The sequence below is a fragment of the Globicephala melas genome, chromosome 10, assembly GCF_963455315.2.
Source record: "Globicephala melas chromosome 10, mGloMel1.2, whole genome shotgun sequence".
Taxonomy (NCBI): domain Eukaryota; kingdom Metazoa; phylum Chordata; class Mammalia; order Artiodactyla; family Delphinidae; genus Globicephala; species Globicephala melas.
The window spans coordinates 62,975,740-63,259,770 of record NC_083323.1 but is presented as its reverse complement, the minus strand read 5'-3'; the positions used below and the strand labels follow the sequence as shown (position 1 = coordinate 63,259,770).

General features: G+C 44.9%; 10 protein-coding genes, 2 non-coding genes and 1 pseudogene across 24 annotated transcripts; 8 read left to right on the top strand and 5 right to left on the bottom strand.

The window, feature by feature from the left end:
* Positions 1-35,353: 35,353 nt before the first annotated feature.
* LOC115841446 (U6 spliceosomal RNA) lies at positions 35,354-35,460 on the top strand. The gene has a single exon (XR_004034818.1). It is a non-coding gene; the product is annotated as a U6 spliceosomal RNA (small nuclear RNA).
* Positions 35,461-36,080: 620 nt separating this feature from the next.
* Positions 36,081-42,614, top strand: LOC115841359 (tubulin alpha-1C chain-like). The gene is made up of 4 exons (XM_030835185.3): positions 36,081-36,216; positions 39,034-39,256; positions 39,399-39,547; positions 41,621-42,614. The coding sequence occupies exons 1-4, from the start codon at positions 36,214-36,216 to the stop codon at positions 42,593-42,595; spliced, it is 1,350 nt and encodes a 449-aa protein (XP_030691045.1). The 5' UTR covers positions 36,081-36,213; the 3' UTR covers positions 42,596-42,614.
* A 10,256-nt stretch (positions 42,615-52,870) lies between these two features.
* Positions 52,871-52,943, bottom strand: TRNAQ-CUG (transfer RNA glutamine (anticodon CUG)). Its single transcript has one exon. It is a non-coding gene; the product is annotated as a tRNA-Gln (tRNA).
* Positions 52,944-57,973: 5,030 nt separating this feature from the next.
* Positions 57,974-61,614, top strand: PRPH (peripherin). 3 transcript variants are annotated; one of them, XM_030835178.2, is made up of 9 exons: positions 57,974-58,698; positions 59,072-59,132; positions 59,300-59,395; positions 59,767-59,934; positions 60,036-60,161; positions 60,252-60,472; positions 60,567-60,616; positions 60,865-60,944; positions 61,202-61,614. In XM_030835178.2, the coding sequence occupies exons 1-9, from the start codon at positions 58,157-58,159 to the stop codon at positions 61,265-61,267; spliced, it is 1,410 nt and encodes a 469-aa protein (XP_030691038.1). In that variant the 5' UTR covers positions 57,974-58,156; the 3' UTR covers positions 61,268-61,614. The 3 variants fall into 3 exon arrangements, 2 of the variants coding, with proteins under 2 accessions (XP_030691038.1, XP_030691037.1); XM_030835177.2 differs by having other exon boundaries at positions 61,199-61,614; XR_004034788.2 differs by lacking the exon at positions 60,567-60,616 and having other exon boundaries at positions 61,199-61,226.
* A 6,980-nt stretch (positions 61,615-68,594) lies between these two features.
* TROAP (trophinin associated protein) lies at positions 68,595-75,565 on the top strand. Its single transcript, XM_030835172.2, has 14 exons — positions 68,595-68,881; positions 69,162-69,316; positions 69,422-69,608; positions 70,140-70,297; positions 70,387-70,524; positions 70,716-70,798; positions 71,451-71,503; positions 71,992-72,113; positions 73,062-73,178; positions 73,262-73,345; positions 73,446-73,505; positions 73,785-73,919; positions 74,075-75,167; positions 75,366-75,565. The coding sequence occupies exons 2-14, from the start codon at positions 69,173-69,175 to the stop codon at positions 75,563-75,565; spliced, it is 2,574 nt and encodes an 857-aa protein (XP_030691032.2). The 5' UTR covers positions 68,595-68,881; positions 69,162-69,172.
* Positions 75,566-75,860: 295 nt separating this feature from the next.
* On the bottom strand, positions 75,861-80,412 carry C1QL4 (complement C1q like 4). The gene is made up of 2 exons (XM_030835175.2): positions 79,048-80,412; positions 75,861-77,006 (listed from the first exon to the last, which is right to left on the bottom strand). Exons 1-2 carry the CDS (start codon positions 79,582-79,584, stop codon positions 76,827-76,829), a joined length of 717 nt encoding a protein of 238 aa, XP_030691035.1. The 5' UTR covers positions 79,585-80,412; the 3' UTR covers positions 75,861-76,826.
* Positions 80,413-90,433: 10,021 nt separating this feature from the next.
* On the top strand, positions 90,434-95,740 carry DNAJC22 (DnaJ heat shock protein family (Hsp40) member C22). The gene is given in 5 exon segments (XM_030834998.3): positions 90,434-90,798; positions 91,541-91,790; positions 91,793-92,509; positions 93,765-93,825; positions 93,828-95,740. Coding segments are annotated over 4 exon segments (1,020 nt in total). The 5' UTR covers positions 90,434-90,798; positions 91,541-91,658; the 3' UTR covers positions 93,938-95,740.
* Positions 95,741-107,897: 12,157 nt separating this feature from the next.
* Positions 107,898-246,832, top strand: SPATS2 (spermatogenesis associated serine rich 2). Of its 2 annotated transcripts, XR_009565512.2 has the most exons (15): positions 107,898-108,199; positions 167,125-167,395; positions 200,910-200,989; positions 204,600-204,708; positions 205,841-205,890; positions 217,829-218,090; positions 219,299-219,478; positions 221,937-222,072; positions 231,576-231,634; positions 236,444-236,553; positions 239,260-239,362; positions 240,548-240,762; positions 241,946-242,305; positions 243,990-244,045; positions 246,650-246,832. XR_009565512.2 is itself a non-coding variant. In XM_030835165.2 (13 exons), exons 2-13 carry the CDS (start codon positions 167,371-167,373, stop codon positions 242,255-242,257), a joined length of 1,641 nt encoding a protein of 546 aa, XP_030691025.1. In that variant the 5' UTR covers positions 107,898-108,199; positions 167,125-167,370; the 3' UTR covers positions 242,258-243,175. The 2 variants fall into 2 exon arrangements, 1 of the variants encoding a protein (XP_030691025.1); XM_030835165.2 differs by lacking the exons at positions 243,990-244,045; positions 246,650-246,832 and having other exon boundaries at positions 241,946-243,175.
* On the top strand, positions 126,270-126,599 carry LOC115841351 (cytochrome c-like). The gene has a single exon (XM_060306374.1). The coding sequence runs from the start codon at positions 126,285-126,287 to the stop codon at positions 126,597-126,599; it is 315 nt and encodes a 104-aa protein (XP_060162357.1). The 5' UTR covers positions 126,270-126,284.
* Positions 129,997-134,321, bottom strand: LOC115841272 (large ribosomal subunit protein eL34-like). Its single transcript, XM_060306966.1, has 3 exons — positions 134,297-134,321; positions 132,199-132,211; positions 129,997-130,453 (listed from the first exon to the last, which is right to left on the bottom strand). Exons 1-3 carry the CDS (start codon positions 134,319-134,321, stop codon positions 129,997-129,999), a joined length of 495 nt encoding a protein of 164 aa, XP_060162949.1.
* On the bottom strand, positions 157,966-165,425 carry LOC132598017 (protein ripply3 pseudogene; annotated as a pseudogene).
* A 4,992-nt stretch (positions 246,833-251,824) lies between the features above and the next one.
* KCNH3 (potassium voltage-gated channel subfamily H member 3) lies at positions 251,825-271,057 on the top strand. Of its 4 annotated transcripts, XM_060305608.1 has the most exons (16): positions 251,825-252,449; positions 253,162-253,466; positions 253,910-254,143; positions 254,601-254,735; positions 255,608-255,741; positions 256,186-256,429; positions 256,806-256,963; positions 257,047-257,254; positions 261,105-261,386; positions 261,687-261,886; positions 262,373-262,622; positions 267,557-267,774; positions 268,462-268,793; positions 269,171-269,277; positions 269,914-269,990; positions 270,072-271,057. In XM_060305608.1, exons 3-16 carry the CDS (start codon positions 254,014-254,016, stop codon positions 270,666-270,668), a joined length of 3,072 nt encoding a protein of 1,023 aa, XP_060161591.1. In that variant the 5' UTR covers positions 251,825-252,449; positions 253,162-253,466; positions 253,910-254,013; the 3' UTR covers positions 270,669-271,057. The 4 variants fall into 4 exon arrangements, 3 of the variants coding, with proteins under 3 accessions (XP_060161591.1, XP_030691019.2, XP_030691020.2); XR_009565324.1 differs by lacking the exon at positions 253,162-253,466 and having other exon boundaries at positions 269,171-269,774; positions 270,072-270,131; XM_030835159.2 differs by lacking the exon at positions 253,162-253,466.
* MCRS1 (microspherule protein 1) lies at positions 271,051-281,101 on the bottom strand. Of its 7 annotated transcripts, none has more exons than XM_060305614.1 (16): positions 280,909-281,089; positions 280,488-280,686; positions 279,397-279,837; positions 279,071-279,209; positions 278,567-278,705; positions 277,795-277,953; positions 277,535-277,644; positions 276,514-276,622; positions 276,101-276,239; positions 273,147-273,222; positions 272,762-272,790; positions 272,551-272,643; positions 272,266-272,348; positions 271,983-272,070; positions 271,608-271,735; positions 271,051-271,486 (listed from the first exon to the last, which is right to left on the bottom strand). In XM_060305614.1, the coding sequence occupies exons 4-16, from the start codon at positions 279,178-279,180 to the stop codon at positions 271,400-271,402; spliced, it is 1,350 nt and encodes a 449-aa protein (XP_060161597.1). In that variant the 5' UTR covers positions 279,181-279,209; positions 279,397-279,837; positions 280,488-280,686; positions 280,909-281,089; the 3' UTR covers positions 271,051-271,399. The 7 variants fall into 7 exon arrangements, 6 of the variants coding, with proteins under 6 accessions (XP_060161597.1, XP_060161592.1, XP_060161594.1 ...); XM_060305609.1 differs by having other exon boundaries at positions 279,718-279,837; XM_060305611.1 differs by having other exon boundaries at positions 279,718-279,837; positions 280,621-280,686.
* Positions 281,102-284,031: the final 2,930 nt, after the last annotated feature.

The following is a 284,031-nucleotide window of genomic DNA, read 5'->3' as shown; positions in this document are numbered from 1 at the left end:
TTTTTAGTGTAGTAAAACATATAACATAAAGTTTACCATTTTAACTATCTTTAAGTATACAGTTCAGTGACATTAATTATATTCACATTGTTGTGCAAATATCACCATCACCCATCTCCAGAAGGATGATCTTCTTTAAGGCTATAATTGCCAAATTGCCCTGTAGAAGTAAATAACTGCTGTTCCTCACAACAACTTATTTATCTATTAACTACATTTGTTGAATAGTCTCATGTGTCGAGCAATGTACTAGATACCCATAAATATTATATTAGTTAAGATGGTTTTGTTGCAAATGACAGAAAATCCAACACAAACTGACAAGCAATAATTTTCTTTCCAAGTATGGCTGAATTCAGTTCTTTTTCCATCACCAGGACTCTGTTTCTCTCTCTCTCTCTCCTGGTTGTGTTCTCTCCAACTATTGCCTTCATTTTCAAATATATTTGTCTCTTGTGGTATGAAAATTGCCCTGCGCCTAATGACCATGTGCGGAAGAAAGAGAGAGAGAGAGAAGAATCCCTCTTCCAGTAACTGAAGACAGTCCTGAGATTTACTATGATTGGAAAGGCTTAGAGCACGTGGCTCACCTAAACCAGTGAGGCCACAGGAAATGGAACAATAACTGGCTGATTTAGGCCTGTGTCTTGTCCTCCACCCTGGGGCAAGGTGTTGGGGGAAGCCGCATCCAGATCACAAAGACCAAGAGCAGAGAATTCACAGAGAAAATCAGGCATGTTGCCAGAAGAACAGGAAGGGACACTGGTGACAAAAACAATGTCCACTTCCATTCAGGAGTAGAGTGAGGGTATCATATAAGAAACCATATCACACATCTATAAAAATGCAGTTAACGAAGAGAGGAAGTGAAGTTTTGTTCAATATATCTTTTTTTTTTTTAGGCATATATAGTGCCATGTACTGTACTAGGTACTGATGCTATAAATATGTTAAAAAAATTCAGCCATGGCCTTCAGGAAATTTATACTCTAATGAGGAAACAGACATATAAACAGATCTAATAGGCTGAGTGTCAGGAGAGATGGGGGTGCCGCAGAAGCCCAGACAAGGGCACCCACAGTCCAGCCTGAGAACACAGGAAAGGCTTCCTGGAACAGATGACACCTGAGCTGAATCTTACCGTGTGACATGAAGAAAGGTAGAAAGAGACTTCAAGGTAAAGAGAACTTCATGAAATGGTTGGAGGGGAATTAAAAATAGTTCAGTATCCAAAAACTAACATCTGTTGAATGCTACTATATGCTAGACACTACTATATGCCCTTTTCCTATAATATTGATGTTTCACATAATTAATATGTTCAGAGAAGAGTGAATACCTGGCATCCTGGAAGGAAGGTTCATGAAAAGGAAAACAAAATAAAACAAAACATAACAAAAACAAACAAATAAACCCAGAAAGATCAGGCTGATAAAAGCAGGTTGGAATCAGATTATGGAAGGGCTTTCAATATCTACATTATACCTAACTCAGTAGGTAGTAGGAGCTAATGAAAGTTTTAGGGCAAGGGTTTGACATGATCAAGGCTGTACTTTATAAATATTTTCCAAATTTGATACCTGCAAGATGGGAGAGAATGGAGAAAATTGTATTTGGAAGACTATTGAAGAGGTTGCTAAAATATTCCAGCCAGAGGACAAGAGTCCCTTTCTACCCTCCTGACTCTCAGACACTGCTGACCTTCTTGTAAACTCTCTCCACAATGCCCTCTGGAATCTTTGCTTCATTAGACCAACCTTATATTCTTAATCTCTATAGAGTATACCCTTCTCCTCCTTGCCCTAACTGAAACTTTTTTTTTTTTCTCTCAGGAATTCACTTCTACTGAGCCCCCTTGAGCAGAGGTAATTGATCATCCCATTGGACCAAAGCTTGCCCATTTGCAAACCATTTCTAGCCACCTCGCTCCTTCTGTGAGGACCATCCAGCCCTCCCTCATCTTCCAGGCTTCACTTACTCTCCCCTCTTAGGTTATACTCTACTGAAAGTTCTTTGGCAATTGTCATTTAGATGCTAAATCCAATGGGTTTCATATTTTAACTTGGGGTATTTGATTCTATTGACTATTGTTTCTTGACAGATTCTCTAGAAATTATTTTTTCCTGTTTCTCCTCATACCCGACTGGCCATTCTTCTTAATCTCTTTTGCAAGTTCTTCCTATCCCCACTTCTTAAATTTTATTTATTTATTTATGGCTGTGTTGGGTCTTCGTTTCTGTGCGAGGGCTTTCTCTAGTTATGGCAAGTGGGGGCCACTCTTCATCGCGGTGCGCAGGCCTCTCACTATCGTGGCCTCTCTTGTTGCGGAGCACAGGATCCAGAGGCGCAGGCTCAGTAATTGTGGCTCACGGGCCTAGTTGCTCCGCGGCATGTGGGATCTTCCCAGACCAGGGCTCGAACCCGTGTACCCTGCATTGGCAGGCAGATTCTCAACCACTGCACCACCAGGGAAGCCCCCTCTATCCCCACTTCTTAAGTGTAAGTGCGCCTTGGGCTTCTTCCTCAGCCATCTTCCCTTCTCACCTGCCATGCTCCTCTAACGGTTTGAATCTCCACCCAAGTGTTGGTGAGCTGACAGCTCACAAATCCACACCACCAGCCCCAGGCTCTCTCCTGAGCTTTAAAAATTTACGTGTCCAACTGCCTACTAAGCAGCACTAAGTCAATGTTTCACTGAAAGTCCAATTCCACATGCCTGAAAGAGTAAACTCTTTCCCGTCTCCCCAGGCACCCAAGCAAAACCTAGAAGTCACTTCAACTCTCCAATTTCACTAATCACTTATAATCAGTCACTGAGTATTGTTAATTCTGCCTTTTTACTGTCTCTCATAGCTCTCTTCTCTCCGTTTTCAGTATAACTTCTTATTTGTTTGTTTATTGGCTGCATCAGGGCTTAGTTGCGGCACGCGGGATCTTCGTTAAGGCATGCGGGTTCTCCATTGTGGCATACGGGCCTCACTCTATTGCAGCACACGGGCTTCTCTAGTTGAGGCGTGCAAGCTCAGCAGTTGTGTTCTGCAGGCATAGTTACCCCACCTGCATGTGGGATCTTAGTTCCCTGAACAGGGATTGAACCCGAGTCCCCTGCATTGGAAGGAGGATTCTTTACCACTGGACCACCAGGAAGTCCCCGTTTTCAGCATAACTTCTTTAATTTAGGATCTCATTATCCTTTGCCTAAAATGTTAGCTTTTTATTTTGAAGATTTTCAAATATACATAGAGTATAACAAACTCCTACATATCCATCATCTGGATTGAATAACTATTAACTTTTTGCCATAGCTACCTCATCTATTATTTCTACAATGTTTTAGAGCAAATCCAAACATCATGACAACTCACCCATAAACACTTCAGTATGCTGTTTTATTATGTTACCACAGTAGCATTTTCACACCTAACAATATTAGCAAGAATGCCTTAATATTATCTAATACTCTGTTTTTCTTCCAAATTTTCTCTTTACAGCTGGCCTGTTTGAATCAGGATCCAAACAAGGTCCACACATTTCATGTAGTTGAATCCTCTTAGAAAGTAAAACCATTCCCTCTCTTTGATCCTTCCCATTGAAATTTTTAAAATTTAATTAATTATTTGGCCACACTGTGCAGCTTGCAGGATCTTAGTTCCTCGACCAGGGATTGAACCCAGACCCCCTGTAGTGGAAGTGCAGTCTTAACCACTGGACCACCAGGGAATTCCCTCCACTGATTTTTTGAAGAGACTGAGTCAGCTGTCTTGTCTCACCTAAATTTTTGTATTGCCTACTTGCCTTGGGTCTTGCTTCTTCCTACCTCTTCCCCGTTCTATCTTCTACACTGCCATTGGAGCCATCTTTCAAAACTGCAGTTTGGATCACGTTACTTCCCTGCTTGAAACTCTTCAAAGGTTCCCATGAGCTGCCACAACAAAATCTAAACTTCTTCCTTTGTCATATAATGTTTCACATCATACTAACTTTCCAATTTAGTACGATGCTTCCTCATACGATGCAGACCAAAATTTTCTTTTTTTTCCCCCCAAACGCCAGGCTCACTCTCTGTCTGAATGCCATGTACTTGCCTCACTTCCACCTGGAAAATAACCTTCATTTCCCAAAGCTCAGCTCAAGTATCACCTCCTCTATGACATTTTCCTGATTCCTTAAATCCCAACCCAGGCAAATTGACCATCTCCTCCTTCCATCCTAGTCCCCACAGTGCTCTACTGCACATAAGTGTTTACACTGCTGGTTCCTTCTGAGGCTCCTTGATGCTGGGTCCTACTCCTTGTAGCAGTCTTATCAGCTCTCAGGGGCTTAGCAAAAAATGGGCTTTTATTAAGTGCTTGTGCGTAAGTGAATGAATGACAAATGAATGGGTTTACATTCCAACCTGGGAAACACTAGATCTGTTCGAAGAAGAAATTCCTAACAATCTCTACTGCTCACAGCTCTTGAGGCTGTGCGCGCACAGCCAGGCTTAAGTCAAAGACAGGCCCACTCACATTTGAGAGCAGACCCCAGACCTTCAGCCTGTTGAATTTCATCCTGTGTCCCTACAAGAAGCACGTGGCATTGGGTGACTCAGGTTCTATTACAAGACCATTGGATTCTTAGTAAAGGGAAACATTTCTGAAAACATAGTCCTTGGGTGAGGGGAATTCCTTCCTTGGAGAAAGAAAGTTGCTTTCCTGGCCAATAAGGCTTATTATCAAGCATAGGATAAACTAGGAAAAGGCACGTTAGTGACAAAGCTGATTAGCAAGCTGTTGTTCAGCATCGTGTGTTTAAAGTCTATGAACTAATTTCATAACACTGCATGTCACTTCCTTCTTTTGGCCTGTGTTTTTCAGTCTTCCAAACAAAGATACTGGACTAGGTGATCTCTAAGATCTTTTCCAGCTCTATAATTTTATTATCTAATTCTTACATAATACCAGTATAACATGTTTTTGATATGATAAAGGTTCAAGAATTATTGATGGAATTTCACAGACGGAAACTGAGGGCAGCGGGGCGAGGGATCTGCTTCAGAAACGTGCAGGCAGTGCCAGGGCCTGAATCCTTCCTGAGCTCTGTTTTATGAAGCAATCGATATTTCCTGCTGCTGGGTGGAACTGCAGTATCTTTCCCTTTAGAAAAGGTGATCTGTTTTTCCCCCCGGGGCCTGCAGAGAAAAAAAAAAAGGTCAGAATATTACTATGAAAAATTTTACCATACGCTTATTCCACTCCCATAGCCTACTAGGGTTTGAATCTCACGGTATTGAAAGTAAGAAAAGTCAGTGGTGCTGAGACTGCCAGGGGTTAAGTAAGAAGGAGGCTGGAGGAGAAGGGGAACAGATTTGAGCTGCTGGGGATACCTTTCTGTGTTTGTGGACTAGGATGGGGGATGGGGCACTAATCCCAAAGGCATAAAGACAAGATCAGCCTCATCTCTTCTCTCTGTTCTTGGCAAGGGCCCGTCTAGCTAGAAAGAGCAATCTGTCAGGTCTAATTAGCATAGAAGAAAGTGAACAATGGGCCCCCAGCTCTAAAATGACAGCCCAGTTTAATGGTGTGGAGGAGCCTGGGAGGGATGTGTGCTTTGTGTGCTTGGAATTGGTTCCTTTAAATGAATCCTTTCTGAACTCAAACTGCAAAACAACTTAAACTGGATTCTTATTTAGTTGACCAGAAATCTTCAGGTCCCTGCGCCTTTTAACACAGGCACATCCAGCAAAAGCAGATGAGAACCCAGCTCTGTTTCAAAGGTGAGGCTGTAATTGGAAATAGTTACGTCATGCAGTGTGGACACGGTGCTGTGTGTAGGCAACTGATATATTTTTTTAATTTGTTCATATTTCTCTTTTGTGTTTAATTATATTGGTGATAGTATTTCTCTTATTATTTTTGCAACCCTTTTTATTCTAAGGTTTATAATTAGATTCTCAAATTTCAGAACAGCCTGAAATTTTAGTAGGACCACAAATAAACACATTTTAAGGTGCAAAAGTATTTAATGCATTTTTGGCTTATACTTTAAATGGCCCCTCTGATTTGTATATTTCAGTTCTTGCATCAAAAGTAGGTTTTACAAGAAAAGAGTATATTTTATAAATAGAATCAAATAGATATATTCCTTAAAATAAATACATGAATACAGGTTATTGAAGCCTAAAAACTATGCATGTGCATAATCTAAAGCTTCAAATAATGGAGGCCCATCTATTATCAGCAAATATTGTACTGAAGACTAACGGCTTGTTAATTTAACTCTGCCTCATTGTGGGACATTCAGACATCTTAAAGGTGTATAAATAAATAATTCTCTGAAGTGGAGGAGAGAGAATGGGAAGAGAGGAAACACAAACACAATTCATAAGTCTCAGTCTGCATGATTTTGCTGTTCTTTCCTGAGCATTATTTCGTTTAATGCTCAAAGCACCCTCTGAAGTATGTAACTATTATCTTGATAGTTAAGGAACCCTGAGAGATTAGCCCAAGGTTACAGAGAAATGCAGAGTCATGCCCTGAACCCAGGTTATCTGGCTCGAAGCCTAATGTACTTCACAGCTCTGTATTTCTGGTAGAGTCAGACATTACATGTTAAAAATCATCCAATTGATAATAATAATGCCAACATGAGGACTCTCTTCTAATCTCTCGGTCTCTTATGAACATGAATGTGGCAGTGGATTTTAGTTTGTGTATTTGTACCACTTGTTTTACTGCATATTGCTAACCTTTTATGTTCTAACACCATCACTTGTTTCTTTCCTGTCCTTTCTTTTTTTTTTTTCTTACATACACGTTATTTGAATAAATTATCTCGTAGAAAGATAAAGTCTGCCAATGCTATGTACCTCACCCCGGACCCAATCCTCTCCCCAGAGAAATCGGTTATCAATTTGGGGTGTAACCAACTGTTTATATGTATGTTTGCATAGATGTGTGTGTTTGTATTATACTGGTTTGTATCTTTCCAAAACATAAATGGTACCATTGTTGTACTTTTTACTCTGCAACTTGCTTTTCTTTCTTTCTTTTTTTAACTTACTATGCCTTGTGGAGATCTTTTCATGGCAGTACATTGAAATCTAATTCATTCTTTTTAATTGTTACATCACTTAGCATTCCATGCACTCTCACTTTTACTGTTTCCTCTCTACCTTGCCTCTGCTTTTGGTTTTTTTTTTTTGCGGTACGCGGGCCTCTCACTGTTGTGGCCTCTCCCGTTGCGGAGCACAGGCTCCGGACGCGCAGGCCCAGCAGCCATGGCTCACGGGCCCAGCCGCTCCGTGGCACGCGGGATCCTCCCGGACCGGGGCACGAACCCGCGTCCCCTGCATCAGCAGGTGGACTCCCAACCACTGCACCACAGGGAAGCCCACCTCTGCTTTTGAAATGGCTTAGTGGCATGGCAAGTCAACATTTAATCATATTTGTATGTAGAGACAAGCATAAGCTTTATGACTCACTGGAGTGTTAATAAGTAAGAAAGGAAGGAAACATAGGAAGTGCGTACCAACATTGAGCTAAGAGGCCTAGGGTAGGCACAGTGTTAGAAGATTTGTTGCCTCTCAGCTTCTGAATTTTAGCATTTACTTTTTTAAAAGACCCACCCATTCTCCAGAAATCTATTCCTTATATATAAGAGATAACAGTAACATACTTGACAGCATGCTGTGAGGATTAAATGAGATAACATATAGGAAAAAACATCAAAACCATGCAAACTGAAATGTGTACGTTATGAACTGTGTTTTCTTAGCATCTTCCCTCTTTCCCTCCCACTTCACAACATTATGTTGTGAGGCGATCCCTCAAAGAAGGGCAGTTAGTAAATGGAACCATGAATGTCATTATTAGCTATTCTGGAGCAGGGATGTACCTAAAAGCATGCACCTTGGAGACTAATCTCTGGATTCAAGTCCTGATGTGGTTATTTATTAGTTGTGTGACTTGGGTAATATCTTGTCATATGTCAAATAAGAGTAGTAATCATGGTAAACTTAGCCTGTGAGATTGTGGTGAGGTCTAAATGAGTTAATGTGTATAAAGTATACAGTTTCTGGCATACAGGGAAGTCAGCTGCTGTCATCATTATCAGAGAAGTTGCAATATCCCCACTTCCATTTTCTGTCTACAGAGTATCACTCTCCATTTTCTTCAGATGTGACAATAAAGACAGGCCTGATCTCAGGATTAAAGCACAGCCATTGTTCCTTATATATATATATATGTGTGTATATATATATATATGTATATATATGTATATGTATAAGGTATATATATTTTTTAAGCAAGTATTCCCTGAGCACCTACTGCATGTCTAATACCCTGCTGGGTATGGTGTGAAGCATAAGGGAAGTTCAAGACAGGGCTCTTGCCCTCAAAGTTCTTGTTAGTTATTAAACCGAAGTACCTTAATGTATGAGGTTAACACTGGAAAGAACTTTGAACCTGTCAGATGAAAGGCATTCTGTAATATGCTCTCCGGGTAACAGATAATAACATAAACACAGGGTAGTATTATGACTATACACGCCCAGTGCTATTTTGTCAAAATTTTCTGTTAATGACAAAGGTATATATAGCCTTTACCACCTGCTTATTCGTTTCTTGTCTAGCCTCAGAATCATTTTAGAAGCTTACCTGTAGGACGTGAGCCATCAGATCATACACTTGTGCTGGGTGGTTTCCTGGCTGGGGGTTGCTCTCACTTCCTCTTGAAAGTGCTGGAAAGAATGAGGTCCCCAGGAGCTGGTAGAGGAGAGCTGCTCTCCACAGGACCCAAGGCTAGGCTGAGTACAAATGTGCAGATACTGTGTTACTCTGGACAACATAGCTGATATTAGTGGGCAGAGAAAATCCCCAAAGAGTCAGAATTGTCTTAAAGAGCCTGAGGATGCCACTTGAAGGGACTGAAGGGACTTTATTTTGGGGGGTGAATTCCCAGGAAATGAACCTACAGTATTTCCAAAATGTCAGCCTAGTCTTTAGCCCAGGAAGCTTTCTCTGACCAACAGAGCCCATTTTCTGTCGTGTGTGCAAACCCATTCCAGCCGGCCCAAATTGAAATTCCAACTGGATATAAAAGGTCACCCCAGCTGTCAAGCACAGAAGCCACGTGTGGCTTTTGGTTTAAGAATCAGTCCGGGGAGCAGATGCTCTGAGTGCTTGGGGAGCGGCAGGCCTATTCCTGACACAAGAACAAACACCCTTTGTCTTGATTCCACATGTAAGTCAGGGATAGAAATTTTGAATGTGTTTACCTTTAAAGGAGCTAGAGTAAATCATTCTTATGAGGAAAAAATCACTTGTAGTGTAAAAAAGTGTGGTTTCTCAGAGAGCCGTTTTACTGCTGAAGGGATTTCCTAGCAGACAAAAGAGTATGCTCATTAAATCATACACCTCTGCGAGGAAGAGATTCTTAAGAGTAAAGGTGCAGGACATCTATTATTAGGTTAAGAAGGATTCAAAACACTGTCTCTACCACCCCTTTCTGAAGGTGATCTTTTTATTTTTATTTGATAAAGAGAGGCACCTTTCTGAAATTTTTGCCTAGAAACCCAGAATAAAACTTACAGCATGTTAGAATTCTAAAAACAGTTTGACTGTGCATTTCACAGAGTTCAGGGCTCCAAAATATGCTGTCCACATCTTTATTGGGAATTAACTTCTTTTACCCTCCTCTGAGAGATGTAAGCAGCTGTTGTATTAGACTTGAGAGAGAGCCCATTTTCCAAGGAAGAACAAAGAGAAAGCGGGCACCCCTCCCCCTCGGAAAAGCCACTTTGCTTTGTCTGAGCCGACTCCCTCTGAGGACTGCAGCAGGGGACGTTCAGAGCTGCGTCCCTGCCGATTAGTTTAATAACACTTGGTTCAGCAGTCCTGGGGATGTGGGGAGATGTGTGCTTGCCTGCACAGCATTAATGTTATCAGCTGCCCTGTTCATGTGTCCTCTCCCGGGAGGACACTTTTATAACACAGTAACACTTAGGGAGACATTCCCCTCCTTTACTTCTGTTTCTCTGCAGATAAACAAATGTCAGGTATGTCTTGGATCCTGTCCCTAACTCAGTCAAGTTACTATGTATCCATTACTCTTTGTCCTCCAAACACTGAGCTCTCAGTGTTCATCTGATTGGGTCCAGATTGTGAAGGCTAGAGTAGTCGTGAACAGGACTTGGGGGCCCAACTTTCCTTCTCCAGGACCCTCAAGAAGCTTCTCTTCCAGTTGGGTTCCTAATTTCTGGTGCTGCTGCTCAAAAGAGACGGCATGCTTTGAACTAGAGCCTATAATTAATGCCTACAGCTATGCCTTGGGAGACTGGAATTTTCATGTCAGAGAACAGGGACCTGATAAACAGCATGACTAGTCCAAATGAAACCGTCCATCCTTGGGCCTTCACTACCTTACAAGAAGAAAAATGGAAATGTACAATTCTTCTGCTTAAGGCACTGAATCTCTGCAAGTGGAAGGAACAAGAAGGTTATTAGCGCATCATTCTGGGGAACGTGAAGGACAGGGCTCTGTAGGAGAAAGCATCAGCTTAATGAAGGGCAACATAAAGCTCTACACCGCATAAAAAGGGGGAAGCTGCGCTTTGGCATCATCTTGCAGGTTTCAGTTCCCAGCAATCACGCTGGCTCAAGAGCAGAAGCACAACCGTCATCTTCTTTCTGTGGGATTCAGCCATAGGTGGAGAAAGGTGGTACCACAATTCTCTCCCAGTGGATGATGATGACGTTTTCTAGGCAGATGATTGCGGAGGCTCCTGTCAAATGAGTGAAGAGAAAAAGGAAGTGGGGAGAGGAGGAGGGACTCTAGAAATGGAACTGCAACAACCCTGGAATAAAAATGAGGGGCCATAATAAGAAATGATAAGCACAATCACCTTGAAATTCAACCCTCTGCCCTTTTTTTCCCAACTTGCTTCTGATAACCTCTTTTACTATTTTGTAAATAACTTAAAGCAGGATGGGAAAAACGAAAGAGAGCCCCTATCAGGTTCTATTTTTCACTCTCCTTTATGATTGCTTTAAATAACAATTATACCATGAAAATCAAATCCACCCTTTTTAGCTTTAGGAAGGTATTAACAACAGCTAAGCCCTTTGAAACACTGTATCCCCAAACCACGACGGGCCTCTAAGGTGTCTCTTCTCGACAGAAAGACTACTCTGGTTGTGCGCATTACTTTCGGTTTTGTTGGGTAAAGGGCATAACGTGCAGCAACTTGAGTGCAAACGTGTTTGAAATGTCTGTCGGGACCAAGTGTCAGGGGAGCCATGCCGCAGCCTCCGACGAGATCCGCGCTTTCTCCCTTTTGACCAGCAGGCGACGCTGTTTTCCGGGCGCCCAAGGCCGCCGCCCCGCCCGCTTCTAAGGTCACTTCCGCTGCGGCCCCGCGAGGCTCTACCGTGCTACGCCTTGTTGGTCTTTTTCGAGCCAGTCTTTCTTCACCCAGCGCTGCATACTGATGTTTCTGAACCACTGTACTCTTGTGACAGTTTATGCTACTTGAAAACTTGCTTCTTGAGTCCTTTGAGACAGTGGAAATTCTTTAAAAAAACATGTATTTGGGATTGCGTAATCACTGATTTTTTTTTAAACGTCTCAAATACATTTCAACTTGGCTAAGTAAAAAGAGCTTCTGCCCCGACAAAGAAAGCAATATATGTTGGAAATTGGAGTGGTTAAAAAAACAAATTCCTCTTCCTGTTTATTCCAGACTCTTCTGCAGGTTTAGAGAGAGGGTCGCGAAAATTCAGCTGCGGCGCCATCTGCTGGAAGCGCCGCGACCCTGCAAGACCGTGCCGGGGAAGGAGAAAACGGGTTGCAGGTGAAGGTGTGGACTTTTGCCCAGGAAAGCCTCTGCCACCAAGGTAGCATTTACATGCAGTCCCCTTATCTAAAAAGAGACTAAAATGACCCTACAAGAAAATGGCCTCGGTTTTGAGGAGCCTTCCGGCCTAAATGAACTGACATATGTTATATGGGTGTTCTCAGGAAAACCTGGGGCTTTAGGAGAAAAGGAGGCTTAACTCATTTCATTACTCCCGCACGATTCTCAGGTGCAAAGCTGAAAACTAAAACTCTATTTTCCACCAGTGCACACAGAGAAGTATCAGGCATAGAAGTCACAATGTATTTGTTCTCTTGAATGGAACCGATTTTGCTGAATGGAAGGAAATTTAAAAGCTGAAGAGGGTGACAGAAATAAAATTAATCTGGGAGTGGGGAGGTGTTAAAATGTGGCCTTGGCCGTGGTTTGATATAAGGTCACTAAACCCTGCTACCATTTTCCAGACTCTTAAGTCAGTTCTGATTTACTTGATGATTTTTCTGTTTAGGAAGCTTCAGGCTCTTTCCACACAAGGGTCTAAACCCATTTTCAAACACATTTATATTCATACTTCAAAACAAATCTCAATTCACCATTGCTGGAAACTTTGTTAAAGACCATAATTAGAAAACTCACGGGGAACTGGAAGAAAGCAAGATTTAGAGCAGAATTACAGTTGGCCCACCCATCTGGAAAAATATGGTATCACAATAGGAAACATTTGTAATGGAAAAATGTTATCAAACTGACCCTCCAGAGCTTGATAATAACATTCTAACAAAAATGAGTTTTTGTTTTCTGGGATGAGCTTATAATGGTTTTCCTGAAAAAGATGAAGTAGCTTTACCAACAATATAACCTTTTGGAACCTAACTGGTTATATAGTTCTTCGGGTCCATGTCATGTGACTTCCATATACAGTCACTGTTTTATAAAGACATCCTTTGGTGCTTCGATAACTAAGCCCTCATGGATGAGACCTACCTGATTCTACTGCCACAGTGAATACTTTTATAGAGAAAATGTTAACCCTCCATATGGATGCTTGAAGAAAATAAACTAGGAAAACAGGATGAGAAATAAGAATCCATTGTGATGATGCATGGATGGACTGTATCAGAGAACTAGAAGATTGAGTATATTTTCTATTTTGAATGAGCAAAGAGTTATTGGGTACCAAATTGTTACCAGTAGAGAAAATATTTTTTAATTAATTAATTTATTTTTGGCTGCATTGGGTCTTCGTTGCTGTACAGGCTTTCTCTTCGTTGCAGTGTGTGGGCTTCTCATTGCAGTGGCTTCTTTTGTTGCAGAGCACAGGCTCTAGGCGTGCAGGCTTCGGTAGTTGTGACACACAGGCTCAGTAGTTGTGGCATGCAGGCACAGTAGTTGTGGTGCATGGACTTAGTTGTTCCGCGGCATGTGGGATCTTCCCGGACCAGGGATGGAACCCTGCGTTGGCAGGCAGATTCTTAACCACTGCGCCACCAGGGTAGCCCAAGTAGAGGAAATATTTGATGGCTGATGCCACATCTGTCGTACCTCTCTTCTACCAATGTATTTGTGAGGAGTGTCTCTCATAGAAATAAATAGCTTGATAACAAATCAGCAGTGTGAGTGGTGGCATGCAGTGGAATTGAGCATCCCTTGGTGAAGGGACTTTCAGGGTCTCTGGTTTAGGACAGTGCAGGAGGGGATCAGAGGTGGAGCAGTGAGAGCCAGACAACTTAAGCCCTTGTGATCTCTTCAAAATTCAGAAACTGAATTTTTCTCTTCTATGGTTCTTATTGTTTCATTAGCTTATTTGTTTAGAGGGTGCCTGCACCCTCAGAACAGAGCCCCACGTACAAACTTCCTGTGACTTTCTTCACAGATGTCTCAAGAGTATTCACTGAGCACTATTTCTGGTGAACCCAATATAAAAAGTCTACACATTCCCCCAGCAATTGAGCTTGGGGTTCAAATATTTTGTGTTTGGCAAAACGCAAGGGAAATTTTTTCTAGAGATGACCTCTCCCTTGACTTTCAGCCTGTTCTAAATTGGGCTTTAGAGAGAAATGTGACCATTCTTTCAAAAACATGAAACAGATTGAACTTGGTAGACGTTTCTATCTGGACCCTAGAATTAGGTAAGTGTGTCTCTCATGGTCAAAATCCTGACTTCACAGAGGACTCGCCTTAACAATGTCAATTCAACTCACTTTTGTTCTCTCAGCACCAGTCAGTCCTCTTCTCCTCACTCCCTGCAAAATGTCAAGCTAACTCTTGCTCCTCAGTGGGTCTTGGCTTTCTGGACACTTCCTCCAAGACTTCCTTGACCTTTCCAGGTGAAGGGAGGGTGTCTCTGCTGAGTTCCCAACACGTTGTGGTTCCCCATCATAGCTCTGTCATACCATATTCCATTGCTTATCTGTCTCCCATACTAGACTCTTAAATCCTGCGAGGACATGCTAAGGCTATTATTATGTTCATTTAGCATCCTCAGTGCCTAATTAGTGCTTCAGTCCAAGCAGATATTAAGTTTTCAACATACAGAGATGGGAAGAAAGGGTATTTCTGATGGAGGAACTGACATGAGCACACACACAGGTATAGACTTGGAAGAATGCCCAGGAGCATGAGTATGGTTTGGCTGAAGCCTGAAAGGGCCTGACAGGAGATAAGATGGGAAAGAGTCTGGGGTGGTTATGAATATTGTGAATGTTAGTTTAAGGCAGTGGTCATCAGAAGTTGAAATAGTTGCAAATGGTGACATTTTTGGTGTGTTGTATATCGGACGAGTACTTTGCATATATTTTCATTAACAAGGCGGAGGCACAGATCTAGCCCATTTCACTTAAGGAAAATATCACTGAATTGGCAAAACTGGTGTACATGGTCAAACTGGGCAGTTAAATAGAATTATTTTCTATCAGAAAAAGGTTAGCTCCATTTTTAAATTAAAAACACCATATAACGGGACTTCCCTGGTGGTCCAGTGGTTAAGAATCCGCCTACCAATGCAGGGGACATGGGTTCAATCCCTGGTTGGGGAACTAAGATCCCACATGCCGCGGGGCAACTAAGCCTGCAAGCCACAACTACTGAGCCCGTGTGCCGCAACTACTGAGGCTGCATGCTCTAGAGCCCGAGCGCCACAACTAGAGAGAAGCCTGTGCGCTGCAACAAAAGATTCCGCATGCCTCAACGAAGATCCCACGTGCCGCAGCTAAGACCCGACACAGCCAAATAAATAAATAAATATTTTAAAAATTAAAAAACAAAAAGAACCCAGTGTATTACTTCAAAGTCTTCCACCGCCTCACTTGTGACTTCTAATTCTAAGATAGTCACTGTGCAAGGCACAGAGGCTTGCCAGGAATTTGTTCAGGGGATGAAGAAGCTGCTGCTCTGTCAGTGTTTCTTACTTGGCTCTCAAGAGATTCTCCCTCAGGCATAATGCATTCTCAAATCATCCCTTGCTTTGGGGAAAAAACACAGTTCAGGATGGCTGAGGAGTTTCTGTTGTGAAGGGTCAGAGCAATTGGAAAGGGGAGGCTGGAAAAGAGAAATCAGCTCAACGTCAGCCATTTCTTGGCAGATCTCTTTCAGGAAAGGAAACATTTGGTACTTCAGAATCTGGAAATTGAACCTCTTAATACTATCTGTGCTATGAACCCTTAAGTTACCTAGATCCCAGTTTGAAGACTGTGGTTTTAAAAAACCTGGATCTTGGACTTCCCTGGTGGCGCAGTGGTTAAGAATCCGCCTGCCAATACAGGAGACACGGGTTCGATTCCTGGTGTGGGAAGATCCCACATGCTGCAGAGCAACTAAGCCCGTGTGTCACAACGACTGAGCCCACACTCCAGAGCCCGCGCGCCACAACTACCGAAGCCCACGCTCTTTAGGGCCCATGTGCCACAACTACTGAGCTCGCATGCTGCAACTACTGAAGCCCGCGTGCCTAGAGCCTATGCTCCGCAGCAAGAGAAGCCACCGCAATGAGAAGCCCGCGCACCGCAACGAAGAGTAGCCCCCGCTCGCCGTAACGAGAAAGCCTGCGTGCAGCAACGAAGACCCGACGAAGCCAAAAAAAAAAAAAAACAAAAAACTGAAACCTGCATTTTATCCTACAGAACAGTGGTCTCCAGAGTGGAATATACACGAGGTACAGAAAGGAAATATTACAAATTCTGTTTATACTTTTTAAATGTCATCCTCCTAAACTTTCTATGTTGGTAGATGTTTACAATTTATATAAAATGAGCATAATTGTTGGCTGCAGGTGAGAGCAAGGAATAGTGCCAGGCATCGGGGAAGATACAAAGAGGTATTCCCTGCCTTCAGAGAGCTGGCAGCCTAGCTGACACATGAAAAAGCAAGTAACAATAGTGAATGCTTGGCTAACTAAAGGGAGGATAAAAGGGAAAAAATTTAAAAGAATGTGGAAAGAGCAATTGTTTTTTATTCTGTTTTTAAACATGCATTTCCTGCAGAAAGAGCTGAATTTTCAGTAAGGCCCTAAAATGGTGATAGTCTTGCCACACTATTTTCGTTTCAAATTCCAAGCATTCTATTTGGTCATGTTTCTTTTTCTCCATCTTTAACCACCAAATTGATGTTTTATTTCTGAGTCAGGGGACCATGCCTTTCAGTTCTTAGAAGAAGAAATACCTAAAAATGTGAGATTAAAAAGGATTTATCCATAGTCCTGGTCTTTTAGAAGATATCAACATAATGGTTAAAATGTCCAGGGAAAAAGGAAGTTAGGGGAGTAATTTCAGTAGCTTCCCTATTTTTAGAAATTCTGCTATGATCAAAATTTCCCAGGGAGAGGGATTTTTAAGTTCCCAAAGAACATCATAAGGCATAATGATACATTATAGTTGTGTATAGTAGATCCACTCTCAAAGGAGTTTCATGATCTTATCCTTGCATTCCCACCATTTATGTCTCTATTGAGTGTAAGGGTGATAAAAGAGGTCAAGAGGCATCCCAGACTCAGTCTGAACAGAAGCTCAGGCCTCCTGACAAAAACTGTGTTGGAAAAGAACCCTGAGGTGTCCATCCAGGTGCTTACTCAGACCCCACCCTCCTCACAATAACTCCATAGGCATTGTTTTAGCCATTTAACAGAATAAAAGAAAAGGAAAAAAAAAAAAAAAAAGACTTGGAGAAGATAAGTATACTTGCCGAATACACAATTGCTAAGTGGCAGAGCTGGAATTCAACCAATGTCTGCTTTATTCAAAGCCTGTTTTACTTCCTGGGAGGCAACTGATAATTTTTGATGGGACAGTCTCAAAAATGTGGTAGAGGTAGAAGACAGATAACACAGGGTTTAGTCACTTATTATTCATCAAATATTTATTGACGAGGGTGGGACTTCCAGGTGTGGCAGAGTGAAGAGGTGGGCAAATCAACTCCCCCCCCAAAGCAACTTACAAACCTGGAAAAAATTGGTGAGAACCACCATTTTAGCACCTTGAAAATCGACCAAAGGCATAGAATAATCTGAGAAGTGTTTGTGCTTGAACAACTGCTGAAATTCAGTAATAACAGTGGGACTCTGTGGCATCCTTGCTTGAGGATGCTTCCATTTTCCAACCCTCTCCCCAGCCCGGTCAGCATGGAGATTTTGCCAGGATGGGGGGATGCTGTGAGGACTGGCACAGTCAAAGAGGGCTCACTTGAATTGGAGCAGGAGAGGGCCAATGGTACTACCAACCTGAGGCTGCAGTTGTGGCTGGGGAAAGAGTATTCCTGGCTGAGGTTGTGTACATTTGCAGCTGAGAACAGAGGATCTAAGACAGCCACATACTCCTGTCTGACTTTGAGGATTGAGCATGGAGGAGCTGTGAAAGGGCCCAATGAAAAGTAAAAGTAAAAGGCCAAGCAGAATTGAAAACAGCCTGAACTTTAAATTTGTTCCCCTGCCCACACACCCATTACTAGAGGACAGAAGCCAGTTTCTGTCCCAACACTGGCTAACCTTTAGGCTACTTAGACACAGGAGTGACCCCTAGGAAGCCAGACTTAAAAATAAAAACAAGAAAAAATCAACTGAGCAGAGATATCGACAGCCACACCCTTCAGAGGAGACAGATTTCATAGATTTAACCAAGGCATGTTACTAAACACACAAACACAAAAGACAGCCTTAAGGGAGAACTCAGAATCCAGAGTTGCTACAATATAGTATTTAAAAATCTAGCTTTCAAATAAAATGTGCAAAGAGATAGGAAAGTATGACTCATTCTGAGGGAAAGAAAAAATCAATAGACTCTGTCTCCAAGAAGTTGGATTTATCAGGCAAAGACATCAAAGCAGTTATTATAAATATGTTCAAAGAACTAAAAGAAATCAATGTTTAAAGAATCAAAAGAAATTAGGGCAATAATATATTAACAAATAAAGATGCTCAATAAGGAAACACATAACTTAAAATTTTAAAAATGTAATTTCTAGAGGTAGAAATAAGCAATACTTGAAACAAAAAATTCACTAGAGGGGCTGAAAGGAAGATTCAAGTTAGCAGAGAAAAAGAATCAGTGAACTTGAACCGAAGAGATCAACCGAAATTATCTACTGAAGAATAGAAAGAATGAAAATGGAAGAAAAGTGAAGAGAGCCTCAGAGACTTGTGGGACAACAGACCAACATATGTGTAATGGGAGAGGGAAGAAGAGGTCAGAAAAAAAAAATAATGTCTGAAAACTTCACAAATTTGATTAAAAACATTAATCTACACATCCAAGTAGCTCAACCAACCCAACTAGGATAACTACAAAGAGATCCACACCTAAACACAGCATACAAATTGTTAAAAACCAACAATGGAAAGAAAATCTTTAAAGCAACAAAAGAAAACCACCATGATGGGACTTCCCTTGTGGCACAGTGGTTAAGAATCTGCCTGCCAATGCAGGGGACACAGGTTTGATCCCTGGTCCGGGAAGATCCCACATGCCGCAGAGCAACTAAGCCCGTGCACCTCAACTACTGAGCCTGCGCTCTAGAGCCTGTGCTCTAGAGCCTGCGATCCACAACTACTGAAGCCCATGCACCTAGAGCCCGTGTTCCACATCAAGAGAAGCCGCTGCAATGAGAAGCCTGCGCAGCGCAACGAAGACCCGATGCAGCCAAAAATAAACAAATAAATAAATACATTTTAAAAAGAGCTTAAAAAAAACTCTATATTGATGGGTTATAACATGTACATGTGAGATATATAATAACACTTAATGTATTATTATGTAATACAGATATAACTATATGATAAATAATATTAAGTGTTAATACAAGGATATATTTGAGATATATATTATAGCACAAAGGAGGGTCTGGGATAGAGTTATATTGGAGCAAAGTTTCTATATTTTACTGAAATTAAGTTAGTATTAATCTGCAATAGATAGTAGTGAATTAAGATGTATATTATCCCTATAGTAACCATTAAGAAAATAATTTTGAAATATATGGTAGGGACTTCCCTGGTGGCGCAGTGGTTAAGAATCTGCCTGCCAGTGCAGGGGACATGAGTTCGAGCCTTGGTCCAGGAAGATCCCAACATGCCGCGGAGCAACTAAGCCCGTGTGCCACAACTACTGAGCCTGCACTCTGGAGCCTGCAAGCGACAACTACTGAGCCCACGAGCCACAACTACTGAAGCCTGCGCGCCCAGGGCCTGTGCTCCACAACAAAGAGTAGCCCCTGCTCGCCTCAACTAGAGAAAAGCCCACAAGCAGCAACGAAGACCCAATGCAGTCAAAAATAAAATAAAATAAAATAAATAAAATAGTTGGCTTAAAAATAAAATACCAATATTTGGAAATAAAAAGGAGACATCAATGTTTACCCTACAAGAATTAAAATATTGGGACTTCCTGGTGGTCCACTGGTTAAGAATCTGCCTGCCAATGCAGGGAACGTGGGTTTGATTCCTGGTCCAGGAAGATCCCACACGCCGCGGAGCAACTAAGCCTGCGCACCGCAACTACTACTGAGCCTCCACGCCACAACTAGGGATAAGCCCTCGCACTGCGTTGAAGCTCCCGCATACAGCAACTAAGACCCGATGCAGCCAAATTTTAAAAATTTAAAAAGAGTCTAGGAGGGACTACCCTGGTGGTTCAGCGGTTAAGATTCCATGCTTCCACTGCAAGGGGCACAGTTTCGATCCTTGGTCAGGGAACTAAAATTCCACATGCCACGTGGTGCAGCCAAAATAATAATAATGAAAATAAATTGTTATAAGAGTTTAGGAGACCAAGGAGGAAACAACAATGGCAACTGAGAAAGAGCAGCCAGGAGGAAAACCAGAAGGGTCCCGGAAACCTAGTGAAGAAAATGCTAAGTGAAGCGTTTCACAGTGTCAAATGATGTTGATAGATTAAATAAAATGAGAACTGGGAGTGACCATTGGATTTGGTAATGTGGACGTCATGGGTGACTTTTGGAAAAGTGGTGAGGGTTAAAGTCTGATTCCAGCGGGTTCAAAGAGTAGTAGGAGGAAACTGGAGGTATTGGTGGTAGATAATTCTTTGCTATAAAGATGAGGAGAGAAATGGGATAGTAGCCACAGGCAGAAGTGAAATCAAGAGAGGTTGTTTTGGAGATGGAAGAGCATATCTTAATGCTAAAAGTAAACGTAGAATAGAGGGGGGAAATTGATGCAGGAGACAGAAAAGAGAATCACTAGAGTAATATCCTAGAGTAGGCAAAAGTGGATGGGATATAATATACAAGTGGAAAGGTTGGCCTTGAATAAGGGCATGGGCAGTTTATTGTCAGTAGCTAGAAGACAGGCAGAAGTGCATGGGGACAGTCACAAATAGGTAGAGTGTTAAGAAAAATCACCCCAAATTTGGAAATAGGCTAACAGGATTACTGGGTATCTTTTTAGTGAAGAGCTGTGCTCCATCCAGCAGGCCCTCTGGGGATTATCTCATTTTCTAAGGGCCACTACCTTTGCTTGACTTTCTACTTATTATTGATTAGGATATTTAACAATTCTGTTTCTTTTCTTTAATAAACTTATTTATTTATTTAATTTTGTTTGCGTTGGGTCTTTGTTGCTGCACATGGGCTTTCTCTAGTTGCAGAGAGCGGGGGCTACTGTTGTGGTGCGTGGGCTCCTCACTGCGGTGGCTTCTCTTTTTGCGGAGCACGGGCTCTAGGCGTGTGGGCTTCAGTAGTTGTGGGGCCAGGGCTCAGTAGTTGTGGCTCGCGGGCTCTAGGCGTACGGACTTCAGTAGTTGTGGCGCACGGGCTTAAGTGTTCTGCGACATGTGGGATCTTCCTGGACCAGGGCTCGAACCCCTGTCCCCTGCCAATCAGGCGGATTCTTAACCACTGCGCCACCAGGGAGGTCCAACAATTCTGTTTCTTATAGCAAACTTATAGCAATGCAAATGGTTCTTGTCTGAGAGAAATACAAATGATTTCTATCCTATGGAAAAGATAACCTCACAGGTTAAGATTTTTTTGTTTTCTCTTGTAGGGCATTAACCAGTTTTGTTTCTACCTAGCAATCTTTTTTTTTTTTTTTTTTTTTTTTGACTGCGTCAGTTCTTCGTTGCAGTGCACGGACTTCTCTAGTTGTGGTGTGTGGGTTTTCTCTTCTCCAGTTGTGGTGCGTGGGCTCCAGGGCACGTGGGCTCTGTAGTTTGCGGCACATGGGCTCTCTCGTTGAGGCACATGAGCTCAGTAGTTGTGGTGTACAGGCTTAGTTGCCTCACGGCATGTGGGATCTTAGTTCCCCAACCAGGGACGGAACTCACATCCCCTGCATTGGAAGGCAGATTCTTTACCACTGGACCACCAGGGAAGTCCCTCTTCCTAGCAATCTTATTCTAATATTTTTAAAGCACCTTTCCTGATGAAATATATCAACTCCTATTCCTCAAATGCTCTTTTTTTTTTTTTTTTTTTTTTTTTGCAGTACGCGGGCCTCCCACTGTTGTGGCCTCTCCCGTTGCGGAGCACAGGCTCCAGACGCGCAGGCTCAGTGGCCATGGCTCACGGGCCCAGCCACTCCGCGGCATGTGGGATCTTCCCGGACCGGGGCACGAACACGTGTCCCCTGCATCGGCAGGCGGACTCTCAACCACTGCACCACCAGGGAAGCCCCCTCAAATGCTCTTTGCACCAGCTTTATCATTTTACTGGTTCCTTAGTCAATAAATCTTGGGCACATGTTTTCTTCTATATTTATATGAGTCATAATTTTAACTTTTTTTAAAAATATAAATTTATTTATTTATGGCTGCGTTGGATCTTCGTTACTGCTCGGGGGCTTGCTCTCGTTGCGGCGAGCGGGGGTTACTGTTCGTTGCGGTGCGCGGGCTTCACATTGCGGTGGCTTCTCTTGTTGCAGAGCACGTGCTCTAGGTATGCGGGCTGCAGCAGCAGCAGCACACAGGTTCAGTAGTTGTGGCACACGGGCTTAGCTGCTCCGCGGCACGTGGGATCTTTCTGGACCAGAGCTCGAAGCCGTGTCCCCTGCACTGGCAGGCAGATTGTTAACCACTGAGGCACCAGGGAAGCCCGATTTTAACTTTTTGAAAATTATATTCTAACAAGGAAGGCACAGTACTAGTTGGAGCTGTGGACAGTCTCTTCTGATTGCTTCTGTTTTCTCAGTGAATAAAGATGCAAAGTTATGAACTGAGTGAGAATGGAGGAAATTTGGAGGGTTTGAGGGTCCTGAAGAAGATATAAAAAAATTTTAGGAGAGTAGGAAAGTGAAGAGATTAAGGGAAATATAGTATTACTGCTGAGCAATGGAAGGCCCACTGGAGGTTAGTGGTCATGAATTTTAAGTGGATCTGTAAGCATGCCACAGCCATGCCTGCAGGCATGGGGTGGGTAGGGTTAGATTTAATCAGGTTTGAAGTTTTGCTAAGTGAGCACAACAAGGAAAATGGAACTAGGGAGTTGCAGGTGTAAGCAGGAGTGTAATTATAGTGATGGACTATGGAAGGAGAGATGTGAGGACATAAGGGGGTAAAGGACAGTAAAAAGGTGGTAGGATCAATGGCTTGTCAGTCTTATTAAGCAGAAGGGTTGTTGGATTGCTTTTCTCTTACTGGAAAGGTAGAGGTGGTGGTTGGATAGTGGGATGCTTAAAACTGAAAACTTGAAGTGATGGGGTCAGTGGGGTGGGGATACTTATTAGAGCTAAGAAGTAAATGGGAGTATGAAAAGAAAAGCCATAAGTGTGAATAAAAGGGGAGAGATACAGGATAGTAACTCAGGCAGGAAATGACACTATGGTGGTTTAGTAGTAATTTGTGTAGACAAAGAGAATTAAGGGTCAAGCCAAGGGGTTAATTAATAAAGCAAGTTTTCAGAGGCTGTGAGCAGGAATAAAAACTAGGGCACAAGTGGATGGGATTAGTATTAATAAAATTGGAGGGGACCCTAATGAGATAAGAGGGAGGATAATATCAGGTACAAGAAAGAAAAACATTTTGTGGAGGATAGGATGAAAGCTATTGGAGCTCAGGTTAAATCCTTTAATCCTGTCACTAAATTAGGAATCTAGGTTATCTGCTAGGAGTGAACAGGTAAATGTAGATTAGGAGCTTGAAGGATAGAGAAGCAATTGAGCATTTCATTTCTTGGGAAATGAGTAAAAGAGATGGATGAAAGAGTCATACAGTAGTGTGGGGTGAAGAAAATTATGAGAAGTTCAAGTCTTTGAGGAAGGTGATAGATTAGTTTAACTTCCTGTGTCTCTCTGTAAAAGTGGAAAACACAATGAGCTACTTATGTGGGTTAATTAATATAATTTACACAGGTTACATGTTTGTCATGTTTGTCGTGATAAGCATCACAACAATGGGTACTTTAAATCCTTCTTGAGCTCCAGATCCAGATCCCCTTACTTACTAGACCTACTTGTGTGTTCTGGTGGTGTCCAAAACTCTCTACTGGAAGGCCAAACACAATCTCACTTCAGCCTCACATCAAAAAATAAATAAATAAACAGAAGTAACCCCCGACCTCACCTCCTCTGGTATTTCCTATCATGATTACCAGCCCAGGCGCCAGAGGTAGAAAATTCAGAGTCTTGTCATGTCCCTCACTCTCCAATCCAATTAGACACCAATTTCTACAGATTTCTACATTGTACACACCTCTCAAATCTTGACCCTCCTATTAGGATTGCTCACAGACTGTTGTGAAATAAAATTCATATTTTATGACAAGACAAGAAAAATTTAAACAAAAAAGTTCTTCCCTGCCCTTTGACCTCCCCTCTCCCCACTGTGCATTGTGTATCTGCATCATGTGTTGACTAAACCTCCCCCTTCAGGCAGGAATACCTGCTCAACCATAAAGAGAAACATTCTCCTAGCATCAGCAAGACAACTCCATAAAAGATAACATTCCTGGGCTTCCCTGGTCGCGCAGTGGTTGAGAGTCCGCCTGCCGATGCAGGGGACACGGGTTCGTGCCCCGGTCCGGGAAGATCCCACATGCCACGGAGCGGCTGGGCCCGTGAGCCATGGCCGCTGAGCCTGCGCGTGCGGAGACTGTGCTCCGCGGCGGGAGAGGCCACAGCGGTGAGAGGCCCGCGTACCGCAAAAAAAAAAAAAAAAAAAAAGATAACCTTCCTTCTTGATCTTGCAAGGGGTCACATGACCCACCACAATGACACCTAGATATAGATTATGTAAACTGTCAATAATCCTTCATTTGATGCATAGCCCTCTGTCTCAAAAAACTTATATAACTGTGCCTTGACTTCTAATGGGCAGAACAGTTCTCAGAGCTTTCTGAGATGCTCTTCCTGGGTTATAATCCTCAGATTTGGCTTGAATAAAATTTTCCATTTCTTTCTTAGATCAACTGATTAATTTTTCATCGACATTGTCCAAAATCTTAGGAGGTTTACATATTCCAAATTGGGGCATAAGGGAGTGAGGCAGATTGGTTGTGTTCTAATTCCAGGCATAGTGGGAACTAGCTCTCCCAGGTCAAATTCTCACACACTCTTGGATCGCTAGGCTCTAATGGGCTTATAGTCTCCAGTTCCGATTTGCACAGGAGCACAATCTGTGGTATCATATCAATACTTGGGGCCTTGTCTTAAAATGCATCTTTAGCCTAGACTTCTTTCCTCAAGATGATTTCATTTTGGGTCTCAGTGTCCTTTTCTGCCACTGGGTTATTGTCAAGCACTCCTAGCTCTACCCAGACTGGATTCCCTCATGTAGACATTTGAGGATCTGGGTTGGAAGTTCTGGTCCCTTCCCACCCTAGGATCCTTATGCCTATTGGTTCATTTCCTACTTCACTTCTCCACTTGGATGCCTAATGGGCATCTCATCCTTAACATGTCCAAAGCAAACCCTGACGGCCCTGCTCCTTACAACCCTTAAAACTGCTCCTTCCAAAGCTTTCCTCATCTTAGTATCAACTCCATTTTTCCAGTTGTTCAGGCCCAAACCCTTGGAGTCATTCTTTTGTTTTTTAATAAATTTATTAATTTATTTATTTATTTTTGGCTGTGTTGGGTCTTCGTTGCTGCATGGGGGCTTTCTCTAGTGGCGGCGAGCCAGGACTACTCTTCTGTGGTGGCTTCTCTTTGTTGCGGAGCACAGGCTCTAGGCGTGCAGCTTCAGTTGTGGCACTCAGTAGCTGTGGCTCACGGGCTCTAGAGTGCAGGCTCAGTAGTTGTGGCTCACGGGCTTAGTTGTTCCGCGGCATGTGGGATCTTCCTGGACCAGGGCTTGAACCCGTGTCCCTGCATTGGCAGTCGGATTCTTAACCACTGCGCCACCAGGGAAGTCCCCCCTTGGAGTCATTCTTGATTGGTCTTTTTCTTACTACCCAAATCCAATCCATCAAAAACTCCTATCCAGAATCTGGCCACTTCTCATCATCTCCTCTGTAACTACCCTGGGTTCCTGCTCAGATTATTACAGTAGCTGCTTAACTGGTCGCTTGCTTCCATTCTTACCTCCCTACGGTCTATTCTAAGGATAGAGGCCAGAGTGACTCTGTTAAAACAAAAGTCTAATTTTTGTCATGACTTTACTCCAATGACTTCCAATCTCATTCTGAGAAAAAGCCAAATTCCTTATGGTGGCCTCTAAGGACCTACGCAGTCCGGACCCCACTCTCTCTAACCTTGTCTTCTACTGCTTTTTCCCTCACTCACACTCTCCAGCCATTCCCTCTGCCTGGAATGCTCTTCCCCCAGACACTCACATGGCTCAGCTCTTCCTTCAGATCAGAGACGCCTTCTTTGCCACATTAGGTAAAACAGCACTCATTACTCTCCAGCGTTCTCACTCGGTTTTATTTTTCTTCCTACATCGTTTCTCTTCCCCAAATGCAGTATGAACTCCTTGAGAAGCTTTGTCTTGTCCTTAGTTCCTTGTACAGTGCCCAGTACACACTAAGGGCCAGATAAATATTTGTTGAATAAAACAAAGAATAATGTAATTTTGCATTTCTAGACAATCTTAACGTTTTCAGGGCACTATATGAAGTAACTAAATTGTATAAGGAAGCTTAGAAGCTATATTTTATTGTACAAATGATGAAACTAAAATCCACTCAGTCAGTTGTGCTAGAACTAGAATCCAGATCTCACAAATCCCAGTCTAAGGATCTACTTCCGAGGCTGTTTTAAAGCAGGTATTATCCTGCAGATGGGGAAACTCCGATGCAATACAGCTGGAAACCTTGCCAAAGCTCATGTTATCTACTCACACTAGAAACCAGAATCCCCAGTTCCTAGTACTTATAAAGGCTCTGAGAGTTTACATTCTTGTCACTGAGGAGTCAATAAAGTCATTACTTCAATATTTTGTTATCCTAATCTTTGCTTCCCCTACCCACAATTGTCTTTCCCTTTGTGTTTTATTCCATCCTTGTCTCTAGAGATCAGAATGATTATGCTTGCTAAGTAAGTAACCACTACTTTTTTTTTTTTTTTTTTTTTGCGGTACGCGGGCCTGTCACTGTTGTGGCCTCTCCCGCTGCGGAGCACAGGCTCCGGACGCGCAGGCCCAGCGGCCATGGCTTACGGGCCTAGCCGCTCCGCGGCACGTGGGATCCTCCCGGACCGGGGCACGAACCCGCGTCCCCTGCATCGGCAGGCGGACTCTCAACCACTGCGCCACCAGGGAAACCCCCCACTACTTTTTCTGATATCCGGACTTTGTCTTCTTCAGCTTCCATAACAACATGCTTGGGGTTAGGCTGTGTCTCCATTCAGGCTGCTATAACAAAATCCCATAAACAGAGTGGCTTATTAACAACAGAAATTTATTTCTCACAGTTCTGGAGGCTGGAAATCCAAGTTCAGGGTGCCAGCATGGTCAAATTCCAGCGAGGACCTTCTTCCGGGTTGCAGACTGCCATTTTATTGTTATATCCTCAAATGGCAAGAGAGCTCTCTGGGGTCCCTTTTATAAGGGCACTAATTCCATTTATGAGAGCTCCACCTCATGACCAAGTTACTGCCCCAAAGCCCCACTTCCAAATACAATCACAGTGAAGGTTATGATTTCAACTTATGAATTTGGGAGGATACATTCAGTCCATTGCAGGCTCCCTGGGCCCTGACCAGAGGCCATGAAACACCTCAATTCAATCAAGCAAACCTGCATCAAGGAAACAGGTTTCATAACTTGTTAGGTGACCTACATTCCAGGGTTTTTTCCCTCTTTGAAACAACTTTGTTTTACTATCAGTCATTTCAGGCACAATAAAGGAGAAGAGCAGCCTGAATGTAAAATTTGTTTCTTTGTTTTAAAGACAAAGAATTCCCTCCTTCTCCTTTTCTTTTTCCCACAGTATGTGAACCTGGCTCTTTCCCTTGGGTTCAGTACAAATAAATGGAGCTGCTGAGGGAACAGTGTAAGCAAGTTGATTTTTGTAGTTACAGGCTGTTCCACATAACCCATTTACAAGGTCAGTAGGGACCACAGCTTACCAAAACAAAGAAGTATGTAATTTTAAATGAGGAACTCTTGATCGATCAGAAACAAGCAAAGACCTTCCAGGGTTTCTAAATGGTTTATATTCCTGACTATATTGTGAACAAAATATGCTGGAGAGTAAGGAAAAAAGAACACAGACTAGAGGATCAAAATATTAAAGTGCTACAAAAATAGAGTTCTATGAGTACAGCCCATGTCTGTTAGAGCTCTGTGCCAGCCTCTTTCCTTCACTGTGTCTTACAACTGAATGTGATCATTACAGGTTTGAATGATTTGGGGAAATAAACATGTACTTAAAGTTGTAGACATAAAAGTGGTTTCATATTAATGTTTTTGGAGAGAAGACAGTGGTTAAGAAATGGGAGCCTTAAAACCAGACTCCTGAGGAAAGGGGTGAGGATCCCAGAGAGGAAGGCTGGACTACAGGCAGCATGGGCTGGCATGTGCCTTTAGATAAGTTACTTAACCCCACAAACCTCAATTTCCTCTTCTGTAAAATGGAGGTAACAGTAGTTTCTACCTCATAGAGTTATTGTGGAGAGTAAACAAGTGAAAGCATGTAAACTCTTCTGTCTGGGGGTGAAATCCCAGAGTGGTGACACTGGTACTAGAGGTGGAGATTCTGGGGTGGAAGGGTGGGTAGTAAAGGAGTTGGGGGCTTTTATAATCCAAGAAATAAAAGGACTGGAAAAGAAGGCATTGATTGGGAGTGGAGGGGCTAGGAGGTAACCCTTTTATAGCCCTGAAAGCCTGAACTGGGAGGAGAAGCCCAGCTGGGCTTTTGGGCTTTGGTTGGCTGTGAGGAGAGGATTGATCCAGAAGCCAGGGAATGAATCAAGCTCTGAGATTAAAAAAAAAAAAAAAAAAAAAGTCCTTTTAATGCCAGAACTAAAGAGCTAAGAGAAATGTCCTGACTTAGATCAGTGTGGAAGTAGGGGCAATGGTAAATGTTTAACAACCAGCTGAGAGTGGAGGTGAGAGCCTAATGTGTACTATTCACCAATTTCCATGGTGGAAATACATCCATCATTGTTGATTTCAAGCTACCAACGTGATATCCAGCTGGCTCACAAAATTCCTAAAAATCTAACAGTTGGCTCTAGCAGGCTCTAACACGCCAATGAGTAGGAGGACTAGAACAAAAGAATCATAAAGGGTTCAGCTTAGGTAGCAGCCCACTGACTTGTAGCAGGAGAAACAGACAGACACTGGAAAAGACCAAATGCTTTCAGCCAAATTAAACTAACTTCCTGAGTAAAACGAGACTGTTTTCATCTCTAAATTTCCTAACTGTGTATAATTTATGCAGTGATATTCCCTCGTATTGAGGTACTATTGGACTAATTAGGTAGGAAAAAACAAATACTTAGTGTACTTGAAAATGGCTGGCTCTGTGTCCTGGGAGGAGGGGGAGGGGCAGTTAAAGACGTACCAGGAAAAATGAAATGGGAAAGATTATCCTGAGATTCACAGTCTCTAAGTAAACCCCCCACCATCTCAGCTGCTGGCAAGAAGTTATAGTCACAGGGAAAGACGACTCTCAGGCCCTTCCACTTTGGTCTGCCTGGGTGCTTTTTAGGTACATGATAAATAAAAGTATTAAATAAGCTATAAATAGAAAAGATTTCCGGACTCCAGGATATGGTCTACTTACTGGAATAATAATGTAGATGATTGAGGAATGTGAGTAGCTCTTTTTAATTTTCTTCAAGAGTATTTTACCTGTCTATCCTAAGGGATAGGGGAGGAGAATCAAGGGAATGGTTATTAATTACAGGAGAGATTAGAAAGAGCTTAGGGTAAGAAGGATTGGCTGTAGAATATAAAGAGGGAATACAGGGGAAACACAACCTACTCAGTTGCTTCATTTGGTCACTGTGAGGAAACGATCCCCAAATATTGTATTTTTAGGGACTATAAGGCAGATGAGAACAAACCAAGTGATATCTCAGTGGAAAAAAGATGTGAAATTTCAGAGATGAAAGCCAGTCCTCGCTGGTAATCTCCTAGAATGGAGCTCACATTTCACCTAAAGAGTCCTGATGGAAGAGAAGGCCAAAATACTGCTCCAGTCATGGGGGAGGAGAACTTCGAAAGAGTGTGTAAGCAAGTTATAAAGGTTGCAAATATTTGCAGAAAAAGAGCAATAAATGAAAGTTAAAGGATCTAAGGATTTTTCCCATAAGAGAAAATAACATATTACCTAGAAGATAATGTCCTGCTCTTCTGTACTTACAAGACAAAGAAGAAGAAGAGGAAGAGGAAGAGGAAGAGGAAGAGGAAGAAGAAGAGGAAGAGGAAGAAGGAGAAGGAGAAGGAGAAGGAGAAGGAGAAGAAGAAGAAGAAGAAGAAAACTGCTTCAAAATATACACATGTTTTTAAATGCTTGTCATAAAGAAGGTGGCTGACTCTAACTGCAATAAGGAGTCCTAGCTGCCCTTTGGCGGTCTTGAAAGTAGGACAAATTCCCTTTTTTCTTGTCATGTTAGCCTACCTTAAGAAAAATTCAACAAGTGGCTTTTCTAGGACATCCTTTTCTTGTGAACTAGAGCCAGTAGCAGGCTAATGTAGGGCCAAGAAGTAAAAGAGGCAACTGCCATTGTAGGCGTTTGTTCTGGGTTCCACCTCTTGTGGTTCAAGGTAAAATATTTCAAGTCTCAGGACCTTATTTCCCACAGTTCCAAATAAATACACTTGTTAAAAACTTATTTTTGAAAACTCTTTCAAGGCACTATTGGAATAGAAAATATTTTGTTCTAAATTGCTATATGAGCACAAAATATCCCCATGCCATTATTATTTGTAACATGTAATTTGTAACTGGACCAAGATAAATTCTTCAGTATTACTGGAATCCTAGCATAGCAATCAGGAGTTAGACTGAAAAAAACCTAAGGTTTGGTTATATCTGAATTCTTTTCTCTTTACTAATGTTGTGGACATCCTATATGCAGTGATTTAAAGCCCAAGCTCTGCGTGCCTAGAGCCTGTGCTCCACAACAAGAGAAGCCAACGCAATGAGAAGCCCACACACCGCAACGAAGAGTAGCCCCCGCTCGCCGCAACTGGAGAAAGCATGCACGCAGCAAGGAAGACCCAATGCAGCCAAAAATAAATAAATAAAATAAATAAATAAATTTTAAAGCCCAAGCTCCCCTGGGCCAGAGTAGATATGCAACACTTCTTTCCCTAAAGCATTGTAAGACTCCAACAAAAGCCCCATGTATAAGTATGTATCTAATGTACTGGTAATTCTTAGAAGACCCGGACTGAATGAAGCATGTTTTTGACTTTGCTCATTTTTGTACAGCTCACATGTACAGCAGTAGTCTCAAGTCACAGTATTACAGAATATTAGGGCTGGAAGAGGCCTTAGAGATGACCCCGTCCATTCCCCTCATATTGCACACACAAAGCCTGGGGTCCAAGGAGGAGAAATGTCTGTCCAAAGTTATATTGCCAAAAATGGCAGAGCACTGGCTCTGTTAATAACTCAACATGTTTGCGGTGAATTCTGAAAACTGTCAACTAGAAAGTAAGCCTCTCCTCACTTAGTAATTTTTAGACTCATAAAGACCTGTTTACGTAGAGGTTAAATTTTTAACTGTCCACCCAGGAAAAAGATTCCCCACCCCCCCAAAAAAAAAACCTAGCAGGGGGAAGAAAACTTAAATACGGATCCCAATGTTTAAAATGATTTTTAAATTCATTAATTAATTAATTTATGGCTGCGTTGGGTCTTCGTTGCTGTACGTGGGCTTTCTCTAGTTGTGGTGAGCGCGGGCTGCTCTTCGTTGGGGTGTGTGGGCTTCTCATTGCGGTGGCTTCCCTTGTTGCAGAGCACAGGCTCTATGTGCGTGGGCTTCAGTAGTTGTGGCTGGCGGGCTCTAGAGTGCAGGCTCAGTAGTTGTGGCGCATGGGCTTGGTTGCTCCGCGGCATGTGGGATCTTCCCGGACCAGGGCTCGAACCCGTGTCCTCTGCATTGGCAGGCGGATTCTTGACCACTGCACCACCAGTGAAGTCCTTAAAATGATTTTAAAATGCAAGAGGATGAATATTCATCTCTAATTTTGTCTACCACCACCACCTTAGTACCACTTAGTCCTTTACTATGTGTATGTATTCCATATTATGTATCTCATTTAGCCCTCACAACAGTGTATCCACCTATGAATTATATATTATCCCCATTTTATAAGGGAGGAGATTTAGAGACATTAAGAAATTTGCTCAAGGACCCACAGCTAGAAAACAAAACCAAAAAAAGCCAGAATCCAAACTGAAGTAATCAGGACTGCAAAGCCCTTAAACATAGTGTGTTTCCTCAGGGGCAATTTGCTTGAATATGAGGAGGTAGGGAGTTAGAGGAAGAAAAATAAAGGTACTTCGTTAATGAGTCATATGAAAACAGAATCTAAAACTAAAATGCCGGGCTTCCCTGGTGGCACAGTGGTTGAGAGTCCGCCTGCCGATGCAGGTGACGCGGGTTCATGCCCCGGTCTGGGAAGATCCCACATGCCGCGGAGTGGCTGGGCCCGTGAGCCATGGCCGCTGAGCCTGCGCGGCCGGAGCCTGTACTCCGCAACGGGAGAGGCCACAACAGTGAGAGGCCCGCATACCGCAAAAAATAAATAAATAAAATAAAATGCCTATTATTTGAAAATTACCACACTGAACTATTCCCATCCAGGTTACTAGTGACTTCTTTTTCTTTTTTTTTTCACACACACACTGTATTTTATTTTCACAAGAGATAAATAAACTGACACCAAGCATTGTAAATGGATGACCACAACAAAAGCAACAATGATTGCAATTACCAAACACGAAACACACTCATACTATGTCATAATATTGATATTCAGTCCAGTAATCCTCCACTGTAACAGCTCCTTTACTTTGCAGTGAAAATTGATTTGTGTATTTTTGCCTCTGAGTCCTTGTGGGATTTTTTTTCAAACAGAAGGTCACAAAAATTATAATCATTATCATCAGTTCACTCAATCCCATGTAATTAATTTTTTTTTCAATTTAGCACTTTTATGAATTCATCAGTTTTCCATTAGAGTTCTGAAAATGCTTATTCATTCAGTTCATTAGTATAGTCAGTTTCCAGAAACCTGTACTTATCAGGGTCTTTTCCATGAATTCCTTGAAGATGAAACCTTTTATAGGAACATTTTTGCAAAAGCATCAGAGTACACCCAGAACTGTCTGTAAATTACTAGTGACTTCTATGTGCCTGAATCCAGTGGTCATTTCTGAGTTCTCTTGCTTGGCCTATTGGTAGCATATGACACTGCTGATCACTCCTTGCTTGCTTTCCAGTACCTCACACTCTCAGGTTTCCTCCTAACTCATTGGCTGTTCCTTCTCAGTGTCCTTCATGGTGTCTGCTTCCTCTCCCAGAACTCAATCCTTGGTCCTCTTCTCTCCTATTTCTACAGTCATTCCCTTAGTGATCTCGCCCCATGTCATAACTTTAGGATGGAACTTAGAAGTATATCTCTACCCAGATCTCTCTCCCTTGAGATCCAGACTTTCATATCTAGCTATATCCTGGGCGTCTCCACCTCTACGTGGACATCAACATCTGGACTTAACATGACCAAAGACAAACCACTCATGTCATCCCCCTCCAAGCCTACCCCATTCCCAACATTTTGCATCTGTTGATGGCAAAACCATCTTACTCAACCAGGCTAAAATCCTGGAGTAATCCTTGGCTTCTCTTTCCCTCACATGTGAGCCTTCAGGAAATCTTTCTGGCCCTATCTTCAGAATGTAGCCAGCTCTAACCACTCTTCGCCACTTCCTCTGCTACCACTCTGGTCTGAGTCTCCATCATCTCTCAGAAGGATTACTGCAGTGAGTTATCATCCTGCTTCTACCTGTGCCCTCCTATAATCTATTCTCAACACAACACCAGAGGGATATTAAAAAAAAAAAAAAAAGGTAGTCAGGTCATGTCCCTACAATGTTTTGAACCCTACATAGGCTCCCCGTGTCAGGGTTAAAACCACAGGACTTTGTAGTGGTTTACATGAAGCTACAAGATCTGGCTCCCATTGCCTCTCCAACCCTCATCTCCTACTATTCATCTCTTCCAGCCAAGCTGGCATCCCTGCTCTTCCTTCCAGGAACACTCTTGCCTGGGGGCCTTTGGTGCAGCTGCTCCATGTTCTGGGACCACTCTTCTCCCAGGTAGCTACTTTGGCTAGTCCCTCAGGACCTTCAAGTCTTTGTTCAAATCTCACTTATCATTAAGGCTAACCTTGACCATCTTGTTTACATAGCAACCTCCTCCCACATTCTCCCTTCCCAACACTCTCATTCCACTTTACTTTGCGCTGTTTTTCTATAGCACTCGTCACTTTCTAACAAATTATATAGTTTACTTATTATGTTCATTGTTTATCTTTCTTCCCTATCCTCCTCTAGAACATTCACTCCATGAGGCAGAGATCTGTCAGTTTTGTTCACAAACTTTTTTCCAAGCACCTAGAAACTGTGCTAAATATATATTTGTGGAATGAATTAAAAAGTTGGAAAGCACTAATTAGACTAAAATATCTAGCAACAGACTAAGATGCTAGTTATTCCAGATTTCAGAATATCCTGCCACACGATACGTGCTCCATGAGCATTTGATGAATGAACTATGTACTGTAATTTGAAAAGGAATCTCTGCACATATTTCCACAGCCTCCGTTTTGTGTGGATGAGTTGGAGTGTATCTTGACTTCTGCCTATTCAGTATCCAAAACCTATTTTGCCTTTTTCTTCTTCAGGAAAAAGCCCTGTAACATATTCTACTATTCAGTCACTTTTGTTATCTTCCTCTCTTTTCTTTCTTTCTTTTTAATTGAAGTATAGTTGATTTACAGTGTTGTGTTTCAGGTGTACAGCAAAGTGATTCAGTTGTATATTACATATACATCTAATTTTTTTTTTCAGATTCTTTTCCCTTACCAGGGAGTTCCCTCCAACAGTCTGTAAACGCCCTTGCCTGGAAGCAATTGCGTAGTTCTGGTCTTTCGAGCACCAGCCATCTGTTGTTGCTTAGCCCTTGCAATAAATCTACCTGTGCTCCAAACTCCCATGTTCTAGTTTGTTTGGCCTCAGTGTGCCTGGGACACAGGAACTTGGGTTCCATAACAAGAGTGGTATATTTAGGATGAGGTAGTACAAGGTAGTGAGGGCCCAAGGGCAGCCCCACCACTCCAGCTGTGTGATCTTCAACTAGTTTAATTCCTCTAAGCCCTAGTTTCCTCATCTGTAAAATGGGGATAACTCACAGGGTTTGTCCAATGGATGAAATGTGATTAATATAGTCTGAAAAACAAGCAACTCTGAATAGTACGCAATCGAAGAATAAAAGCTAATATTATAATGAACTGAAAAACAAAACAACAACAAACCTGCTTTTGCACCAAGTGGAAGGAGGTTGCTGTTAGGAACCACAAGGTTCATTTAAAAGAAGGTAGGTAAATAAATAAATAAATGAATGAATAAATAAATAAAAAGGTAGGAAAATGAATAAAGAAAAGCAACAAAAAAAGGTGATTAGTGCTCGCTTCGGCAGCACATATACTAAAATTGGAACGATACAGAGAAGATTAGCATGGCCCCTGCGCAAGGATGACACGCAAATTCGTGAAGCGTTCCATATTTTTATAACAAGAAAAATTTAAAAAAAAAATGGTGAGAAAAAGGGCTTCGGGCCGGTTCATGGTAATTAGGACCTGGAATGGGGAGCCAGCCCTTCTCTTGGAAGTCCCTCAGCTGCGAGGGGAGCGGGCGCCGGAGCTCCGCGTAGGCCGGGCCCCCTGGGGAGCTGTTTTGCCGGGCCGCCCCTCCAGGGTCCGGGGTCTGGGGCCCCGGGGTCGGAGCAGGCAGCGGGAGGAGCCACGCTCCTGGGGCTCCCGCCGGGGCTCCCTTTAACTCGGTGCCTTTTTCGCTTAGGCGTTGCCCCCTGACGCCTCCCGCACCTACTGAGGACTGTGCAGACTCTTCGCCTCCCTTCTCCTTCCAGTCACCGTGTCCACCCTCCTTCCCACCCCACCGGCCCGTTCTCCGGCCCCAGGATGCCCCCTCCCCTTCCGGGTTCTTCTGGCTTGTTCCGTAGAGTTCGTTTCGAACTTTTGAACCTACCAATCAGCGCCACGCGCCCCTCCTCTCTCCGCGGGCAGGGTAAAATCGGGCATCCGGCCGGGGACCTTGGGCTCGGAGGCGGGGCCGCGGAGGCCAGGGCGGGTCCGGTGCCCGCCCTTCCGACACGTGGCCAGGATCGTGGTATATAGGATCCCTCGGGGCCGCCTTCCCTCTCACTACTTCTCCCCCGGACTCCTTGGTAGTCTGTCAGTGGGAGAGCTTCGTGGACGTTCCCTCGCCTCCTCCAGCCCCGCAGAACCCTACAAGTCTCAGTCATGGTGAGTGGGGTCCCCGGGTGGTGGCGTTGGGGGGAGAGTGCGGAGTCCGAAGGGGCGTCGGGACCCCAGTCCACGTGGGGCCACGTTCCAGACGCCTCCAGGCAAACTGGCTTCTGGTGGCCTTGCGGAAAACCGAGTTCACCCGGGAGACCCCTCTACCGGCTCGAAGACGCGGCCTGGGCACTGCCCTCGGTGGAAGTGGAAAGCCCATTTATTTGATCCTAGATAGAGGGCACCCATCCCCCCCAGGGCCCGCTACCGCCCCAGGAAGGCCAGGGAGCCTTCACACTGGCTCCCAATGACTTATGAAACCTGAAAATCCCTCCCATTTCCCCCAGTGATCTCACTTTCGCACTGGAGCATCTCGTGTGCTGGAGCATCTCGTGTGCTCCCTCATGGTAGGCGTTGCCTTTCCAGCGCCCTTTGACTCGCTGCTGAGTCATCTGTGGCCAGACTCTGGCGAGAGCTTTCAATTGCACCATCCTCACCTGTTGTCGGGCTCTGGGGAGCGCTTCCGTTCGCACCCATCCTCACCTGTGGCCGGGCCGGGGTGGGGTGCGGTGGGGGGAGCGCTTCCGTTCGCACCAATCCACCTGGAGGGATGTAGGCAGGCTCCTCCTTTGAAGGGAATTACTGTCACGTTGTTTAATCCTGCATTTCTCGTATTAATTTAGTGGGGTGTTTATAGCTGAAGCTTTCTACTTACAGGTTTAAAAAAAAAAAGTCCATAAAGAGAGATTTTCTTATAAAGTCACAGAGTAAACTAGTACTGACAAAGTATTCTCAGTTTTAAAGAAACTTCAAATTACACACAACTTGAGTATTTTCTATATAGCTTCCAGAGGTATTGGAAACAAGTATCTGAGGAAATATCTGTTGGAAGTCTACCTAAAGTAGGCCGTGTGTATCAGATGTTTCAAAATAATATCTTTTTAAAAAGCAATGCAGTGAATAAATAGTTACCTCTTTAGGGATTACCACAGTTATCAAACGTATGTATGACTGTAACAACTTGCTTGAGTGCTTTTTACCAGGCAAGACCAAAAAGATACTGGTAAAAACGTGTTTCAGAAAGTAGTGGGGTAAAACAACTATACCCCAATAAAAAAGAAGAAGAAAAAAAAAAAAGAACGTAAGAAATGGGACTGTTTAAAGGGCAGGAGAGCAGCGGTAGCAGCAGACCTATTTAGGCATATACTGGTTAGATTAATAGTTTTTTTGTTTTTTTGTTTTTAAACAAGGGACAGGGGCTGCTTATCCAGTTAAGGCTAGACTAAATGATTCCATCACCGGTGTCTCACTTCATCTCCCGAGTGGCCAGGGGAGAGTGGAGGGCAAGCAGTGGCCACAGTCTAAACCATACCGTTGCACAATGAAAGAAACTCAGAAGGCTTCAGTAGAAGTGCTTCATTAGAATGACAGGATCATCTCAGATACTTTACCTCCCTGGGGCCTGGGGCTGTCATGGACAGATCTCTGGTTCTCTCCTTTCTAGGTCTGTGGAATGTCCAAAGTCCAGTTAAAGGTAAACATGATGCAGTTTTAAATAGTCATGGGTTCATTAGAACAAACAACTCCCCTTTCTCCCACGGCCCTAGAGCTGGGCAAGTAGAGGCAGGTAACAGTGAACTTGCTGATGAGGCCAGCAGACCATGATTGTTTTATGGAGAGTGTAGGTGAGAAGGAGGGGACCATAAATCAAAGATTGTGAGTGATTGGGGGTTTTATCTTGGGTTATGAAGCTAGGCCCTTTGAGATCTTAGGTGGTATTGAATTTTCTTTAACTAGATTCCTATTAGCAGTTTTTAAAAACTTGAAACCCTCTTATTTGGAGAGGATGTAATGGGAGATATTTGGTGTTGATATGTGAAAGACCTCTGTCTCCAAAACCGCTAATCTGATTTATGATGGAAATACAATAAAAATCCTTTTTTTGTTTTTTCTCTTAAGTCTGTGGGTGTAGATTCTGTGTTCACTGCCTTATTTTACTAAGCAGAAATGAGTTTGGTAACATCCTAACATCGTTACAATTGTGAAATTTTAAGACTTTTCCCCCACGTTGCCAGAGATATATGTACATTCTACTAGAAGACAGCTAATTTCTTAAACTATTAATGAAGTCTTGGTGACACTTCTAGCTTTTATTACCATGTGTCTCCGTCCCCCTCCCACCTTCCCCACCACTCTCCCCTCAAGATGCATTGATAGTGAAGGAAAATGTTTTTCCTTAAGATTAAATTCTTCCACAGGGTTAAAAGGCTGCCTCTGACCACAGTTTTTAAAATACAGGTAACTGCTGCTTATCTGGTGTTTTCTCCACGAGTCATATGGCTGTAGTTTGCTGGTTTAAGCTGGTTTTAAAGGGAGAGGCGGAAGCTCTTCTCTTTAAAGAATAGGAGTAAAGAGGGACCAGAATGAACTCTAGTTACACAGTCATACGGAGAATGAATCAGCTGGAAGGAGGAATTTTGCATGCCTTTAAGGAATCAGAAGGCATATTTCCCAGGAGTTGGGGAAAATCTATTGCTAGAGCAGCTTGTATCATTCTGAAGGTAGAAACCTGACCTTGAACATCTAATGTGGCTACAAAGCGAAGGTCTGGTCTCTGGTCTTGCCTAGTAGTTCATTAACATATCTGTGGTTTTCCAAAGCATTTTCTCTGAGTTAGGCTGTTGCTTGTGAAATAGTCCCAGGGCAGGAGTGGCCTCCAGAAAGGTGCTGATCTCTTCTGAAGGTTAATAGTCATTTACAGTGAATCATTACTAAATGTCCCATCTGATGTGTCATGTTCTGACATTTCCTTTCTTCCTCTCACAGCGTGAGTGCATCTCCATCCACGTTGGCCAGGCTGGTGTCCAGATCGGCAATGCCTGCTGGGAGCTCTACTGCCTGGAACACGGCATCCAGCCTGATGGCCAGATGCCAAGTGACAAGACTATTGGGGGAGGAGATGACTCCTTCAACACCTTCTTCAGTGAGACAGGCGCTGGCAAACATGTGCCCAGGGCAGTGTTTGTAGACCTGGAACCCACGGTCATTGGTGAGTTGACCTCAGTAACCCCAATGAGATCCCGGGGGTCCGGAACAGGAGGTGTATCCTGGGGGCTCCACTGATGCCCTGGGGTCAAGCAGACTTGTGCAGGTTGTTACTGATGGGTGGCTGCTTCATTTTCCTTTTCCAGATGAAGTTCGCACTGGCACCTACCGCCAGCTCTTCCACCCCGAGCAGCTCATCACAGGCAAGGAAGATGCTGCCAATAACTATGCCCGAGGTCACTACACCATTGGCAAGGAGGTCATTGACCTCGTCTTGGACCGAGTTCGGAAACTGGTAAACACAGTACTTTATTTAAAGTAGATGAGAGTTTTCTCTTACAGTTTTGAGAGACCAAACTGCAAGAATCACTCTTTGCACACTAAAATGAACTTTACACTGCCCACTAAGTAACTGGACTTCTGAACCAGATGGTCCTGAGCTATGGGACAACTATGTGGGGTGGGGATAGTCTTCTTTTGCCTCTTTCTGTGTCTTACAAGGCAGATTTGGGCAATTGCTCATTCAGTGAGGGCAGTTTACCTGAAGTCAAGGTGAGTACCAGGACACCTTAACCGTTTTACTGACATTTAAGACCATTAAATATCCTTGTTCATATTAATCAGGCAGCTTCCCAGCTTCAGGCCGAGACATCCCTTTTTAGGTCATCCTAGTCACAGTGAGTAGGTGGCTGACTGACATGTAACTCGTTGATCAAATTCATAAAAATTGGACTGCTGACATGTCATTACAGAAAGTTCACAGCAAAAGAAGCCAGTGTAACACTGACTAGAAATAGCTGACACTGGAAAATTCCATCAACACTGAAAGTGGAGTCAGTGGAGCTCCCTTGTTACAGAAGCAAGTATGAGTCATTGGAACTTTGAAAGTATTAAGATAATAATCACAAAAAAGCAGTACCCTCGTTTTTCTACTAGAGATCAGGGCAGTGTGGACTGGCCCTGTGGCAGAAAAATCTAAGGCAACTATTCACATCGGTAAAGTTGCTAAGTGTTCTGTTCGCATCATTTTAATTAAGAGTCTGGCAATCAGATGACTCTGCTCCTTAGGCATGTGGGCAGCTTGTAAGTAATTAAAAATCAAGAATGAAGGCCTGGGTGGAATAGCTTGTCGGGAAAGTCACATTATGCTAAGCCCAGCAACAACTGGTCTATTTTGAAAAGAATGGCCTTACATCATTCATGGCTTCATACTTTTTCAGATGTTTATCATCGTCTTCCCAGCAGAACTGGGCTAATGGTTCCTATGTTTGCAAATCAAGCTTCAGCTACAAGTACTGACTTGGAAATCAGGACCTGCCGTTAGGGACAGGTAAACGTAGTAAAAGCCATTGAGGGTTCTGGAGTGAAGTTCATTAACTACCAAAACAATTGCATTTGTCCTTGGTGTTATTACTGTGTCCACATGAGGCTTAATGGGTGAAATTGGTAGACTAGGGCCTGCCCTGGCATTGATCTCATTCAGAGTATGGACCCACAGGAGAAGTGAACTGGGGGCTCAGTAGAGAATGTCCACAAATCTCTGGGCACCTTGAGAAGTGAAGATTGTCAACAGAATACTTTGTTTGAAATGACAAAATCATCCTTTCATACAATAGTCAGAATAGCTCAGTTAAGTGGCGGAAAGCCCCAATGACACAGGAACATGGAATTGTGACAGTAAATGGCCTTTCCCAGAATGAATAGACTTTCTGATAACGAGTGCTTGCTGTGCTGAGCACTGTTCCGGATACTCATTTAATTCCCAACAACCCGAAGTAGGTTACTATTCTCCTCATTTAATAAATGAGAAAACTGAGATTAAGAAATGAATTTGGTCAAAGTCACACGGCAAGGAACGGGTAGAGCCAGATCCAGACCCGGCCTTACTCCAGCACCAGGGCATTGGATCTTGGCTATTCTGTTGCGTTCCAGCTCAGAAGGCAGCTGCCGAAATCTGTCAGACATCCATTGTACGGGGCTGGTGGTCCCAGGCCTGCTGTTGGTAGCTCTCCAACTGATAAGAGGTTGCCTTTGTTCTGCGGTCACAGCAAGGGCACCAGAGGTTGCCCTCCCAGTCACCAAAACTTGAGCCCTGCATCCATTTCAGACCTCATGATTCCTCTGCCTGCAGAAGTGAAAACAGTTCATTTAAAATAGCCTTTTAACAGATCCCCTCCCTCCAGCTCCCAAGAGTTGATTGTGAAAAGTTTCTCTGAATCACTTAGCACTTAGAAGCTCTTTAGGACTGCTTTCTTAGCAGTATTGTTCAGAAGATTTTTTTAAAGATCTCAGTCGATGTGATTATGGAATTCAAAGAAGTCATTGCACCTTTCACCAAGGCTAAAATTAAAACTCCTTTCTTTCTTAGGCTGACCAGTGCACAGGCCTTCAGGGCTTCTTGGTTTTCCGCAGCTTTGGTGGGGGAACTGGTTCTGGGTTCACCTCCCTGCTGATGGAACGTCTCTCTGTCGATTATGGCAAGAAGTCCAAGCTGGAGTTCTCCGTTTACCCAGCCCCTCAGATTTCCACAGCTGTAGTTGAGCCCTACAACTCCATCCTCACCACCCACACCACCCTGGAGCACTCTGATTGTGCTTTCATGGTAGACAACGAGGCCATCTATGACATCTGTCGTAGAAACCTCGACATTGAGCGCCCATCATACACGAATCTTAACCGCCTTATGAGCCAGATTGTGTCCTCCATCACCGCTTCCCTGCGATTTGATGGAGCCCTGAATGTTGACCTGACAGAATTCCAGACCAACCTGGTGCCCTATCCCCGCATCCACTTCCCTCTGGCCACATATGCCCCTGTCATCTCTGCTGAGAAAGCCTACCATGAACAGCTTTCTGTAGCAGAGATCACCAATGCTTGCTTTGAGCCAGCCAACCAGATGGTGAAATGCGACCCTCGCCATGGTAAATACATGGCTTGCTGCCTGTTGTACCGTGGCGATGTGGTTCCCAAAGATGTCAATGCTGCCATTGCCACCATCAAGACCAAGCGCAGCATCCAGTTTGTGGACTGGTGCCCCACTGGCTTCAAGGTTGGCATTAATTACCAGCCTCCCACTGTGGTACCTGGTGGAGACCTGGCCAAAGTACAGCGAGCTGTGTGCATGCTGAGCAACACCACAGCCATCGCTGAGGCCTGGGCTCGCCTGGACCACAAGTTTGACCTGATGTATGCCAAGCGTGCCTTTGTTCACTGGTACGTGGGTGAGGGCATGGAGGAAGGAGAGTTTTCTGAGGCCCGTGAGGACATGGCTGCCCTTGAGAAGGATTATGAGGAGGTTGGAGCTGATAGTGTTGAGGGAGAAGAGGAGGATGAAGAATATTAACCTGTCTGCTGTAATTTTACACTCTTGTCTTGGGACTGTCTTATTTGTGTTCTGTGGAGCTGCCCATTATGGCCCTATCTTGTCAATAAAAGTGATATTTCTGTTTTCAGTGTCAAGCTGTATCATAGTAAATATTTGCTCTGCTTATTCAAGGCCAGTGTGGGATGCAGGAGGCTGGCAGTTTCCATCTTATCATTTGCTCAGTGTTTCAAGTGGCTTCTGTGTACTGTGCCAAGGGGTTTGTCTATTTCACTCAGACCTGAATTGATGACTGGTTATAAAATCATTTTGTGAGGCAGCGGGCTCACGTTGGGCCAGTGTTTTTCAAACTTCAATGTGGATGTGAATCTCCTGCAGATCTGAATCTGTAGGTCTGAGGTGAAGCTTCAGATACTGCCTTTATTCTGTTTTTTTTTTTTTTTTAAAGCTCCCAGGTGTTCTTGGTCGGCTGAGACCATATGTGGAGTATCACGGGGGTAGGTAACATAGCTAATAAATGGTGGAGCCAAAATTCAAGTCACCAGCCAGGCTGCCAGAACTATTGCCGTCATTATTCATAAAATATTGGAGTCATATGGGAAGGGCTTGGAATTGTGCTGATTTATCCCATACTTAGCCAAAACCTACAATGGCAGATAAGATTGTGCTTTAAGAAGTTACTGCTTGGGGACTTACCTGGTGGTCCAGTGGCTAAGACTCCGTGCTCCCAACACAGGGGGCATGGGTTCGATCCCTGGTCAGGGAACTAGATCCCACATGCCACAACTAAGAGTTCGAATGCCACAATTTAAGATCCCAAGTGCTGCAGTGAAGACCTGGCACAGCTAAATAAATAAGTAGAAGTTACTGCTTGGAGAAAGTGGAGCAGGCCGAGACACAAAATTACAATAGTCTCGGGTTGTTATGGTGTTGGTCCTTGACCCAGTGTGTGTTATTGGAAATATTTGAAGTAGGGGAATAATAAGGAAAACTGAAGGAATGTGTGTGTAAGGAAGGTTGGAGAGGAGAGCTCCCTAATTCGGACCCTCTTCTGAGAACCTGTTGGAAGCAGTGTGGTTCTTGAGCAGGGGCAGGAGGCAACTGTGAGAAGATGAGGGTGGGGGAAGAATGCACATGAAAGTGTGGGTGGGTGGCTGGAGAGCTTGGTGACGTGCTCAGGGACTAGTGGTGTGGCCTATAAGGTTGAACCAAGCAATGAAAAATGACAAGGATGATCAGAGGGCCAGGTCATGCCGAAGGGAGGAGCCAGCTTTGGTGCTTAGGTGCTGGCCTGAGAGGGGAGGCCAAACAAGTGGCAGGAGCTGGGGGTGGGTGCAGATCCGTTCACCTGAGCTTATTCCAATGGTGCTCTGTTACCATCTTTCTTTTCCTCCTGGTGTTTTCACCCCTTACCCATTGCTCACCTCTGCATCCTTCGTCTTTAAGGAGAGCATTTTATTTTTTTAAATATTTATTTATTCGGTTGCACTAGGTCTTAGTTGGGGCAGGTGGGCTCCTTAGCTGTGGCATGCGAACTCTTAGTTGCGGCATGCATGTGGGATCTAGTTCCCTGACCAGGGGTCAAATCCAGGCCCCCCTGCATTGGGAGCGCGGTGTCCTATCCACTGTGCCAAGGAGAGCATTTTTTTTTTTTTTTTTTTTTTTGGTGGTACGCGGGCCTCTCACTGTCGCGGCCTCTCCCGTTGCGGAGCACAGGCTCCGGGCGCGCAAGCCCAGCGGCCATGGCTCACGGGCCCAGCCGCTCCGCGGCACGCGGGACCTTCCCAGACCGGGGCACGAACCCGTGTGCCCTGCATCGGCAGGCGGACTCTCAACCACTGCGCCACCAGGGAAGCCCCAAGGAGAGCATTTTAAAAATGAACATTCTGGGGCTTCCCTGGTGGCGCAGTGGTTAAGAATCCGCCTGCCAATGGAAGGGACACGGGTTCGATCCCTGGTCCGGAAAGATCCCACATGCTGTGGAGCAACTAAGCCCGTGCGCCACAACTACTGGGCCTGCGCTCTAGAGCCCATGCTCCGCAACAAGAGAAGCCACTGGAATGAGAAACCCGCGCACTGCAATGAAGAGTAGCCCCCGCTCTCCACAACTAGGGAAAGCCTGCGCACAGCAACGAAGACCCAACGCAGCCAAAAATAAACAAATAAATAAATAAAATGCACATTCTGGGAATTCCCTGGCAGTCCAGTGGTTAGGACTTGGCGCTTTCACTGCCAAGGGCCAGGGTTCAATCCCTGGTTGGGGAACAAAGATCCAGGAAGCCATGTAGCACACCAAAAAAAAAAAAAAAAATTTCTGTCTTGGAGCACAGCACAGCTTCCAGCCTGCGCTGTTTCAGCTTTGGGCTTGGAAGGGTCTCGCAGCATTCATCATGAGAGCAACGGTGGTCTTATGCCCCGCAGGGCGAGGCCCAGCCCAGCCCCATCCTTGAGTACAGAGTCAGCTATTGCTACTCAAAATGATGGGCCACATTCCTTCTACAGCCTGAGCATGGGAGTTCTGGGGTGAAAATGAACCTTGGAGTGGCTGGTCACCCCAGCTGTACTCAGAGACCTTCCCAACCCGGGGTATCTGCTGATTGCCACAGTGCGAGCTCTGGAGGGAAGAGGATATTCGGGTGTGAGAAGGAGCAGATTAAGTCATCCAGCTTCAGCTGGGCATGATACCCCACAATACCTGAAAGGTCTGTTCTCTGAGCCCGCATGTACCAAGCTGGGTGCCCCGAAGTGGGATTCAGGCCTTGCCAATTATCATCCCTCAGCCTTCAGAACAGGCTGGTGGAAACTAAAGAGCCTGAAGCCCCTGGGCCAGTCACCCGTGGCCAGTAGCGAGCCCCTCCAGTGACCTCGGTAAGCCTGACAGGTGAATTATCTTCTGCCAGGATGTGAAAAGGGTTGGAAACCTTTAAGCAGCCTCTACGGTGTCGGGGGGAAAGAAGGTGAAAGAAGAGTTTAGCTGAGAAAAAATATTCCGGTAGAACAGAGCCTGGAGAATTGAAGGAGCAAAGGGCCAGAGGTTGAGGAGGGATCTGTCCTTGCAGTGAGGATTTCTCTCCCTCCTGTGCTGGCGAGAGAGTGAATAGAAGTTAGCCTGCAGCAAGAACAAACATACCCCAAGGTCTAGGTCACTGCTTTGTGGATGACAATCATCTGATCTGCCCTTGAGCACAAATGGAAAGTCTGGGCTCAGAACTGCAGCCATTGCTGAGGCCACTGAGGCTTGATGGGGATAAATGGAGAAAGCCTAAGAGGGTGCAGCTCCCAGACTGTCCAGGGCCCCAGATTCTGGCTGTGCTTATACGCTGCCCTCACCTGACCCGATCCGTGGAGCAATCTGCTTCCACCCCATGGAGGCTGCCCACCCTGGGCGAGGCCAGTGGACACCCCAGCAGAGCTGTGGTTCAAGTTGGGGTGAGGAGGAGAGAATGGCTGCGAGGACCAGTGTGCTGGCTTGTCTACCTGTCATCCCAGGTGTTTGGGAGGCAGCCGGCAGATGTCTCTGCTCCCACGGGAATCTGTCAAACAGCCCACTATCAGGCCAGAGGTGGCCAGGTGGGGTAGAGCTTAGAGAGAGCCTGTCTTCAGGCCTCTAACTTCTGGAAGGTGCGTGGCAGCCCTGCCTGGGGTTGTGGGAGGGAGGGGAGGAGGCTCTGTCAGGGTGGCAGGAAGACCCTTTCACGTCTTGGGTGTTTCATGATCTTCACAGCACCTGTGAGGTGACCTCATCACACCCCTCTCCACAGCTGAGGAAATCAAACCTTGGAGCGATGAAGCATCTAGCTTAAAGCTACAGAGCGAGTGGCCGAACTGAAATCTGGGCCCGGAGCTCTGACTCCAAAGCAGCACCCCACTCTGCTGGGCAGCCTCCGAGCACCCCGAGGGGAAGCCGTCACCGTGCCCGGCAGCCTTTCCAGTTCTCAGGGAGAAGGGACACGGAGGCCAGCCCTCGGGTGGAGCTCTAGGTGGAACCACCGTTGGAGAAAGGAGATCTCGTTCTGCTATTGTGAGATCGCCTCCCAGGAGCCCCATTCCTGGGACCAGGCGGCAGCACACTGATCCAGAGGGGCAAAGTCAGCTGGTCGCCCCTGTCCAGGCGGCAGCTTCCTAGTGAGGGGGCCTTCATTTCAGGCCTCCTGATCTCAGGGAATCAATTCTCAGATTGTAGAGATACGGAGTCTGTCCTTGGTGGGTAGCTGCTACCCCCTGGCTGGACTCGTGCAGACAGGACAGCTCTCACCTGGAGCGCTGCTCCCCTAAGCGCTGGGGCCAGGATGGTCAGCTTCTTTCCACCCAGGCCACAAGGTGAAGCTGGCAGAGATGACCCAGGCAGATGGCTCCTGCAGCCCACTGCCATGGCCCATCATTTTGAGTAGCAATAGTCACAGGGCAGCAGAAGGTGAAGGGAAAATACACCCAGTGTGTTAGGGTGGGGAAGGTTCCCATCTTCAGCCCCGTGAAGAAAGAAAGTCCCCTTTGCTGACATCTTATTAGCCTGTCGTCACTGCCCCATTCATTGCAAGAGACTGGTGTCTCTGAGTTTGTCAGCCCTGATCAGATTCTGGAAAAACTGTTCTTTCCTCCTCTGAGGGTCCCTCTGATTCTGCAGCAGGAGAAAACTATTCAGGAGCAGAGTCTTACAGAACTAGAGACATGTCTTCTTTAGTCATAATACAGGAAATGCTTTTGAACACTGGTCTCCCCACCAGAAGACTTCTTTTTCTCTCTATTATAAAAAAGAGAACAGAATATAAAGCATTGCTAATTACATGAGAATTTTGTCTACATTCACAAATTAGTTTAATTCATTGGGGAGGTGGGTATAAGTACAATCTCATTGCTGTCACACTTCATCCCCTTCCCCCGCTCCACTCTGTTCTTATTAAATATTTCATTTGGCTCACTGGAGATGTCTAGCCCAACAGTAAACTAATACTGAAGTGTCTTTGACAAAGGTAATCATGGCCAATTATACTATTATAACAATTATTGCAGTTTTTAAGTTTAATTCATTCATTATTTTTGAAGAACCTGTTTGGTGCAAGTCACTGTGCTGGGTTCTATAGGGAATATATTTAGCTTTTTTGTCCCCATCAGTTTTTAGAGACAGATCGCATAGGCACAATCCTAATTCAAGGCAGTATATGCCGCATGTCAGAAGAGGTGGGCAACTGTGGCAGCCACTATCGCATATCTACCCCCAAAGCCATTCCCGGCTGGTGGTTTTATTTGCCAACACACCCTCTGGGCCTCTCCACCACCAGGGCAAATCTTAGTCTAAGCTCATCAAGGTAATTCCAGTTCTCTTGCCTGGGACTGGTTAAGGAAGCAGCAGGTGATGCAATTATGCAAATGAGAGGGGAGGTAAAGTCTTCTGGATGGGGGTTGATGGGAAGATATTCTTGGAAGAATTTCCTTGCTCTTAAAAAGGAACACAGCGGGGCTTCCCTGATGGCACAGTGGTTAAGAATCCGCCTGCCAATGTAGGGGTCACTGGTTAGAGCCCTGGTCCGGGAAGATCTCACATGCCGCAGAGCAGCTGAGCTTGTCTGCCACAACTACTGAGCCTGGGCTCTAGAGCCCGTGAGCCACAACTACTGAGTCCACGTGCCACAACTACTGAAGCCCATGTGCCTAGAGCCCGTGCTCCGAAACAAGAGAAGCCACCGCAATGAAGCCCGCGCACCGCAATGAAGAGTAGCCCCGGCTCGGGGCTAGAGAAAGCCCGCGTGCAGCAATGAGGACCCAATGCAGCCAAAAATAAATAAATAAATTTATTTATTTTAAAAAAAAAGGAACACAGGGGGCACTTCCCTGGTAGTCCAGTGGGTAAGACTTCTCGCTCCCAATGCAGGGGGCCTGGCTTTGATCCCTGGTCAGGGAACTAGATCCTGCATGCATGCCGCAACTAAAAGATCCCGTGTGCAGCAACTAAGACCAAGTGCAGCCTAAATAAATACATAAATAAATATTTTAGAATTTAAAAAATAATAAAATAGCCTGCTTATATTTAAAAAAAAAAGGAACACAGGGAAAGGATTTTCTCTTTTGAAACTTTGACATTATTTTGTGAGCACATAATACTTGAAGTTGCCACAGTTATCTTGTGACCACAACTGCACAGATATGATGACAAAAGCTAACATTCCCAGCCTAACAGAACAGAAAGATACAAAGAACCTGGGTCCTGGATAGGATGTTGAGCCCCTCAATAACTAGTCCTGAAACTTCTCTCCCTCTGGATTTTTCATTATGTGAGATTATAATCCTTTTATTGTTGGGTCATTTTGAGTTGGGTCTTCTATTGCTTCCTGCCAAAAGTATTCTAACTAATATAAAAGCCTCATGCAATAGTTCATAGAAGAGTTTAGTGAAATAATAATAAAAATATTAAGACCCTTTTAAAATTGTGTAATCCCCTTTCCAGTGCAGACACTGGCCTGGGAGAGTAAAGATTCCATGCCTCCCTTCCTTTCTTTGGTTTTTGACCTTCCTCTGCCTGCAGTGCCTGGTCAACCAAACTGATCTGCTGCTTCCTTTCAGTCTTTCCAGGAGCCTTGGATGGACTTAAGCCACAGATTAAAAGCACCCAGAAGACATCTGCAGGCCTGAAAAACCTCCTTCCCTTTGACATGCAATGGTGAATGGAGCCATAGCCCGATCTGTGGATCAGAAGATATAGATACCTTCTGATACAGAAGACCAAGGAGGCCCGCTCTGGAAGAACCAGCTCCTCCTAGGAAGCCCAGCCAGAAGGAGCTCAACCCCAGGGCAGTCCCAAATCTTGCAGAGCCTAAGGAGCTTTGAGCTGCCCTTGTAGACAAGGGGGTGGTACTGGGGGACTCTTGGGACAGGAACCAGGCCAGGTTCTGGGGGCTCCAGGGCATGAACAGGGGTCATTTGACCAGTTATTCTCTTGTGTGGGGCCCTTGGATCCTTGAGAGGAAAAAGCCTGAGGCTTTTTCTCCTTCTCTGGCCCATTTGGTTTCTTTTACTCTCCCCCACTGCTCCCCTCTCTCCCCACCCTCAACTTCTCCCTCCACTTCCATTTCTCCCTTCCCTCTCTCACTCATCTCCTCCTTCCCCATCCTCATTTCCTCCATCACCTCCTTTCCCTCTGGCCAGGTGCCAACACAACAGTGTGTGGCGGAGAGAATTCACCTGGAGAGTGAGACAACATCTAACAGATGCTGACAATTGGCCCTCAATGGCTGTGAGATCCAACAGGCTCGCTCTGAAAGCTCAGGCCCAGCTGTCAGATGAGTACCTGTGCGGCCTGCAGGCAGAGGGCAGACAGGGCCGTTTGTAGGGCATCAGACGCTTTGAACTTGTCCGTTCAGCTGCCACCTGGCCTCTCCCCGCAGGAGGTGGGGGGAACGTAGATGGCAGAGTGTTATGACTGCAAAAAGGAGTCTCCTGGTGGCTGGCCTGAGGGGCAGGAGCCCTGTCCTGTCTCATCTCAGGCATGAGCATGCGCTCAAGAAATTCGTATCAGGCACAGTCTCTTATAAGAGACCTGCAGAATCAAGTGGAGACCAGGATGAGACGCCCGGGTTCTATTCTAATAAGCGGTGTGACTAACTTCTCCTTCTCTGTCACGCTTACCCAGTAGCCAGAACCACTGCCTCGCACCATGGAACTAACCCACTAGAAGGAAGGTTGTGGACATTATGACACTTCACCCCTAAATGCTCCTGCAGGCACCTCCTAAGAACAAGAATCTTCTCTTATACAACCGCATTCCCGTCTTCACACCTAAAAGCGGTAATAATCATTCCATAGCATATCATACACAAATTTCTCCAGTAGCCTTTTTCTTCTTCAAATCTGGGATCCAATTTAAGTTTGAACATTGAATTTAGATGTTATATCTCTTAGTCTCTTGTCTAGAACAATCTCCCACTGTAGTGGGTTGAATGGAGGCCCCCCCCAAAAGATATGTCCATATCCCAGAACAAGTGAATATAACCTTATTTGGAAAAAGGGTCTTTGCAAGATGTAGTTAAGGACCTTGAGATCGTCCTGGGTTACCTGGGTCCCCAAATCCAGTGACAAGTGTCTTTATAGGAAGGAAAGAGAAGACATAGACACAGAAGAGGAGAAGGCCATGTGAAGGCAGAGGCAGAGATTAGAACAATACAGCTGCAGCCAAGGGTCTCCGGGAGCCACCAGAAGCTGGAAGAGGCAAGGAAGGGTTCTCCCCTAAAGGCTTTGGGAATATGCCTTACCAACATCTTGGTGTTGGACTTCCAGTCTCCAGAACTGTGAAAGAATAAATTTCTGTTGTTTTAAGCCACCACGTTTGTGGTAATTTCTTACGACATCCCTAGAAAACTAATACACTCACTTTTTTAAAAAATGGCTTTGACTTCTTAGAGCCTAGGAATCATCTGACAGAATGTCCCAAATCTGAAATTGTCTTCACATTGACCTTTTAAAGTCATAAACCTGATCAAGTCATTCCTCTGCTTAAAACCCTCCAGTGGGGGCTTCCTTAGTGGCGCAGTGGTTAAGAATCCGCCTGCCAATGCAGGGGACACAGGTTCGAGCCCTGGTCCGGGAAGATCCCACATGCCACAGAGCAACCAAGCCCATGCGCCACAACTACTGAGCCTGTGCTCCAGAGCCCGTGAGCCACAACTACTGAGGCCTGCATGCCTAGAGCCTGTGCTCTGCAACAAGAGAAGCCACTGCAATGAGAAGCCTGTGCATTGCAACAAACAGTAGTCCCCACTCACCGCAACTAGAGAAAGTCCATGCACAGAAATGAACTCAACACAGCCAAAAATAAATAAAATAAATTTATTTAAAATAAATAAATAAAAATAAAACCCTTCTGTATCAATGTTAAGTTTCTTGGGGGGTTAATAGTACTGTGGTTGTATAGGAAAATGTCCTTATTCTTAGGAGATACATGCTGAAGTACTTAGGGGTGAGACATAATGTCTGGAAATTACTTTCAAAGGAACTGTGGCAAAATATTAACAACTGGTAATTATTATACCCTGGGAAAAGATATATTGGTGTTGATAGCAATATTCTCTTTTTTTTAAATAAATTTATTTATTATTTATTTTCGGCTGCGTTGGGTCTTCGTTGCTGTGCGTGGGCTTTCTCTAGTTGCGACGAGCGGCGGCCCCTCTTCGTTGCGGTGCGTGGAATTCTCATTGCAGTGGCTTCTCTTGTTGTGGAGCACGGGCTCTAGGCGCACCGGCTTCAGTAGTTGCGTCACTGAGGCTCAGGAGTTGTGGCACACGGGCTTTGTTGTTCCGTGGCATGTGGGATCTTCCCAGACCAGGGCTCGAACCCATGTCCCTTACATTGGCAGGCGGATTCTTAGCCACTGTACCACCAGGGAAGTCCCAATATTCTCTTGACTTTTCTCTGGGTTTGAAAATCAAAATAAAATGGCAGGGGGGAGGGGGAAATGGACAATTTAAAGAAAAAATCTTAATCCAGGTATGCTCGGATTTTTTTTTTAAGATTTTTTTTTTTTGATGTGGACCATTTTTAAAGTCTTTATTGAATTTGTTACAATATTGCTTCTGTTTTATGTTTTGGTTTTTTAGCAGCGAGGCATGTGGGATCTTAGCTCCCCGACCAGGGATCAAACGAGTACCCCCCTGCATCAGAAGGCAAAGTCTTAACCACCGCCAGGGTCGTCCCTGCTCAAATTTTCATGTGCATTAAAAATCACTTAGGAAGTTTGTTAAAATGCAGAATTCTAGGGATTCAGAAGATCTAGGTGGAGCACTGAAATCTGCTTTTTAATGGGCCCCCAGGTGATTCTGAGTCGGGTCTCTAGGCCACACCATGAGGAGGAAGGTTCACTTAGCATCCTGTGGCCATAAGCTGCTCTCCTGTTCTCCAGTTGACCGGTAGCTGGTTGGAAGGGTCAGGCAGGCAGATGGATGGAGATGCAATTTTACAGTGAGGGCAGGACAGGAGATTGTGGACAGAGTAGAGGATAAGGGGGGAGTTGAGGACAGACTTTGCCTCCTTCCCTGGCTTTGGGCTTCTGGGGGTGCAGAGGAGGTTCCTAGAGCCCAGGGGAAGAATGAGATCAGGGCTCAGAGGTCCTAATACCAGAGCTGCTATTCTATTTTACACACTCTTGGATAATTCTCCTCTTTATTTAATTAATTTATTTATTTTAAAGAATAGGGAAGTGCTTCTTTTTTTAAAACTATTTATTTATTTGGCTGTGTCGGGTCTTCGTTCCAGCATCCAGGATCTTTAGTTGCGGCATGCGGACTCTTAGTTGCGGCATGCGGGATCTATTTCCCTGACCAGGGGTCGAACCTGGGCCCCCTGCATCAGGAGCGTGGAGTCTTAACCACTGGACCACCAGGGAAGTCCCCTCATCTTTAAAAAGGAGGTCATAATAAATAGTTTTGGAGCATCCCCCCAATTCCAATGTTCCTGAGCCTTGAGTGTTAAAACTCAATAAACGTGGATGGATTCCGACTGCAGACATGTCATTCTAGCATCTGGCCAGAAGGTGGCAGCAACACACCTCTCTATTTTCCTGACTCGACAACCACGGGAAAAATTTTTTTCAGGTGCCTCTGGGTTCCCTTCAGTTTAACCGACAGCTGTTTGACTTAGGTCCTGTGCTAGACACCACAGACACAAAAGTGAATAAGATCTGATGGCTGCCCTCAAATATCATATTGTCAGGGAGCAGGAGAGTCAGACATATAAACAGATTACTAGTTTACTAGCTGTGTGACGTTGGGCAAGTTGCCTAACCTCTCCGTGCCTCAGTTTCTCCAACTGTAAAATGGGAATAGTAGTAGTACCTATGTCATAGGGTTATTGTGAGGATTAAAAATGATAACACGTGTTAAATGCTTAGCATAGTGCTTGGCACATAGGAAATGTTAGCTATTGCTATATTATACAGTGAGAGAACTGATGAGATGGAGAAGATACCCAGGGTGCTCCCTAACCGGGAGGAGTGGAGCCCCCAAATGGAGATAATGGGGAAAGGATTCCACGCCGGTGGAGCCAGTCTGTCAATAGGGACCCTGCAACCAGACCAGCCTGGGAGAGCCCACCTCGAATGGAGCTGGACTCCTTCTGGCTGGGGCTCATCTGGGCTCCTGCAGGCCCAGAACACAGAACACCAGCAGGCCCTGACCAACCAGGACGTGTCTTCCTGGAGAGGAAGCCGTAATTTGCTCACTGTGCAACCTCAGACAGGCAACCTTGTCCCTCTGAGCCTCAGTTCCTACCCAAGTGATGGGAAAGGGGATCACAGGACCCGAGGGACGGTGCCAAGTTCCACATCTGAGACACTGTGGAGAGTTAGCTGTAAAGTCAGCCAGTTCAGGGGCAGCAGGGACCTGGAGCTAGGGATGCAAAAAGGAAGCAACAGGAAGGCAAAGAGATCTTGGGGAGGACATTGGAATTTCCCCAGGATGTGGAGTGGAGGTTGAGCCAATCCTAGACCTCAAGGGGCAGGGAGATGCCAGCTAACCCTTAGGTACAAGTAATTAGGGTTATGTCATTGATTCTGTGTGTCTGTTTCCTCTCTGTCACATGGGAGGGGAAGAAGGCAATCAACAGTGTTGAGCACCTACTGTGAGCCTCACAACATGCTAATCGCTTTATGCATAATACCTCATTTAGATCTCATGACACCTCTGGAAGGAAGGTATCATCATTCCTATTTTACAGATGAAGAAACTGAAGCTCAGAGAGGATATGTAACTTGCCCAGGGTCACACAGCTAGTAAGTGCCCAGTCTGATGGCCTGATCTCTTCTCCCATGACCTTTCCCAGCATTCCACCTTAGCCGCTCACTCCTTAGAAACACCTGGGAATCTTTTTTTTTTAATTTATTATTTTTGGCTGTGTTGGGTCTTCGTTGCTGCACATGGGCTTTCTCTAGTGGCGGCGAGCGGGGGCTACTCTTCGTTGCCGTGCGCAGGCTTCTCATTGCAGTGGCTTCTCTTGTTGCGGAGCACGGGCTCTAGAGCGCAGGCTCAGTAGTTGTGAAGCATGGGCTTAGTTGCTCCACGGCATGTGGGACCTTCCTGGACCAGGGCTCGAACCCGCGTCCCCTGCATTGGCAGGCGGATTCTTAACCACTGCGGCACCAGGGAAGCCCCACCCTGGGAATCTTATCCATAAATACCCCAGCTCCAGAATCACGAATTCATGTACCCTGCTCTCCGAAAACAACTTCCTACCCTCTCAGTGCCTCTTTCAGTTCCTTGTACTGTGACTGGTCTTTGGCCTTGCCTGGAAGTCCAGCTATGGACCTCTTTACTCTGCCAATACCCCATCCTCTCTTGTCTACACACCCCTCCTCATCCAGCTTTGAGTCCATGGCCTGTCATTTAGCAGCTCTCTTGCCAGTAACCTAAACTTCATTGCTTACCTGCCTTGCAAACCTCTGAATACAGTGGTTATTTCTCTTTGAGCTTTCGCCAGGGCAGCCAAGGACAGCAGAAGGAGGAGGGGTAATAATAACGCTGGCTAATACTTACATGGCATGTGTTATGTGCCAAGCACTAAGTGCTTCACATACTGGAACTCAATTCCTCCTCCAGCACTATGGGCTAGGTACTATTATTATCATCCCCACTGATGGGCAAAGAACATGGAGAGAATTGAGGTTAAATCACTCAACCAGACTCAAAGCATACAGCTAATTAAGTTGAGGAGCCATGATCAAACCCATGCAGTCTGTCCAGAGTCCGTGTTTTGATCAGTATACTATTTGCCCAGTGCACTGAGGCCACCCTTCCCTCCTTCCATCAGCCAGGAAGTACTGGGTTCCTGCCACCCCGGTCCAGCACTGCTCTTAGTGGGGACAGTCCAAAGGAAGTCCAGATCCTTCTTCACTGTACTTGGGGGCTGACAATTTGTAATAGTAGTAATAGTAGTAGTAATAAATTAAGTTTTCAGCTTTTATTACGTGTGTCCTAAGTATTTTACATGTATTTATTTAACCCTCTCAACAACACTATGAGGTGGAAACTACAATTTTCCCCCTTTTGCTGGAGCACATGAGAGGACACAGTAATGAGACTACATTTGTACAACAGAGTGTTGGAATCAGATGGGAAGCTTGGTAGCTGGATGCCAGAGCCCTGGCTCTTAACCGGGACCCTTTCCTACTTTTCTTCCGGCCACAAGACCTCCCAGGCCCAGCTCTTTCTGAGGACGGGGGAGGAGTCTTCTCTGCATTGCCAGCAGGCCTGGTTCCCAAACCCAGGCCAGACCCTGGCCTTACAACTCCCAGAGCCCTACCGAGGTGGTCCTGGTTCCCTCTACTCTGAGGCTTCTGGGTGGTGAGCTGGGAGCTTAAGCAGGGGAGAGGATGGGAACCCCACTGGTAATTCCCCAGGGCCAGCCCTAGAGGCCTCTACTCTGAAAGGCCCAGGTCTGCCAGCAGTTCCCTGTAAAAATAAAGCCTGAGCTCGTCCTCCCCAGGCCTTACCTGTCCCTTTGCGTGAAGTACCAGCTCAGACTCCCAGTTTGTACCTGGAGGACAGCAGGCAGGGCAGGGCAGGGCCTAGGCTGGAGTGGATGGGGCCTCAGTGGCAGCTGGGGCTCAGAGCCCAGGGCTGCAGCAGAAAGCACTTAGCTTCCCCACTCCCCTCCTCACACCTATCAAGCCCCCTCCCCCTAACCCAGGCAGGACCCTACCCCTCCCCACTTCCAAGAGTTAGTGGCAACCCGGCCTGATTTATCCATCCCACCCCTCTCTCCCATCCTCCCTCTTCCCATTCCCCTGGCAACCAAACCAGATTCATCAAGGAGAAGGACCTGGCAGCTGTTCAGGGAGAGACTAATAGCCCAGAAGGAAGGAGGGGCCTGGAGAGGAGACGAAGGCTAAGGCGGTAGGGATGTGAACCTAAGGGCGTTGGCCCATCTCAGAGGACACACAAAGGCGGGGAGGCCCCTCTGCCCTGCAGTGCTGAGGGGATGGCCAGCCAGGGAGCCGCCCTCCTCATCCCCTCAGCCAGAGGTGCAGCCCGGAGTCCCAGACCTGTTTCCCCAGACGCCCAGCTCTTGTCCTCAGGGCCGATCCTACGCGGACCTGTCCTTACTGGAGAGCCCCGGAGTCCCCAGCAGCAGCAGCCCCTTAGCTCCTGGCAAGCCCAACAGGCCTCAGCACCTCGACTCCTGCAGACCATCCAAGCTGCCTCTGTCCACTCCTGGGCAGCCCGTGCCTGCGTTCTGGAAGCCGTTTGACATGCAAAGACCAGACATCAGCCTCCCTGCTAACTCTGGGGTGGGGGAGGGTATGAAGGGCCCTGTGGTTGGGTGTGTCTAATGTGTGTGCACATAGGTGCACGGTGCTATTACGCATATGCATCTGTGGCTCTGTTCTGGGCCTTTTTCTCCTCTTTCAGTCCCTGAGCCTACGGGGATGGGCACTTTCTCTTTCCCCTTCTCTCCCAATCCAGCGCTCCTCTCGCTGGGTACCTGCAGCTCCTCAGCACTGGAAACCGGCTCCTGCCCGTGTGTCTATCTCTCAGCCTTGGCAGCAGCTGCTACCCTTCAGCCCCCTCCCCTTCCTACTTCAGGAATCGCCCCGGTTCCTGTAAGGCCCTGACTGAGCAGCGGTGGGTTGGGGGAAGGGAGTATCCAGTAAAGCCAGACAGCACACGCTAGCTCACTCAGTTCAGCCTCCAGCATGGCACAGACCCTCCCAAGTGGGACCCAGAGCTGGGCCTAGTCACCCTGAGCCCCCTCTGATGTGCCCACCTTGCTGGGGCCTGGGGTAGATTTGGGATCTGTGTCTTTAAGGCTGAGACATCAGCAGGCAACCTCCTGGCCAAGTGTCCAGGGGAGGGGGAGGGGAAGAAGCAAGTCCATTAGCAGCAGAGCTGGCGCCAGGCAGCAACCCTTCACAGAGCCCTGGGGATTTCAGGGAGAGCAGCCCTTCCTCACCCACCTCAGCTGCCTCTGCACTCCCGTCCCCCAGATCTCCCTGGGTGTGGTGACAGAGGGGGCAGCTGACAGCATTTGCAAGCAGAGCCTAGCCTTCAGGGGCCATGTGGAGGTACAGCCTCTGGGGCCTAAGCCAGGCCAATTCTCCCTGCACCTGGGCTGCGTCCTCCCTGCACCTGGGCTGCGTCCTCCCTGCCCACGTACCAGAAGCCTGCCCTTTAACATACAGTCCACCTAGCCCCCAGTTTTTACCAGCTCTTTCAGGCAGGGACCCCAGTTCCAGTGAGGCCCTCCCACCCTAGGCTCCAGCTCCGGATATTTGCTGGAAGGCACTGACACCCCCAACACCCGAACCCCCCCCCCCCCGCCTCCCTGTGGCCTGTGGTGGCCATCCCTGTCTCCTTCCCCACCACGAACTGGGGGAATCAAGTAGGCAGGGCGCCGGCAACCAGGGAGGGAGGGTGCGGCGCTCCTGCAGCTCCGCAGGGGTGGGGCGTCCCCCTCCCCACATAGCCCCACCGTCAGGCCAGTGGGAGGAGCAGCCCATGCCCCCCCTGAGCCCGCAGGGCTATAAAGCCGCCTCGCAGCGGTTTGCGACTCCTTCCCAGCGCCCGGACAAGCTCTGTCAGCGGTGACTCCCCATCCTCGGCCGCCATGAGCCACCCGTCGGGCCTCCGGTCCGGCGTCAGTTCCACCTACTACCGCCGCACCTTCGGGCCACCGCCCTCGCTGTCCCCGGGGGCCCTCTCCTACTCTTCCAGCTCCCGCTTCTCGAGCAGCCGCCTGCTGGGCTCGGCGTCCCCCGGCTCCTCCGTGCGCCTAGGCAGTTTCCGCAGTCCCCGGGCGGCCGCGGGCGCCCTCCTGCGCCTGCCCTCGGAGCGCCTCGACTTCTCCATGGCCGAGGCCCTCAACCAGGAGTTCCTGGCCACGCGCAGCAACGAGAAGCAGGAGCTGCAGGAGCTCAACGACCGCTTCGCCAACTTCATCGAGAAGGTGCGCTTCCTGGAGCAGCAGAACGCGGCCTTGCGCGGGGAGCTGAGCCAGGCCCGGGGCCAGGAGCCGGCGCGCGCCGACCAGCTGTGCCAGCAGGAGCTGCGCGAGCTGCGGAGGGAGCTAGAGCTGCTGGGCCGCGAGCGAGACCGGGTGCAGGTGGAGCGCGACGGGCTGGCGGAGGACCTGGCGGCGCTCAAGCAGAGGTCAGGGGACAGGGCCGGGGCTGGGCGGCGGCCGTCGAGGCGGCCGCCAGAGGGAGTGGCCCGCCTTATCCACCTGGGCGTGTGCAGGCAGCATCCTCGCCGGCGGGCAACACCCCCAACCCCCGTCTACCACTTTGCTGAGTCTCTGGGGAGGGGAGGAAGGGGGAGTTACTATGTCTCCCCTGTGTATAAAGGGGCCACATCTCAGCTCCCAGCAGGTTAAAGGGAAATATGGGGCAAGTCCATCAGGCAGCCTGAAGGCCCCTCCTCAGAGTCCTGGGCAGTAGCAGCCTCTGACCCAGATCCTGGGGGTCGCGGTCTTACGGCTGGGCAGTGACCCCGGAGCTCAGCTTCTGCACACCCCTCCCACCAGGCTGGAGGAGGAGACTCGCAAGCGCGAGGATGCGGAGCACAGCCTCGTGCTTTTCCGTAAGGTGAGCTCGGTCTACCCATTCCTACCCCCGGCCTGCGTATCCAGGGTGGCATCTGTGGGCAAAGGGAGGCGACCAGAAGCCTCCAGAGGCAGACAGGGAGGGCCAGGCTCTTCGTCGACCTAAGCAACCCCTCCCTGCTCTCGAACCCCTACTGCCACCCCGTGAAGGACGTGGACGACGCCACCCTGTCCCGCCTGGAGCTAGAGCGCAAGATTGAGTCTCTGATGGATGAGATTGAGTTCCTCAAGAAGCTGCACGAGGAGGTGGGTGGACCCGGGTGTCAGGAGGTTGGGGGTGGTCTCATTGGAGCTGGAGTATAAGCTCAGGAAGAGACTGGCGAGTGGACCTGAGGAAGAGAAGTGAGATTCGTAGGGTAGACGCAGGCTCTCAACCCCCTCTACAGGTGGTTTGACTCACACCCCTGCGCCGCCTGGTGGCGAGCAGCGGAGCTGCACCCCCGTAACCTGGCCAGAGGCTTAGTACGGGCGTGGCGCGGGCCGTGCAGTACCAAGCGCGCTGCACTCCCTAGCGCCCCCTTCTGTTCATTCAAGTGTTTCTTCTCTTTTCTGTGCGCCAACCGCGCGGCCCGCGTGGGATCTGCGCGATGAACTCGGCCTCTCGCCCTGGGCGGCAGGAGCTGAGAGACCTGCAGATGAGCGTGGAGAGCCAGCAGGTGCAGCAGGTCGAGGTGGAGGCGACCGTGAAGCCCGAGCTGACGGCGGCGCTGAGGGACATCCGTGCCCAGTACGAGAGCATCGCAGCGAAGAACCTGCAGGAAGCAGAAGAGTGGTACAAGTCCAAGGTGCCAGGGCACGGGAGGGTTTGGGAGGACCTGGAAGCGTGGAGAGCTGGGGGGAGGGCGCATCTGGTCCACTCACGTCCGGGTTGCCCCCCTGGCCGCAGTACGCGGACCTGTCTGACGCCGCCAACCGGAACCACGAGGCCCTGCGCCAGGCCAAGCAGGAGATGAACGAGTCGCGACGCCAGATCCAGAGCCTGACGTGCGAGGTGGATGGGCTTCGCGGCACGGTGAGTACCAGGCTGCGCGCCCCCGCCCAGGGGGTGGAGGATGAAGGCTGCTCCCCCCATTGACGCCCCCTCTTCACCCCCAACCCCCAGAACGAGGCGCTGCTCAGACAGCTGCGGGAGCTGGAGGAGCAGTTTGCCCTGGAAGCCGGCGGGTACCAGGCGGGCACCGCACGGCTCGAGGAGGAGCTGCGGCAGCTAAAGGAGGAGATGGCGCGACACCTGCGAGAGTACCAGGAGCTCCTCAACGTCAAGATGGCCCTGGACATCGAGATCGCCACCTACCGGAAGCTACTTGAGGGCGAGGAGAGCCGGTGAGAGGCAGCGGGTCGGATAGGGTTTGGTCAGGGCTTGTGGGGGAGAGGCCAGCGGCTCACAGGAGTAGCTGACCGAGTGCTTCGCCCCCAGGATCTCCGTGCCAGTCCATTCCTTTGCATCCTTAAGTATAAAGACGACTGGTGAGTCTTTCACGTCTGACTTCCAACTGTCTGTCCCCTTGTCTATTTCTGCCCTGACTGGACTCTTACTCTGGCTCTGCTCAGGGATTGGTTCTCTCCGTGAACTTCTGAGTCCTGGTCTACACTCGCCTTCGCTCCTCAGGCTCTGCCCCTCCCCGCCCCTCCCTCACCTCCCAGACGGAGTGAGGGCTTAAAACAAGAGAAATCCCAAGCCTCCTCCCTTCCACCTCTCATCTTGCTTTTTCCAGTGCCTGAGGTGGAGCCTCCCCAGGAGAGCCACAGCCGGAAGATGGTTCTGATCAAGACCATTGAGACCAGGGATGGGGAGGTAAGATGGGTCACTTGAGCGTAGGACCCCATCATTTCTCGTAGTATTTCTGAGCCCCAGCCTGGCTGCAAGTAATCTTAGGGTGTTTGTGGGTTAGTGATTCTTGGGGTGGGAGTGAGACAGGGAGATGGAAGTGGATGGTCAGACTGGAGCCTCAACTGGTTATGCCAGGGAGGGGGGACACCGTGCCACAAAGGAGCTGGAAGGAGGGTGGTGCTGAACGGTTTGTGCGCCTCACATGCCTCGGCCCCCAGCAGGTGGTGACAGAGTCTCACAAGGAGCAGCGCAGTGAGCTGGACAAGTCTTCTACTCACAGCTACTGAACTTGTTGGTCCAGAGCTCCCTGACCCTGCCCTAGACCTCTAAGCCCCAATCCTAACACCGGTCCCGAATTAGTCTCCTCCCCCTCTGCATGTGCCCACCAGTTGGCTCCAGTCACCCCTTCCATGGCCGTGGCCAAACCCTACCCAGCACCACAGCTGGGCCTCTCCATGCCCACAGAGACATGATCCATATGTTTCTCATTTCTTATCTTGGTAAGAGTCTATATGTTCCCCCATTTCTTGTCCTGGTAAGAATCTATATGTTCCCCCATTTCTTGTCCTGGTAAGAGGCCAACCATCCCCAGGATGAGTCTACTCCTGCCACGACCCCAAGATTAGTGGGTGGGTCAGGGTCTGAGTTTCACTTTTAAATCAAATAAAACTGCTATCAAGGGAACCCTCTCCAGTGGTGATCATTTTGTAATGTATAAAAATATGGAATGACTATGTTATACACCTGAAACTAATATAATATTGTAAGTGAATTATACTTCGATTTTTAAAACATCATAAAATAGTAATGGGGGCGGGGCAGGGGGGACCCTCCCTAGTGCACTTGTGTCTGTGTCATGGGAGCGTCAATGCAAAGGAGGCTCAGCGGTATTTTCCCCCTGCCTCAGGTCATTTCTCTTCTGACTCCCACTATCTCGGCATCTATGACTCCTGTCTGCCCCTCTGGTTTTCCTCCTACCTCTCTGTCCATTCCTTCTCAACTTCTGTGCCCCATCTGCAGCCCCAGATGTCCGAAGCAGAGCCCCTTACCTCGCTTTACACCTTCTGCAGTCACGTTCTTCCTTCTGGATTCCCCGCCCTAAGATGAAGTCACCACTAGGACTTCCGTGGCCCCAATTAGAACTCACCTCATCTTATACTCCTTTCTTTTCTTCACCTACCCCCAATTCTGTTAATTCTACTTTATAACTCTTTCAAGGCTGTCTGGTTCTCCCCGTCTCCACTGCCACCACCCTAGTCCAGGCCACCATCATCTCTTTTTTTAAAAAAAAATTTATTTATTTTTGGCTGCGTTGGGTCTTCGTTGTTGCGTGCAGGCTTTCTCTAGTTGCGGCGAGCGGGGGCTACTCTTCGTTGCAGTGCGTGGGCTTCTCATTGCGGTGGCTTCTCTTGTTGTGGCACACGGGCTCAGTAGTTGTGGCTTGTGGGCTCTAGACTGCAGGCTCAGTAGTTGTGGTGCACAGGCTTAGTTGCTCCCCGGCATGTGGGATCTTCCCGGACCAGGGCTCGAACCCGTGTCCCCTGCATTGGCAGGTGGATTGTTAACCACTGCGCCACCAGGGAAGTCCCGCCACCGTCATCTCTTGCCTGGGTTACATTGTCTGCCTCAGTGGTCTTTTCCCCTGGCCTGGCCCTGCCACCCACCTAAACCTATTCAGCACACTTAGCCAGCAGATCAATTCTGCTGCCACCACCCCACCCCTTGCTTGAAAATGTCTATTTCCATGCTGTCCTCCAACTCCATTCCATCCTACCCTTGCCTTGAAGTCAAAATTTACTTCTGAATTTAGAATGATCTTTTTCACTCAATTATAGTGCTAGGTGTAGGGAGTAAGCCAGAGTCCCTGCTCTCAAGGAGCTCACAGTCTGGGTGGGGGACATAGATAAATAAGCATACAATTCCAACCTCGCGACGAGTGATGTGATTGGGATAAGGAGATGGTGTTCTGGAAACATGAAGAAGAACACCTAACCCAGCCTTAGGGTAGAGATGGCTTCCCAAAGGAGGCACCATCACAGTGAGCGCTGGAGAATGAACAGCAGTTACTCAGGTGAAGCAGGGAGAGGAAGAGGACTTTCTAGGTAGATACATCAGCCAGAAGACAAGAGGGAGCATGTCTGGAAAGTGAAAGTAGTTCTACGTTGCTGGAATGAAGGCTAGAAAGGAAGGAATTGCATTGAGGTTGGAAAGATGCAATGAGGGCCAGGTCACCGAGGGCCTTATAGGACATATGAAGGCACTTAGAATTTATTCTAAGGAAAAGGGAAAGAAAAGGGTTTAATGGGGGAAGTATTCAGAGCTGCATCTTAGAAAGGTCACTCTGGCTGTGGTGTTCAGACACAGTTGGAAGGAGAAGGAGGACCAGTTCAGAGACTGTGCAGTGAAACATGCAAGAGATGGTGGTGGGCAAAGAAGTGGATGGATTTGAGCACTATTCAGGGGGTAGAATCTGCAGTTCCTAAGTGGGGATTGTCAGTGTGAGGAAAAGGGAAATAGCAAAGATTACCCAAGGTTTTGAGTTGAACACCCAGGCAGATGGTGGGACTTTTCACAGAAACAGGGAAGATTGGTATAGGGAGACAAGGGGGCCCAAGACAACAACGTCAGTTTTAGACTTACTGAGTGTGAGATGCCACGGAACAGCCCAGGGGAAGGGCTGGCAGGCATTCATGTCCACAGGTCTGGAGTTCAGGTGTGATGGAATATTTTGAGATGCTGAATCTATCAGGATGCTTTCTGCTACAAGTAACATACAACCTCATTTTTTAAAAAAAAAAAAAAAGAAAGTAAACTACTTCATGTAACAAGGAGCCAGAGGTAGGTGGGCTATGAAGTTGGTTGATTCAGCAGCTCAATAATATCACGGACCCAGGCTCTGTCCATGGTTCTGTTCAGCCTTCCTCCTCGGAGGGAAGTTTCATCCTCGGGATGGTTCTCCTCATTGTCTGAAGGTGGGTGCCAGTAGCTACTGCGTGATGCTTCTGTCTTCATATTCAGTGGAAGAAAGAGAAACCCCTCCTCCCAAGGATGAGATATAAGTCCTTTCCTTCAGACCGTCTGGCAAGGATCATTGGTGTGTCCGCTCCTGGAGCAGTAACAGTCATCACTGACTTGGGCTAATTGTCTGGTATGGAAGGGACATTGGGGATCAACCACAATGTCCATTGCAAATATTACTCAAGCTTCCCACCATTTTCACCCTCCACCCCTTGCCTTCTCTCCTTTTCATTCAATAGCATTTCTTATCTCAGAGGAGAAATGTCACTGAAGAAAAGCAGACAAAAGCTTTGGAGTTTCAACGATTTAGATTTTCAAGTGAGCAAAATTTCCAGTTTGGAAACTTTCACATCAGAGTCTGTGGCCTATGACTTGTACTGGATAGAAGGAAGAGTTTGAGCTGGGTTTCTCAGGTGTCCCACATGAGAAAAAAATGAAACCACTCAAGAACGGTGTATTAAGTGAGAAAAGAGAAATGCCTTGGGGAGACTCGTAGAGGAGCAGAGGAAGTGAATCCTGAGAATTAACTGGCAGAGAGGTAGGAGGCCTCAGGAAGCCAGGGCAAGAGAGAGCTTTCCAGAGGGAGTGGCTAGCTGCGTCAGAGGATGCTGGGAACCCAGGTTAAGTAACAGGTGGGAAATGTGGGATTTATCAGCAAGGAAGATGATAGACCTCAGTGAGGGCAGCTTCAGGGCAGGATAGGGTCAGAGACAAAACACGGTCAACTGAAGAGCGAATGAGAGATGGGGAAGTGGAGAGCAGACTACTCTCATGAGATGTTTGATTGTTGAAAGAAAAGAAAGAACCAGAGCAAGAAAGATCTGTGTTGGAGAAGTGAAATTTTGAAGAAAGGAGAGACTGCACCAATCGTTTTCAAGCTGCGGGTCATGAAACATTGTAATAAAAATTATTGGGTCAAGACAAACATTTTAAAATAAAAAGAATAGAAAATTTAGGGTATGGTGAAACTGTTATTTTCAGTGTATGTATGTGTGTTCTGGGTTTTCATGTAAAATACATTTTTTTATCTTGGATCGCAGGGGGGAAAAATTGAAAAAGACCAGACTTGAACGAGTTTAAGTGCTGGGGAGAATTGAAAGAATCAATTTGTCACGCGTGGATCCAGCCACCTATTGAAATTATACAACCTCAGACTTGGCTGTGATTGAAGAGTTTTAGGAAAACTCAAAATCCAATTCTAAAAAAGCGATCTGATGTTAACCTCAAGAAGACAGGGCTGGGATTTGATTGTGATTAAGAAAGCCTATACCGTATTGACTTTATTGTATTCTGCTTGTTGGAAGAGGGGAAGTCGTTTTCATGTCATCTGTAAGAAGGTCACCTCAAAAGTGAGGACGTGACCACATTTACTTAGCAGTTCCTAGAGCGAACCAGTTGTGGTGGGTATCCTGGACCCCAAGGAGGTGCCCACTGTTGTAGTGGAATAATTCCTTAGGGGCCACCTGCCGTGCGTGGAAAAGGGGGTTCAGTTATCTGAGTTGCGAAGAAGAGAGACTAAATGAATATCCCAAGCAAACGGGAGTTCATTGTGAAGTTACACGTAGAAATAAGGCGGACAAGAATTGCAGCTGCCTGGGGTGGAGTGGGAGTCATTTCACAGGAACCCAGAAACACCTGTGTGACACGGGCTCTGCAGCCCCGTCAGGCTTCACGGAGCATGACAGGTGACAGAAAGCCCCATCCACGGCAGGAGCACAAGGCTCCCTGACCAGTGCTCCTACTGCTTCGACTGCTCCTGTCACAATAAGCAAACGACCTCACCCTCTGCCCTGGCTCTTGCTGACTCACAGTTTCTTCTTACTCGTGGCTTCAATTGTCCTACGGTTTCCATGACCAGATAGCAATTGCGCAAGCCGAGAAGATGGTGGGTTTGTGCCCCCAAAGAACCATCTCGCCTGAGTTAGAATTCAGGCTCCTTTTATACTAAAAGGGGAGGGAATAAAGTCAAATGCTTCCTGGTTCCCATCTGCCTCATGAGGGGATGTGTTCATTTCTTCCTCCCTGCAGTCATTCACAGGTGGACCTGGTCAAGATGTTTTCCTGTGAGCTAAACAAAGGTATTTTAGCTTAATGCTCATTACCTGGGGAGCAGGGTTCCCAGAGATGGGCCATTATGTATAATTTAAGCTTATAGGCAACATCCCTTTAGTGATTAACTTGTCATAGAATACAAAAGGTTCTTCCCTCTTCCAGTTAGAGTGATGGAAGAAGGGATCACAAGCTAAGGAATGCTGGCAGCCTCTCGGAGCTGAAAAAGGCAAGCAAACAGATTCTCCTCTGAAGCCTCAGAAGGAATGGAACCAGACCAAATTTTAGAATTCAGACCCCCAGACCTGTAAGAGAATAAATCTGTATTGTTTTAAGCCACTAAATTCGTGGCGATTTGTTACAGCAGCAATAGGAAACAAGTATACAACCCGACATATTTTATAAGCACATATGCATAGGTAAGAACTTATATCAATCACATTAGAGTGGTGTCTATGGGGGAGAGCAGACAGGGAGTAAAGGGGGATTGATAGAATAAAACAAGAGAGGTGGCTTGCACCTCCCCATATTCGAGGTCCAGCAAAGACAAACAGAAGCAGGTCGCTCTGACTGCTGTATAGAAAACAGGTTGGACGCTATGACAGGCATAGCAGATATTCTGAGCATTGGCCGTTTGAAAGACTTTTATGATATAAAATCAGTCTCCTTGGACCTCGATTCTGTGAAGGTGGTGCCCTGAGGAGCAGGCATACATATTTTGTTCACCAGAAGGCATATCGCTCATGGTAAATCACTCAGTTTCTCTTACAAATTCGATGAGTGTGACTCCAAGATCTACTCTGGGTAGCCTGACAAACTCAAGTTTCCAGGTTTGTGAACTTGGCCCTGGACTGTGCTGACTACCTTAAAAGCATGTAAAGCCACTGTGCAGCCAACCTCCGTCCTTCAAACTTCAGCCTTATTCCTCCACGTATCCCAAATGTGTGATAAAGGGCCTTACGCACAGTAGGTGCACAATGTTTGTCAGTAGCCATCCCTGCGAATCTAGGAGTCAGGATCCAGCACATTCACAGTACCTGTGAGTGGAATGAGGGGACTGTCCCCTTCCTTCCAGTCAGACCATCTTTCTAGTTTTATTTCCTACTATCCTACGTTCCATCTATCCCTAAGGACTTACCCTCATCTGAACACTCCAAGTTTCCTTGCCTTTGCAAGTGCTGTTCCGAGTGACTAGAAGAGCCTTCTCTCTTTTACAGGAAGTTCAAATATTACTTCTTTTTGGAGGTCTTCCCTATCTCTCCAGGTATTCATTTGATCAATTATTCATTCATTCATTGACTCATTCAACAAATAGTGAACACCCTTACAGGCAGGCACAATGCAAGACATTGAAAATATAATGTAAGCCAAAAATAAAAGGTCACCACCTTCAGGGAGGTCTAGCAGGAGAGATCAGGTTTAATAAACACGATACATTAGGTTCACATTGGTGAATATACAATTACCAACTGAGATACATGCTCTGAGGAAACACTGTTCTTTGAGAGCACACAACTAAGGAAACTTTTTTAGATTAGGGTGGGTTGTGAGTGGAGGGGTTCAAGGAAGCCCTCTACAAGAAAGTAACAGCGAACATCCATTTGGAGGCATGAATAGGCAAAGTGGAAGGTACTGCAGACAGAGAGACTAGAAGGAACATGACAACTTTCAGGGATTGGAAATGGCAATGGAGTTGAAAAGCAGAGAACAAGGCGGAAAGTGGTACAAGATGGGGAGTATGAGTGGGGAGAGGTCAAGGCACAGTGGTAACATGACCAGATTTGCATTTTGGAAAGATTACTCTAGCTGCTGTATGGTGAATGGATTATTGTGGAGAGCAAGAGAGAATGGAGGGTGGGAGGCTTTTGCAATCCTCTAGGTGAGATTAGGGTGGAGATAATGAAGAGGAAGAAGCTAAATGAAATCCAAAGGTAATGAAAAGGTGTGAAGGAGAAATTGGAAGGGGAGGGCTTGTATAATAGGAAGCACAAGTCAGGGAGAGAATCTACCAGAGTCCTGTACGCTTGAAACCATCGCCCATTTCCCATTAGAGGTTAACCCCTTCCATTCTAACCAGTGTTCTAGGTTCCCTCATTTTCACACCCCTGCCTGCCAACATTCCTCCAGGCCTGTTGTGTTGAGTTCCAATGACACTGTTTTGAGCCTTGTTTTCTTATCTGTGAAATGGAGACCACACCTCACCATTCGTAAAGGTGGAGTGAAAAAAATGATTGTTTCTTTTTATTTTTGTTATTGTTAGCCTCAGTTCAATTTTTTCCAGCCCTCTCCGCCCGTCTGGAGGCAGTTCCTCGGCCTAGGCACAACGTACAGACGTTTCCTACAATGTGTCTGGAGCGGAGTCCCCACAGCTTGACGCCGAACTCTGATCAGAGTCGGGTGAGCGGTTCGGGCCAGCCTCCAACACCGTCAGTTAACCTCATTCAGGACACCAGCCCTTCCCACAATGCCGCGAGACTGCACGGTCCCGCACCAGTCCCGAGACCTCGCGAGAGTACCCAGCGCCCGTTGTCTCTCAGACTCCGAGCCCACGCCTTCGCCGGCCTCAGAAAGGTCTCCTTCTTCTTCTTCCACCCCGCGCTCCGCTCTCGGATTGGCTGGTTGAGTCGGGTCAGTTTTTTTCCTGGCCAGAAAGCGGCTCGACGACTAGTCCTTCTTTTGGCCTCGCCTCCGAAGCCTGCGGATTGGACAGCTGAATCCTGTGACACACGCCTCCGCAGGAGCGCAGACAAGCCAATCAGGAGCTTGGCGTATTTTACAAACTGGGGAAGTATCTGCAGCAGAAACCGAGAGAGTCCGGGGAAAAAGCGAAGCAAGTGAGGGCGACGCTGAGGGGTTCCGGGGGAGGTGCGGCACCGGGATCTTGGAGGGAATGAGGGCTTCGGGGGCTCGTAGGGAGGAGAAGCAGTTTGGGGTCCTGGGGCTAAAGAATAGGCTCAGAGGGTTAGGAGGAGACCCCCAGAAAAGAGGCCTTGCAGGCGCCGGGTCCTCTGGGCGCATGGATTTGGGTGGAGGTGGGAGTATCAGGGATGTCAGGACCGAAGCCCCGAGCTGGCTGACCTTTGATCCCTGATCCTGCCTTCTTCTCCGTCTCAGTTGTAGTCGTCATGACTACCCTCCAAGCCACGAAGGATCCTCTCCTCCGGGGTGTATCTCCTACCCCCAGCAAGATTCCCGTTCGCTCTCAGAGACGCCCGCCTCTCCCCACAGTCAAACCCAGCGCCCTGGACCAGGAGAACCAAGATCCAAGGGTAAGAGGGGTTGTGGGGGGTGAAGACAGTAGCTACAAGGACGCAGCACACACCAGCAACGCACCCCAACGCTGAGGCCCAGCTTTTTGTTCTCCCTTCCCTCAGAGATTGGTGCAGAAGCTCAGTAGTCAGCGCCCTCTCGTTGACTCAGCAGGCCCCAGGCCGAAAGCCACACATCAAACAGAGCAATCGGAGAGATTGGTGGGGAGTACTCAGCTTCGGAACCCCTTGGAGGAGCTCAGGCCTAGCCCTGGGAGACAAAATGTGGGACCTAGGCCCCCTCTCCAGACAGGTACCTGTTGGAGGCTTGAAGACAGTTTCTTTGGCTGGGTAGGAGAATTGGCTGGTGGCAGTGGGGTTTGGGGGCTTTGCATTCCCGGGTCTCCTGCTTACTATAATTCCTAGTCCCTGCTGCTAGAAAGCTCTTTGCTCTTAGAAGCCCTTTGCTTTCTTCAGCAAAGCGTCATCTCTTCTAAAGCCTTTTCCGCCTCTCCCAGTTGTAATCAATTGCTCTGTGTTCGCATGCTTTGCTGTACTTCTTTTATAACATGTCCATACTTGGACTTGAGTCTGTTACCTCTCTATAGTTTGATGATAGCTTTCCTGAGTATGGGGGCTTTGTCTTATTTGTCTCAGGGTGTCAGTGCCTAGAATAGTGTCTTACACAGAGCAAAGTCCTATGAATGTTTGGTGAGCTGAGTTCAGTTATATGAGTCTCTTCGGCTCACTCTTACACCTCAAGGTGACTCTGCTGGGCTCCCTGACCCCTCAGACTCCCTGCTTCCTGTTCCTTCTCACCTTTCCTTCTCCTCTTCCCTTGCAGAGGCTCCAGGGACCATAGAGTTTGTGGCTGACCCTGCAGCCCTGGCCACCATCCTGTCAGGTGAGGGGGTGAAGAGCTGTCGCCTGGGGCGCCAGCCCAGTCTGGCTCAGAGAGTACTGGTTCGAGGGAACCAGGGAGGCACCATCCGGAGGCGCCAGGTAATGAGCCAGGATAGGAGGAGATCAGGCTGGAGTAGGCTGATGAGGGAATCCTGAGCCTGTACTGATAGCCTCTCTTGGGGTCCTAGGATGCCCGGGCCTCTGCATACTTGGCTCCCAGAACCCCCACCCACCGACTGGACCCTGCCAGGGCTTCCTGCTTCTCCAGGCTGGAGGGACCAGGACCTCGAGGCCGGACCTTGTGTCCCCAGAGACTAGAGGCTCTGGTGAGTGCCCTTGAGGGGCTGATACTCAGTGCTTCTGGGAACTCCTTCCAAGGACAGAGCTGGGCCTTAGGAGGGAAGGTACCTCATGATGAGCCAGAGGGTTGGTATGGAGGCCGATGGGGTTGTTGGTGAAGCCTGAAGGTTTGAGGCCTACCTCTGACTCTGTTTTTTCTCTTGCTCCTATGGCTCAGATTCCACCTTCAGGACCTTCCTCTCACCCCTCTGCTCCTCCCGGTTTCCAGGAGCTAAGAAGAGAGACAGGTGGCAACAGCAAGTGAGGAGAGGGTCATCTGGAAAAGAATGATTCAGTGTCTGATACAGGGTTCCCTCAGAGCTGGGGCCTTCCGGTAGCTTTAGGACTTCCCAGCAGCCCAGGGCGGAAGGGGGAAATCTGTGAGTGCTCAGGGTGAGCCCTTGCAATAGGGGTCAGGCCTTCACAGCCAGGCCTCAATATGACATCAGTTTCATCAGGCTGTGGGACAAGGAGGGGACAGAACTGAGAGGTACCATCTCTTTTGTTTCGTGGCCAGAGCACAGACCGTGGCAGTAAATGGGATTTGGGTTTGATTTCTGACTCTTAGTACTTATGATTTGTGCAAGCTTGCCTTACCCTCCGAGCTCCAGTTTCTTTTCTTTTCTTTTCTTTTTTTTTCTGGCTGCGCCACTGCGTGGATTGTGGGATCTTAGTTCCCCAACCAGGGATTGAACCCGGGCGCTTGGCAGTGAAAGCGCAGAGTCCTAACCACTGGACTGCCAGGGAATTCCCACTTCAGTTTCTCTAATCTGTCAAATGAGGATAATGTTTGTATTACCATTTGAGGTTATCGTGAGAATTAAATGAGATGATGTTTGAAAAGCACTTAGCACAGGGCCCAGCTCGTACTTGGTACTCAGTGACTGCTAGCTGCTGTCCTTATCGCCATCAGGACTTCAGTGAGCCAGGCCTCAGGATTGCTTCTGGAGACCCTTGTCAAGCCTGGTGAGTGTGTCTGGCCATGGGGAGACAACAGGGACAGGGGAGCTGCTTGTAGGGAGCAAAACAAGAGAAAGCTCAGCAGGCTGTGGCGGGAAGCCCAGATCAGAAGGAGACAGAGAGGAAGAGATCTTCTTGATAGGCCAGAGGTTGGCCCAGTTGCACTTGTGTCGGAGGAGGTGGTCCCCGTCTCTACCCTCTCTCTGCCGCTTCCTGTAGGGTTTACCTTCCACTCACTGTTCGGTCCTCAGCCCCTAAGAGCCATCACCGCACCCCTAGCCCACTCAGGGTATTCAGATTAATGATTTACTACTGAAATAGTGCTGGCCTGCAAAGGGATGCTGGATGGGTCCCCACCCCTGATGGTGCAGTGGGGGCTGTCAAACTGGCATACCCTAGTCGGAGGTTGCAACCTCCGACTAGGGTTGCAGGGCCCTGTGCCAGACTTTGATGTGTGTTCCAGACACTGCAGCAAATTTCCTGTCTCCTCCTAGCTTCCTCTCTCCCTGAAGGAGAATATGAAGTTGTCACTCACTCAGATGAAAGAGGAGGGGGCCCCCTCGGTCTGGCTCAGCGAGTACCATTAAAAGAAACCCGAGAGACAACACACACCAGGGTGAGCTGGGACCTTCCTCCTCTGTGCTGGGGGAAGGGCACAGAGGAGATGCAGGGGGGGATTCCCCAGGAGCAGCGGCACTGAGGATTGTGGGTAGAGCCAGGCAGTCCCAGCCTGGATCTCAGCATGTTAACTGGGTCCTGGTTTGCCCTAGATGGACCCAAGGCCCTCTCCAGAGTGGTACTGGCCTCTGTTTACCAGGTGTCCGGGGCCTGCGAGTGAGAGGTCACAGTCTGGTATACATTTGTATCACCATCAGATCAGTGCTGAGAGTAAGACAGATCTGAGAGTTCATTCTTTCACTCCACAAGGGTTTATTGAACAGCTACTGTGTGCCAAGCAATGTTCTAGGTTCTGGATATACAGTAGGAAATAAGTTCACATTCTAGAAGGGGGAGACAAAAAATAAACACACGCGTAAAATATATAGTAGGTCAGATGGTGCTAAGTTATCTGTTTAAAAAAAAGAAAGTAAGGCACTGAAAGGGAAGGAGAAGTGGAAGGGGGTGATTGGTACTGTAGTTTCAGGTAGATCGGTCAGGGGAATCTCACTGAGGTGCGGCTAAGTGAAGAGCAGAAAGAGTTGAGGGAGTGAGCCATGCAGATAATCTGGGGAAGAACGTTCCAGGCCACAAGAACTGCAGATGCAAAGATGGCATGTACCTGGTGTGTTTAAGGATCAGCAAAAAAGCGAGGCTGAAGCAGAGTAAGAAGGAAAGGAAGTGAGAGGTTAGAGCAATGACAGAATCAGGTTGGGTAAGGATTTATAAAACAGCGTAAGATCTTGACTATTACTTGGAATGAGTGCAAAGCCATGGGGAGGGGGGATGAACAAGGGAGGGACATGACTTGATTAGATCTCAAAAGAATCACACTGGCTGCTCAAGTGAGGACAAGAAAGAGCAATGCCAAGCGGGAGGGATCACTCTTCCACCTTGTTCTCCACAGGACGGCAGTGACTCCTGCCTGATGCCCTCCCCTGGCCAAGTGATACCACCTGCCATCACCCGGCCATCACCCTTTGGACGGGCTCAGCGTGTGCCTTCCCCTGGCCCCTCAGCTCCAGTTTGTATCCACAACTCCTGGGGGCTGGGATCACTGTGAGGTCTCGGTTTTGTCCCTGCCCAACCACACCCATCTCTCCCCAGACCTCATATTCAGTGTTGCGGCGTCTCGCCATCCGCCCCAAAACCCAGTTCACACCCCTTCCATCGGCCCCCAGAGCTCGGCAGGTGAGAGAGGGCAGGGGAGGTAGCTGGCTTAGGCCAGGGCTGGAGGAGGAAGGGGATGGATGGGTACAGGGAAAGTCATGGCATCTCACTTCTGTCCCAGGCCCAGTGGTTGAGTGGCCTCTCCCCTCAGCCTTGCCCCGAAGAGCCTGCCCTGCCCTGGGTAAGTATCTGCCCTGCCCTGGGTAAGTACCTTCCCATGCTGAGCTTCCTCGCTCTGTCCCGTTGGCCTGAGGCCCAGCAGTTTTGAAGCAAGTGGGCTCTCTGGAAAAGCTGCCTAACTCTCCAACTCTCCCTGCTTCTCTGCTGCCCCTCCTAATCCAGGTCTAGGGCCACTCAGTTAAGGCCCTGATCCCTTCCTCACTAGTTTGAAGACTCAAACTAGTCTTCTTCCTACTCCAGCCTGGCTTCCTCACGTGGCCCCTCTCCTCCCATGTGGCAGGAGCAGATTGCAGTCCGGTTATTTGACCAGGAGAGTGGCATAAGGTTGCAGGAGGGTCCTGGGAAGCCACCCGTGTCAACTCCTTATGGACCCCACCCCAGTAGAACCCCCAACCTCCAGGAGCTGAAGCTGCAGGTGGGCTGGTGTGGGCAGCAGCTTTGATGCCCGATGGGCAGTGACGGGGCTGGGAAAGCGAGAAATGGCGGGGGTGGGGGTGGGCATGGAAATAGGACAGTGTGGGTACAAGACTTGCACCCACTTCTTGACATCACACTCTGTCCCACCCACAGCGCATCAGTATCCTGCAACAGCTTTTGCGACAGGAGGTAGAGGGGCTGGTGGACGGCAAGTGTGCCCCCCTTCATGGAGGCTCCTCTCTGGATGTGGTTGAACTTCAGCCCCTGCTGGCTGAGATTTCTAGAACTCTGAATGCCCCAGAGAATAAATCTGGGGCTTTTCATCTTCCTGGAATGTTACAGCACTCTGGGTTGCCCAAACCCTACCTTCCAGAGGGGTGTGGGGAACCAGAGCCCTGCCCTGGAGCAGAGCCCGAGGTAGCTCTGCCCTGCCCTCCAGCAGAACCAGGGCCCCCAGAGTCCTACCATAGGAGGGGGCCTGAGATATCAGAGCCCTCCACCCAGGAGGCTTCAGAGCCCTGCCCTCTGGGAGAGCCTGGACCCCTTCAGGCCTGCCCCCAGGGGCAGACAGGACTCCCAGAGCCCTCCCCTAGGGTAGAGCCTGGGGTATCAGAGGCCTGCTCCCTGGAACCCAGAAGTCCAGAGTCCAGCCCATGGTCCTGCTGCAGTCAGTGGGCTCCAGCGACCACCAGCCTGACCTTCTCCTCCCAACGCCCACTTTGTGCCAGCCCCCCTATCCACTCACTCCAGTCTCTGAAGCCCCCAACAGGCCAGGCAGGTAAGGAGTTGGTTGGAAGGGGTTGTGAACAAAGGAGGTCCTCATCTCTCGCTGGGAGCAGGGCCTGCCCTGCACCAGGTGATCCTACGCTTTCTTTCCCCTACCTCCCTTGCCCCAGTCCGGCTCTCCCACAGGAAGAAGTGGGGGGCTGCACCTTCAGCCCTGTGCTCCTAATTGGCTTGGCCCTTGGTCGCGGAGTGGGAAAGGGCAGTATATGGTGGGAGTCTAGGACTCCAGAGTCTGCCCTGATCTCTCTGTGGCCTTTGGCCCTCAGGCCCCAGCAATCTGGCCCCTCGAACCCTGGCCCTGAGGCAGCGCCTCAAAGCATGTCTGACCGCCATCCACCACTTCCACGAGGCCCGCCTGGACGACGAGTGTGCCTTCTACACCAGCCGAGCCCCTCCCTCAGGCCTCACCCGGGTCTGCACCAACCCTGTGGCCACATTGCTCGAACGGCAGGATGCCCTGGTGAGCCTCCGGTCCACAGCCAGCTGTGCCTGTGGGAAGTAGGAAGTAGGGCAGGGGGCCATCCTCGGCTCCTTTACAGAGGTCAGGGCGAAGAGCTGGCTACAGTTCAAGGACGGCTGGGCTGTGACGAGGTCAGGGGGAAGAGCTGGTTACAGTTCAAGGACGGCTGGGCTGTGACGAGGTCTTCTCTCTCCCTAGTGTTTTATTCCAGTCGGTTCTGCTGCCCCACAGGACTCTCCGTCATGAGGCATACGCCTCCACCCACTCCTGTCCTGCCTTGCACCTTCCTTTTAACCCTTATTTATTTTCCACACCATGTACTGGGGGCTGACACCCTTTTGTCCTTCAATAAAGTTTCTAAAATGTCCAAATGTCTGTTTTCCTCCGGTCCTACTTAGGCCAGCTACTCCTGTTTCTCCTCAGTTGTCCACATGGTGGCAGTGTCCTCCAGCTTAGAGGCCAGCCCTGGGTTCTCAGTCTTCCCCAGGCTCCCTCGCCCAGAAGCTGTCCAGGTCATCCCACTCCTGCACACCCCACCCTCCCAGCAAGCACTATGAGTGAGTGTTTTTTTTTTGGGGGGGGGCGCGAACGTGGGCCTTTGGGGAGCTGCTTTTCTCCTTGCTCCCTGAGATCTTGGCCGCTCCCAGGAGCCGTCAGCAACTCCTGCATCGCCTAGAGTTCCCTAGAACTCTCCCCCTGCATCAGCAGAAGCACCAGACCCATACCTCTGGAATCCTCCCTTGCTAGTGTCCCTCTGGTTGGCGTCTCCCTACAGTGTAAGGCCTCAAAGCTCTCCTGAAGCTGATACCCTTCCCCGTATCAGAGTAGAAACCCTGGGCTACTCCCCTCCTCGGCTTCCCCAGAGGCAGGCCTTGCCAGGAATAATGAAACCTTTGCCTCTGGCAGAGAGTGATAGGGTAGGGGTCCTTGAGAGGAGTGAGGAAAGGGTCAGCCACTCTCCCCCACTCTGTGCACCGAGTTAAGAGGCACACACATTCTCCCACTTCACTTTATTGGAAGAGGCAACAGCAGCTGTAGCCCCAGGGCCTAACCCCCGATGGGGGTGAAATGGGGACTGCAGGATGAGTTTTAAATGCTAGGAAAGAATTTCCTGGTTCCTCCAGTTCACAGGGAGGCTGCCAAGGCTAGAGCCTGAAGCCTGAAAATGGAGATGAGGGGAGGAGGGGATGGCAGAGAAGTTGTCATGACAGAGGACCAGCGCCTACCCGCCCTGATGTCTCCTCCCGCCTAGAAGGGCTCCTTCTGTTTCTGTTCTCTCCCTCCCCCAAAGCCAGGGCTTCCCTTCTGTTTTCTGCTTTCCGTGCCTCTGTGCTGCAGTTAGTGAACCTGTTTCCTAGCTCCCGAGAGAAGAGAGGGCCACGACCTGCGCCCCCCTCCTGGCCCGGCTTTCACAGGCATGTGCGCGGATGCTGGTGGTCCCTTCCCAAGCCGCTCTGCTCCTCCGGCCAGTTTCCTCAGCTCCCCAGCCACTCAGTTATACCCCGGAGCACCAAGAGTCCGCCCATTAAAGGCCACCTCCGGGAGCGGGAGGGCCCGTCCCACCCCCAGTCTCTCAAAGGATGGGGTGGCGCCTTGGGTGGGGCAAGCTGAAGGTGGGTGAGGGGGGGAGCGGAGGGGTGGCGGGGGATGGGGCCCGACTCAGTCCGGGTAGATGATGAAGCCAGAGAAGGTGCTGTACTTGTTGGTGTTACCGCCGTGCACCTTCCCGCCGTCCAGCTTGATGAAGACTTCATCTCCCACATCCAGGTGCAGGATGACGCTGTTGCTGGCATAGTCGTAGTTCTGGTCCGCGTCCTGTGCAATGGCGCTGGCCCGGACCTAGAGAGGGGGAACAGAACAACCCACTCATGCCCTGTGCGGAGCTGGGGTGATGAGGGGTCGGCCGAGGAGATGCAAATGGGCCTGTGAAGGTGACGCGAGGGTAGCAGGCTGCAGGGTTTGGGAAGGACAAGGTGCTTCGCAGGCACTGCCATTCACTAGCTGCTGGGACTCGGGCAAGTTTCACGCTTTCTGTGGTCCTTAATTTGAGCTATAAGGTAGGAGGTAGTAATAGAACCTACCTCCTCAGGTTGTTAGGATTAAATGAGTTACTACGTGCGAAGTGTGTTACAAAACAGCGCTTTGCACAAAGAAAATGCTATATAGGTTTTGCTATTATTCTTATTTAAAAAATAAAATTAGACTGTAGGATAATTTTTAAGATTCTGAACCCACTCGGACCTTCTAAACTTGTGCTCCCTTCCCCCAGAGATAGGGCACAGGTGTGTCTGTGCGTGTGTAAGCAAGGGTGCAGGCTGTGGGAAGATGCCATGATGTAATCCTCCTCGATTGTCCCTCCTAGTGCCCGCGGGCGCCCCGACGTGGGGGTCGCCTTCCGCCCAAACAGGTAGTGCCTCTTCCGCTCTGGCCTCGCTGCTGTAGGTCGCCTCACCGACGCCTCAGCGTCGCAGCCAGCCCCCTCCCCAGCCCCCTCTTCCTGTCCCGAGGGGGCTGGTTATTAACTGATTAATTATTCATCATTATTCTAATCACTATTTACCGTGCCCAAAGCCGCAGCGCCCGCACCGCGGAATACAGTGTGGGAGCCGCGTGGCCCCCGCCCCCTCGGGAAGCGACGCACTCTAGATACATACTTTCCCCCTCCGCCCCTCACAGACACGCCGCACAGACCACACACACCTACTCAGTGCCACAGGCAAGCAGCCACCGCTCTACTCTCACACCTTCGCACCCCGCACCCACAGACACACTTGAATCACGCACACACACGCTACAGTCTTACACACATACACTCTCACTCCCTTTCCCTGGGCTCCTGGGTCGGCCCTGCTGGGGGGAGACCTCAATGTAGTGCCTTCGGTTCTTGGAGCGGAAGGGTGCTGCAGCGGTAGCAAGACCTGGGGTTCGGACAGGTGGGATAAGCAGGCCTGACGCGCCACGGTCAAATCACCCCACCGCGCACGGGGCGTTCGGAGGTCACAGCTCAGCCCTAACCTTACACCCTGCGGCTTGCGTGGCCCAGGCACATTTCCCCAGCCCCACCCCTGTGGCCTCTGGCTCCCCCTAAGCGTGTCCTGGACCTTGAGCTGAGTCTTTGGGACTTTTCTTCCAAGCTAAGGCAGCAGTGACTCCGACTCTGACCACAGGAGCAGGGACCAGGCCGGGGTCCAAGGCTTCTGCTTTATCTGTTCTTGCCTCTTCCCTTCTCCCAAATTCGTTCCTGCAAGCCGCCTGGCTGGCCCCAGTGCTGCCTCATTTTCCACCTCTGCCTATGGACTCAGTATTAGCTGAGGGTAAGGCCCACTCTAGAATTGACCTCAGGCCCTGGGACTAGTAATAGAGTTGCCTGGAAAATGAGACAGTGTTTTCTTTCTTTTTTTACCTTCTCCTTGAAAATCCAAGCTTAATGACCCCCATACGGGAACAGATACCAACTGCCCACGGCGTGATACCCGGACTCCATTCTAAGTCGAAGGAGCCAGACTCCGGTAACTTGCCCATCAAGTGGCTGGGTAACCCAAAGGCCAGGAGGGCTGCCCAAGACAGGTGAAAAGAGGCTAAGAGGCAGGGTGAGATACCAAAGAGGTTTGCTGTATAGTTGCCTATAGTCGGAGTGTGAGGCTCTGAGTTTTAATTCTGACACCATTCCTAATGTTCCATAAGACCCTGGGCAGGTCGTTTTCTTTCTCTGGCCCCCCAATTCCTTTTGGACTAAATGAAGCGATTTCTAAGTTCTTGGCAATGTGGCCTTCTTGGATTTAGTGACGGTGTTTGGGGAAGAGGTTCGGGTTGCGTAATGAATGCAGGGAGAATTAGAAAGCTACCTTGTCTGGGGCTGGGTGGGAGAGGGGCAGCTCACCTGTCCATTCTTCATCAAGTCCGCCCACATGCTGGTGCCGTCACCGCCGCGCATAAGCACATGGTAAGCGAAGAAGTAGACACCTGGCATGGGGCAGGTGAACTTGCCACTGGCTGCCTCGTAAGCGTTGCCCACGTTGGTCACCACGTCGTCGAAGCGCAGCACTTCGTAACCTTCGTGTGGCCGCCGCAGGCCAGCATAGAAGGCAATTCGAGGCACGTAGCCGGCAGGGGGCGCTACCCCGCCGGGGCCTGGGCCTGGAGGGCCCGGGGGACCTGGCCTGCCCGGCTCTCCTGGAGGTCCTCTGGGACCTGGTGGTCCCGGGGGCCCTCGCAGACCTGCCTTCCCGCGCCGGCCCACCTCTCCCTTGGCGCCCTGAGGGAAGGGGGGTACGGAGGCGGGCGCGCCGTCGGGTCCTGGGCCTCGCGGCCCGTGGGGGTCGCACACCATGCGGCAGCGACCCAGCATCTCGTAGTGCGCCGGCCCGCGGGAGCTGTGCACTAGCAGCGGAATGGCCACCAGCAGCAGCAGCACCATGGCCACCCCGACGGCCGCGCCCGCCACCCTCTTGCGGCGGCTCAGCCGCGACGCGGCCAGGGCCAGCAGATCCTCCTCACTCTTGGGTGCAATGGTGGCGGAGGCCCGGGGCTTTCCGCGGGCGCCAGAGGCGGTGACCGGGCTCGGGCCTGGGTCGGGATCCCCCCGACGGCTGCGCCCGGCCCCCCCGCCCCTGTGGGCTCCCGCCTCAGTGGTGCCGTTCCCCAAACCTTCCGTCAAGGCGGAGGTCCCCCCGTTGTTTGGACCAGGGACAGCTCCCGACAGTTCAGAGTCCGTGGTCCTCTATTACCCTCTCGTTCAGTCTAACGTTCCCAGGCGCCTGAAATCGGTGGCTTCTCGGACGGCTGGTTTCTTACAGATCTAGGATGCCTGCCCTCCGGACAGCTGCTTTCTCGAGGATGGCGGCGCCTAGGTCCCAGGCTACCCAGACGGATAGCTCCCGGCCGGAGCTGGGACTACTCTCCGCGCTCTGGACGTCCGGGGCTCTGCGCTGCGGGTGGCGCCCACCGGACGCGACCTCCTCGCAGGTTTGCGCTCTGGCTCTTGGCGAGCCTTGACCCACCTTTCTACCCTAGCCGCGGCCCCAGCCCCTGCTGAAGCCCTGGCCCCGCGTCTCTCTCCAGCTAGCGCTCTCCCTCTCTGCGTCCCTAACCTTCCTTCCCTCCCTCCCGGAGCGGCAGTGCGGGTGGTGTGAGCCGCGACGCGGCGGGAGCCGCTCTAAGAGGCCGCGGCGGGGGGGGCGGGGGCGGAGCGACCCCTGGCGCCCAGAGAGGGAAGCGTGGAGGCGGGGCAGGCCACGGCCCCCACCCGCGTCCCCCCAGCCTCTCGGTTCCTGACCGGCTCTAAACCAATTCTGCAGGGATTCACTGCCCTCACCCTATCCTTACTTTCACCCTCTACCCTGAGTTTGGTATTCTCAGAGCCCGGAGGAGGCCAGAAACGGGGATGGGATAAAAAGCGGTGGAGATGCACACACACAGAAGACAGACGTGGATTCCAGAGCTAAAAAGAGCCCTCCCCGGCTCCCCCCCTCAAAAAAAAGAAAAAAGAAAAAAAGAAAAAAGCCCACGAGCAAACAACAAGGACTAGAAAAAAATAGAAATTCGCCACTCAGTGCCCGTGACCGAATAACATATGGTAAAGGGTTCAACGGGTACGGGTTGGCCTGAACTGGAAAAGGCAAATCTCCAGGCACCTCTACCCTCGACCCCCAGTGTTGGCGGAGGGGGCCGCAGAGCAATCGAGAGAGTGAGGGAACAGAGAGAGTGAGAAAACAGACCAGCCTGGGAAAGCGAGCAGGAAACCGACAGGAAAGCAGAGGAGCTACAGAGAAATCAAAGGGATGCAAAGCCAGATAGAGACGCAGAGACAGAGACAAAGCTTGAAAAAGAGACTAAATGACAGCCCCAGAGGGGGAGAAGGAGAGACAGAGACGGAGAGAGAGAGACAGGAGCCAAGACAGGTTGACAGATCGAGAGAGAAATGTAAATGGCGCGCTGCAGAGAGACACCCAGGTCCGTGTTCGGACTCCAATGTGACATATCAACTGTGGGGACGACGCGGAGGCGGGGCGCTTCTTGGAGCAGTGTGGTAGGCTCTGGGCCTGTGCATTGTGACAGTGTGCTGGCAAGTGTGGACGTGTCCATGGGACCCTGGCCTTGTGTGTCCCTGGGTGAGTGGGATTGTGGATTGTGGATTGCCTTTGTGTATGTATGTGTGAGGGCTGTTTGAAGGGAGGTTTTATATTTGTCTTCCTCTTAGTCCCTAAATGTGGAACCCCATGAATGTCATCTTTCTTATCTCAGGACTGAAGAGTAGAGAGTTTACTGGGGAGAAAGAGTCAGAAGGCAGCTCTTGCCCTGGCAGCCCAGCCCAGTCCCACCCCTGCCCAGGTCCCAGACCTTGTCCAGCCCCAGGATCTCTGCCCCTTCACCCTTCCACAAAGGGCTGTGGTTAGATGGAAACTCAGAGAAGTTGGACCCCACATAATAAATGTTTGGGAGAGGGATTTGAAATTTGAAATTGGTTATGCAAAGTAATATAACTAAAATGCAGTTTCAGTGCTAGGCACCCACCTGTGAGGGGTGGCTGTGTCTGTCATTCGGGTGACCAAGAGGAAACACAAGCTTTGATAGGTCCCTCTCTGTGAGGGGTCTGCATCCTTCCTCAGGGTCTCGCCCCTCTGGGAGAAATTTCTTGCTCACAGGGACTCCAGGGCCAGAGGCCTGGAGAAGAGGTTCCAGGACTGGCAAAAGTGGGGTATTCGGAGGCCCTGGAGGTGGACAACTGCAAAGGATCTGTTAGAGACTAGGGTAAGCCAGTACTGTAATGTATAAGAGTACATTATGTAAAATGGAGAGCACAGGGCACATCAGGGCATAATTATTGGGTGGAAGATGATTTCCTCATCTCTTGTTTCCTGTACTCCTTCCCTGCCCCTCCCAGCCCGTAATGGTGCAGGAAGAAGGAGGTTGCTGAGGACGGGCCTGTGTGGAGGGAGGCCCCTACATGCTTGAAAGGGCTGGGAGAGAAAGGATTGGCAGTCAGTGGGGGTGGGGCCTCCTCCAACCATAAATACAAATTTTATTCAAGGTCTTTGTTGCCATTTGTCTTCCTCGGGGGGCTGAGGGCCATGTCGGCCCGTGCATGTCTAATTCCGAATCTGCTCCCCTAGGCTGGATGATGGATGGATCAGAGAGGAGAGCAGGCCAGGGCTCACACTGACCTCACCACCCGATCCTCAAGCCTCATCGGCCCCAGGTCCTGCCACCCCTCTCCCTCCTCCTCCCCCCTCTCCTGCCACCCACTCACTAAAGGCCCTCTCTGCTCAGCCCTGCTCCCCACCCCTCTCTCCTACTAACCAAGGCCCTCTTTTTGAGCCCCTCACCTCAGCCCCTGTCAGGTCCTAGCCCTCTTCTCTCGGAGCTTCCCTTCTCCTCCCATCCCCAGCCCAGGCTGTGAGCTTCGGTGACCAGCAGGGCTGCAGGCGGTAGCGGGTGTGTATGGTGGGGGAAGCAGGCTTAGCTCACAGGGAGCTGAGGGGCCAGCTCCATGAATTTATTCATGTTCTGTTGCTCTTTCCCCACGCTCTGGAATGAAGCTGCCAGCTCACCAGGTCCTTACTGCTTCCTCTGCAGCTGTCAACATTCGGCCGAGAAGGGACCTGGGTAGGGTCAAGGCCAGCTAGGGTCAGCTAGGCCAGCTCCTGGGGCCAGAAGCCAAGTGTCTGGGCTCAAGAGGAAATACTGGGGCCCAGGCTGGGGTCTGGGACAATTTACCCAGAGCTCCTTGGGCAGCCAGACTGGGAGGCCCCAGGGAGGTTGTGTGGTTGGGAATGGGATGTAGGCAGAGACGTGTGCTGCAGGGCATAGAATGGGCAGTGGAGGAGGGGAGAGGAGAGGAAGACTGAGTTCCCCAGGCTCCCCTATTTAAAAGCACAGCCCAGACTGAATCCTGCCTTACCCTCTGCCCTTGACTCTGCACTAACCCTGACCCTAATCCCAAAGTATACACTTGACTCCTCTCCAATCCTAAAATGAATCCTAACTCCCTAACCTGACTCTAAATAGAACCCATCCCGACCTGTCCTGTCCTGGAACCTAGGGGTCTCCCAAGAATTTCCCCCAGGGCTTAGGGCCAGGTGTGTGTCAGAGTTCTGAGGACCAGACTTTAGATTAGCATGTGATTAGCATATGATTTGCATGTGATATGTGCCTTCTACTCTGAGGAAGTTTTCTTGTTAAAATTTTATGAAGTCTAGCGGAAAGGTCCTGGCTCCTTGAAGTTTTTCTCTTTTTGTTCCTTCTCCCACACTCCTTGTCACTGACCCAGACCCCTTCAAGGGAAGAAAGGGGGTGAGGAAATGAGCAGTAGAAAATTCATGGGAGGAAAGATCCTGGTAGTGTGATCTACCCCTGTCACTTGCAGTATAACCTCCACAAGCCTCAGTTTCCTCATCCATAAGAGCAGAGGAACCAGCTGGCTGATGTTACATTAAGATCTAAGGAAATGCACTCCACCGCCCGCCGCACCCCGCCCTCTCTCCTTCCTCACCCTTCAGGGCCGTCCATAGTGTGGTTCTTCTCCACTTCCCTCCACCCCACCCATACACACACTCTGGCTCTCAGCTCCTACATGTAAGATCACACAGAACTGGAAGCAACCTGGGTTGCCTGGTACCAGACCCCTGGTATGAAGAGAAAGGAAAAATGCCCACCTGAGAGGAAAGGGAATAACATGGATAGGGAAATAACATTATTGCGTGCTTACAGCATTTTAGGGCTTTTACTTGAGAGTTACTGCATCCTCGATGCCTCCCTGAGAGGATGTATTGTCTCCATTTTACAGATGAGGAAACTGAGGCCTGGAAATGAGAAATGCCTTGTCCTGTATCACTTTGTAAGTGGCAGCCCTAGAACTGGAGTTCCGATCTCCTGGCTTCCTTCTCACTGCCCTGGAGAAGAGAAATGACACCCAAGGCAGTGGAAGGGTGAGAGAAGCAGGACTGGAGTGGGGAGAGAGATTTGAATTGGTCTCAGGGGAGACCTATGTGTGTGAGGCCAACGGGGCAGGGCCTTGGCTCAGGGTGTCCCCCATCCCCCACCCCCAGCGCTGACACACAACAGGTGCTCGGCTGTTAGCTAAAGGATGTCGGCCGAAGTCAGCTGCGGAGAAGAGCTGTTCAGTCCGAAGAGGAGAGGGAAGAGAAAGGGGAGGGAGAGGGAAACGAAGCGAACTGCAGAAAAACGTGCTCAAGAGGCCAAAGGTAGGAAAGCTGGCCAGAGGGCTGAGGACAGCTCTCCACTCGCCACCGGTGGGAAAACAGTAGCGGCCCAAGAGCCCGCGCACACTTTGCCCTCTGGCGCAGAGGGTCGACAGGCCCCAGCGAGCGGCGAGGGAGCAAGTATGCCGCCGGGCCCAGGGCTTCTACTCATCCGCCGCACGGATCCCCTGGCACGGCAGCTCAGTGCAGCCTGAGGTTCTAAGGGCCGCCGCCAGAGCCCACAGGGCTGAGAACAGGCTCCTGGCTCCACAAGGAGGGGCTAGAGATTGCTTCCAAGGTATCTGTCAGGCCAGCCCTTGACCCCTGGCCAGGTGCGGCTCCCCGCCATAGCCTCTCTCTCCACCCCATTTTGCTCCCCTCTCCCCGCGCCGTCCACCAACTCCAGCCTGCAGTTAATGAAATGTGGCGAGCGGCCGCACAGACAGCTGTCAGACCCCTCATTTCTCCTCCGGGATATTGGATCCCGCCCTGGGAGACCGACAGGTGAGCAGAGGAGAGGTGATGCGGGGAACGGAGGGCTGGGCTCCGGCTGGTGGGAGTCCGGAGAGCAGGGGGCAGCGCCAAGCTGAAATCTTCGAAGGCCCTGCGAAACGAGGTCGGCCGTAGCATGCTTTCTGCCCGGGGCCCCTAGCTCTTTCCTTTTCTCCATCAAGCAGGAGACTTCACACACCCCACAGCCACGGCGCCCTGACCCTCGTCGACCCGGGACTCCTGGTCCCGCACCCTAGAAGATCTGCCCCCCCTTGTGCGCTGCGCATAGCGTCTCTGAGCCGGCGGCCGCGGCCCGGTGCTTCCTCCCACCTCCTTCCATCTCTTCCTTCTTTCTCCCCCTCCTTCCCGAGCTTCCTCCCCGGCGGCCGCGGCCTTTATTAGGGATTCCGCGGCTGTCGGTCCCGCCATCCATCCTGTCCGCTGGCAATTAGGCGGCCAAACAAAGAGCAGCTTCGGATGGATGAGGGTCCCGGCGGATCGGAAATGTGAAGGGTCAGCGCTGCCGCCCGCGGCGCACCCCGCTCCCCCTCCGCATAATCACCGGCCGCCCGTCACTCAGCCGGCCTCCCGGGGAGCTCCGGGGCCCGGGCTGGGGGAGGGCGAGGGCGGGACTGCAGCCTAGGTGCCTAGGGCATGGCGAAGGCGGACCTGCAACAGGGGCGCCTCCTGCTGGAGAATGGAGGACTGCGGGAGGCCGGAGGTACCTGGAGGAGAGAGAGGGCAGGACATGGCCCCCCCAGATCCCTGAAGGCGGACTGTGGGACTGCTGCCTGGGGGCTTCCTGTACAGAAGCGGGGACTTCAGCTGCGGGAGAGAGGAAGATGGTGGCCAACGCGCCCCCTGCTAGGAGGCTGCGGGACGAAGCCTTAGGGCCTCGGATCTGAAGAAGTGGAACCGAGCCCAGGACGAGCCCCCTTAGGGTCTGTAGCCTGGTGCGCCTCCTATTGGAATAAAATGATACTGCGCTTCTATACCCGGATCTCTTAAGTGAAATCCAACCCATGCACATCAAATCCAGAAAAGCTGCAAGGCTGGGCGAGCCCGAATGGAGCCAGAGGAAGTTCAAGGAGTCCGGTTTTTACTGCGGGTTCTTTGGCGCTAGCTCCCAGCTGACAAATCAACATCTCAATCTGACAATTATTAGTCGAGGTGGGGGGAGACGGGCTTTCGCCGCCTGGGCCGCTTAGCCCTCCCTGAGGGCGGCAGAGAGGTGGGCGGTGCTGGCAGTGATGAACGACTTGGGGGGGGGGCCAGGGCCCCGAGCGCGCATTCATTACTCGACTGACAGGCGGGCGGCGGGCCGGGCGGGCCGGCCGGGCCGCGAGTGGACGTGCCGGGAAAGAGGCAGTGGCAGGAAGGAGAATAAGGGAGGCGTATAGCAGCCCCACTGCCCCGTCAGCTCCCGGTTCTTCACCTCGACCCTGGTACTTACTTGACTTCCTTAAGCTCAGCCTTTTACCTGTTGGAGCTGGCCATGGTTGAAGAATTTGGGGAGCGAGGACGGGGACCTAAGCCCTCTGCTTAGGTTAGGCGATTGAAGATCTAAGATGTCAAGACAGGGTGTAGACAGGCTTTAAGACTAGGCGCTTGTACCTGACCTAGGAGGAACCGTGCATAATTGCGCACGCAGAGGTGGCGTGTTGTGACAGGGATTGATGGGTGTGGGTCGCGAGTGGGGGTCAGTGATTGTGTGTGTCAGTGTTAGGGACGTGTCGGCCTGATTTTGTCAGTGGAGGTGTGTGCTGCGTGTGTCTGAGGATGAGCTACCACCTCTCCCCGCGTGACTGTGCCCCCCCCCCACACATTTGCTGTCAGCTCTGTCTCCAGTTCTGTAGGAAACAGTAATGTGCACGGTGACAGCTGAGGTGTGCTGCCGGGGGTGGGGCAGGGGGGATAGATGTTAACTGTGAGGGTGCTGGTTTGGACAACTGCTCCCTTCCACCACCTCCACCCCAACATCATCCCTTTCCCAAGCTTCCTGAAAGTAGTGGATGGCTTTTTCCAAAGTCTGGGGACCCAGTTGCTAAGTCCCGGGGAAGGAAGTGTTTACCACCAGAGTTTTCTACAGTCCACATACATACCCACATATACACAGTCGCCATCACATATACAGTCTCCAATATAAGATGTGAGCCACAACCCATCTGGCTTCCCCAGGCTGGTGGTGGACAGAGAGGAAGAGGTAGATCTCAGGACAGGAAAGGGCAGACCATTAGACCTCTCAAAGAGCACATCTCTTTGGGGCCTGGGCTATTGCTTCTAGGACGCTTACCTTTTGGATTTCAGGTCCAGTTCCTAGTGGACACCTTGGGAGGATAATGCTAATTATATTCGAATTCCTTCCCCTAATAACTCTCTTTCTCCACCTGGCTTTGTCTCCACTCTCCTTCCCCACTCTCAAACACACCAAAGGGGGACCTTCCCAGTCCTGAATCTCCTGGGTCTATAGGGCAGGGAGTTGAGGCGACTCTGGGTCTCTGGTCCCCTGTTTTGTTCAGGGTGTCTTTGAGCCGCCTTCCCTTTGCCTTGCTCTTCTTTAAACATAGGGTATCTCTTGGAGCCTCTATATCTTTGTGTCTGCGCCCCTCCTTGTGTCTGTATGTCTCTGCGTTTAGGAGTCTCTTCCAAATGTGTCTCCCTACTTTAGAGATCTCTCTCTGTTCCTCTGGGGCTTCTCCCTCTGGGAATAGCCCAGCACAACAGCGAGGCCCATGGGGATGGAGAAGGCCCCGTAGGGCTTCCTTCCTGCCGCCATCCAGAGGGGACTGCAACCTAAGGATGGCTAGGTAATGTCAGGGTCCGGCCACGGCCTGGGCCTGGTAGCTTCTCATTCACGGCACAGGCACCTGGTCGATGTCCTGCTATCCGCCCGCCCCCCCCACCAATCCCAAGCCGCCCTCCTCCAAGCCCCCGCCCCCTCCACCCGCCTGGAAAAGGCAAATTTGACATTTTTAAATCCCGAGCCTTAGAGGGATCGATGCGGCCCGGGGGCCCCGCCCGGGGTCGATATTCCTGATTGGGAAGCGGCCGCTGAGCGGAGCCGGAGTGTAAATCACCCGAACTGGGGGAGGGGGCGCGGGAGCCAATAGCTTCCCAGGCTTTCGGAGCTAGGCGAGGTCCCGGCCCGGCCCAACCCCAGGGCAATGGAATGAGGAGACCGATAGACCTTAGAGACCGAGAGACAAGCCCGCCCTTGGGCTCCCCACTCTCCAGCGCAGCTCTAACTCTGCGGGGCGGCTCTGGTCTCGCTTCAGCGGCCACCACCCTCCGTTGCTCCTGGAGCCGCCGGGGAGGCCGGTGTCGGAGCCAGCCATGCGGCGGCTCCTCTCCGGCCGCTCCCGCGGGGCCTGGGCTTCAGCGGCGGCTGTCACGAAGCTGACAGGCCAGGCCGACCGGGAAGGGGAGGGTGGCGGGGGAGAGGTGGGGGGAAGGCTGGCGCGGATCTGGCTCACAGTGGGCGCGCAACAGATGTTTGCGGAATTGAGGGACAGCAAGGTGGCGTGGGCACCGAGCGGCGCGGAGCCGGGGCTGCAGGCGCGGGCGGGGCGGGGGGCGGCCCAGACCTGTCGGAGCTGAGAGTCTGGCCATCCAGCGGGGATGAGCAGGCACCCGAGGGCGCTCTGGGGAGGCCAAGCTGGATAGACCCCCTCTCCATGTGACCGGGGTAGCAGAGAACAAAAGAGAATGGGGTGAGAAGGCAAGTTCGGGCCCCACCTACAGCCGCCTCCGCCGCTCCTGCCCTCCAAGCCTCTCAGTTCTCTCTTGGGGAAACCGAGGCAGCCGAGGCTGAGAAGGGCCAGGAAGGTTAAAAGCGATGTTAGCGACGAGGCTGGGGCAGCAACCAGAATTCCCGCGTGGGTCTCTGGATTCACCTGCCCGCCCCGGGTCCGCCCTGGGTAAATACACCACCACGTCCCCACCGCAGCTCAGACCCTTCCTTCCCGCTTCAGCTTGTCAGATCCTTCGCCGGTTTATAGAACAACAATTTGGGGAAAACAATCCGGGCCGAGTGACGGCCCCGTAATTGTGACAAAGTGAGTGCGGGCGGCTGGAGAGAGCGCTAGGGCGGGAGCGCAGCGGGGCGAGGCGGAGGTAGGGGCGCCGCCAGCTCGCCCTGCCGCCCCCTCGTTCTCATTCCGGTCATCTCCCATCCCTCTCCTTGACTCTTCTCCAGTTCTTTTTCTCTCGGCTCCCCTCGCCTCCCTTCGCTTGTTCCTCCATCGCTCTTCCCTTTCCTCTCGGTAACGGCTTTTCTCCCGCCCCCGCCCCGCCGCAGCCCCTCCCCCGGTGCGCTTTTTCCTCTCTCACTTCTCCCTCTCTCCTCCGCCCTTCACTTGTTTCTCCATCCTCTCCTCGTGCTCAGTAGCCCTTGGGGCCCTGGCTCCCACCGCACAATCCGCTTCTCTCCCGCCCCAGTTCCGGCTTCCTGATGTCAAGCCCTGAGCCTCCTCCCCGGTCCTCACTTTCTGGGAGGTCAGCTCAGCCGGGCACACGGGGGTTCCTCCTGCCTCACAGCCAGGGGCGCGCGGCGGCCCGGGGGCCCAGGCGGCCTGCGTTTTCTCTCCCCCTCCCGCCGCTGCCTCTCCCACCCCTCTCCCCGCGCCCGGAGTCAGTTTGTTTGTCCAGCGGCGGCTGCCGACGCTGGAGCTATTTGCCGAGCTTAGCGCGCTGCTGCGCAGTGCCTGCCCAATTAAGTCTCATTCATTATTCAGCGCCCCCGTCCGCCCCCGCCCCCCAGCTGGCGGCTCCAGTGTCGCTTTGAGGCCCCTCCCAGCCCTGGCCCCTCAGTGAGCCCTAGGGGGCAACATGGGGAGCCGCGTTCCCTCGCCGGGCGGGGATAAGGACTGAAGGGGCTGGGAACGTAGGAGGGGACAGAAGCATTCGGCCGACTGCGGGGAGGCAACATGGGTGAGGCCCACCGCAACCCCAAGTCAAAGCTGGGGGACCTTGGAGATCCACGCTTTTCCTTTACAGAGGAGGAAACAGGCCCAAAGAAGCGCCCAGACTTGACCGAGGTCACGTAGCAGGGTTGGAGCCCACGACATTAAAATGAAGGCATCTTGAATCCCAGTTCTATTCCAGCATCGAGGCGTGAGGACGCAGACTATTCTCCTCGCGGGGAGGCCCTCACTCCCATCCCTTTTTGCTCCTGGTTCTCCCTCTCGCCAAAGTTAGCGACATACAGCTGATTTGGGGTTCCTGGGGGAACGGGAGGCTCCTCGGGTCTCAGGCTCAGATCTAGACGTAGTGCCCCTGACTGGCAGGCCTGGAGGCGGGGCAGTGAGGCGAACTCAGGGGGAGAGCCCCTCTCTGCAGCCTGTCCACTGGTGTGTCTGCTTTAGGGGAATTGGAAGTGGAGCCATCCAAGACAGCCTTGAACGGCAGTGGAACAGGGAGAGAGGACTGCAGCCTGCGGCGAGGGAGGAGCCACCCTCCCATTTGCGGGGGTGGAAAGGGAAGATCAAGGGCTTGTTTTTGCTTTTATAGGGGACTGCCCTGGGCTGCTTTGCCCGGGCATCTGGACAAGGTGAGTCTGGGGACCCGCCCGGCACCTCCCGTCCGCGAGCGGCAGCGCCACCTGGCGGTCGTGGTGTCGCTGTGTAGGCGCTCTCGGCCTGGAGTGGGCCCTGCGCCAGTCGGAGTGAGCCTGGGAAGGCGGAATACGCCGGGAACACCTTAAACCGAGTTTACCCGAGCGGGCGGGCGAGAGGAGCCCCAGACTGAAAGGTGATCCCTTAGGGGCCAGGGAGGGCCTTGGGGAGGGGCCTGGCCAGGACGGCCCGACTTCCGTGACACAGCAAACACAGAAAGACAAAGTCCATTTGGATGGAAGTGGGAGCGGAAAGAGAGGGGCCATTTTGACTCTGTGGTCGAAGGAGATGACTGATCTGATGGGGTCTGGGAGCCGAGGTGCCCAGGTACTGCTGCTCACTCTGGGACTAGCGGGTGCTGGCTGGTAGTCAGGAGGCCCGCTCTGTGTAGAGGGGAGAGACTAGCAGGGGCACTTTACGTCTGGTTTGATATCCTGGGGATTCATCGGGCCGCTGTGGAGAGACTTTACAAGTTTGCCCTGGAAGGTGGTGGTTGAATTGCGGGGTGCCAGGGTCTAGGTCAAAATGTAGTTTTTCAGAGCTGGAGGGAACTCAGGACTTCTTTCAAGGTTGACTTGTGGGAGGATGTCCTGGTCTGGAGAGATGGGAGGCTGGAGAGGGGCTAAAACCTCTGCCAAGTGTGTGAGGGCAGCCACAGTCGGAGCTGGGGCCGGGTGGAGCGGCTGTGTGGCAGGGGACTTTTAAAATGTGTAGGAACTTTCGGGGACATTGTATTCACTCCGATTCATTCCACCTCGCCCCCTGCACCCCACTGACCAGGAGGTCAGTGGTCTGAGGGAAGGTCTGAAATTTAAGCTTCTGCTTTTTATTGTCCGTGTGCTGAGTTCTCAGTTACTCAACTGAAAGCATTTCAAACATTCTTCTCCCCTAAATTTGGAGTCACTGTGGTTGTAAAACACAGAGATGAGGTGCTAGACCTAAGGGTATGGGAGAACCACAATTTCAGGGACACTCAGGAAGATCTGGACTTGACTAATATTGGAAGGAGAGATGGTTACTGTGTGGGGACCTGGATATAATCTTATGACCGCTTTTTTCCATGTCTTAGGGTCTAAGGATAACTCTGGACCCGTGACTGCCATGATTCTCACAGATGATCCCAGATTTTGGCATTCTGAGCAATGGCAGGTACCACTGGACTTGTTCTGAGACCCTTCTCCTAGAGGATGGCCAAGGGGCTCCTGAGGACCTATGCCCTCTGGGCTGTAGGGGGCCTTGCTGGGCTCTATCACCTGTACCGTGGGTGGGACAGCCACGCACAGCTCTGGATGCCCCTGGGGGGCGGAGGGGGGGGAGGGATGGCCTAGGCTGGCTCTGGGAATTCTGGAAGCTCCCGAGCTTTGTTGCTCAGGCCAACAGACCCCAGCGGCAGAGGCAGAGTTCAGGAGGGGGGACACACCCTTTGAGTCCCATTCACTTTGCTGCCCAGATGATAGTGGGCATTTATTTTGGCCTTGTGGCTCTCATTAGCCTCTCCTTCATGGGCAGCTTCTATATTGTGGGCCTCCCACTGGCAGCTGGCTTAGGGGTTTTGCTGATGGCTGCTGTTGGTAACCAGACCTCAGACTTTAAGAACACTCTAGGAGCAGCGTTTCGTACTTCCCCTATTTTCTATGGCCACCCCATAGCCATCCTGCCCACCAGCTTGGCTGCTGGCATCACAGCCCAGAAGCATCGCCTCTACAAAGCTTCAGTTGGCTCAGAGATGCTCAGTGTGCGGCTCTACTGCCTGGGCCTGGCTTACCTTGCTTTCACATGCCCGCTAGCATACAGTGCCCTCTGCAACACGGCTGCCGCCCTTAGCTATGTGGCAGAGACCCTTGGCTCCTTCTTCAGTTGGTTCAGCTTCTTCCCCCTCCGTGGGCACCTGATGGAGTCTGTCCTCCTTCTGCCTTACTGGGTCTAGAAGCTGCTGGTGGGAGATCATGGCTTCAGCAGCGGCTACTTCCAAGAGTGGTAAAAGCTCTATGAGTTTGTTCACAGTTTTCAGGATTAGAAGTGTCAGTTGGCTTACCAGGTAAGTTTTCTTCCCTCTCATTCCTGTCTGGAATGGCTCCGGAAGTGAGGCTAAGCCTTTTTTGAAAATATAAATTTATTTATTTACTTTTGGCTGCCTTGGGTCTTCGTTGCTGTGCGCGGGCTTTCTTTAGTTGCGGTGAGCAGGGGCTACGCTTCGTTGCGGTGCGCGGGCTCCTCATTGCAGTGGCTTCTCTTGCTGCGGAGCATGGGCTCTAGGCTTGTAGGCTCAGTAGTTGTGGCGCCCGGGCTTAGTTGCTCCGCGGCACGTGGGATCTTCCCAGACCAGTGCTCGAACCTGTGTCCCCTGTATTGGCAGATGGATTCTTAACCACTGTACCACCAGGGAAGCTCTAGGCTAAGCCTTATTGGAGCAGGTACTGTAATGTGGAAGTACTGTTTTCATGTCTGCTGGGTCAGCCCCTGGAAGGGTGTCCTGGCTTCTTTGGGCTTCTGTGTGCAATGGGTGAAGGTTCAGAGGCTCTAACAGGGAGTGGGGAAAGATACATGTATATTATTTACTTTTTATTGAGGTATAACATATATAGAGTACGATAATTTTATATAGATACCTATGTAACCACCACTCCAATGAAGGTATGGAATATTTCTAGCACTAAGAAAGTTCGCTCATACCCCTTCCCAATCTTTCCTCCTTTCCTGGGAAAAACCCTCTATTCTGACTTCTATTACCATAGATTAGTTTTGCCTATTCTTGGGCTTCATATAAATGGAATCACTCAGTGTGTACTCTTTTGTGTCTGAGTTCTTTCATTCAACATTATGTTTGTGAGATTTATTCATACTGTTGCATGGGATTATAAACTGTTTGTTTTCATTGTTGTATAGTATCCCATTGTATGAATATACCACAGTTTATCTATCCACTTTTGTCAGTGAACATTTGGGTGGTTTCCAGTTTGGGACTATTCTGAATAAAGCTGTTATAAACATTCTTGTACATGTCTTTGGTGGACATATATGCTTATTTCTCTTGCAAGGAGGAGATCTTGTCAGGGATGCCAAGTTCCAGGTTGGAAAATGAGCATCTGTGATTAAAAGCGAATCCTGGTTCTTGCCATGAGATCCAGAGGTTGTCCATGTTTCAAAAGGCTGGAATTCTAATCTGAGGTTCTGTGCCTTTCCCACCAGCAAGTGGAAGCCAATTCCGGCCTGATTTAGGAAGGGAACAAGGAGAGGCTCAGGAGCCCTGACAACTTATGAGGTTCTAATTTGTTAGCTTGTGTCTCCCTAAGGTTTTGGGTCTCTCAGAGGGGGCAACAAATGAAGAAATACATTGCAGCTACCTGGAGCTCGTGAAGACCACAATTGGCACCAGGTGGAGGAAGCCCAGAGGCACTTTCTGGAGATCCAGGCTGTGTATGAAGTCCTGAGTCAGCCCAGGAAGCCAAGGGGATCCTGCAGGTGAGAAGAAACTTCCCTTTGAGGATGGACTCTTCCTGGCACAGCTGAGCAGCTTGTCCCAGCCCAGCTTTGCCCACATGAGGCATCCCAACAGTGTTTAAGAAGCTGTCACTTGCAGTGGAGATGAGAAAACCTTAAAGGGGTGAGAAAGCTTTTGTGGTAGAAGAATGTATTTATGTTTTGAATTTCTGAATTCTTGGCTATCGTATTCCTGATTATTTTTTCTTAAAATGAGATAATGCAATGATAGACATATTATAAAACCAATAAAATATCTTTTAGAGTCTATACCACATTATTTCACCCCTGGCACATTGATGGATGATGGAGGAAGTTTACTTAACAATTTTTTTTTTTTAATGTGCAAAGCACTGACTTAGGTGATTGAAGAAAAATATAAGGGTTCTAATATTTCACAAGGTGTCCTGTGACAAGAGGGATTTGATCTATTCTGTGGGCTACCAAGGGGTAAGACTGGGGTTAAGTTTCAAAATTTCAGAAAAATATTTTAATTCCATTTATAGAACTTTCTAGGAGCTATACTTTTCCCAAGAAGGAACAAGCTGCTATGGGGTAGGGGGGTAGGGTGTAATCCCCCTATCACAGACTCTTCTGCTTGGTGTATTGTGGAGAGCCCTCAAACTTTACACAGGTGGTTCGACTGGCTGAATTGTCAGGTCTTCCTGAAACTTGGGATTTGATTTTGAGCTACACACCTTGCTCCCTCGTTGTTTACAGTCCATTGGGGGATAATAACACAGGTACACAGATATCAAAGTCTGCCCCATTCAGTGTTCTGAACTGTGTCCTAAGAGGTGTAAATAGAATGCATTAGAAAATTGCAGAAGGAACAGATGACACTGTTTTATGGGGACTCATGGGAAAATTCATGATTTTATATCTCATATGGCTTTATGGGGACTTTGGGGAAACCCTAGGGAACCAACAACTTGAGAATCTCAAGGGGGCCTTATTTAATTCCCAAGTGTGGAAGGAACAGCTCAGGATGCCTCAGTTTGCAGAGGAAGACTGGAGACCAGGAACGCGATGTTAAAATTATGTACACTTACTCCAGCTTTCTTGCTTTTCTTTATTTGTGTGTACAACACTCAGTCCTTTTCTTTTTTCTGGAAGTTAACTCTGAGTGGTATATGTATTCTTTTTAAAATTTATTTTATTTGTTTATTTATTGGCTGCGTTGGGTCTTCGTTGCTGCACGTGGGTTTTCTCTAGTTGTGGCGAGCGGCGGCTACTCTTCGTTGTGGTGCGCAGGCTTCTCATTGCGGTGGCTTCTCTTGTTCGGGAGCACGCACTCTAGGCGCGCGGGCTTCAGTAGTTGTGGCACGCGGCTCAGTAGTTGTGGCTCACAGGTTCTAGAGCTCAGGCTCAGTAGCTGTGGCGCACGGGCTTAGTTGCTCCGCGGCATGTGGGATCTTCCCGGACCAGGGCTCGAACCCGTGTCCCCTACCTTGGCAGGCAGATTCTGAACCACTGCACCACCAGGGAAGCCCCGGTATATGTATTCTTAAAAAGTAAAATTATTTTGGCTAGTTTTCCCTACTGATTAAAAAAAAATAGATCAATTGAGAGGAATGAAATTTGTAGATGTGGTTTTTTTTGCATCCATATATAAAAAAAAATTGCCAATGAATTTATATACCATGATTTTAAGACCAAATTAGGGACTTCCCTGGAGGTCCAGTGATTAAGACTCCACGCTCCCGATGGAGGGGGCCCTGGTTTGATCCCTGGTCTGGGAGCTAGATCCTGCATGCCGCAATCCCGGTGCAGCCAAAAAAAAAAAAAAAAAAAATTAACTTTCACACTTTTTTTTTTATTATTAATTTACTCAAATGTTTCATCATATCAAGTTATTTTTGTTTTTTTGTCAGTATTTTTTTTTTTTTTTTTTTGCGGTACGCGGGCCTCTCACTGTTGTGGCCTCTCCCGTTGCGGAGCACAGGCTCCGGACACGCAGTCTCAGCGGCCATGGCTCACGGGCCTAGCCGCTCCGCGGCATGTGGGATCTTCCCGGACCGGGGCTCGAACCCGCGTCCCCTGCATCGGCAGGCGGACTCTCAACCACTGCGCCACCAGGGAAACCCTGTCAGTATTTTTAAATTGAAGTATAGTTAATTTACAATGTCACACCTTTTTAAAGTCAGAAATTGATATACATTTCCTTTGAAGAACATAATTTGTCAAATTATCATGGGCATTTTCATAGGCTATTAATTAGTAATTTATTAACATGTTATGTAGTACTACATCTGCAAAATGTAAATATATTAAAAACAGTCTATAAGGAAAAAGAAACAAAAGAGTGATTGAGGTTTTACTTGATTTGGAAAATTATTTTACTGTTCTCAAATTTTCTTATGAGTTTTTGTTATAAAAATATATTTTAATTTATTCAAACAGGAACTATTGATGAGCAGTTTCTATTTTTCCAACATGAGCAACGCTACAATAAATATCTTTAAATATGTGTATTGGTGCTTTTTGTTTTTCTAAGGCTAGATTCCAATAAGTGATAATGCAGGGTCAAACAGAATGTATGCTTTAAATTCTGATTGATACTGTATCAGGTTACTTTTGGAAAAGACTGTAAACAATCTACACTTCCACCAGCAGTACAAGTGGCCCTTTCTTTGTAACCGGTATGGACTGTTATCTTTCTTTTAATTTTTTGCCAACAAAAAATTGGCATTGTTTACAGTCCATCTCACCCCATTGATGGGTGAGAAATAGTATCTGATGACTTCAGTTTGCCTTTCCCTGACTCCAAGTAAAGTTCAGCATCTTTCCAAATGTTTATTGGGCCCTTGCATTTCCTCTTCAGTGAATTGCCTGATAATTTCATCTACCTTTTTTTTTTTTTAATTGTGTTCCTGTTTGTCTCTGTGAAATCTATTTTCTTGGTATCCTTGCTTGCTAGGAACCTTAGCCCTTCATCGTATGTGTTGGAGATATTTTCCCCCAGTTTATGGATGGTCTTTTGACTTTAAGCTTGGGTTTTAGAGTCAGGAGGATTAGGATTAGGATTTGAATCTGGTTCCATGATTTTTTAGCTCTGTGATCTTGGGTTTCTTTAGCCTCTTAGAGCCTTAGTTTCCTCTAAAATTGAGATAATAGTACGTACTTTTAAAGAGTTGCTGTAATATAGAAGCTAGCACATGTAAAGTAAGCAAATATAACTAGTAGTTCCCTTTCAAACTCTTTTCAGCCTATGTAAGGAAATAGTGCTTGAGTGTCTAGTGAGTTACTGGTATAGAATGAAGGTTCTACCTGTAAGGATGAATTTTCCTAGAGTGTATTAGTTTATTTTGTATTAAAAAAAGGTCCTCTTGGCTTCCTGTAAATCTGTGTATGAATGCTTGCAAATAATGGTTAGAAAGAAATAAATAGGAATGATGGATTGTATTGTGATGGTAGGGTTACAAGTGTTCCCCTCCCCTTCTCTAGACTCTCTTGTTTTATAATTAAGAAAATTCCAGGACTTCCATGGTGGTCCAGTGGTTAAGACTCTGCGCTTCCACTGCAGGGGGCATGGTTCGATCCTGGTCGGGGAGCTAAGATCCAAAATGCCTCACGGTGCAGCAAAAAAAAAAAAAAAGAAATTTCCAGTCTTTCTTAGCTGTTTATGGGGAACCAGGGAAGTGGTTTGGGTTTGGTCATTCTCGGACTATCATTTTAAAATGGGGCGGAGCTCCTCTGGGCCAGTGATTATAGCAGAAGGCCTCAGAATGCAGCAACTCTGAGGGTAAGATGAATTTAATGGGAAGGAGATGGGGAACTCCTTGTAAGATGGCCCTTTTTACCTGCAGATTCTCTTGCAGAATTCTTGTCATCCTTTGACAGATTCATTTCAATTAGGGAGGCTGTTCCCTGACATCTGGAGTCTCAGTCCTTCTATGCCGAAAAGCAGGGGTATTTATCGTTTATGAAACACTGCAGCATAGGTCTGCTGCCCAACTCTTACCCCCATTGGTCACTTCAGTGTGGATTGGTATGAAGCTTTCCATAGGAGAGAGTTTGTGGGTGTGGGCTGGGTTACTACGTAAGAAGTGAGAAAGAGGTTAAAGAATGTTTACCTCTTAGTAGGAAAGACTGTTTGATTAAACCATCTTTGGATTTCATCTTCCCTCTTGTCCTGGCCTGTGAGCAGGTACTGAAATTGAGTGCTTCCCAGGATTAGGCTACCTACCCACCCCCAGAGGACATCTAATAGCCAGTGGTGTAGCCCAGCCATTTTTTGAAAACAAAGAAATGGCACAAATCATATGAATTTAGAACTTTTGGAAGGAAATTCTGCTTTGCTACCAGCCCTAGAATATTATAATCACTAAGACTTTTCTGGGAATGTGCTTCCTAAAGGACCTGACATAGTGAAAATCAGCTGAAAGCAGAAATTCACTATAATATAATTATTTTTAAAAAACGAACTAAGATATTAGCAAGTGAGAGGTCTTCCTTATTCTCTACCTGGGTTGAGGTAATGAAATCCAATGATGCTGTACTCTCCCACTCCCACGAATAAAAAGTGTATAGACCCTTTAAAGAGTTGGAAGGGAACTGAGAAGGCCTCTACCCCAAGTACCTATCCATAGCAGGATCTTGAGAATAGCCTGCCTCAGAGATGACCAATTCTGGCTTTTGATTTAATTGGAAATCCTCTACCTGTCCCACCTTTTGGACATCCTTAACTGTTGTTCTTTTATTAGACTGAAATTTGCTTCCCTGAAATTTCTTTCTAGATCTGCCGTCTCTCTCTCTCTTATTATTATTATTTTGGCTACGTCACGCCGCTTACTGAATCTTAGTTCCCCGACAAGGGATCGAACCAGGGCCCATGGCAGTGAAAGTGCCGAGTCCTAACCACTGGACCGCCAGGGAATTCCCTAGATCTGCCACGTCTTGCTGCAAAGAACAAAAACCAACAAAAAACCCATTCTTGATAAGAACCTGCCCTTCACCTCATATCCTTCTAAAGCTTTCCTTTTCTAGATTAAACATTGCCTTGTTTAAGGAAGCACTGTAATTTGGTAGAAAGAGGATGGGTGGAGAAGTGACGGGGGTGGGGGGGGTTTGCTTCTGCCTCTTGCGTGAACAGCCTGCTGACTTCGAGGAGCCACTTCACCACTCTGGGCCTCAGTTTTTTCCTTGTAAGGTGAGGAAATTGGACTTAGATGACCTTTAAGATTGCTTTCCACACTGGATTCTGGGTTTCTAACTGTTCGACTGAAGCTTGTGAGAAATGGTTTGGTTTTTCATCTCTCTGCCCTCTTGTGGACACTGTCTTGGGAAGAAAATAAAATATTTAATTGCTCAAAGAACAATATAATGGCCACCCCCCTATCAAAAATTCACCTGTATCAAACTTTCAGTTTTCATTTATTCATGATGTCTTTTAGTCCTCATCCATAAATGTACATATCATATCAGGAATATAATTTTATAGTTTTTTCTCCTCCCTGAATCATAAGCATCATAAGCATTTATATATATTACTAGGAAGACTTCATATATATATACATATATATATATTTTACTGAGATATAATTCACATCACGTAAAATTTACCCTTTGAAAGTAAAAAGTTAAGTGGTTTTTAGTATATTCATGAGGTTGTACAACCATCAACCTTAACTGCAGAATATTTTTACCACCCCAGAAAGAAACCCCATACATAGGGACAATCATTCTCCATTCTCTCCTTGCCCCCATCCCCTGGCAACTATGAATCTACTTTCTGTCTCTATAGATTTGTCTATTCTAGACATTTTATATAAATGGAATCATAAATGTCTGCTTTTCTGTCTGGCTTCTTTCACTTAGCATAATATTTTCAGGATTCATCCATGTTGTAGTACGCATTATTATTAAATATTTTTAATTTTTTTCAAATAACATAATTATACTGAAATGCTGTATAATATTACCTTCTTGGGAGACATTTAAGCTATATATACACACAAATATACACACACACCCACATATATATATTTGTTGTTATAAAGAATGCTGCATCGATATTTTCATGCTTCTAATTCATCTAGTCTCTTGAATTATTTCAGAATAAATTCCCATGCGTGGGATTACTGGGTCAAAGGGTATGAACATTTTTATGACTGTTGTCAATATTGCTCTTAAATTGTGGTGCCCAGAACTAAATGCAATTCTCAGATGTGTTCAGACAGAACAGGGTACTGTGGAGCTATTAAGTTCTCAAGGTCTGGACAATATATCATCCTTTAAATCAAGCAGTCTAAGAATTTCTTAGCTTGTTTTTTGAGGGGGTGGTTTGCTCATGGAGCTTATAGCCAACTAAGGCCCTTAGGTCTTTTCCTAGGCTCTGTGTCTTCAAGCTGCGTTTGCACCTACTCTAGGACCTAGGAGGCTTTTGAGGACTCCCTGGATGGAATTTCTTTCTTTCTTTCTTTGTTTTCTTTTTTCTTTAGCAGTGGGTGGTCCTAACAAGCTAGCAGGAGGTCTAGGTTTACTGCAGTCTTAGCTGAGAACTGCAGGTGGCGCCTGAAGGCTGTCACAAGGGTAAAATATGTCCACTTTTTTTTAGAATCTGGTAGTGGTACCTCCTTAGTTGGTTCATTACCAGAGTTCAGTCCCTTCCTTTTGTTGGGAAGGTGAGAGAAACTGTGAAGTTGTCTTTGGGTGTTATTCAGGTCAAACTCCAAATGAAGTATGTTTTCTAGATGTCATTTGATCTCCCCAGAAACTCTGGTGAAATCTCATGTTAGAGCTTTGCTTAAACACAAATTTCATGCCAGTTCACACCCTGAGAAGCTGCTTTTTTGGTTTCTCTTCATGTTCCTTGCCATCTTTTTCTCTTAGTCATTCCAAGGGATTGAAACTTGTTCAACTAACTGGTTTTGTTTGTTTGTTTTGCTAAGATGGGTTTTGAACAACAAATGCAGAATATTTACATAGGGTTCCAGCTAAATGCGGTTTCATTTCTTTCCTTCTTTGGCTGTGTCGGTCTTAGGTGCAGCACGTGGGATCTTCGTTGCTGCGCACAGGCTTCTCTCTAGTTGTGGCACGCAGGCTCTAGAGCATTACAGGCTTCGTTGCCCCACGGCGTGTGGGATCTTAGTTCCCAGACCAGGGATAGAATCTGCGTCCCCTGCATTGGTAGGCAGATTCTTAACCACTGGACCACCAGGGAGGTCCCCCCCCTTTTTTTTTTAATGACTTTAGTCAAGGTCAATTTTTTTTGTTAATATTTATTTATTTATTTTCCTTACTTTTTTGGCTGCATCGGGTCTTAGTTGCAGCACGTGGGATCTTCCTTGAGGCATGCAGGATTTTTCCTTGCGGCACGTGGTCTCTTCGTTGTGGTGCTCAGGCTTTTCTCTAGTTGTGGCATGTGGATTTTCTCTCTCTAGTTGTGGCACGCAGGCTTCAGGTCGCGTGGGCTCTGTAGTTTGCGGCACGCAGGCTCTCTCGTTGAGGCACGAGAGCTTAGTTGCCCCGGGGCATGTGCGATCTTAGTTCCCTGACCAGTGATCGAACCCGCGTCCCCTGCATTGGAAGGTGGATTCTTTACCACTGGACCACCAGGGAAGTCCCGAGGTTTCATTTCAATAGTTTGTTGCTTTCTTCATTTTCCTTTTCCTTTTCTTCCCAATTCTCTTCTTTCTCTCCACCTCTCATCCATCTGCTTACTTGCAAACTATTATAACTTTCAGCAAGACCTTGGATTTTCTAGATTTAAACCTCAGTGATAAGTTTCAATAGAATAGAGAAGTGCCCTGTGTGGGAAAGTTGGAAGGGAATGATTTTAACCCATTCTGGCCAGACCTTAGGTCCATTTCTGGGCTAAGAAAGGTTGTGGGGAACATTCTCTGCTGCGCAGTGACTAAATTAGCATGAGAGCCTGGCTTCCAAGCATCACTTAAAGGGGCATTTTCCTTACCATCAGGAGGTCAGGCACCTTTCAAATGATTTAGTATCAGGAAAGGAATGGGGAGGGTACAGAGGAAATATAGATGTCTTCTATTCATATATTTCCCAATCACAGATCTGAGGGCCAGTGAGGCTCATGTTACTCCCCCACCTCTCCTTCCTACCCATAACCACCAGTTTGGACTTGGCTTCTGTTGCTACTTTCTCGTTTTCATTCCTGGGGTCCACAACAGAGAGTGTAAGTTTACTGCTTTTCTGTGTAATTTGGGTTGGAAAGCACTCGCTCATTTTATATTAAGTGACTGGGAACTCTGCCTCTTAGCAGGTGATTTTTCTTGTACAGCCAAGAGACTGATCATTTCAGACCCATCTCCCTTCAAACTCTAATTCTTTTCCAGCAGTGTGTTTTTTGTTCTCATGTTTATGTCTTTGCTGATGTCACTCTTCTTTTCTATAATCCTTTTTCCCCTCTGCTAATCCAAATCTTTACACTTCTTTTATGATCCAGCTTAAGGTTTATCCCTAAGTGATGCCTTTGCTGATTAAGTCCATCCCCAGTAATCTTTCCTCCTTGAATTCCTTCAGGAGTCTTGTCCAGTTTGTACCATTCTATCAAGCATTTTCTTACATGTTGCCATATAATCATTCTCTATCTCACGTTTTTAAGTCTTGTCTCCTTGACTATACTAAAGGCCCTTGACAGCAGGACTGTCTTCTCTCAATGCAAATAACAGGACATTTACTAAATATGGTAAATTGCTACTTAAGGGAGTCCAGGTTTTTTGAGCATGAGCCACCCGTTTCTTTGCTTGGCCTTGCAATAAACCTTTCCTCCAAAAACCAACCAAACAAAACCCCCCTGCTATTTAACAATTTAGAGCCTCGGTTTCCTCATTTGTTAAATGAGGACAATGATGCTTGCATCACAGGGTTGTTGAGACATTCAAATGAGATGTGTTGAGGGCACTTTCTAAACCATAAAACATTTTACAGAGGGTGGCATTATCACTTTAAAAAGTGGTGACAGACTGTATAAGTGAAAGAGCATGCTGAAATTCCATGCATGAACTTTCAGTAAAGCAGTATTAGTTATAAATCTCACACATAGAAACAAATTCAATTTCAAGTTTTTAATGAACCTGCAAGGCACTTTCACTGAACTGAGTGTTTCAAATCTGAGTTTTGGTTCTGCCATTGCCACTAATTTCATGATTTAACAATTCAACCTTTGACAATTTAAGGCCTTTTGCAGCTCTAAACATCTGATGCACAACTGAATTTGGGTATGTTACCCATGTCTTTGAACCTCAGTTTTGTTATCTATAAAATGGGAAATTACAACCTAATCAAACCCCCTTTTTTTTTTTTTTTTTTTTTTTTTTTTGCGGTACGCGGGCCTCTCACTGTTGGGGCCTCTCCCGCTGTGGAGCACAGGCTCTGGACGCACAGGCTCAGCGGCCATGGCTCACGGGCCCAGCCGCTCTGTGGCATGTGGGATCTTCCCAGACCGGGTCACGAACCTGTGTCCTCTGCATCGACAGGCGGACTCAACCACTGCGCCACCAGGGAAGCCCCAGGGAAGCCCCATCAAACCCCTTTAATAGAACTTTATAAAGTGGCTGTTCAAAGAAACATTAATCCTGCACAAAAAGTTTCCTTGGGGGAAAGCTGCACACTATATACTACATTCCCTTCAATATTTTTTAAAATTAATTTAAAGTTAATTAATTATTATTATTTTTTGCTGCGTTGGGTCTTCGTTGCTGCACGCGGGCTTTCTCTAGTTGCAGCGAGCAGGGGCTACTCTTTGTTGCGGTGTGTGGGCTTTTCATTGAGGTGGCTTCTCTTGTTGCAGAGCACGGGCCCTAGGCCCGCAGGCTTCAGTAGTTGCGGCACGTGGGCTCAGTAGTTGTGGCTCTGGGCTCAGTAGCTGTGGCGCACAGGCTTAGGTGCTCTGTGGCATGTGGGATCTTCCCGGACCAGGGATCGAACCTGTGTCCACTGAATTGGCAGGCGGATTCTTAACCACTGCGCCACCAGGGAAGTCCCTCCCTTCAATATTAACAATGCACATTATCATGTTAAATGCTCTGGGAAGTAAACCAATTTATTTTTATTTTACCCAGTATTTCCCAAACTTACTTGGACCTGGAATAGTTTTTTCAGATAACATCTATTCAGCATCCCATGAAACTAAATTTCTAAGACACACAGTGTGGACTGCCAACATCAATATTCTTAGGTATCAGAGGTAGTCCAAGCAAAGGGAAAAGTACACCCTTATGAGATATTCTCTGCTGGTCTTCATGCTTGTTGTGGTTTGCAGCTTCACCTTTAGTCAACAGAGACTTTAACTTAAGCCTCTTTTTTTCCCCCTAATAAAAACATGGAATCTGACAATCCATCACTTAAGATACAAAATATCAACTCAAAGAAAAACATGATAAAAGTTCTGATCTCAAGAATCTATTTGAAAATATTTTAAATTAGGTCGTGTTAATTTCTGCAGAATATATCTGCCAAGGTGACGACTGTGTCATGACTTACCTTTAGTTCTCATTTTGCCTCAGTCATTAGGTAACCTGGGATAAATCAATGCCCTTAAGCCAAACTAAGACACATGGATGTTATTTCTAAATAGTCTTCTGTTGTAATCCATAGCAGTTACTCTAATCATTTCAAAAATTTGGTTGTTTTTGTGTTTTCTTCAGAGTAGTCCACAGTATTATATGTTGAATTTATTACAGCATTTCTTTTCCTCCAATATAATTTATAGGCAGCTTTAAAACAATTTGCCACTATTTTTTTTTTTGTTTTGCAGTACGCGGGCCTCTCACTGTCGCGGCCTCTCCCGTTGCGGAGCGCAGGCTCCGGACGCGCAGGCCCAGCGGCCATGGCCCACGGACCCAACCGCTCCGCGGCATAAGGGATCCTCCTGGACCAGGGCACGAACCCGCGTCCACTGCATCGGCAGGCGGACTCCCAACCACTGCGCCACCAGGGAAGCCCCCAATTTGCCACTATTTTAAATGCTTACTTTGTTTTATTGTGAAGTATAGCATATAAAATGGAAAATGTGTATGTAGGATAAAGAACAATGATAAAAATAATCTTTATAGCTCAGGTCAAAAAGGCATTTTTGAAACATTTGCTCAATGTCCTTTTAGAGAGGTTGAGTGCTGCGTGGAGAAAGGGCGAAGGTGGACCGTGATTGCAGTACCCCTCTTGCAAATTCCATTCAACAAAACATATGCTCTGTGTGACCCACCCTTCTTGGAGGGCCACTATGTCTTGAGTAAAATCCTTGTGAAGAGTCTACCCTTGGGCTTCCCTGGTGGCGCAGTGGTTGAGCGTCCGCCTGCCAATGCAGGGGACACGGGTTCGTGCCCTGGTCTGGGAAGATCCCACATGCCGCGGAGCGGCTGGGCCCGTGAGCCATGGCCGCTGAGCCTGTGCGTCCGGAGCCTGTGCTCCACAACGGGAGAGGCCACGACAGTGAGAGGCCTGTGTACCGCAAAAAAAAAAAAAAAAAAAAAAAAAAGAGTCTACCCTTACTGTCAGCCCAGGGACTTAGCAAACTGTTCCTCTCGACAACAGAACTCTCTCTTAGAGGAGATATGATTCCATCTCATTCGATTTCCAGTGATGTTTTGACAGCTCTTATAGATCTGACCTAGGCATGTTCCTTTATCCACCTCCCTTCTGTTTGAGTGGCATATCCACATACAAAAATTCCCTCCCATTAGATCAGGGACTTTCTTAGGAAAGGCGTTATGTCTTTCCTAATAGACTGTAAGGTTTCCAAAAGTGGGGATTTAATTTTCCTCCCAAAGAAGAAACTATTGGCTTGGCAAGCAGCATCAGGCCCTCTAATGAAGGCGTTTCCCAAGTGACTTTTGGTAGGTGAAACCAGTTATGGAATAAGATCTTGGATCCTATTGGTTCAGGCCCCATTCTTTAGTATAAAGTTTTCTATTAACCAGGGTAATATTATCCCATTCCTACACTGTATGTTCCTATACTACTTTGCACTTTTCTGTTTCAGCACTTACCACATGTTATAGTTAATTATTTACTAGCTTTTATCCTCCATTACAACTGGATACTCTCCTTGAGGATAATGATCTAGTTTTGTGTTTTTTCTTAATTTTATTTATTTATTTTTGGCTGTATTGGGTCTTCGTTGCTGCACGTGGGCTTTCTCTAGTTGCGGGGGCTACTCTTCGTTGTGGTGTGCAGGCTTCTCATTGTGGTGGCTTCTCTTGTTGGGGAGCACAAGGGCTTCAGTAGTTGTGGCACACGGGCTTAGTTGCTCCGCGGCATGTGGGATCTTCCCGGACCAGGGCTCGAACCCGTGTCCCCTACCTTGGCAGGCAGATTCTGAACCACTGTACCACCAGGGAAGCCCAATGATCTACTTTTATTCTTTGTAAGTGACCCACACCTAGAACAATGCCTCCCACTCACTGGGTGGTCAATTTAGTAAATGAAGAGAGAGCAGGTATTTGGATGGTTTGCTTCTATTTGAATCTTTGAAAGAAGATTCAATAGTAAGCAACACATGGTGTAGTGCCCTAACTAGTTGGATGACCTAGTCTTCTGTTTCTTTAGATCTGTAAATGATATATGGTTGTATTAGGTTAGGCATTATTAACCAGGGGCCAGTGGGCTCCAGAGGATTTTTGACCCTTCCACTCCATGCGAGGTTAAAAACCAAAGGACCAGATGACTTCGTAGAGATGTACTAGTACTGCAACTCCAACAACAAACCTGTGGAAACCAAAACTACATTGTGACTGTGGTGTCTGTACACACTCATATATACTCTCTGGCTTGTTGTTGGTGCCTGTCCAGAGCCCCTTATGCTTTGGCTTCAAAAGACAAGAACATGGGGACAGATTCTGATTAACCTTTTCACTGCTGATTGTCTAAATGCCCAGCCTCTAGCCACTCCCAACAGATCGCTGACCAGTTGGCAGTGGGGTGAGTGCTTCATACATGGAGGACACTGGCTGGAAAGGCGCGCAAATATTAGAGATGGTTCTGGCCCCGCCCGGGGTGCTTGGGAATCTAACCACGAAGACAGAAGAGTATTTAACAGAAAGATTCGGGCAATGTGACCACAGCCGCGTAGGGGGATGCAGACAACTTAGTATGCCAGAAAACCGACGCAGAAATGGACTTGGGCAGTGTGCCTGGCGGACTAGGCTGAGAACTCTCAAGTTACTCCCGAATTTATCTTGTGCCGGGCCTGGGAGGCGCATCCTCCCGCCACCACTCCGCATCTGCCTCTATGGATTCCCAGGAGGCTGAGCGGCCGCGAAGTCCGGACGTCCGGGCGTTTTCCGCAGCTGGTGGCTCTGAAATGGACTTTTGGAGTAAAACTTGGGTCGGGAAGGAGGCAAAGTGGAAAATGGTGTTAAGTCGTCGGGGCGGAGTCGTAGTGCCGAAATGGACAGCAGCCTGGGAGACAGAATCCCGACCGGGACCTAGTGAGAAAAGCCCCTCAGCAAGGTTCCCCTCCAGGCGTCTGCCTTCGGCAACCTCCGGGGGAGTTTCGGCTCTTTCCGGCAGTTCCAGCTGGGGCCCTCCACTCCTAGCGCGCGCTGTCTCCCCACCCCACGCCGCCCAGCTCCTTCTGGGCACTGGCCATTCTGCACGCGGGCGCGAGCTCGTGTCCCACCCGTCCCCACTTCCATCTAGTTGGTTCCCGACCCACTCTTCCAGCCCCTTCCCTTTGTCGTTCTTCCCAATCCCCGGCGACGCCTGCGCTCCCTGAACTCGGGCGCGCGATCTGGCGGGCGGTGCGAGGTGCAAGGGACCCGGTCACGATAGGAGCGGTAACCCGACGGACTGGAGGCGGCTTCCGGCCCCGCACCTCTCCGCGCGCAGATCCCCGGCTCGCGGGCCGCCTCGCGCCCAGGCCTTGCTCGCGCGCCCGTTGGCTGCAATGGCCTCGAGCTCGGCGCGCCGGGGTCGCGCCGGCGCGAGCACGCGCCCTGTGCGCTGGCTGGCTGGCGCGCACGCGCCCGAGCGGGCTGCAGGGCGGGGCGAAGAGCTCGAGCTCCGGCGAGGTCGGTGTGGATCGGCTGGCCCTCCGGGCCTGAGCCGTGGCTGCGATTCCCAGCCCGCCGCCCGGCAGAGGAGGGAAGAGAGGAAAGGGGTGGTTGGGGCGGGGCGGCGTCCGGCTCCGGGAGAGCTGGGGGAGGAGCGCGGCGGCTACGGCGGCGGCTCTAGAAGAGGAGGAGGAGGCGGCGGAGGAGCTCCTTTCCTCTTCTCAGACCCGGGAGCGTCCCGGACGCAGAGCCGGAACTGGGGGACACGGCGACTGCGGGGGCCTGGGGTAGGTGAGGCTGAGGGTGCTGGGTGGAGGAGTTGGTGGGGGATGAAGCGGGGCACAGAGGTGCAGAGAGCGGGCTTGAGGGAAGGCACAGGGGGAGGGGGCAGTTGGTGGGGGTTGGGGTACGGAGAGGAGGGGGACGTGAACCCTTTGGAACCTGGAGTGCCCAGATGGTGAAAGGTTTCTGTGGTCAGTGGGGCGGGCCGAAGCACACGGGTCCGAGTTGGGGGGTTTCCGGAGGCATAGGCCAGGGAAACAATGGAGTGAGGGGGGACTCTGATGTGAGCGTGTGTGGGGTACTGGATTTTAAGAACCAACGAGAGATCGAAAGGAATGAAAGAATGGATCATTTGGTATGAGAAGTACGATGAACTGGGAATTCAACGGGGATGCGTAAGGTCATCTGCGTGGGTGTCCGACGTATTTAGGATTTGGGGGCAAAGTGGGATTTAAAAATAAGAGATGGGGGTCATTCTTGGAATGGGGGAGCGGGAAACGGAACGGAAAATAAAGCAAAGTGGGGCAGAGACATAAAATATATGTGGTTTGGGCTTGAATTAAAGCAGAAGGATAAATCCAGTTAGAGAGTATAAGTTAGGTGGACTGGAGTGGCATTTTTCTCCTAATTCATCCAGGATGACTGGGTTCTTTTAGAAGGTGGATCTTTCTCTGGCATGTCCCTCTGCCAACGAGTACAAGCCGTTCTTTTAATAATTGGTTATCATTTATAGTTCATTTCATTGATAAAGCATGCTTGTAATATTTATTTTTCCTCTCTATGTAATTTACCTGCGGTTAATGAAGCAGGAGAGGACAGATCACTAAAAATAGGCATCTTGCTTTGAGTTTGGTCATTGATAATGCAGAGGTTAGAGTGTTTGGAGGAGAACCAAGAGTTTGTTTTCATTTAGACTAAAAGGTGATGAGCAGACTTGATAAAATCTAAGTTATCTGTACTTTGTTAGAATTACAGTTTCTCACTGAGAAATGAGCATGTACCATCTGCTACTGGTTTTATGCTTGTGGGGGAGAGTTTGGATTCTGCCTCAAGAAATTCTTGATGCTGATTTCAAATTATCAGGCTGCCTTGTACCTTCCAGTTTGAATTAAGGTGATTTGAAAATATTGTGGGAAAGTATATTTGGGGTTATGATCTTTGCATTTCCTTGATACTTGGATTTCCAGACCAAATTTTGAATGGTACTAGGTACAAGATTGCTGATTTTGAAATTGTAGTTACCATTATGTGTTCATAAATAGTACACATTAAGCTTTTTATTTTGGGGAGCATTAACGTTTTGCTGACTCATCTAAGATATCTGCGAAGTTTTCGGTTTACATTTCTCAGCTAGGTCTTGGATAGTGGCATTATACTATTTTATAAAAGTCCAAAAATAATGATCTAAATGTCACTTTTCTTCTATGTTATAAAAACTGAACAAAGCAAGAAGTGAGTGCAGCTTCCTCATTAGTGATAATGAGGCTCTTTATTGACCTCTTACGGTAGGCTAGGCAAGGTGCTAAGATTGTTTTGTGTGTATTATCTCATTTAATTTAATCCTCACTATCATTTCCTATTTTATAAATTAAGAGATTAAATAACTTACTAAGGTCACAAAACTAGTAGTAAATAAAGCTGAATTCAGACCCAGCTCTGTTTGATGGCTTCTTTAAATCTTTCCTGTTGTTCTGCCTGCTTTCTCCTCCTGATCTTGGTTGAAGTACAAGCAGCATGAATTGGTTGAAACCTGGGTTTGATACAGTGATTTAGGCAAAGATTGGGTTGATGGGCTACATCTGTAGAGTTTATGGAAGGTTTATTGCCCCTGTGATTTAACAAATCTTTGGGGGCCCAGATAATAGGCAAAAACATCTTCTTGCTAAGGGTTTGTCCTGTGAGCACACTTAATTTTCTGTTCAGTCTGGTGTACTGCTGAAGTACTGTGCATACGTGGCACTCTTCCTTGTAGAAGTCAAGACAGCCAGTTGTGGAGCCAAAACCAATTAACTCTGGAAAACAGTCGAAAACTGCTGAGTGCTCAAGTGTCCTCCAAGCACCTGTTGAGTCCACAGTTGGTACTGGCATTATGTCTAAATATAGACGGGATCCTCTTAGAAACCAGGAGTAAAACAACTAGAACCGAGAGAAACAGCTGGGGCCTGAGGGAGGAGCCAGAGCTTAATGGCCACAACATCAGCATAGCCTGTGGAGGCTGATCCAGGAGCAGCAAAAGCTACAGATACTAGTGAATTGCAGGAGGGGAGGGAATTTTGTTGTTGAGCATTTAGGTATTCTAGGGACTGAACTCACTGTGTTTTATATATATTACTTTATTAGATCTTCAAACAATCCTTATAAGGTAGTTGTAAGCATTTTTCTCATATTTCAGATGAGGCTTAGAAAGGTTAAGTAACTTCATAATGGTGGTGAAAGAAGTTTGTATTTTTATTATTATTATTATTGTATTGCTGCTTGCACTTTCCATTGTAGAGCCACCATATTAAAACCGGGAACTTAAAGTCACTCTTTAGGAGCCACTGTGCTTCTTTGTTAGAAGTAAAACTGATTATTTCAGTCTTGCTGCTTACATTGGAGCCTGGAAGGTAAAGCTTATATTTTTCTGATTTAATTGTTGGGAAGGGGAGCCCATTCATTATTTAGCAAACAACCTCCTACAGAATATAATTCACCTTCTAATATATCTTCTCATTCATATATACCAGTATATGATATTGATATATATATATCTGTAGCAACATGAAAATGGCATGTCCATCCCTCCTATTCTGAGCTCTGGACATTCAGGCAAGTCATCTAGGCTCTGGAGGATGACAGTGAAGCATGCTTGTTGCAGACTCTTACCACTTTTCTTGATATGTTTTTGCCACAAAGGTTTGACCATCATTCTTGCTTGGTTACTTAAAAAAAAGTTGTGGTAAAATACACATAACATAAAATTTGCCATTTAAACCATTTTTTAAGTCTACACTTCAGTGGCATTGAGTACATTCATATTGCTGTGTAACCATCACCACCGTCCAACTCCAGAACATTTTTATATTCCCAAACTGAAACTGCTATTAAACAATAACTCCCCATTCCTCTTTTCCCCCAGCCCCTGGCAACCACTATTCCACTTTCCATCTCTAGGAATACTATTATTCTAGGCACCTTACGTAAGTGGAATCATATAATATTTGTTCATTTGTCTCTGACTTATTTCACTTAGCATAGTGTCTTCAAGGTTCATCAGTGTTTTAGCCTGTGTCAGAATTTCATTCCTTTTTAGGACTGAGTAATATTCCATTGTAAGCATATACCACATTTTGTTTATCCATTCATCTGTAAATGGACACAGGTTGTTTCCACCTTTTGGCTATTGTGAATAATGCTGCTGTGAACATTGGTATACAAATATATGTTTGATATCTGTTCATATGGTAATCCTATGTTTAATTTTTTGTGGAAGTTTGGTGACTTTTAAACGGTGGTTGTAGTGTGTTCACCTGAAGGTAGTACTTGACCTTATGTTCGAGAGCTGCTGTTTCCTCTGCTGACTTTCTGCACAGTTTGCCGGACACTTGCACTGGAAATGATTCAAAAGGAAATGATTTATCCAGTGTTCATGGCTCTCTCTTAGCTTCTGTCTAATTATATTTATGTGTCAAGACATTTGGCAAGCACATGAAAATACATTTCAACTTAGCAATAAAAGTACTTTTGAAAATCGTGTAGACGGTTCAGTTGATGAAGAAAGTGGGAGTTTCTGTTCTAAAGTATGAAATGTATCCAATGTGGAAGGAACCATTTGTTATATACAGATCTTTCCAGTCATACCTATAAATGTGGATGATCATTTTAAGAACGTTATTTGTGTGTATATTTGAAAAATGTGTCAATAGTGTAGAGTATCTTCAGTTCACTTTGCTGCCTTTGATTGAAATTTAGGGTGCTTTTTTTCATTTTAAAATGTTTTACATGTATGAGCTGTTGGTTATTGCTTACCAACAGAAGGGATATATTGCTTATATCCCTTCTTTATTCATTGAAAAAAGTTTGAGTGCCTACTATATACTTTAAATATTTCAAGAAGGTAGCTGTAATACAGGAAGTACTGTTTGAGTCCATTTTTTTCTCCTTCCCTGTATGTATTTGAGAGAGAGAGAGAGTTGTCACATAGTACCAGATATAATAGATTGAAATATCTGCAGGCTGACAGTGAACTGTCTCTGAGGATGGGTCTAACCTCCAATTTCATTTTTTCTAATTGTCGCAGGAGGTTAATTACACCTGCATCTTGCTCCTTGAGTTACTGGGTTACAAAGGGACTTCAGGCTCACATGCCGTTTTCTGGGAGCCTCATAGGAGTCTTAGTGAGCTCACACTTACCTTGGAGGTGGTCTGTTGGTTCTGAAATATTTTTCCAGAAGATTTAAAGTTTATATACACTTTAGGTTGCTGATATTAAGGATTGGCCAGAAGCCAGCATTTACTCTCTGTGTTCAAATCCACCATAGCGGCTGGTTGTGGTGAGTTCCTGAAATATACATCCATCTTCTACACAGATTCTGCAGCAGCAGCCCCAGACCCTTAAAATATTCTGTAGGGTCTGAGAACATAACCATCAGCTTAAAGGCAGCTTCTGCAGTCATTGTCCTATGACTAATTTGTGGTTAGGGTTACACAGGGATTCTTACTAGTTCAGACCTTAAATGACAACCTTGGATTGTTGGTAAGGATTTTTATATTACTTAATTAACAAGATGACATGATTACTAGTTGTGGAGTGTGTGTGTGTGTGTGTGTGTGTGTGTGTGTGTGTCGGTGTTCATTTTTAGAGTTGGCTAAAGGGTGTTGGGACTGAGAAGTAGGTTTGTGATGAGGCCATTATATGATTATAGATGGGTCATGTTAGTAAGTGAAGATATCTTTCGTACCTGAAGATGCTGCCAGTGAGGTTACTTCCTGTTGACGTGTATAGAACTGCAAAGACCTGTTTGTAAAACCTACAGTCTTTCCTCTCTTGAGTACATGTGATCTGTCCAGTAGTAAATGATCTGCTGCTGTTTGAAGGCTACCATCAGTAGTAGAGCAATACTTTTCTTTAAATTATCTACTTAGTCTCTGATTACAACATGTCAGTGTGGTCAACCCACTGCTGGCTCTTCCTGGCTATCTTCTACTGTTACATTGATTCAGAATGTACGGTAGTGTATGGTGGAAGTGACTCTTCTGCTCACTTTGGTTATCCTCTTATATCTTTGTAGTAAATTGCCATCATAGCCTACCTTCATATGCTGCACAAGTGCTCAGGACAAGGATCTCATCATTAGAAGCTCCGTCACATTTGATGAGAACAGTGAAACTCGTTTATAACTATGATGAATGACAGGAAATAAAGGTGTTGCAGGACCTGAATAGTAGGTGGCACAGAACCACCACAGACTAAGGCAGCCATTTAACTCAGATGCAAACTTGATGTTTTGTTACATCTTAGTAGTCAGGACACACTAGGTTTCTTGAGATGGTTATCTAATTCCTTGTTAAGTTGACAGTACTTTAAACAAAGCTTAGTTGGGTAATCTTTTTCACCTCTGTCTCGATTCAAACGTTGTATTTTATGGAGGTCTTTTTTTTTTTTGGCTGTGCTGTGAGGCTTGCAGGATCTTAGTTCTCCAGTCAGGGATTGAACTCGGGCTCCAGCAGTGAAAGTGCTGAGTCCTAGCCAGTGGACCGCCAGGGAATTCCCTGGATGTCTTTTAAAAGTTATTTGAGGGCTTCCCTGGTGGCGCAATGGTTAAGAATCCGCCTGCCAATGCAGGGGACACGGGTTCGAGCCCTGGTCTGGGAAGATCCCACATGCCTCAGAGCAACTAAGCCCGTGCGCCACAACTACTGAGCCTGCGCTCTAGAGCCCGTGCTCTGCAACAAGAGAAGGCACCGCAATGAGAAGCCCCCACACCGCAACGAAGAGTAGCCTCCGCTCGCCGCAACGAAAACCCAACGCAGACAAAAATAAAATATAAATAAATAAGTTTATTAAAAGAAAAAAAAAGTTCCACCTTCTGGAGGGTGAAGTCTCAGAATTTGGACACAGGTTTAAACCTCCACAGTAAATATTTTAGGGCGATATTTTGAGTCTATGCAAATATACTGTTTCTCTTAAAAGATCACCTGTTAATTTTAGCATTCATCAGATCTTGCCTGCAGCAGTTATTACTATGGTATCCTAATTGTTATTTTCTGTTTCTCTCATTACTTCTACATTTATTAATTAGAATTTTTTTGTAAAGAGACTTGTACTTTGTCCCCCATTTATTTATTTAATAATTTATTTACACATTATGGGCTCATGGATATTTATTATTCTTTGGATTATAACACTGTTTACTTTGCTGCTCACTAAATTACTTTAAAAAAAATACCAATTTGCAGTCCTACCAGTAGTTGTAGGTAACGAACTTATACACTTAAAACATTTGCTATTATCTGGTGAATTAAAAGTGTTTTGTGGGCTTCCCTGGTGGTGCAGTGGTTGAGAGTCCGCCTGCCGATGCAGGGGACACGGGTTCGTGCCCCGATCCGGGAAGATCCCACATGCCGCGGAGTGGCTAGGCCCGTGAGCCCTGGCTGCTGAGCCTGCGCGTCCGGAGCTTGTGCTCCACAACGGGAGAGGCCACAACAGTGAGAGGCCCGCGTACCAAAAAATAAAAAAAAAAAAAGTGTTTTGTTTTTCTTGATTAAACATGAGGTTGAGTGTGTTGTGTATGTTTATTGACTATATTTCTTTGTAAAATATCTTTTTATGTACTTTGCCCATTTTTAAATTGTTTTTTTTGTTTGTTTTATAGAAGTTTTTTATAGTCTGGGTGTTAATCTTCTGTTAAATATGTTTTTTTCCCTTTAGGAAGGAAATTTTTCCATGTCTCATTTTTAAATTATAAGAGCAATATGCTTATTGTAAAACATGTATAAGGTGAAAAGTGAAAGTCTCCTCACCCTCTCTTCAGTCTCATTCCCCATACATAGCATAGTACTGTTCTTGCCCCACAGGCTAACAGTTTGGTAACTTTCCTTCCAGAACTTTTTCTGTATAGTTGCGGAAACATATATGTATGTGTTGTGTGTATGTACACATATATGTATGTGTATGTGTTGTGTGTGCAAGTGTGTATATATATATATATAAAAGCATGCAGTTTTGATAAAAATCAGATCATAGAATATTAGTTCTTCAATTCTGCTTTTATCGTAGATTTAACAAATCATAGAATCCTAATATGTTGTAAATGTATGTTTCAGTGTCTCTCTCTCACTAGATTATAAGCTCCTTTGTATAGAGACTATGATTCTTCCCCCATTAAGGTATTCTTCTTCTATGTAAATGGCACCGCCATCCAACCATTTGCTCATGCCAGGAACAGTTCATTTCTTTAACAAAGTATCAATATTACTGAGTGCCTACTATTTTTCTGATCTGCAGGAGTGAACTAAGCATAAAAATCCTTGCCTGCGCGCAGTTATACTCTAGTAGGGGAAGGCAGATGTTAAGCAAAGGAGTAAAATGTTTAGTATTTCAGTTGGTGATAACTGGTATTGAAAAGAAAAAACTCAAAACAAAAAACAGGAAAGGAGACAGAGACAATGTGTGAACATGTGACTGTGTGACTGTGTGTGTGTGTGTGTGTGTGAGAGAGAGAGAGAGAGAGAGAGAGAGAGAGAGAGCGCGAGAGAGCACGGGAAAGACAGAGACTGAAAGGCGGTAAGGGAAAGTCTTGTTGAGAAAATAATATTTGAGCAAAGACTTGAAAGTCATCTTTGATCCCTTTCTCTTCCCCATACCTCGCATCAGATCCATCTCCAATTCTTGTTGATTTCATCTTCAAAATGTATCTCAAACCCACCATCAAGTAGGTGGATTGCTTTGGCAGTAGGAGTTTGTGAAAGTTTTCTTCCGTTTTAATATTCTCAGTGAGTAAGGAATCAAAATGCTCAGCTGAGAGTGAGGGTGGGGAGGAGGTGATGGAGGTTTGGAGAGTGGAGAAGGTGTGAACTTGATTGGGAGAGTGTAAGAGTGGCTGCAGCAGGGAAATGCTGTATGATTGCCAGGTGGCATTAAGGATCCCTCCAGGTTTGTGGACATGAATTTAAAGTGAGATTAGTCAACATGTTTTTTTCCTCCAGCCACATTCAGCTGCAGGGGTGTATGTTTGGAGTGGATTTAACCAGAGAAAGGTTTTACTCAGATCGTAGAACAAAACATGAGAGGGTCAAGGCAATGGAGAATATGTGTAAGAGAGTGATTGTGATAATACACTGTGGAATTTAAACCAGGTCAGGAGGGAAGGGAGGACGTGAAGTTGCCAAGAGATGGTGAAAAGTTGGTATAATCAGTTAATTGAATGTTGTGGTGGGATCAAAAGATGTTGGAATCTGAGTAGGTGAGAGATGGAGCATGGTTATGGAGGCATCATTGTGGGCTGTGTAGGTGAAGGACAAGATCATTGGAAGCAAGGAATTCAAAGAAGTGAGATAGGAATTCAAGGAGATGAGTGTTAGATTATCTATGTGAAATTGAAATCACTGAGAGTTAGGACAGGAACAGTGTTGTGGAGAGTCACAATGTAGGGTTTTCCAGAGAGAAAGAATCCGTAGGGGGACTTCCCTGGTGACGCAGTGGTTAAGAATCCACCTACCAGGACAAGAATAAAGACGCAGATGTAGAGAATGGACTTGAGGACACGGGGAGGGGGAAGGGATAGCTGGGACGAAGTGAGAGAGTGGCATGGACATATATACACTACTAAATGTAAAATAAATAGTTAGTGGAAGCAGCTGCATAGCACAGGGAGATCAGCTTGGGGCTTTGTGACCACCTAGAGGGGTGGGATAGGGAGCATGGGAGGGAGATGCAAGAGGGAGTGGAGATATATATATATATATATATATATATATATATACACACACACACACATATAGCTGATTCACTTTGTTATACAGCAGAAAGTAACACAACATTGTAAAGTAATTATACTCTAGTAATGATGTTAAAAAAATAAAAACGAATCCGCCTGCCAATGCAGGAGACACAGGTTCGAACCCTGGTCCAGAAGATCCCACATGCCATGGGGCAGCTCAGCCCATGCGTGACAACTACTGAGCCTGTGCTCTAGAGCCCATGAGCCACAACTACTGAGCCTGTGTGCCACAACTACTGAAGCCCGTGTGCCTAGAGACTGTGCTCTGCAACAAGAGAAGCCACCTCAATGAGAAGCGCCGTGCGCAGCAACGAAGACCTGACACAGCCAAAAATAAATAGATAAATTTATTTAAAAAAAAGAGTCAATAAGGTACATCTGTATCTGTATCTATATCTATCTGGAGTAAGGTTTATTATAAGAATTGGCTCATGCAATTATGGGGGCTGAGAATCTGGGGGCTGTAAGCTGGAGACCTAGCAAAGCCAGCAGTGTAAATTCCGGTCTGAGTCTGAAGGCCTGGGACCCAGGAACACTGATGGTTTAAGTCCAAGTCCAAAAGCGGAAGACCGATAGCTCAGCTCAAGCAGTCAGACAGAGAGAGAGAGAGAGAGAGAGAATGAGAATGAATTCTCCCTTCCTCTTTCTTTTTATTTTATTTGGTACCTCAGTGGATTGGATGATCACCTGCTTTACTCAGTCTGCTGATTCAAATGTTAGTCTCATTTGAAAACACCCCCTCAGATATATCCGGATATGATGTTTAGCCAAATATCTGGGCACCCCGTGATCCAGTCAAGTTGACACATAAAATTAACCATCACAGCCTGGTAATGGGTAATAGAGTTTTCACATGATATTCAAAGTAGAGGTTTTTTAGGGAAGACAGAAGGAGACTAATTTGGAAGCATCAGTGAGGAGCAAGGAGGGCACTTCCCACCCCCAGGTCCAGTGGTATGAGGGGTATGGGAAAAATAACTTTCACTACTTGAGGGCTGCAAGGGAAGTATGGCCTCAGAGGGGAACCAGGTTTCAATTAGGATAAGAAGTTGAAGAGTCCAGAGTAGAGGTTGGAAATGTTGGGCACAAGTGGAAGGGTTTCAGAATTTGGAGAGAGGTGTGTGACACATGGGGACAGAGCAGGGAGTGTGTAGGACTAACTGTGTGGGGATTAGAACATGGGAGATGAGAGGTCTGGAAGTCTGGGGTTTCTTTTGATGGACAATATAAAGGTAAAGAACATTAAAAGGTTAGGCCTGGTAGATAGCACGCAGATAGATACTGGAGGTGAGGGTGTGAGTGTTAGGAGGGAGGGAAGGGCAAGGAGTCCTGAATCCTGGTGAAGGACGTTCTTTTAAATTTTTAATTAAAAAAAATTTAATTTAAAATAAAAATTGTGTGTATTTAAGATGTACAACATGATATTTTGATATACACGGTATATCACAGCAAAGTGATTACTATAGTCAAGCTAATTAACATATTTTCTCACATAGCTAACATTTTTTTGTGTGATGGGAGTACCTGAAATCTACTCTCTTAACAAATGTCCAGTATCCAATACAGTATTACAAACTGTAATCACTATGCTGTACGTTAGATCTCTAGACTTATTCATCCTACATAATTACAGCTTTGTACCCTTTCACCATCTCCCCGTTTCCCCCACCTCCCTGCCTCTCATAACCACCATTCTACTCTCTGCTTCTAAGTATTTGACTTTTTGAAAAGGATTCCAGATATAATGAGATCCTGCAGATTTTTTCTTTCTGTGTCTGGCTTATTTCACTTAGCATAATGTCCTCCAGGTTCATGCATGTTGTTGCAAATGGCAGGATCTCAGGAAGGTCATTTTTCTTCCAAGTACTTGGACCCTCTTAAATATCTCTCCATGGGGGAGAGGACTGTTTCACTGCAGGAGTAATGGGTACTCTTTTGATGAATGCTGTTGGCTCTCTCTTGATGACTGCATATTAATGATTTTTGCTTTAAGTCTTATTGTCTAAAATTAATATTAATTAATGAATAATACTAATATTTCTTTTGATTACTATTTGTATAGCATATCTTTTAATTTTCCTTTAAATTTTCTACCTTTCTGGCTCACTTTGCTTTAAATGTATCTTGGTAATCTGTGAATAGTTGGGTTAAAAAAAAACCAGTGTGACAACATTGTAAATCAACTCTACTCCAATAAAAAATTTTTAAAAATCATACAATAAAAAAAATCAGTCTGATAGTCTGTCTTTTGATAAGTTTAGTCTTTTCATATTTAATGTGATTCCTGATACTTCTAGACTTATTTCTGCCATTTTAGTTTATACCTTATTTTTTTTAAACCATGCTGCTTATTTGCTCTCATATATATATATACATATATATATATATATTCTTTTTTTCTTTTACTGATTTTCAAGTTGAACATTTTATGTTTATGTATTTTTCTTTTTAGGAGTTAACCCTTACATTTTTAACATGCATACCTATTGAACTCTAAAATTAGTATCTCTGCCTTCCTGAACAATACAGGAAACTTAGAATGCTTTAAATCCCATTCCTTCTCTCCACTCCAGTCTTGTTTTTTTTTAATATAAATTTATTTTATTTATTTATTTTTTGTCTGCATTGGGTCTTTGTTGCTGCAAGTGGGCTTCCTCTAGTTGCAGCGAGCAGGGGCTACACTTCGTTGCGGTGCGCGGGCTTCTCATTGTGGTGGCTTCTCTTGTTGCGGGGCACAGACTCTAGGCGCTTGGGCTTCAGTAGTTGTGGCATGCGGGCTCAATAGTTGTGGCTCATGGGGGTCTAGAGCGAGGCTCAGTAGTTGTGGTGCACGGGCCTGGTTTATCCACTGTATGTGGGCTCTTCCTGGACGAGGCCTCGAACCCGTGTCCCCTGCATTGGCAAGCGGATTCTTAACCACTGCACCACCAGGGAAGTCCTGGATCTTTACAACTTTTGCTGATGTTATGTGTGTTGTACTATTTTATGGGTTTGTTTTTTAATGGATGAGGGGACTATTTTATTTATTTATTTTGAATTTTTGTATTTTATTTTTTTATACAGCAGGTTCTTATTAGTTATCCATTTTATACATATTAGTGTATACATGTCAATCCCAATCTCCCAATTCATCACACCACCTCCCCCACCACTTTCCCTATTTTATGTTTTAATTTGCATTCTCTCCATTGTTAGTAAGTTTGAGCATATTTTAATTTGTTTATTGTCATTTACTTTTTCTCTGTTGTAAATTATTTGTTCATTTCTATGGCTTATTTTCCTATTGAGTTGTTTGTTTTTTTAAATACCTATTTATTTTACTTATTTATTTTCCTTACTTTTTGTCTGCATCAGGTCTTAGTTGTGGCACATGGGGTCTTCATTTGAGGCATGCGGGTTCTTTTGTAACGGCGTGCTGTCTCTTCATTGCGGCGCTCGGGCTTCTATCTCTAGTTGTGGCATGTGGGTTTTCTCTCTCTAGTTGTGGTGCGAGGGCTCCAGGGCGCGTGGGCTCTGTAGTGGAGGCGCTCGAGATCAGTAGTTGTGACGCACAGGCTTAGTTGCCCTCCAGCATGTGGGAGTTTAGTTCCCTGGCCAAGGATCGAACCCACGTCCCCTGCAGTGGAAGGTGGATTCTTTACCACTAGACCACCAGGGAAGTCTCGGTTTTGTTTTAAATTGAGTTATAGGTATTAGTAACACATGTGGATACTAATCCTGTGTCAGTATGCATTGCAGTTATTCTCCTAATCTGTGGCTCTTCCTGCCTTGTTTTTTTTTAATAAAACAACTTCATTGAGGTGTAATTGACGTAGAATAAACTACATGTGTTTAAAGTGGACAGTTTGATAAGTTTTGACATATACCTGTGAAACTGTCCATTACCCCCCAAAAGTTTCCTTGTTTCCTCTGTCATGCCCTTTCTCCCCTACTTCCCTCTCCCCTCCCCCAGGCAATCATTAATCTGCTTTCTGTCACTCGATTGGTTTGCATTTTCTGTTTCATATAAATGGAATCATACTGCGTATACTAATTGTTTGTGTATGGGGGTCTGGCTTCTTTCACTCAGCTTAATTATTTTGAGGTTAACCCGTGTTTATGGTTAGTGTGTATCTATTACAATTTTTTTTTATGCATTCAGTAGCCAGCTGATGGACTTTGGATTGTTAGCAGTTTTTAACCACTACAAATAAAAACTGCTGGTGAACATTTGTGTGCATGTCTTTGTATGGACATTTATTTTCTCTTGGATAAATACCTAGGAGTAGCATGGCTGGGTCGAATAGTTTAACTCCTTTAATTTTTTAAGGAATTGTCAAAGTGCTTTCCAAAATGGTTTTGTCATTTTTACACCCCTATCAGTCTGTGAGAGTTCCAGTTGCTTCACATTTTTGCCAGTACTTGATGCGGTCAGTCTTTTTAATTTTTAAAAACTTTAGTCCTTCTAATAGTTGCATAGTGGTACCTGATTGTTTTAATATGCATTTCCCTGATGACTAAGGAAGCTGAACTGCTTTTCATGTGCGTCTTTGGTGAAGTGTTTTAAAATCATAAACCCATTTAAAAAATTGAGTTGTTCATTTGCTAATTGTTGTTTTGAGAGTTCTTTATTCTGGATACAAGTCCTTCATTGGATATATGATTTGCAAACATTTTCTATCACTCTGTGCATTATCTTTTCTCATAACAATGTCTTTTCAAAGAACAAAAGTTTTGTGCTTTTGGTGTCATGTCTAAGAAATCTTTGTCCAACCCAAGGTTAAAAAGTTTTTCACTTCTGAGTTCTTCTAGGAAACTTAATAGTTTTAGGTTTTACATTTAGATCTGCAATCCATTTTGAATTAATTTTTTTATATAATACCAAACTATGGGTGAAAGTTCATTTTTTGCATATGGATATCTAATTTTTCAGTACCGTTTGTTGGAAGACTAAATTGCCTTTTATCTTTGTCAAAAATCAGTTGTCTGTGTATGTGTGGGAATGTTTCTGGACCCTCTATTCTGTTCCACTGATCTTTGTGCAAGTACCACATGGTCTTTGATTACTATAACTTTATAATACATCTTGAAATCAGGTATTGTTCACCCTCCAACTTCTTTTTCAAAGTTGTTTTGGCCATTCTAGTACCTCTGCATATTCATATGGATTTTAGAACTAGTTTGTCAGTTTCTACAAAAATGTCTGCTGGGATCTTGGTTGAAATTGCTTTAGCTCTATTAAATCAACTTGGAGAGAATTGACATTCTAACAATATCAAGCCTTCCAGCCCAATAACAAATATATGTCTGTATATGTATCCATTTATTTAGGTCTTTAATTTCTCTCCACAATGCTGTGTAGTTTTCACTGTATAGATCTTTCACATCTTTTGTCAGATTTATTCTTTTTTTTAATTGTTGAGTCTTTTAAAAAAATTTTTGTTGGAGTATAGTTGATTTACAGTGTTGTGTCAGGTGTACATCAAAGTGAATCAGTTATATATATACATATATCTACTCTTTTTTAGATTCTTTCTCATATAGGTCATTGCAGAGGACTGAGTATAGCTCCCTGTGCTATAAAGTAGGTCCTTATTAGTTATCTATTTTATAGATAGTAGTGTGTATATGTGAATCCCCATCTCCCAATTTATCCTCCCCCCCTTTCCCCCCAGGTAACCATAAGTTTTCTACATCTGTGACTCTATTTCTGTTTTGTAAATAAGTTCATTTGTACCATTTTTTTAGATTCTAAGTATAAGCGATATCTTATGATATTTATCTTTGTCTGACTTACTTCACTCAGTATGACAATCTTTAGGTTCATCCATGTTGCTGCAAATGGCATTATTTTGTTCTTTTTTATGGCTGAGTAATATTCCATTGTATATATGTACCACATCTTCTTTATCCACTCCTCTGTCGATGGACATGGTTGCTTCCATGTCTTGGCTATTGTAAATAGTGCTGCAATGACAGATTTATTCTTACGGGTATTTTTTTAATACTATTTTTTTATACTATTTGTTTTGTTTTTTTGTTTCTTTTTGTTTTTTGGCTGCACCACGAAACTTGTGGGATCTTAGTTCCCCAACCAGGGATCAAACCCAGGCCCACAGCAGTGAAAGCATGGAGTCCTAACCACCGGACCGCCAGGGAATTTCCTGTACTGTTGTGTTTTTAGTTTCAGTTTCTGATTGTTTATTGCTAGTTATAGAAATACAGTTGATTTTTGTGTACTGATTTTGTATTCTGCAACCTTCCTAAATTCACTTAATCTAGTATAGTTTTTTTGTAGGTTTCATCAGACGTTTTCATACAAATAATTATGTCGTCTATGAGTAAAGACAATTTTACTTATTTCTTTTCAGTCTGGATGCCTTTTAATTCTTTTTCTTGCCTGATTGTGTTGGTTGGAACCTCTAGTACAGTAGTAAAGAGAAGTAGTAAGAATAGATATCCTTGTCTTGTTCCTGATCTTAGGGGGAACCCTATCTTATTTTTAAACCTTCTTTTAAAATGTCTTTTTCAGGTTGTTATATTATTTCTTATTCTTGGGGTGCAGTCTCTGATGGCTGTATCAGCTGATTTCCCTGTGGGAGGTTTGTTTCTCTGTGTTTGTTTTTTCTTTTTTTTTTCTTTAAACACTGAACTTGGGAATTCCCTGGTGATCCAGTGGTTGGGGCTCCATGCTTTCGCTGCTGGGAGCCCAGGTTTGATCCCTGGTTGGGGAACTAGGATCCCACAGGCCACATGGAGCAGCCAAAAAACAAAAAAACCACAAAAAAACAAAAAAACTGAACTTAAGTCCTGTGTGTCTCAGATTGTGGAATCATCTCTACTGTACAGTTTTTCATTTGCTCTGTTGTGGTCCTATTTCATTCTTTAGTTCTGAACCTTATTTATGATGAAGTGTCAGATTGAGGTCCTTGTACCATACGTGTAGTGTGAATTTAGACTTCACATCTGTGAATGATGCAGGCCTGGGATCCATTTTCTTCCAGGTAACCTTTTCCATCTCTAGGCGCAGGTGCAGTGCTTGCTGTTCTCTCAGTGAGCCGAGTGTTTCTATTTCCTGTTTCATGGATGGAGTAGACCTTTATGTTTCTTGAATTTATAGCCAGTTCAACTTGTTGGCTTGGCACAGGGACTATGGCCTAGATTCCTTTGCAGTTCGTAGGCATTAAGGCATCTGTCTGGTTTAGATATTCCTGTGTATCATTTGGCTTCAGCTCTGGACTACTGTAATAGCCTTGTTTTTTTTGGCTGGGCCACACGACATGTGGAATCTTGTTCCCCAACCAGGGATCGAACCTGCGCCCCCTGCATTGGAAGCGCAGTGTCTTAACCACTGGGCTGCCAGCGAAGTCCCCTGTAATAGCCTTTTAAATGGGCCCCCCAGATTCCACTCTTAGACGCCTAATATCCATTCCCGACACAGTGATCGTTTATTTGATTTAAATTTTAGTGCCTGTGTTGTCACCTTCCTTGGACACCATTCCTACTCTCTGGTTACTCTGGCTTTTTATTTTCCCTAATGCCCTGGTCTCCCACTCATGTCAGGGCCTTGTACAAAGGCTGTTCCCTCTGCCTGGAATACTCTTCACCATCACAACTCTTTTCCTTGCCATTGCCTCTTCATCTTTGGTTCTTATCTCAGATATCACTCGATTTCAGAAGTCTTTCCTGACCCCTCAGATTGGTTCAGGTTTTCCTGTCCTTGTGTATCTCATAGCTTTATTTATTTTTATTTATTTGTTTTGTTTTTTTTTTGCGGTACGCGGGCCTCTCACTGTTGTGGCCTCTCCCGTTGCGGAGCACAGGCTCCGGACGCGCAGGCTCAGCGGCCATGGCTCACGGGCCCAGCCGCTCCGCGGCATGTGGGATCTTCCCGGACCGGGGCACGAACCCGTGTCCCCTGCATCGGCAGGCGGACTCGCAACCACTGCGCCGCCAGGGAAGCCCCATCATAGCTTTATTTTAATGGCATTTATCACAGTTTCTCTCAGATATAAACTGTCTGAGGGTAAGGACTTCGTCTTGCTCATCACTGTATTTCCAGCACTGACAAGAGTGCTTATACAGGTAGATATACAAAAAAGATTGTTAAGTGGATGAATATATTCACTGAGTAATTTCCTCCATTAGACTGTAAGCTTCAAGAGGGTAGGACATTTTATTTTGTTCACTAGAGTATTTCTCAGTGCCTACAGAACCTGGGATATTATAGGTGCTCAATAAACATTTGGTGACTGATGAATTGAATGAATGAGTGAGAAAAGTAGTTTTAAATAAGGATGGAGGCCAGAGTAAGGTCATTTAATAAAGAATTTTATTTGCAATGCTGAGAAGCTTAAATTTTAGACTCCTTGGGGAATTTTAAGCAGGAGAGTGACATATGCAGGCTTACATTCAATCTAGAAGGATCCCTTCAGCAATTATGTGGAGGATAGTTGGAACATTATAAAGCTATTGCTGTAATATAGGAAAGAGATCAAGCCCTGATATAAGGTAGTTGGAATAGAGAAGACAAATTCAAGGAAATTTAGAAATGCTGTATGTTAGATTAAGATAATGGCTGGATTAAGGTAGGGGAAGAAGGGGAAGAATCTAGCATCACTCCCTGAGTTTCTTATTTGGGAGACCACCTAGAGTAGGCACTCTAAGAAGAAGGGCAGGTTTGGGAGTGAATGAATTTAATTGAGACGTTAATTTTTTTTTAACATGGGAAATCTGGATAATTTTATTGATTTTTGGTAGATTTAGCTGGATTATGGATATTCTTTTTTTTCTCCCTCACACATACTTAATCCTTTATGTATAAATATACAAAACCTACCACCCCTTGTTTTTTAAGAAACTGATTTGAGTTAAGCAGTTCTTTTACTAGGGACATGTTCCATTTGAGTTTCCTGTGGGATATCCAGGTGGAGATGTACATAGGTAATATGGAGCTCAGTTGAGAAGGTCTGTTTCTGTACTATTCCTTATAATTTCAGTTAAAACAACCTGATGGGCACCAACACCCATACATAGGCGCGAACTGGCGTGTCCTTGGGCTTAGAGAGCGGGACGTTCAGCTTGCGAGAGGGAACCTCTTAGTTGGGTACGGAGAAAGAACGATTTAAAAATGGGTAATGTTGAGAAGGGCAAGAAGATTTTTGTTCAGAAGTGTGCCCAGTGCCATACTGTGGAAAAGGGAGGCAAGCACAAGACTGGGCCAAATCTCCATGGTCTGTTGGGGCGAAAGACAGGCCAGCCTGTTGGATTCTCTTATATTGATGCCAACAAGAACAAAGGCATCACCGGGGGAGAGGAGGCGCTGATGGAGTGTTTGGAGAATCCCAAGAAGTACATCCCTGGAACAAAAATGATCTTCGCTGGCGTTAAGAAGAAGGGAGATAGGGCAGACTTGATAGCTTATCTCAAAAAAGCTAATGCGTAATCGTTGGCCACTGCCTTATTTATTATGAAACAAATGTCTCATGACTTTTTATATGTACCATATTTAAATTGATCTCATACACTAGAATTCAGATCATGAATGGCTGATGTAATATTTTTGTCCTGATTTAAATAACGTTGGCTTGTGGCTAAACAAATATGGTCAGCTTTTTGAATTTTGATAGTAATTGCGGTTCAACAAGTACTCTCACTGCTTTCCCTTTCTAAAGAGATGATTAAACTTGAATAAGGAATGTTAAACTTTTCAGGGATATGGTGAAGCCTTCTCAAACCCTATAGGAGATTGGTTTTATATTTAGATTTCTATAACTGATTATATTAATATATTTAAATATTGAGAAGCTCCCTTCACTGTCTCATAGAACAGCAAGAGTCACCTGTGTTTCAAGCTGTGTTCATTTGCCTGTTAAAGCAAGGGCTGAAGGTACGATAACAATGTCCACTTTATCTTTTTGGTCTTAACTATGCCAATTTAATTATTTTTATTTATTTATTATTAAATATTAAAAAAACCAAAAAACATTATTATTATTATAAAAAAAACAACAAAACCAACCTGATGATTTTGACTTTTTTTTTTTATAGTTTTTTTTTTTTTTTTTTTTTTGGCCTCAAGGCATGTGGGATCTTAGTTCCCTGACCAGGGATCAGGGATCAAACCTGTGCCCCTTGCAGTGGGGGCACAGAGTCCTAACCACTGGACTGCCAGGAAATTCCCTACTTTTTCTGTCTTAGGCAGTTTCAGCATGCTTTGTCTCCCGTCTTTGCAGAACTGTAGTAGATTTTTCTTGCCTTTGTTTCTGTCCTTCTTGTTTGGCCCTTTGCCAGGTAAACTTAAGGGATTGCTGACTTCTGACTCCTGCATTATTCCCATGTCCACATACATTTTCCTCTCTCCTCTCTTTTTCTCAAAGATCATTTAATTTTTTTCCTTTTAGGGTTCTTTTCTTTTTTTTCTTTTAAATTTATTTATTTTTGGCTGCGTTGGGTCTTCGTTGCTGTGTGCAGGCTTTCTCTAGTTGCGGCGAGCGGGGGCTACTCTTCGTTGTGGTGCGTGGGCTTCTCATTGCAGTGGCTTCTCTTGTTGTTCTTCAGTAGTTGTGGCACATGGGCTCGGTAGTTGTGGCTTGCGGGCTCTAGAGCTCAGGCTCAGTAGTTGTGGCGCGGGCTTAGTTGCTCCGCGGCATGTGGCATCTTCCCGGACCAGGGCTCGAACCCTTGTCCCCTGCGTTGGCAGGCAGATTCTTAACCACTGCACCACCATGGAAGCCCTAGGGTTCATTTTTATCAAAGTTATATGTATACATAGTTTGTGGAATCGAATAGTTCTGTAAAGTTTGTTAAAACATAAAATACCTTTTCCCCTTTATTTCCCTTCAGAGGCACTTTTAGAGCTTTTTTTAGTTAACACTTTTTGGTATTTATCTCCATCTCTCTAAATAATATGCTTATATTGCTATTTCGGTACCATCAGTTGTAAGATACACCATAATTTTATGTACTACTGAAAAAGAGAAGTAGGCCCAAGATGGGTAATCTGTAAGAGGCCCTGCTTAAAGCTGGGAAACTACATGAGAATGTAAATGAGAAGAAGCCCACCACACGGAAAGCGACAGCAAGGCAGCTCACATGTCTCAACCCTGGCATTGTGTAGGAGGGGTAAAAACTTTCTTTGGAATTTGAACTGGTTTTCAGTTTGAATTCACACTACCTATGTTGTACCAAAAACTCAAGCAGAGATTTTTAATTAGAGATTGTTTGAGGTTGGTAGTGTCTTAGGCACTTAGAAGAAACAAATAACAGTTGTCATCAGTTGTGTCTGGATTTCAGAGATGTTAAGATATGAAGAAAAAAAAAAAAAGGCATCTTAGAATCAGTGAAATATGGTTCCATGTGCCAGACACTGTTCTTTCTTGTTCTAGGAGTTTTGCTGTCCTGGAGAGCAGAGAAATGGATACATAGCTGGAGGGGAAACTAGAGTTAAGAGTTGTCTTTTTAAAATGGGAGCAGGGCTTCCCTGGTGGCGCAGTGGTTGAGAGTCTGCCTGCCGATGCAGGGGCCACGGGTTCGTGCCCCGGTCCAGGAGGATCCCACATGCCGCGGAGCGGCTGGGCCCGTGAGCCATGGCTGCTGAGCCTGCGCGTCCGGAGCCTGTGCTCCGCAACGGGAGAGGCCGCAACAGTGAGAGGCCCCCGTACCGCAAAAAAATAAAAAATAAAAAATATAAATAAAATGGGAGCAATCATTATACACCTGAAACTAATATAATGTTATCTGTCAATTGTACCTCAAGAAAAAACTAAAAATAAAATGGGAGAAGTAAGAATGTGTTAATACAATGCCAATAGAGATGATCCAGTAGAGAGGGAAACAGTGCTGATGCAGAGTGAGAATGAGGAATGACTGGGCAGTGGGGTTTGGGATCTGGTATCCAAGTGGAGGCATTGGCTTTAGACAGGAGCAGTCAGTTCATTCACAGTAAATAACAGGAGGGAAGAAAAGGCAAATGGGAACCGGTGGTGGTAGTGGTGGAGATTGCTTCCTGTTTCACTGAGAAAATGGAATGAAGGGCAGCAGCTGGGAGTGAAGATGGAGAGGTGTTGATGGCTTGAGGAGGAAGGAAATGACATGAAATGGACCTATAGGGGGGTATGGGAGAACGAATGGATAAGGCAAAAGTTGTAGGATTGTCATGCTGAGCTATGAGACCATTTAAAGTCAGCAATTGTGAATTTTAAGTGAGACGGTTTGGTATAGGTGTGTTTGTTTTCATCTTTTTCTTTTCAAAGCCATGTTTGGTTGCTTGTTGCAGGCGTAGCATAGAGAGACTGTTGTATTTTTTACCATGTTATTAGGGAAAAATTTAAATACACAAAAGAAATAGAGCCCTCAGGTACTCATCACACAGCTTCAACACATATTAACTCATGGCCAATCTTTTTTGTTTTTATTTTTTAAAGTCTTTATTGAATTTGTTACAGTACTGCTTCGGTTTTTTTTTTTACGTTTTAGTTTTTTAGCTGCGAGGTATGTGGGATCTTAGCTCCCTGACCAGGGATCGAACCCTCACCCCCTGCATTAGAAGGGGAAGTCTTAACCACAAGACCGCCAGGGAAGTCCCCCAATCTTGTTTTATCTGTTGTCTTACCCACTTCCATCCTTTCTTATTATTTTGAAGCAGTCCCAGACATCATATTTTATGCATAAATATTTCATATTGTATCTCTAAAAAATACGGACACCTGCAAAAAAATACCATTACCACACCAAAAAAATTTATAATTCCTTAATATCAAATATCCTATCAGTTTTCCAATTTTCAATTGTCTCACTCTCTTTTGGCTTTTGATTTTTTTAATTATTAACTCAAAAAAGCTTCATTTTAAAAATTTAGTTTTCTGACTCTGTGTTTCTGCCTTTAACACTTTCAGAACGATTTTCTGCTCCTCAATAAGAAAAATACGCTTGATCCTGCCATGGACACATTTAGTACACATGGAACCACAGTAGGCCCTGCTGACATGTTTTTTCATTTTAGACAACCTCATAAGAACTTTAGGTCTCACAGCACAAACTCCTAGAAGTTGGCCTGGGTACACGCCACATGTGGATTTTGGTGCTTTCCCAACCTTTTTGGTTTGAAGGTAAACAGTTCTATTTCCAGGGGTTTGGGGCAGCCTAGTTTTGTTAGAGGCTGTATTGTAGGATAGTCTACAACGGTATGTCAAATGCCGGACCACTCTGAATGCCTCTAGATACCGTCCCTGGAAGAGGAAAAAGAAAGCTATTGTGAGTTCAAAAGTCAGATATGACGTCACTTGTCTCTTTAATGTCCTAAAGGGTTTAGTTGTTTGACAGGGAATTATATTTAGCAAGGGTAGGTGTTTTGCCAGGCAAGTATGATAAAGTGTGGGAGGGTGCAAAAGTCTGAGATGCAGGAAAGGGAGTGATTGTAATGATGGACCTTGAGCTCTAAGCTAAGGTAGGAAATGACAGGAGAGGGGGTGGGATCAATTGCTTGTTAAGTTCTGTTGAGGTCAAAGTGTTCTTGGAGTTGGGGTGCTAGAAGGAGCAGTCTGCAAAGATGGGAAGTGGTGATTGGAGAGCGGGATGCAGATGAAGTGGAGATCATGGAAGGACTGTAGTTATCATATTGACAAGTTCTAGGATATTGACTAAGGGAGTGAGTGGCTAAAGTAGGGTAGAGGACAAGATCATTGCATGTGAGGAGGTCAAGGAACTGAGAGGTCAGAGTATCACAAGAGTCATCTAGGTGAACATTTGAAATCACCTGGAATTATGACAGACCAGTGAGGTAGGAACCAAAAGCTTTGAGGCTTGAGAAGAAGTGACCCAGCTTATCCAGATAAATGTAGCAGAGGGGTGGGGAGGTGGAGGTATGGTCTGACAGGGGCTTTTTTTGGGAAGGAAGAAAGGGGAATAACCTGGAAGCAGAAGGAAGGTACAAGGTGAGTACCTCCTTCTTCTACCCCCAGGCCCAGTAGTGTAACGGGTGTGGGAGAGAAAACAACCACAGATAGGACTGTAGAGAGAGCAGTGGCCTCAGCCGTTAGATTTCAATTAGAGCAAAAAGGTGAAGGGACCATTCAGACAAGAGGTTGAAGATATAGGGGATTTTGCTGATGAGTTCCAGAGGATATGATGGAAGGATTTCAGAAATTGAGGGACGAGTGGGAGAGGGGGCTGGTTCATGAAAGATGATGTACTTAGCCATATGGGGATGAGAGTTGGAGGATTTGGAATGACTCCAGAGTCCTGGGTTTCTTGTAGTGAGTGATATAAGTAGGGTTAGAGATCATAATGAGATTAGTCTTGATGTTTCAAGGCAAATTGTAGTATAAGTAGATGCAGGATAGAGATATGGGAAGAAGCTGCAGGGTAAAAGGGTTCCTTGACTACTGGTGCTGGTGTAGAGGCTGGGGGAATGCAGAACTGGAGCTCTGTTACTTGCTTTCTACTCCTGGGGCCAAAGTGATCTGCAGTAAAAAGCTGTTAATCCATCTCTTCAAAAACTAGAATTCCCTGTTCTATTTCCTGTTGTTTACCTTCCCTGCTTCTATTTTCTCCCCTTTCTTACTGAAAAGTAGAATATTTGGATGTTTTTAGTACCCTATTCTTAAATATCCTACATATCCTGGAAACTGGTAAATGACACTGTTACTAGCTTGCTGGGGAAATGACAGCACGATTACAGTAAGGAAGTGGGGAGGTGTAGCTTTAGAGTTGGAAAGGGAAGGGAGGGAAGAGGTTTCAGGCAGAATTAGCTTTCAATTCCTTCAATCGGGCCAAGGAAACAGAGGATTTAGAAGAGGGAAAGAGTTTGACCTGTGTCCTGGGAGGGGAGAGGAAAGTACTGTTTGGAAGGAGAGAACAGATCCTGTCAGTACCCAAGGGTCTGTGTCCTGACAGGTTCCTGAAAGACCTGTTGCTGGATGGGAGACTCAACTATTGCTGGATTCACTCATTTCAGTGGACATTTCCTAGCACCTACTATGTGCCAGGCACTGAATTAGATGCTTGGGAGATCATGTGGAACAAGTAGACAGGTTCCTCCTTACCTGGATTTATAGTCTAGCGGGAAAGACAGTTAAACAGATTACAGTTTAATGTGAAGGCTCTGATAGAAGTAGTGAGGGCTTTTTGGAAGCCTGTAGAAAAAGCACTGGATCAGTCTCGGGGGTAAGGAGGGGAAGAGTGCAGGTTCTTGAGTTAGTGACATCAGATCAGAGACCTGAAAGATGAGTGGGAATTAGCCAGGCAAAGAGAATAGGGAGGAAAGTTACATGTCCAGTTACATGTTTGCCTCTGCAGCTCCCAAACCTTATCTTAGCCAGGGGAACAGGGCACAGAATAAGCTATTCTGGTCACTGTCTTTATCCCCAATATTCCTGTACAACAGAGGTTGGCAAGCTGCTGCTCATAGGCCTGGCCTGCTGCCTGTTTTTGAATGGTCGGCAAGCTAAGCATACGTAGTTAGCAGCTCCAACTGTAAGCCAAGAATGGTGGCAAAATTCAAACCCAGATGTCTTAGTCCCAAGTCTGTTTTCATTCCACTGATCACATTGTATTATAATTAGTTGTTTATGTTTTTATCTCTCAAGAAGAGACTTGAGCTTGAACAATGGCTTGCTTTTTCTTATATCTACCATTTCTAGCACAGGGCAAGTCCCAAGTAATGTTTATTAAATGACTTTCATGTGTATAATTTTATCTGCTCCCTAACAAATCCTGTGAGAATAACACATACATAAAATTTTCAAATAAATTATGTTTACTCTTTTAAATACCATTTCTTCCATTTTTATTAGCAATATTTAAAAAATATGTCATTTAAAACGTTAATAACATTAAACGTCGCTAAAGATAATTAGAAGTATTTTGTGCTATAACAAACACTTTCAGGAATTGCTGACTTAATGACATATATGTACAGCTGTTTGTTCGTACAGTAAATGTACGCGGCCTTCCGTATCTGTGGGTTCTGCATGGATGGATTCAACCAACTGTAGGTTGAAAATATTAAAAAAAAAAAATTCCAGAAAGTTCCCAAAAGCATAACTTGAATTTGCCACGGGCTGGCAACTGTTTACATAGCATTTACACTCTGTTTACAATTAATTTACATAGCATTTTCATTGTATTAGATATAAAAATAATCTAGAGATGATTTAAAATATCCAGGAGGATGTGCATAGGTTATATGCAAATACTGTGATGATTTATATAAGGGACTTGAGTATCCGAGGATTTTGGTATCTGCAGGGGTCCTGGAACCAATCCCCTGAGTGGATACTGAGGGACGACTGTAATCTTGGAATGCTGGATATTTCTAGTTTTTGTCAGCATTTTATAATTTCTATGTATTCCTTTGTCAGCTGTCAGTTTTAGCTGCTGTCTTCTACCCCCTGGCACCACCATTTTAAATTTGCTGCTTCTATCATTTATGAATTCAGAAACTAGAAATCTAATCTTATTAAAACTGTGTATAAAGTAAGTAAATAGTCTTGGGGATAATACCTGTGAGTAAAGTGAAAACGAGGTTTCACTTTTTAAAAAAATTTATTTATTTGTTTGTTTATTTATTTATGGCTGCACTGGGTCCTTGTTGCTGCACTCAGGCTTTCAGTAGTTGCGGTGAGCAGGGCTACTCTTCGTTGTGGTGCACGGGCTTCTCATTGCAGTGTCTTCTCTTGTTGCGGAGCGTGGGCTCTAGGCGCACAGGCTTCAGTATTGTGGCTTGTGGGCAGGCTCAGTAGTTGTGGCTCACGGGCTTAGTTGCTCTGCAGCACGTGGGATCTTCCTGGACCAAGGATTGAACCTGTTTCTGCTGAATTGGTAGGCAGATTCTTAACCACTGCGCCACCAGGGAAGTCCAGGGGTTTTATTCTTAAGGATTTTATAACCCAGTTGGAGAGATCAAACGTACTGGGAATAATCATAATGTAAAAGTATATTAACTCCAAATTTGTATATCTCATTGCCCACCTAACCTCTCTATGTGGTGTCTGTTATACATCTCGAACTTAATATGCTTCCCCCAAGATTTTTCCCACAGTCGTCCCCATAACAGGAAATAGAGACTCTCCTGGTTACTCGAGCCTTAAACCTAGTTGATGCTTTTCTGTCTGTAACATTTCAGATCTAATCTAGTTTTACCTTTAGGATACATGCTGAAGCTCATCACCGTTTCTACTGCTACCACCAAAATTCAAACTGCTGTTCTCTCTTTCCTGGATTATTGCATTAGCCTTCTGACTCATTTCTCTACTTCTGCCCTTATCTCTGTACAGTCTGTTCTCAGCAGACATCCAGAACAATCCCCTAAAAAGTAAGTCAAGTCGGGTTGTCACTCCTTTGCTCAAAGCCTTCCAGGGGCTTTCCATCTCAGAGTAAAAAACAAAGTTCTGACAGTGGCCTTAAAAGATTGTAAAGAACCTGGCCTCAGTTTGCCTCTTCTGGCCTAATTTCCTATGACTCTTTCCTCTGCTCACGTCCCTGTAGCCACAGTGACATCCTTGCTGTTTTTTTTAAGATGCCAGGTTGTTTCTTCTTCAGAGCCTTTATACTTGCCATTACCTCTTCCTGAAATGCTTTTTCTATGGAGGTAGCATGGCTTTTCCTCTTTCTTTAGGTGTTGGGCTCAGATGTCATCTTATCAGTGAAGTCCTGAGTGTCCTTACCGCCTTGATCCTGCTTTACTTTTCTCCATAGCACTTATTAGCATCTGACAGGCTGTGTGTGTGCAGGTGTATTTTAATTAATTAATTAATTAAAAAATTTTAACTTTACTTAAAATAATTTGTTTCACTGCTGTCTCCCCATAGGCATAGAACAGGGGCTGGCAAACTAAAAATGGCCTGCTGCCTGTTTTTGTAAGTAAGGTTTAATTAGAACATAGCCATGCACATTCATTATTGTGTTGTCTGTGGCTGCTTTCACACTACAACAGTGGAGTTGAGTGTTGCAACAGAGACTGTAAGGCCTGTAAAGCCTAAAATATTTGCTGTCTGGCCCTTTACAGAAAAAGATTGCTGACCCCTGGGCTAGAACAGTGTCTGGTACCTAGTGGGTGATTGAATGGACATAATGTAAGTGCTCATTGTCAGGGTACAGACTGTACATTGCTACTGAGGATATAGATTAATATTTCAAAAGTTGTTATTAGACTTTAATAATTGGGGAATACGTCAATCAATAATTTGTTCTAGCTGAAGTCCTTGAATTTATTATGCTCATTACTACCTGATAGCAGAGATGTGCCGACTTTTTGAAGGCTACACCTAATTTGGAGTGATAGTGTTCCAGAGGCACAGGGTCCTTTATTTTTATTTATTTATTTATTTATTTGCGGTATGCGGGCCGCTCACTGTTGTGGCCTCTCCCGTTGCGGAGCACAGGCTCCGGACACGGAGGCTCAGCGGCCATGGCTCACGGGCCCAGCCGCTCCGCGGCATGTGGGATCTTCCCGGACCGGGGCACGAACCCGCGTCCCCTGCATCGGCAGGCGGACTCTCAACCACTGCGCCACCAGGGAAGCCCAAGGTCCTTTATTTTTAAAGTTTTAATATTTTTTGCCACGCCACTCGGCTTGTGGGATCTTATTTCCTTGACCAGGGATTGGACCTGGGCCCTCGGCGTGAAAGCTGGGCGTCCTAACCGCTGGACCTCCAGGGATTTCCCCAAGGTCCTCTTAAATGTAACCTTTTATAATAGTGCTACAGAAAGGACTGTAAATAATGAGTAGGTGGTAGTGTTGGTTGCATGCTGTGAAAAACATGAACTTAAATAAATGGATATAGCTCTCAGTCATTTATGCTAAAGGATGGGCATATGGAATAGATAATAATAATAATATTTGACTTTGGAATACATTTTTGGATTGCAAATAGATTAACCTGGTTATTCCAGGTAATTCTAATAGTGTTTTAAGTAGCATAATAAAATCAAACTGGAATAAAACCAATTCAGAAGAATCTGGAAAATTGTATTGCTTCTGGCATCCTTTGTCCAAATCTTATCTTTCTAAAAGCTGCATCCAGTGGATAAATAATATCAATCACACAAAGAACCTGTGTGGAGAGGTGGAGAAGATTTTAGAAGTGTTTTGTTTTAAAAGGCCTTTACTGGAACTGATCTCAGTGTAGAGGAGGAGTCTTAAATCTCCTGCTTAGTGGACTATAATACTGTATGCTGAAAAAGCTAAGTTAAAAACGATGAAGAATTATAGGGTCAGGGCTGGAAGAACCTTTTTTTTGTTAAAAACGAAGAATTATAGGGTCAGGGCTGGAAGAACCTTTTTTTAAAATTATTTATTTATTTATTTGGCTGTGTCAGGTCTTAGTTGTGGCACGTGGGCTCTAGAGCCCGCAGGCTCAGTAGTTGCAGCGCATGGCCTTGGTTTCCCTGCGGCATGTGGGATCCTAGTTCCCTGACCAGGGATTGAACCCGCGTCCCCTGCATTGGAAGGCGGATTCTTAACCACTGGACCACCAGGGAAGTCCTAGAGCTGGAAGAAACTTTGTCCAGTAAATATTTGAATGTGCCCTAGCCACTTCGTTAGACACAGATACAGAGGTGAATAAGATAGTCACTGGCCTCACGAGACTTATTATCTAATCCTCATCCCCAGTCCGCACCTCACCTCATTTTATGTTGTGTGATGGAAACTAAAGCTTGAGAGATCCAGGACCTTGCCAAAGGTTATGTAGCTCATTACTGATAGAATGGAACTAGAATGCATATTTCTTATATGGGGAATAAAAGCAAAATATTCATTTATGCAGAGTTTCGAGTGCTTACTAATGTGCTTATCCCTGTACTAGGTGCTGAGGGATCCAGTGGTAAATATAATGGCCCCATCTCTTTGATGTAGAGCTTAAAGGAAATTTTTGGGGAAACCAGAATTTTTCCCATTATATTGCATTATACTGTTTACAGTTTTTTATCTCATGGAAAGGTTAGGGGCTCTCAAAAATTCATTCTTCAGTGTGACTTAGTTGAATGCATTTAGTGTTTTTCTGACACCTGAAGTCAGTTTTATTGAGGGACTTTTGAATGAGAAAGGAAGCATTAGGTAGTTGTGGACTCTCTGTGGAAGAATGACCTTTACTTATTCCACAATTTGTATAGAGCCTAAATTTCTGCCCTGTGAGCAAGAGAGAATCTTTCTTCTCCCTTTGTATTAGATGACTTTCTGCTATCAGGACCCAGAACCCAGACTGATATTTAAAATCAGCCATATTATGGGTTAAATAGACTTTTGCACAGTGACCTTCTCTTTCCTTTTAGTTACCCGAACTTGGGTATATGTAATGTATATGCTGGGTGTGTATATACTTGGGGGTATACGTATTACTCAGTGTTCAAAGAATCGTATCTGAAGCAGAACATATATTTTATTCTCTAAAAGTTCTTCTCAAAGTGTTTATATTTGATTTTTTCTTCTCAATGCTTGCTTGCTAAAAAAAAAAAAAATCAAACCTGTGACAGTCTAGGAAAGAGTGAAAAAAGGTGAATTAAACTGCTGCTAAATAATTTAGGATGTTTTAGTTATTTGTTTTCATAGAGGATTAAGGCTTTTTTCCTTAAAATGTCTAGTTGGAAGTATTTATACAATGGAGAAAGTGGTTACATTTTCAGAGTAAGTTATCTTGACCTCAGGCCTCTTTACTCTTCCTATTCCAGAGTCCCTTCTGCCATTCTGCTAGGTCCAATTAGTTCTTGGCTCAGCTGTTTTAATTTCACTACAGAAGTTGAGCTTAACCATGTTTATAATCTGTGAACATCATATTCCATTGTTTCTTTTAAGAGCTAGAACGTTAAATTCCCTGCCAGTGATCTAAAACATATTGAATTGTATATCTTCAAATGCAAAAGATTTATTTTCTCTGAACTTAGATCATGGCATTTAGCAATGAAGAGACCTTAGAAATTGTGGTTATTATATATTAGTGACGATTATTCTAGTTCTGCTGCAGGTATAACCACTTTTTAAAACACTACACATTAGTGTTATGTTGCAGAGGAGGTAGTATGACTACCAGTCTCAAATTACTTAATTATTAAAAAACATTTGTAAAATAAGTGAAATAATATGCTAGGAAGCAGCAAACCATTTGTGTGTGTGTGTGTGTGTGTGTGTGTGTGTGTAAGTAACGTGTAAAGTTAGACTGACATACAGTTTGAAACATAATACTTGTCACATTGTAATTGTATACATTTAAATCAGCCATGAAAATATTTTTTACCGTGGTCAAATCAAATATTTCTACTGTGGGAAGAAAGAGGAGTTGGGGGCAGCATAAAGATGCTGTTTTATGTTATTTGGTTGGTAATATAGAAAGGCAGGCTAAGTTTCACCTCCTAACATTTCAGGCTAGGGTCTCCAGGCATGTTGTTGCAGTTATCTATTGCTAAAGAACAAAACCACTCCAAATTTGGCATAAAACTTATGGTTCTGGGTGTTGACTGGGCTCAGCTAAGTGATTCTTGCATGAGTCCTCTTATGTACTGGTAGTTAGATGGGCCTGGGGTTATTTCGGAGGCTTCCTACCAGACTCACAAGCATGGCACTTGAACAGGGAAGTCCAAATAGGTAGAAGCTGGAATAGTTGGGGATCCTTGATATCTCTCCCTATTTCTGTGTAGTCTTTCCAGCATAGGGGCTTCATGGTAGCCAGACTTCTTACCTGGAGGCTTAGGGCTCTAAAAGTACTTGTTCCGAGTAAGAGAGCCAGAAGGGAACTATACTGTCTTTTATGACCTAAATTCAGAATCAGTGTCAATTTCCACTGCATTTTATTCATTAGAAGCAAGTCACTGGGGCTTCCCTGGTGGCGCAGTGGTTGAGAATCCGCCTGCCAATGCAGGGGACACGGGTTTGATCCCTGGTCTGGGAGTATCCCACATGCCACCGAGCAACTAAGCCCATGCGCCACAACTACTGAGCCTGTGCTTTAGAGCCCGTGAGCCACAACTACTGAGCCCCCGCGCTGCAGCTACTGAAGCCCGTGCGCCGCAGCTACTGAAGCCCGCGCACCTAGAGCCCGTGCTCCATAGTGAGAAGCCACTGCAATGAGAAGCCCGCGCACTGCAACGAAGAGTAGCCCCCGCTCGCTGCAACTAAAGAAAGCCCGCACTCAGCAGTGGAAGACCCAACACAGCCAAAAATAAATAAATTAAATAAATAAATTTATAAGGAAAAAAAAGAAAAAGAAGCAAGTCACTGAGGCCAATCCACATTCAAAGGGAAGGGAATGAGACTCCACCTCTTGCTGGGAGGAGTGTCAAGAATATGCAGACTTATTTCAAAGCCACCTTAGTCTTCTCTCTGGCTACAAATTACAGTATTTATCTTCCTCCACATGCAAAACACAAGCACTCCTTCTCAAAGCCTCCAAAGTTTTATCTAGTACAGCATCAGGCTCAGGCTAGAGATCCAGGATCTTGTAATCTAAATCAGATCCAGGTGCAGATAAGGCTATTTGGATATATTAGTTCCTTGGGTATAGCTCCTTGAGTACCCTTGCCTTCACTTTGAAGACCTGTGGACTAACGAATCACCTTATCTTTCTCCATACCCAACCCACCCAATATGCAGTAATGGATGGGCCTAAGATAACAACTTTAGACACTCCTGTTCAAAAATAAAGAAAAAATGGAAGGAACACAATAGTCACCGGTGCATACCAGTTCTGAAATCCAGCCAACATATTGCTAGTTGTGTGATTAGGGTTCAGCCCCTACTGCCTAGGAACCATTCCTCTACGGCTCTTGGTTTTGCCCTTTGAATTATCATTCCTTTTCCATAAAATGTATTCTCTGTTTGCAGGTAAGTAATTTTCCCAGCCTGTTTCCTGCCCACAGAGCTTTGGGCAGGGTGGGGTGGGGGTCCCAAAAGCCTTTTATCATTTTGTACTGTCTCTGTCCTTTTTAGTCCAAGATGACAATGTTTCTGCACATAAAATTCTCTGTGACTCTTACTGAAGGGTTCACTCTATTAGACAAAAGCCACATTTACACATTGATATAACCCCTTCTCTCCCTTAGGCTTTGTAGAGGAGAAAAAAGTTTTCCTTGACCCTCGTAGGGTCCCTGGCTGGATTTGAAAATTAAACTGGCAAAGACTGATTAAGAGGAGAAAATTATACTTTTTAGTATACTAAAATTTATCTGATGTAAATTTTATGTGAAATGGGAGATGTAAACGAAGACTCAAAGAAATGTTTGAACCTGAGTATTTTTATGCCAGGTTTAATGAAGAGCGGACAGTGTGGAGAAATGATAGATCAACGAGTATGAAGTAAGTGTAGTGAACTGGGGGAACTATAGCAAGGCCTGTTTGTTAGGATTCCTTTCCTTGTCCCTTTGTCTTTGGAGATACAGATGCTCCCTCCTTCCAGGTATAGGGAGGGTACCTCTTACATGAGGGTTTTATGACTTGTTTCAGGGGAGAAGGTGGGGGGGACCCCCACAGAGTGACCTTCCTCGTTCTGATCTTTTCTCAAGATTCTTCAGCTTAAAATATTCAGTATGCTAGGGTGCCATATTTTGGGGTGGCATGTCCTGAACCCTGTCAGCTTCCTTTAAGCCTTTTGTGGGACAACACCTTTAATATTCTCAGAAGGCCTTATGTTTGAAAGCATCTGTGAGACTCCACCTTAAAATCTCTTTGGAGTCCTAACTAGGGGTAGGCAGACTATGGCCAGTGATCTAAGATTTGTTTTTATTTATTTATTTATTTTTTGAGCCATGCCGCGCATCTCGCGGGATCTGATTCCCTGACCAGGGATCGAACCCATGCCCTCTGCAGTGGAAGCGTGGAGCCCTAACCACCGGACAACCAGGAAATTCTCTGTTTTTAAATTTTATTTTTTATTTTTTTTAATTTTTATTTATTTTATTTATTTATTTTTGGCTGCGTTGGGTCTTCGCTGCTGTGCGCGGGCTTTCTCCAGTTGCGGCGAGCGGGGGCCACTTTTCACTGCGGCGCACAGGCTTCTCCCTGCGGTGGCTTCTCTTGTAGCGGAGCACAGGCTCCAGGCTCAAGGGCTTCAGTAGTTGCAGCTCGTGGGCTCCAGAGCGCAGGCTCAGCAGTTGTGGCACACAGGCTTAGTTGCTCTGCGGCATGTGGGATCTTCCTGGACCAGGGCTTGAACCCGTGTCCCCTGCATTGGCAGGCAGATTCCCAATCACTGCGCCACCAGGGAAGCCCCTGTTTTTACATTTTTAAAGGGCTGTTAAAAAATAAAAGACGAATGTTCAACAGAGACTGTGTATGGCCCTCAAAGCCTAAAATATTTATCTGGCCCTTTATGGGAAAAGTTTGCCAACCCTTGGCCTAAACAAAAATTTAATCTTTAGGCCATGTTTCCCTGACACTGCCTTGGATTTGACCTTTGCCCAGAGGGCATTTCTTAATTTGAGAAACGTTTGCTATATGGGGAGCCTGGGAATAAGAAACATTTATTTTTGGACCTAGCAAGTCCTGACTCCTTTGTATGTCCTCTATATTCTGCTTGAAAATTATATAATTCCTTCTTTTCTTATCTCTCTCTACCTGTACTTTGTGGCACACAGCTTAAAAAAAAAAGCAGTTGATACTTTTGACATTCTGCCTGGAAATCTCTACCCAGATCCATCAGTTCATTAGTTATATTTTCTATTTTTCACATTACTGCAGGTGACAGCTTTGCTAAACCTTCCACCATTATCTAATAAGATTCTCCTTTTCTATAGCTTCCAATAAGGCTTCCTCACTTCCTTTTTTTAAAATTTTTTTTTAATGATTATTAAATTTATTTATTTATGTTTGGCTGCCTTGGGTCTTTGTTGCTGCGAGTGGGCTTTCTCTAGTTGTGGCTAGCATGGGCTACTCTTCGTTGCAGTGCGCAGGCTTATTGCAGTGGCTTCTCTTGTTGCAGAGCGTGGGCTCTACGCACGTGGGCTCAGTAGTTGTGGCTCGTGGGCTCTAGAGTGCAGGCTCAGTAGTTGTGGCGCACAGGCTTAGTTGCTCCGCGGCATATGGGATCTTCCTGGACCATGGCTCAAACCCGTGTCCCCTGCATTGGCAGGCGGATTTTTAACCACTGCGCCACCAGGGAAGTCCCTCCTCACTTTCTTTTAAGCCAAGGATTAGCAACCTTTTTCTGTCAAGGGCCATATCATAAATATTTTAGGCTTTTTGGACCTTATGATCTCTGGCACACCTACTCAACTCTGCTGTCATAGTGAGAAAGCAGCCATAGATGTAGACAGTATGTAAGCAAATGGGTGCTACTGTGTTCCAATAAAATTTTATTTACAAAAACAGGCAGCAGGTTGAATTTTGCCAGTAGATTGTAGTTTGGTGATCCCTGTTTTAAGTCTTTGTTGACAGCTTCCTACCAGTGTCCTTAAGACCCTTCAGGCTTTCACTAACGCTTTCAAGGCCCTTCTTGCTTTCTCCTGCCATCCAGTCCCAAAGCTTAACATTTTAACTTTTTGTTATGGAAGTAACCTACTCCCTATACCAAAGTCTGTTTTGGTTATCTTTTACTTTGTAACACACCATGCCAAAATTGAGTGATGTAAAACAACACTCCTTTTATCTTTCATGATTCTGATGTTTGGGCTCAGCTAGCAGTTCTTTCTCACGGTTTCTCATGAGGATGCAATCAGATGACAGCTGGGGCTGGAATCATCTAAAAGCCTTCCTCACCGAAATCTCTTACGCAGTTAGAGGCAGATGGGGTCATCTCCAAGGATTCCTCATTCACAAGTCTGGTGGCAGAGCTCGGAAGACTGAAACAGCTGGCACCCCTCGGACATCTCTAACCCTCTGAGGCCTTGTCCCATGGTTTCTCCAGAATCAGGGATATAGGGTGGCTGGATATCTTATATGGTAATTCAGGACTGCAAACTTGCCTGAACTGGGAAGGCACCAGGCAGAGATTTTATCACCTTTTATGACCTAATTTCCGAGGTTGCTCAGTGTCACTTCTGCTTCATTCTCTTTGTGGGGAGGAAAATTGGACCCTACCTATTTTTTTTTTTTTTTGGCTGCACCATGCGGCTTGCGGGATCTTAGTTCCCGAACCAGGGATCAAAACCAGGCCCCCAGCAGTGGAAGTGTGGAGTCCTAACCACTGGACCGCCTGGGAATTCCCAGACTCTGTTTTTTTGATGGGAGTAAAATCAAAGAATTTGCAAAGATGTTTTAAAACACAAAATGCCCCACACATACACCTATCAAAAAATTTTGGAAGCTAGCATATAGTGGGTTACACTTTGTTAGGGCAGGCTTTCTCTTTCCTGTTCATGGGGATGGTGGAAGTAGGAGATCACCTCCCATGATTTAGTGTTGAAGAATGGATTTGTCAAGAGCTGTGGAAGGAGACTTCACAGTAACAAATACATCTTTTCTTCAGTAGAGATAGGACATGGGAACTTTGGACTTGGCATTTTTTTCTCTTTCTCTTCTTTCTTCTTTGTGAGAGTAGGTATAACAGTGCCTCCATCCCAAAAAGAGAAAATAAAAGGAACAAAGAAAGAAAGAAGAAAAACTCTCAAACTATTAAAAAGTCTGCCACAGAGATTTGTTTGAATCGATGAATAACATTTTTCCAAGGGTTAAAGAGTATGTGTACCTGTTTGTCATTTATACTTTCAGTTGAATTTAGCTAGCTTTCTTAAGAGATACCTTTAAGGGAGATTTTGAAAAGGGGGTAGGTGATAGAAGTAATTTTAAATTTGGGAACTCTAGAGCAGGTGGTAAAGCAGGTTATAAGAAACTTTGAATAGCATTAGGGAATGGTCTTTAGAAGCACTCTACTGCCTGACCCCATCTGAAGAGACTTTGCTCACCTTAGCACAGTGATCTGGCTCCGGAGGTAAAATATTTGGAAAAGTTGGGGTATCTTATGATATATATTTGTAGAGGCTATTGTGTTATTTTTTCCTTTCTCTCTAGATGAAAAGAAGGTGGCAGTGAATATATTTTGTTTTATTGTTTATGGTCAACCAGGCAATGTGAATACTGCATTTTTGTGTTCTTCCCACTGTTTTCTTTTTCTTCCGGTGTTTCTTTTTTTCCCTTGCTCTCTGGATTTGTACATCATGAGAATTTTTTTTTCTTTTTTTTTTTTTCATTAGAAATTTACCCAAATTCTCTGACGATCTGAAAAAAGAAGATGGCTTAGTGAATACGAAGTTGTTAAAGAAATAGCTGCCTGCCATATTGCTCTTCCTACTCTGGGAAGAAGAAATGCCTGTATTTAATCATCTACCTTTTTTTTCCCCTTGGTATCCAGATCTATACATTGTTGAATTGGGGGTAGAGAGAAAAGCCTATTAACTTTTATCTTAAACGATTCGGTTATTTTCTTTACTTGGTATTTGAACAATACTCTTACAAAGCTTTAATAGAATCCTACAACACATGCTCGAGGTTTAAGAGCCTCGAGAAGAGTCAGAAAAGTTTTGGAAAGAGTTACATTCCCAAGGAGGAGCACAATACGTACCTTATTTTGAATTACTGAAAATGGTGAAGACTTCCCACTATAGTTCTTTAACTTCAGTTGCAACTTGGAAGTGGTGACATCTCTTTTGGGGCCTGGCATTTTGTACCTTTTCCAGTTGTTTTTTTTATCCGCATTTTCTTTACTTCTAATTGACACACATTACCATCTGAAATGTTCCTGTTGGTTTGGAGGGAGTAGAGATGGGGAGGGAGAAGGAAGAGTTAACTTTTCATGCATTTTAATCGGCCAGTATTTACTTAACTAATTTCAACTGGATGAAAACTTATCTTTTAGAATATTTAATGCATGATATGCTACATGCATTATCCATTCATATTAAGAATTATAGGGCTTCCCTGGTGGCGCAGTGGTTGGGAGTCTGCCTGCCAATGCAGGGGACACGGGTTCGTGCCCCAGTCTGGGAGGGTCCCACGTGCCGCGGAGCGGCTGGGCCCGTGGGCCATGGCCGCTGAGCCTGCGCGTCCGGAGCCTGTGCTCCACAACGGGAGAGGCCACAACAGTGAGAGGCCCGCGTACCGCAAAAAAAAAAAAATTATTATAGTAGCATGGATTTATGAATGGCATGACAGCAAAGTATTTCCAATTTAAATTGCTCTGTTCATTTTTGGGCAAAATAATTACTTGCTAGAGTAATATTTTTCTGGCATGTTGCAAGCCGTGAAAGTGGTTTGGAAGATCTCAATGAATGCTGAGTGTAAAGATTTTTGGTGCAACTTGATTTTACTCTTTCTTTCCTCAGAGTGTCTGGGGCTTAGTTTGATCCTGAGTGAGGATAAAAGCTGCTTCCATAGAGACTACTGGTTTCAGAGCTGTTTTAAATTTGGGACTTGGAAGCCAGAAGATCTGAGCTTCCCGCTGCATTAATGAATTTAAAATATGTTGTTGATTTAATGTTTGGTTTGTGTATTGATTTCTGGCTTTGGCTTCTTTAAGCTGTTTATGTATATTTGAATCAAGTTAGTTAAAAAATATTTAATTTTTCATGTGACATACGCCAATCGAAGACAACCATTATTTTGAAAACAACAAATAAATGTATTTAATATTTTTATGATTGTACAGTTGTTGACTGGCAAAAAAAATCTTTTGGAGCAGAAAAAGCACTTGTCAAATGTAGATTTTTAGCTTAATATGAAGATGTACCATCTTTTTTTTTTAAATCTAATGTAAATTTTATTTATGTATTTATTTTTTTAATTAAATTTTTATTTTATATTAGAGTATAGTTGATTTACAATGTTGTGTTAGTTTCAGGTGTACAGCAAAGTGATTCAGTTATACATATACATATATCCATTCTTTTTCATATTCTTTTCCCATATAGGTTATTACAGAATATTGAGTAACCATCTATTTTTTTAAGTGACTATAATTAACAAAAGTAGTTCAAACAAAAGATTCTAAGCATTTCTGAAACGATGAAACTGTTCTTGAGACAGTGCTTTGTTTACACTGTGCATTAGGGGAAAAAAGCAGCTGGAAATATAATTTTCAAAGAATTCTTTTGTGAATTATGGGCTCTTTCAAGAATGATCAACAATGACTGTGCTTTTTAGAGTCTTAAATTTCAGAACTGGGAAGAGACAGGGCCTAAGTTTTGTCTGGCCTTCCTTAAATACGTGTATGAGTGGAAAAGGATGATTCCTTCCCTTGAGCTTTTGCATTAAAGTTTTCATCTTCCATGGTATATACTACATGTTGTATAAAATTCATTGTTAAAAAGTTAGACAGAATAATGATTTTCATATAAATGTAAAATGAACACATGTAAAAGATGTTATTTAACTCATTAATTAATGGGAGAACCTGTAAGGTGTTAAAAGTAGTTCAAAGGAGAATTCAAAGTACTGCACGTGTATAGCATCAGGTATGCTGAAATGAATTTACAAATCTATGCAAAACTGTCTTTTTCCATAGGGACATGGGGAAAATCATTCCACTCTCACTGGACAGAATTTGTTTGTAAGTGTATGGACAAGAATCCTTTGAATTGCTATCATTTAACTATAACTTACAATTATAAAACAGCTCAAATGTCATGAAGAATGCAGACCTTGTAGAATCAGGTAACTAGGGAAGGTGCACATTACACAGTGCCTAGTTTTCCACTGAAGATGCCAAGTGATCTTCTTGGTTCATTTCAAAGCCTCTCACAGTCTTTCATAAAAGAACAAAATAAATGGGTCTACATTCTGGTTTTTGACAACAATCCTATGTCTGTTAGTCTTAGGGACTTAACTCTCATTCCTTGTAAATAAAGTCAGTTTTCAAAATGAAAGAAAATGAAGTTATTCTTAGATGGATATTTTCTGGTATTTTGATCAACATTAGAACACTTACTCAGGTTAGTGTTGAATTTTGGACCATTGGCAGATACTTAAACTGTAGCTCCAAATGGTTAGGTAGCAAGTTCAATGAGACTACCAAGTGCATAATATTTTGTAGATATTCAGTTACTAAAGAACAATAGTAATAATTTGAAGGAAAGTGGAAGTCTCCTGCCCAATTTTAATTCTTAGAAGTGTATATTATTACACCTTTAGCAACTTCCCAATGTTAAATACTTTTTACCTGGGCAGTTAAACCCGGGGGAGAGGGCACAAAGTTGGCATTATCTACTCCAAATTCATGCTGTCTGCTTCTAACTGGACCTTTGCTGCTTCATGACCTTTTTATTCCTCTCATATGTATTCTCTTGCACTTTCCTGATTTTGAAGCAGCAGTGTGGTATCGTAGAAAGAGATAGAATTTGTAGGCTTATAGACCTGGGTTTGAATCACCACCCTACCACTTACCAGCTGTTAGATCTTGGGGAATTCTCACAGTCTCAAGTTCTTGAATTAAATGAGTCATAAATACTAAACAGGATTACATGAAATTTGTATATAAATGATGTAATAGCACATGGTAGGCCGTAAGTATTAGTTTTCTTCTCTCTTCTTCTCAGGCCTTCAAGCTTCCCTGCTTTCTCTCCTCTTGTTTCTATTACTGAAATAATTGGAGTCATTTGGTATGAACTTCCTCATCTTCCCCTCTTCTGTCTCTATACAGAGATGTATTATCTTTCAGTGTTTTTTGTTTCAGAAGTATGTTTCTTTTACCTCACAAGGTTTTTGTGAGGATTAAATAAGATAATGTGTATGAAATTGCTTAGTACATTTCCTAGCACATATTAGGCATCAAAGGAAGATTAATTGGATCTGAATGTAAGGTTAATTTTATCTTTGATATTACCTCTCCTTTAGGTTATTTTCTACTTCTGTAAGTATTACTCTTCTTTGTAGTATTTTTTATTTTTTTTGATTTTATTTATTTATTTATTTATTTTGACTGCGTTGGGTCTTTTTTGTTGCGCGTGGGCTTTCTCTATTTGCGGTGAGCGACGGCTACTCTTCGTCGTGGTGCATGGGCGTCTCATTGCGGTGGCTTCTCTTGTTGTGGAGCACGGGCGCTAGGCATGTGGGCTTCAGTAGTTGTGGCACTTGGGCTCAGTAGTTGTGGCTCACGGGCTCTAGAGCACAGGCTCAGCAGTTGTGGCACATGAGCTTAGTTGCTCTACGGCATGTGGGATCTTCCCGGACCAGGGCTCGAACCATTGTCTCCTGCATTGGCAGGCAGATTCTTATCCACTGAACCACCAAGGAAGCCCTCCTTTGTAGTATTAATATGTTTGATTTTTCCTTCTCCTCTTTTTTTTTTTTTTATATATACATACATCCACTCTTTTTAAAATTATTTTCCCATAAAGGTCATTACAGAGTATTGAGAAGAGTTCCCTGTGCTATACAGTAGGTCCTTATTAGTTATCTGTATTATATATAGTAGTGGGTATATGTCATTCCCAATCTCCCCCTGCTTCCCCCCTGGTAACCATAAGTTTGTTTTCTGCATCTGTGACTCTATTTCTGTTTTGTAAATAAGTTCATTTGTACCTTTTTTTTAGATTCCACATATAGGTATAAGTGATATCATATGATATTTGTTTTTCTCTGTCTGGCTTACTTCACTCAGTATGACAGTCTCTAGGTCCATCCATGTTGCTGCAAATGACATTATTTCATTCTTTTTTATGGCTGAGTAATGTTCTGTTGTGTATATGTACCACATCTTCTTTATCCATTCCTCTGTCGATGGACATTTAGGTTGTTTCCATGTCCTGGCTACTGTAAATAGTGCTGCAGTGAACATTGGGGTGCATGTATGTTTTCAAATTATGGTTTTCTCTGGGTATATGCCCAGGAGTGGGATTGCAGGATCATATGGTAGCTCAATTTTTAGTTTTTAAAGGAGCCTCCATACTGTTCTCCATGATGGTTGTACCAATTTACATTCCCACCAACAGTGGAGGAGGGTTCCTTCCTTCTCCTCTTTCAAAAAGCATTCCTTTTTAAGGGGTAAACCCTTGAGAGGAAAACCCCTTTTGCTTGGCCTTGCTAGAACTCTGGCTAATACTCTATTTCGTTCATTCCTTTATTGTCAGACTGCTCAGTTGAATAGGTAAGGGGTTTGGCTGCCACTTTTCCACCACCTGCTCTCATTAAACCCCTGCATTCTGATATACCATAATTTTCCCCTGAATCTGAAACAGCACCCTCTCAGTCAGACTCACACAAGGCTTAGAATGTAGTAGGCATTCAGTGAATATTAGTTGAATAATGAATGAAATGAGAAGGTTTAGAGTACTATCACTGAGGGCTCTCTAATACTTTCGATCAATGCTTTTAAAGAATTCTGGTAAGAAACCATTATGCCGGAATTCAGTCTAACTGGATGCTAATGTATAACAAGAATTGTTTTTTTTTCAGAAACCCATGGTTTGTATCAGATTCCAGGAAGAAGTTTTACTTACTGTGTTTTAGAGAAAGTTTAACTCTCAAGGCAAATTTATTAGCAAAATATCTTTTCTGTTTTCTTCTATCAAGAGCACTCAGACCTTGGTTCAGTGATACTCAGACCTTGGTCCTTGAGCCCCAGGTAGTCCTTTCAGCAACTGTCTTCTTCTGAGACCGTTATTGTATTAACCAGACTATGCTGAGATAGGGTAACTATGCTGCCATTTTGTTAACAATAATAGCTAATATGGCACCAGAGGCGTATTCTTTTATTTTATTTAATTTATTTTTGGCTGTGTTGGGTCTTAGTTGTGGCATGAGGGATCTTTTGTTGCGGCGCGCGGGCTTCTCTCTAGTTGTGGTGTGTGGGTTTTCTCTCTCTAGTTGCGGTGCATGGACTCCAGAGCACGTGGGCTCTGTAGTTTGCGGCACATGGCATGTGGGATCTTAGTTCCCGGACCAGGGATCGAACCCCCGTCTCCTGCATTGGTAGGTGGATTCTTTACCACTGGACCACCAGGGAAGTCCTGGCATATTCTTTTAAATATAGCATCTCAGCTTTGGTGAATTTGATTTCTCTTTTGCCGTTTTAATAAGTAGACTTGTTTACAGTTAATTTTTTTTTTTTTTTGGCCACGCATCTGGTGGCATCTTAGCTCCCCAACTAGGGATGGAACCCATACCCCCTGCAGTGAAAGTGTGAAGTCCTAACCACTGGACCTCCAGGGAATTCCCTACAGTTAAAGTTTTAGCTTTATCTATCTAGTAGATAGTATTAGTTTGCCAAAAGTAATTAGAGCAAGGTTTCTTGGATTATAGTAGAAGTCTTCTTATTCAGTACCATCCAATCTTACACAGTTTACTATTAACTGAAAAAATTGGTAAAGCAAGGTATAAAAATGATACATACATATCATAAGCATTTTATTTTTGCTTAAAACAAATAAATGTACATTTGTTCACCAACTTTTTTTTTTTTTTTTTTTTTTGCGGTACGCGGGCCTCTCACCGCTGTGGCCTCTCCTGTTGCGGAGCACAGGCTCCGGACGCGCAGGCTCAGCGGCCATGGCTCATGGGCCCAGCCGCTCCGCGGCATGTGGGATCTTCCCGGACTGGGGCACAAACCCGTGTCCCCTGCATCGGCAGGCGAACTCTCAACCACTGCGCCACCAGGGAAGCCCTTCACCAACCTTTTGATATATTATGTTATGAGTCTGCTGATGAGAGTTCTTCATCTATTTGGCATTAATTGCGGCCCATGATGCATTGCTTACAACTTCCAATTACAGTTTTTCTACGTGGAGTGAGAACTCTTAAAGACTTGAAGCAATGAGTATAGACTCCTCCTAGATTTCTAATTTTTCCCCAAGGTTATTTATGTGTCTCACCCACACTTAAGTTGAGGATTTTTTTTTTTTAATATTTGGTTGCACAGGGTCTTAGTTGTGGCACGTGGGCTCCTTAGTTGTGGCATGCGAACTCTTAGTTGCAGCATGCATGTGAGATCTAGTTCCCTGACCAGGGATCGAACCCAGGCCCCCTGCATTGTGAGCACGGAGTCTTATGCACTGCACCACCAGGGAAGTCCCGGGGACGGTGTTTCAAATGATTTATATTCAGTCTTTCAGAGCCTTCAACTTAGTTCTCAAAGAAATAGCAACTTTTCTTACATTCGTAGTTCATTAATGTATTTAGTATTTCATTACAATCATGTAATTGTAATTATGGACACAACTGGAATTAAGTAGGTTTGAGAACAAATACATCAGACTCAGTATAGTATAGGGGGAGCAGAATGCCCCAATGTCAGTGCTACCTGTTAGCTGCCAGTGTTCAGCCAGGGATATTGGTCAGTGCCTGGCAGAGGGAATGAAGAGTATCAGTTAAACTGTGCCGTTAAGAGGCAAAAGGATGTCTTTAGTTTATTTTCTTTTTTGTTAAAGTTTTATGTAATATACATAAAGTAAAATGCAAAATGCTTAAGGGTACAACTAGATGAATTTTTTCACAGTGAACAGACCTGTATAATAAATACTCAGATCATGATAATAGAATAGTACCAGGATCCTAGAAGCCTTCCTATACCCTGACCCAGTTTCTTTCCCACTACTATTGAGACCTCTATCACTATCGATTAGTTTGGCTTATGTATGAACTTCATATAAATGGAATCATACAACATACACTCTTTTGCATCTGACATTTTTCTCTTAGCATTGGTTTTTTTTTTAACATCTTTATTGGAGTATAATTGCTTTACAATGGTGTGTTAGTTTCTGCTTTATAACAAAGTGAATCAGCTATACATATACATATATCCCCATATCTCCTCCCTCTTGCGTCTCCCTCCCACCCTCCCAATCCTATCCCTCTAGGTGGTCACAAAGCATGGAGCTGATCTCCCTATGCTATGCGGCTGCTTCCTACTAGCTATCTATTTTACATATGGTAGTGTATATATGTCTATTAGCATTGGTTTTGAAATTGATCCATGTTATGTCAGTAGCTCGTTCTTTTTCTGTATTGCGGTATATAGTATTCTGTTCTGTAAATATACCACAATTTATTTATCCATTCTGTCATTGATAGATGTCTACATTTGTTTCTAGTTTTGGACTCTTAAAAATAGTGCTGCTATAAACATTCTCGTACATGTCTCTGGTGCACATATACATGCATTTTGTTGAGCATATACTTAGGAGTAGGACATCTGGTTGTAGGATATGCTTATGTTCAGCCTTAGTAGATTTTACTAAATAGATTTTTACACTCCCACTAGCAGTGTGTGAGAATCAGTTATTCCACATCCCTCGATGGCCCTTTAAAAAAAAACTTTACCATGTATTTTTATCATTTTGTTTATGTCGTGTATTTGGTTTTTAAAAATATCATATAGAATATTCATGAACCCACCATTTAACCTGAGAAGTTTAATATTGAATATTGACAGTCTTACATGTTCTCCTCTCGCCTTTCAAGGTAAATACTCTAATTTTTTTTTTTTTTACTCTTTCCATTGCCTTTTCAAAAAATAGTTTTATCAGGTGTATGTGTGTGTCTAAATAATATATTGTCTAGTGTTAGTTGTATTTAGTTTTTTTTTTAAAGAATATGTGTATGCAATCTGGGAATTGATTTTCTTTTCTTTCTTTTTTAATGCTTTACATTAGGTTGCTAAGATTTATCTATATTGTTGTATACAGTTGTAATAGTTGACTCATTTTTCTCTGCCATATAATACTTCATTTAGTGGATTCATCACAGTTTATTCATTTCCTGTTGATGACATTTGGGTTGTTTCCATTTCTTACTGTTATGAATTCTACATGTTTTCTGGTGTGCCATGAGCAAGAATTTCTCTTGGTACTTAGGAATGTAATCTCTGGGTCATAGGATTGATAAATGTTCTAGTTTACAAAATAATGCCTATATTCCAAAGAAGTTATACGAATTTATACTCTATCATCAATAGATCAGGGATGAGAGCCTTTTCATTATGAGAGAATTTAAAATTATAACCTCAGTTACTTTTAGAGATAGTTACTATTTACATTTTCTATTTTATGCCTGTGTTTGGTAACGTGTTTTTTAAGAAATTTGTTACCTACGTTTTCAAATGTATTGACATAAGGTTGTCTCTATTTTTGTCTTGTATTTAATGTCTGTAAGATCTATACTTTTAAAAAAAAATTCCTGATATTGATAATATTGATATTTGTGCTTTCGTGCTTTTTTTTCTTTTTCCCTTCTTCTTTTAGGAGTTTCTTGCTGGGTCAAGCAGTCAATTTTTTCTTTCATATTTTTTTTTCTTATTGCATTAAAATTTTTAAAAATCATGGTAAAATACACGTAACATAAAATTGACCGTTTAAACCATTTTAAAGTGTACAGTTCAGTGATGTTAAGTACATTCACATTGTTGTATAACTGTCACTACCGTTCATCTCCAGAACTTTTTCATCTCCCCAAATTGAAACTCTGTACCATTAAACAATAATTCCTCATTCTCCTACCCCACAGCACCTGGCAACTTCGTCTCTATGAATCTGAGTACTCTAAGTACCTCATATAGGTAGAATCATATAGTATTTGTCTTTTTTGTGACGGGCTTATTTCACTAAGCATAATGTCCTCAAGGTTTATCCATATTTTAGTATGTGTCAAGTATTGGCACATAGTAATTTATCTTAAATACTTATTAATTGATCAGTTAATAATTTTTTCAAGTTAGAAGGTATATTGGAAATCACTTTTTCTATTTGCGTGAAATTTCCCTTTATGGATTAGAATCAGTGAATATAGCTCTTAATTGCCTTATTTTGTTTTTGCCTAATAGCTGCCTCCATTCCCTTGTGCTGTTGGTGCATCTGTGCTTTGGGGAGATGGGAGGAATGGAGTTTATATGTGTGTGGAGGGGGTGAGGATTAAATGATCAGTATTGTTTAAAACCATTATTGAAGAATTTATACAGCTGAGGATAATTTGGCTTGATTGGGCTTGGGTTACAGCCACCCGCATGAGGAGGAGGGTACAGACAACTCACCACGCAGCTAGCAGTGAAACAGGAAAAGACAAACTTGTATGTATTCCTGCTCTGCTCCTTTTGAGCCCCCTCTACTCCCACACTTACAGCTGCCACTGATGACTAATGTTAAGCAATTTGGAGGGTCCTGTGTCTTTTAATAGTAGTAAGAGGAGTTGTGCTATCACATGGTTTCTGATTTTCCACCTAGAATGTATTTTAAATTTCCAGAAATTCTATTTTATTCCAATTTCCAATTCTGTGTTGTTCCAATTCAAGGTTTATATTTTAAAAAAAGGAATTTATTGGTTTTTCTAAATGAAAATTCCATTTTCCAAAATAAAATTTGTGGTGATCAGACCTTATTATTATGGGAGTTTTGGGGTTAGAATGACACATGGATTGGAAACTTAGTGCCAATGAATAAAGACTTTGTTGAGAAAACAGACTTATGGAAATGTCTCACATTCACCTTTTTGACCTAAGGAAATCATCTCCTTTGTTCCTAATTATTTTTTAGAATATATCATTGCATTACTTTGGGTCTCTCTCCTTTTTCTTTTTTTTCTTCTCTTTCATATTCCTTTATAAAGCTAATGAGAATAATTATTGGCAAAAATGATATTGTGGAATAAGAACTCTTGGTTACTTTCTCATAACCCAAACCTTTAAAAGTCAGGAAAAATATTTTTATTTGGAACTCCCCATTTTCTTGTTTTTGGTTGTTATTCTGCAGGTCTAGAAATTAGTGTTTGTAGGTTCTTACTGACACATTTCTTGAACCCGTTGATTGGATTTCTAAGTTGAAACAAATGTTATTTAGGTTAAACTGAGGGTTTTCAGCTTTGGTTTAATTTACTAGGAAGGGATCTTTTTTAAAAAAAGTATTACAGTTTTTTTGAATAGATAAGATGCTTGTATGGTTCCAATGCCAAAATAGAAAAAGGCCAATTGAAAAGTCTTTCTTACCCGAGTTTCCTATTTTTTCAGTTTCCATTCCTCAACGGATCATCACTGTTGCTAGTTTCTTGTTTATCCTTCCAGATATACAATATTTATGTATATATGATAGTATAAATATATTCTCCCCATCATATTCATTTAACAATATATCATATCAATACTTAAGAGGACATTCTCTTTCCTCAAAAACATTTGCATAGTATCTCATTGTATGAATAAACCATAATTCATTAAACTAGCGTTCCATTGATGGACAATTAAGTTGTTTCCAATCTTTTGCTCTAATAAATATTGTTTCATTTGATAACCTTGAACATACCTTTCCACACATTTGCAGATATGCTTGTAGGGTAAATTCCTAGAAATTCTTTTGCTGGGTCAAATAGTATATGTATTAAAAATTCTGGGGGGGGGTGTATAAATTTATTTATTTATTTTTGACTGTGTTGGGTCTTCGTTGCTACGCCTGGGCTTTCTCTAGTTGTGGCGAGTGGGGTCTACGCTTCGTTGTGGCGCGCGGGCTTCTCATTGTGGTGGCTTCTCTTGTTGTGGAGCATGGGCTTCAGTAGTTGTGGCTACGAGGGCTCAGTAGTTGTGGCTCGTGGGCTCTAGAGTGCAGGCTCAGAAGTTGTGGCACACAGGCTTAGTTGTTCCATGGCACGTGGGATCTTCCCGGACCAGGGATCAAACCCGTGTCCCCTGCATTGGCAGGCGGATTCTCAACCACTGCGCCACCAGGGAAGTGCCTGTATTTAAAATTTTGATAACTACTGTCTAGTTGTTTTTCATAGGTATTGTACAAATTGACATTCTCACTTAGATGTGAGGTAGCCTGTTTTCTACATAGTCTTACTACCAGTGTGTGTAATCATTTTGGACATTTGTCAGGGTAAAAAACAGTGTTTTAGTAGTTTCAAAGTGCATAAAATAGGCTAAGTACTTTTTAATCTAAGTATAAACGTGTAGTCCTCCCTCAGTATCTGCTGAGGATTGGTTCCAAGACCCCCCACAGATACCAAAATCTGCAGATGCTCAAGTCCCTTTATATAAAATGGCATAGTATTTGCATATAACCTAAACATTTCCTCCTGTATATTTTAAATCATCTCTAGATTACTTATAATACCCAATACAATGTAAATGTTATGTAAATAGTTGCTGGCGTGTGGCAAAACCAAATTTTTCTTTTTGGAACTTTTTGGATTTTTTTTCCCTTGAATATTTTTGATTTCGGTTGGTTGAATCCGAGAATGCAGAAACTGCAGATATGGAGGACTGGACTGTACATGGTATAAGAAGTCAAATAGTGGGCTTCCCTCGTGGCGCAGTGGTTAAGAATCCGCCTGTCAATGCAGGGGACACAGGTTGGAGCGCTGGTCCGGGAAGATCCCACATGCCACGGAGCAACTAAGCCTGTGCGCCACAACTACTGAGCCTGCGCTCTAGAGCTTGTGAGTCACAACTACTGAGCCCAAGTGCTGCAACTACTGAAGCCCGCACGCCTAGAGCCCGTACTCCACAACAAGAGAAGCCACCAAAATGAGAAGCCCATGCACCACAACGAAGAGTAGCCCCCGCTCACTGCAACTAGAGAAAGCCTGCACGCAGCAACGAAGACCCAACACAGCCAAAAATAAAAATATATATATTTATATATAAATATATGGCTTTTAAGCCCTCCCTTATCCACTCGCTATACTGCATCTATACTAAGGCTATATATTCAACCTCAGTGGAGCATGTGCTTTGGCTTGGATTTCCATGAGTAGTGATGGATTTATGCTAATCCATCCACATTTAACGTTTTTCATCGCTTTTTCTTTTTTTTCCAAATCAGTATATTCCTGAAAATTAAGAAAATAATTAAAATATGTAATATAAAATTTACCATCTTAGCCATTTTTAAATGTACAGGTCAGTAGTGTTAAGTATATTTACATAGTTGAACAGATCTCTAGAAATTTTTTGTCTTATAAAATGGAAAATTTCTGCAGGCATCTCTTCATTTTATTGCACTTTGCTTTATTTTACTTTGCAGATATTGCATTTTTTACAAATTGAAGCTTCGTGGCAACCCTGCATTAAGCAAATCTCTCAGTGCCATTTTTCCAGCAGCATTGCTCACTTTGTTGTCTCTGTGTGACATTGTGAGAATTCTCCCAATATTTCAAACATTTTCATTTTTACTGTATTTGGTTTTTTTTTTGTCTCTCAAAATATTTCAAGTAGAAATTGGGAAGACAACCAAATGTAAAATAGTTAAGTAAAAAACCTTGACGAATACACTCATTTGGTCATCAAAATATAAAAAGCTGAAAATAGTATTACATTAGGTACCTTGATTGAAAACAGTGTTATTCTATTCAAGTAATAAGCCCAAAGCGGTCCCCAACTAAGAGTTAAAGCTTGTCTCTCTATTCATACACACAGCCCTTAGACAAGAATCATATATGTTTTTATCCAGAATGGTCCCTCCACCCAAATCCTTGTCTTTTTATTTTTGTTACTTTTATGGAAATTATTCAGTGTGTTTTTCATAAATAAATTTTGTTTTCAGAATGCCAGTAAGCCACCACATCAACCTTGGACAATATCTGAATCATTTTTACAAAAGTGGAAATAGCCAAATAAAGGGTCTCAGGTTAAGTGAGAGGCATGGGTGAGTTATTAATCGATATGGACTAATCTGTCCTTTGATCAGCACAGTGACATTGCTGAACGTGCTTTGAAAGTTGGCCCCACCTGATAACACCCCATGTGGACACAAAGCTCTTGGTCCTAGAATCCTTTCTCAAAGGTATAAATGAGGCACAGAGAATCACTAGTAGAAGGATGAGTAAAAGCTGAGTCTTGCCAGAGTGGGGTGCTGGCAAGAGAAAGTCAGGTCCTTGTATACCCGGTTGAAAGGCAAAGTGTCCTGGCGAGGCTGTCCCCAAGGGCTGTCCTGCAGGGCACGTGTGAGGTGGGTCTGGTGTAGGAGAGACAGACTTATTGGGATGAAGGGCACCCAGCATCGTCCGGAGAGTCAGGGTTGGGGAGCAGACCCTTACCACCAAGGCCACCGCGGACTCCGGGTTGCTGTCCTGGGTTTGTCAGCCGGTCTCTGCCCTTTCCTCCTGGGCTGTCTTCCTCCTCCTGGCACTGAAGGTCAGAGGGCTGGGTTTTTCTTCGTGCTCCTCATCTGAATCTGACTTGTCACTGTAGAGGTGAATGGTGGCTTGCATAGGGAAACTAGCCAGCACCTTCACCCCGGAACTCTGCAGATACTCTTGATGCTTAGAAAGAGGTAAATAAAGTCTTACAGGATGCTGAGACCCAAAGGCTCCCCCTTCAATCCAAAGGTTTGTTGGTCACCTCCAGGCTCAAGCTTAACAGTATTTGATAAGCTCCTCTTCCTCTTACTGTTGTCATGATGTCCCAAGCACTGTGAGGGAGCCCAAGATGGAAAGATGAGTCGGACACAGTCCCCCAGTTCATGCATTTTAAATCTCGCTTCCAGTTCTGCTGGGCTCAGCATCCTGGGGGTTCACGATCCAAGGTCTCTATGGTGTTTGGCTCTTGGCCCTCGAGGTGGCGGTGGTTCCCGGGGACCGTCCCCCCGGGGCAGTGACAGACGCGTCCCCGTGCCTCCCGGGCTCCGGCTGCCACCTCAGGTCTGATGGTGCCCTCCGAGCCCGCGCCCCTCCAGCGGCGCACACTACCGGCCGCGCCTTTAACCAGTCTGGCGAGGGCGCTCACCCTACTGTATTTGTTATGGTGATCTGTGATCAGTGATTTTTGATGTTAGGACTGTAATTGTTTTGGAGCGCCACAAACCACGCCCATATGAGAGGCAGATTTAATGGATAAATGTGTGTGTTCTGACTGCTCCGCCAACTGGCCATTCCCCTGTCTCTCTCCCTCTCCTCAGGCCTCCCTATTCCCTGAGACACAACAGTACTGAAATTATAGGCATACTTTGTTTTATTGTGTTCTAAGTTATTACATTTCGCAGATAATTGCTTTTTTTTTTTTTTACAAATTGAAGGTTTGTGGCAATCTTGCATTATCAGATGATGGTTAACATTCTTTTAGCAATAAAGTATTTTTAAATTAAGGTATGTACATTTTTTTAGACATAATGCTATTGCACACTTAATAGACTACAGTATAGTGTAAACATAACTTTTATAGGCACTGGGAAACCAAAAAAATTTCTGTGACTTGCTTTATTGCGATGTTCACTTTACTGCGGTGGTCTGGAACTGAACCTGGAGTATCTCCAAGGTATGCCTGTACCTGTGAAATCACAATATCCCATTTCCCTCTCCCTACAGCCCCTGGCATCCACCATTCTACTTTCTGTTTCTATGAATTTCACTACTTTAGATACCTCATATAAGTGGAATCTTACAATATTTTTCTTTTTTATGACTGAAACTTCATTTAGCATAATGTCCTCAGGGTTCATTTACATCGTGGCATGTATCAAGGTTTCCTTCTTTTTAAAGGCCAAATAATATTCCATTGTATGTATATGCCACATGTTGTTTATCCAGTCATCCATCAATGGACATTTGGGTTGTTTCCACCTCTTGTCTATTACATTGATAAATAGTGCTACGGTGAACATGGATGTGCAAATATTTCTTCGACATCCTGCTTTCATTTCTTTTGGATATATACCCAGAGGTGGGATTGCTGTATCTTATGGTAGTTCTATTTTTAAGTTTTGAGGAAGCTTCATATTATTTTCTATAGTGGCTGCACCATTTTATATTCCCACCAATAGTGCACAAGAGTTCCAATTTCTCCACATCCTCAGCAACACTTATTTTCTGTTTTTGTGTGTGTGTGTGTGTGTATGTGTGTGTGTTTTTGTGTTGTTGTTGGTTTTGGTAGCAGCCATCCTAATGGGTATGAGATGATATCTCATTGTGGTTTTGATTTGTGTTTCTCTAATGATGAGTGATGTTAAGCATCTTTTCATGTGTTTTTTGGCCATTTGCATATCTCCTTTGGAGAATGTCTGTTCAAGTTCTTTGCCCATTTTTAAGTTGGTCATTTATTTTTCTGTTGTTAAGTTGTAGGGGTTCTTTATATCTACTGGATATTAACCTCTTATCAGTTAAATGATTTACAAATATTTTCTCCCATTCCATAGATTGCTTTTTCACTCTTGATTATTTCTGTTGATGTACAGAAGTTTTTAATTTTCACATGGTCCTGTTTGTCTATTTTTGCTTTTTTAACTGTGCTTTTGGTGTCATATTCAAGAAATCATTGCCAAATTCAATGTCATGAAGCTTTTCCTCTGTGTTTTCTTCTAGGAGTTTTAGATCTTATGTTTAGGTCTTTAATCCATTTTGAGTTGGCTTTTGTATATGGTGTAAGTGATGGGTCCAGCTTCATCCTTTTGCATGTAGATATCCAGTTTTCCAAACATCATTTGTTGGAGAGACTATTCTTTCCCCACTGAGTGGTCTTGGTGCCTTTGTTAAAAATTATTTGACCATACATGTGACAGTTTATTTCTGGGCTTCTGTATTCTATTCCATTCATCTAAATTCAGTCTTTATGCCAATACCATACTGTTTTGTTTTGTTTTTTGTTTTTGGCCGTGTTGGATCTTCATTTGCTGCATGTGGGCTTTCTGTAGTTGCGGCGAGTGGGGGCTACTCTTTGTTGCGGCGCCCAGGCTTCTCATTGTGGTGGCTTCTCTTGTTGTGGAGCACGGGCTCTAGGCGCGCGGGCTTCAGTAGTTGTGGCCCGCAAGCTTAGTTGCTCTGAGGCATGTGGGATCTTCCCGGACCGGGGGTCGAATCCGTGTCCCCTGCATTGTCAGGCAGATTCTTAACCACTGCGCCACCAGGTTAAGTCCCCAAAGTCTACTTTAGATTAGTACTAGTTTAATTCTGTAAGATAGCTTGTCTTTCTCCCTCCTTTGTGCAGTTATTGTCATATATATCGGCTATATTTGTTATAAACCCAACAGTACAGTGTTGTTATTACTGCTTTATACAATCTTGTCTTTTAAATAATTTAAGAGAATAATTTTTTTATTCTTTTTGTATTGGAGTATAGTTGCTTTACAGTATTGTGTTAGTTTATACTGTACAGCGAAGTGAATCAGCTATACGTGTGTGTATATATATATATGCCCTCTCTTTTGGATTTCCTTCTCATTTATGTCACCGCAGAGCATCGAGTAGAGTTCCCTGTGCTATACAGTACGTTCTCATTACTTATCTATTTCATACATACTATCAATAGTCAGCCTCAATTTCCCAATTCATCCAACCCCCCACCCCCACTTGCCCCTTGGTATCCATATGTTTGTTCTCTACGTCTGGGTCTCTATTTCTGCTTTGTAGTTAAGATCATCTATACCAGTTTTTTTCAGTTTCCACATATATGTGTTAATATAAGATACTTGTTTTTCTCTTCTGACTTCACTCTGTATGAGAGAATAAAATTTTTAAAACACATTCTTTTATATTTACCCATATATTTACTTTTTCCAGTGCTCTTCATTTCTCTGTGTAGATTTAAGCTACCAGCTGGTGTCAGTGGATTCTCTGAGTTATTGGGGATGTCTTTATTTCACCTTCATTTCTGAAAGACAGTTTAGCTATCTGGATACAGAATTCTTGCTTGACAATATTTCCTTTCAGCATTTTGAATATGTCATCTCGCTGCCTTCTAGCCTCCCTTGTTTCTGATGAGAAGTTAGCCACTAGTTATATCTTTGCTTCCCTGTAAGTGATGGGTTGTTTTTTTCTTCCTACTCCCAAGATTTTCAGTTTGGGGCTTTCATCAGTTTTACTACATGTCTAGGTACAGACTTCTGTGTTTTTGTAGTTGTGGTTCATTGAGCTTCTTAATGTGTAGATTAATTTTAAAAATCAGTTTGTATTGTTTTTGGTCACTTCCTATCCTTTCTCTCCACTTCTTCTGGAACTCCTAATTTGTGTATGTTGGTACACTTGTTCCACAGGTCTTTAAGGCTCTGTTTGTTTTTCTTTATTCTTTTCTCTCTCTTCAGATTAGATAATTTCTATTGCTCTTTCTTCAGGTTTATTTTTTTATTCTGCTGTAGTATTCAACTCTAGAGTTCCATTTGGCTCTTTTTTATGATTTCTGTCTTTTTGTTGAGATTTTCTATCTGTTTAAGGCATTGTTCATATAATTTTCTTTAGTCTTTTAAAGCACTTTGACGTCTGTGTTTGCTAAGTCTGGCATTGAGCCTACACAGGGATGTTTGCAATCACATGGGATCGTTTTCCCCTTCTCAGTTTGGGTCACACTTTCTTGCGTCTTTACATCCCATAAATTTTTGTTGAAACTGTGGACATTTTACATAATATGTTGTAGCAATTTTGGATTCTGATTTTTTTCCCTTTTGAGGGTTGTTGTTGCTTTGTTATTATTGTTGTTTTTTAAGTAACTTGCCTGGACTCAACCTGTAGAATCTTTCTCCTTGGTTTGTGACTGCTGATATCTGCTCAGTTTTGTTTCTGTTTTTTTAATTTCTGTTTTAATTTTTAAGTTTGGCTTCCTGGAGTGACACCTATATCTGCATTGCTTAGTGGTCAGTTAATGATTGGTCAAAGATTGTGCTAAACACCTTGAGCCAGTAAGCCTTCCTCTCTCTGCTGATCATTGTGTGTGTTGGGGAAGCTCCTTCAAAGTTCAGACAGTTTAAAAGTCTGCCCTAACTTTTACTTTCTACTGGGCCCTTTTGTGTCTTTTCTGCCTGTTTATGCAGGCTCCTGGTGGACCCTTTCCAATCTCTCCAGTGCAGATGTGTAGAGCATTTATCAAGGTCCCTTAAGTTTCGTTTCCAGATTTCCTTTTTTAATTTCTGTCTAGTCTGCTGGTCCATTGCTTGCACTGACAGCAACCTCAGGCTCGCTGAGCCCTTGGTCTTGCTTTTTCATTTGCCACCAAGAATGCAAACTCTTACTGACAATGCGGATAGGCGTGGGGTTTTTCTGTGCTTTGCTTTAAATCAAGTCAGCCCTCTCTGTCAGTGAAGCTGCTGGTTTTCATGACTTTCGCCACCTTGGTAGAACTACCTTTCCCACTGACCTCTGGGGATGGGAGTAGCTTTAGGCAATAATGCCACAGACTCTCTCTTTTCTTACCCCAAGTTCAGTAGTTTCTCATGAATAACCACAGAGAAGGTAACATTTGAGAAAAGACCTGAAGGAGGTGAGGAAGTATCCATGTAGATATCTAGGGGAAGAACATTCCTGGCAGAGGCAACACCTTAAGGGCCTTAAGGTGAGAACATATCTAAGTTATAAAAGGGACAGTAAGGAGGCCAGTGTGGCTGGTGTGGAGTACCTGAGAGGAAGAGTAGTAGGACGTGAGGTCAGAGAGATAAAGCGAGGATGGGGACAGGGTGTTAGAGCAGGTAAGACCTTTTAGGCCACTCTAAGGGCTCTGGCTTTTACCTTGAATGAAATGGGGAGCTGCTAGAGGGCTTTGAACAGTGGAGTTGGGACACAATGTCTTATAATTTTAAAAGCAGCTATGTGAAATAGAAGCCAGAGAGTGGCAGAATAGAAGGCTCAGGATGCCAGTTAGGAGACTATTACAGTCTTGATCATAGCAATGCAGGTAAGAAATGATTGTGGCTTAGATAAGGGTGGTAACAAGTGGTCCAGTTCTGGTGTATGCATAAGGTAGAACAGATAGGATTTCTTCTGATGGATTGGCAGTGGGGAGTGAATGATACTGGTCCCTTATTTTAAGGGGCTTTTCCTGCATATTATCTGTGAATGTTTTTTCTGTTCCCTTTATTGAGTCCTATGTTTTTTGAGTTTATTATATTTATTCTAATTATCCATAGATTGGATCATTTTTATGTTCTAATATTATCTTCTAATTGCTTTAATATCTGTTTGTTTGTTTGTTTTTTTAAATTCTGAAAGGCTTTCTCCACTCTGTTCACTCTGTTTTCTCTGTATCTCTTCTGTTTCTTGCTGTTTCTGACATCTTATTGAACCTTTAATTGTGGTGTTTTGTTTTTCAGGTTTTCTTCAGCTTTGCAGACAACTTTCTTTTCATTCTATTTATTCTTATTCATTCTTTAATTTATTTCTTAGCTCTTATTTTATTGTATCTAAATTCTTTTTTAAAATTTGTTTTATTTATTTTTTTTGGCTGCGTTGGGTCTTCATTGCTGTGCATGGGCTTTCTCTAGTTGTGGTGAGTGGGGACTACTCTTCCTTGTGGTGTGAGGGCTTCTCATTGCGGTGGCTTCTCTTGTTGTGGAGCACGGGCTGTAGGCGTGCGGGCTTCAGCAGTTGTGGCATGAGGGCTCAGTAGTTGTGGCTCACGGGCTCTAGAGTGCAGGCTCAGTAGTTGTGACATATGAACTTAGTTGCTCCATGGCATGTGGGGTCTTCCCGGACCAGGGCTCAAACCCGTGTCCCCAGCATTGCCAGGCAGATTCTTAACCACTGTACCACCAAGGAAGCCCTGTATCTAAATTCTTTTTCTTTTCTTTTTTTTTGCGGTACACAGCTCTCTCACTGCTGTGGCCTCTCCCGTTGCGGAGCACAGGCTCAGTGGCCATGGCTCACGGGCCTAGCCGCTCCGCGGCATGTGGGATCTTCCCAGACTGGGGCACGAACCCGCATCCCCTGCATCGGCAGGCGGACTCTCAACCACTGCACCACCAGGGAAGCCCAAAGCCCTCTACATTCTTATTTGAAGTATTCAAATAAGTATTCAAGGGAGAATCTGCTTTTGGTTTTGCGGGATTAGATTGTTTTCCAGGTTAGGTTCTTCATCTGCTGCATAGTAATTTCTTCTCTCTCATTGTCTTTCTCTTTTGTTATTGGATATTTGATAGTTGCTGTGTCATTTTTATTGATCTTCTTTATATTTTATGTGGAACAGTTCTGTTTATACCTTTTATTTGAGAGAGATCGTTGAAATATCCTTGATATGTTTCCCACCTAATTTGAGACCTATCCCCACCCAATCTTGCTTATCAACTATGGTTAGTGGTTGATTGTTGCTTTCATCCTCTTTTCAAGCTAAGGGCATGAAGGTAGAGAAGAGCTTGCCATTGAAGAGTTTAATCATTTTTGGTGATTTGAATTCTGTTCTTTTTTCTAAAGTCTCATAAAATGTTTTCTATCAGGCCTACTTTATCCAGTGGTAAATTCCATGTATTAACATAAGCTTTGCCAGATTCTCCCAATGTGGCTTAATGCCCTGGAAGATGGCAAGCCAAGGAGGTTCAGCCTCCTTTTCCTGAGGTCCCATAGTGGTTTATAGAGTTTTGTTTTCTTTTTCCACACTTTGCGGCTTGTGGGATCTCAGTTCCCCGATCAATGATTGAACCCGGGCCCATGGCAGTGAAAGTGCGGAGTCCTAACCACTGGACCACCAGGGAATTCCCTAAGAGGCTCTTACTCTTGATGGATTTTTTTTTTTTTAAACTTACCCATGACTATCCCTTTCATTCTCCTCCTTCCACATTGAAAAGTATTTCATGTAAGATCACTCTCATTTCCTTCTTGGGTTGCATTTTTTAAAATGTTTATCCTATCAGGTGTCCAGGTATAAGAGTTCTATGATCCTCCTCATGCTTTCTTTACCCAGAAATCTTGGACATGTATTTTTATTTATTTATTTATTTTTGGCTGCATTGGGTCTTCGTTGCTGCACACAGGCTTTCTCTAGTTGCAGCAAGCGGGGGCTACTCTTAGTTGTGGTGCGTGGGCTTCTCACTGTGGTGGCTTCTCTTGTTGCGGAGCACGGGCTCTAGGCACATGGGCTTCAGTAGTTGGGGCACACGGGCTCAGTAGTTGTGGTTCGTGGGCTCTAGAGCGCAGCTCCGTAGTTGTGGCGCGTGGACTTAGTTGCTCCGTGGCATGTGGATCTTCCCAGACCAGGGCTCGAACCCGTGTCCCCTTCATTGGCAGGCGGATTCTTAACCACTGCGCCACCAGGGAAGTCCCTGGACATGTATTTTTTAAATGTTCAGTAATATGGAAAAGAAAGCATTTGTTTCTTTGCAACTTATAAAAGCTTTCTGTAGTATTGACTAATTCAAATTTTGATGTTTGAGTTTTCCTTATCAAATTAAATTCCCCTTAGCCTCTCCCCTTCCCACTCACCCCCTCCCCACCCCAAGTGTCTTGCAACTATATGTGAGCTGGGAAACTTGAGGAGCGGTTAGATAAAGGAAATTCTAGAAGAACAGAAAAGACCCTTGATTTGGACAGGAAGAGCAGGTGGTAAGAGAGATCTTAGGGAATGATAAGTAATTATTTTAGTCTGTGAGGCAGAGATGGGGATAAGATTTTTTTTATAACTTTATTGGAGTATAATTGCTTTACAATGTTGTGTTAGTTTCTGCTGTACAACGAAGTGAATCAGCTATAAGTATACATATATCCCCATGTCCCCTCCCTCTTGCGTCTCCCTCCCACCTTCCCTATCCGACCCCTCTAGGTGGTCACAGAGCATCGAGCTGATCTCCCTGTGCTATGCAGCAGCTTCCCACTAGCTGTCTGTTTTACATTTGGTAGTGTATATATGTCAGTGCTACTCTCGCACTTTGTCCCAGCTTCCCCTTCCCCCCTCCACGTCCTCAAGTCCATTCTCTACATCTGTGTCTTTATTCCTGCCCTGCCACTAGGTTCATCAGTACCATTTTTTTAGACTCAATATATGTGTATTAGCATACGGTATTTGTTTTTCTCTTTCTGACTTACTTCACTCTGTATGACAGACTCTAGGTCCATCCACCTGTTACGTTCCTTTTTATGGACACTTAGGTTGGGGATAAGATTTTGAGTTAGATACAAGCTAAGAAGAATAAGAAAACATGCTTTCTGAACTAAGAAGATGGTTTGATTCTAAGAATAATGTTTCTTAAAGAGCAAAATATTGCTTGTTTTTAAGGTTTACAGTGATTTCTTATTTTTTGAGGAATTTTTTTTAAAATTGAAGTATAGTTGATTTAAAATGTTGTGTTAATTAAAATATTGCTTTTTATAACTATATTCTTTCTAGAGTACTTTCTTTTAATAACTAGTTTCATTTAGAAAAAGTAGAAAATAAAGCCTGTGGATATCTCTTAGAAATTTTGTACAACTGTTACTCTAATAGTGAATATGTGTGTGTGTGTTTTCCCCCCAGAATCTCCCTGGAAAAAGAGACATGAACGTCTGCAATGACATTTCCTGACAAGAAGTTGATACGAGAGAAGAAAAGGAGATCGACAGCTAGTGAACAGAATTTTGAATAACCAGGATTTTTATATTTATCACCTCCAACTACAGCCTTCTGTTGCCTGTTTTTAAACCAGAGATCACTACAATCAGAACCAAGACAAGGCAAAAGGATACTTTTCTTCTGTATTTTTTGAGACTAAAAAAAACTGAAATGTCTAGGAAACAAAACCAGAAGGGTAAGATTCCATGTGGGCATAAATTGTTAAAAGCATAGTTGTGGAGTAATGATCACCATTTCTATCTGTACATAGTTTTGAGTGTTTTGAGTGATGTCATGCTTTTCCTCACCTAGTGCAATACTACTGATAGTTATAACTTATCTTTCTGTCATGACTGCACAATTAATTTTAGAAGAGTATGGAACATTCACAGCTTTATCTGTTGTTCCTTTAACTACCTAAGGATTTGTGGATATTAGATTATAGCTTTTTGTGTTACTAGTTTGTGAATTAATTCATATAACAATTGCTTTTCTACTCTTATAAACTTATTAATATACTTTTAGGAAAGCCAAATGCATCTTGAAAGTGCACTTTTTGGAGAGTGAACATATGTTATAAGGGGTAGGAGATAACTTACTACAGGATATTCTATATCCTGTGAGTTGATGTTTCTTCGGAGGCAGGAAATGAAGCAAGAGTAAATGCTTCTAGTCATCGATTCCTTCTTTAGCTTTCTTTCTGGGATTATGACTCTAGCTTTTTGTATAAAGTAAAATATAAGTTGCAAAGAGTCAAGAAATATCAAGAGTACTTATAAGGAGGAAGGGACAACAAAGATGATGAAGTCACTTTTTCAGCTTTCCAAGAATAGCTGTGAAAATGTAAAGGGACAAATAGCACTAGAACTGTCACACATAACTGGAATATGTTTGTTAAAAGAATGACCATAGCTATCCTGGATTTTTTTCCCCTCAATTTAAAGTTAATGTTCTTTAATTCAAAACAAAGCTGTAGACCCAGGTCTCACGTGTTAAATATGAAGGAAATGCTTAAAAAAATGTTTTAATGGAGTATAGTTTATTTACAATGTTGTGTTGGTGTCAAGTGTACAGCAAAGCGATTCAGGTATATACAGACACACACACACACATGCATACCTACTATTCTTTTCCATTAGGTCATTATAAGATATTGAGTATAGTTCCCTGTGCTATAATTAGGTCCTGTAGTTTACCTGTTTTATAGGTATAGTAGTGTGTATCTGTTAATCCCAAACTCCTAATTTATCTCTCCCCACCGCTATCCCCTTTGGGAACCATAAGTTAGTTTTCTACGTATGTGAGTCTATTTCTGTTTTGTAAATAAGTTCATTGTATCATTTTTTTTAGATTCTACATAGAAGTGATATCATACACTATTTGTCTTTCTCTGACTTACTTCACTTAGTATGATAATCTCTAGGTCCATCCATGTTGCTGCAAATGACATTATTTCATTCTTTTTTTGTGGCTGAGTAGTATTCCATTGTGTGTGTGTGTGTGTGTGTGTGTGTGTGTGTATCACATCTTTTTTATCCATTCATCTGTTGATGGACATTTAGGTTGAAGGAAATGCTTTTAAACTTAATTTTGACTGGCCAAATCAAAAATCTCATTATACGAAAACAATATACCACAGCTGCTTGTGGTTTTGAAAGCTGTAGTTTCATTGTATAGAAAACCTGTATAAAGAAAATCTGAGCTCTAAGGAATGGTTAGATTACTAAAGAAGCTGAACTCTTCTGTGGAGTGAGACTTATCAACTGAAAAGTTTTTAAAATTTCATCTAAAAAGTTTAATATTTAATTTTTCCTTAAAAAGTTGACTTCAGATTGCTTTGACCTTTTAAAAACTATAGAGTCTTTGTTTATTTCATGCCTGTGTTGTTCCAGAGCTATAAAAGAGTATCATTGCTTTCTATAACTGCTATCCAGTTGCTGTAAAATGAATATAAATTTTAGATCACATCATAGGCATTAAGTGCTAACAAATTTCGATTGAACGTAGCCTAGATTTACACTTAGTTGAAACAAAAGAAAGCTTGTATGTTGTTAGGACTTTCTCTGAAACAAATATATACATATATATAACTGATATTTGAACTCCCCAAAATACAAAATACTTATAAAATTCTATCTCATTTAATTCATTTATATATTTAAAATTTCATAGTTTTGGGTTTTATTAGTCCAAATAATTATACTCACTTTATCAGCTTAGTTAAAATACATTAAAAAGATAGATACTATGGTAGTTTCTGTTCTGTAGTGACAACTCATTTACTAAGTGTCATTTTGTAATGAGTTATGTTTTTATTCCACAGTAGACCATGTTTCCATATTTTCCTATATCAGTAATACTGGTAAATTTCTTATTTAATGCAATATTTAGTGGAGTTAAACTTGTATGGCTTAAATTAAGGTCAATTTCAGCTGCAGCCATTGATTGCTCTAAGCCTTTTAGCCAACACCTAGCAGAAGTCAGATCAGTGCTTCTCAAAGTATGATCTGTGAACTAGAGAAATATTTTTAAATGGAGACTGTTTAGAAACTTTTATTTTTTTGATGTTGACCATTTTTAAAGTCTTTATTGAATTTATTACAATATTGCTTCTGTTTTATGTTTTGTTTTTTTGGCCGCGAGGCATGTGGGATCTTAGCTCCCCGACCAGGGATTGAACCAGCACCCCCTGTATTGGAAGGTGAAGTCCCAACCACTGGACCCCCAGGGAAGTCCCTAGAAACTCTTTTATAGTGATTTGACAGTGCTGTAACATCCAGACCCTTTCAAAACAGTTTTATTGAGGTATAATTTAAAACTATAAAATTCATCAATTATAAATGGACAATGTTATTATTTTTAGTAAAAAAAACATTTTTGGCCTTGCCATGAGGCTTACAGGATCTTAGTTCCCCGACCAGGGATTGAACCCAGGCCCTCGGCAGTGAAAGCACTGAGTCGTAACCACTGGACTGCCAGGGAATATCCTGTTTTTAGTAAATTTATGCAGTTGTGCAACCATCACCACAATCCTATTTTAAAACACCTTCCTCACCCCCAAAATTTACTCTTACCTGTTTACAATCAATTCCTGCTTTTAACCCCAGGCAAACACTGATCTACTTTCTGTGTCTTTAGTTTTGCCTTTTCTAGAGATTTCATATAAACAGATTAATACAATATGGTTTTGTGTCTGGTTTCTTTCACTTAGTGCAATGTTTTTGAGGTTCCTTAATGTTTTTTAATGTATCAGTAGCTTGCCCTTTTTTACTGCTGAGTAGCGTTAAGGTATAAAAAGGAAAAACCCTGTTTCTTTTTACACTCTGCTACTCATGATGTTTGTGTGACCAGAAGTGTGGATGTTCTTCCCACATTGACCAGTTCTCTGATACCAGCTGGGCGTCCCTACAATCCAATTCAATTCTGACACTGTCTACTTGGAGTTAGCGTTAGATCCCACAGGTTAAGGGCTCAGTCCCTCAAGACTGCTCCCACTTCAGACACCAATCATGAGTAGTGGATTCCCAAGTTATCCACCCCTCTGTCCAACTTGGCTACAAACGGGTGTTTTCCACGACCCCCTCCTCAGGTTCAGTAATTTGCTATAATGCTCACAGAACTCAGGGAAACACTTACTACTTTTACTGGTTTATATACATAGAAGAGAATGTGATAAAGAATACAGATGAACAGCCAGATGAAGAGGTATATAGGGTGAGGTCTGGAAGGGTGCCCAGTGCAGGAGCTTCTGTCTCCATGAAGTTGAGCTGTATTACCCTCCTAGCACATGGATGGGTTCAGTAACCTGGAAGCTCTCTGAACCCCATACTTAAGAGATTTTTTTCAAGGTTTTATCACATAAATGTGATTGAGTATTATTAACTCATCTCTAACTCCTCTCTTTTCCCTTACCCAACGGATGGGTGTGGGACTGAAAGTTCCAAGCCTTAATTATGGCTTGATCTTTCTGGTGACCATGCCTCCATCCTGAAGCTGTCCAGGAACCCACCAAGTTGCTTTCTTAGAACTAAAGATGCTCCTATCACCCAGGAAATTTCAAGGCATTTGTGATCTCTTAGGAACTGGAGTCAGATACCAAATATTAGAACAGAAGGTGCTCCTAGCACCTTTACAGCTTAGGGAGTTACAAAGGTTTTAGGAGTACTTAGCCAGGAACTGGGGATGAAGACCAAAATATTTATTTCTTCTTATACTACAATATCACAGGTTGTATCACATTTTGTTTATCCATTTACCAGTTGATTATTCATTTGGATTATTTCCAGTCTTGACTATTATGAACAATTATAAATTATGAACATTTGCTTACAAGTCTTTGTGTGGACATATGTTTTTGTTTCTCTTGGAGAAATACCTAGGAGCAGAATTGGTTAATTTTCAAAGAAATTGCCATGCCAGACTGTTTTCCGAAGTGGCTGACCATTTTATAATGCCACCAGCAATAAATGTTGGCTTTGGATGCTTCATATCCTTGCCAACACTTGGTATGGTGTCTTTTTTATTATAGCTCTTTTACTAGGTGTGTACTGATATTTCATTGTGGTTTTGATCTGTACTTCCTTAATGACTGATAATGTTGACTATTTCTTCATGTGATTATTAGCCATTTGTGTATCTTTTTGGGTGAAATGTCTATTTAAATTCTTTATTCATTTTTACAAATTGGGTTGTAGGTCTTCTTCCCCCCCACAATTTTTTTTTAATTGAGGTATAGTTGATTTATAATATTATATAAATTTCAGGTGTACAACATAGTGATTCACAATTTTTTTTTGTGATTCGCAATTTTTAAAGGTTATACTCCATTTATAGTTGTAAGAATTTTTTATTCTGAATACAAGTCCATTATCAGGTACATGATTTGCAAATATATTTATATATTTTCCCAGTCTGTGATTTGTTTTTTCATTTTCTTAATGGTGTCTTCCCACCACTCCACCCCCCACCCCACCCCCGCACCATGTGGCTTGTGGGATCTTAGTTCCCCGAGGAGGGATCGAACCTGGTCCCTTGGCAGTGAAAGCGCAGAGTTCTAACTACTGGACCGCCAGGGAATTCCCAATGGTGTCTTTTTAAAAGTGAAAGTTTTTAATTTTGATAAAACCCAGTTTATCTTTTCTTAAAGTATAGTATAATAAGTAAGGTGTAGAGTAAATCCTCCAACCTTTCTTCCCCCAAAGCTTTATTGGCTATCCTGGTTTCTTTATGTTTCCTTAGAAATTTAGAATCAGCTTGTCAATTCATACAAAAATATCTGCTTGGAATCTGATAGAGGTTGCATTAATCAATAGATCAATTTGTGGAGAATTGTTATCTTAACAATAGTGAGTCTTTCAATTCATGAATATAGCATATCTCTACATTTATTTAGATCTTACTTTCTCTCCGTAATGTTTTATAGATTTAAGCGAACAGACCTTGCAGTTCCTTTGTTGAGTTTGTTCCTAAGTAATTTATTCTTTTTTTAATTTTGGTTGCACCAGGTCTTAGTTGCAGCAGGTAGTCTCCTTAGTTGCAGCTCGCTGGCTCCTTAGTTGTGGCACATGAACTCTTAGTTGGGGCATGCATATGGGATCTAGTTCCCTGACCAGGGCTTGAACCCGCGTCCCCTGAATTGGAAGTCGGATGCTTAACCACTGTGCCACCAGGGAAGTCCCAGTAATTTATTCTTTTTGATGCTGTTGTGAGTGAGACATTTGATTTTTGTTGTTGTTAAACTCACTTATTAGTTCAAGTAGTTTTTAGTTGATAACTTAGATTTTCAATATATAATGCTGTGTCCTCTGTGAATAAAGTTCGTTTTCCTCCTCTCTTCCATTCTAGATGACTGTAATTTCTTTTTTCTTGCCTTTTGCATGGGCTTGAACTTCCAGTATATTGTTGAAAAGAAGTGTGAGGGCAGGCATCTTTGCCTTGTTCTCACTCTTGAGGAGAAGCATTTAGTCTTTTACCATTAAGTGTGATGTTACCTGTAGGTTTTTCCTAGATGCCCTTTATCAGTTTGAAGAAGTTCCTCTCTCTTCTTATCTTGCACCTTGCTGAGTTTTTACATGAATGGGTATTGGGATTTTGTCAGATGGTTTTTATGCATCTATTTCAGTGGTTCTCAAACAGGGATGATTTTGCTGCCTAGGGGATATATGGCAATGTCTGGAGACATTTTTAGTGGTCACAGCTTGGGGCTAGGGTTCTGTTGGCATCTAGTGGATTTAGGTCCAGGATGCTGTAAACATTCTGCACTACACAGGACAGCTCCACACAACAAAGATGTGCTTGGCTTTATTTAAAGTGTCAATACTGCTGAAGTTGAGAAACTCTGATCTATTGTTATGATCATGTGTTTTTGTCCTTTATTTATATAGAGCATTATATTAATTAATTTTCATATGTTAAACCAATTCTGCATTCCTGGTATGAATCCCACTTGGTCATAGTATGTATCTTTTTTTATGTTACTGGTTTCTGTTTGTCATAGATTTCTACACCTGTATTCATGAGAGATATTGGTCTGTAGTTTTCCATTCTTGTGATGTGTTTGTCTAGTATATGATTTGTTCTGGAGAATATGCCATGTGTGCTTTAAAAGAATGTGTATTGATTTGTTTTTGGGTGGAGTGTTCTATCTATGTCAGTTAGGTTGGGTGATCATGATGTTCAAGTCATCTATATCCTTACTAATTTTCTGTTTACTTGTTCTGTCATTTACTAAGAGAACAGTATAGAAATCTTCAGCTGTAATTGTTGAATTGTGTATTGTTCCTTTCTACTCTGTCAGTTTTTTTTTTCGTTTGTTTTTGTTTTTGTTTTTTGCAGTACGCGAGCCTCTCACTGTTGTGGCCTCTCCCGTTGCGCAGTACAGGCTCCGGACGCGCAGGCTCAGCGGCCGTGGCTCACGGGCCCAGCCGCTCCGCGGCATGTGGGATGTTCCCATACCGGGGCACGAACCCGTATCCCCTGCATCAGCAGGCAGACTCTCAACCACTGCGCCACCAGGGAAACCCTATTCTGTCAGTTTTTAATTCACATATTTTAGGACTCTGTTATTAAGTGTATATAGATTAATAATTGTTATATTCTGCTGATGTATTGATTTTCTTATCATTACAAAATGTTCTTTTTATCTCTAGTAATATATTTAAAGTTTTAGTTTTTCTGCTAGTAATATAGCCGTTCCAGCTCTCTTACAGTTACTGTTTTCAGGGAATATATTTTTCATCCTTTTACTTTCAATCTGTTTGTGTCTTGGAGTCTATGGGGTGTCTCTTGTAGGCACCATATAGTTAGATCTTGCTTTTTATCTAGTCTAACAACTCTACATTTTGATTATTTAGTCCTTCACATTGAAAGTATTTATCAGTATGATTGGGTTTATGCCTGCCATCTGTTGTTTTCTATATGTCTCATTTTTATTCCTTTGTTACTCCTTTATTTCCTTCTTTTGTGTTAAACATATTTTTTAGTGTTTTGTTTGTTTGTTTGTTTGTTTTTGGCTGCGTTGGGTCTTCGTTGCTGCACGCAGGCTTTCTCTAGTTGCGGCAAGAAGGGGCTACTCTTCGTTGTGGTGCGCAGGCTTCTCATTGCAGAGGCTTCTCTTGTTGCGGAGCATGGGCTGTAGCTGCACGGGTTTCAGTAGTTGTGAACAGGCTCAGTAGTTGCGGCGCACGGGCTTAGTTGCTCTGCGGCATGTGGGTTCTTCCCGGAGCAGGGATTGAACCCGTGTCCCTTGCATTGGCAGGCAGATTCTTAACCACTGTACCACCAGGGAAGTCCCTCCTCTGATTTTTTTAAAGCTATTTTAAAAATAGTTATTTTATTAGTGATTGCTCTAGGTTGCAATATGCACCTTTAACTTACCACAAGCTACTTCAGGCTAATACTGACTTAATTCTGGTAAAATACAGTAACTTTGCTCTAGTATAGCCTCATTGCCTCTCCTGTTTTGTTTTGTTTTGTTTTATTCTTCTTTTTACAGGGTAATTTTATTTTATTTTGTTTTAAATTTTTATTGGAGTATAGTTGATTTACAATGTTACTTTCAGGTATACAGCAAAGTGAATCAGTTATACATATACATATATACTCTTTTTTTTTTTTAAGAGATGTTACTCTTAATCTGAAAATAGTACTTCAAGACCAGTAAGAAGTACACGAATCATCTATTAAAAACATGGATAATATATTTTAAAAAGCAGTTCTCAGAAGATGAAAAGCAAATCATAAATAAACATATAACAAGCTAGTCGACCTCTTTTATACTCACAATAAGAAACTGCTTAGCCCATGGGCTTTGCAAATGTTAAATGATATAACCCAGAATTTGAGATGATGTGAAGAAACAGACTGTCTTGTTTTTACTGGCTAGAGTGTGAATTGGTTACATCAGAAGAGTAGAAGCTTTCCATGATCCTGAAAAGAGGCTTTTTAAAAAATTAATCCTTCCCTACCAGATGAGGTAGGGAATCCTTCCCTATTCTGCTGAATAATATATAAGCCCTAGTTTGTTGTCCAAATTTGTTTGTTTCTTATTTTTTTTTTAATGCAGTAAAATAAATATGATAAACAAGCCTGGGGAACTGGCTTCAAACCACATGGAAAACCGTGCAAGAATCACAGCAACATTTATAATCAGTTGTTGCAGACATTAAAACAAAAGCTGAGGCAAGACTCATCCTCAGAGGGCTGGAACCCAAGCCAGGCTTGTCATTTGTGACTTCCACCTTGGCCTGAGTGAAGATGTAGACACGTTGAGAATGAACAGAGTATTTTCAGTCAGAAAGACCTGAATTGGGGACCCATTTCCCTCTCAATGGGAAATAATAATAGTTTCCTTTTTTTAAATTAATTAATTAATTAATTTGGTTGCACCGGGTCTTAGTTGCGGCAGGCAGGCTCCTTAGTTGCGGCAGGCAGGCTCCTTAGTTGTGGTAGGCATGCTCCTTAGTTGTGGTTCCAGGGCTCCTTAGTTGCAGCTCGCTGGCTCCTTTAGTTGCGGCATGTGGGCTCCTTAGTTGCGGCACGTGTAATAGTTTCTATTTCATAGCAGTGTTTGAAGTTCAAGAGATGACAGTATACAGAAATAAGATATGCATATGTCATTTGTTTAGATATCATCTCATGAATAATACTATTTAACACAAAATATTTGGAGACACAGTTCTAAGGGTTTATGTATATTACCTTAATTCCTCACAAAAATACCCTCTAACGTAGTTACTTTTCTTATCTCTCTTCTACAAATGAGGAAGCTGAGGCACAGGGATATTAAATTATTTCCCCAACGCCTCAGAGCTACTAAGGACCAAATCTGGAATTTGGTGCCAGACTGGGATTTGGTATCCTTAAACAGTCTGCTATATTGCTTCACTTGCCAGGCTTACAATAATAGCTTCATAACCAGCTTAGCAAACTGCAGTTTCTCCTTCTGTTTTGTACTATTATTTTCACATATATCTATGTATGATATAACTATATGTGATAATTATGACAATATCATGTTATTTATTGTTTTAAACAATCTTATACCTTTGGGAGAAATTTGGAGAAGAAAAGAGAAAAAATATATACATAGTCTCTTTTTTTTAAAAATTAATTAATTAATTTATTTTTGCCTGTATTGGGTCTTCGTTGCAGCGTGCGGGCTTTCTCTAGTTGTGGCGAGGGGGGACTACTCTTCGTTGCAGTGCACAGGCTTCTCATTGTGGTGGCTTCTCTTGTTGTGGAGCACGGGCTCTAGGCACGGGGGCTTAAGTACTTGAGGCACATGGGCTCGGTGGTTGTGGCTTGCGGGCTCTAGAGCGCAGGCTCAGTAGTTGTAGCGCACGGGCTTGGTTTCTCTGTGGCATGTGGAATCTTCCCGGACCAGGGCTCGGACCCATGTCCCCTGCATTGGCAGGTGGATTCTTGACCACTGCGCCACCAGGGAAGTCCTCATAGTCTCTTATATTTACCCAAATATTTACCATTTTGAGTACCCTTAATTCCTTTCTCTGGACTTGAGTTCCTGTCTGGTTTTATTTCCTTTCAGCCCGAAGAATTTCCTTTAGTTTTTCTTGTAGGGCAGATCTGACAGGAATGGATTCTTTTAGCCTTTTTGGAAGTCTGGAATGTTTGTATTTTAACCTTCATCTTTGAAGGATAGTTTTGCTGGATATAGACTTCTTCTTTGACATTTTTTTTTCTTTTAGCACTTAGAATATGCCATTCCACTGAATATGTCATATTATTCTTTGTTTGTGATGAGTCATTTTTCTACTGTTGCTGGTAAGATTTTCTCCTTGTCTTTAACAGTTTGACTGTGATACAGCTTGATATGGCCCTTTTGGGAATTTCATCAAATGTTGGCCATAATTTCATCAAAAAAAATTTTTTTTCTGCTTCTTTCATTCTCTCCTCTCCTGCTAGGAATCCTGTTATATGTATAGTGGTAAGCTTGGTGTTATCCCACAGGTGTTTGAGGCTCTGTTCATTTCTCTTGTTTTTTTCCTACTTCTCAGATTGTTTAATTTCTGTTGATTTCTTTTCTTTTTTTTTTTTTTTTTTTTTTGGCGGTACGTGGGCCTCTCACTGTTGTGGCCTCTCCCGTTGCGGAGCACAGGCTCCGGATACACAGGCCCAGGGGCCATGGCTCACGGGCCCAGCCGCTCCGCGGCATGTGGGATCCTCCCGGACCATGGCACGAACCCGCGTCCCCTGCATCGGCAGGTGGACTCCCAACCACTGCGCCACCAGGAAAGCCCATCTGTTGATTTCTTTTAAACTTCACTGATTCTTCTGCCATCTCAGATCTGCTATTAGGTCTATGTAGTAAGCTTTTCATTTGGGTATTGTATTTTCAGTTAGACTTTCTTTTTAGCTCCTTTTTATAGTTTCTGTTTCTCTATTGAGATTCTCTATTTGCTGAGTTGGTATGACCATATTTTCCTTTAATTCTTTGAATATATTTATATTAACTGTTTTGAAGTCTTTGTTAAGTGCACCAACTGAACCCTCTCAGAATAAGTTTCTATTGACAGGTGTTTGGGTTTTTTCCTGTGTATGAGTGAATCTTTCTTTTCTTAAAGCTTTTTTAAAGAGTGGATAGTTTAGATAATATATTGTGTTGACTCTGGATTGGTATTAATTTTCGGAGGGTATTTAGAGAATTAGTCTGGACTTAAAACTGAAGAATCTACCTCCTCCATGTGTACAGCCACTAATATATCTGCACATTTTTAAATTCTAATTTTTATTATTTATTTATTTTATTTTATTTTTTTGCGGTACGCGGGCCTCTCACGCTGCGGCCTCTCCCGTTGCGGAGCACAGGCTACGGATGCGCAGGCCCAGCGGCCATGGCTCACAGGCCTAGCCGCTCTGCGGCACGTGGGATCCTCCCGGACCGGGGCACGAACCTGCATCCCCTGCATTGGCAGGCGGACCCTCAACCACTGTGCCACTAGGGAAGCCCCTGTAATTTTTATTTTTTAGCTTTGTTTTTTTATGGGTTGTCCCTGTGTCTGCAGTGTTCAGTGCTCAGCCAATGATTTGGACCAAGGTTGTGCTCAAACATCTCAAACCTATAGACTCTTATCCTCTGCTGATTGATCTATGTGGGTTGGGGAGCACATTCAAAATTCAGACAGTTCTCAATTTTGCTTTGACTTTGACTTTCCACTGGTCTCCCCTGTACATGTACAGAGTTTCTCATTTAGTTAGGGATGTGTAGAAAGTTTATCTAGCTTTTCATTTTTCTGTTTTTTTTTTTGTCTGCACCATGTGGCTTGCAGGATATCAGGTCCCCAACCGGGGATGGAACCTGGGCCCTCTGCAGTGAAAGCATGGGGTCCTAACCACTGGCCCACCAGGGAATTCCCTATCTAGCTTTTCTATGGCTCTTTCATTTCCAGGATTTCCCTGTTAAATTTCCTATTTGGGGCTTCCCTGGTGGCGCAGTGGTTGAGAGTCCGCCTGCCAATGCAGGGGACACGGGTTTGTGCCCCGGTCCGGGAGGATCCCACATGCCGCGCGGCTGGGCCCGTGAGCCATGGCCGCTGAACCTGCGCGTCCAGAGCCTGTGCTCTGCAACGGGAGAGGCTACAACAGTGAGAGGCCTGCGTACCGCTAAAAAATAAATAAATAAGTAAATAAATAATTTCCTATTTGTTTACCACTCAGCCAACCAAGACTCCAGCTTCAGAGTAGCAAAGCAGCAAGTTTTTCTATTCATTTCCTACTGAGTTCTGCACTTGAGCTGATGGAGCTGTGAGGTTTTGCCCTCCTCTCCAGATCAAGGTAGCTTTCTTTGGCAGTAAAGCTGCTGATTTTCATGGTTTGCCCTGCCCTGATAAAGCTCTTGTTCCCCAGGGAGCTGGAAATAGGAGAATAGGAGCAGTCCTAGGCCAGAAGGGTACAGACTCCACTGTTTTGACATAAGGCCCTGGCAGGTTCTTAGTAATTTGTTGTGTGCCTTTGGTTGATTTCCATAGCCCTGAAATGGTTGTTTTTGGCAGTTTTGTTCAGTTTAATACTTGCGTTTTAAGGAGAGGACTTGCTGAACCCCTCATGCCATCCTAGCCCTTCAGCCCGGTTTTATTGTATTTTATAAAAGCATTGGTCCTCAAAGGATTAGAAATTAAAACAACAACTAGTTCTTTATCATAGATTGTTTGGCTAGCACTGAGTTAAGTAGTGGCAACAGAGGGTGGGTCTTTAGACCTTAAATGGTCTACTGGTTCATGTGGCTTACTAGTTAACTAGGTAAGAAATGTTTCTGCCAGAAATCTCCTGTGGGCCTTACCCTTGGTTTATGTATACTGTTTGTTGGACACCTAAATGCCGAAAATCACGAGATAAACAAAAGAACCTGTGAGTAGAACCTAAGGCAAATATTTGAGAACCTATCAGGTTTATAATGTGAATTTATAGTGGAATAGATATGCATAACTTTTTACATTTTTCTGACTGATCTCTGAATCCAGCACTGGATTATAGAAAACCAACTCTAGGGGTAACCCAAGGTTGGGAATATAGGCTTAGTTGTGATTCCCACAGGTTACTAGTGTATCTTATATTATTCCTAATTGGCCTTTAGAGACTAGAGAAGGGTGAGACCAAACGTTGTAATTTTTTAAATATTTTAAGAATACTGATTTTGTCAGATAATTTTGTCTCTCAAGCTTAACCATGTATCAGAATCATCCTGGATATGGAAAAAAAAATTCTGAATCACTATCTCTGGGGGTGGTATATTAGACTCTTTTTAACAGTCAGGTTTGCTAATATCGTTCTAGACGTAAAAACTGTTTGCCTATCAGTGTCTAACTATATCAAGTTACAATGATAAGAGCAAATTCATAAGTAGTTTTTTTGTCGACTTCATCTTGCATTTAAATTTGGTTCTCTCTCTTCCTCTTTTCTCCTTTGTAAAACTATTCAGCTATAAAATACCTCCACATTTGATATTTAAACCTCCGAAACACTAAAACAGCTCACTCAGATTTCGTAGTTGATCATGAATGACCATTTCTTTATCCTGTGGTACTTTTCGTCTTATATGGAGGTACCTATATGTTTCTCTCTTCCCCTCCTCTCCTCAACTTTTTTTACCTTGTAAAACTGAAATTCTGTACTCACTGAACTGTAACTCCCTATTCTCCCTTCCCCCAGCCCCTGACAGCCACCATCCTACTTTCTGTCTCTGTGAATTTGACTGCTGTTGATAACTCATATAAGTGGCAGTCCCTTGGGTGAAGCAAAGAGAATAGAGCAGCTGAGAAGCTGAATGCTGACAAATCCTGGAGCCAAGTGGACTGCAGTTGATATAGAAGGCCTTCTGGGGTGTGAGGGGGCACTTGTGATCCCCTATGCTCTGGGATAGGTTTGCGGTAATGTAGGTGCCTTGGTACAAGCAAACAAATTCTCTCTGGAAGAAGATAACCTCACAAATTACTTTTACCATAAATTTTAAAAATAGAGTGTTTAGTGTACAATAAAACATAATTAGAAACATGAGGCAATGAAATAATAACAATATGGAACGAGAAACGATAGAAATGATACACAGGAGACCCAAATATTGGAATTATCCAAAACAGACTTAAAACAACTATTCTTAAAAGGTTCAAGGAAATAAAGACAACTTGGAGAAATTCAGCAGAGAACTGGAAATCTTGAAAATCCAACAATCTTGCAAGGATCACATGAGCTAAGTTCTCAACAGAAACAATAGAAGCCAGAAGACAGTGGAATGATATCTTTAAAGGGCTGAGTAAAAATAGCTGCCAGTCTACAGTTCTATACACATCATCTACAGTAAAAATATGGTTCTGGAATAAAGAGCAAATAAATTGTTTGAACAACAACAGAACACCAAAAATGAACCAAAATAGAAATCATCACTATCAGAACCCCATTGAAAAAAGTACTAAAGGTATTGAATACAGAAGAAAGACTACCCAGTTGGAAAGCTGGAGATGCAAGAAGGCACAAACAGCAATGAAAACCACAAATTTGTGGGCAAATCTAAATGAATATTGATTGTATAAAACAATAAGAATGTTTTATTAAGATTTAAAAATATATAAAGAATAATACAAAATCAATGGCCCATAAGTTTGGAGGGGCATAAGCTTTCTTGCTTTGCCAATGAAGATGGTAAAGCTACCAACTAATATTAGAATTTTCAAGTCAATAATAGACGTTATAATCTCCAGGGAAACTATTAAATTGAAAGCATAGTTACTACATGCTACAACACAGATATACTTTGAAGATATTATGCTAAGTGAAATAAGCCCATCACAAAAATATAAATACTGTCTGATTCCACCTGTATGAGGTATCTAGATTAGTAAAATTCAGAAAAACAGAAAGAAGAATGATGGTTGCCAGGGGCTGGGGGATATGGGGTGTTGTTGAATAGATAACAGAGTTTTAACTTTGCAAGATGAAAAAATTCTGGAGATCGGTTGCACAGCAATGTGAATGCATTTAACACTACTGAACCATACATTTAGAAATGGTTAAGATGGTAAATGGCTTTTTTTTTTTTTTTTTACCACAATAAGAAAAGAATAGTGACTAAGCAGCAAAAGAAAACTGTTCTGGATATGGATGTATTAATATCAGCCAAAGTAGACTTTAAGGCAGAAAAGCATGATTAGGGATAAAGGAAGAGCAGTTCATAATGAAAAAGGATTTAATTTAACAGAAAAATTAATTCTAATAACAGCTTTAAAACAAAAATTGACAGAATTTAAAGAACTACACAAATTCACAGTCATAGTACATTCTTTTTTAAAAAATAATTTTTCCTCTGAATTTTGGAACTCTATCCTAAAATGACTGTTCCTCATATTAGACAATTATAAGGATACATAAAATATTTTTTAAAGTAAAAAAAATAAAATAAAAATAAATTTTCAAAAATTTATTTATTTTTTGGCTGCATTGGCTCTTTGTTGCTGAGCGTGGGCTTTTCTCTAGTTGTGGTGAGTGAGGGCTGCTCTTCGTTGTGGTGCGTGGGCTTCTCATTGTGGTGGCTTCTCTTGTGGAGCACGGGCTCTAGGTGCGCAGGCTTCAGTAGTTGCAGCACACGGGTTTGGTAGTTGTGGCTCGTGGGTTCTAGGGCCCGCGGGCTTCAGTAGTTGTGGTGCGTGGGCTCAGTAGTTCTGGTTCGCAGGCTCTAGAGCACAGACTCAGTAGTTGTGGTGCGTGGGCTTATTTGTTGCGCGGCATGTGGGATCTTCCTGGACCAGGGATCGAACCCATGTCCCCTGTATTGGCAGGCAGATTCTTGACCACTGTGCCACCAGGGGAGTTCCAGTCATAGTACATTCTTAACACAGATCCCTTAGTAACTGATAAAACAAGCAAATGAGGGATTAATAAGGATATAAAATATTTGAATCATATGATTAGCAAATGTAATTTGCTAATATTTAATCGCCATATTTAGAACAGTACCTCCAACAACTGTTTGTTTATTACTTTATTTTCCAGTGCATCTAGAACATTTTAAAAATTAACCATATACTGGGTCATAAAGCAAGCTGCCACAATTTTTAGATAGTTAAAATCATACAGGTTGTTATGCACACAGTACATTTAAGCTAGTTATCCAAAAGATAATTAGAAAGTCTCCAAATGTTTGAGTATTAAGAAATATTTCTAAATAACAGCTGGATCAAAAAAAGAAATCAAAATAGAAATTAGTATTTTAAACAGAAATTTATATATAAAAACTTGTAGGATACAACTAAAACCATGCTTAGAGAGAATTTTTTTTTAGCTTTAAGTGTCCAGGCATATCTCGTTTTACAGTACTTTGCTTTATTGCATTTCACAGATACTACGTTTTTTATAAATTGAAGGTTTATGTCAACCTTGTATTGTCAGATGATGGTTAATAAAGTATTTTTTAAATTAAGGTATGTACATTGATTTTTTAGACATAATTAGACATAAATGTGCATAGACTACTGCACACTTAACAGACTACAGCATAGTGTAAACATAACTTTTATATGCATTGAGAAACCAAAAAATTTGTGTGACTCACTTTATTGCAATATTCACTTTATTGCAGTGATCTGGAACTGAGCCTGCAATATCTCTGAGGTATGCCTGAAAATAGTCTGCAAATCAGTGAGCTAAGTGTCCATCTTAGGAAGTTAGGAAAAGAAAAACAAATCATCAAAAATGTAAATGAAAGGAAATAAGATGATCCATGAATAATAGAGTTCTAGTATTTATGATAGTTCTTTTTCTTGCTTTATTGTAGTTGCTAGGACCACCAGTTGACTAGGAGTAGTGAAGCAAGAAAGTTAACTATGTGAGAGGATGCATGTGTTAATTATCTTGATCTTGGTAATCATTCCACAGTGTATAAGCATATCAGGTCATCACACTGTACACTTTAAATATATACAGTTATATTTGTCAGTTATTCCTCAATAAAGTTGGGAAGAATAAAGAAGTAATGAAGCAAGCATCTTGTCTTGTTTTCTGGTCTCAAAGGAAAAGCTCCCTCAGCGTTTCACCCTGTGTTGATGTTTGCTGTGGAATTTTTGTAGATACCATACATGGAAAGTCCAAAAGAATCTAAACTACTAAAATTAGTGATTTTAACAGTGTTGCTGAATATAAGATCATTTTACAAAAAGCAGTCACACCTATTTATATCAGCAATAAGTAGTTAGAAAATGAAATATAAAAATAGATGCCACTTACAACAGTACCAAAAGTATAAAGTAGAAATTTAATTAAAAATGTGTAAGAACACTATCAGAAAATGATAAAGCATTATTGAAAGAAATGAAAGAACATTTAGATAGAAGGATATACCATATTCATGGATTGGAAGACTCAACATCTTGAAGAAAACAGTCCTCCAAAATGGATTTATAGATTTAATGCAATTCCCATTAAAAAAAAAACATTATTTCTCTGTAGCTTGACAAAGTGATTCTAAATGTATATAACAATGCAGAGTGCCAAGAATAGCCAAAGAATTCTTGATGGTCAGAGAATTTGCTGTGTCAGATGTTAAGACATTATAAAGCTACAGTAATTAGGACTATATGGGATAGGGACTTAGCTGGTGGTCTAATGGGTAAGACTCCGTGCTCCCAATGCAGGGGGCCCGGGTTTGATCCCTGGTCGGGGAACTAGATCCCACACGCATGCCACAACTAAGAAGTCCGCATGCTGAAACTAAAGATCCCACATGCCGCAACTAAAGATCCCACATGCCGCAACGAAGACCTGGCACAGCCCAGATGGATGGATAGATAGATAGATAGATAGATAGATAGATAGATAATTTAAAAAAGACCATGTGGGATAGCCTTAAAATAGAATCATAGACAAATGAAACACAGAGCCTAGAAACAGATCTATTCATATATGGAGTTTTGTTCATTTAAAAGGTAATACTGAAGAGCATTGAGGAAAGGATGGTCTTTTTTCTGTTAGTTCTGAGACATTTAGAAATCCATGTGGAAAAAATATATAACTCTTGTTCCTTACTTTACTGCGTACCTATAAATCAATTCCAAGGTTTAGGTTATAGACCCAAATGTGAATGGCAAGATAACAAAGCTCATAAATGATAATTTAGAAGAATATCTTCGGGCTTCCCTGGTGGTGCAGTGGTTAGGAATCCGCCTGCCATTGCAGGGGACATGGGCTCGAGCCTTGGTCCGGGTGGATCCCACATGCTGTGGAGCACCTAAGCCCGTGCATCACAACTACTGAGCCTGTGCTTTAGAGCCCGCGGGCCACAACTACTGAGCCCACCTGCGACAGCTACTGAAGCCCGTGTGCTTAGAGCCCGTGCTCTGCAGCAAGAGAGGCCACTGCAACGAGAAGTCCATGCACTGCAACGAAGAGTAACCCCAACTCGCCACAACTGGAGAAACCCACGTGCGGCAACGAAGACCCAATGCAACCATAAATAAATAAATAAATAAATTTATTAAAAAGAAGAATATCTTCAAGACCTAAGAATAAGAAAGACTGTTTTTTTGTTGTTGTTACTTTTTTCCTTAATAGCATTTTTAAAGTGTTTTAATAGACTATTTTTTAGAGCAGTTGTAGATTTACAGCAAAATTGAGCAGAAGGTAGAGATTTCTCATATGCCTCCTGCCCCTACACATATATAGCCTCCCCCATTATCAACATCCTTCACCAGAGTAACACATTTGTTACAATTGATGAACCTATACCAACACATCATTATCACCGAAATTCCATAGTTTACATTAGTATTCACTCTTGGTGTTGCACATTCTTTGGGTTTGGACAAATGTACAATCACATGTATCTACTATTATTGTATCATTCAGAGTAGTTTAACTGTCCTAAAAATCTTCTGTGTTCTGCTTATTCATCTTTCATTCCCCTCACCTCTGGCAACCACTTATCTTTTTACTGTCTCCATAGTTTTGCCTTATCCAGAGTGTCATATAACTGGAATCATACAGTATGTAACCTTTTCAGATTGCCTTCTTTCACTTAGTAATATGTGTTTAAGATTCCTCTGTGTCTTTTCATGGCTCATTAGCTCATTCCTTTTTAGCATTGGCTAATATTCCATTGCCTGAATGTATCACAGTTTATCCATTTACCTACTGAAATACATCTTGGTTGCTTCCAATTTTTGGTAGTCATAAGTAAAGCTGCTCTAAACATCCACGTGCAGGTTTTTCTGTGGGAATAAGTTTTCAGCTTCTTTGGGTAAATACTAAGGAGTGCAATTGCGGAATCATAGGGTGAGAGGATCCTTAGTTTTGTAAGAAAGTGCCAAATTGTCTTCCAAAGGTGACTGTACCATTTTGCATTCCCACCAGCGATGAATGAGGGTTCCTGTTGCTCCACATCCTTGCCAGCTCTGGTGTTGTCAGTATTCTGGATTTTTGGCTAGTCTAAGAGGTGTATAGTGGTTCTGATTTTAACTTGCATTTCCCTAATGACACATGATGTGGCACATCTTTTCATATGCTTATTTGCCATCTATATATCTCCTTTGGTGAGGTGTTTATTAAGGTCATTGGCCCATTTTTTTAATTGTGTTGTTTCTTATTGTTGAGTTTTAAGAGTTCTTTGTAATTTTGAGTCTTTTGCAAATATTTTCTCCCAGGCTGTGGCTTGTCTTTCATTCTCTTGACAGTGTCTTTTGCAGAGCAGTTTTTAATTTTAATGAAGTCCAACTTATCAATTCTTCTTTCATGGATTGTACCTTTGGTGTTATATTTAAAAAGTCATTGCCAAACCTAAGGTCATCTAAATTTTCTCCTAAGTTATTGTCTAGAAGTTTTACAGTTTTGCATTACAGTTGGGTCTGTGATCCATTCTAAGCTAAGTTTTGTGAAGGGTATAAGGTCTGTGTTTAGATTCATTTTTTGGCATGTGGATGTCCAGTGGTTCCAGCACCATTTGTTGAAAAGACTGTCTTTGGTCCATTGTATGCCTTTGTTCCTTTGTCAAAGATCAGTTGACTATAATTCATATATATGGGTCTATTTCTGGACTCTCTATTCTGTTCCATTGATCATTTTGTCTATTTTTTTCACCATACTACAGTCTTGATTGCTGTAGCTTTATAGTGTGTCTTGGAGTTGGTTAGTATCAGTTTTTGAGCATTGTTCTCTTTCATATTATTGTGTTGGCTATTCTGTGTCTTTTGCTTCTCCACAGAAACTTTAGAATCAGTTTGTCAATATTCACAAGATAAATTGCTGGGATTTTGATTGGGTTTGCATTTAATCTGTAGACCTAGACCAAATTGGGAAGAACTGAAATCTTGACAATATTGAATCTTCCTATCCATGAACATAGAATATCTCTCCATTTATTTAGTTCTTTCATTTCTTTCCTCAGAGGTTTGTAATGTATAGTTTTCCTCGTATATATCTTACACATACTTTGTTAGATTTATACCTAAATATTTTTTTGGTATGCTAATGTAAATGGTATTGTATTTTTAATTTCAAATTTCACTTGTTCATTGCAGTTATATATTAACCTTGTTTCCTGCGACCTTGCTATAATCACTTATTCCAGGAGTTTTTAATAACATTTAAAAATTTTTATTATAGAAATTTAAAATTTTTTGTATAAAAGGTAGAGAGAATAGTACAATGAACTCCCATAAACCCATAACTCAGGTCCGTAATTAACAACATGTGTCCACCCCCAGTGAATTATTTCCAAGCAAGTTTTTTTTTTTTTAATTTATTTTTTGGCTGTGTTGGGTCTTCGTTGCTGCACGCACACTTTCTCTAGTTGTGGTGAGTGGGGGCTACTCTTTGTTGTGGTGCGTGGGCTTCTCATTGCGGTGGCTTCTCTTGTTGCAGAGCACGGGCTCCAGGCGTGCGGGCTTCAGTAGTTGCAGCACGCGAGCTCAGTAGTTGTGGCCCACGGGCCCTAGAGTGCCGGCTCAGTAGCTGTGACACATGGGCTTAGTTGCTCTGAGAGGCATGTGGGATCTTCCCAGACCAGGGACTGAACCTGTGTCCCCTGCATTGGCAGGCGGATTCTTAACCACTGTGCCACCAGGGAAGTCCCTCAAAGCAAGTTTTTGGCATCATCTCAGGGAAGGACTTTTTAAATAGATATAAAAATCACTAACCAAAAGAGAAAAGAATTAATGTCAATGTATTATTACATTAAAATTTAAAACTTCTATTTATCAAAAGGCACAGTCAAGAGAGTAAAAAGGCAAGTCACGGAGAAGAAATTTGCATCATGTTTCAATGATAGAAAACTACTGCAGATCAATAAGAAGAAGACAATTCTCCCTCCAAAAACTGGGCAAAAGTAGGCATGTCAGGAAAGAGAGTATTAAAATGGCTAATAACATATATAAAGGCACCGAGTCTCTTTAGAAATGAATGAAATGCAAATTGAAACCAGTAGTAGTGAGATACTACTACTCTTGCACTAGTAAGGCTAAAATTAAAAAGAATAACAGTGCCAAGAGTGTGAGTATGTGGAGCAGTAGAAGTTTTTAAAAACTGCTAGTGGAAGATTAAATTTGTGCAGCTACTTTGAAAAACTTTTTGATATTATGTATTAAAGCTGAAGATATGCATACCCTATGACTTAACTTCTGTTCCTGGGTATACTCAAGAGAAATGCATTTCCAGGTACACCAAGAGACTTGTACAAGAATATTCAAAACAGTGTTGATTGTATTGTCCCCAAACTGGAAGCGACCCACTTGTCCATCACTAGCAGGATAGATAAACAGACCATGGCATACTCATACAATGAAATACTTTTAACAAAGAAAATGAACAAACTACATTTACTTGCAAGAACACGCATGATCTTACAGTGTTGAGCAAAACAAGTCATGCACCAAAAATAAAATATGTACGGAATTATTCCTTTTAAAAGTAAAACTATACCCTAATATTTAGTCAAATGTGCTTAGGGGGTGTCAACTATAAAGAAAAGAAGTTTGGAGCGTGGTTACCTTTGGCAGATGGGAGGAGATAATGATGAAGGGGGTCATAAGGAGGACTTCTCGGGTACTAGCGTTTTATTTCTTAACTGGGGTAATAGTATTTGGGTGTTTATTTTGTGGTAAATGATCAAGCTGTAATACTTTTATGTGTGTGTACACTGTAAATGCACGTACACATAAAGTATTCCCTTCTATAATTGTAATTTCATATATAATAATTCCATATATTTCACAATAAAATTTTTTTAAAGACATTTCATTAAGGCAGAATGGGTTTAAACAAGTGTGCTATTTAGGTAGCATGTTTCTTACATTCACAAGTATAATGCTTAAAAGCTAGTGTCCACTTTGTGATAATTGTAACAACTATTTAGAAATAGAAATATTTATAAACAAAGTAGATTATTGATCCATTAGTCAGTTTAGGAAAGAAAAGCTGACAGATTTAATTCTTATTTGCATGAAGGTTAATGAATGAAGAGTAACAGATTTTGCGGTGCTGTGTATTATGAGAAAAGTCATCGTTTTGTTGGAGACAGAAGCATGCAATTAGGATTGCCTTGTTCATTTCTGTACTTTGAAGCAAGGGGGATGAGATGGGGTGGAGAGGGAAGACAGTCACTGTTTTACAGTACTAGAAGGAACGTGCAAAGCAAAGTCTTTTATAATGACAAACAGAATATCTCTCAGATCTAAACTGAAATTAGTTCTACCACATATGAAATGAAATGCAGTTAAAAAAAAAAATCGCTCCTCCTTACTCTCCTTCAGATTCTCAGGAATTCTGCCAGCTAGTGTGCACTGATTTAGTATTTGAAGGTTTGTTTTACTTTTAAATATCACAGTTCATAAGTGTTTTAATTTTTTTGACTTATGAAATTGAGTTTCTTTCCTGGATTAGCTGGCAGAATTCTTGAGAATCTGAAAGACCATGAGGAATAGGAAAGAATTTAAAAAACAAAAATAAAAACCTATGCATTCAACTCACCCAGTGCACGAAATAAGCCCAGAACTATGGTATATATTGTAAGGACATCCAAGAGTAATGATCCCATAACATAGAAGATCCATTAAACAGAGAAATACTAGTGGAACCTAAAAAGAGGGTTTGACTTGTAAGAGACTGAATATAGGCCCTTAGCAGTGGAAAGTATGTTTTTCTTCAGACTTAATGTTTTTCTTCAGACTCAGCTCACACAGAGGCATATTAGAGGACTTGATTTATTCGCAGACTGACTTTCTGCTTTTTAGATTATCTAGTTTCCTTGATTCTCCCCCCGCCACCCCCGTTTTTACTGGCTGTTCATCTTTTAGCCACATCACAATTTATTTCTTCCTTTCACAAAAGGCTGGGAGAGATTAACAAGTAGAAAGGTAAAACTCAGTCCGTCCTTCTCACTGCTTGGAAATAAAGAAGGTCTTAACTAGATATTTTACTTTTTATTCTATTTTAGTGCCGCTTTCCTTAAAAAAAGCCTTGAAAGTTGGCTGTAAACAGATATCAAAATAATCATCACGTGGCTTCATAATTTTCGAAGTAACTATTTGAATTCATATCATCCCTGGAACTACATACAGAGTTTTGCATATAAAACATTAACTCGGAGATAATCTAGAATCAGCAAATAACATGTACTGATCTTAGTAATTAAAGATTTGAGTTCTTTATTTTAAAAAAAATCACAGTTTTTAAGTGCTTTAAATTTTTTTGACTTGTGAAATTGAGTTTCTTTTTTGAAACAGCTGGCAGAATTCTGAGAATCTGAAGGACAGTATGGAGTAGGAAATAATTTTTTTTACTTATGCATTTTATTTCACATGTGGGAGAACTAATTTCAGACTAATGAGAGATGGCATTGAGACAGAAGAAGTTTGGCATTAAAATCAATATCATTGTCTCCTGGCTATTCTCTAGAATACGTTACTAAGACAGTTTTGAAACGTGGCCTGAATTTCCTATCTACCATTCAACCATCGAACCTTTTAAATAATGAGACACTCAAGAACTTTTGGAACTTAAAAAATAGAAGCTTATTCTGTTGCATCTGCGTGAAACCTGGGAAAATCTATTGGTGAGAGTAAAGTAGGGTTTAATTGCTTGCATAATAAAACCCGTGACTTCCCATCAAGCTCTGCCTTGAAAAATCAGAACTTATTCTAGATGTTAGGAAATTTCCCAGTGTAAGCGCTTTGTCTATAAAAAGAGGCACAACGTACTTCAGAATGTAGCTGAAGAAGCACTCAAAGGAGCAAAGTAAAGAAAAAATTTAATCAGCTCTTAAGACTAGATGGCAAGGGAATTCCCTGGTGATCCAGTGGTTAGGACTCCGCGCTTTCACTGTCGAGGGCACAGATTCAGTCCCTGGTTGGGGAACTAAGATCCCACAAGCTGCGCAGTGCGGCCAGAAAAAGAAAAAACACTAGATGACAAGTGAAAGCAGAAGCAACAGGAAGATAAAAGGCTGCTTTCTTTCATTGAAGACCTACTTAGCAGATTGATTGGTAGTTGAAGTGTGGATTTTTCTGGACACTGAAGCCACATTAGTCATCCGAAATGGCTAGGAAGACCAATCGATGAGACTCCTTACAACCTACTAAGAGGACTGGCAACTAGGATGGAGCTTTCTTAAATAACTTTTAAACAACTAAACATATAAAACTGCTAGCATTTCAGAAAGCTACAATAGTGTACTATAGTAGAATTACTTAAAGCAAACTAGAAATCTTACAAAATGGCATTTTGACATAGTTGCCTTTCTAAATTTCTCATCTCTGATTTGCTTCCCTTTTAAGCCTGAATCCCCTTTATTTACACATATCCCCCCTTTTTAAATAAGTATCTTATTTCTTACCAAAACAGTCATAATTCTTCTAAGCTTAGAAGGTAAATTGACAGAAGAGAGAATTACCACCTAGGAAACTGAAGTTGGTGGCATCTTCAGTTTTGAAGTTGTGAATACACTCTAGGCTTTAGCTAGTAGTGCCTGTGACAATAACTTTCTTTTCCTTGCACTCACATTTGTGCAACATAACCCCTGTCCCTATGTTTGCCATTAGTGCCCATGAAGAAACTGAACTCCACTTGTAATTTTAAGGGTGATTTATATGTGGATTATTCTCAAAATTGGCAAATTTTTCAAAAAAAGCAATTGCAAGAGACTAGTTATCTTCTTTTAGGTGGTTGAGTACTGGCTGTGTTCAGTCTAAAGGAGAACTTCAGATTGTTTAATTGTTCATGAGATACCACTTCTGGCACTTAGCCTCTGCTTTTGAGTTTGCTTTTTAATTTTTAAAGGGAAGTTGATACAGTTCGGGAAAATATGACAAGTGATCATCACACTTGTTAGGTTATCTGTATGTCTAGGGTTCTTCACCTCTGGGCTTACCTGCACTTAATTGGCTCTTAACTGTATGGCCTGTCTTTGGCCATGGTGAAATGTGAATAATTTTGTAATCCAACTTGTTTCATGTATGTAGGAGGAACATCAGTGAGTAATAACAAAAATCTGAGATCCTTAGAAGAAAGGTGATATACCACCTTTTAGTTAAAATAATGGCAACTTGAGAACTAGTATATTTGATGAGTTATGGCACTTTGTGTGTAGCATAAAACTTGGACTCTGTCCTTGGTTCTGCAGTAGGTTTCTTACTGTATGAGTTTGGGTAAAGAATAGTACCATGACTGACTTTTCTCATCATTGTAAAGTGAAGAGAAGGTATTCTGGAAGGGATTATATTTCCACCTTTCTCCTCACTTGTCAGATTGGATAATATAATAATTTGCCATCATGTCAATGAAAAAAAATACATAAACAATCTAAAACCGTGAGTTTTTAGTTGTTAAATTCAAAGACACAAATGCATTAGCCCCTGTAAGAATCCTTAGACTTACTCCATGTCTGGGTTGAGCCCCCTCTATGCTTCTCTCTACTGTAAGCAGCCTGGAATTTGGGGGAACAGACTTTTCCATGAAGGAAACAATCTTCTCATTGATAATCAGATTGAATTCACTTTAGTACTTTCAAAGAGCCTTACCGCGCCTTAATAATATTAGCTCTGCTAAATCTTTTTAGGTAGGACCCTAAATAGTAAAGCTTTCAACAATCTCCACCTGGGGCTTCCCTTGTGGCTCAGTGGTGAAGAATCTGCCTGCCAATGCAGGGGACAGGGGTTCGAGCTCTGGTCTGGGAAGATCCCACATGCCGTGGAGCAACTAAGCCCGTGGCCACAACGACTGAGCCTGCGCTCTAGAACCCGCAAGCCAAAACTACTGAGCCCACGTGCCACAACTACTGAAGCCCGTTTGGCTAGAGCCTGTGCTCTGCAACAAGAGAAGCTACCACAATGAAAAGCCCATGCAGCACAACAAAGAGTAGCCCCGCTCACCACAACTAGAGAAAGCCCACGTGCAGCAACAAAGACACAACGCAGCCAAAAAAAAAAAAAAATCTCTGCCTCAAAATAGTGTTATGGTGGGCATCTAGTATATGTATTTAGTACTGTGCAATTTAATAAGCTATGCATAGTTGCTATCATTATTAGAGAGATTGTTTATTTTTACTGGTCTCTTGCATTAGACTATAAAACTCAGAGCAGGAACCATAGACGTCTTGTTTGCCAATGTATCCTCAATGCCTAGCTTGGCTCATGGTAGGTGCTTACCAAATATTTTTTGCAGAGATTAATTTGGAATCTCAGTAAGGGATCCTTACATTTAAAATTTTACATTAGAAAATAATGCTATTTTCTTTTCTTAACATTCTTTATAATTAGAACTTAAATTTTTTTAAATTGTGATAAAATTTACATGACATAAAATTTACTATTTTAACCATGTTTAAGTGTGCAGTTCAGTGGCATATTTTCACACTGCTCTGCAACCATCACCACTGTCCATCTCCACACTTTTCCAACTTGCAAAACTGAAACTCTGTTATCTGTTCAACAAGATCTTGCTTTCCCCCTTCCTCCCCAGCTCATAGCAACCACCATTCTACTTTCCCTTCTTTTAATTTGACTCTCCAGTCACCTCATATGAGTGGAATCATACAGTATTTGTCCTTTTGTAACTGGCTTAATTCACTTAGCATAATATCTTCAGGCTTCATCCATGTTGTAGCATGTGTCAGAATTTCCTTCCTTTTTAATGCTGAATAATATTCCATTGTGTATATATATACACACCACATTTTCTTTTTTTTTTGCAGTATGAGGGCCTCTCACTGTTGTGGCCTCTCCGGTTGCGGAGCACAGACTCCGGACGCACAGGCTCAGCGGCCATGGCTCACGGGCCCAGCCGCTCTGCGGCATGTTGGATCTTCCCAGACCGGGGCACGAACCTGTGTCCCCTGCATTGGCAGGCGGACTCCCAACCACTGCGCCACCAGGGAAGCCCCACACCACATTTTCTTTATCCATTCTTCTGATGATGGACATTTTGTTTCTTCTACCTTTTGGCTATTGTGAATAATGCTGGTATGAACATGGGTATACAAATATTGGGTTGGCCAAAAAGTTCGTTCGGGTTTAAGTAAAACTGAAAGACACATTTTTCATCTTCACCAAGAATTTTATTGAACAATGTATTCACTAGCCGAATGAACTTTTTGGCCAACCCAATATTTGTTCAAGTTGCTGCTTTCAGTTTTCTGTGTGTATACCCAGACGTGGAATTGCTGTATCATATGATAATTCTATCTTTAATTATGTATTTAAGGAGTCACCATATAGCTTTTCACAGCAGCTATACCATCTTACATTCCCACCAGCAAGGTATGACGGTTCCAGTTTCTCCACATCCTCACGAATACTGTTTTCTCTCTTCCTTTGTTCCTTTCCTCCCTCCTTCCCTTCCTTCCTGCCTGCCTGCCTGCCTGCCTTTCTTCCTTCCATCCTGAGAGTTGTGAATAATCAGACATTTTAACCAAACTAATTATGAAACATTGAATACAATATGGTCTTCAGGTTAAATTATAAATTAAAAACAGAATTAGACTATGTTTCAAAGTTGGTTGAGATATGTGTTCAATTACAAAGAAGACATACAGATAGATGGCCAACAGGTACATGAAAAGGGCTTAACATCACTAATCAGGAAAATGCAATCAGAACCATAATGTGATATCACCTCCCACCTGTTAGAATGGTTATTATCAAAAAGACAAGAAATAACAAGTGTTGGCCAGGATGTGGAGAAAAGGGAACTCTGTGCACTGTTGGTGGGAATGTAAATTGGTGCAGCCACTATGGAAAACAGTATGGAGGTTCCTCAAAATATTAAATATAGAACTACCATATGATCCAGCAATTCCACTTCTGGATATTTATCCAAAGAAAGCAAAAACATTAACTCGAAAAGACACATGTACCCCCATGTTCATTGTGGCATGATTTACAGTAGTTGAGATATGGAAACAACCTAAGTGTCTATTGATGGATGAATGGATAAAGAAAATGTGGTGTATATATTACAGTGGAATGTTATTCAGCCATAAAAAAGAAAATCTTGCCATTTGTGACAACATGGATGGACCTTGAGGACATTATGCTAAGTGAAATAAGTCAGTGAAAGACAAACCGTATGATCTCACATAAATGTGGGATCTAAAATTTGAAAATAAAAGAGCTCATAGATACAGAGAACAGATTGGTGGTTACCAAAGATGGGGGGTTGGGGGAGGACCAAATGGGTAAAGGGAGTCAAAAGGTACAAACTTCCAGTTATAAAATAAATAAGTCCTGGGACTGTAATGTACAGCATGGTGACTATAGTTAATAATACCGTATTGCTTGTTTGAAAGTTGCTGAGAGAGTGTATCTTAAAAGTTCTTACCATAAGAAAAAAATTCTAACTATGTATGGTGATGGATGTTAACTAGACTTATTGTGGTGATCATTTCACAATATATACAAATATCAAATCATTATGCTATATACCTGAAACTACATAATATAAAGTTACATATATGTCAATTATACCTCAATTTTATTTTATTTATTTATTTATTTTGCGGTACGCGGGCCTCTCACTGTTGTGGCCTCTCCCGTTGCCGAGCACAGGCTCCAGACGCGCAGGCCCAGCGGCCATGGCTCACGGGCCCAGCCGCTCCACGGCTTGTGGGATCCTCCCGTATACCTCAATTTTTAAAAAAACTTGCTCAAGTCTGGTTTGATATATGTGATAGTCAGATATTTCTGTTATCCTCATTGACATAACTTTTGCCTGATTTTTGAAGCCAGTGAAAACAATAACAAAGCCTGCAATATTTACAGATATGTCAGTGATCCTATAAATAGCATACTTTTCCCAAAATGTTCCTAAATCTGTGCTATTTGAAATAATTCCAAGAAACCTGTGAGATGGTTCCTGATAGAATGAGATAAATGATGATAAGAAAGCTCAGTGTCAAGGGTTCCTCATATCCTTTATGAATCTTGCCAGAGTATAGTATTTAACTTCATTTTTTTTTTTTTTTTTTTTTGCTGTACGTGGGCCTCTCACTGCTGTGGCCTCTCCCGTTGCGGAGCACAGGCTCCAGACGCGCAGGCTCAGCGGCCATGGCTCACAGGCCCAGCTGCCCCGTGGTGTGTGGGATCTTCCCGGACCGGGGCACGAACCCGTGTCCCCCGCATCGGCAGGCGGACTCTCAACCACTGCGCCACCAGGGGAGCCCTAACTTCATTTTTTTTTTTCTTTAAAAATTTATTTCTGATAGAATATACATGACCTTCTATCATAGAGTAGTTATAAAAGGATGAGACCCTGCCTTATTTCCTACCAATGGAATTAAGTAAATCTTAGGCTTTCTTTGCATGAAAAAATAAGAGAATTGTTAAATCACTAAATGTTGTTGGTGGGAATTAAAAATGACTTTCCCTGTCATGTTGAGAGGCACTTAAGCTCCAGTTCATTGAAGCAGGGTTTTGAATCTACTTGAGTTGTTGGTTTAAGTAAAAAGAGGCAGTATTAGCTGGTGAATAGACAAGTTAAGATGTTAAATTATTGCTGCCCTTTTTGGCGAACTCATGATTTAGAATATAAATACAAAATGGGCATTTGTGCCCTGGGAGGCTGACTTGTACAGACTACAGGTCAGACTACAGGTTCCTTGCCCTTGGGCTTCTGGTTGAGTTTGGCTATTGGGCAGCATAGACAGGAGACCAGAGGCAAGGAGGAGAGTGAGGTAGGAGTATCTGTTCCCCCAATCTTTCCCTGAGGGGTCACTGTGGGCTTACTGTGTCCTTTGACTAAAGGACTATTATCCTGTGGCTGTCTCCACACCAGATGAAACAAAGATGAAAGAGCCTGCTCTCTCTGGGTTCCAGTAATTGCTCCCTCCTTACCTTCTTTAAAACCTCCAGTAGCAATATACGTTGCTATTATTAGCCAAGGAGTACTGTGCTCTATCTTGTGGTTTCCCTACTCCCTACCAGCACCTTCGAAAATAGTCCCTTCATTAAACTCTTCAGATTTCCCAGTCTAAGTGTGCTGTTTGTTTCCTGCTGGGATCCTGACTGAAACAGCTGCTTTATGTATTTTTTTTAACATCTTTAATTGGAGTATAATTGCTTTACAATGATGTGTTAGTTTCTGCTTTATAACAAAGTGAATCAGCTATGCATATATATATATATATCCCCATAACTCCTCTCTCTTGCGTCTCCCTCCCACCCTCCCTCTCCCTCCCCTCTAGGTGGTCACAAAGCACCGAGATGATCTCCCTGTGCTATGTGGCTGCTTCCCACTAGCTATCTGTTTTACATTTGGTAGGGTATATATGTCCATGCCGCTCTCACTTCGTCCCAGCTTACCCTTCCCCCCCCCATGTCCTCAAGTCCATTCTCTACGTCTGTGTCTTTATTCCTGTCCTGCCCCTAGGTTCTTATGCTTTATGTATTTTTAATCATTATCCTAACTGGTATGCCAAATAAACCCTAATAATACTTATGCTAATTTGAGTAACTGAAGGTGTTTGCAGAACTACCCTTTGTTTTCCTTGCACTTGGTTTCATCTAGCATGTTGTTAAAGGAAAAAAAAATAAAAAGTGTTAGATGATGTAGAAATTAGAAATACGAATAGTTCATTTAAATATAGATTCCAAAATGCTGTTTTACCTTAAGTATCCCCTCTTTTCCCTAAAAGAGATTGGTGGTTTGATTCCTTAGTAAGATTACTGATGTCCTTTGTATCATCTCAGTGCTCATTAATGTGTCTTTGGGAGAGAGTACAGTTGACCCTTGAACAACATGGGGGTTAGGGGTGCTGACCCACAAGTGCAGTGGAAAATCCTTACAATTGGGCCTCAGTGTCCACAGTTCTGCATCTGTGGATCCAACCAACCGCAGATTGTGTAGTACTGTAGTATTTACTGTTGAAAAAAATCTGTGTATAAGTAGCCCCAGGCGGTTCAAACCCATGTTGTTCAAGGGTCATCTGCACTTACAACTGTCAGGTTATATCATCTGGATAACCTAAAGCAGTTCTGAGAAGGTTGCTGGGTACTAGTATTTTGGCTATATAAGATTTTTATCTGTACTGTGTCTCTTTTCAATTAATAAAGATAATTGGGAGTTAACCATATTATGTCGTCATCTGGAAAACTCAGGCTTTAAATACTGAGTTTGTGTAAATGTGACCTGATTTTTCATTCAGGGAACAATCATGATACTGCCAATATTACAGAGGTTAAATCTAACTTAATTCACAGTTCAATGGTAATTGGCAAACATAGTTTCTCTTTGAATGACATTGGCTCTATTCATATCCTCTTTTCCACTTTTAGTACCAAAATATTGTTATCATTCTAACTTATAATTATCAGTCTTCCACAGCAACTAGGAGGTATTTTAAAACACAGGATAACAATTGAGCTGTAAAAGAGGCTTTAATTAACTGGGACAAAGTGAGAGAGTGGCATGTACCTATATACACTACCAAATGTAGAACCAATAGCTAGTGGGAAGCAGCCCCATAGCACAGGGAGATCAGCTCGGTGCTTTCTGAACACCTAGAGGGGTGGGATAGGGAGGGAGGGAGGGAGACACAAGAGGGAAGGGATATGGGGATATATGTATATGTATAGATGATTCACTTTGTTATAAAGCAGAAACTAACACACCATTGTAAAGCAATTATACTCCAATAAAGATGTTAAAAAAATTTTTTTTAAAATCTGAAATAATAGTAAAAGAATTTGGAAAGCGCACTAGTATGTTACTGTATTTTTTATACCCCCATCTTATTCCGTTCAGACTGCTGTAACAAAGTACCACAGACTGGGTAGCTTATAAACAACAGAAATTTACTTCTCACAGTTCTAGAGGCTGGAAATCTGAGATTAGAGTGCCACCACGGTCTGGTGAGTGCCTTCTTCTGGGTTTCAGACTTCTCATTGTGTCCTCACATGGTGGCAGGGGCTAGAGAACTCTGTAGAATCTTTTTTATAAGAGCACTTATCCTGGGACTTCCCTGGTAGTCCAGTGGTTAAGAATCCGCTTTCCAATGCAGGGGACGCAGGTTCAAACCCTGGTCAGAGAAGTAAGATCCCACATGCCGTGGGGCAGCTAAGCCCACGCGCCACAACTACTGAGCCCTCACACTCTGGAGCCCGCACTCCGCAAGGAAGAGCCCACCGCAGCCACATAAGTAAATAAAATTTAAAAAAAAAAAAGAGCACTAATCCCATTCATGAGGACTCCACTCTCCAAAGGCCTCACCTACTAATACCATCACTGTAGGATTTCATATATGAATTTGGAGGGGAGAACACAAACATTCAGACCACAGCAACCCCTTTTCTCAAAATTTCCCCTTTTACTTGCTTTGTTGAAATTCTAACCCCCAAGCTACTCCCAAGTATGGTGCATGGATCTGCAATGTTGATACCGTTTGGGAGTAAAAACCTCAGGCCACACGCCAGACTCCTGAATCAGAACGTGCATTTTAACTGGAGATTTCCCCAGATGTTAAATATACACATCAGAATTTGAGAAGCACTCTAACCATGTCCTAGGATCGCATCTCATTAGATTAAAACAAAGTTGTCAAGTGTTAAAGCTGAGGTAATTTGTTGATCATATAGTCACGGGTAAAGCAACTGATTAAATTCATAGATAGCCTTCTTTATAAGTGCAGGGAAGCCAAACTCTTTTCTGTAATTACTTACATTGAACTAAGTTTTCCCATTTGTGCTGGTAATGTAAACTCAAGTACATTGCTTTATCAAGTATTATATTGGGAACACAAACAAATGTGTTCATGGAGTTCATAGTCTAAGAACATGGTGTGTGTGTGTTGCAGTCTGGAAGATGGAAAGTACTTTCATGTGTTGTTATTATTAATGCCACAGAAGCTCTCATTCTCACATTTTCATATTTGTTAGTATTAAACTTTACCTTGAGGAGCTATTTACTAGCTACTTTACTTTAGAGGGTCTTTTAAATTAACATAAGATAGTTAACAAAGATACCAAGGATTACTGGACAGTCTAATATAGGTGATGTACTTAGTGTTTTTCTCAAGCTGTGACAGTTTCTATTAAAATAAAATTAATTTTATAATTTTAATGCAAATGTAGTTATCAGTTATCTATATAATAGAATTTGCAAAATAACAACTAACTTCTTGTTAGCTGTCTATGGGAGAAAAGCAGCTAGTATTGGCCCTTCCATTTTATGGGATGGATTATGTGTTAGCTTTGGACCATGTTGAATATATTTTTTCCTTCTCATTGTTTCAGATTCATCAGGATTCATTTTTGATTTGCAGTCCAATACTGTACTGGCCCAGGGAGGAGTTTTTGAGAACATGAAAGAGAAGGTATGACTAGTTACTGTGGATAAGAAACTTGAATGTTTTGTTAAAATTTAGATACTAATAAAATCAATGGCTATACAAACTCATTAAGAAAGTGAAATTTTAAGAACAAAACTGTATGAATGCCACTGTATATCAGAGAGTAACCACCATGAAGGTTTTGAGGAATCAGAGCCTATACGTGCAATTTGCTTTGCATGTATACATATACATATATTTATTCTAAATTCTCTTGAAGACATCTTAATATTAATTAATATTATAACAATATTTATATGGCTAAGTGTGTATCTCATTTAGCAACATTCTTTTTTTTTTTTTTTGCGATACGCGGGCCTCTCATTGTTGTGGCCTCTCCCGTTGCGGAGCACAGGCTCCGGACTCGCAGGTTCCAGACGCGCAGGCTCAGCGGCCATGGCTCACGGGCCCAGCCACTCTGCAGCATGTGGGATCTTCCCAGACCGGGGCACGAACCCGTGTCCCCTGCATCGGCGGGCAGACTCTCAACCACTGCGCCACCAGGGAAACCCTAGCAACATTCTTTAAAGAACAATCTGAGTAGGATCTTCCCTTTTTTTTTTTAAGACAATCCAATTTTTATTTTTTGATTTTTATTTATTTGGCCATGCCGGGTCTTAGTTGCAGCACGTGGGATCTTCGTTGCGGCACGTGGGGTCTTTTAGTTGCAGCATGCGGACTCTTAGTTGTGGGATGCAGACTCTTAGTTGCGGCATGCATGTGGGATCTAGTTCCCTGCCCAGGGATCGAACCCGGGCCCCCTGCATTGGGAGCATGGTGTCTTAACCACTGGACCACCAGGGAAGTCCCAGGATCTACCCTTTCACTTGAAGAGGATTTTTAAGTCCAGGAGACTTTAGAGCAAGAAGAGAAATAAATTTTCTAAGTAATATACCTTTGGAAGAAAAGGTTGTTTTTAGTAATATAACCCTTAATGAGCTATACTGAGAAAAACATCTAAAAAAAAAAGCTTTATGTGTGTTCTCTGTCTTATTTAAAAAGTATATTGTTGATTATGGAGTCATAGATATATATTGGTTCAGTAATATAAACACTTTCACATTTTAAGTTATCAGAATTTTACCTTTATCATTGAATCTGTTATTTTTGCCTGAAGCCCATTTTCTAGTGATCAGTGCTAAGTTTTTTGCTCATTTCAAAAATGTATATTACAAATTTGCCCTCTTTGTATTATAGATTATATACCTTCCCATTTGTGTGGTTTTAAACCTTATCATTGTTCAATTAAGCCTGAAACAAAAAAAGTATAGAATGATATGAAAACAAGTGTACTAAGAAAGACTTAGGTTCTAATACAGATTCTGCTAATTACTTGAACAAGATACTTTACTTCTCTTCGTCTATAAAAGGACTTCCTTTTCAAGCAGTATGGCTGACTAGATACCTGAAAACATTTCTAATATACAATGCTTACAAGTACAGAATGAAAAATAACATACATCATTTTAAATGCATAGATGGGGAATTCCCTGGTGGTCCAGTGGTTAGGACTCTGTGCTTTCATTGCAGAGGCCCTGGGTTTGATCCCTGGTCGGGGAGCTAAGATCCTGCAAGCCACATGGCACGCAAAAAAACCAAAACAACCCAAACCTTTTAATACTATATTTGAACTTTTATTATTATATATGAACTTATGTTGTAAGAAACAAAATTTCCTAGCTCTATCCACTGAAAGGACCTAGAAATAATGACTCCCTGGTAGCAATAAACACACCTAGCTCTTAGATCTTGGTTTCTAACTACCACTTTCTACCAAAAAGAATCAGGTCTTCTTGAAAAAATAACCAATTTCACATTGTGCAGTAAGACAAGAAATGAAAATTATAAGGATTAGAAAGGAAGAAAAAAAAACTGCCGTTATTTATAGACAATACTCTTGTCTACATAGAAGAACCAAGAAAGCATCAAATTATTAGGAATAATGAAGTCATCAAAATAGCTGGATATAAAATCGATATACAAAAATGAAAACAGAATATGCAATTATTATAAAGTATTTTTAATCTCAAAAGATATAAAATACCTTAAAATACCTTAGGAATAACTGACAAAATTGGAATTCCCTGTTTTAAAGGGAAATTTGGCATTTCTAATGAAATTGTAGATGCCCTACTGTTCAGGAATTCTACTAGTGGTTATATACAATAGAGGCATCCTCTCACTGTTCACAGAAGACCCTTTTGTTTTTTGTTTTTTTTAACTAACAATTTGCTAAACATTGTCATAGGCACTGAGTATTCAGCAAGTAAGCATAAGCATAGGAATATTTATTATAACATTTTTCATAGTAACCAAACACTGGAAAGAACGTAAATGTCCATCAACAGGAGAATGAATAAATTGGCTATATTCATACAATGGAAATGCTATGTAGCCGTTAAAATAAATGAATAAGATGCATTTATCAACATGAAAAATAAATCTAAAAAAATTGTTACATGAAAAAACAAATTGAATATAGACATGTACGATATGATAATATTTATGTAATGCAAAACCGTAATATGGATTACCTGTGGATACATACATACATCATAAAAGTACAAAAACATGTATCAAAATAACACCAAGTTCAAGGTAGAGATCTCTGTGGAGAGGAGGGAAATGGGGTTTAGGAGAGACTTCATGGGCACTTCAGTTGCATATATTTTATTTTATTAAACTGGCTGTCATATAGTGAGTGTTCATTATGTTTTATATACCTGAAACAGTTTATAATAATTTAAATTATCTTTAAGCATTATTATACAATTAAATGATATGAAGTAAACGTTTTGAAAAATGCTGTACAAAAATCTGCTATTGTTGGGCTTCCCTGGTGGCGCAGTGGTTGAGAGTCCGCCTGCCGATGCAGGGGACACGGGTTTGTGCCCCAGTCCGGGAGGATCCCACATGCCGCGGAGCAGCTAGGCCCGTGAGCCATGGCTGCTGAGCCTGCGCGTCCGGAGCCTGTGCTCCGCAACGGGAGAGGCCACAACAGTGAGAGGCCCGCGTACCGCAAAAAAAAAAAAAAATCTGTTATTGTTGGTGGTTCGTTAAACTTCCCACCTTTCTCTGTAGTTTGCTAAAAATGAGGAAATGTTGATGCTAAATTAATACCTGATACCTAAATTAAACCACCCTTTCTTGAAACAAAATCTGGCACAAATCTTTTTTAATTAATTAGGTTGCACTGGGTCTTAGTTGCGGCATGCGGTCTCCTTAGTTGTGACATGCGAACTCTTAGTTGCAGCAAGCATGTGGGATCTAGTTCCCCGACCAGGGATCGAACCTGTGCCCCCTGCATTGGGAGCGTGGTGTCTTAACCACTGTGCCACCAGTGAAATCCCCTGGCACAAATCTGTTTCTAGAAATGTTCTGCTTTTCTAAGTTTTGAAATTAATTTTTATGTACTGTTATCACTCATCTATTAATCATTCCCAGTGAGTTGGTTGTATGTACTCACACTGACACTAAAGAGTGATATATCTTGTTAAAAATGAAACGGTACCCTTTCTGTTATTCTCTGTATGAGATCTCAGTTTCCAACTGACCTACTGATATTAGAATTAAATGAACTTGTCTTCTTTTCCAGATAAATGCAGTACGTGCAATAGTTCCCAATAAGAGTAACAATGAAATTATCCTGGTTTTGCAGCACTTTGATAATTGTGTGGACAAAACAGTGCAAGCATTCATGGAAGGTAATCCTAGCTCAATATTTTTATAAGTTTGTATTTGTTCAAATAGAAGTTGCTTCAGCATTCTATAACATTCATTCGGCAATCTGGTGTTTCATAGATGATATAGCAGACGCCATGATAACATAACATACCATGCCATTTTTAAAGATATCTCTTAAAGCTCCCTATTTCAGCCCTAGAAGTAATTCGTTCATAAGCTATATAATACCTGGAATAAGAGACAAGCTGAGAAGACTCCATCATTTTATTCAGAACGTTCTCTAATGGTAGTTAAGAAGAAATTAGGTGGCCAGTGGTATAAGGGACTTGATTGGAGTTGGGTGTAATAAGAATTTAAGAAACAATGACAAAGTAGTGGTCCAGTAGCTCAGCCACAGATGGCAGATTCAGGGACTCAACATTCTTTTTCATGCTCCAGTACCATTTAGTCGGGCTCTGGCAAGTGATTCAAATATATGGGTTTGAGTATCCTTATCTACCATACAAAAAATGGTAGGCTTAGCCAAGCCTTCTGATTTATAGAGTTGAGGAGTGTTTTACAAAATTCTTTCCACATAACTTGTTTGGGAAAAACTGCCTAAAGCTATCGCATCAGGGAACAGTGACAGCGACATCAGAATAGGTCTCCCCGTTTCTCTTTTTCTGAATTTACCAGTATAGAATAAACATGTCCAAATACTGTAAGGTTTTTCTTCGTCTTCATCTGTTTTCTTCATAATGTTAGTATTTGGGTCTAGGGTAGTATACAGTTCTCTCTGAAACAGTGTAGCTAAGGTGGTGTGTAATCTTCTGGAGGAGAGAGGATACCGTACTTGGGCTGAAACCAGTCATCTTTGTATTCGGTCAAAGATATATAAATAAAAGAATCTTTAAAATGGTCAGGCTACATTAGTCTCTTCTTGGAAGAACTTACTGAGGAAATTGAATGGAGAAGGGGAATCTAAATGGGCAGGTATTCTAAAAGGTAAGCATGACATGTTTATCTCATTACATTAGCTTAGAGACTTGAACCTTAACTTTTCCTATTGGGAACTTTGGAGATTTTCCAGCAGTTACAAAATTCGGGGACACTAATTCCTGCTTGAGCATGCATGCGGTAGGAGAAGAAATATGTAATTGGTTTCTCTTACAGGTAGTGCCAGTGAAGTACTCAAAGAATGGACAGTAACAGGCAAGAAAAAGGTAAAAATGAATTAAATTTAGAAGTGTGATATCAATATTTGTATTATAAAAAAATTTAAGCTCTGCCAAAATATTTGGAAGATTTACATATGCATCTTCAGCTTCCCTGGTTAAGAAAAGTTTTCTTCTATGACACTGAAACACAGCTATGTACATAGAATACCACACAATCTCCTCCACGTGATTTTGGGCAGGAAGCAGAATGACTCTGCCATGATGCAATTGCAGAGGGTATTAATATTATTAATATTAGGCAGGGGTGAAACTAGAGAGCATGTCAAGGAAAGCAGAGGTCCTCTAGAGAAAGTGATCTAGTCCAGCGGTTTTCAACATAATTCATATCACAGGTCAGTTAAAATAGTTCAGCTTCTCAGGTCAGACCACTTGTGTTGTGATCTCTGATACTAATGAGCTTTGGCTTAAAGCCTAAAGAGGGGCTTTGCTACTATTAGCTATGCGGAGGGGTCTGATGGTCCAGTTCAGGGAGGTAGAAGGCACTTGGGCCGTGGAGTCAGTCAGAACTGGATTTATATCCTTTTTCACTACTTACTGGCTTTATTTCCTGGGAATATTGTTTAACCTTAGTGTGCCTTATTTTGCTTATCTCTAAAATAGGAAAATAATATGAACAAATGCAAGTACTTAATACAGTGTCTAACATATTAGTTCTCCTTATCCACTTAAAACCAAAGTGCTTTCCCCAAAGGATACTAGCTGGCCTCAGAATGCTTCCCATAGCTCTTTACTCTAAATCTGGTTCCTTTAGGAAGTGCTTGAAGTGTGAATTTCAATCAAGTATCTCTATGAAATCTCTTTAGGGTCTATATTAGGTTAGTGCTGGAGTACTGGAATACTTTCTTGATGACTCCACATCACTTCATTAGGAGTTCTGTTAAGTATTGATTAAACCAGGCCTGACCCCAATGACCCTTGAGAATTTTTTCTAAGAAGAACTTAATACTACTACAGATTCCCCTGAAGCTCTCCATACCTGTAGCTTTGAGTATTTGCTTAACTTCTTCCCATTGCTTTCACCTAACGTGAGTGTGTGTTCTGGAGAACAGCAGCTTATTAATTTATTGGCCCAGGATAATAGGTTATTAGTGATGTGAGATATGCATGAAGCTGGAAAAGTATGTGTTGGAGACATAAATTTCTTAAAATTTGGAGAAAGAAAAATGGCTTCAGTTTGGCAGTCCCAAACGCCCAAATCTAGTTCAGTTAACTGCTGGGATTAGTTCAATAGGATGTAACCATGAACAGTTACTGGGACAGGTATTATATATATAGGACAGTGATATGAAAACTCAGCCAGTTCACATGGGAGAAAGTATTTAAGAGAAAGAGAGATGAGAGCTGTGGAGAGGAAAAAATTATATCTAGCGTTACATTAGTATTCCTGTTAGGGCCATGAAAGGGGTTTAGGGTAAAATTAATTCAGTCATGTCAGTCTAGCCTTAGAAATAGAATTAAGTATTTCTAGTAGAGCTGTGGTTTGACAAAATAAAAGGTAAAGGATTTTTGTTTTAATTTTAGTATTTGCATAGGTAATATATTCATGTGGCTCAAAATTCAAAGCTATAAAAGTGAATATACTGAAACATCTTTATCCCTGGGGATAGTTCCCAGCCATTTGGTTCCACACACCAGAGGCAAACTGTATTATCAATTTCTTATGTATCTTATGGGATATTTTATACGTATATATAAGCAAATATGAGTATATATTCTCCTCTTTGCTTGCTCCTTTTTCATGTAATATATCTTGGAGCTTATTCCATGTCAATATATAAAGAGCTTTCGTGGTTTTTTTATGAATGTATACTCATCCTACTGTTTAGATGTACCATAACTTACTTAACCGTTCCTTTATTGATCAACATTCGGGTTGTTTGCAACCCTTTGCTATTATTAACAATACTTCAGTGAATAACCTTGTACATATATCATTTTGCATGTGTTAGTATCACCTAGGATAAACTCCTAGAAGTGGAATTGCTGGGTCAAAGTGTATATGTATTTGTAATTTTGATAAGTATTACCAGATTGCTATAGAGAGAGTACCACTTTGCACTCCCACAAGTGATATATGAAAATGCCTGTTTCTTTATTCCCTCAACCCTACAGTGTTATGAAACATTTTGAACTTTGCTAATCCAGTAGCTGAAAAATGATATTATAGTGCAGTTTTTTTCCAAATGTTTTTTTACTGTGGTAAAATACACATAAAATTTACCATCTTAACCATTCCAGATCTCTCTCTCTCCTTTTCTTTTTTGTTTTTGTTTTTGGCTTTTATTCTAAGTTAATATCTGGACTAATATGCCAACGAAGGGTTTATATTTTACTTCTTTTTTTAAAAAAATTGAGGTAACATACCGGATTGACATATACACACTACTATATATAAAATAGATAACTAGTAAGAACCTACTGTATAGCACAGGGAACTCTACTCAATACTCTGTAATGACCTATATGGCAATAGAATCTAAAAATGAGTGGACATATATATATGTATAACTGATTAACTTTGCTGTACAGCAGAAACGAACACAACTTTGTAAATCAACTATACTCCAATAAAAATTAATTTAAGAAAACTTGAGGGGCTTCCCTGGTGGCGCAGTGGTTGAGAGTCCGCCTGCCGATGCAGGGGACACGGGTTCGTGCCCCGGTCCGGGAAGACCCCACATGCCACGGAGAGGCTGGACCCGTCAGCCATGGCTGCTCAGCCTGCGCATCCGGAGCCTGTGCTCCGCAACGGGAGAGGCCGCAACAGTGAGAGGCCCGCGTACCGCAAAAAAAAAAAAAAAAAAAAAAAGCGAGGTATAATTGACACATAACATTATATTAGTTTGAGGCGTACAGTATAATGATTCACTATTTATATGTATTGTGAAATGATCACCACAATAAGTCTAGTTAACATTCAGCACCATAATGGTATCAAAAAAATTTTTTTTGTCATGATGAGAACTCTTAAGATCTACTCTTAGCATCTTTCAAATATTCATCTCCAGAACTTTCATTTTATAAAACTGAAACTCTATACTTATTAAAAAGTAAGTCTCATTCCCACCTCCCTTCTGCCCCTAGCAACCACCACTCTACTTTCTGTCTCTATAATTTTGACTACTTTAGATAACTCATATAAGTGAAATCATACAGTAATTGTCTTTTTGTGCCTAGCTTATTCAGTTAGCATAATGTTCTCAAGTTTCATCCATGTTGTAGCATATTAGAGAATTTCCTTCCTTTTAAAGGCTGAATAATATTCCATTGTATGTATGTATCATATTTTGTTTATCCATTCAACCATCAATGGACACTTGGGTTGCTTCCATGTTTTAGCTGTTGTGAATAAATGGATGTACAAATATGTCTTCGAGACCCTGTTTTCAGGTCTTTTGGGTATATAGCCCAAAACAGAATTGTTGGATCATATGATAATTCTAATTTTTTGAGGAACCACAGCAGCTGTACCATTTTATATACCTACCAGCAGCGCACAAGAGTCCCAGTTTATCAACAGCCTAACACTTGTTTTCTGTTTTTTCTGATAATAGCCTTTCTAATGAGTATGAGGAGATATCTCATTGTAGTTTTGATTTTCATTTCCTTATGATGAGTGACATTGAGCATTTTCATGAGTTTGACCATTTGTATATCTTCTTTGGAGAAATGTCTATTCAAGTCCTTTGCCTGTTTTTTAATCAGGTGGTTTTTGTTGTTGTGGTTGTTGAGTTTTAAGAGTTCTCTATATATTCTGGATATTAATCCCTTAGATATATGATTTGCAAATATTTTCTCACATTCTGTATGTTGCCTTTTTTCTCATGAAGTCCAATTTGTCTGTTTTTTTCTTTTGTTAACTGTGCCTTTGATGTCATATCCAAGAAATCATTGCCAAATCCAGTATTGTGAAGCTTTTGCCCTACATCATTTTCTTCTAACAGTTTTATTGTTTTAGGTCTTACATTTAAATGTTTGATCCATTTTGAGTTAATTTTTGTGTAATGTTTTAGGTAAAGGTCCAACTTTGTTCTTTTACACGTGGACATTCCAGTTTTCCCAGCATTATTTGTTGAAAAGACTGTCATTTTCCCATTGAGTGGTTTTGGCACCCTTGTCAAAAATCATTTGGGCATATATGTGAGAGTTTATTTCTGGGCTGTCTATTCTATTCCGTTGGTCTATATGTTTGTCTTTTTTTTTTTTTTCCTTTTTTTAAGTTTTTTGGCCACGCTGTGCGGCATGTGGCATCTTAGTTCTCTGACCAGGGATCGAACTCACTCCCCCTGCAGTGAAAGGGCAGAGTCTTAACCACTGGACCTCCAGGGAAGTCCCTATATGTCTGTCTTTATGCCAGTACTACACTGTTTTGATTATTGTAGCTTTGTAGTAAGTTTTGAAATCAAGTTGTGTAAGTCTTCCTGTTTTGTTCCTCTTTTTCTTTTCTTAAAAAATTTTTATTGAAATGTAGTTGATTTACAGTGTTGTGTTAATTTCAGGCATATAGCAAAGTGATTCAGTTATACACACACACACATATACTTTTTTAGATTCTTTTCAATTGTAGGTTATTACAAGATATTGAGTGTAGTTTCCTGTCCTTGTTGGTTATCTATTTTATATATAGTCGTGTATATATTTTAAGCCCAAACTTCTGATTTATCCCTCCCTGCTCCCCACACCTTTCCCCTTTGGTGACCGTAAGTTTGTTTTCTATGTCTGTGAGTCTGTTTCTGTTTCGTAAATAAGTTCATTTGTATCATTATTTTAGATTCCACATATAAGAAATATCATATGGTATTTGTCCTTCTCTGTCTGACTTCACTTAGTATGATAATCTCTAGGTCTTCTTTTTCAAGATTGTTTTGGTCCGTTGAGATTCCATATGAGTTTTAAGATGGGTTTTTCTATTTCTACAAAAAATATCATTGGGATTTTGATATGGATTGCACTGAATTTGTAGATCACTTTGGGTAGTATTGACATTTTAATATTAAGTCTTCCAGTTCATGAACATGTAATGTGTTTCCATTTATTTATGTCTTCTTTAATTTCTGTCCACAGTGTTTTATAGTTTTCATTGTACAAGTCTTTCACTTCCTTGGGTTAACTTAATTCCTAAGTATTTTATTCATTTTGATGCTATTGTAAATTGATTTATTTTGTAATTTACTTTTTAGATTGTTAGTTCATGTATCAAAGTACAACTGATTTTTTTTTTTGATTCTTTGGTCTCGCCCCCACTTCTTATTTTTATTTTTTATATTTTTTTATTTTTAAATATTTATTTATTCATTTATTTATTAGGCTGCATTGGGTCTTAGTTGTGGCATGCAGGATCTTCGTTGCAGCACATGGGACCTTTCACCGCGGAGCGCAGGCTCTTCATTGTGGTGTGCGGGCTTCTCTCTAGTTGTGGTGCGTGGGCTCCAGAGCGCGTGGGCTCAGTAGTTGCAGTGCGCAGGCTTAGTTGCCTCACGGCATGTAGGATCTTAGTTTCTTGACCAGGGGTTGAACCCACGTCCCCTGCATTGGAAGGCAGATTCTTAACCACTGGACCACGAGGGAAGTCCCCAGAAGTACAACTGATTTTTGCGTGTTGACATTGTATCCTGCTGCTTTGCTGAATTTATCTATTTGTTCTAACTGTGTATGTGTGTTTGTGTGTGTGTGTGTAATCTTTAGCGTTTTCTGCGTATAAGATCATATCATCTGCAAACATATTTTACTTTTTCCTTTCCCTCTTAGATGTCTTTTATTTCTTTTTCTTTCCTAATTGCCCTGGCTATAACTTTCAGTACTGTGTGGAATAGAAGTGGCAAAAGTGGGCATTCTTACCTTGTTCCTGATCTTTGAGGAAAAGCTCTAGTCTTTGACCATTGTTCACTGTGGGTCTTCATATATGGCTTTTATTATGTTGAAGTAGTTTTCTTCTAATCCCCATTTTTTAGTGTTTTTATCATGAGAAGATATGGAATTTTGTCACATATTTTTTCTGTATCAATTAAGATGATCATGTGGGGTTTTTTTCCCTTTATTCTGTTAATATGGTGTTTTACATTGATCGATTTCCTTAAGTTGAACCATTCTTGTGTTCAAGGAATAAATCCTACTTGGTCATGGTGTATAATCCTTTCAGTATGCTGCTGAATTTGGTTTGGTACTGTTTTGTTGAGAATTTTTGCATCAGTGTTCATAAGGGATATTGCTTTTTTTTTTTGCGGTACGCAGGCCTCTCACTGTTGTGGCCTCCCCCGTTGCGGAGCACAGGCTCCAGACGTGCAGGCTCAGCGGCCATGGCTCACGGGCCTAGCTGCTCCGTGGCATGTGGGATCTTCCCGGACTGGGGCACGAACCCGTGTCCCCTACATCGGCAGGCGGACTCTCAACCACCGCGCCACCAGGGAAGCCCAGGCATATTGCTTTGTAGTGTCTTTGTCTGGCTAAGTCTCAGGGTAATGCTGGCCTCATAGAAAGAGTTAGATAATGTTCCCTTCTCTTCAGCCATTTTTTGTTTTGTTTTGTTTTGTTTTTGTTTTTTAAAGTTTGACAAGCATAAGTGTTTGGTAGAATTCACTAGTGAAGCCATTGGGTCCAGCACTTTTCTTTGTCAGGAAATTTTTTATTACTGATTCAATCTCCTTACTAGTTAGATTTTCTATTTCTTCATGATTTAGTATTGGTAGGTTTTGTGTTTCTAGGAATTTAAACATTTCATCTAGGTTACACAATTTGTTGGTATACAATTGTTCATAGTATTTTCTTGTAATCCTTTTTATTTCTATAGAATTGGTAGTAATGTACCCACTTCCATTTCTTATTTTAATAATTTGAATCTTCCTCTTTTTTTCTTAGTCCATCTAGCTAAATGTTTGTCAATTTTGTTGATCTTTTCAAAGAACCAGCTTTTGCTTTTATTGATTTTCTCTACTTTTCTGTTCTCTATTTCATTTATCTCTGCTCTAATCTTTGTTATTTTCTTCCTTCTGCTAGCTTTGAGTTTACTTTGTTCTTTTTATTTATTTTTTTCCTTGTTCCTTAAGTTGTAAAGCTAGGTTGTTAATTTGAGATCTTAGTTTTTTTGTTGTTGTTTATTTTTTATTTTATTATTATTATTTTTTTGAGATCTTAGTTTTTAATGTAAGCATTTGTAAATTTCTTCCTTAGCACCGCTTGTAAGTTTTGGTATATTGTATTTTCATTTTCACTTATCTCTAAGTATTTTCTAATTGCCCTTGTTATTTCTTCTTTGATCCAGTCATTGTTTTAAAATGTGTTGTTTAATTTTCACTGTATCGTAGATTTTCAAGCTTTCCTTCTGTTATTGATTTCTAAATTTATCTCATTGTGGTCAGAGAAGACACTTTGTATGATACCTATCTTTTAAAATCTGTTGAGACTTCATTTGTGCCCCAGCATATCATCTATCCTGGAAGATGTCACATGTGCACTTGCGAAGAATATGTATTTCTATTGTTGTTAGGTAGAGTGTTCTGTATATGTCTGTTAGATCTATTGGGTCTGTTGCATTCTTTAAATCCTTTATTTCTTTACTTATCTTCTGTCTAGTTATTCTGTCCATTACTGTGAGTAGGGTATTGAAGTCTCCAAGTATTATTGTAGAACTATTTCTTCCTTCAATTCTGTCAGTTCTTGCTCCATATATATAATTTTTTTAAGATTTATTATTTATTTATTTATTTGCTTACTTATTTTTGGCTGCATCAGGTCTTAGTTGCGGCATGTGAGATCTTTGTTGAGGCATGCAGGGTCTTTCATTATGGCGCGCAGGCTTCTCTCTAGTTGTGGCGTGTGGGTTTTCTCTTCTCTAGTTGTGGCATGCAGGCTGGGTGGGTGGGCTCTGTAGTTGTGGCATGCGGGTTCCAGAGCACATGGGTTCTGTAGTTTGCAGCACGCAGGCTCTCTAGTTGAGGCGCACAGGCTCAGTATTTGTGGCTTATGGGCTTAGTGGCCCCCTGGCATGTGGGATCTTAGTTCTCTGGCCAGGGATTGAACCCGCAGTCCCCTGCATTGCAAGGCAGATTCTTTACCACTAGACCACCAGGGAAGTCCTTGCTCCATATATTTTGATGGTCTCGGTCTGTCAGGTGCATAAATGTTTCTAATTATTAAATCTTCTTTCTGTATTGAACTTTTTATTAATGTGTAATGTCCTTCTTTGTCTCTTGTAAGCTTTTTTTATTTAAAGTCTGTTTTTGTCTGATGTTAGTCCAGCCATCCCTGCTCTCTTTTGGTTGCTATTTGCATGGAATATATTTTTCCATTCTTTCACTTTCAATCTATTTGTGATTTTGAATATAAAGTGAGTCTCTTGTAGGCAGCCTATAGTTAGATAGTGTGTTTTTATCCATTCTGCCATTCTCAGTCTTTCAATTATAGAGTTTAATCCATTTGCATTTAAAGTAATGACTATAAGGAGGGACTTCTTTCATTGTGCTGTTTGTTTTCAATGATTTTAGATTTTTTGTCCCTCATTTTCTACATTACTGTATTTTTGTGTGTTTAATCAGTTTTTTGTAGTGAAATGGTTAAATTCCTGTCTCGTTTCCTTTTGTGTATAAGCTGTAGCTATTTTCTTTATGGTTACCATGGGGACTCCATTTAACATCCTAAAGTTATAACACTCTAATTGAATTTATACCAACTTAACTTCAATAACATACAAAATTTTTGCTCCTTTACAGCTCCATCCCCACCCTTTTTGGTTGTTGATGTCACAAAATTACATCTTTATACATTGTGTGCCCAAAAATATAAACTAATAATTCTTTTAAATGCATTAGTCTCTTAAATTATGTAGAGAACAAGATCTGGAGTTACAAACCAAAGTTGCAGTAATATTAGGTTTTAAACTGATAGTTGGTTGTTTTTATTTATGTATTAGTCTTTTAAAATCATGTAGAAAACAAAAAGTACAGTTACAAAACATTGTTACAATAATACTAGCTTTTGTAATTGCTCATGTATTTTACCTTTATCAAGTTCTTTATTTCTCCATATGCCTTCAAATTACCATCTAGTGTTCTTTCATTTCATGTTACAGGACTCCCTTGAGCATTTCCAGCAGGGCAGGTCTGGTGGTTATGAACTCCCTCAGCTTTTGTTTATCTGTGAATGTCTTAATTTACCCCTCAGTTTTGAAAGACAGTTTTGCCACATATAGGATTCTGGGTTGACAGGTGTTTTTTTTTTTAGCGCTTTGATTATATCTGCCTTCTTGCCTCCAAAGTTTCTGATGAGAAATCTGCTCATAATCTCACTGATGATCTCTTGTGTGTGACAAGTAGCTTCTCTATTGCTTTCAAGATTCTCTATCTTTTTTTTTTTTTTTTTTTTTTTTTTGCGGTACGTGGGCCCCCCACCGCTGCGGCCTTTCCCGTCGCGGAGCACAGGCTCCGGACACGCAGGCCCAGTGGCCACGACCCATGGGCCCAGCCGCTCCGTGGCATGCAGGATCCTCCCAGACCGGGGCACGAACCCGCGTCCCCTGCATCGGCAGGCGGACTCCCAACCACTGCGCCACCAGGGAAGCCCAAGATTCTCTATCTTTTGAAAGTTTGATTACAGTGTGTCTCACTGTCTCTTGGAGTTCATTAAGCTTCTTGGATGTTTACAGTCATGTCTTTCACCAGATATGGGAAGTTTTCAGCCATTATTTCTTCAAACATTCTTCCCTTTCCCTCCTCCCCTTCTCCAGTTTACACGATGCTATGTTGGTTTGCTTGATAGAGCCCCACAGGTCCCTTAGGCTCTGTTCACTTTTCTTCAGTCTTTTCTTTCTCATCCTCAGACTCAATAATTTCAATTGTGCTATCTTCAAATTCCCTGATTCTTTCTTCTGCCTTTGAATAATCCCTTTAGTGATTTTTTAAAAATTTAAGTTATCATACTCTTCAGCTCCAGAATTTCTCTTTTGATTTCTTTTTAGGTTTTCTAATATTTCCATTTTGTTCATACTTTGTTTTCTTGACTTTTCCCACATCTTCCTTTATTTCTCTGAGCATCTTTAAGACTGTTGTTTTAAAGTCTTTAAATTAAAAACAAAAACAAAACAAAAAATGCACTAGGCATTTGAGGAAAAAAAAATTCTCATTACAGAAACTGCTAGCTTAGGAACATATTACGAATCCAAGTTTACATAATTAAAGTGAATCTTTGGATGAAAAACTAAATAAATTCTTTAATATATCTCCCAACAGGTCGTTTTTAGGGAAAGTTTCTGTTGATTTATTTTTAAATTTTATTTATTTATTTTTTTTGCGGTACAGGGGCCTCTCACTGTTGTGGCCTCTCCCGTTGCAGAGCACAGGCTCCAGATGCGCAGGCTCAGCGGCCATGGCTCACGGGCCCAGCCGCTCCGCGGCATGTGGGATCTTCCCAGACTGGGGCACGAACCCGTGTCCCCTGCATTGGCAGGCGGACTCTCAACCACTGTGCCACCAGGGAAGCCCTGTTGATTTATTTTTTTCCTTTGTATTGGCCACACTTGCTTGTTTCTTTGTGTGCCTTGTGATTTTTTTGTTGAAAACTAGACATTTGAATCTAATAATTTGATCACTCTGGAAATCAGATTCTCCCCCTTTCTCCAGATTTGCTGGTTTTTGTTATTATTATATTTTTAAATTGTTGTAAGCTGTCTCTGAACCAAGGGTCAGCCTAAGGTGTAAACTTAAGGTCTTCTCAGGTCTTTTCTAAGCCTTTCCCTGGGCATGCATTGGTTACTTTGAAATTTTTTCTGTATATGAAGTTGTTTTTGAACGTCCTAGTCTTTGATGTCCGGCTCCCAAAAGGGAATAAAGAAAAATGAAGTGGGGAGGAAGGGGACCACCCCTTTAATTCCCCTGAAGGTCACTTCAGCCAGAGGGGTAGGGGCTTGCAACAGTGGGAGGAGGTACAACAACAGTGGTTGCCTACCTCTTTGTCTCTACCTTTGTAATCAAAAGCAGCAGTCAGTGATCACAACACAGATCCCAGATATTTGAAGGACAGGTTCCTTTTTGACTACCCTCGCTTCAGCAAGCTACGTGCCAGCTGTTCCAAGAACAGGTGCACAGCTGCCTGTTCCCTAGCTGGGGGTGGGAGGGTGAGAATCTGCTACTGAGCTCAGAACTGAAATTGCCTGAAATTAACCACAATTTACCATCCAAGTCTTCTCCTGGAAATTATAAGCCTTCAATAGACTCCAGAGTTCCAAAATAGTTAGACAGATTCTGCCAGTGTAATTGTTGTCTAGGTGGGGAGACAGATTTCTGATGCAGCATCCTCTGCAGTGCAGATTTAATTTGTCTTTATTAGACTGAAGTTTCACTTCATTCCACATGTTTATATCCTACACCACTTTTTCTGTCGGGTTATTGTTTTGTTTGTTTTTTGTTAGAGCTCTCTCTTTATATTTAGCTCTTTGTATATATTACACATTTTTTCCCACTTTTTTTTTTTTTTGCGGTACGCGAGCCTCTCACTGCTGTGGCCTCTCCTGTTGCGGAGCACAGGCTCCGGACGCGCAGGCCCAGCGACCATGGCTCACGGGCCCAGCCGCTCCGCGGCATGTGGGATCCTCCCGGACCGGAGCACGAACCCGTGTCCCCTGCATTGGCAGGCGGACTCCCAACCACTACGCCACCGGGGAAGCCCCCACATTTTTTAATTTATCTTTTGATCTTTCTTATGGTGGGTTTTGCCATGCTTTAATATTTTATTTTTATGTGTCTGAGTTTATCCAAAGTATCTTACATAGTTATGTTAGTCAGTACTTGAACATATACAAAAATGTGTTCAGTTTCTGGAAGAGCAAATGAGAAGTTGGTAACATTGGTTGCCTTTGGGTAGCTGGAGTTACCTCTCTGGATTGTGGGGGGTGTTCTTTTTCTTTTCTTTTTTTCAAATCTTTAATAACCATTAGAACAAAAAGAAGAAAAGCAAACCAAAACCTGCAGCAGAACCAAGTAACAGTATCCCAGATTCCAATAAACTGGTTTCCATTCAAGAGGAACAGTCTGCGCCTTCCTCAGAGAAAGGTGGTATTAATGGTTACCATGTCAACGGTGCCATCAATGATACTGAATCTGTGGACTCACTCAGTGAAGGTATGGAGGCACTTTCAATAGATGCCAGAGAATTGGAGGATCCTGAGTCTGCCACACAAGATATGCTGGATAGAACAGGTGAGTACATTAACAACAGGTCTTTGAAAAGTTCCATTCTATTGAAAAATACAGGGGCTTCCTGGTTGAGAAACCAATCAATAAATTAAATCTAGTTAGTCTTTTACTTTTTAGTTTTGTTACCTCTCATGTGAAAGAGTCACATTTTGTAATTATCAAAGGCCTAGAAAAATATAATTCTTGTTCCATTGTCTCATATTTTAATTTTAGTCTAAATCAGCCTTATGGAAATCTTCTAATTTAATAGTCCCGTAGTACTTAGAGATTACAGAACATGACCTTAAGGTGTTTTTTTAATTTCACACTTATTAAGGAAAATGATGATGATGAGTTGATGTTGATATTATTATTCTAAAACCCAACGCAATGAGGAATATATAAGCATAACTGTAATCCCATGGCTTTCATTAGAAGTAGACTGTTGGTTTTTTTAGTCCCACATTTGTTTTTTAGTAAAGAATTAAGGTTAGTTTTATTTGTAAATTCAGGTATCTTGTACATTTTGTTTCATTAACCATTTTGATGAGTGCTGGGAAGATATTGGGAATATATTTTTTAAGATAGGCTTTTTAATTACTTGTTTGTTAATCCAGTTCTGCTGGCTGCTGGCTTTATAAATGTAATGCCAATTTTAAAATTATGCTGTACTTTTCAGATGTTCTTTTGTTGATTAGTTCACATGCACACACACACAAAGACTTAGAGAAAAACATAGCACCTCAAACAAACCAAAGATAGTCAATGGCTTTCATTTTCTTCTGAACTAGCTTTCCTCTCATTTCCTAACGCTTTGCCCTTTCTATTTCCTAAAGCTTTTAAAACCCTTCTTTCCCTGGGACAGTGTAAAAATCTTTTCCTCGACATAACTTACAGAAGCTTGTCAGAAGGTGGTGATAATGACTCTCTTCACTTTCTTGTGCCCAGAACTACAAGGAAGTTACCAAGGTACAGGGAATGAGCTAGCCTGTCTGGAGATGGGTTCACAAAGCACCCTCCTCTTCAGTTAGGATGCCTTTTAGGGCTAAGCCAGATAACACTCATAGCCTCACTGACTCTGCTCTTTGTTCTATTTTGTCAGTTGATTCTGTTCACAACCTTTAAAGAGGCATCGTTTTGGCGCATTTTTACCTTTTTTCTTTGTGTATATTTTAGACTGCTTGATTGACCCCTAAATTGTGCTCTAATATACTGGCCGCTTCCTTTGACAGGATCCATGCTGGAGAATGGTGTCTCTGATTTTGAGTCCAGGCCTTTGACTGTGCACTCTGCTCAGAATTCTCAACAGAATAGAAATGCTGCCAAATCTCTCTCAAGACCTGCCATAGGACCTCAGCTTTCAAATCTAGGAATGGAAGGTGTTCCACTCTCTTCCACCAACAAAAAGCTAGGTAAGTCAGAGGCCTTCCTTTGAGAGAAAACAATAAAATCTGTGTTTTTAGCTCAAGAGGGCAAATTATCTTTGTTCTCATAGGTAAGGTTTCAGAATGGGCAGCAGGTAATACTTTTTCTGTTTTCCAGGCAGTGTCTACCCACCCTTTCCCTGTTTTGTGTACACAGTTGGAGTCTGATAGTAGTTTAGATGCTGTACAGTCTTGCTACAATAATGGGGATCGTTTTTGTGAGCGAAAGTCAAGGATGCCAGGATGACTTTTCTGCTAACATTAACGTGTTTGTTTTATTTGCTTTACTGCAACATTTCTGTGCTATTTCCTTCACTTTTATGTCCTGGTTGACTCAACAGTAGAAAGCTCTGCCATCTCTGAAATGACACTTTGAAGAAATATTTTAATTTCTCTTCACAACTTCATGCTCTTACTGATACCTGTAAGACTATAGCTTTAAACAAGGTCATTTTCTCTTAAGCATTTACTTAGCATTGACTGATGGTAGCCATTTGCTTTTCTTTTAAACTATAATAGTTATTTAAATAATCAGCCAATAATTAAACAGATTGAGATAATAGCCCTTCTGCCATACATCTAAGCATGGCAGTCCACTCACCTGAACAAATGAAACAGAGAAATGTAAAAGACACTTGTAACCTGTAGCTCTTTATTGAATTATTTATTCCACATGAGCCAAACTTAATTAGCGAGGCTCTCCTTTTTCATCTTTCTAATATAGTCCTCAACTTGGTGCAGAAAGGCAAGTCTGAGACTGTTTAGTCAAGCAAAACTGAAGGCACAGGGCTTGAAAGCTTTTAGGTAGATGTTAAAGAAATCAAGTTGAGATGAGGAAGGATTTAAATAAAAAATTGAAAATCTGTATCTTGGCACATTATACATTTGTTAGATCAGTTATTCCAACTACCAGTTGTAATAATTTTGACATTGGTGAATATAAAAAGGTTAACAGAACTCTCAGAAACTGGTTAAAATGTGTTGGGTAGGTAAATGTATTTCATCTTTATCTCCAGTGTTGGCTTACCCACATACAATGCTTCAAACTGTACTACCGAGAAAGAACTTTATCAGTTTTGTAATGTCTGCATGGTGAATTGTATTCCACTAAATCCTGTTATTTAGAGAGTTTTGAAAATTTGGTACCTACTGACATAGGTTTTCTTTTAGTTTTTTTCTCTCTGTGTTTCATTTCATTTTGGATAGTTTCTAAAATTGACGTCTTCAAATTTATTAATCTTTTTTTCTTTAATAGTTTTTAATCTGCTGTTAATCCAATCCAGTGTAGTTTTCATCTCAGACATTGTGTGTTTTGGTTTTTTTTTTTTCATCTGTAGAGGTTCAGTCGGGGTCTTTTTAAATATCTTCTATGTCTCTCCTTAACGTGCTTAGGCTTTTCCTCTACCTTCTTGAACATATGGTATCTGATTATATTAGCTCCTTTGATGTCCTATCTACTTGATTCTACATCTGTGTCATTTCTGCACCTGTTTCTATTCATTGATTTTTCTCTTCATTATGGATCAGTCATATTTTTCTGCCTCTAGTAATTTTTTATTGGATGCCAGACATTGTGAATTTCTCTTTGTTGATTGCTAGATATTTTTGTATTTCTTTAAATATTCTTGTGATTTATTCTGGGACTGTTACTTGGAAACAATCTGAAGCTTGCTTTTTTAAGCTTTGTTAGATGGAAATAGAGCAACCTTTAGTCTAGAGCTAATTACTGAGGCAGTACCCTTCTAAGTACTCTACCTGGTACCCCACTCTGGCTGGTATGAACATGAACTACTCCTGGTCTGGGTAAGCTCTGAGGATTATTCCCCCTGCTGCTTTCCAGTGGTTCTTTTACCCGAAACATCGGGTAGTTTCTGCACACCCATGCACTCAGAATCCTCTGTAGGTCTTTGTACAATTTTTTCATTTTTGTGTAGCTTTCTCCTCTCCAGTATTCTGCCCTGAGAATTCTAGCCACCTTGGCCTCACTGAATTCTCAACTCTGTCCCCTCAATTCAGGGAGACTTCCAGGCTCAGTTTCGGATTTCTCCTCCTTGCATTGCAGCCTGGAAACTCTCTTATGGCAGTAAGTTGGGGCAGTCACAGTCCTCACTTCTTTTGTGTCTGTTTTCTTCGCAGGGGGGTGGGGGGTAGTGGGTGAGAAGTACTCTGCCTATTGTTCATTGTCTGAAAACCACTGTTTCGTATATTTTGTGTGTGTCTGAAGTTTTTTAAGACAGGAGGGTAAATCCGATTCCTATTACTCCATCTTGTCTATAATACTTACTTAAAAAAAAAAAATCTATGAAAACATTAGTTTTTTGTTGAGGAGTGTGGCCATTTAGGAAGTATTCTTAGTCCATGTGACATTTGTTACGTTACATGCTTAGGTGTTCAGATCCAGCTTTCAAGTCACCTGTGCTCCTTTTTTTATTGGGGTTTTTTCAAGGTTCTAATATTGAAAAATCTGTGAAAGACCTCCAGCGCTGCACAGTGTCTCTTGCACGATATCGAGTTGTAGTTAAAGAAGAGATGGATGCTTCCATTAAGAAAATGAAACAAGCTTTTGCTGAATTGCAGAGCTGGTAAGTTAAGTTGGTTTTGATATCAGTAGCACAAAAATGATCGTTTAAAAAAGATGGTTAGTCATTCACCAAATTCTTTAATTCCAAACTCTTAACTACTTTACATAGTGGAGAAAGACTTAAAAATCCTGTGCTATGTTTAGCTTTCTGCTTCATTCTACTTGTGGTCACAGTGTGGGAATGAGTGGTAGAGAGAACTCATAATGCTTTAGGAATGGGCCTAAATTAATATTAACATTGTTCGGAAAGGGACAAATAATTAAAGAGGAGGTCATGCATCCTTACATTAGGGTCTGTCTTTTAAACGAGGAATCTGTAACCAATGACATGATGTTTTTGAACAAAGTTATAAAGTAGAAAAGATGTCTTTGTTTTCCTAATGCATCCCACCCTAATGGTCTCTTCTGTGCCCTATTATTAATCATTGATTTATTTTAATTTTGTGTTTTTTAAGCTTGTTTTTAAAAATTCTATCTTAAAATATATGTGTTCTGTAGGGGAAATAGGGTTTAGTAGTTAAAGAGGTTTGAAAATACTTAAATTTTTTTTTACTACTGGACTTCTTAATGCCTTTTCAGTGCTAATCTGCATTGTGAATTTACAAGAGGGAGCTATTTATCGAATATATTTGATTATAGATTAGAGAATCTTTGGGAGGAGAAATATATTCTAATTTTTTTCTAGAACACTGAAGCTGTTTTAACTATTAGATAGTAAAGTGGTAACTAATTTTTAAACCATAACTCCTTTCGGGGGAGTATTTGCATTTTATAAGGGACTTTTTTGAAAATGGAAAAGACCTAAGGACCAAATTAAGTAAAATGATAGGAAGACAAGCAGCTAGGTTGATATTTGGGGATTTAAGACTGTCCATTCTGCTTACTTGTAAAACTTGCGTGGATCTGAAATGTGAGAGGAAGTTTTCATGAATAGGGAGGACCTGCACCACTCTTCCTCCCAACCGTCCATCCGTTTTCTTGCCTGTCTATGGGCTGTTTCCTGAGGTCATATTCAGCCATGTCTCTGTTCACAAACTTAGTCTGGTCACTTCATGCCACAGCAGACAAAAGATAGAGGGAGTGTGGGTAGCCTCAGTCCTCCTGTTCTGTGGAATTGAAGAAGGGAGTGAATTAACAAAGATGTAGAATAAAGCCTCCAGAAAGTTGCTGACCACGGCTCTTATCATTTGCAAAGTGTAGAGTGGCCCACGAACCAAAAAGTACTTTTAGGATAGATAATTCATCTGCTAGTCTACCCATGCTTTGTCCTGAATCCCGAGTTTCCCCTTTCAGGTTTTATAGCTAGAAATTCAAAGTCATATCTTCAGTTTTTCTTCTATACATTTTTGCTCTAGCCAGATTACTCGTCTCAAAACTTAACGTACACATTTCCTCTTCCATATACTAGTTAAGGCCATTTTTCCAGCCTAATAATGCTCTCCTATATTTTCTGCTTATCTAAATCCAACCAATTCTCCAAAATTCACCTTTAATAAACTAACTTCCCCTGGAAATTTCTCTAGGTAGCTGATTTCTCCTCTTCCTGACCCTCTGGGAGAAAGCCCCATGCCCTTTGCTCTGGATTATTATCATATCAGATATTGTTGGCTCAAGAAAAGAATAAAGAGCTAAGAGTAGAGCATCACAACTTTGCCTTGACAAACCTCCGGTCTCCATGATTATTTAGTGTACTGATTACTTAGCCACAGGATCTGATTCCATTCAGAACCAGCCTGAACCAGGAAGTACAGTTCCGGGAGAGAGATTTGTGAGCCCTTGTTGACTTGGAACCCAGTCAGGGGGAGCCTCCTTTAATAAATGACAAATGAAATGGTTTCCTGCCTAGAAACTGTGTATTTAGGATTGATTAGCAGGCGTAGAAACCAGGTCAATTTAACTTGAGGAAAGACATTACCTGCCCTTTCCTGCTGGTGTAAAGCCTTCTCTCTGGATGATTGGGTTTTTAAACTGGCTTATTTCAATGCCCCTGTAATTTCTACGTCAAGATATAATTGGCAGGTGAGCTAACTCCCTTTGGCACTGAACCGGAGCTTGGAGTTAATGTCACTTAGGAAGCCATTTTTTGTGTTGGTTACAGTATAAAAGAAGAGAAAAGCGTTCTAACAGATTTGCAACGGTAAGATTACATTACACCTGACGGGGCATTAGGGGAATTATGCCGATAACTACTTTCCCATCGAGGCCAAATGAAAGCTGACATTTACCTGTGGGAAGGTAAAAGCAGAGGCGTCCCAGGCTGTAAAACGTCAAATCTGTTCTTATTGGTGATCCAGTAATAATCATCTCTAGACCCAGGTTTACTTTTCTTGTTAATTAATAAAATTTGTCTGACACATTGTTGGAGCTCCTAGCTTACAAGTTTAAGGCTGTTAAGGAGTAGGGCATGAAGTAGAACATGAGGCTGGAGTGTGTAAACTACTTCGTACAGTTGTCATAATATGTGTCGGTGAAAAGTGCCAACAAAATACACACTCAGCCTGCCTTTTAAATAAAATTTCTGTTTTATTGAAAGTCAAAAGGTACTTACTAAAAGGAGAAAATGGCTAATAAATTTGGGATTCTACAGCACATAAAGTCAATGTACGCCTGTGCTTAAGACTGGAGTTTTTCCTGGCTGATTCCTCATTCACCTTAGAAAAGTTATTTCCTTTTATTTGAGCTTCTCTTTTCTTCTTATAATAAACTTAACAAAGGCTTTTAGATCCTTAAATGTAAAGCCCATCTATAGAGATGCTGAAAATTTAGAAAATAATTTTATGAATGAAAGCACTTTCAAAAATGTCTAAAAACCATAGAAATAAAGGAATGGGCTACTGTTATAATGTGTTATCAGAAAGGTACCTAGCACTCTTTAGTTTTAAATTATTCTTCAGTTTTCACATGTTTAGTACATTGATATCTTATTTCTACTAGTTGCCTCCATGGTTCTCAATATTCTTTGATTTAAAATTCTAACCCTTTAACCATCTGTGAAAATAACTAAATAACATACGAAGATTACTTGACAGTACCAAACATGTTCAATCATACTATCTGATTTATTCATCCAGATTTCTGTCCTGTGCAGAGGGAACTTTATATTTTACTTTACTATTAAAAGGAATTTGAGTCTTAGGTTAAGCTATTTGCCTAACATGACATCGTAAGTTGCAGACTCAGTATTTGAATCTGTGTGTTCTGACTCCCAGTAACCTTTGCTCTTCATCCCACCCATCACTGATGGCTCACTTCCCCACTAAAGCTTGAGAAGAAGGCTAGAGACTCTTGGTGCATATCTCATATGTTATCTCCTCCTCCGCTTAAAGGCTGTGTAACAGAGAAACCCCACTGCAGGGAATTTAGGGACTAAGGAATTCAGTTGTTATAGAATAGGGTTAGAATGAAGAGGACCAGGATTTTGACTGAGCCTATGAACATCTTTAAAGGGTTTTTTTAGTTCAATAAAACAAAACTATAAGAAGGACCATTCCATCCAAAATATTTAATGTTCTTTTTATGTTGTAATTCATAAGGGCCTAAATCACTCTTCTTAAGTCACAATTTGGAGTGACTTGCAATTCAGTTATTCTTCAGGTCAGATCTTAGTTGTGGGAAAGGCATGAAGATTTCAAGAGAAAGGTTACTGTGGAGGGGGTCAATTAGAAAAGATTTCTGGGAGGAAATGAATCATTATCAAGCCTTGAAAACGCATGGAATTTACACTGGCAGAAAGGGCAGGGATCCTTTAAGAGATATGATATAAGCGAAGGCATAGAAGGGACATGTAGGGACTTCACAGTGTAGCTAGAGCTAAGGGGCAATAGTTGAAAGTAGTGAGAGATAAGTCAGAGGCTAAAGTAGAAGGAGAGCGTTTGATGAAGGAATCTGAATTTTGTTTTTCTTTTTTTTTAAGTTTCCTTTATTCCCTCTTATTTTTACTATATTTCCCATAATTATAACAATTGTTTTTAAAAAAATAGAAGTCATATAACTCTACCACCTTAACACATAATTAATTTTTTATTTTTTGTGTTCCATTATCTATAAGCATGCGTAATCTTAATAGATATAATCATAGTGAGATTGTAGTTTTGTAGTGTATTCTTTTCACTTAAATTATCTTTGATTCACCTCTTTATAACTGCCTGCACTGTGTTAGTATGTGTATGTGTTTACTTAAGAATTTCTAGGGACTTCCCCGGTGGTCCAGTGGTTAAGGCTTCACCTTCCAATGCAGGGGGTGCAGGTTCGATCCCTGGCAGGGAGCTAAGATCCCACATGCCTCACGGCCAAAACACCAAGACATAAAACAGAAGAACAAATTCAATAAAGACTTTAAAAATGGTCCACATCGGGAAAAAAAAAGAAGAAAAAAAGGGACTTCCCTGGCGGTCCAGTAGTTAGGGCTCTGCGCTTCCACTGCAGGGGGCACAGGTTCAATCCCTGGTCCAAGAACTAGCATCCTGCATGCTGTGAGGCGTGGCAAAAAAAAAAGAATTTCTAGACAGTGGATCTGGAACATATAATGATTTACCAGAGTAATATGAGGGCATTTTACTAAACATATTCTGCTGAAACTGAGAAATCAACATGAGTACAGAAATAAGAATAATTGCTGTTGCCATCTATTGAGGTATTATTGTATGTCAGAAACTTTTATGCACAATATCTATATATAACAATATCATTTGTAATATTATACTCATTTTATAGATGAAAAAAATGGGCACAGAAAAAAATAATTTGCCAAAAGTCATACTTGTTATTAAGTGATACTTTTCCACTATATCATACTTCCTTTTTTATGTCTTACCAGGTATCTCTGTTTGCCTTTATTTTTTCAGTCTTCGCCTTCCTAGTCCATATATGTCTCCCTTTAGACGTTGCTATCATATCCAGAGAGAAGGTTCAAAAAAACAAGTCCTGGTCTAGGATCAAGTCAGCCACTCGTTATGTGGCTTAACACTCCAACTATTTTTCCTTACCAGCTAGAAACTTGAACAATGAGCTCCTTGGTAATCTAGATTGCTACTGTTTCTTTTTCCCAAAACATATTGTAAAATATCATCGAATCATATGGTCTCTAGTATTACTGTAGAATCGAGATGCTTTGACCACTGGAGAAGAACAGAAAGGTTTTCCATTAAGGGCCTGTCCCACAAGAACAGCTTATATCCATCCACATTCTAACGTCTTAAAAGCTACTTGAGATTCTTGAAATATGAAAATTACATTACATGCTTTGTAAAGGCCTCCTAACAAAGAGGAACCGAGTTTTCATAAGATCCAAATTTGATTTAATAAGCTGATTCTTTCCATTCATTTTACCCCAATTGTTCAGCTCAACAAAATGACCTGGCTGCCTAACTGGTGTTTGTTGTTTCTATGTTGAGCCCAGATGTGTGTACCATACTCATAAAACCAGTGCTGGGAATACGGCGTTTTATGAAACACTTGAAGCATCATTAATTCTCTGCTCACAAAAACTACTGAAAATCCTCTCTTTTGGTTGTTTTATCTGAGAAGGGAGAAGTGTCTTCAGAGAAATAAAGGTGTTTGCATTGGCTTTTCTTTGCTTGGATTTCTGCTTTAGTGGAATTAGAATAAATAGGTTTTAGGTTTTCAGCAAATAAAATCAAGTTCAAATGTTTTGTAAGAACATTATTGAGCGGTTTAGAGTATAAACGCTTGAAATAATTAGTTGGGTCAGGAATTGCCGGAGTCGTTTCTATTATAACATTGTTTTCTAATGCAACAACCATAAACAAATGACAGTTCACAGTTTTTTGGTACCAAGGAATTACTGAAGGCAATAGCTTTAATCAATAAGCTACATGTTAAATATATTAATTAAAGGGCTTGTTTCAAATGATGGATATATAATGTATCTTAGAGATATTAATGGTGATGCTACGGGAACAACTACTCTGACCAACTAAATTACGCAAAAGCTTTAGAGTAAGTTGAGGAAATGTGAAGATGGTAAAAAGTCTTGGTAAGGAGAGAAGGAAATAGAGAACATTCAGACATTTACCAGTCTTTTTCCTTAACAGTGACAAGACATCCAAAACCATCTTTCATGGTCAAAGAAAGGATATGGAAATTCTCTATGCTGTATGAGGCCCAGGCTTAATAAGACCTAGTGTCTTTCTAAACAGAGTCCCAGCAATATTTAGTGGATTTTCATTATCAGTTTCTGAGTCCAGTGTTCTCAGATGCTCATCATCATGTATTTCCATTCAGGAAAGCCTTGACAGAACAGTTGCAAGCTTAGTACCCTCAAGTACTGAGTAAGAAAGGTAACAGAAAGTCTGGCAGTCTGAATGAGCCTTTCATCACTCTCTGAGAGGACTCATTGCTTGTAGCTATGGCATCTGAAAACTATTACCTCAAACCACAGGTACTTTTGAATCTCTTGGCCACAGATCCATACTGGGACCGCCATACAGCTTAGAACAGGTGGAAACTTTAGCTTAAGTTTCCTCATTGTCAGAAAGTTGTATTACAGTAAATTACTATTTTTAATTGTGAAAAATGCCTCTGCTATTTATCTTATGCTTAGCCTACTTCCCGCCTTTGCACTCCTCTCACCTTCTCTGTTTATTTTGTGATGCGCATGTTTCCGCACTTAAACTTTCAATATACAGAAAAGTTGAAGGGATAGTACAGTGATCGGTGTATTTGCTGTGTGTGTGTGTGTGTGTGTGTGTGTGTGTGTGTGTGTGTGTGTTTTGGTGGAACCATTTGGAAGTTGCAGACATAACATGGCCATCCCTAAATGCTTTAGTATTAATTACCTAAAATACAGTTATTCTTCTACAAAACTGTAATACATTATGTGATGTACTTTTAAGAAAGTTCTTAATAGTGTTTTGTGTTGGTGTCAGCCTATCTTTAGTGACGCTCTCAGCTAGGAATGCCTGGGGGCACTCACCTGGGCCCCTATGAGCCAGTGTTGTGGTGGACTGACCCTTGTGGTTCTTACGATTGCCACATGCACCTCAGCAACAACTCTCAGGGCATTTTGAAGAAAAAAACAAGGTTTATTACTCACAAGTCGTGGAGGCTACATGGCATGCCTGGAACCACACAGCAAAGTGTGCCTAAGGAGAGTACAGACCTGGGGTCATGCCTTTATTGGGGTTGAGGGTGGGGTGCCTAGGGTTTTGCGGGTTCTTTATTAGTAAATTTAAAACATAAGAGCAAGAAAGCATGGGAAGGAAAAGTAGGATCACTCCAGTGGGTCAGTTATCTGGGTCTCCCAGGGCCTTCTAAAAGGGGAGCCTCATAGGTGGGGTGGCCTGGCTCTTTATGAATGTCGGCAACCGAAAGCTTAATGTTGGGCACTTACATTATAACCAAAAAAGCTAATCGTCGGGCACTTACACTACATATGATTTAACATTTATTCATTTTTCCATTTTAAAGACTTGTAAAAAATTTAATGAAAAATTGCCAAGATTCATCAGGCTTTTCTCTGAGAAAATATCCCAACAGTTAGCCAATAGATTCCTCTGTTTAACGCTTGGCTGACATCACAGGACCTTTCAGTAGGTGTTATCAATAGATGGTAACATGACAAACAAAAAGAAATAGAAGTGCTTACTGCTTTTCAGTGTTTTTTTGGCATGAGAGGGTAAGCTTTTGTTTTGTTTTTAATTGATGTGGTCATACAGTTGCTCACACACTGCCCTGTGAATTTCTTAAGAAATGAGTTATTCAAGAGACAAAGGTTATGTAAATGGATGCTAATCATTCTTGCAGGGAAAAAAAAGTACCATCGCGATGTAGTAGCTCATACTGACACAAAAAAGTCTTATTGTGACAGTGCAGAACTTTTTTCCTTGCTGAAAAAGTATCATGTGACATTCTACTTTTTCATAATAAAGGTTGTTAAGCTGCAAAAGTCTTACTTGTTTGCTGAGCTCTTTTAATAAACATTTCACAAGCTTTGTCAGAGACAAATTTGTCATCTGATGGACACAGTGTCTGCATCTTAAGGTGATTCAACGGCAGAAGAGGTAATGATAAACTCGAAGCCTGGTAGCTCCTGTCTCAGATGTGCTTCTGTTTTGCCTTTTAGGTATTCCAAATGCTGCTAGAGTTCTTGGAGCAAAATATTTGCCAAGGTTTGGGGAATGCTTTCTTAGCAAAAGTATTGCTACCCTATCACAATAGTTGTATCTTCTCTCTAGTCTGGTGCTTTGGGATTAATAATGCCAGCCAAATTTGTTTCTTTACAAGTCTGTGTATTAACATCATGCATAATGATTATCAAACCTGTGTTCTCCAGCACTTTACTGTAACAGATTTTGCTCCTTGAGGAAATGTCCCTGCCTTATACTTTTTTGTATATCTCACTATAGTCTCCATATTAACTACTTTGTGCCAGCATAACAACATATTGAGCTAAATTGAATTAGACTGTGTGTGTGTGTCTATGTGTGTGTGTGTGTGTGTGTGTGTGTGTATATATATATATATATATATATGCATATGTGTGTGATTAGTTTTACAACCAGAAACAAGAGGAGAACTTTTATTAACGCTGTAGTTATATTCCCACTCAAAAGGAGAAATTAGAATGAATTTCAAATATGAAGAGATTTGGAACATTTCCTGTGTGTGCAGGTATTAAAGTTTTAGTTTTGTGTTTCTGTTTTTGGGGTTTTGTTTGTTTGCCACCGCTAAGCAAAACTGATATGGTAAGGAAAATTATTTTCATCCAGAGGTTTAATCCTAGGGCAGCCTGTTATTTCTTTATATGTTCGCTGAAGGTGGTGGGCTCTTATCTAAGAACATAGAAAAGCTTTCCCATACAAACCATTTACATTTGCAGTGGAGAAAATTCTAATTGACCATTTAATGTTCTTTTTCTGTAAAAAGCCTTCCAGAAACCTTTGATTCCATCTTTTCTGGATTACTATTAAACGTTTACCTGAAACCAGCACAGTATATGTATGTCTTTTAACTACTCTGCATTCTTATGACTAAAGCACCAGTGGACTTGGTGCAACTGTGCTAAAATGTTGAAGAGCTATAAATCCTAATCGTGGGTAAATTTATCCTGCCCTAGCAGGAGTGTTGCCTGGTAAAAATTCATTAGAAGCAAAGCTGTCCAATTTTATAGACCAAAATATAAAATAAAAAGTATGCACACATGTAGAAATATGTAATTTCCATGAGGACTTCCGCTTTAGCACAACTTACCAAGAAATGTTTTGTAGCTTGCTACTGCCATCTACTGGTTCTCAACTCTTAGATGAGTAGCTACTGGTTTACTGTAATATAGAGAAATAAAAGGGAATTAGGTTTCTTTAGTGGAAACTTTCAAACAGTCTTTGCTGAGGGTGAGATAGGATTTTCATGTGGTATATACAGTGTTTATTTTGTAGTATACTTTTAGGGAACAAACTCATAAGTCTTTCTCCACTATTAACAATGTGCTGTGTTCCTGTTTGAGTTTCTGATCAAACCTTTTTTCCCTTTGTCATCCCTTCCTAGTTTAATGGATCGAGAAGTGGCATTGCTTGCTGAAATGGACAAAGTGAAAGCTGAAGCAAGTAAGACTGATCCTTATTAAAGCTATTACCTGCCTCTCAACCCCCATAACGAAAGCTCAATAAGATGCCACAATAAGAGTTTATATATTTGGTTAAACAGTCTTGAGCAGTTGTACCATGCTGGCATAGGAATCCTTTCAGGTGAAACAACTTTACAAGAGCCTGTTTTTCAATAGTGCCAAATTTTAATATTTTGAATATAGAGTTCAGAGACTACTTCATGGTGTCTGCCACCACAGCACCAATTAAGGGAATTAAGGAAAATAAAGTATCTTGCAGGTGCCTGGGTTTTACTTTGTTTTTTCCTCCAGTGATTGAACAATTCCATTGGATTTTTTTCTACTTGGAAAAAAACCTTTGGCATAATCAGAGGAGACATCACCAGGTTGCCTACAATTAGTGTATACATTCCTGTCATTACCTCTCTCAGAACTTCCTTTGTTTTCTCAGGTTGTAGAAACCTCACTCAGTGTCTGTTATCATTGGGTAGGGAAAAAGTCAATTAATTGAAGGTTCAGGATACCCATGATGAGGGTTCTTTGAAAGCTTACTAAAATGGAGTCTGGAGGAATAGTCTAACTTGGATAATTTGTGGGGTTTTATACAGAAGAACGAGGTATCTGTTTTCTGTCATTTCTATTAAGGGTTAGGTTAAAGATACACAGCTATATGAAAAGAAAGGAATGCCAACTGCACCTTGTACAAGGGCATTGATTTGGGACTTTTCAACAGTTTTTCCTTCGTGCATTGAATGCCAGATTTGTAATTAGGAAGGTTGTTTCTTTTAACCGACTCTCAAACTGGTGAGAATAGAAATAGGTTGAGATGATGACTCACAATTAAATCATTTGTGTCTGTGGTCATGGGCCAGAGGAGGCAGCTTTGAAGCACTGAGCTGAGTTCAGTTTTGATCCATTTTAATGAAATTTTAAGTATATAACAGAGGTGCTATCCATTGTTTTTCAGAGGTGAGATTTCATTTAAATTGAGTGGTATATCCTGAAATTTCCGGTGACAGTTTCAGTCCATTCTTGTACCTATGTGTTCTCTTTTTGAAATTGAAGTTTCAGAGAAAATAAAATTAGTAAGAAGACATAGCCCCCCCCCCCCAAAAAAAGACATAGTCCTTACTGTTGAGAAGAAGGTGCTTTTTTTTTTTTTTTTTTTTTTTGCTACATTGGGTCTTTGTTGCTGAGCGCGGGCTTTCTCTAGTTGTGGTGAGCAGGGGCTACTTTTCATTGCAGTGTGCGGGCTTCTCATTGTGGTGGCTTCTCTTGTTGCGGAGCACGGGCTCTAGGCGCGCGGGCTTCAGTAGTTGCAGCAGGTGGACTCTAGAGTGCGTGGGCTCATTAGTTGCGGTGCGTGGGCTCCAGGGCGCGTGGGCTCAGTTGTTGTGGCTCGCAGGCTCTAGAGGACAGGCTCAGTAGTTGTGGCGCACGGGCTTAGTTGCTCTGCAGCATGTGAGATCTTCCCGGACCAGGGCTTGAACCCGTGTCCCCTGCACTGGCAGGCGGATTCTTAACCACTGCACCATCAGGGAAGTCCGAAGGTGCTTTTTAAAATACATCTTTTATAGAAAATTTTGAACATATTTCAAATAGAGAGGCTAATATAATTAACCCCCAGCACCCAGCCTCAACCAGTTATCAATTCGTGGTCAATCAATTATCAAATACAGTCCACCCCTCTCATGCTAAAAATCCTAGTTCTCAATGACACTAATGTAATTACTCATTTACCAATAATATCAAAAAGGTGTTTCTTTTCTTTACACATTATAGTTTATTATATGTTCATAGTACTTCACAGTTGAGAGTTTTTTCACACTCATTCATATGTTATGTTAATATCAACCTTATGGGAGAGTTAGGTTTTTGGATTTTATTTTGTTTTATTTTTTTCATTTCATAAACGAAGAAACAAGTTCCTTGGAAAAATGTGAGTTGTCCAAGGTCATATAATTAGGCCCTCTGAGTTATATGATATGTGTAGAAATCTTTACTTGACACATCTTGAGATCTGTAATTTTATCTTAGAATCCTAGAATGCTGGAGCTGAGAGAAAGTGAATTTGATACAAATGGCAAATAGGTTTTATCTTGGGAGCCAGACCAACAGATCATTTGTATTTGTTGGGCCTTTGTATTGAGAAACTTTTGTATGCATGTTCCTAACTTATTGGGAAAGTGTGCCCTTATCGGTTAACCAGACATGGGCATGAGCAGCCCATGGGTGGCATATATGTGGCAAATTGGACTAAGTAAACTTGCTAAACACATTCAGCTCTACACCTGATGTAGCTCTTTAAAAATTCTATTTTTTTCTCACGTAAATTTGGCTAGTTTCTCAGTAGGTTACAGGATTCTGTGTATAAGTTAGGAATTGAGTTTGACTGCATGCCACGGAATGGCCTAAAGAAATGTGAGCTTCTTTTTCTCTCATGAAATGAAAGGTCCAGAGGTAAGCAGTCCAGGGCTGTAGGGCATCTCCAAAATGATATGAGGGGACTTCCCTGGTGGCACAGTGGTTGAGAGTCCACCTGCCGATGCAGGGGACACGGGTTCGAGCCCTGGTCTGGGAAGATCCCACATGCCGCGGAGCAGCTAAGCCCACGTGCCACAACTACTGAGGCTGTGGTCCAGAGCCCGCGAGCCACAACTCCTGAAGCCCGAGCACCTAGAGCCCGTGCTCTGCAACAAGAGAAGCTACCACAATGAGAAGCCCACGCACTGCAACGAAGAGTAGCTCCCACTCACCGCAACTAGAGAAAGCCCGCACACAGCAACAAAGACCCAACGCAGCCAAAAAAATAAAATAAATAAACAAATGAAAATTCCTTCTTCAAAAAAAACAAATGCTCTGGGTAACAAAGCAAATTTTAACCTTCCTTAGATTAAATATTAGCATTTATCCATCTCTGTTAGTGTAAACCTTTTAATGCTTTCAAAATATAAGAACTCAGGGAAAACTCTGAGTTTTCAGATGAAACACACAAATAAGGCCAATTATCAGTTAAGTCTACAAAACGAAAAATGGCATTTAAACGCACAGTGGTATCTTGATATCCTTGATACTACTATTTAAATAAATAAGAACTAGGTTTCGTGCAATTACAGCTACTAAAGTTAAATCAGAATAAAAACCAAGTCCTGGGTTTCCCTGGTGGCTCAGTGGTTGAGAGTCCGCCTGCCGATGCAGGGGACACGGGTTCGTGCCCCAGTCCGGGAAGATCCCACATGCCGCGGAGCACCTGGGCCCGTGAGCCATGGCCGCTGAGCCTGCGTGTCCGGAGCCTGTGCTCCGCAACGGGAGAGGCCGCAACAGTGAGAGGCCCGCGTACTGCAAAAAAAAAAAAAAAAAAAATGATATGAGGGACCCAGGCTTCTCTATCCTTCTCCCCAGCCATCCTTACATTGTGTTTATGGTCAAAATATACATCCTACGGCTCTAGTCAGGGAAGGGCAAAATGTTACATGCAGGCTAAGACTCTTTTAGAGAGCTTTCTAGTAAGCCTCGCCTCTGAATTCTGCTTAGATCTCAACGGCCAAACTATACCACATGATACAGTTACGTGTAGCAAAGCCAGGAAATGTAGCTTTTTTTTACCTAAGCACATTGGTACCCAACAACATTAGACTTCTGATAGAGGAGAATGGATATTCAGTCACTAACAGTCTTTGCTACCGTCTACCCCTCAGCTACCCTGCAGTCCTCTTTTTTCCAAAATGAGAACACACTCACCTCCTTCTTGATGGCAACACCTCCACAGTCTCCTCTAGTTCACGTATTCAGCTGAAAGTCCAGGACTTCTGGGTAGTTTCAGATCTTCCAACAGCTCTGGTTATGGTATATTGTGGTCTGGCATCCCATAAACTGAAAGAAACGTTATTACATAAATAGGGAGAGAAGAGGATAATTATAGTAAAAATTCCCACTTGGACATGCAATGATCAAAGCTTACTGGACAGGAATAGTAGAGTCCCTGCCCCAGTGGTAGAGAAAGTTCCTTGGTTCATTTGGCAGCCCCTAGATCTGCTTCCTGAGAGGATTTCTTTTGCCCTTTGTCCTCTGTAACCCCTGGCTTCCTCCTCTGAGAGAATGTTTATTGTCTGTCATTCTTCATGGCCATACCTGAGTTACACATCTGGGAGCAAGCCAGAGAAGATGCTTCTTGAAAGGCTGTAAATAATCTAATGTCCATCATTAGGGAACTTGGTAAATAATTGTTGTATATCCACATAGTAGAATACTAGGTGGCTATTAAACAGAGTGAGGGGAATCCAGTGTATTACTAAGGAACGAACTTCAAGACATAGTAAGTAAAACTAGCGAAGGTAAAGGAGGGACCATTGTGAGGGGAAAAAAGAGAGAGAGAGATTGTATATGCAGAGAGTATAATGGAAAGTATACATAAGAAATTGTTACCAGTGGTTTCCTCTGGAAGTCAGAAGTAGGAGGGACGGTTTTATTTTTCATTTTATACCCATTTATTCTAGATGTATTCTTTACCTTGTGCATATTTTTGTTTTAGTTTATATGCGTCTTGATAAAATTTTTTTAAGTGGGAAGAGGAGAAAGAGAAATGACAAGTGATGTATGAGTCTTTATGATTCATAAAAAGCATTTACCATGTAAACTGCCTTCAGAGTCCCTCAAGAAGGTGGAAACTGGACCTTTGGTATTTTCACTTTCTGGATGGGTGGGCAGCTAAGCCTTTGGCTGTCCAAGTACATACTGCAAGGCCTATACTTCTAGTTCTTCTTTGTCCTATTTAGCAGACCGTAAGAGTCATGCTCCCTTTCCTCTACAGTGGAAATTTTGCTCAGCCGTCAGAAGAAAGCCGAACTTCTAAAGAAGATGACTGATGTGGCTGTTCGGATGTCAGAGGAGCAGCTGGTTGAGCTCAGAGCTGATATCAAGGTAGAACCTCCTTCTCCTTTCTGCCTTTCTTCTTACCCTCAGGGACTAAAGTAGCAAATCTCCATAATTCATGGCTGTATCTAATATATTTAACTCATGATCTCCTCTTCCCAAACCTGGCCCTTTCCCTTTCTCTGTAAATGGTACTGTCATCTATCCAGTGTCCAAGCTGGAAACCTTAGGGAATCTCTCCTTTTCCCACAGTTCAGTCTGTCAGCAGACCCTGTCCCTTTGACCTTCAGCGCAATCTCGGATCTGACCTTTTCCCTTTGTCTCCACCAGCACCATCATGATCAAGCTACAGTGATCTCTTGCTTGCACTTTGTGGTAGCCTCCTAACTGATTCCACTCCTCCTCTTTGCCACTGCCCTGGCCTCCCCACCCCTTCATATCTGTCCCTCGCATTACAGAACCTACTTCAAACTTCCCATTGCTTTCAGGATAGGCTATAATCCTTAACGGCCTGTAGGGCTCTGTATGGTCTGGCCCTTCTGCCGTGCTTTGCACAGCATCCCCCTTGTCCCCTCTGCTCCAGCCATACTCGCTCTCCTTTCCACAGGCATACGCTGTTCCCTCCTGTGAGGGCTGCTGCACATGCTTTTCCATCTGTCCAGAACATTCTTTTCCCTCCCCCTGCTACTCCCAGCACACATCTCACTCCTGACCTCATCCTTCCTGACGTGTCCCCCCTGTTTGTGCCTTCCTAGCACACTTATAATTGTATGTGCATTTGATTAATCTGCCTTTCCCACTCGATAGTGAACTTTACAGTGACAGGAACTGCTGTGTCTCCAGTGCCCTGGCACAATGCCTTGGCACACAGTAGGTGTTTAGTAGATAGTTAAATAGTTGGTTGGTCAATTCTGATTTTATAAGAGAAAAATGAGCAATTTGAGGTGTTGATTATATTGTAAACTGTTTATAAAGATTACTTGGATTCCACACTCAGATGTCTTAAATTCTTATATAAAGAACAGTGTTTCTGAGACTAAGATGGGAACGTGAGAGAGGTTGGGTTATTCATGGGTAGTTGTGGACACTGACATTCTAATTAATTGTTGCTAAACCGTGAACTGTACGGCCTTCTCTGCTCCTGTGCCCTAACTCTGCTCTTTCTGAACGTGTGAGATTTATTGCCATATTTAAGAGGAATACATGCTGGGGAGGCTATATAAACAGCCTTTGTAAAATAAAAGCATAGATGGAAGATCATCTGAGACCTTACAGGCATCCCTGTTACCATCCTGACCCAGTCTTTCACACAAACCTATGTCGCGTTATTATTCTCTCACTCCTTCCCCTTAGTCTATATTGGGGAGAAATAGTGAAACCAACAATGCAAGTTTTAAATTACCATTTTCTGATTAACTAAGACTATATTGCTAAATTTTATAGAAAGTCTTCCTCGCACTGATGCCAGTCAGTCTCATTCAACTATCTGGGAGAAGCCAGAAACCCCTTTGGAATTAGATAAGAATTCTGGCTCTCACAGGCTTCATCTGTTCCCCTTCCCACGTGGTTGAAGAGCTGCTAGAAATATTTCTGCAGGCTGACTAAGGATCTGTTTCTCTCCACGTTTTCAGTGTACTGAAGTGGGTGCTGTGCAATTTAAATGTCTTATTTCCAGATCATTTTATTTCCGTCATTCCTGTTATGTCTTTGGCTCAGGAAACCCTAGAATGTGTTTCAGAATTAATCTCAGACTGATATTACATGTCTGAAGGCTTTGTTATAGAGATTCTTGTGCTTTCCTAAGTCACAGTATACTCTGCAGCTTTAGGACTTCAAGTCCCAGAGGTAATTTTCATTTCTCCTCTCCCGTTTATTGCTTCTCGGTGCAGCCCGAGGATTCTGATGCACTTGATTCCACCCCTTGAAAATCCAAAGTGGAATTAGGCCACCCCCAGTTAGAGGACTGCTCTGAGTTCAGTTCTTCTAAATTATATCTAGGCCTTTAACTTTTCTTTCTCACTCTCTTGTACATCTGAAAAAATGATTCCAGACTACCTTAGAAATGGTTTATTGAAATAGACCCCCAGAAGCACTTTATTCCTGACATGTTTCTAGCCCCGCTATTTCTATAGCATAGTTCGTTTTTGACCCAAGGGGATGGTTACTTCTCAGCTCAGTCTGCTTAAAAGGATTAAATTACTTGCAGCACAAACTCTTCTCATTTGCAAAGCTGACTTTTCACATGAATGATTTTCCATCTCAAGAAATTGTTCCTATTACAAGGACTAAAAAATCCTACTGTATAAAGCGGTTGAAGTGGGTTTACTAAGGAAGTTTATATTAGAGAACACCAAATCATCTATTTAAATTAAGGAATCATTGTTGTAACTTATGAGCATTTCCGCTGCCTCTGCCTGTGTATAAAATGGAACAATGGGGAGAGTAGCTAACAGTGGAGAGAAAGGTGGTCCTCCATCATGAGTTCCTTCTTTCTCCAGAGTTTCTCTTGATTTTCACCTAATGACCATTAGCATTTCATAAAGCTCCCAAATGGACTTATCTTCGGGCCCTTAAGGAAAATGACTGAATTTTGTCCATCACCCAGCATTGGTAATATGATGGCCATGTAGGTAATGAACTTTGAAGCACAAAAAGAAAACAATTGAAAGTAATTGTTTCGTCTGTTTACAGCAAGCTATAAATCCCACATATATTGTTTGTCTCACTGGAGGCTCTTCTTTGTCTTTTCTCCAGCACTTTGTTAGTGAACGTAAATATGACGAGGATCTGGGACGAGTGGCCCGATTCACCTGTGATGTAGAGACCCTAAAGAAGAACATAGATTCATTTGGACAAGGTGAGGTGCTGAGAGATTCAGGGCGCCGGAGATGGTGATGAGAAGACCACCCTCTACTAACTAGAAACTGAAGTGCCGATTGGCTTCTCCCCTGATTCTTCCTCAGTCCCTCTTGGGTTTTGGTTTGTTTGCTTGTTTTTATGAAGAGGAACTCTGAGATACTTAATAAGTCAGTGGACACAGATGCTTTGAGCTCTGAGGATAGGCATTTTCCAGCTCCCTAGATTTGCGGTCATATTTTTTCATCATTTCCTGCTGAGCTGAGAGGTGTTTGGTATATAGTATAAAGAGCACGTGGCCCTGGAGTCAGACCAAGTTTGAATCCTTGCCTCTGCTCTCTACACTGGGCCGCTCATTTTACTCCTCGGTGGAGATAGCAATACCTGCTTTGCCTAGCGCATAATAGGTGTGTGTGGAGGCGGGGCACGGTGGTGCCTCTGTGGTGAGAGCCTGTAGCGACACATCAGTCAAACCCAGACCCCGAGCTTGGCTCCTACGTTCTTTCTGTCTCGGTGTGAAAGTGAAATAAATGTTGGACCTAGGGCAGTGATTGTGAGTTCAACATTAGCCCAGGCTTAAAGCCAAGGAAAAACATCTATGGGGTACTTTTAGACCGTTGAATTCTGACAAAACTTGAATTGAAAATATTAGTATTTTTCAGCTAGATTGATATTTTGAATTTGGAGTTATTTTTGCAGAAAGAGCCTTGGGAAGATAGATATTTGTTGTAAAGACTAGTTCTGTTCATATGTAACTCATCTTGCCTCATTCAAATTTTTAAAAAAGAATTTGGCTTTTTATTTAACTTTTTCTTTCTTTTTGAAGTCTGTACTTTAGAATGTTCCTTGCATAGGAAAGCGAACATATGGCCCGTACTATTGTTCCTAGGCTTAGTCAGCCGCTGGAGCCAAAGCCAGGAGTTTAGGTGGTAGGAAACGCCAAGAAGTCATTAGTTGGTGGGGGGATGGGCCACTTACAAAGCAGTGGGGATTTGGCAGGAGTGGAGGAAGAGGGCAGAAGGGAGATTTTCCTTCCCGTTACCTGTTTCTAAGCTTATCTTTACAAATACTCAGATAGACAGTCCTTTATCCTAAATTGCTCATTGTGAGATGGAGAAATAGGGAATACGTTACCCACCATGCTCTTCTATCGTCTGACCACATATCACTCACATTTCTGTCTCAGTGTCCCATCCAAAGAACAGCTATTCAACCAGATCTCGATGTAGCTCGGTGACATCCGTGTCTTTGAGTAGCCCGTGTGATGCCTCTGCTGCTTCCTCTTCCACCTGTGCCTCTGCTCCCAGCCATACAAGTGCTAACAAGAAAAACTCGGCACCGGGGGAGACTCTTGCAACCACAGCAAACTCCAGTGGCCGGCCCTACCAGCCTCATCGAGAGGTAACCTAGCTTCCACACTGAGCAACTTACGAAGAAATGCTGCCAGTTTGTCACAGCTTCAACACCGACAGCTCAGTACATTACCTTCCTCTCTTTATGCCCATTCCACACCTATTTTGAATCCCTCCAGCCTCAGTTATTTCCAGAGAAAGCATTTGGTATGTATGTTCCAAATCACCAGCCAGTTTAGATTTCCTGTCGCCAAGACTGCTGACTTACTGATGTTGGCAGTGATCGTAGCTTTGTAGGTAGTAGTATATTGCCTGGTAATTGGTCACACTGGGAGTCACGTACCCATCTTGAAGTAGAAAAGCAGCACCACTAGAAAGTTGAAGTATAATCCATAGTTTCTTTTCCTTGGGTTGTTTTTTGTTTTTTTGTTTTTTTCTGCGGTACGCGAGCCTCTCACTGTTGTGGCCTCTCCCGTCGCGGAGCACAGGCTCCGGACACGCAGGCTCAGCGGCCATGGCTCACGGGCCCAGCCGCTCCGCGGCATGTAGGATCTTCCCGGACCGGGGCACGAACCCGCGTCCCCTGCATCGGCAGGCGGACTCTCAACCACTGCGCCACCAGGGAAGCCCCTTTTCCTTGGTTTGAAGGAGATACATAAGAGCAGTCCAAGGCAGTGCTGTCAGTAATTCTTCAGACTGGTATTACATTGGAATTGGAGGACAAAAATAAAATGCTATGCCATAAGCTTTCTGGGTTGTAATGTGAAAGGTATGTTAAATGTCACAGCAGCGTGATTTAATCTGTGGTTCACGATATATAGCAGAGTAGATCATAGTGATGTTTATTCTATTATTCCAGATGTTCATTATCTTTACAAATGGCTTATGATCTACAAAATTCAGACGCGTGATAAGATACTTGCCCAGCTGAGGGCTTGTAACAACCTCAGAGGATGCTCTTTCCTCCTTTTCTGCCCAGCTAAAGAAAAGCTCTTCAGTGGAGAAGAGCATAGGGCTGAAAGCCAGGGGGTAAATAGTGAATGATTTATTAATTCTGATTAGTGTCTAGATTGGATTGGCTGATCAAACTCTGTGGGTTTTAAGAGAGAACTGAGTCCCAAGCCTGGGATACCGCTATTAGGCTTTCAGAATACTCCTCAATAAACTGAACTGGAGCAAACGGGGTGCCCTAACGCCACAGTGCTCTGAACATTGTCTTCTTTTATCCTTAGGTATTGCCGGGGAACAGACGCGGAGGACAAGGCTACAGGCCACAAGGCCCAAAGTCCAATGACCCCACGAACCAAGGACGACATGACAGTGGGGGTCGTTACAGAAACAGCTCGTGGTATTCATCTGGTTCCAGGTACCAGAGCGCTCCATCCCAGGCGCCAGGAAACACTAGTGAACGGGGCCAGACTCACTCTGCAGGGACCAATGGAATTGGAGCCAGCATGGAGCCCGGCCCACCCAAGCCCTCATTCAAAAAGGGGCTCCCCCAGCGCAAACCCAGGACCTCTCAGCCTGAAGCCGTGAACTCTTGAGGGAGATTCCAGCTGGCCTGTCTCTTCTATCCCACACAATTCAACTTGGTAACTGGACTTTCGGAAACTTGTAGTTAGACTTAATGACAGAAAGAAGTTTGCGCCTTCACTTTTGATGCCATTCTAAATATTTTGGTTCTTCTCTCCTCATTTCCGCTTTACCATTTTTTTTTTGGAAGGGAAGCTGTTTTTTCCCTTGACCTTTCCCAGTGATATGGATTGATTCTGACTGTTCATTTCCCCCAGGAGTCACCGGCACCTGTTGCCAGGTTTCCCAAGGGTACGCAGTGTTCTTCCCAGTACCGCAGGCCTTTCAGGGGCCTGAAGAGGCCTTCCTCAGCAACCCCTACTGTCCAGGCTTTCAGGAGGAGATGGGTCAGGCAGCTGGTCTTGCTGCCTTTCCAGTCTAAGCAGAAGCCACGCTTGCCAGTCAGGTTCCCTGTAAACAACAGCGTGACCAAGGGAGGCAATGAGGGGGTTGTGTACTGTCCTGGGTTAGCCAGAGAAGGGGAAACTGAACGGGTGAAAAGGAAAGAACACTAGGAAACATTTGAGAATCTGCCTGTGCTCCCAGAACGTGCCTGAGATTGACACTCAGATCGGGGTTTCAGCCTCTTGCTTGGCACCATAGCTTAGCCTGCAGTTTCTTCCAAATGCCCCAGCCTTGTTTCCTATTACCTTAGACTGCAAACCAGTCTAGGGAAGTCTATGGGAAAGTAGCATTTAATTAAAGGAAAAAAAAGTCTTTCTTCGTTCAGTGTTTGAAGATTTTTGTTGTTGTTCTCCCTCTTTCCTGATTCCTATTCTGACCCTGAACCAAATTTATAGCAATATAATTTGTGTTAATCTAAGGTGTTAACCATCAAAAAATTGCCTCTGTCAATCTTTAGAGTTGAATAAATAAAAACAACTGCATAAACGGTCCCACGTTTGTTTCACAGCAGGAAGTGACTTCATTTCATTATCTCTTTTTCTTTGGGCCTCATGGGGTAGAAGTCACTCGAACAGCTTGTTCGGGGCTTAAATGAGGGTGTCCAATTCCTAAGTCATTTGTCCACTGCTTACCTTCAGAACCAAATGAAATGTAAAAGCCAGGATGAGCAGATGCAGCGGTTCCTCTTGGGAAGAGGTCTGTAGGAGAGGGAATGGTGACTTTCTGAAGGAGAGCCTACCAGTTCAGAAAACCCACAGCTGCCAACAGCTCACCCAGGCAACCAAAGGTTCTGTCCACACCCCGGTCTTCCACTGCCTGTCCCTTCACAGGAGTAGTGGATATCACAATGTAACGGGGTTCCTGCATGTAGCAGGCGGTGCTGGTGCCAGAGTGCCACACCCACCCCAGCCTCTATGATTTAATAACAGCAGAGCTTTTTCTTCCCCAGCATTTGTTCTCTCAAGGCTGAAGCCCAGGCTGTAAGTGGCAGTGGTGCAGAACACTTAGCTGCCTCAGGGCTTCCCCTAGCTCTTTGGCTGAAGTTGAGCTGCCAGGGTTCAGGTTGGCTGCACAGATTGAGAAAGAAAGAGAGAAAAAGTGTGTGTGTGTGTGTGTGTGTGTGTGTGTGTGTGTGTGTGTGTCTTTCAGTAAAGAAAACAATAGTCAAGGAGTACTAGGAAGCCATTTTCTAAGGGGCTGGCCACCTCATTTGGGGGAATTTATCCAACATCACCATCAGCCTGCTGTATCAGGAAAAAGCCCTGCTTTTCTGATTAATTGCTTACCTACACTTTATAGGAAATCCAGAGATTGAAGTGGCCTTGAAGAATTATGAGGTCTATGCCCGTATCCAGGTAAGACTGTATTTAACCACCTAAACAGATGGGAAGCCACATGTTTGTCAAAACTGCCTTGAAGTTGAAGTTAAAATCTCCTTATAGAAAAATATTTGAAGACTTTTTCTATGACCACAAAAAGTTTGAAAATTATGACTTTTTTTTTACACATTGTTTTTAATTACAAAAGTAGCATTTAAAATATCAAATAATACAGAAATATAAAAGGAAAAAGTTAGTTTTCCACTTTTTCATTCTGTTCCTCAGGGGTAATAACTGTTAATAATTTGGCATATATCCTTATAAACCTTTTCAAAGCATATATGTGCTTATACACATAGATATGTAGGCTTTTTTAAAAATAAATTTATTTATTTTTGGCTGTGTTGGGTCTTCCTTGTGGTATGCAGGCTTCTCACTGCGGTGGCTTCTCTTGTTGTGGAGCACGGCCTCTAGGCGTGTGGGCTTCAGTAGTTGTGGCACATGGGCTCAGTAGTTGTGGCACGTGGGCTCAGTAGTTGTGGCTCGCAGGCTCTAGAGCACAGGCTCAGTAGCTGTGGTGCACGGGCTTAGTTGCTCCGCGGCATGTGGGATCGTCCCAGACCAGGGCTCAAACCTGTGTCCCCTGCCTTGGCAGGCGGATTCCCAACTACTGTACCACCAGAGAAGCCTGATATATAGGCTTTTAATTTTTTGTTTTGTTTTTTACAAAAAAGGGAGCATACTGTATGCATCCTACAACCTTTTTTTTAGATATGTCTAAACCATAATTCATTTAGGATCTCACGTTGTAGATATTCTCCTAAATTTGCCATTTGACTTTCTTCAGTGAAGAGAAATGAGATTTACGTTAAGTTTGAACTGTGCAGCTCATTCTTTGCTCCCCACAACAGCTCTTCCTTCCAAGAGGAGGGAGGCTCTGTACCCTGGGCAGTTCCTGCTGTGTGTTCAGAGACAACCTTCCTAACCATCATTTCTCCTTCCCTTTCCATTTCCTCTTAGAGATCAATGTCCTGTCCTTTCCCAGCCTGAGAGATAAGATTGAAACTTCAGGTTTACCTTTGTCAGTTATGTGCCACTTGAGAGAGAAAATTTAAATTAGCGTGGCCTCATTATGAACATCAAATATTCCGTAGGCCCCTTATTTGCGGCAGTTTCTTAAATTCACTTTTTAAAAAAGTAATACAGGCTAATTTTGTTAAAGGTACAAAAGGATACATGATGTGAAAGTGAAAAATACTCCCCTACCTTGTCCCACTCCCTAGAAGAAATCACTGATAAGTTTCTTGTTTATCTTTTCACAAATTTTCTAAATCCAAACATGCAAATATGTTTTTTCTTTCTTTTACATAAATGGAAATTATATTATGTGTATTCCTAAGCAATTTGCTTTTTTTTTAACTTGTCCTCACTTTTTTTTTTTTAAAGTATTTATTTATTCATTTGGTTGCACCGGGTCTTACTTGCAGCACACAGGCTCCTTAGTTGTGGCATGCAAACTCTTAGTTGCGGCATGCATGTGGGATCCAGTTCCCGGACCAGGGATCAAACCTGGGCCCCCTGCGTTGGGAGCACAGAGTCTTATCCACTGCGCCACCAGGGAAGTCCCTGTCCTCACTTTTTATAACTAGTTTTTGTTTGGTTTGAAGAAAAATCAATATATGTAAATGGTTTTAAAAAAAATAGTTCAAAAGGATATATGATGAAAAGTAAGCCTCCATCCCACTCTGGACTATTTATTCCCTCCCCAGAGGCAACCACTGTTAAGTTTCTTGTTTATCCCTCCAGAGGTTTTCTGTATTTATATACATATATCAGAAGAATGTATGCTGCTTAGACCTCTTTCCATGTCAGTATACGTAAATGTACCTTGTTCTTTCTATGGCTGCATAGTATCCCATTGTATAAATGTATCATGATTAGTTTTACCAGTCCCTAATGATGATTTTCAGTTTTTTGCTATTATGTGTATTGATGAAATGAGCATATTTCGTCAATATAATACATACATCACTCGTTACATGTGAGAGTGTACCTTTAGGATCAGTTCCTAGGAGTGGAGTTGTTGGCTCATACAGGTATTGATAAAGTACTCTTAAAAGGTGCATGGATTCTCACCAACAGTGTTTGGGAGTGCTTTGTACAGCTGCTGAGCTGGAAGCTAAGGAGAGAGAAAGATAACTAAAACACAGCCCTCTGTGGGGCTGATAAACTAGTTGGGGCAACTGACACATACAGATAAAAGAGTACAAGGTAATAGTCTTGCATGAAAGAGCCTTGCTGTCTTCTGTGAGTATGATGGAGAAGCACTGCTCGCAGGGCCTGTGCTTGAACTTGAACCATACGAGTGGTGATCAGGCATTTGCTCAGTGGTTTATAGACAGGGTGACCTCGTATTTCAGAATCGCAAACCAGGGTACAGTCTTGTGAGTATGAATGTATGTATGGGAAACAACAGGATAAACTACTTTAGGTTGGGAGTGGCCTAGAAAAGCCAGGACACATGGTTATCAATCTGTGAACCTCTGCTTTGGGGAAGGTCAGTAGAGTAATGGCTTGTTGCCCTTGGAAATCCTGCCATTTGACCTAACAAAATGAGGGTTTGTCTTGCTTGATCTACAGGATTCATCCCACCTGGAGAGGATGATATGCGTACGGAAGCACACTTAATGGAAGAAATGGGTATCCGAGATGGCACATGTTTGAAGGTCAGCAACTGATACAAGGAGCTGTTTTGTCACTATTTTAACCAGTTCAGAGTACCAGACCATAATGCTGGTAGCAGAACATCATACCGTAAAGTCAGCCAAGCTGGACTTCTGGTGGCTTTAGCCACCTGTGCACATTCTTTGCTTCAAACACTGAGGCACCTGCTGGGTGCCAGGCACTGTGCTGAGTTCTGAGGGAAAGATAAATGGTTCCAGCTCTTTCCTCAACCCCTTTGCAGGTGAAGGAACTAGAGCTCTTAGAGCTCAGCAGGGGCTGGTGGCTGGGCAGTGTGGTAGAGTAGAAAGACCCTGGACTTTTGAGACCGATACTTGGATTTTAATTCTGGCTTCACAACTTGGTAGCTATGTGACCAACTAACCTTGGGCAAATAACGTAACATCTTTGAACCTCTTCTTGAACTGGGAAGTGGAGACTGGTAACTACTTCATGGAGTGGTAAGGTAGGTGTCAAGCAGGTGCTGACAACAGTACCCTGGTGTCCAAGCTAACCTGTGACTAGTTCAACGTTCACTCGCCATAACTCCTTTACTTTTCTGTCTCTCGTGCCCTGTTAAAAAGTGCATGAAGGACTTCCCTGATCTCCAGCCTTACAGACCTAATTAACCAAAAATAAAAATAAAACCAAAAATAACCAACAAAATAGAACGAGAAATTAACCAAAAATAAAAAAGTAATGCTTCAGTCACCCTATTCCTGCTGCCGCTTTTCTCTTCTGAGTGCAGATCCCCCCAGCATGGTGAGCTCTGTGCCCTCTTGTCCTGACAACTGTCAGGAAGCCACCCCCACTCCCGTTTCTGAGCTCTTTGGGTGGCACAGGCCTGATGCTGACGGCACCAACATGGGCAAACAGGGAGCAAGGCTGTGGCAGAGTCCGAGGAGAGCCAGGGAACATCGTTTCCATACAGGTGCTGAGGGAATTTTGTTTCTAGTCTGTGACTCCCTACCAAGGGGAACCGCTATCTGAGGATTTTTCTGGGTGAGGAAACTCACGCACCATCACCACCACCAGCAAAACTGTTCTCCAGCACACACACACACCCCCCCCCCGCCCCTTCACAGCCGTCAAAACAGCAGGAACAAATACCACCCACTCTGATTCCCCAGGGAGAAGTCAGGTCTCCTTTTTATGTCTCTCTTCAACTTAACCCAGTTAGGCTTTCTCTGTAACTAGATTTCAGACAAACCCATTTTCTGGTGCTGCTAGAACACGCAGGTTGAGAGACTGAGAAGATTTCTCAGACTCCCTCCCTTGCTGACTGCAGGCAGGACTGGTAAACTGGCCTTCCGGCAGGTGGGGCCCACGATCGACTGCAGCGTATCCCCACGGCCTGAAGTCCTGTGGCTGTTCACAGTGGGCACTCATCAAAACGACCACACCGTCCCCTTTTAATAGGCTGTTTACCGAAGGATAGGACAAGGCACCCCAGCGTTGTGGCGCGGTAGCAAACCGCTGTCAACCTAGTTAACTCCCGGTTCAGATCTCTTTCCTACACTTAACTAGCCATGCGATATACAATAGCTTATCCAGGATTCCCTTTTAGAAAGTTTACTGTGGTTTCCTCACACTAGCTAGGATCCTCCACTAAAAGAAAAGGCATGGCCTAGAATGAGACAGCTGAGGGGCGGCCAAGTACTGGAGGCCTCAGAGTATTCCAAAATGGTGTGTTTGTTTTGGTGGGAATGGGGAACCTTCAGCGAGGCTTCATGCTGAGCTCATTTCTGGGGTCCCAGCACCCAGGGGCAGGACAAGTGCTCGGGGGGACTCTCAATAACAATCACAACCACTTACTAAGCTCATCTCACTCTCTCCACAATCCTCTGAGAAAGGATCATTTCACAAATGAAGGAACTAATGCTCTTCGAGATGAGCGCCCGTCCCCCATCCCTGCCCAGGGTCACACAGTGGCAGAGCTAGAATTGAAACCTAGACTAGTTTGACTTGAAAGCCTGAGATTCCCCACCACACCACACAGCCTGAGAAGGAGAGACAGACCTGGGGACCTCCAGGAATGAGGGTGGAGAGAGTAGGAAGAGGAGAGGAGACGGGAGGGGCCCTGGACTCTGTTCCTCGACAGCCACCTGTTCTCACCGGCTGCACACAGCAACTGACTCCGCCTGCACTTGGGAGGGGGGCTTTTTCCATCTTTTGTGTCTTGAGCGGTTTTTTCTTGCTTTGCTCTTCCCTCCTCTCTCTCCTTGTTCCTTTTGTAGATAATACTCCCACAGGCCTCCCACGGCAGCTCCAAAACGCAGCCTCCTGAGTTTCTCCTTGTTGACAATGGCTCTGAGCTATCTCTGAACAGGGCTCCTTCTCAACCTTCCCTTCCCTGTGACTCCCCACTGTGGCCAGTGAGTCAAGAACTGGGGAAAGGGGAGAAGAAGAGGAGATTATAGTGGGGAGCCCAGTGGCCCCTAACCTCCCCACACACACCCTGCCGTGCCCTGTTGTCTACACGCGTGTGTGTGTGTGTGTGTGTGCGCGCGTGTGCACGCGTGCATGGGGGGTGGGTGCGGGGGTTGTGGGGGTGGAAGGAGGAGGCAAGGAACTCACCATAAGCCAGGTCTGGCAGGAAGACCTGAGGGACTAGGTAAAGTGAAAGAGTGAAGTGGGTTGAGATCTAGACACTCATCTAGACGGAAAAGGCACCTTAAATCAGGCCAGGCCAAAGCAAAGGGTCAGTGTCTGCATCTCTACCCCATACACACTTTCACACAAATTCTTTGAAGGGCAATGGGGGAAGCAGTTTAAAGCCCAAAACATTGCTGTTTCATTCTGTGATAAGAAGAGTGATCATGACATTCAATAAACGTTAGTATATTTTCTTCTCCCAGAAATGGGGACCAGAGCACCAAAACAGTGACACAGGCATTGTGCCTGGAGCTTCTGGAGGAGGCAGTGCATCTTAACCTCTCCGCCTCGATGTTTTCACCTGTAAATTGGCAATTATAACAGTGACTACCTCACAGAGTTATGATAAAGGTTAACCGGATAATCTAAGGAAAGCACTTAGCACAGTGCTTTGACACCAAGTCGATCTCAGCTATGGTAGTTCTTTGGGGCACCCCACGTATTCTGTCTACCGCCTGCTCACCCTGACCCAAAGCATATGGTTTGGCTTGATGTTCAAAACCAGCACAGGCGGAGGAGATTGAAGACTGAAAGTCTGAGTACTTGGGCTTCCACGGGAGGGTCATCTGGATCTGATGCACACGCCAGATGACCAGTCCTTGTGAGTGCCACACAGCTAGCCTGGGGTTGTTTCTGAGTCCTCACAGTGGGAGCCAGCTATGCTGGAGTGAGGCAGACTCTGGACCTGGGGTTGGGAGTGTGTCAGGGTTGGAACCTTAGCCACTTACCACCTTGGTTACCTTGAGCGAGTCTCTCCTCTCTCTCTGCCTCTGTTTACTCATTTGTGAGATGGAGAGGAAGTAGCATCTACTCTGCATGTTTCTCAGGGCTCCCATAAGATCCAAAATCAGATAATATTTACATGTTGCAAATGTCACACGCTGTTCTACATCCTTTAATCTTTTAATCCTCCTAACAACCCTCTGAGGTAGTTATTGTTCCCGTTTCACAGAGGAGAAAATTGAGTCATGCAAGGAAAATCACAACAGCAAGTGGCAGAACTATATTCGAACCTGGGTAAGTAGCCTGGTTCTCAAGTTGGGTGCTTTCCCTCATAGCCTCATCCTTTCTCTCAAGGTGAGCCGATTCCTAAACTGCACCCGCTCCTCAGCAGTGCGCTTGAACGTCGCCTGGAGGGGCAAAGATGAGTCGTTGGGGGAGGGGTTACTGTGCAGCCCTGGACCCATGTGAGAGAGTGGGACGCTGGGGACTGGGGGGAGGGGGACGCTTCCTCTTCTTCCTGCCCAAGCACCAGCTCATTTTAATACAGGTGCCTGGGGCTTTGGCCCTTGTCACAGATGAGGGGTGGGTGGAGCGGGTGACACTCCTTCCTTTCCGATGCTGCTGACTACGGTTGTGTCTCCTAGAGGGGTGGGGGCGCTGAGCCTTCCGCATCACTCGTTCGGGAACAAATTGCTGTTTTGGCCACGGCGGTTCCTCTGGGCGCGGGCGGTAGCCGCGCTCGCTGGCAAATCGTGGGAGGGAGGAGGAGCGGCGCTGGCAACGCGAGGCTGCTGGGACCGACGCAGCGCTGGAGACCAGTGAGAGACTGCCGCCCAGGGCCCGGCTCCGCACCGCCCGCCGGCCCCTCCTCCCCACCCCCTCGCTGGAGGTGGGGGTCCCTGCAGCCCCCGCTCCCTCTTCAGCGCAGAGCCTAGTTCTCTAGGACTAAAGGCGCTAGGGGCAGCGGAGACTCGGTGCTCTCATTCCCCGCCCGCAAAGACCCACTAGCGCACGGTTAGGAAGTTTCCCCCGGCGTCTGACATCTACTGTACCCTGCCTGTATTTGCAACCTGACCCTTCAGCGCAGCCTGGAAGCGGCAAAGGGGGACAGAGAGAAACACAGGGGCAAGACAAAGGATCTGGGGCGCCCCCATCCCCACACACCTCATTTCCACTTTCCACCCCTCCACCTCCCGGGCACACACGGAGAGCGTCGTCTAAACCCTATTTCCAGGACTACCCACCCTCCTATTTCCTGGCAGCTCCAGCCAGCCGCGGCGTCGCTTAGTGACGGATCGATCCATTCCCTGGAGGGTCAAGTTGAGGCTAAGAAAGGCTTGGATGCCTAAAAGCTGGGTTTAAACCCCCTCCCCCAAATCTCCTTTTAGACTTCCCCTGCCCCAACCTCCGCCAACCACCGGTCTTCACCACCTCCACCTGCTGGCCCAGCCCCCTTTCCCATTACATTTTTCTTAGGGGAAATCTTCTAAACCACGCACCCCCCGCTCATCCCCCGCCTGAGCTCTCCTCAGGTCCCTCCGGGGGAGGAGAGGCTGCCAGGCTCTCTGAGAACCCCCATGCTGCAGAGAAAGACGCCTCGCCCCTGCGGCTGAGTCTGCCCGAGCGGGACCAGGCGCTTGCCCGTCGTTCTCCGAGGGGCGGGCGGGGCGGCTCGGGGTGGCCCGGGCGGCCTGCGTGGCGCTGGGAGGGAGGGAGGGCGCCGCTTCCCCTGCCCCCACGAGGTCCCGAGGGGAGGGGGGAATCCCTCGGCGGGAGGCCTGTCCCTTTAAGGAGGCAGCCCTGCCTGGGTGTGCCCCGTCTCCATGGTTACCCCGGTGCTGGCTGCGGGCGCCGGAGGGAGGGAGGGAGGCTGCCGCTTCTCCCCGACAGAAGGAGGTAGCTGCGGGGATCTGGTGCCCAGCGGAGCCCGAGCCGGAGCCGACCCGCAGCCGAAACGGGAGCCGCTGCTGCAGCCACCTCGAGCCGAAGGTGCTGAGAGCACAGAGGGCGCGGAGCCGGGAGTCCGGGAATCGTGGGCGGCCAGGGCGCGAGGAGCCGCGCGCCATGCTCCGGGCCCCGACGGCGGGGACGCCCCCTTGCGCGCGGGCGGCTGGCGGGACCTGCGAGTCCGGGGTGGGCATTGCCCCCCGACGGCTGCGCTAGGGGGCGCGGGGCCCGGCGGGGGGCGGCCGAGTTGGGCGCCCTCCCCCGGCGCTGAGCCCCCTCGCCCCGGAGGGATGGGGCAGGCGGCCACAGCCGCCTAAGATGCCGGCCATGCGGGGACTCCTGGCGCCGCAGAACACCTTCCTGGACACCATCGCCACGCGCTTCGACGGCACGCGTGAGTCCCGACCCTCGCCCCACTGGCTCCCGGACCAGCTGTCCCTGGCCAGTGTTCCCGTCAGTCCTGCACCCAGACACCTCAGCCTGGAGCCCTCCTGCTCTCGCCCTCTCTTCCCCGAGCCCCACTTTTAGCTGGGACCACCGTCTCCTTCCAGACGCCGTTTCCGAAAAATTCAGAGTCAACACTGCCCCGGGCCAGGCAAAATGGCTAGAACTCTCTGGGTTTGGGGGCCGGTCATGTCGTCTGTTCCTGGGGTCGCGAACCCCGACCTAGTCGGTGTAACCTATCCCATCCCTGCGTCTGGCGCTATCCCACCGAGACTACCCTCGAACTGGCGGGTTGGGAAGTGAGGCAAGGAAGCGGTGCTCGAGGGACAGCCTAGAGGCTAAAAAAACAGGTTTAGAAAAGAGGTTTGCAAACCAAGATAGAGTAGGCGGGACTCAGGAGAGCACTGTTAGTCCAACCTCACCTCACCACCTAAACCCACCAGCCTAAACCCACTGAGCCCTCTAGTCCCAAAAGGATAGGTTTGGGGACTCCCACTAAGACTGGGGAAGTTTGGAGAAGGTGACCAGAGCTTCTGGATCCTGGCTTTCCGGGGCTCTGAGCACTGGGAAAGTCGTGAAAGCCCCCTCCCTTCTCCTCCTCCTTCAAACTCACCCCCAGTGGGGCTTCCCAGCTCTCTGCCTCTGTCTCTGGTTCCTGATAGGGGTGGAAGCCCATCTCTGAGACCATCCCCACCCCAGGCTTCTCCATCTGCTTTGCCTGCACTTGGCTCCCGCAGCCTGCTGATTCAGCGCCCCCCACTACCCAATACACTCCTGGCTCCAGGCTGCCAGAGCTCAGCTACCGTTCTTACACCCCCATTGTGGATCACATTCACTAATTCCTGAGCCAGGGGCTCAGGCAACTGGGGCTCAAACAGAGTGCAGAATAGATGGTGGCTTGGATTGCCTCTCCGTCCAAGTGTGTCTCGGTGGGAGGAGCCAAATAGCCAACCCGAGTACCTGGCTGGTGAGTGAACCTGGCAGAAGCTGGCGGGGCGGGGGGAGGGGGGCTGAGGCTGGCCTAGAACTGGTCCTGCAGTCCTCCTTTGGATATCCCTAACCCCACCCCTTACCCCAAGCTGCTCAGGTCACACTCCAGAGGGCACAGTACCCACACGGGGCTGCATTCACCAACCTCAGGGCTCACACATGCCAATTCTTGAATGCACTTATACACACGATGCTAGGAGTGGGACCTTGCAGGGCACCGACACACAGGTGACACTCTAATTCCTGTTCATAAACAGCTCCTGTCCTAACCCTCCCCCAACCCCCCATCCCAAACACTCACACACAGGATTCCTGGGATTTGTAACACCTACCCTTTGATTGCAGGCAATTGGGAAAGGAGGGGTTGTAGACCCTGTGCCCCTTCACCCCACACCTCCTCTGAGGGGTGCTCTCTTGCAGATAGTAACTTCGTGCTGGGCAACGCCCAGGTGGCGGGGCTCTTCCCTGTGGTCTACTGCTCTGATGGCTTCTGCGACCTCACGGGTTTCTCCCGGGCCGAGGTCATGCAGCGGGGCTGTGCCTGCTCCTTCCTCTATGGGCCAGACACCAGTGAGCTCGTCCGCCAACAGATCCGCAAGGCCCTGGATGAGCACAAGGAGTTCAAGGCCGAGCTGATCCTGTACCGGAAGAGCGGTGAGGGGCCGCCTGGCCAACCTGCCTTACTTTCGCGGTCTCACCCAGCCTGGTACCCACCCCATCCACAGTCCCTCCTTTCCAATCCCATCTTCTCCATCTCCCCATCTCATCCCATCTTCCTACATTCCCCTCTCCTCTTTCTCCACCCCTCCTCTTGTTCCTGGCCCCTCCTTTCTTCGGTCCTCACCCCAATCTCAGCTGGTACTCAATTTCCCATCTTGGATTTCCCACCCCAGCAGAAAAATGTCCCCATCTTACTTAGCAGGACAGATCTATGAACACACATGTCTGACTGTCGTCTCTGCTCTCCCTTGCCTTCCCCCGCCCTGTTGGATCGAGTCTAAGTGTCCTAAGTGGAGCTGGCATGTGCCTTGACCAGGGGTGTCAATGGCCCCTCTGTCACCTTGCCTCGGACGGAGAATGGGAGCTGGGCTGAGTCTGTCTTTGTGCCCAGGGCTCCCGTTCTGGTGTCTCCTGGATGTGATACCCATAAAGAATGAGAAAGGGGAGGTGGCCCTCTTCCTGGTCTCTCACAAGGACATCAGTGATACCAAGAACCGAGGGGGCCCCGACAGCTGGAAGGAGACAGGTGGGTGCCTGTGGGGCTGCCGACTTGGCTGCTGCGGCTGGGGTGTTGGGTACCTCAAGCCTCGGCGGGGCCATTGTGGGCCCCCCACCCCGCCTGCACTCGCGGACTCCCGCTCTGCTGGCCGAGGAGCCTGTGCTGCTCTCATCTCCCCAGGCCCAGGTACGGAGAGCTTGTGGAGACAAAGTTGGACTTTCAAAGTCAACTTTACTAAGAAACTGAAAGAAACAAATTCCACTAGTGCCCGTGAAGTACCATTTTCCCACCAATTAGTGAGGCTGAGCACAGACCCACCTGGTTCCTTGTCCTCATGCAAACCTGTCTGGGGAGCCCTGGCCAAGGCCCTCTTTTAAGTCCTTGTGGTCTTTCCCCTCTTGCATCCTCTAAGGGCCGGGGGTGGCCTTTGGACAGCTCACAAAGCTGTCATCAGAAGCTGCTCCAAGGCCTCTTTGCCATTTGGGGGTGTTGGGGGTACTCTCTGTTCCCCAGCCCCCACCCCCAGCCCTGGGTGGCCTCGACTCTGCCCAATGGCCTCCTGCTAGCTCTGCACTCCCCCACCCTGGGAACTACCTCCCACTCCCCTCTCTCAGGCCTTTCCCTGTGGTGTTCCTCTCTTGCCTGGATCCAAACCTCCTTCTCCTAGAAGCAGGCACTGGGGGGAGTGTCTGTAAGCACCCCCAGGACTGCCCGTTGCTGGTGTTGGCCAGTGACCCCAGGAAGTGAGAAACGCTGGTGCCCCCAGCTCTAAATAGACTAACTAGGCAGTGAGCCGGACCAGCCCGTGGGCCAGCAACTGGTGTCCTACCCGCAAGCCCCTGGACTGAGGCGTGTGAGCGCTTCGCCCATCATTCTCTCCCGCCCCTCTTCTTTTGCAGGTGGTGGCCGACGCCGATATGGCCGGGCAGGGTCCAAAGGCTTCAATGCCAACCGGCGACGGAGCCGGGCTGTGCTCTACCACCTGTCTGGGCACCTGCAGAAGCAGCCCAAGGGCAAGCACAAGCTCAATAAGGTGGATTGGAGCTAGGGCGTGTGTTTGGGGGGTGGGGCAGGGTAGGGGCCGGTTGAGGAGATGGAGAAGGGGAACCAAGCCCACCACAGAGAGAATGTCCAGGGGGCTACTCAGGCCCCACCAGCACTTTGGGGCTTGTGGTGAGAATGTCACATGCCTCATCTGTCGAAGGTATGGCGGAGAGTTTTGGCCCTGGAGTCAGGTGGGCCCTGGCTCAATCTTGGCTCCTCCCCTAAGCAGCTGTGTGACCTCACCTAAGTCACTTGAGCTCACCAATCCTCAGTCTTCTGATCTATAACAAGGGGACTCTGATGCCTGTGTCAGAGGTCGTTCTGAGAATGCAGGGAGAGAAAGGAGGCAGATGCCTGTCCCAGACCCCATCCAAACTCAGTCTGTGCCAATTTCCTGTTCTCCCTGCCTGGACCTGCCCTGCCTCTCATTCAGGGGGTGTTTGGAGAGAAGCCAAATTTGCCCGAGTACAAAGTCGCTGCCATCCGGAAGTCGCCCTTCATCCTGCTGCACTGTGGGGCACTGAGGGCCACTTGGGACGGCTTCATCCTGCTCGCCACCCTCTACGTGGCTGTCACCGTGCCCTACAGCGTGTGCGTGAGCACAGCCCGGGAGCCCAGTGCCGCCCGTGGCCCTCCCAGCGTCTGCGACCTGGCCGTGGAGGTCCTCTTCATTCTTGGTATGTGTGCTCTGTGCCTCCCACCCCTCCCTGGGCCAGTGACCCCCCGGGCTTTGATGGGGATACTCTGCATGGCTTCTACTGCCCCCCAGTGTCCCCCTTGCCCTCCCCCGTTTATGACCTGTGGGCCTTGAAATCAGACCTAGGCTCCGAATATGTCTTCATCACTAATGGGTTACTTGGCCCTGAGCTAGTCATAGCCTCTCCAAGCTGGTTTCTCCCTCCATCACATAGGCACAGTATCCACCCTCTGGCTTACTACGAAAACTAAGACAATGCAGGTAAAGGGCCCAGGACAGTGTTACACACTGAGCAGGTGCCCAGGAAAATGTGGCTCCTCCCCACCGGTGCTGACTCCCGCCCCAACTTCCCCCAGACATTGTGCTGAATTTCCGCACCACGTTCGTGTCCAAGTCGGGCCAGGTGGTGTTTGCCCCAAAGTCCATTTGCCTCCACTACGTTAGCACCTGGTTCCTGCTGGATGTCATTGCAGCGCTGCCCTTCGACCTGCTACACGCCTTCAAGGTCAACGTGGTCAGTGCGGCTGGGCTGGGTGGGCTTTGGGGCAGAACGGGGGGGGCCGGCCCTGGGGTGACCTCCCCCTCCCCCCACCTCAGTACTTCGGGGCGCATCTGCTGAAGACGCTGCGCCTGCTGCGCCTGCTGCGCCTGCTCCCGCGGTTGGACCGCTACTCGCAGTACAGCGCCGTGGTGCTGACCCTGCTCATGGCCGTGTTCGCCCTGCTCGCCCACTGGGTGGCCTGCATCTGGTTCTACATCGGCCAGCGGGAAATCGAGAGCAGCGCCTCCGAGCTGCCTGAGATCGGTACTGGAGGCTGCCTCTGTGTGTGTGCGTGTGTGTGTGTGCGCGCACGCGTGTGCGTGTGTGTGTACATATGTGCTCAAGGAGTCTGTTCACTTGAGGGTGCGTGCGTCAGGGAAATGTGAGTCCAAGTGTGTGTCTAGCAGGGGATGTCCGTGAGCTGATGTAAGGTAGCAGAGAGATGTGTGCAAGTCTGCATGTGTACATGCCCATAGGTGTGTATCAGGGGCATGTGTGCCAGTAGGTGTGTGTTTGTAAGCAGAATGAGGGGGCTGGCGCGTGTGTGTGCAGGTGGGAGCGTGACAGAGCCACCACCTCGAGGCAGGCCTGCTCTCCTGCAGGCCCACGTTGTGGAGGAAGCCTGGTGGGCTGCCTGGGGGAGTCTATTCACCCATCATGGCCTCCTCGTGGTCAAGCTTGTGCCACATTCACATTCGCCCACTGCCTGCCCAGCTGGGTACCCCACCCCTCTCAGAAGACCTCTCCAGGGTTGCTCCGATGCCTGGCGCTTTCCGGCCACCCTCTCAAAAGCTCATCCCCCACCATCTTGGCCCCTAAGGCCCCTTGCCCACTCCTGTCACCTCCGGCAGCATGGTTCTCAGCTGCTTCAGCCCTTCCCCAGCCCGAAATGCAGCCTTTCTCTGCGTCCCACCAGCGTCTTCACTCTCATTTCACCTCCCCTCTCGCAGCTCCTCTCTCTGCTCACCTCCCACTCACGTCTTAACTCCTGCCAGGAGGGCTTCCACCTCCACCTCTCAACCCCAAATGTCACCCTAAAGGTCACAGTGACCTTCTGGGGCCAAACTCTTATCCCTTTGAAGTCCCTGTAGTACCTGACCCTGCCAGCCATCTCTCTGCCCTGTGAGGAGGCCTCCTCCTTTCCCGGCCCCCCGCCTTGCTCTTCCTGGGCGATTCCACTGGCACCACGGTGTGAACATCTCAACTTCCATCCTCTCTCTCTGTCTCCAGACCGTTCTGTTCCAACAAGGTCTAACTCTCCATGCCCGCAGATCCAAAATTGGACGCACCTTCTTCCTCCCATGCCCTCCAGCCCTCTGGCAACTTCCCCGTAACTGGCCTTTAGCCCCCGTTTCCAGTCAGTGGGCAAGAGCCCAGCTGCTCAGATGCGCCCCCCGCCATGACTGTCTTCTCTTGATGGGGTCGGTCACCAGGAGTCCAGGTTGGCCTTAGAAACATGCTCTGATCTGTTCCCAGGGACGAGGAGACTCCCGCTAATCCTCCCTCCCTCGCCAAGCCCACGGAGACTGGTGTGTAGCCCAGAGGCCCACTTGGATATTCCCCAAAGCTCTAGCTGCTGAGCACAGGAACCAACACGTTCCAGGCAGTATGTCAGCTCCGTGGCGCCTGCCCTTCCCAGGGGAAGGCTGTGGCGGAGGCGGCTCTGGGGTCAGACGCCCCCGACGAACATGCTCAGAGGACTGGGAGATGGGTAACAGTGATGCAGAGCCCCAACCCCTACGTGGGTGACACACCACATCCCCAGGTCAGTCCCCTCCCCACACACAGCCCAGACACCCAGTGTCTTGCGTGCATGGGGATCCTCCATTCTGACCACGTCACAGGGGCTGCTGAGCTGACATGAAGAACACCTTTGGCTCCCAGAGGGGCTCTGAGCCCCTCCACGGAGAGCATGGGGCTTGTAAGGGGCGGGCTGACTGTTGGGCAGATCACACCCTTGAACCCTAAGTTCCAGAGGGGCTAGTTCACATTAGGGGAGTTCCCAAGTCCTTCACATCATCATCTGCCCCTTCTTTCTCCAGGGAAACTACCCCCCAGCTGGGTGGGAGCCACACCCAGACCTCCCTAAGTCCACCTCGGGAGGGATGTCCATGGGTGAGGGTGGCGTCTCTTGTTGGCCCAGCTCTGTGTGGTGGGAGGTGCCTTCGCTTTGCCTCCTTGCCTTGGTTCTACTGCTCCACTGCCCTGGTGTGGACATAAAGTTCCAGCCCCAGAATCCCATTAGCCCCGTGGAGATGGGCTGGATTTTCAAGAGTGTGCTAAACACTGAGGGAGGTCGCTCAGAGCATTTCTCAGTATGAAAGCCTCCAGAACGGCCTCTGCAGCCGACACGCAGAGGGACCATCCCGCCACCAGCTCCAGGGGCTGCCAATGCCCCATGACCAAGACTGAGTGAGGAGGGACCCCTCTGCATCCTGCCCTCACCCTCCTGCTTCTCCACCCTCCAGCCCCCTCCTCACCCAGCTACCGGCTTCACCTCAGAGGCCCAACTAAGTAACGACTGAAGGGTTTTGTGTACTTCCTTGCGTTCTCACAGCACATCTCAAATAACAGGAGGGTGAGTCCTCACCTTGGCTCCGGACTTTACACATCCCCCCAACTCCTTAGCCTGGAGTTTGCTCCCTCAGTGCGGACCCCACATTCTAGCTAAGCCAAGCTGCTCGCCTGTACTTGTCTCCAGCTCTAGGTTTAGCCCACACCTTTCCCTAGATCAGGAATGACCCCCTCTCAGTTTGTCTCAAAACTACCCATCCTCTGAGACAAACCACCAGTGTCCCCTTTTCCGGGAAGCCTTCTAGCTCTAGCCAATAGCACATGGGTTTGAGCCCCATCCCGGGACCCTCGGGTGCTGTGTACCTGTGAGACGTTTTTGCAGTAAGCTTCTGGGGGTCCCCCGGCTCCTGGCACACGTGTGAGATTGCTGAATAAATGGGTGTGTGGTGGGAGGAGGGGTGTGAGGGCCACAGAGAGCAGCAGCATGTGCGATGTTAGGGTGAGTGTGGAGTAGGGAGCTGGGGAGGGGCGCGTGGAGAGGTGGGTCCCACCGCAGCCTGTGATCCTGAGCCCACCCTCTGGACTTCTATGCTAGATCTGCTCTCTCTCCCTTGCTCCCCATGGCCCCCAGCTCTGCCAGGACCCCTGGGACCTCTGTGGACCCTGGGAACCCCCATCTAACACCCTAGAATTCCCACAGCCCTCCAGCTGGGCTGAGTAACTCTGGGCGGCTGTGGGCTCCTGAGAGACCCCAGTACGCAGCCCCACCTCCTCCAAGGCCAGACCAGAGAATGGGGGGTTGATGAGACTGGGGCGATCTTTATTCTCCTCTCAGTGTCCCAGGCTGGCTTGTGTCTGCGTGTAGAGAGCTGTGTGCACGGCGGTGGCCTGCCTGTCTGTGGCCTCTGAGTGCACTCACCTGTGTGCTTGTGTCCATGCAGGTGTGTCCCTCTCCTACCTGGGTGTCAGTGTGCAAGCGCCCGCGTACCCTTGTCTCTCCCAAGTGTGCACAGGCCGTGGCTGTGCTCCTGGGACTGTGCTCACACACGTGTGTCCTTGTTCTCTCGACTGCGTCTGTAGCCTTACTGGTGTGTGCACACGTCCACGTCGGTGTGCCCGAGAACGCGTGCATGAGGTTGGGTGGTGTGTGTGGTTGTGGGGTGGGGGGGATGAGGCTGAATCGGGGGCGGCTTTCCGGAGCTCAGAGAAAAAGCAAGAGGAGTCTGGGAGGACAAGGCAGAGGAGGCGGCCCTGCGGATGAGGCTGTGGCTGGTGCAATGAACCCCCCAGTCCCTCTGCCCCCTCCAGCTGGGCCCACCGCCCCGGGATTAGCGCCAGCACAGGGAGGAGGGTGTAGAGCTCCTCACTCCAGCCTCGGCACCCAGAGACACCGTCTGGGGAGATGACAGTCTCGACCTCGTGTGCTTGTCTTGGGGAGGGGGGAGGGGGTGCACAGGGGCACGCCGGGCTGGCAGAGGAGGGACGGACATGGCAGGAAGCCGTGGGGGGTGGATTTGCAGCCATGTGTGTCCCCCCCCGGGGGTACCAGCAGGCACACCTGCGCCCGCAGTGCAGCAGTGCTGTCCTGCCCCCTCCCCAGGCTGGCTGCAGGAGCTGGCCCGCCGACTGGAGACCCCCTACTACCTGGTGGGCCGGAGCCCAGCTATAGGGAACAGCTCTGGCCAGAGTGACAACTGTAGCAGCAGCGGCAGCGAGGCCAACAGGACGGGGCCCGAGCTCCTGGGCGGGCCCTCACTGCGCAGCGCCTACATCACCTCCCTCTACTTCGCACTCAGCAGCCTCACCAGCGTGGGCTTCGGCAACGTGTCTGCCAACACGGACACGGAGAAGATCTTCTCCATCTGCACCATGCTCATCGGCGGTGAGGCCTGCCCCGTTCCCAGTCCAGGGCCCTCTCCCCGACTCATGCCCTGGGCCACCCCTCCCTCCCCACCTCCCACAGGGCCCCGAGGTCCTTCCCAGAGGTGCTTCCGCCTAGGGGCCCCAAGGAACCCGAGCCCAGGGCCAGGAGAGCCCACCTGGCCGCAGGACTCCACCCCACACAGCGGCCGGGGGCCTTGCCCAGCGCGGGGCTGCGGGTGGGGAGGACAGATGTGTCCCGCACGGTGTCCGGCCGGGCCAGGCTGGTCCTGGAGGTGACCCCTCTCGCCACCCTCCCCAGCCCTGATGCACGCGGTGGTGTTTGGGAACGTGACGGCCATCATCCAGCGCATGTACGCCCGCCGCTTTCTGTACCACAGCCGCACCCGCGACCTGCGCGACTACATCCGCATCCACCGCATCCCCAAGCCCCTCAAGCAGCGCATGCTCGAGTACTTCCAGGCGACCTGGGCGGTGAACAACGGTATCGACACCACCGAGGTGCGCAGGCCTCCAGGGCCGGCCCTTCCTGCCTTTGCTCCTTCAAGGAGTGTGCGCTCGGCCTAGAGTCCCAGGAGCAGCGGGCTGGAGGGCAAGAGATGCAGAATTCTGACCCCCCTGCCTCCGCTCTGTCCTGGGCGGCCAGCGGCATGGAGCAGAAGGCAGCCGGGCCGGCTCGGAGGCCCGTCTCCACGCTCGCTAGGTCTAGAGGCCCTGCTCACTGCCGGCCAGGTCTAAGGCCGGGAGGGGGAAAGCAGGGCTGCCCATGGGGGGCGGGGAGGATAAAGTGATTGAGAGGGAGGCAGAGGCGGCCCCCCTCACTGATTGGACCCTGTGTGGAGCTGGATGCTGAGCGAGTGGGGGGAGGGGGGAATCAAGGCCCCTCCCACGCCTGCCCTTGCTCTGAGGCCCTCGGGGTGGAAAGGGCTGGCGGGAGGCTGCCTCCCACTCTCCACCCTAACCTTCGGCACCTGATCCCACCCGCAGCTGTTGCAGAGCCTCCCGGACGAGCTCCGCGCAGACATTGCCATGCACCTTCACAAGGAGGTCCTGCAGCTGCCCCTGTTTGAGGCGGCGAGCCGCGGCTGCCTGCGGGCGCTGTCCCTGGCCCTGCGGCCCGCCTTTTGCACGCCTGGCGAGTATCTCATCCACCAAGGCGACGCCCTCCAGGCCCTCTACTTCGTCTGCTCCGGCTCCATGGAGGTGCTCAAGGGCGGCACCGTGCTCGCCATCCTAGGTTTGTGAGGGTGGGACGGAGGACGCCAGGGCTTGCGGGGAGGCGGGTGGAACCAGGGCCCCGTCTGCAGAAAACGCGGAGAGAAGACGCAGGCAAGGCCACCAGGGAGAAACAGCCAGGGTGGGGTCAGGAGTAGCCATGGAGCCCTGGGCAAAGCTCAGAGCGGACCCAGTGACCACAAGGCGGCAACACAAGGTGAACTCAATCTCACGGGTGCTGTAGGCCAGACTGAGCGAAGGACCAGCCTTCGGTCTGTGAGGGGACGGAGGGGAGCACTTCCTGTCAAGGAGGAAAATCAAATGCTAAGGAGGAAAGTGCTGGAAAGAGTGTTCAGGCGGGAGAAAGGGAGGCATGGACGCCATTTTTTTTTTTTTTTTATTGGCGGTACGCGGGCCTCTCACTGCTGCGGCCTCTCCCGTTGCGGAGCACAGGCTCCGGACGCGCAGGCTCAGCGGCCATGGCTCACAGGCCCAGCCGCTCCGCGGCATGTGGGATCTTCCCAGACCGGGGCACGAACCCGTGTCCCCTGCATCGGCAGGCGGACTCTCAACCACTGCGCCGCCAGGGAAGCCCTTTTTTTTTTTTTTTTTTTTTTTTTAAATTTATTGAAGTAGAGTCGATTTACAACGCTGTGTTAATTTCTGCTGTGCGGCAAAGTGATTCAGTTATACATATATATATATGTTCTTTTTTTATATTCTTTTCCATTCTGGTTTATCACAGAATATTTAATATAGTTCCCTTTGTTATACAGCAGGACTTGTTGTGTATCCATTCTATGTATAATAGTTTGCATCTGCTAACCCCAAACTCACAATCCAACCCTCCCCCACCCCCCTCCCCCTTGGCAACCACAAGTCTGTTCTCTATGCCTGTGAGTCTGTTTCTGTTTTGTAGGTATGTTCATGTGTGTCATATTTTAGATTCCACATATAAGTGATAACACGTGGTATTTGTCTTTCTCTGTCTGACTGACTTCACTTAGTATGATAATCTCTAGTTCTACCCACGTTGCTGCAAATGGAATTATTTCATTCTTTTTTATGGCCAAGTAGTATTCCATTATATATATATATATATATATACCACATCTTCTTTATCCATTTGTCTGTCGATGAGCATTTAGGTTGTTTCCATGTCTTGGCTATTGTACATACTGCTGCTGTGAACATAGGGGTGCTTATATCTTTTTGAATTAGAGTTTTGTCTGGATATATGCCCAGGAGTGGGATTGCTGGATCATACGGCAACTCCCTTTTTAGTTTTTTGAGGAACCTCCATTCTGTTTTCCACAGTGGCTGCACCAACTTGCATTCCCACCGACAGTATAGGAGGGTTCCCTTTTCTCCACACCCTCTCCAGCATTTGTTATTTGTAGACTTTTTAATGATGGCCATTCTGACCGGTGTGACATGGTACCTCATTGAAATTTTGGTTTGCATTTCTCTAATAATTAGCGATGTTGAGCATCTTTTCATGTGCCTCTTGGCCACCTGTATGTCTTCTTTGGAGAAATGTCTGTTTGGTTCTTTTTCGATTGGATTGTTTGTTATTTTGTTGTTGAGTTGTATGAGCTGTTTGTATATTTTGGGAATTAAGCCCTTGTCGGTTGCATCGTTTGCAAATATTTTCTCCCATTCCATAGGTTGTCTTTTCACTTTGTTTATGGTTTCCTTTGCTATGCAAAAGCTAGTATTTGATTAGTCCATTCGTTTATTTTTGCTTTTATTTCTATTGCCTTCGGAGACTGATCTAAGAGAACATTGATACGATTTATATCAGAGAATGTTTTGCCAATGTCCCCTTCTAGGGGTTTTATGGTGTAATCTCTTATGTTTAAGTTTTTGAGCCGTTTTGAGTTTATTTTTGTGTATGGTGAGAGGGTGTGTTCTAATTTACATGAGGCTGTCCAACTTTCCCAACATCCCTTGCTGAAAAGATTGTCTTTTTCCCATTGTAAATTCTTGCCTCCTTTGTTGAAGATTAACTGACCGGAGGTGTGTGTGAACGCCATGCTTATTCACTGCAACCTCCCCCCCGCCCACCCCGGCCAGGCCCAAGAGGGAAGATGCTACTTTCCTAGGGAAGGTCCTCGAACAAGCCCAGGGTTGCGATGGGTGACAGCAGAGCTCAGACTCTGAATACACTTCCCTTCTTGGCAAAAGAAAGAGGTGAAGATGAGGGATCAATTCCCTAGACAAGGAAGGGGAGATTGCAGTTTCAGAACTGACATGATAATAATGCTGGCCCCAGGGGTCCCGCAGCGGGGTCAGCCCTGTGTCCCGGCCCTTACATGCTTCAACTCACACAAACCTCACAAAACCCAGTGCGGAGGAATGATCGCTATTCCATTTTGCATAGAAGGGAACTGAGGCTCCAAGAGGTTAATGAACAGGCAGGCTAAGGCTAGAACCTGGTCTGCTAACTCTAAACCTCAGGCTTCTTAACACTGTGTTCTTAGGCGCTCTGCTCTGGGGAGACTCATCCCGCAGAAAGGGCGCGATTTCAGGGTAGTGGGCAACACGGGGCTGCAGGCTCCGGGGCTGTGGGAGGCTTTCAGCAGGGACCCCAGAGGGTGGGGATGCTGTGATCTGCGTGGGTCACGGAGGGCCTCACACACTGATGGAAGGCGCCAGGACCACAGCCAAATCCTCAGGCAGCAGCACTTGCAGACTCCCTGTGGGGACAGCTGACGCCTGGAGGGGCTGAAGCCTGTCATTAACCTGGAGAACCAGCAAGACCACACGCCCAGCAGCGACTGTGTGTCCATCCTCTCTTCCTTGAGGAGGATGGTCTTCCAACAGGAAACAGAAGAAAGAAATACCATGCGAGCTGAGAGAGGTGTCGTTCATGAGTTTGACTTCTCGCCCTACGTGGAGTTAATGCCAGGACTCTGAACAAACGGAGTTATGGCCACTCACATATGGCTGGCAGTCCTTGAGAAATGATGGGGAACTGGAGAGATTCAGAAGGGCAAAAAGGCAGATTTTGACAGTGGCAGACTGGTCACTCCAAAGCAAGATTGTCTAGTGGATTATTAAGCAGATGGTTTTCAGCTGGGAGCTGAGGAAGCAGCGTGGCTGGGAGCTGGCATGGGTCCTGAAAGAATCTCTCTTCTCTGATGCCAGGCACCAGGTCTCAGAATATCCACGTTCGGTATTAAGACAGCTTCACGGGTGGCCACCGCCTGTGCCGTGGCCTTTGCCTCCAGAATTCCCCAGCACTGGGACCTAAGCCACCTTTGATCCATCCTGTCCCTACCCACATGTTCCGGATGAACTGTTTCCTCTGTTGACGTGGCCCCTCTGGATGCCCTGGTGGATGCCTGGTTCCCCAGCCCTCATCATGGCCTGGTTTTCTGCTTTGCCTTCACCCCATCCCCCACCTGCCTCCTTAGTTGAACATCCAGGTGCTTCCTGCCTGCTCCTTGCAGCTAAGGCTCACGGCACATCTAGCAGTGTCATTTCTGGCCCTTACCTCTGTGTATGAACTAACAGCTAAGTGTGCAAAGTTAGTTGGGGAGGAAAGAGGCAGGACGAAGAGAGGTGAGCTGGGCGACGGTGCAGGGAGGACCTTACAGGCCTTGAGGAGCTGAGCTGGAGGCTGTGTCTGAGAGGCCAGCCTGGAGGGCAGGCTCTGGTCCCTGAGACCAGTGGTATGGAACTCCGTCCTCGGTCCTGTCCTATTTCTCGTTTTTATCTCCCCTCTTGGATGAAGACAAGAAATACATACTTATCCTATTTCCAGATGACACACGTGAGGACAGAGAGCTCATTCATCAGATGATCACACTGAGATGCAAACAGCTCTCCGAAGGAACCAGAAGGATGGCCTGAAACCAAGAAAATAAGATTTAACGACGATGCGTTCTGCACTTAAATTTGAGCAAAAGTCCATGAACATTTAGAGGAGGCCTTTAAGCTCAGTGAGTTCTGCTGGCAGCGTGAGGCAGCCCACAGCGGGGGTGGCAGCGAGCCATCGTTTTCCTTAAGGATGAGGAAACGCTGTCTAATCTCGTGAAATGTCTGGCCGTGGGTTGAGCTGCCTTGTGAGGGCCGTGAGTGCTCTGCCCAAGCCCTGGTGGCATGCCATACCTCTTGGGAATGATCGATAGGGGACTCTTTTCGGGAGGGAAGGGAAGGAAATGAACTTTGATTGGCCATCTATGTGTCAGGCACGTTACCTACACTGGCTTATCACCATGTCCCTGATTGGAGACATCCTATTTCATCGATTCTAAGTCACACATTTTTTCCCCACAATTTAACATCTCTGAGATTAGGATGCGGACTCGAGTTGATGCCATTTTACAATCGCTGTCAGCCAGGTGGCAGTCTCAGCCGGGTGGTGGGAAAACCCTCCATTGACACCTTCTGGTAAGATCGCGAAAGCACCACAGACTCAGTTCAATGCAGGATCTCTCATATAGATGAGGCACCAGGGCTCAGGGCGGTGAAATAACGCGGCCCCCTGCCTTTTTCACTGTGCCACACAGCACTAACTTGCTGGTTCCACATACTGGTTCCTGGACACGCTCTACCTGAGTCACCTGCAGGGCTTAACAATTGTGGGGTCTCCAGTAGATATTATGGTTCTGTAGGTAGTGATGGGCCCCGGGGAGTCTGGTTGGTTTAACTTTCCCGGAGGATTCTGATCCACAGGCAACCTGGGAATCACTAGAACTGGTGTCTCAGATCTGAAATTTGGGTTGTTTCAGCACAGTGCTTTGATCCCAAATGTGCCTGAGCACCTGGGTCACAGTGCTCTTCACCCCGAGCCTGTCTGAGGAGCCAGTGAGGCAGGCAGCAGGGGTCAGCCAGGGCCCGGGCCCCGCTACTCCCCACTTGTCCTGGCTGGAGAGGCCCCACTCAACCCCCACCTCGGCTCGGGTGGCTGAGGGGCAGGACTTGCTGACCTCTGCTTCCTCTTCCCAGGGAAGGGCGATCTGATTGGCTGTGAGCTGCCCCGGCGTGAGCAGGTGGTCAAGGCCAACGCCGATGTGAAGGGGCTGACGTACTGCGTCCTGCAGTGTCTGCAGCTGGCTGGCCTGCACGAGAGCCTCGCGCTGTACCCCGAGTTCGCCCCCCGCTTCAGCAGGGGCCTCCGAGGGGAGCTCAGCTACAACCTGGGTGCTGGCGGAGGCCCCGCAGAGGTGAGGGTGCGGGCAGAGAAGGGGTTTGTGGGAGTGCCGTGTGAGCACCCCGCACGTGGTGGTGGTGGGGCTCTACGCTCTGCTGCCCCTTCACACTCTCACACTGTCCTTTAGAGCCCAGCCCAGCTCTGCTCCGCCGCCACTCCCAGCTCTGCCGGCCCATGAGACGGCCCGCGAGTCCAGCGGTACCAGACAAGGAGGCTGTGAGGTCACAGATGAGGGGTGGTGCCCATGGGTCGGGGCCAGGCAGGCCGCACACTAGTCTCCAGGCCGCCTCTGCAGAGAGCCCTGCAGTGCCCCCTGCTTCTTCACAGTGACACAGGACTGCTCTGAGGGGCTTTTGAATTTTCCTGCCTTATCTTACTAATTCCAAACCGGTTTTTGGTACCAGGTCCTCCTGGATAGTTCAGTTAGCCTCAGGGACCAAGTAGAGGGACAGCGTGTCCACACTTGGCTAGCATTTTGAGGGACAGCAAACGCCTCCGGGGCTTGGTGGCTTTGTGGTGGCAGCAGAAAAGCACCCCGTTCCCTTGCCGAGTCTCTTCCTTGGGAGGTGGGAGACACTGGGCATCCTGTTTAACAAAAACAGCTCCTCCTGTCTAGGGCGATGAGACCAGGTCGGGGGGGTGGTGAGTGGGACATAGCGGGAGCTCCCCATGATGATTCCCTGTCCCCCACTATCCTCAGGTGGACACCAGCTCCCTGAGCGGCGACAACACCCTCATGTCCACACTGGAGGAGAAGGAGACAGACGGGGAGCAGGGCCCCGCAGCCTCGCCAGCCCCAGCTGATGAGCCCTCCAGCCCCCTGCTGTCCCCCAGCTGCACCTCATCCTCCTCGGCCGCCAAGCTGCTATCACCACGACGACCGGCACCCCGGCCCCCGCTGGGTGGCAGAGGGCGGCCGGGCAGGGCAGGAGCTTTGCAGGCTGAGGCCGGCCCCTCTGCTCACCCTCAGAGCTTAGAGGGGCTGCGGCTGCCCTCTGTGCCATGGAATGTACCCCCAGATCTGAGCCCCAGGTGAGCGAACTCTGGGCAGAGCTGCAGTGATAGGGCTGGGGCCCCGGCCAGGCACACCCCTGCCCTGGATGCCCATCTGTCCCTCCAGCCTCCTCCAAGAAGCCTTCCTTGACTCCTCCTCCTCCCTGCTGCCCCCGTTCCACCATTCATGCCACGCACTGCTCAGAACTCTCTTGCTGTTTCACCTCATTCAAGTTTGAATCCCTAGTGAAACTGCGAGCTCCTAGAGGGAGGGACCACGTGTTACCCTTCGCTTGGGGCCCCAAGTCCCCGGCCCAGCTCCAAGCCTCTGCAGCCTCTGCGGACAGTGGGGCATCTTGTCCCATGAAACACTGCAGTGGCTGTCTGTCAACTGATTTGTTGTTCTGTGTCCACAGGGTAGTAGATGGCATTGAGGACGGCTGTGGCTCTGACCAGCCCAAGTTCTCTTTCCGGGTGAGGCGGTCTGGCCCAGAATGTAGCAGCAGCCCCTCTCCCGGACCAGGTACTGGGGCCCGGGTCCGGGGGGAAGTTGGCAGGGCAGCCTCTTTGCCCTGGGAGCCTCTGAGAAAGTGGCAGGGCACAGACTTTGGGTGCCCTCTTGCCCTCACCCACCTGCATGGTTTGGGCAGGGCAGTGGGTAAGACCAGCACCTTGGTGTTGGAAGGTAGCTGGAATGGAGCTTGGTGAGATCTCTGCTGCCAGATCTCTGTGTGACCTCGGTTCTCACCCCAGCTTCCCATCTGTAAAAAGGTGGTTGTGCATGTTAAATGAGATAATGGTGCTGAAACCCTCAGCACCGTGTCTGGCCCACTGGGGGGGGATACAGGACTGGGGAAGCAGAGTTGGAAGTGGCCCCTGGGCAGGCCAGGCGGCCCAGGTAGTGTCCCCTTGCCTGGAGGACAGAACAAGAGACAGGCACAAAGGCAGCTTCCTGAGGGAGAAGCACAAGCCAGTGTGCCCGAGGTCCCCTGGCGGTTTGCACAGAATTCAGCAACTCAGGTAAGGCTGTAAGTGGCTGTTCCTGGCGGCAGCAGGCCTGGCCAGGCCAGTGTGGTCTGCGCTAAGCGGGCGGAGGCCTGGACCCCACGCTGTCTTCATTCACCAGCCCTGCCTGGTAACCCCACCCTACTGTCCACAGAGAACAGCCTGCTCACTGTCCCCCTTGGGCCCAGCGAGGTGAGGAACACAGACATGCTGGACAAGCTTCGGCAGGCGGTGGGTGAGGGGCAAGGGTGGGGGCGCCTGCTGTTGTGAGGTCCCCACCCCACTGACCACACCCTCCTCCCTTCCCTGCAGGTGATGGAGCTGTCTGAGCAGGTGCTGCAGATGCGGGAGGGGCTGCAGTCCCTTCGCCAGGCTGTGCAGCTCATCCTGGCACCCCATGGGGAGGGCCCATCCCCTCGGGCGTCAGGAGAGGGGCCCTGCCCGGCCAGCGCCTCTGGGCTCCTGCAGCCTCTGTGTGTGGACACTGGGACATCCTCCTACTGCCTGCAGCCCCCAGCTGGCTCTGTCTTGAGTGGGACCCGGCCCCACCCTCGTCCAGGGCCCCCTCCCCTCGTGGCACCCTGGCCCTGGGGCCCCCCGGCGTCTCAGAGCTCCCCCTGGCCTCAAGCCACAGCTTTCTGGACCTCCACCTCTGACTCAGAGCCCCCAGGCTCAGGAGAACTCTGCCCCGAGCCCAGCACCCCAGGCCCACCGCCTCCTGAGGAAGGGGCTAGGACTGGGCCCCCGGAGCCCATGAACCAGGCCGAGGCTGCCAGTACCGGAGAGCCGCCGCCAGGGGCAGGGGGCCTGGCCTTGCCCTGGGAACCCCAAAGCCTGGAGATGGTGCTGATTGGCTGCCACGGCTCTGGCACAGTCCAGTGGACCCAGGAAGAAGGCACAGGGGTCTGACCGCCAGCCCCAAAGCTGCTGCCAGACATGCTGCCATCTGCCCAGCTTCAGGGTGGAGGAAGGGTGGCAGCCACCCCGGGACTCCGTGCTGCCCGCTGGCTCAGGGCAGGGAGCTTGAGAGCAAACAAACAAGGGCCTGGCCCCGGATTCTCACAGGGAGGGCTAGAACTTCTTCAGCCGCAGGCCCCAGGCTAGGAATCTTTGGGCTCCTACTCCTGGGGCCCTTCCTCACCTCAGCCTGCTCCTCTGACGTCTCATCTCCCTCTGCAGGCTGGGGGACAGTGGCCTGAGGCCAAGGAGGGGTTCTGCTATCCCCTGCATGTGCCCCTGCCTCACCTGTCCCCACATTTTTTATATTAAAAAAAATAATAAAAGAAACTACTTGGGAACTCAGTGCTTTGTATTTACAAAAGAAAAATAATAAAGGGAAAGTCTGAAGCTAACCAGCTGGAGACACGGAGCAAAGGTGGGCGTCTGGGGGAGAGGGTGGGGGCCTCCACAGAGAGAGAAGGCGAGGGGCTCTGGCACTAAGGCAGCCTGAGGGGCCCAGCCTCTAGGGGCTTCCCCAGGGCCAGCCCCGCCCTCCCGCAGAGGCTCAGATCAAGGGGCCAGGAGCTGAGTCTCCCGCAGCCCCCTCTGGTTTTTCCAGGAGCCTGAGTTGCCAGCTCCAGGGGTCTGGGAGGGCAGGGGTACTGAGGCCAGAGAGAGCCCATGGGTCCTGCCACCACTTCTCACTGTGGTGTGATCTTGGCAGCCTCGGCCCGAATAAGGGCAATGAGGTCCTGGTTGATGAGGAAGACGAATCGCAGGCTGGCGATCTGCGGGCGGGAGAGAAGGGTGGCTGAGGGCGGAGGTGAGACTGGGGGCCGGGGCAGGCCCACACACTGCCTCACCACACCATGGGGCTCATCCCGGCCTTTCCACCTCCCCCCAGCTCACCTCCACCACGGAGTTGTTGCTAAGGCGCCATTTGGAGCCACACAGCACAGGTCGTCCATCGATGTAGATGGGCCGCCGGCCCTCGTTGGCAATGAAGAAATCACCGTTGTTCTTCAGCTTGATGACACCTATGGGAATAGAGAGGGACGGGGGTATGATGGGATGGGGGCAAGGCCAGAAGAGGGCCTGAAACCCCCATGTTCCCTCTGCTTCCTGGGGCCGCTAGAAGGCACCCAGAACTCCCAAGTTAGAGATCTTAAAATGCCAGCTCCTCAGCCCCACCCAGTCCCTGAGGTTCCCACGGAGACCAAGCCCCAGGGCTGGAGGGCAGCGAGAGGCTGGGAGCAACATCCTCACACTGCTTCCCGCTGGTACCTTGCTTCCGGGAGATCTTCCAGGCCGGACCCTCCAGAGACAGGTCCACGTCAATCTGGTTATCCTTGGTTGCTCTGCCTAGGGTGATCTGGGGAAATGGGGCAGGTGAGGGCTGGAACCTGAGGAATGGGGAGGAGTCCACACAGGCCCAGGAAAGATGAGAAATCAGGGACCAGACATAGAAAGGGCAGTGAGGGGAAGATCGACGGAGGAGGGGAACCTAGGAAGGGGGAGGTAGGGGTGGGGATGGGGATGAGGACAGCGAGGGCTGGGCCGGCCTCACCTCTCTCGAGCGCATCAGGTACCGCACCATGCGGCCCCGCAGCACTGCCAGGGTCTGGTTGTCAAAGTCCGGAGAGCTCATGCCTGGGGGAGAGCAGCTCATGTCAGAGAGGAGCCCACTCTTAAGAGCCACAGCATGGAAGGCAGGGAGCCGGGGCAAGATCCACTAAGGGAAAGGAGCCAGAGGTCTGGGAAACGAGGGTGAACCCAGCTAAGCAGCCAAGGGGGCGCAGGGAGGGGCGAAGGGATTTGGAGCATGACCCTGCTGGTCCCCCGGCCTCCTCACCTGTGATGCTATCTACTAGCACCTGCCACTTATGCAGCTCCTGTTCCAGCTGCCGAATCTCTCGTTTCTGGCGCCGGTCAGCCACTGTCAGCTCTGGGGTGAGGTGGGGTGGTAATGAAGGACACTCTGAGGTAACCAGCACCTTGTACTGTTTTTCTCTGTTCCAGCAGGAGCTCCCACCCCCTCACTGTCCCTACCAGGGCACACTCACCATGTTCTAGGACTTCATCTCGCATTTCCCTGGGGGGCGAGAAGGGAAGGATGAATCAGACTCCAATTTGAGCTCACCCGCCATCACCATTAGGTGCTACTGGGCTCAGTAGGATCCCTCAGTCCCTCAGCCCAGTGGTCCCGTGGGCTGCTCCTCTGGCCTTAGCCTAGCTTCTCTCCCTGGGGTGGGGGTAAGATACAACGGGGGTGGGGGGCTGGGGAGGGCGCTTAGCAGGGAGACTAACAGCTACAACTGGAGCTCCAGGCCGAGCCTGGGCTGGGCTCCGTTCCCCGCAGCAGGAGAGGCAGGGCCAGGCAGCACAGGGAGCTCTGTCCTGGGGAGACACTCAGCTCTCTGTGCCCTGCCTGTGGCCCCAGCCACTCACTTGAGCTTACTGTCATCAATCAAGTCCTCTGCGTCGGAGAAATTCAGCACTTGGTCCCCCTTGGGCAGCGGCTGCACTGAACGAAGGACAGAGGGAGGGTCAGCGCCAATGCTCCTACTCAACCGCAAGCTGCTGAGCAGACAAATGAACTAAGAGGACAAACTGTAAAGACAGCCCATGGGGACGGTCTCGTGCTGGAATCAACAAAAGTTAACCTGATACAGGTAACAGCATGCATGCAGATCAGACTGCACGCTACTTTGGCACAAAGCATTCCTGGGGTTTGCTGGGGGGCAGAGGTGGTTCTAGAAAGGGAAGGGAATTAAAATTAACCTTTGGTGCTTCCCTGGTGGCGCAGTAGTTAAGAATCCGCCGGCCAACGCAGGGGACACGGGTTCGAATCCTAGTCCGGGAAGATCCCACATGCCGCGGAGCAACTAAGCCCGTGTGCCACAACTACTGAGCCTGTGCTCTACAGCCTGCGCTCCACAACTACTGAAGCCCGCACGCCTAGAGCCCATGCTCTGCAACAAGAGAAGCCACTGCAATGAGAAGCCCGTGCACTTCAATGAAGAGTAGCCCCCGCTTGCCGCAACTAGAGAAAGCCCGTGTGCAGCAACAAAGACCCAACGCAGCCAAAAATAAATAAAAATAAAATAATTAAAAAAAAAAAAAAGTTGACCTTTGCACGCTCTTTTCAGTGTGCGAAGAGTTCTCACTTACAAAGCCTTGAACTACATAGGGAAGGCATTACTATTAGCTGCACGTTACAGATGAGAAAACAGATACAGGAGGAAGGGTTAAGCTATGTGACTAGTTCAGGACACAGCCAGGAATCAAGGCCTGCTTTCCTGATTGCAAATCCAAACTGCCTCTTCTACCACATCACATGCTCCCAAACATTTTCTGCCACATTCGGCAAAGGGCTGAGAGGCACGTGCCTGTCAAGTCTCACTCAGGATGTGTCAGAAGGGAGCCTTAAGCCAGTGTTTTCAAATTGTAGGTCATGACACGTTAACAGGTCATGAAATTCACTTTTTTCCAAAAAAAAAAAAAAAGAAAGAAATGGAATGCAATAATATCAGAATCCATCAGATGTATTCAGGATAAATATTGTTTTATGAAAGTTTTTCAGTTCTTTTCTGGTCAAAATGTAAAAGCGATTGGGGTCCCCAAATCTGAGAACTCCTGCCTTAGTGTCAGTTGTTCCCAGGGCTGCAGCATCTGCTCAGCAGCAGCTCCGACTAGCTAGTGAGACTGCTGGTTGAGGAGTCTGACAACCCCTGAGGTATCATCACTGCCAGGGAAGTGAGGGGGGCTGCATAGGAGCCACAAATGCTCCACCACCACCACCCTCCACCTTAGTTCAGACTGTGGGGAGATGGGGTTGGGGCAGTCACCCTGCCAGAACTGCCTGAATCCTACCAACCTAGTATTCAGCTGACTTGATAGGTAAGCAGTGTATACTCCCTGTTCCTAGGGACTCCAAGCATGAAATAGCAAAGGAGAAATCAAATATCCACATAAGACGACCCTTGAAGAGAAATATTATACCTTTACGTTAACAAATATACACAATAGGGGCTTCCCTGGCGGCGCAGTGGTTAAGAACCCGCCTGCCAATGCAGGGGACGTGGGTTCGAGCCCTGGTCCAGGAAGATACCACATGCTGCGGAGCAATTAAGCCCGGGCGCCACAACTACTGAGCCTGCGTGCCACAACTACTGAAGCCTGCGTGCCTACAGCCCGTGCTCCGCAACAAGAGAAGCCACCGCAACAAGAAGCCCACGCACTGCAATGGAGAGTAGCCCCCGCTCACCACAACTAGAGAAAGCCCGCGCGCAGCAATGAAGACCCAATGCAGCCAAAAATAAAATAAACTTGTTAAAAACAAACAAACAAAAAAACAAATATACACATGGCAACTTTTAAAATAGTGACAAAGGAGCTAGCAACAGCAGCAAAAATAAACTTTATCCAGTGTCTGTTCTCTCTGCAGGAGGTCAGTGATAGCTGAGCCTGAGGCAGCAGCAGATATCTGGAATAAAGACGGCTGCCCACTGGGCACTAAATTGCAGAGATCCTCAGGAAGGAAAGATGGGGCCTCCCCTGACAAGATTTCCTAAAATCCTCTGGTAGGAATCTTTTATTATCCAGAAGCTGCAGGGCCTAGCGAGTAAGGTGACAGGCAGAACTGAAGCTTCATTTTCAGAACAGTATGAACAACTACATAGTAGCCAACGTGCAATAATCTTTAGGAAGTAAAGTGTGCTTGGACTGTGAAAGTCTGACCCTGAAACCCAAATCTAACTGAAGAGCTTCCTGCAGGTTAATCAGACTGCTTTCCTAGTATCTGTTATTAGGAGAGTGAGAGTTTTGCTGGTGAGGGAAGAGAGGAAGCTTTCTGGCCCTTGGGAAAGGAGAAAGACAGGCGGCCTGGGTTAAAGTCCCTGTAGGGATTTGGGAATGGCCTGAAGACAGCCCCACAGCACAAATGCTTGGTGGAAGGAGAGGCAGTGAGACGGAGTGTGGAGAGAGGGAAGAGGCAGAAATCCTTAGAGAAAGTGGGTGGGAAAAGGGGACAGGTGAGCGGTGAAGGGACTTTCACATTTTACTCATGTTTGAATGTTACTTGTGAAGAATATACTATTATTTATGTAATGGTAAAACATGTCAAAAAAACCAAAGAAGTCAAGAAGTGGGAGACAACTCTGCCATTTAGTCTTTTTGTTCAGGATTCTAGGCAATTTTGGCTACCCTCACCATGATCCTAAGACCATTCCAGCCACTCTCCCTCCCTCTGGAAGGAAGTGGTTTTTGCTGCAAAGAGAGACGAACAAGACACTGGGGGCCACGGAGGGATCTGTTACAGGGCACCTGAGGGCAGCTGTGTCCAGCCCCCTTCACACTCACATACACGCACCCTCACTCTGCCAGCTCCTGGGCCCAGTTACCTGTCTGGTCCTCCAACAGGTAATACTGCTTCATGAGCTGCCAATGGGCCTGCAGAGCCTTGGCAGTACGGGCCAGGTAGAAGGCATCAGGGTGTCTGTGCAGCAGGTCCTGGAAGGTCTCCAAGGTGGGCTGGCTGGTCTGGAGGGCAAGAAGCACACTCTGGGCATCTGGGTTTCCTTGCTCCTGTCTCTGCTGTACCATCCGTGCCCCCTGCCCCAGTCCCCAGAAGGAGGTGGAAAAAGTGATAGCTACTGCCGCCCAGGAAGCCAGGCTTGGCTCTCCCTGAGGACCCGGTCCACAAAGGCCCTGCAGGTGTACGTGCGTCTACAAGCAGTGGAGCCTCCCCGCAGTCAGTTTTCCAGGTTAGCCGGCTCCTGCCCTGCCCCTCGGCATTACCAGCCCTCAGCCTTACCGATCCCACTTTGCTCAGCAGCTGCTCTTCGGCCTTGCTAAACAGGGCCTTGCTCTGGATGGCGGCAATGGCCTCTGGGTGCAGCTGTCTCATGGCCTGGCAGGCCAGCCTGGGCAGGAGGGAGATAGAGGGCAGGGCAGGGTTGAAGGAAGGGTGTCAAGCAATCTGGGGTTCCTACTTCTCCAAAGCCTGCAGGCCTCTGAGATCCAGAACTCAAAGATCCAGGCCCTCTACAGGAAGAGCCCAAGGCTTTAGCACAGGACCTGTGACCTCGTGCGTCTGCCGAAAACATCAACAGGCAACTCAGAAAACTCAGCTTCCTGTGTTCAACCCCGTGAAGAGGCTCAAGGGCACAGCTGCCTACAGGCCAGTCCGGAGGGAGATCCTGAGACCAGCTGCTGCTCCTGCCCCAAGAACTTTCTCCATACTTGGCCAAAGCTGCCACCCACTAGCCACCTCCTCTTTCCCAAGCTGTGCCCTGTCCATTTCCTGGTATATCAGGGCTGTGGCTATAGCTTAAGTGGTGACAAGGGCTGTGGAGTAGAAGATGGGTGTTAAGCATTCGACTGAATTCTGATGATATCAAATGAAGTGACTGAGAAGGAAGTGTGTGTGTTGTGTGTGTGCATAGGTGTATTTGGACTGTTGGAGCTGGAAGAGGCCCTGGTGCTCTTCTGTTCCAACTCCTTCTTCTGGAGGAAGAAACTGTGGGAGGTCAGTGTGGGAAGGCTGGGAGGTGACCGCCCCAAACCACAAAGCACACGGTGGTAGAACAGGGCTCCTGGCGCTCATGTGGTGTTTTCTCTCATGCTACTTCCTTGACATCCAGCCTGGATTAGCAGGGTTGGTATCAGGAAGCAGCTTCCCCCTGAAGCCTGGCAGGTCTCCAGTATCATCTCAGAAGATACAAGACCCCAAGGAGCCCTGCCTCCCAGGCCCCTCCCCTGTACAATTCTTTCTGTTCAGGAGCCAAATTCTGGTGTCCCCAGTACCGCGCCGCTGCTGGGGCCAGCCCACTCACTTGGAGATGACAGGATCGTAGAGCAGGGCGTACCAGCGCTCCTGGACTTCCCGCAGGGTGAAGCGGCAGCTGAACTTCACGCCCAGGTGGACAGATGTCAGGTCATTGGTCTGCAAGGCCCCAGAGTGGTTTGCTCCAGCCTCAGAGCTGGGAAGAACCCTCCCGGGCCACCTACAGGACACTGCCGGGCTAGATGGGGGGCTGGGAACTGGAGGCTGTGGGGAGAAGGCAAACACAACCCCTGTGGTGGGAAGCACTACCTGCAACACGGCATTGATGAGCAGGAGGTCGTCCGCAGGCTTCCAGCGGCCCAGATCCTTGGTCACCTGGAGTGGCTGTTTGCTCTTCTTCACACGTTTGGTGAGTCCAGGGGCTGGGGCTGGGCTCGGCGGCACAGGGGTATTGGGGGCCTTGGACACCTGGGCAGAGGGCAGGAGCAGAGTGAGCTCATCAGGGCAGCTAGGGCTTCAGGCCTAGAGCTTCGCACACTGTGTGGCAGCTCCAGCCCCACCCAACAACAAGCCACAGGCAGGGGGCCTAGCTTTCCAGTGCCCATCCCTCCCCCTTCCCGCCCCCATCAAAGTACTTCTACACAGTCCTTGACCATATGGGGTCTTCTTTTTGCTGGTGGCGCCCCCCAACCCCAGCATGGAGGGTGGGTGGGGAGGATACCAGGAAAACACTCTTGCTGGTACAGTGTCTGGGGCCAGAGCAATGCCACCTGGGGGTTATTTTTACAGCCAGCAATGCTCGGAACAGGCTGTCTGCTCCCAGAATAGATGCATGCTCTGTGCCTCCCACACAGAATGTGACACAGGATGCACTGACAGGGTGGTGATGGGCGCAGCAAGAAAAGCGGAGTAGCGAGAGATGGGCTCCCAGGAGGGAGGCATCTGAGGTGGGCCGGGGCAGCTTGATCCTCTCACAAGCCTCCTCTGCAGGGCTCTTGCCAGCTGGCAAAGGTTGTGGGGAAACACAAAATCTGGCACTGGCCCCCACCCCTCTCCATTCCCCACGTCTCCCAATCCTTACCTTCTTCTTCTCACTGGAGGAGGGTTCACTCCCCGAACAGCGCCCTGGTTCCACCCCACTGGCCCCCTTTGCCCGGGTAGAGGACTTAGCCAGGCTGCTCTCCACCAGCTCATCGTCAAACTTCTTTCTCTTGATGAACCTGAGAATAGTCCTACCCAGTGAACGCTCTGTGCCCCATCCCCGGTACCCACTCACACACACCCAGCCCCCAAAGTAGAGCAGGTTCCCAGCAGGCAGGATGCTAACTGCTCTGGCTCAGTGGATGGGGCATGGAACTGCTATGCTCCACCCCTGAGATGACAGTGTACTGTACCACAAAGATTTCCTGTCCAAAACCTAAGATCTCCCTCCCTTGCTCTCAGTCTCATTGGGAGGGACTTAGTAGGGACAGGAAAAGCACAAGAGTCTGCCAACAGTTGGGCTCCAGAGGGGCTCAGGGAGCCATTCCCAACAGGGGTGAAGGCATGCAGCAGTCTCAGCCTCTGGCCCTTCAAATCCTAGTACCTGGAGGAGCTTCTCCGTTTAGGGATGGTGCCCAAAGCCTGTGAGGAGGCCCGCTTCTGCCCTGCCAGTGACTCCTCATCCTCTGAGCGGCTGGCAGTGCCTGATGCCATCAGGGATGAATCTAGCAGCCCCTGAGAATCTAGAAGAAGAGAAGTGGTGAACCCAGGCCTCCTAAATGCCTAGCAGAGCCCTGAGCCTCTGCACATGGGAACCCTCCTCAGCCCCCCTTCCCCTACCAGCCCTCTTGGTCCCTCCCCTGCTTCCCTGACACTTGAAGTTTTAAGGTGGAAGTTCCTTGGCCATCCAGATCCCATCTGGGCCCAGACCTTCCACGCTGGGCAGTTCTCCCGGTGCCACGTGTCATGTCGTGCAGCACATGGTGCTCAGGTCAGACTGGTGATGCCGACACACCGGGCTCTGGGCATAACTGCTCCCTCTGCCATCAAAATGCAGCCATGCCAAAGAGCGTCAGCTCAACAGCAAGTCAGTCAACTGTGGCCTCTGCTGAGAGGTACGTGGGTGGTGCTGGCCCAGGGGGAGGTGGCAATGCCCAGCCAGGACCGAAAGACACACGTGCCAGGCACGGGGTGGAATCAGCAGATGCTTGGCGCCTGAGCGTTTGGGGAGCTGGCCCGGCCTCATACTACCTTTGTCCATCCTCTCACAGTCCCAAAGCCACTGGTTCCAAACCACAGGGCTAGAAGGAAGGGTCCCACAGGTTCATCCAAGGATTCTGACCAGGTGAGCTTAGAGGCTGAGAAGAGATTCTGCAAAGGAGAAATGAGGCTCCCTGAGGCTCAGGTTTCGAACTGGCCAGCTTCACCTCCTTATACTGGAACAGGTCCCCAGGATCCCATAAGCTAGGGAAAACACCAGGAGAAGAGACACAATATATTCTGCCAATATGACCCTGATAAACCAGTAGTCTTTCGAAGGTCACCGACATCTCTGAGACAGTGATAAAAGCTATGGACCCTAGAAAAATGTACACATTAGAGTGGTTCACAAACCACTCTAATTCTACTCATAGCCCCTAGGTTAAGGGCCTTGACTATAAACTAGCAAGAAACAAGGGATTCTTGGCTCACTTTTTGTCAGCTGCCCATTCAGCTCCCCTCCCAGCCCAAAGCAGGGAAAAGGAAACGGAGATTGAACTCCCACCAGTCCATCTCACTTTTTTCATCTGAAGCTCTGGCTGAAGATTTAATGGGTGGTACCTCGTGGAAGCTAAAAAACGCGGCTTGGGAACTGAGCAAATATCAACCACCCTGGGGGGGGCCCTCGCCTAAGCCCGGAGAACTCAGGTAGTAGGGACTCTGCGGAGCGCGCCGCTTCGGAGAGTCCCGCCCCTTCTGACCAGGGCGTCTCTCCGCGCAGCGTTCTAGCCCTGCCCCCAGGTGCGCTCCTCGCGCCGTACCATTTGATACGGCTGGGAATCTTGCCACCTGGGGAGAGGGTGAAGGGCCCGATTCCGCGGGTAGACTGGGGCAGGGTCAGCGCCGCCTGCCTTCTCCGGCCCTCCACCCCTCGTTCTCCCCCCAAGGGCACACCCACAGTAGGGGATTAGTCCAGGTCTGTTTCACGGGCTCGGGATAGGAGTGGTGACGAAGTCAGCCCTGCAACGCAAAAGCAAAGCACCGAGTGAACCCCGATGCCCTCGCAGCCTTGGTTTAAGCCCCACGGGCCGGTGGCGGGGAAAGGGTGACTCCCAGACCAATTCTCACCCCACCTTCGGCATGCCACCTTTGCGCATGCGTAACTTCTAGGACCAGATTCTGGCCCGGTCCGGCCCACGCATGCGCAGATTATCGGGGCGCTCCCGGGGCGGGGCCCCAAACCTGGCGAGGTGTCGTCCCCAGCGGCACTCTGGAGAACTCCATTTCATCCCCAACTCTGCTCAGAACACTCAGAGGCGAACCGCGAGGTCTCACCATTCCTAGGCTGCCAGCTCCAACAATTTCTCCGCGGCGACGGCAGCAGCCGCAGGGCCAAAGCCAGCTTCCGTGAGGCCCGTCTACTTCCGGGTCTACGAACTAAGGGCTGCGCAACCCCTTCCGGTTCACCCCGGTAACTTGGGTAAGGGGGCGTGGCCGTGGCCGTGGTAGCGAAGGTGTGGCTGTTTTGTTAACAGCCAAAATTAAAGGCTTTCCCAATTGGGACAACATATAGGGAGGCGTCAGGGATTATAGAATCCAGGTTGGAGAAAGTGATTAAAGGGAAAGGCGAGACTTGGGGCAGGATAGCCTGAGTAGCGAGATGAGGCAACGCTGGAAGGGGCTGGCCCGAGGGTGGGGCCGGGCGGCCGACTAGATTTCGGCTTCCGAATCTTGCGGCCTCCTGAGACATCTAGGACTCTTTGATAGTTTCTCAGGACCAATTATGGATTGTTTGATTCCACCAAAGGTTTTAGAGAAACTACTCTGTGGCAGGCCCTGTGCTAGGCACAACACGGGGAAATGATGTTGAGCTCCCTCCAGCCGGAGAGATGTGACATATAGAAGGGGCAGGGAGGTTGATGTCTAAGGAACGGAGGGAGGGTTGTAGGCCGCGGTTCTAGAAGGTAGAGGCCCTGGGAGAAGGAGTGCCCTTCCCATCAGCCCGACCCCACCTGGATTCCTGGAGGCAGCTGTGGGCCCCGGGAGGTAAGACGACCCAAGGATGCACCTTCAGAGGAGAGTGCCCTGGAGATGGGAGGACAAAACTACAGGAAAAGTTGGGAGTTTGGGGGTGTGAGAGCTGTCTTGAGAAACCAGAAAGACTGTCCTCTAAAAGAGGGTTTCTATTTGTTTTATGCTTCCTTGGAGGGGCACAAAAGGGTAATAGCCTTAGAGAAACATACTGCGGCTCAGAATAAGAAAGATACAATTCCAAAGCTGTCCAACAGCTAGGGTGGTCCCCTCAGTGGAGGTGACAAGCACACATCACCTGGACATGCCAGGCGATTCAAGTGTCAGATGGGAGGCTAGCGCTTCTGGCCCTGACAGTGTATGATAGCCTTCTGCTTCAAGAGTCCCGTGTTCATTTGTGATCTTGCTTAATGAGTATTAACCTATTTTATTTCCCCTGAAAGATTGTGTTTTCTGATACAAGGTGTGATGGAGTATACTAGATATAGCATAGTAGCTATACTAGGTGAGAGTTATCAGGGAGGTCTCTAAGGAGGTGACAATTGAATTGAGATTTGACAGCTGATAAGGGACCAGTTAGGCAAAGAGCTGGGCTAAGATGACCTAGTCAGAGGGGACAGCATAACTCCAAAGCAGAAAAGAGCTTGGTGAGTTTGAGGAGGAGGAAGGAGGTTAGTGTGGCTGGAACAGGATGATCAAGAAAAAGAGGGAGGTAGATGAGAATAGAGAGGTCATCAGGGCAGATCACATTAGGCCTTGTAGTTCATGGTATAGATTTTGATCTTTATTCTTTTTTTTTTTTTTTTTTTTTTTTGCGGTACGCGGGCCTCTCACTGCTGTGGCCTCTCCCGTTGTGGAGCACAGGCTCCAGACGCGCAGGCTCAGCGGCCATGGTTCACGGGCCTAGCCGCTCCATGGCATGCGGGATCTTCCCGGACCGGGGCATGAACCCGTGTCCCCTGCATCGGCAGGCGGACTCTCAACCACTGAGCCACCAGGGAAGCCCCCGATCTTTATTCTTTTTTAAAACAATTTTATTTATTTATTTATTTATTGCCATGCCGCACAGCATGCAGGATCTTAGTTCCCCCACCAGGGATCGAACCCATGTCCCCTGCAGTGGAAGCACAGAGTCTCAACCACTGGACCCCTAGGGAAGTCCCCTTGGCCCTTATTCTTAACGCATTAGAAAGCCCTTAAAGTATGACAAGCAAAAGCATCCATCCTGTGATATGATTTAATGTTTTAAATGATCCCTTTGTCTACTTGTGGAGAATGGATTGTAGGGGGGCAAAAGAGGAAGGAGAGAGATCAGATGAAGAGGCTATTGTAGCAATCCAAGTGAGAGAGGTAAACTCAGGGGGTTTAGCTGGGTTGTGGGGGCAGTAAGATGGGCAGAAATAGTGACTTTGATGTATATTTTGCAGGTAGAATCACAAGGACTTACTGATGGATTGAATATAGGATATGAGGGAAAAGGAAGAATCAAGGATAAGATCTAGATTTGGGGCCTGAGTACCTGGATGGATATGAGACAACCCCCCCTCTTTAGAATATATCCAGAATCTGGTCATATCTCACCAGCTCCAACACTATTTCCTGATCCAAATACCCTGAATTCACCTTCTCTCACCTGGACTATTGCAAGAGCTCCCTAACTAGTCTCCCAGCTTTCATCTTTACCGCCTCTCCTCCAATTTCTTCACAGCAGCTAAAAGAAATGGAAATCCACTCATATCAAGCCTCTGTTCAAAATCCTCCATCATCCTTGGAGTAAAAGCTCATGAGGTCATGACCTCATCTCCTGCTTCTCTCACTTGGTCTTTTAAAAGTTTCAGTCCCCATCCCCTGCATTCTGTATCCCTTCCCTGCTTTGTTTTTTCGTTAGCATTTATTTTCTCCTAATGTGTGATGTAATTTACGTATTTTTTCCTGTTTATTATATGTCCCCCAGCAGTAGAATATAAGGTCTATGAGGGCAGGGGGGTTTGCCTGTTTTGTTCACTGCTATAGTAGGTACTTAATAAATATTTGTTGAATAAGCATGTTAAATAAACCTAGGGGAAAGGGGAAGTCTGTGGGAGGAGGAGGTTTGTATAGGCGCAGAAATGAAGAGTTCTGTTTAGACATGTTAAGTATGAGATGCCTGTGAGGTATCCTGGTGGAGGTGTTGAGTAGAGAGGTGGGCACACTAGTCCAGTCACGGAGGAGACCTGGGCTGGAGATATACATTAGGGAATCATTCTCATGAAGATAATGCCAATGCCTAGGGAGACAGTGTAGACAGAGAATAGGAAGGTCCAAGACCCATGGCTGGGGCACTCCAACATGTAA

Coding starts and splice junctions, on each gene's coding strand:
- C1QL4 (XM_030835175.2), bottom strand. CDS start 79,584: ATGGTGCTGCTGCTGCTGGTGGCCATTCCGCTGCTAGTGCACAGCTCC. Junction 77,007..79,047: donor ACTTGATGAAGAATGGACAG/GTGAGCTGCCCC, acceptor CCCCCTCTCTAG/GTCCGGGCCAGCGCCATTGC.
- KCNH3 (XM_030835159.2), top strand. CDS start 252,374: ATGCCGGCCATGCGGGGACTCCTGGCGCCGCAGAACACCTTCCTGGAC. Junction 254,736..255,607: donor CGACAGCTGGAAGGAGACAG/GTGGGTGCCTGT, acceptor CTTCTTTTGCAG/GTGGTGGCCGACGCCGATAT. Junction 267,775..268,461: donor CTGGCGGAGGCCCCGCAGAG/GTGAGGGTGCGG, acceptor CACTATCCTCAG/GTGGACACCAGCTCCCTGAG.
- LOC115841272 (XM_060306966.1), bottom strand. CDS start 134,321: ATGAGCTTCAGCATGTATCCTAAAG.
- PRPH (XM_030835177.2), top strand. CDS start 58,157: ATGAGCCACCCGTCGGGCCTCCGGTCCGGCGTCAGTTCCACCTACTAC. Junction 59,133..59,299: donor GCCTCGTGCTTTTCCGTAAG/GTGAGCTCGGTC, acceptor CACCCCGTGAAG/GACGTGGACGACGCCACCCT. Junction 60,162..60,251: donor TGGATGGGCTTCGCGGCACG/GTGAGTACCAGG, acceptor CCCAACCCCCAG/AACGAGGCGCTGCTCAGACA.
- SPATS2 (XM_030835165.2), top strand. CDS start 167,371: ATGTCTAGGAAACAAAACCAGAAGG. Junction 200,990..204,599: donor TTGAGAACATGAAAGAGAAG/GTATGACTAGTT, acceptor CTTCTTTTCCAG/ATAAATGCAGTACGTGCAAT. Junction 204,709..205,840: donor AGTGCAAGCATTCATGGAAG/GTAATCCTAGCT, acceptor TTTCTCTTACAG/GTAGTGCCAGTGAAGTACTC.
- LOC115841351 (XM_060306374.1), top strand. CDS start 126,285: ATGGGTAATGTTGAGAAGGGCAAGAAGATTTTTGTTCAGAAGTGTGCC.
- LOC115841359 (XM_030835185.3), top strand. Junction 39,257..39,398: donor CCTGGAACCCACGGTCATTG/GTGAGTTGACCT, acceptor TTCCTTTTCCAG/ATGAAGTTCGCACTGGCACC. Junction 39,548..41,620: donor TGGACCGAGTTCGGAAACTG/GTAAACACAGTA, acceptor TTTCTTTCTTAG/GCTGACCAGTGCACAGGCCT.
- TROAP (XM_030835172.2), top strand. CDS start 69,173: ATGACTACCCTCCAAGCCACGAAGGATCCTCTCCTCCGGGGTGTATCT. Junction 69,317..69,421: donor AGGAGAACCAAGATCCAAGG/GTAAGAGGGGTT, acceptor CCCTTCCCTCAG/AGATTGGTGCAGAAGCTCAG. Junction 70,298..70,386: donor GCACCATCCGGAGGCGCCAG/GTAATGAGCCAG, acceptor TTGGGGTCCTAG/GATGCCCGGGCCTCTGCATA.
- MCRS1 (XM_030835163.2), bottom strand. Junction 271,736..271,982: donor GAAGATCTCCCGGAAGCAAG/GTACCAGCGGGA, acceptor CTATTCCCATAG/GTGTCATCAAGCTGAAGAAC. Junction 271,487..271,607: donor GCAACAACTCCGTGGTGGAG/GTGAGCTGGGGG, acceptor TCCCGCCCGCAG/ATCGCCAGCCTGCGATTCGT.